Genomic DNA, 284,849 nt, shown 5'->3' on the forward strand with positions numbered 1-284,849 from the left:
TTATATGTTTTTGACAAACTTTCTGCAACTTGTTCAAATAATAACTGAGCAGCTTCTACAACCTCATTCGAATGCCTGAAACTAATCTAATGTGACCTGCAGAAGCGGCATGCAGAAGAGAAGTGGAAGCAAAACAGGAAAAAGGGTCTAACTAGCCCATTCCCTCCCCTCCTCTACCAATTCCCTTTTTTGGTGGGCTTCCCCCCTAACACAAGGAACAACAGCAGAGGAATACTTATGCAAGTCTGCCTGCCTCTCTCTTTGTTTTCCCTTACATCCAGTCGTCTGCCTGAAATGTTGAACTTTAGACGCATGTGAGTGTCAGTGGGGGTAGTGCAAAGCTGGATTTTTTCTCATTGACTTTGCCTGCAGTTTTTTAGTTTTCTCATTGACCCGACAGGGCTGCGTGCCTGGGCTTCTTTCAGACATCAAACGAGTCATAGAGGAATACGAGAGGACAGCATTTAAGAACTTCTGCCTAAAACAAAAGAAATCTAGACTCAGGTTAAGCATTAACCGCTCTGCTCTTCACATTGCTTCTGTAGCTCATGTTGATATCTTTTCTCTGCACAAGAACGTTGCAAGGTTGGGCTTCTATTTAAACGCCTCATGGCTCAAAGTCCCTCAGAGTCACGTCCTGCAATTGTCTCTGGAGTGGGTGGACAGGGAAGATAATAAGAGCGTTCGAGTCGGCCTCAGCAGCAGTGAGGCAGAGGGCAAGAGGCATCTGGTTGTCCAGTCATCTAAGGAAACCATCAGTGTGGACCATGTGTGCTGCAGCTCTGGAAGAGTATTGTGGGTCCATCTTCTGGGTGAGTTTAAAAACTTTAACTTACAAACTCAAACTTTTGACACGCAAAAATATGATTAATACATTTAACAATACATTCACTGAAATATGTATTATACCTGTATGCAAATTTCTTTTTGTTTCCGTTTATTGCAAAATACCAATTAGAAATCTTCAGACTCAGAAAAGTCAACATTATAAGCGTCTTCTTACTTCAGGACTTCCATATTTGATTTGGTTGTTTTGTACAGATTTTATGTAATTGCATTGATACTACTGATACTAGATTGTGGTCTAGACTAGCTCTATCCAAAAAGCATCCTGAGATAACTTCTGTTATGATTTATCATTATGTAAATTTTGATGAATCAACCTCTTTGGTGTGTGTTAAACAAATATAAAGGATCTTTTTTTTTTTTTCACTCCTGTACACAGTGAGCTCAGTCGACATGTGACTGGCCAATAATGATTCAAAATGACTCAGCATGTTCAGTTGACCACAGCATGTTTATGAGCTGTAGTTCTGCATTCTTATGAATGTTGGGGGGGGAAACACTTGACATTGCTGATTTTGTCAATCATTTAGTATTGTTTAGGTGTCTTTCCTCCAAGCAAAAAAAGGTTTTGAGCTGAAGCTATTAATTGATTTAAGCTTCTCAAATGGGAGAATTTTCCTGACTGAATATCTTTGGGTTATGCAGTTTGTCTTACATAAAAGACCTGTCACCCATAATTGCACATAGTAGTAACATAGTACTTTAGCTTTACACTAATGAACACCTAATGGAGTTCAGAAAATAACCCACAGTGACGCATCTTACTGTACTGCTCTGCTCCACATTTTCCTCTTGAGCATGGATTGAGAGTGTAGACTGTGATGTGGATCTTGATTTTATTATATGACTTCAAGTATTTGAAATTCTATGTAGTCCTTTCAAAGCCTATTAGCACCCATCTCTCTAACGCTCTTATTTCTCCAGAAGTGCACTTGCTTCTCCACAGACAGCAGTAAGCAGAGTCTTAGTGCTTAATTACATGTAAGTCACTGTTGATTAAATTTCTAATCAGGGAGGTATGGTGTGTCCCTGCAGTGTAATATAGTGAGCCCACCAGGGACACTGATAGGAGTTTGTGTTTCTCCAAGACTGATTTATTGATTGACCTAGAAGGGGAGCATACAGATGAAGGTTTTAACCTTGTGTGATATATGTCTGTGCATCTCAGAATACCTCATATCTGGACAGAGAAGACCCAGACCTCCCAGTATGTGTAGAGCAGACGGTGCTGGTCTGGATCCCCCTGGGGTTTCTGTGGCTCTGTGCCCCAATGCACCTGGTGTCTCTCTGCAGGAGGACACAAATGAGCACAAAACACCTGTCCAAGATCTACCTTTGCAAACAGGTAATGCACACAGCAAGAAAAAGAAGCAAACAGACACATAGGCATGATGTGGTGATGAGAGGGAAGAAAAATAACTTATTTTAATTAGAGTAATGGCAGCAACAATTACCCCATGATTAGTGGGGTAATGATTTGATCTGTCTATTCTTTCTCTTTCAATAAAAAAATCCAGAATGTATGAGGCATTAATTGTTAATTAGTTGGATGTCTTGTCTGTCTTTCTCCCCTCAGCTTGTGGTGTCTCTGTTGTTCCTGACAGCCATAGCAACCCTGGCAGTCACATTAGGAGAGGATTTTGGTCCTATTAAAGACCCCCCTTCAACTGTGAAAAATCCTGGTGTATTCTACGCAAACCCCATCTTGTACGCTGTCACATGGGTAAATATAGCTAGTTTTATATTTATTTAGAGCTCAAGATGGAAAGATTACATGTTTTTTGAATGTTCTGACATGTCCTCTTTGTTAGACCCTGCTGATGTTGTGTCAGGAAGGAGTGAGGCGGAGGGAAGGATCAGTGGACTCCGCCACTCTCTTTGTCTTCTGGTTGCTCCTTGTTCTGTGCGACATCTTCCCTTTCCAGACCCTCCTACGAGAGGCACTCAAGCTGGTATGAGACATTCAGTCAAGTTGGGGCATTGAACTATAACCCCGATCCCAAACAATTTAGGACTTAATGTTCAAACTAATAAATGTTACTGTTTTCTGTTAATATTCACTCATGTGACGTGTTGCTTGCAAGGGCACGTTTACCACTGTTACATCACCTTTTCTTTTAACAATATTAAGTAAATGTTTGGGAATTAAGGACACTAATTATTCATGTTTCAAAAGTTTAATTCTTTCTCATTCCTGGTCAACAGCCCTTACTATAAAGCCATGCTCTCGTAAATGAGCATTCCCAGCACATCCCAGAAAAAGATGTCATCTGGATGGCAGCATGGCATTAATGTTGCCTCCATGCATGTACAAGGCTGCCCATCATGCCGTAGGCACTAACACACCCCCATACAATCACAGATGCTGGCTTTTGAGCTATACACTTGAAATCTGGACTCCTCAGGTCACAGGACACATTTCCACTTTTTGTCAATCCATCTCAGATGAGCTCAGGCCCAGAGAAGTCAGCAGCGTTTCTGGATGTTGTCTTGCAGGGATGAACTGAGTTTACAGTTTTCCCGAAGTGTTCCTATGTAGTAATATCATTAATGCAGTCATGACGGTATTTGATGATCACAGGCGTCATTCGTGCTGAGATTTCTCCACATTCCCTGAATGTTTTAATATTATGGATTGTAGATGGTGGTCTTTCACAACCATATGAACTTTGCCCTATCCTTGCTTGGGAACAACTGAGCCTTTAGAGGATGCCCCTTTAATACATAATCATGATACTATTACCTCTTAAAGGTTAAACTGTTGTTTACATGTAGAGCCTTTTTGGAATATGTGGCAGGCACCAAATTCAGAATTTTATTTATAGTTTAAACATTAAGTATTTTGTTTTTTTTACTGTATTCAGTTAAATAAAGGTTTTTTATTTACATTTAAAAAACACCTCTTTTAAGTGTTTTCAGGCAGAAAATTGGCAGGCAGATTTCAGAGCTTTTTCAGAGATTTTTTTCAGTTCCATCTCCAGATATAAAGACCACTCACTGATTCATTCACATCTTTCTTATGCTAATCTTTGACCATCAGGGAGAAATCAGTGATGTTCCTCGCTTCTGTCTTTTCTACATTTCCTTTGGGCTGGAACTGATTGCACTTGTTCTTTCTGCTATTCCTGATATTCCACGAGATGCTGAGGAGCATGTAAAAAAGGTACCTAAGCACCCAATTTTGTTCTGATGTTGCAAAATTCAAAATAATGTAGCAAATATAACACATTCATCACTTCAGCTTGCTTTGAATGTAATCCACTTGTTTGTCTTTTTTTGTTTTTGTTCACAGAATCCTGAGGCAGGTGCAGCATTTTTGAGCAGAATCACTTTCAACTGGTTTAACAGGTAAATCAAATGTTGCCACAATAAGAATCCCAGCAAATACCCAGGCATGTACATCACAACTTCCAACTTCTCCTTTTCTCCCCAGTATGGTGTGGAAGGGGTACAAGCAACCCTTGGTTCAGGAGGACATGTGGGAGCTGAATGAGATAGATAGCACTTCTTACATCAACAAGCGTTTCCAGAATATCCTGCAGTCAGAGTTGGCAGCAGCTCGAGTCCGTTACCAAAAAAATTTGAAGAAGAAACGTGATGGGAACAGAGACAAAGCCCAGGAAGAGGCCTGTAAAGCTGGCCTCTCCAGCGGTCTGGGGAAAGGCGTCAGCCAGGACGTGCTGATGATGGTGATTTATTATTTTAAAAGATTTATTCTGTTCTGTTTATTAAATCTATTAATGGAATGAAGTCTATCAATGTGTGCTCAAAGGCAATGTTCAATCAATGGTTTTCTTTAGGAGGAAAAGGGAAACAAAAAAGATGAAAAGAAGAAGAAAAAGGACAAAAAGAAGGAGAAGGAAGACTATCCCAATTCATGGCTGATCACTACCATTTACAAGACCTTTAAATGGATTCTGATAGAATCTGCCTTCTTCAAACTTATACAGGACTTGCTGACTTTTGCCAGTCCTCAACTCCTAAAGTAAGTCAACCTACCTCTCCCTGTGCACCGAGACATGTTCACTGATTTCCTGCAGTTGTTTTGCAGCTAATTTGGCATGATCAATATTTGCCATTTTTTCTATTGATTTTCCCAATGATTAAATTTTTAAAAATACACATACCTTGAACCTGTTAAGTTACTGCGTCGCTGTCAACAAATCATGGTTTACAATTTACTGCTATTTACTCCTTCAGTCTGTCAGCATTCACTGCAATTATTAACTCAGGGTCAATAAACTCACGCCAGTAGATTCTTTTTTCAAACACCTAATCTTTAGCGTGAATCGATGCTGCATCTGCGTCAGGTGTTGTTACTTGAGGCTTTTTCTTTACAAAGTGGAGCAAGAAAAAAACTTTATACAGTCATTTTAACATCCGCAGTATCACATCCCAAGACCTGTACATAGACTGATCTGTAAAAGGGTTCTACTCTTAAAATAACATTGGCAGTGGCATTGTAAATGTTCTAACCCTTTTAGTTTAACTATTTACTACTCATCACTGGTTAATTTAAACATCCACTGATAACAGCAGGGACACAAGGCTGGGGAAATGGTGAAGTAAAGAGAAAAGTAAATAGGATACAAAATGAAGGAAAGGATAATAATGATTTACACAGGAGACCATTTTGACATGAAATAGGGTCAGTGTAGGTGTTTCCAGTGATACTAATGAAGGTTCTGTACCATTTATTGCAACAAAGTCTTTCCTGATAACAAACATGCACAACAGCAGCACACTGACACTGTTTGACCTGAGTGAAACTGAACCTTAATTAGTAACATTAGTAACAACTGTGTTTACTTACTATTTTCAAATGGCTGCTGTTAAAAGGTCTATTGATAAGATCGAGATAAATAATGCCATTGCCGTTAGATGCTGAAAATATTGTGGTAGCAAGTGCCTAACTAACTTTTCTTTTCTTAGATTGATGATCTCCTTTACTCAAGACAAAGACAGTTATGTCTGGGAAGGATATCTGTATGCAGTGCTGCTGCTGGTCGTGGCCATTTTTCAGTCTCTCTTGCTGCAGCAGTACTTCCAGCGCTGTTTTGTGCTAGGGATGAAGGTTCGCACTGCCATCATGGCTACAGTGTACAAAAAGGTAAAAACACAGTGACATTTTCTTTCTTTACCGTAGACAGTGTTAAAAAAGAAAACAAATTACCATACCTATTCACGTCATAAGAAATAAATTACTCTAATTGTTTTGACCACACAATTGTCACTAAAAAAATGGAATGGGATTCATGCCTCAGTGATAACTGTACCTGTAGCGGCGCCTCCGACAGCCCCCTTCTGCTGTGTTTATTTACTAGAGCGTGAAGTTAAAAAAGTGTTTTGTATTGTCTCTGTATCTTATATTGTCAAAACTACCACAAAATTGTCCTACTCTTACTTCATTCTTTCCTTTTTTCCTTCTTCATGCCTTTTTCAAGGCATTGGTGGTGTCTAATGAAGCTCGTAAAGAGTCAACAGTTGGGGAAACGGTGAACCTGATGTCAGCAGACGCTCAGCGCTTTAACGATGTGACCAACTTTATCCACCTGCTGTGGTCCTGCCCTCTACAGATCATTCTGTCCATTGTTTTCCTGTGGCTGGAGTTAGGACCATCTGTGTTGGCAGGACTGGCAGTCATGGTGCTGATGGCACCTATTAATGGACTGTTAGCCACTAAGGCCAGAAATATCCAGGTCCGCAGAAATACACACACATACAGGATAGTTGTTACTTGTTACTGTCGAATATAATCCATTAACTATTCCTCAACGTAGAGCTTTTTTTTTTTTTTACATTTTCTAGTGACATTTTGTATATATCCTGTCCCTGTACTATGAGCTATTATGATAACAGTTTTGATAATTTCAGTGTTTCATATACTGTGCTATATTTTGACTTTACTTGAAAGGCCAGTGGAGTATTAGAATTTTTTATTATGAGATTAGAGAATTACTAAATTCATAAAAACAAAGATCACATTTCAAAATTAGTTAAAAGTTTTGAAAGTTCTACTTGATAATTTAAAGAACAACTCATTTTGTGATCTACAACCCTCGTCTGTACTTTGCCAAACAACCACATAATCGCTATAAGAAAGTCTCTGTGCACTGGTCATAAAAATGTGTGAAAACACACAGGGATTAAACCACATTTCATTACACAGACAACAAGTTTGTACATGTGGAGCCATATACTAATTATAAACACTACAATCAGAAGTGCATGGCAACATTAGCCCTTTTAAAAAAAATAACCAACAGATAAGAAAATAAAGAAGCATGCATTGACAAATGGTTTTGTAACATCTCGTGTAGTTCTGGATGCCTAACTGGATTGCATTAAACCAAATGTACACATGTTGATAAACCAAATCCATTTTTTTTTTTTTGTCTCTCTTGAACGTTTACTGAGATACTTTTCCTAACTGATTATTTTTCAGATAGAGAACATGAAGTTCAAAGACAAGAGACTGAAAATTATGAACGAAATACTCAATGGGATCAAGGTGAGTACCTTATTCAGTTGTTTGAACAACTGGCGATAATTGGTAAGTTCACCACCTCTGCACTTCTTTTGTGTAGAAAGTTCAAACAGATTGGTGGATGTAGGGGACTTTCCTCAGATGAAAGGGTCTCAGGATTCAGAAAAATGTTGAAATGTTAGTCAGCAGTGCCTTCTATTATACTGCATCCACCACCTGTGGTTTCTTACTTAAGGTTTAAATGCTATCCCTCTGTTTCTCCACCCTTCCTTTTCCGGATCTTTCACAATGCCCCCCCCCCCCCCCTGCTCTTTGTGCTCTTTGACCACCAGATTCTGAAACTGTATGCATGGGAGCCATCCTTCCAGGTGCAGGTAGAAGACATTAGGGGGGAAGAACTAAAGGTTATGAGGAAGTTTGCCTACCTGTCATCTGTCGCCACCTTCATCTTCAGCTGTGCTCCAGCCCTGGTGAGTCCTGTGTAAAAGCCTTGCAAAACACAAGAAGCAGCAGGGGGTGGTCCCTTTTTTTCTCAGACTGATGTTTCTTGCAGGTTTCTCTGGCCACCTTCGCAGTGTTTGTAGGGGTGAGCAATGACAATGCATTGACTGCTGAGAAAGCTTTCACTTCCATCTCTCTATTCAACATCCTCCGATTTCCGCTGGCCATGCTGCCCATGCTCATTGCCGCCATGGTGCAAGTAAGGGAACAACAACTCACGGTACTTGCATGCATTTAAACCTGTGCTAAAAGGTCGCTAACGTGTTCTTTGATACTTTAGACGACAGTGTCTAGGAAGCGCTTGGAGAAGTTTCTGGCCGGTGAAGACCTTGACAGTGACATTGTGCGCCATGACCCCAGTTTCAGTATGTTCACCATCAGCATTTACACCTGTTTCATCAGTTTAATTGTACATATACAGGACATATATCCTCTCTGTCCATCTGTTTTCATCTCTCTGTTTCTGTTTTTATCTTATAGACTCTGCTATTAGCATTTGTGACGGTTCCTTTGCATGGGAAAAAGAAGCTGAGCCTATGCTGAAAAAGTATGTATTGTTGTGTCAAACACAAAATCACATATTTGGATGTTGCATCATATGGATGCAAAATATTGTATACGTTTCCTCCCTGCTTTAAAATATATATGTTCTGTGTTTGCCAGTGTGTCTTTGGATATTAAGCCAGGTCGGTTGGTAGCAGTAGTCGGTGCTGTAGGCTCAGGAAAATCCTCTCTCATGTCAGCCCTTCTGGGAGAGATGCACAGCACAAAAGGCTTTATCAACATTCAGGTGACGTCGTATTTCTGCCTGTAAAAAATGGGTTTAGCCAAGGACATATAATGTGCACCACTTATTGTTCTGTTAATTGTTAATTAAAATGACTGAGCTCAAACCATTACCCAAAGTAGCTGAAAAGATTACGGTGTATGAGGATGATTCTTCCACTATTAATGATTGGATATTTCTTTCCCTTTCGAGCACAAAAAGGGATTCTAGAGTGATCTCTCTGTCATCATCATCATCATTTAAAGGCAAAATTATTCAGGGTGTTATTATCTCTGTTTGTCTGTTAGGCTCACAGTAAATAAATAAAAAATTCCCCCGGGTCTTAATTAATTTAATTTATTTGATGATTAAAAATACATAGGTAGTTACAATCATCATGCATTAAAATACAATAAAGCCAAAAAAGCTGTTAGTGCTCCAAATCCACCTGTGTTTTAGACCTGTGATAGAAATCTTTTTATTTCAAATAAACAAAACAATTTCACAAGAGAGACAAAGCTTCTCAAAGAACTGGTTGATACAAACTTTTGACTAGTGCAGATGAATAAACTTTCCTAATCTGTATCAATATGCCCTTTCCATTGCAACACATCACTAGTGTGGTTTCTGTGTCTGACTTATTTTCTTTCTGTTCAGGGTTCCCTTGCCTTTGTGCCACAGCAGGCCTGGATCCAAAATGCCACTCTAAGGGATAATATCCTGTTTGGCTCTCCCCATGAGGAGAGGAGGTTCCAGGAGGTGATACAGGCCTGTGCCCTGGCTCCGGACCTGGAGCTCCTGCCTGGTGGTGATCTCACTGAGATTGGAGAGAAAGTAAGATTGAAGGATTTGACAGTTCAAGGGTTTAACGATGATAGTTATGGAAGTTTTGTTGCTTGCATTTGTCTGATCCAGTGTAAGCACATTCTGGGTGTCCAATGAAAACACAAACCCAGTCAAAATGAAACATTTGACAATTTAAAGGTCCAGTGTGTCCAGTAATGTAATGTAATTGTAAGTATTTATTGTCAGGAATAGAATACCATAATCATGAGTATGTTTAATTAGTCTATAATCACCTGAAAATAAGAATCATTGTGTCACAGAGTCCTAAACAGACAAACCAAACACTGATCTACATATGGCCTTTTGCTTTCAAGCTTTCAATGTGAATTTGCCAACTAGAGTTTTTTTTGCTTGGAAAGAGAGGGGTGTAGAGTAAATAGTATTCATGTGGTTGCAATTTGAAACTTCATCGCTAGATGTCGCCAAAATCTACACACTGTACCAATTATTTAAAAATCCAACTTCCAAAGACTTTTTTTTTTTTTTTTTTCAAAAAAACAATTTCAAAGAACATCATGTCTGGCATCATTTCCTCTCAAGGTCGTGGCTGCTTGCATAATTGTCTTCTATTGTTCTTCCTCTCCTCTCCTCTCCTCTCCTCTCCTCTCCTCTGTCCACAGGGCATCAACCTATCAGGGGGTCAGAAGCAGCGTGTGAGCTTGGCCCGGGCAGCTTACAGTAAGGCTGATATTTACCTGTTAGATGATCCCCTGTCTGCTGTGGACTCCCATGTGGGAAAGCATCTCTTTGAGAAAGTGATTGGACCCAATGGCATACTCAAAGACAAGGTCTGTGCTGAGCCTACATTAATGCATGGATCAATATAAAATGTTTCCCTTCAGAAAAAAACACTGTTTGAATAAGATTTAATTCTTAGTTTTGTTTTAAATATATTTAAGCAAAAACATCAAAAGATGGGAAATTAGCTCAAGCCATCAGCTTTTGAATGGCTGGCGAATTAGAACATTTATCTGTCAGTAGCTCACAATACACATTTCCTGCACAGCATTGTTAGCAAGCAGTTCAGGTTATGAGTTTATTTTTAAACCAAAAATAGAAATACAATTTATAATGGATTTACAATTGTAGTATTCCATACATTTTCACTGCCTAAAACAACTGAAGAATATTTTACGTTTATCCGAACAGACTCGTGTCTTGGTGACTCATGGAGTCAGCTTCCTGCCATATGTAGATGAAATAGTGGTCTTGGTGGATGGCGTGATTTCCGAGGTGGGATCCTACAACAGCCTTCGTGCCAACAAAAGAGCCTTTTCTGAGTTTCTAGACACATATGCCAAAGAGAAAAGCAATCACACTGATTCAGAGTCAGGTAATTACATCTGTTTTATCACTGCTTGATGTCAGCTGCCTAAAATACTGTGCTTTTTGATGTGACCACAAACTGTGGCTTACAACTGTATAAAGTTTTCTGTGATTATGAACTACTGTATATATAAGATTATTTGCATGTATGATGCAGTCACATTTTCAATTTCTTAAACTGATGTGATTTACTCAAAGAGCACAGCCAATTTAATAAAATGTACTGAGACACAATTTGTGATATATGACTATATTTGTTCAGCCCGTTGCCAGGACACTACAGATGTAGAGCTCATCCCTGAAAGAGAGGACACTCAACCTGACTCTCCTTTGGAAGACGCAGTTTCTTTTACACTGAAAAGAGAAAGCAGTATCCGCCGCAGCCAGCGCAATGGAAGGTTAGCACAGTGAAGCCATGGCAAGGGCATAGCGAAAGAAAAAAATAAAAGAAGTAGCTTGTTGGTGTGCAATTGTGTTTGTGAGGTGTAATTAATGTGGAGGGCTTCATTAAAGGTACATGAGTCATGATTATTATAAAAGCTCATGTCCAAAATATTCATGTATTATATCTCAGAGTATTCAGGAGAAATGCATTATTCTCCCACTACATATATTTTTGTTTTCTTTATGTGTCTGTTCTCTTTTTCTAGTGTCAGACTAAGAAAAAATAGTACCCTAAAGAAATCGGAGGATTTTGGTGAATTAAAGAAAGGCCAGAAGCTAATAGAGAAGGAAACTATGGAAACAGGCCAGGTAATCTAAGTTATTGTATTATTTTCAACAGTACAAATGACATTAGATTAGAAAATTAGAACTTTTTTCTGTGCCCTTTTCTCTCCTTTTTTTATACAGGTGAAGTTCTCAGTGTACCTTCAGTACCTGCGTGCCATGGGCTGGGGATATTCTGTCTTGGTCTTTGTGGTTTACTTCATCCAGAACATTGCATTCATCGGTCAAAACCTGTGGCTGAGTGACTGGACCAATGATGCAGTGCACTACTTCAACAAGACATACCCTGCTTGGAAGAGGGACACCAGGGTGGGAGTGTTTGGAGCTCTGGGAGTGGCTCAGGGTAACTGAACATTTAGTACAGTCACTACTTTTTAATTTTGCAAATATTCATTCATAAGGTTCATACAAGTTAGCTTCAAAGTTAAAGTTTTTTTTAGTCACAGGAAAAACCCCCTGGTTCCCCTCGGTTTATTTTGATCCAGTTGTTGTTGCCGCATATCCGACAAATTGTATGAAAGGAACAGTTTGACATTTTAATAATAAAAAAATGTCACTATTAAATAATTTAACTTTTAACTATGAAGCCAGGAGGTTATTAGCTCAGTTTATGCTGCGTTCATATCATATAGGTTGCATGGTAGAGATGAGGAAAATGTTTAAAACGTGAGTGCTCATGACAATTATAATTATATTCAGCAACAGACTTGAGCTGACATGACATAATTTTTACTGCTCCATTTGATTTAAACAAACGAGATGTAACATTGTGATGTTTGCAAACATTATTCAGTTATTCACATTATAAAATAGTTATTAATTCATATAATTATATTATATAATTAAGTCATTATTAATAGTTTATCCTACTTTTTTCTGCTCAATATTTGCTAAAAAATATTAATTTATTTTCTACATTTTCAGTCACCTTTTGTTTCGTTTTCATCATTCACTGAGGACCACATTATTTGTTTAATGCTTAATTGCTTAATTAACTTGTTGTGGCTCAAACACATAGACTAGGTTATCCTTATTTCTTTGCTTAATAGATGATAAAAATGCTAACATTAACAACATTTATTTTTGATGTTGTCTTCCTCAACATAGTTTTGAGTATATTTTTGTGTGTGTAATAGCACAAATGTCACTTTATCCTTATCCTGTCACTTATTTTTGCACTTTAAGGGGAACTGGAGAGGGGGGCACTGGCACTTTCTTTGTAAATGTAACTACTGCTCTGTGTTGTGCTCTACACACAATTTCGTTGCCTTTGGACAATGACAATAAACTCTTGAACTGAACTGAATTGAATTGATACAACAGATACACTGTGTTAAAGAAGATGCAGAACATGGTGTCTTGTTCAAGTAGAGAAGATTTTGTATTTTACAGTGAATGGGACTAAATAAGAATATATAATAGCACTAAACCTCAGGGAACATGAAAGTGCTGCCTGCTGTCATTTTACTTAAAACCATCAAATTGCTGACAGCTACTTCTGTCGTTTGTGCCACTAGAGCCTAGTTTCATGCTGTCATACTCAATGCTGAAAGGCTAAATGAATTTATATCGCTGCTGCCTCTCTTTTATAGTGAATGGTGCACAGAATACTTTCTGCAAACGTCATTGCAGCTGCTGTTCTTAATTCAGTTCAGGTCAGGTCATTTTTTGTCAACAGCAGACAAATTTTCTTTTCTGTTGATGGCAATTTTGAATACCATGTGCTTTCTATATTTTCCGAATAGAGACTGTACATGTCCATCAATCAGGACTGGCTGATATTAGAACCAGGTTTTGTATTGATGTGTTTTATTAACTCATCTTTGGTGTATTGAGGGACTTTGTAAAGCTTATTTAGCAGATTGCCCTTACTTTAGTGTTAAGCATCTTTTTGGTCATAGAACAATTGACATTCCGAACTCAAATATATGTGGATAAAAATGCACGGCTTTCACTGTGTGAAGATGTTGTTATTTATTTTTAGAAACTTCTTCTATTGCAGGCTTTTTTGTGTTCCTTGGTACACTGCTCCTGGCCAATGCTTCAGTCAATGCGTCTCGCATTCTGCATTCAAGGCTGCTTAACAACATGCTGCGGGTTCCCATGGTGTTCTTTGATACCACACCCATTGGAAGGGTGGTCAACCGTTTTGCAAAGGTAGGATTTATCATTATGTTTGTTCTTAAAGTTTTTCATTTTGTTCTTTGTTCTTTTTTTTTGTTATAACTAATGGTTATGATACATTTGATTTAACTTGAATACATCTGCATGTAGTCATCTTCATTGGAACAATCTACTGGACTGTGGAGTAAAAGCAATTTCACTCCTCAAATAAAATAGCTTTGTCAATTCTGTCTGCAGCTTTTATTACCATGGAGATTAAAATTTTGAATCCCTCCAAACTGCTTCTTGTCCATGTGATGCCTCCTGAGGTGTCAAATAACCTAGATCTAGGAAGTAGGTGTTACTGACTAACTGAGCGATTCAGTGAGATTGGATTGTTTTAATCTATTGGGTGTGCCTTAAAAGCACTGTAATAAGTTACAAATGACGACTAACTTTTTCCCCTCACTGGTTATAAAGGACATTTTCACAGTTGACGAAGCCATTCCACTGTCCTTCCGCTCCTGGCTCCTGTGTCTTCTGGGTGTACTGGGAACACTTTTTGTCATCTGTCTGGCCACACCTTTTTTCACCATCATCATCATTCCTTTGGCACTACTCTACTACTTTGTACAAGTAAGCTGACCAAACATGAACCGGGGAAAAGAGACTGAAGAAGAAAATGTGTCTTGTCTTGAAAACTAACAGAAAGAAATACAACTAGTGGCTTTCAAAGAGAGATTTAAATATTTGATAATTAATTTTTCTTACCTCTCTCTACACTTAGCGATTCTATGTAGCAACTTCAAGACAGCTGCGACGGCTGGACTCAGTGTCTCGCTCTCCTATATACTCACACTTTAGTGAGACAGTGTCAGGTCTGTCGGTGATAAGAGCATACGGCCATCAAGAAAGGTTTCTCAAGCACAACGAAATAACCATTGATGGAAACCTCAAGAGCGTCTACCCGTGGATAGTGTCAAACAGGTCAATACTGAAATCTCTCTCTTTCATTTTTCTAATGGAATTGTCAGTGTGTTTCACTGCAACTCACTTATATTTGTGCGTTTTGTGTGCATGTTTGTTCATTCTGCAGGTGGCTGGCCATCCGTCTGGAGTTCCTTGGAAACCTGGTGGTGTTTTTCGCTGCACTGTTCGCAGTCATTTCCAGAGATTCTTTGGATAGCGGCCTGGTTGGCCTGTCTATATCCTACGCCCTTAATGTCAGTGACTGACATTTACACTCTTATCACACACACACACACACACACACACACACACACACACACACACTCCAGATAATGTTAATATCAATAGTAATTAGAGTGTAACGATAATCTATAATAATGCAAACAAATATTCTCTCCTACTGGCGTTTCGCAGGTAACCCAGACCCTTAACTGGCTGGTGAGAATGACTTCAGAGTTGGAGACCAATATCGTAGCTGTGGAGAGAGTGAGTGAATACAGCGAGCTCAAGAATGAGGTATGTTGAATTGATGGCTTTTTTCTATATTCACAAACCCGACTGTGAACATGATTTAATTTGCACCTGTCACAAAGGACCAGACGACTGTATCAAATTCCCACTGTTTTTCTTTAATTGGATATGCACTTTAGTTGCTGGCGTTGAGACTGAGGGTTAAGAGCTGAATAGTGGCACGTTATCTTTCCTTTGAATTTTAAATCAATGTCCTTTGAGATTTATACTTTTCAGATAGAGGTGTATAACATTTTTAAGGTGTCTTTCAACAGTGTCATTACTTGTGTAATGAATGTGTTGTATCTTCTCATACAAATAGGCATTTTTGTAACTTCGACCAGAAATGGACAGATGTATCATCACCTTGACAACTGTCTATTATATCTCAACTACAATGCGTGTCTTTGTTTTTACAGGCTGAGTGGGTAACTGACACTCGACCTACAGAGAAGTGGCCTGAGGAAGGAAGGTTACGCTTTGACAACTACAAAGTCCGTTACAGACCTGAATTAGACCTGGTGCTGCATGGAATCACCTGTGACATTGGCAGCACTGAAAAGGTCTGTGTGTATGTCTCTTTACACCTGTCAATGTGTTTATGTTGCCTGTAGAGAAGATGTATATTTATTCGTGTGTGAATATTAATTGGAATGAAGAGTACATAAAATCAATAGTATTGTGCCAGTATGCAGCTAAATATATCAAATATGTGCCATACATTCAGGGGGTCAGTGGAGTGACATTAAATTTAAAACCAGGTTAAAAAGAATCAAGGGAAAATGAGGTACATTAACATTAACTTAGGTTACTAAATCAAACCATGAGCACACAATAAACACCCTTACACCATATGGGAGGATGGTTGTATTTACCACAGAGACTAACAAAACACACAAAGGCAAAGGCACAAACCTCTTTCCCACAAGAGTGCAAACTACTGAACTTAGTAACATGGTAGTAACACACAGACTCAGCTACCGACCCACTAGCAACAACTTTGCAGCTCCCTCCGTGCATTGAAGTTCCAGCTTCTGATTATATGACTGCCACCAATCATCACCGTAGCCTCAGGGGAGTGCTTGCAAAGATATAGACAGAGGAGAACACAGAAAGAAAAACAGACTATACGATGGCACATAACCCTACACCTGTAAAATCAAATGGTTCAGATAGGTTTAAAAGAAGCCAAAAGAGAACCTACATTTGAATTTCTCTTTAGTCATCTGTTATTTTGTGCCTTTCATCTTTTCTCTTCTCTTCTCTGTAAGAGGTTTTCTTTCTTCTAGTCTGTGTTGCTTTCACAGAATGCTTAATTGATGTGGCCTGTTTATTTTTTCCTGTATTTTCTCTTGAATCTCTTTCATTAGTCAGAGATATGTACATACATGTATGCACAGATAGAAAGGCATAATATGTAGCCTCTTATGTTATTGAAATAACTGTATAATATATACTCCAAACACACTCCAAAGCCCATCTGTTTTTCACAAACTCAGTATAAAGCGCTGCAAATCATTACTTGATTATTATTGCACATCCTGTTTACATCCAGAGATAAATTGACAGTGATTGTAGGTAATAAAACTCCTACAGAAGCCCTAAGCAGTCATGCATTCATACATGTCGGTATAATTGTTGTTATAAGAGTAGCGTAGTTCCTGTGTAAGGTATGAGTGGTCAAGTGAGAGAGTGAGCAGTGCAACAGAGCAAGTTAGCAGTAAATGTTTGGTTAGAAAGAAATGTACAGTGTAGGTTGCAGTAGGTGATTGAATAAAAGGCTACAGTGTCTCAAAGTCAACTCCAAATCATTTCACTGCTGTGGGAAGTGAAAGGGGGTTAACCCTAAACGTTGGAACAAACTTCAGTATCTCAAGAAAGGTGTCTCCCCTGTGCCCTGTGGAAAAAAAGCCTAATTATTTCAAGATCTCGAAAAAATTATCCCATTACTTCAGGATAAACATTTGCCATTTCAAAATGATGATATAAATAACTCTAAATCTTGAGAAAACAAATTAAATGAAGTGGTTATCACAAGAAAATGGAGGAAATTAAATGTATGAATGCATGACCACTTAGGGCCTTTGTATAAAACCTAGATTAAACCCAGATTAAATGATCTGTCAGTCATTTATCTGGTGTCTCACTCCTTACAGATCGGTATAGTGGGACGCACAGGAGCTGGTAAATCAAGCCTGACCAACTGCCTGTTTAGAATTATTGAAGCCGCTGAAGGTCGTATCCTCATAGATGACCTGGACATTTCCAAAATAGGCCTGCATGACCTCAGGAACAGGATCACGATCATACCACAGGTATACACATAAATATCAACACTGACTCACACGCAGCATTCACTTTTAAATGATACACTGATTAATTTAACTCTGTGGGAGCAGGATCCAGTGTTGTTCTCCGGGACGCTGAGGATGAACCTTGATCCATTTGATAAATTCAGTGATGAGGACATCTGGAGAGTACTGGAGCTCTCCCATCTGAAGGCCTATGTATCAGGGCTGCATGAAGGATTGCAACATGAAGTCGCAGAGGGGGGAGAGAACCTCAGGTGGGCCATAAAAATAAACTTTTCTGCAAGATCAAAGATGCAAATGAGAACTGAAATGAGTTAGTGCGGATCAGCTTACTCTCAGCTGGGTCACACACACATTCTGTACAGTTGATGAGTTGCTGTAAAAATTGCTCTACCTGAGCATACACACCAAGGCTGATCTCTTTAGATGGTTACCTTGTCATCAGTTTGTGGTGAGTGTGTTGCACAGATGAAAGCCTAATGGAGTATCAATACACACCAGGCACACAGTTCAGGTGTTTTCACCAGCATGTCCTAAAATATCTCCAGTAAACACCATTCAGTATATTTTTAGCAAGGTCTAATGACTGCTCATTTTTGGTTTATTTTCATCTATGTATGCTTCTTTTAAACACTCTTCTGAGCATGTCACTCGCTTCCCAGTGTTGGGCAGAGGCAGCTGCTGTGTCTGGCCCGAGCACTGCTGAGGAAGTCCCGTATCTTAATCTTGGATGAGGCCACAGCAGCGGTTGACCTGGAGACGGACAACTTAATTCAGAATACCATCCGCAAAGAGTTTTCACAATGCACTGTCCTCACCATCGCCCACCGCCTGCACAGCATCATGGACAGCTCCAGGTGAGTTACTGACCCTTAAAATGTTTTCATGAGGTGCCATTACACACATATCAAAGGTCAATTTCTTTCTTCCTCCACTGTTGTTTGGTTTTGTGCATGGTGTAAAACCAACAAGTGGCCTTTAAAGCTTGAACCACACCAAAATATGATACATTATTTATGCAGTATTTTAACATGGGTTAATTCCTCCCACTATGAATTCATTTGTTGCCAAACTACACAAATAATGAATATTATTAAGCAAACAAAATTAAAATGCCTCATTATGTCTAATGTTCTCTTAGAGAAAAGTGTGATTCACAGGAGTGTTATCCGACACTCTGAACAGGTTTCACAGGCAGGTGCTTCAGCAGTTAGAATACATCCTCTGTTGTGACAAAAACCTGATGGCCACAGCTGCGAGGTCCAATTTAGCATCTACACACATCTTTACAGAGAATCAGACATGAAAAGATGTGTGACTTCAAAGTCTCCATTAGCTTTGCTAGCACCATAGACCAATAGTTGGTCTATTGTGGCTGCCAGCCAGTAACTATATTCACAATGCTCAGTGGGTTACTATTTTTATCTGTGTTTTTCCCCCATAGGGTAATGGTACTTGATGCTGGTAAAATAGTGGAATTTGATTCGCCGAGCAACCTGCTGGAAAAACAAGGCCATTTCTATGACATGGCAAAGGATGCTGGAATAAAGTCAGAGGACACCTCAGTTCTCTGATTTTGCACTTTTTCTTATGATTTAATTCCATAAATTGTTTTTGTCGTTTGATTAAAAAAGATGGATTGTGCTTCGATATAAAGACATATTGTAATATCTGTATTTATAAGAAAAATAAAAAAATAATTCATATTCTGTATGTAAATCATTTTATATGGGAACAATAAATATTCTTTCTCAAATGCTGCTCGATTGTTTTTAATAAAGAGAACTACTACAGAAGTTAAAATTTGAAAATCTGTGTCAAATTGAAAATATGCCGCAGAGGTAGATGATTCATAGAAGATTCATACACTCTCATGTATGTACAGAACAGTAAGTACACTATGATGCTCCAGCTAACAGCTAAAAACACACAGTCAAATTATAGGGGAGAAACACACTGAATATAGCATGCCCCCAGAAGCAGACAGGGATGAAGGCACAGAAGCATTGAGAGTTATGCACTGCTGTGGACAGGTTCAACAGAAAAACATATTTTAAACACATAAAAAAGGCTCACTTAAAAAAAAAAAAAAAAACATATCACTGTATGTTATATTAGCAATATTTTCACTACTCGTCATCAGACAGCCAAATATCAATTTAAGGGATCCACTCTCAAGGTAATACATTTAAGTCACTCCATTGTCCTCCTAAGTAACAAAACCATATTTCTTTTTTCTATGGTAGCAGTGTGTCGATTGCTCTTCTGTCACTTATCTATGTAAGAACAGGTGCATGTGCATCTGCAAGAGATATCCAGTAACACTCTGCAGAAACAATGCTTATGGCCTCATTTACATTTTCAGAACACTGTGAGACAGTCTTGCATGTCGAAACAGCTGCGTTGACCTGTCAGTAGCTTTTGTCAACAACTGTACCTGGGTGAGTATGTGTGGGGAGAGAGGGAGAAGGAGGAGGCAGACGGAGAGACACAGACGGAGAGTCAGAGAGTGAGAGAGAGTCAGAGAGGGAAGGACAAAGCTATTTCTGCTTGTGAAGTGAGCTTAATCCTGCATTTTTGCTTCTAGAAGGTAAGTCTTTACATTATTGATCCAAAATTGTTTCAAAACCTTTGTTTGTGTAAATAAATAGATTTTAAAAAATCATCTTGATTTTGGGTATACTGGCAGTGTAACAGGTTGTACTGTGTGTGTGTGTGTGTGTGTGTGTGTTTCAGATTATGATTAGACATACTACATTTATTCATAAAATGATAATGAAATGTGGTGATTTGTTCACAGGTTTGTAATAGGTAAATGGATGACTGACTTTTGATCATTTGTGTGCAGATTGATCTCTAATGTTAAGCCTCCAGTTATCTTCATATTTGAATTGTAATATACTATATTACACTAATCCTTAAAAAAGATGAACATGAATCGTATAATCGTACGTATATAATCGTACAATAGATTTACCATGAAGTGTCTATTGTCTCTTTAAAGGATTTCATTCATCTATTTGTCTGTTTTAATTATAGTGGAGGAACTTGAAAAAGAAAGTCATTATCTTCATATTTTTAACTCAGTCATAGTATTTATAGACTATTTCTCAAAAACATCTTTCCAGTTTTTATCGAGCTGCCTCACCATGAACCTCTCAGAGCAGAGTTCATTCCTCTTCAGCTGTAATGTCAGCCCAAGTGAGACACCAAAGCTTAATATCGGTATTACCAAAAATGAGCCGCTGGCAATCGCTGTCCCCATGACCATCTTCTACAGCATCATCTTCTTGTGTGGAGTATGAACATTTCATATTACAGCACCAGCACTAAGCAATAATACAGTGTTCATGATATGCTGACAGCAAATAATATATTTGTCTCACTTTACAGACAACTAAATACTGCCCTCTAATGCCCTACAGGTCTTATTTAATGGTGTGAGCATACTGACCCTCCTCCTGGATGCTCATATGAAAGTCAGTGCCATTCGTTTCTACCTCCTCAGCCTGGTCGTATCAGGTACACACTTCTACTGTGCATCTTTATGAAAGACCAGTAATGATGACATCAATCTGAAACTATACAAAATTCAACATGGAATGTGTATGCATAATGCTTTCATTTGACATGTTCATGTTTGAAAACACTTCTTTATTGCCACACTTAATGCAGTTGAAATTTAATTAATGAAATTGACATTCAATTGTCATTTACATTTTTTCACAAAATATCATCTGATACTGAAATGAGCCATAATAAAAAATGAATTTTAATTATAACTGGATGTTTTTCTAGGCTAGGTCTCTGAAATCTAGTGAAGTCATACAGTGGCTGACCCGTTCATTATGATGTTAAATAATCAGTTTTTAGATAGCGACTGCTGAAGAGTGACAGGAATGCGAGACAGAGATGGGGAATGACATGCAGGAAAGAGCCACAGGTCGAATTCAAACCCTGGGCTTCCGCAGCAAGCACTGAGCCTTCGCACATGGGGCGGCTGCTCTTCCAACTGAGCTAATCTTTTTAGCTTTTAATTACATTAAAGACATTTTATTGTCATATATAATTTCAATTTGAAGAAATTATTTCAGTTTAATCTTATGAAAATAATCTAAAGGCCTGTGCTTCTGAAACACCACAACTACAGTCTATTGTGTACTACTGCTCTCAGTTCAATGCAATTGTGCAAATTTAATTTTCTTCTCTCTTAAAATTATAGACATTTTGCAGCTGTTGACCATTCCAGTAACTTTGTATCGGTACTACTGGGAGAACTACCCGTGGCGTCTGGGTCAGGTGGCATGCAAGGTCTACTTCATGATCCGCCAAGTGTACTGTGCCACCACAAGCTGGGTTATTATGACTTTCACCACTGAGCGCTATGCAGCCATTTGCCACACCATGTGGTCTGTCTCCAGCCTGAAGGTTGAGTATTTGCACAAAAGAAGTATACTTTCCGCATAATAGTGTTCTACACACTGCAATAGTGATCACGAGGTCCTAAAAAATAAATGAGGAAAAGAATATCTGGTCATCCATTTTTGAAATCTGATCCAAATCGTCTCTCCTTTGTTGCTGACTTAAGAACTGTGTTTTTTTGGTTTTCTTGTTGTAAAACAAATTTTTGCTGCAAGAGGCTGAAGTGCACCACTAACCCATGTTTAGAAAAGCCATAATTTTTTTCTTTATGGTTTAAGTCCTATTTAGTAATTTAAAATAATAATGTTTATTACATTTACACACTGTCACACACAACTGTCATTAATTGGCATGATGTTCATATGAAATAAGTTCCTTTTTCATACTCATAGGTTTGTATCAAGACAAACTGCACTCACTGTACATACATTAAATTGCAAAAGATGCCTGGTCATGAAGAAAATAATAGAAATAAAAAATGTAAGTGAATTCCATATTAAGTATTGCATTATACTTAGTGAACAAGGTTTAAGAAACGATACTTCTCCCTGTCTTTTCCAATAGAAGTCTCGGCTGCCATGTCTTTTTTCAGTATGGATAATTTCTCTGGCCTCAGCAATACCCTTTGCTCTGGTCTATGACCAGGCTACTGCCTGCATTCTGGACTACACAGCCACCAAACAAGAAGACGCCTTACATGTCTCCATTATGTGTGAGATGACAGAACCAGATCCTGCACACATCTATAAAGGGGCTTTACTCCTGAGAGCGGGGCTCTTTTTTCTGGTGAGATGAGTCTTGCTCACCATTTTTGTATATATATATATATATATATATATATATACAATTCTATTTGCTTACCAAACACATACTCATCATGCCTCTCCAACTACAGGTCCCATTGGTCTCTGTCTTTACTCTCTATCTGCTTATCCTGCTCTACCTGAAGAGGAATGGGCGTCAAAGGAGAAATATGGGTCTCACTCGTCCAGATCCAGAAGTAGGACGATATATTCAGTGCCATCAGAATGGGAAGCTACTTTTGAATGAAAAGAGAGCTCTAAAACTCATGGGTGAGCCAAAGAAACTTAAAAAAAGCTTGTTTATGCTTGGCTGTGTCATAGTCACTCCAAGAAATGGGATACTAAATTTAATTTGCATGTCCTAGATCATTCTGAAAGCTTGGTGATGGCTTGGATCTCTATTGCTTACCAGATAATAAAGTAACACATTTATAACAAAGGAGTGTATGTATATCCAATCATAGCCCAAAGCAAATTATGTCAAATATCTTTTGTGAAGCAGTTTATACTCCAGCAGAAAAGAGCATTTAAAATTGAAAGCTATTATGTTAGTGTAGCTTTTTCTATTTGGATGTCTTCCATTGTTAATGGCAAAAGGTGTCAGCAGGGAGCCTAGACTCTCTATAGGGTGTTGTCGGTGACAGCCTTACTTAGTACTAATTTGCATTTTTGCTGCCAGTCAACAGCAATATACAATTGTTGTTGTTACAATATATGCTAATGCAAATATCTTGCATGCAATACCTTTAACTCTGCATTTCAGCTATTGAAAGAATCTGTTTTGTCTTCCAGGGGCAGTCGTGGTGTCCTTTTTTGTTTGCAACTTTCCAGACATTGCCTCCTCACTGATGCAGGTCTATGTGGTTGTGTGGTCTGACACTGTCCTTTCTGTCTACACAATCCTGAAAACCTACTTGTCACTTCCACTGTGGTATATCAATGGTGCTCTAGACCCACTGCTGTTCTGTATGTCCTCCCACACATTTCGCAGGGCATGCTGGAGAACTCTGAGTAGCCTCAGGCCTCGCTGCTACTGGAAGTATGGGGAAATGTTTTGGCTGCGAAAAAGAAGTTCTAGTGAAGAAGCAAGCACATCAGCCAGAGAGAGGATTGATGGTAAATGCTCTACAGAGATGGTGGGCAAAAAAAAAAATACAGTCACTAACAAATCAGATCAGAGCGATGGAGACATGAATGCTCCTTTCAACATGGCCAGTGACAACAAGAACTCTACTCACACTATTAAAGAGTGAGATTCCAAAACATTTTTCCCTGTATTTTTCTGTTATTGGTGTAAGAGTTTCTCAGAGTGTTAATGAAATAATTTTGTGTTTTGTGTGAAAATACTGTAAAAATCTTTACTGTGCTGTGGAGTTTAGCTGTATTGGGATGTCAAGTAACATTTCTCTTCTCTTGATATATGTCTAGTGTTTAAAAGCTTGAATTACTATCTATCTATCTATCTATCTATCTATCTATCTATCTATCTATCTATCTATCTATCTATCTATCTATCTATCTATCTATCTATCTATCTATCTATGTCTGTCTGTCTTTTGACAGGATAGAATGTGACTTCTCTCACATTTCTGTTTCAATTTTTAATATATAATTCTGTTCTCACACTCAGCATTACATTGTAAAAAATAGATATGATTGACAATGTGTGGCTGAAATTATGAGTTAGAAAAAGAAATGGTAGAAATCCAGCAGTGTACAGGTGTTTTTCAGCCTTAAGTGTGAGAAAGATTTACCCACAGACACAAACAACAGTGATGTATCTAGTCTACTACTGCCTTTGTAAACTTTGTATGTCTTTGTTGTCATAAATCAGTCAAATTAATTTGAACTTGCCTTTATAAATGACTCCTGTGGTATGTTAAATAAATCTGTTGCAAAGTGAGACTTAGTCTTGTCTTTTTTTTGTTCACATTGGTACAAGTATCTATGTATGGAATACACAACACAACAGCAGCTACTGTTAGCAGCGGTTAGTGGTTACTTAAGTAACATGTAAATCTGTCCATCAGGAAACTCCACAGATCACAGAGAGCTGAGTTAGAGCTGGATGACCGAGATGCCAGTTGGCAACCTCTGTACTGTATATCCTGTATTCAGACTGGCCTCCATAGTCCGACCTCGTTTGAATGTAACAGATGAACATAAAAAGAGCTGGGAAGCATTAGAAAGGAAAAGCTCAGGTGCTGCCCAGGGTTCAAATCCGACCTGTGGCCCTTTGCTGCATGTCATTCCCCATCTCTCTCTCCCCACATTCCTGTCACTCTTTAGCTGTCTCTGTCAAAATAAAGCTTGAAAAAAGAAAGAAAGAAAGAAAGAAAGAAAGAAAGAAAGAAAGAAAGAAAGCCCCCTGAAATGAATTCATGCAGTCCTTTGAAATTTTTTTAGAAATAAAAAACGATTAATTTATTTATTGAACTATATTGATGCATTTACATTTTAATATTCATGTTTATTGCCTATTTATTGAATCATTTATTTATTCAAGGATGTACATTGTTACCCATAAAGTTGGAATAATTTTGTTTTCAGACACATTCCTCTTTTTATTCCTATTTATACACATCAGGTATATATATATGTAACTGTGGTTTACAGTTTTTCTCAGTCGCTTTGGTTCATTTCTCACATCACTATTAACGTGCACAACAGTTAGTTCAACCTCCACAACATTTAGGCATTTGTGCACATCATAGTAGCAGTTTCTCATTCCTTCCAACAAATTGCAAATGGTTTGGACATGCATCAATTGCTTTTATAAAACTCTCTGCTATTTTATAACATTATCATTTGCTCATTTCATGTCAGTCAAAATTAACTATACTTGCTGAATGCCGAATAGTCATTCCATATAAAACTAATAGTCCTCATTTCATTGCTTGAGTCAAAATTACTAGGTGCCAAAATCTGTCAAGCACATTTTTTAAATCTTTTTTTTTCCTGAAAATGTCTCCTAAATTGAACAATTTCTCTCAGGTGAACTTCAGCTTTCACTGATGAGAAGGGGTGTGTGAAACATTAATTGCAACCAATGATAAACCACTTCTCTACAATCACTCAGAGCTGAATCCCATAAACCCCAATTTTACAAGCATATATGAACCAAGCAGGACACAGTGTGTACCATTTCTACAATACTGTGACACAGAAATGGAAGGTCGGCCTCATGGAAGAGGGGTGAGGGTGCAGGGAGGAAGGGGAAGAAGAGGCCAAGGACAAAGGTGGATTCCTGATGAAATCAGGGCTACAATTGTGGATCAGGTTGTCAATCACAGATTTAGTGTATTGTAGTGTACAGTCGTGTTACAGTAAAGATTTGCCATATTTACTGTAATTTTACTCTGCATTGCAAGACAACCTTGCAGAGGTGGAAGAGGGTGCCTTTTTACTCAAAAAGAGGAATCCATTTGTGCAATGGTGATTGCAATCAATGCTATATGGTTGAGAGAGATACAAAGTGCTGTTATAGAGGATGACAACATCTTTGGGAATACTGAATCTGTACAATTGAAAGAGCGCTCAGGAGAAATGAAATCACCGTGAAACAACTGTACAATGTGCCATTTGAGCGGAACAGCGACAGAGTGAAAGAAATCCATCACCAGTATGTACAGGTAAAACATATATGTCTTCTATACATACTCCAATGTTCAGTGCTGTAAACTACTTTGTGTGGTGTCATGCACTACACTTACATGACAATTCTGTGTATGTGTATTCACAGTGCATACTGTACAATATATCCTTATGTTATGTTACATAAGGAAAGTTGTTATAGTTTTTCTCTCTCCCTCTTCTGTAATAAAGTGTGTACTGGAGCTGGAGGCCAGGGAACCACTGCACACATTCATATACATTGATGAGGCGGGTTTCAATCTGGCAAAAAGTAGAAGACGTGGAAGGAATTGCATTGGACAGAGAGCAACCATTGATGTCCCAGGCCAATGAGGACGGAATATTACTATGTGTGCAGCCATGTGCAGAAAACGGCATCCTCATCCATATCCCCCATCTTGGTCCAGACAACACACAACATCTGCAGACTTTTTTAGACACTCTTTACAGGGACATAATCGCTGAGAATGTTGTTGTTTGGGATAATGTGCATTTTCAGTGGTTTGCAGCACATGATAGGATGCTGGTGGAATATCTCCCTCCTTACTCACCATTCCTAAATCCAATAGAGGAGTTTTTCTCTTCCTGGAGGTGGAAGGTATATGACCGGCATCCACATACCCAAATGGCCCTGCTAGTGGCCATGGATGCAGCATGTGATGACATCACACCCTCTCCAGCTCACAGAGTCCTGCAGAGGGTGGATTCGCCATTTGAGGAAATACTTTCCTCGCTGCATTGCAAGAGATCATATTCGCTGTGATGTAGATCAAACCATGTGGCCAGACAGAGAGGAATGTCTGGATGTGCATGAATGTTCCAATATGTACTGCAATATTGTTTACAGTTGTGCACAGCTCTACCCAAAGGGAAAAATATGAAACATACATATTCAGTGTCTTGGCTCAGTTACCTCACTAAATACAGTAATGTGTAACTTCACTGTAGTTTTTGCTGTGCAAATAGTATATAGTGCTGTCTTGAGTATTTTCAAGTAGTGTCACCAAGATCTGACATTTTTGCATTGGAAAACATTTACAGAGTAAACTGTCATAATGAAAACATGACATGACTATCTTATTCATAAACAATGGTATCAGGACTTTTCATCTTGATGACACTGACACTTTCATTGACACAAAGACTTGCTTTTGAGGAATGAGCTATTCATTTTGAGCAAGTGACACGCTTCTGCAGGTTATCAACTAGGTTTTGCAGTTTGTACTAATTGTTCTGATGCATGAATGCATTAACTGTTGTGCAAATGTAAATAGTGATATGAGAAAGGCCCCAAAGCGACTGAGAAAAACTGTAATTTTCACTGTGATATGTTTTGTGAAGATAAACTTTATCTATCAAGAATCACATTGTCACAGTTATTTAATGAGAAGAGGTAAAAAAAAAATAATTATACTTGACTGTGAGTGTTAAATTACGAGTACAATACAATGCTAATTTAAACATGGATTAGAGGTTCATTCATTCTTTAAAATGCTCCTTCAGTTGATTTATGATTTATTTTGACTGTACAACAGGAAAAAAAACAACTGTATTTGTCTTCTTTCAACAATGTCCCAGACACTATTGCCAACATCAATAAGGATGAAAGGATCCCATGGAGGTACCGACTCTTTGGTTTAAAGAAATTAAAACATTTATCCTGCTTGTTAATACAACACTGTAATTTCTTTACAATAAGTTCACAATAAGACATTTGTTTTTGGTGGAAGGTGGAATGTATGTCTGTTTGACACAAAGTGCAGCACTCAACATGAACCACACATTTATTTTATTAATTAGTGTGTCTTTGCATGATCTAACCAGACTATTTCTTTACGCCAACAGAATAAAGTTGCACCAGATGCCGAAGAAGAACAGAACCTGAGGGAGGAAATAGGACTGCTGGTGGAAGACAAGAAGGTTCTTGGAAGTTGTTGTAGAGACTGCAGAGACTGAATCCATTAAACCAAAGTAAACAGATCTACTTTGAGAAAATGAGAATTAATGATACTGAGATCTGTTGGAATGATGCTGACTGTATTTGTGTGACATATCCATCTGACACTGAAGGACTTTGTTGGAGCCATTAGCTCTCAGGAGCAAGTTTAGAGTTGAAGCTCGGAAGCTGCACTCATTAGGTACAACACCTTTAAGTCATCTAAATGAATTCATCTTCAGGTTGTACCCTTAAGACAAAAAAGAGATACAATTCATTTGACCCTTTATCCCCCTCTCCATGGCACTGCTTGCTCACTCTCGAGTTTTTAAAAAAGTTTAAACTATTCAGAAGGTAGTATCATGATTTCTAGTTGCTAGTCTAGTCTACACTAGCCCAGACAGGAAGAACACTACTTTTCACTGAAAGAAGTACCATCTATTCACAATCCCAATGTGTTTGTATAAGAGCTTGTCAATGGTACAAGCAGAAAGAAGCTGTGCAGACAGATCAGAAATACAACAAATGTGGAACAACAGCAATAATGCACAAGCTGAAAACAAGAACATCATAAAATTCATTAATAAATGTAAGAACTATACAAAATTTAGACTCTGACGTTTAAATAAATGAATAATAGAACCTTAAGTGTTGTTGAGACATTGAATGATGTCTCAAGAAGAGCTTGTTAGAGTGTTTTGCTATGTGCCGATTGTCAGCTGTATATGCATCAGGAGTGTCACTTTGTGATGCAAGTAGGGGCAGGAACAGCTGGTGACAGCTGGTGACAGCCTCTGTAGCCTCATCTCATCTCATTCAACAGTGCTCAGCTCAGCCCTCCTGATTTGAGACGCACATACAAGGCTTAATTGTTCAAGTATCTGTATCACGCACAGTGAAATTTAATAATTAATTCCTTGCATCCAGGGTGCAAAAATAAAAAAAATTAGGACAGGAGTAGATTACCACAAAGTATCAGAAAGAAATATATTTGTGCTGAAAAGCTGGCCTTAAAAATAGGGAGGATCAATCTTAATGGAAGGTGTGGAAGGGCGTCTGGTTTCAGATTATGGTGGAAGTGGAAGCTCCCTACAGGGTATGAGTCGAGTGTTAAACTACTGGGTTGCTAATGAAACACAATTATATAATATAATAATGTAGTTTGTTTGGAGACAAGTAACATGTATTCACCTGTGTTCTACCTCATCTGTTCATCATGGATTAAATAAACCATTTGCGTGAAAAGTTGCATGAAAAGTTGTGAAAAATTGCTGAAGTCAATGGTCAATGGTGAGGTCAGGAAGGAAGAAAGTGTTCAGGAGCCTCTGATGTCTTATGCTGTATTATTCATTGACGCTTGGCCAAGGAGAATTAGAGATACTCTCAAAGTACATCAGAAGTACCTGAGTCGGTCTCACATTCTGCCCAAATCATCCTGGTAGATAGACTTTAAACCCCAAGATAACGCCACAAATACCACATGCCCCAGAATTAGTCAAAGAGAATGTTTTTACCCATGGAGGTGTTATTGTCAACATATTCTAGTCTGGAGACACAGATGTCTGTTTACCCAGATTGAAACGTCAACGGCAAGCTATCTAATAGGAAGGCAGCATTAGGTCTCTTCAACCCTGGCCACCACAGTGTTGAGATAGACTATCAATTAATACTGCCGAGGACCTCAAGGCCCCCATGTGACCTTGTGTAACCTAAGGGTAGAAAATTCCATAACAATTATTGTAAAAAATAAATTATTATTTAAAAAAAACAGAATTATATGCAGTTTTCAATTTGCCCATTTTAACACAGATGGTGACAGTAGACTGATTTATCTTAAATTACTTGGTAATAATCTGCACAGTGGACTAATAACTGTTTCAAGTGCTCCATCTTAAAATTAATCAGTTGCTTTTATGCTATTATGTTCATTTCTTTGGAAGAGGAAAATCTTCATCCCCTGAGACTGTGGCCTGCACTTCAAGTGGTAATGAATTTAAACAGGGTATTTATTGTGACATCTGCAATGCTTCAAGTGAGCCTTGCAGTGTATAGACGATTGTAAATGTTAAAGCAACTGTATTATGTGTTTTATTTGTTTCAGGGTGGAGCATACAATGATGTCTCTCCACAAGAAGTCTGGATAAGAGGTGTCTGAAGAGGTGGAGAAAATCAGGGTTTAAAAAGAAGGTTATTCAGTAACGTAATTTATTTCCAGGCTTTAGAAACAATGAATTCATTATTTCATTAATGAATTCATTTTTTTTTAATGTTTAGATGAATGAAAAATAAGAAATTGAGGAAAACAACACACGCTGAAATAATCCTGCAAGCCCATTTTGGGACAACTTTGAGCCCACATAGAAAAGAGAAATGGGCTTTTAGTATCCTGAATGGTGTTTCTATCCTGACCGTAAGGGCCGTGTTAAATCTATTTATGGCTCTGGATCAGTGTCAAGAATAGGCAGTCATTAAAAAGAGCTGGCAAATGTACCCACTGTTACCTACAGGACACCAGTGGACAGCCCTGTATAGGACTACCATGATCAGTATCCAGGAGTAATGAAATGATACAGAGCACTAATGTTCACAACAAAGGCATCAAGTAGTTAATGCTTGTAGCCTACCACAGCAGGCTGTGTGCTTGTTTGTTCAGGTTCCCTTTATTACCCACATTGTACGTATTGTCAGATCTCATACCTGTTAAAAGTACCTGTTGCAGGGTAATGCTGTCTATTTGTGGAACTGTAGCTTTGGTATGCAAATGGTATGGCAAGACTCTCAAACCAATGTGGAAGTGTCTCCATAGGTTGTAATTTGATATACTTTTATGGTTATTTTGGTTTGTTTCTGTTATTTGCTATCTCCTTTTATTTATTGTAAGGTGTCCTTGGGTGACAGAAAGGCACCTATGAAATAAAATGTATTATTATTATTATTAGAATGAATGAATATTAACTTTAAGCCTTAATGTAACTTGATTGGGTGAATAGAGACCAAAACCGTTTATGTACCAGGCTGTAAACATGTTTATTTCAGCATTTTTACATGGGGGTGTATGAAGAGTGAGACTGTGGCAGACCAATGACAGTTTGAGCCAGGCTCCGCATTGGTCGGTTGCCGTTGACGTGCTTATATTTCAGCCAATCACGGCGCTGTGGGCGGGACTAAAGATGAACCAGCGGAAGATTCAAAACGAAGATGGCGGCTGAAAATGATCCTCAAAACAATCACAAACTGGGCAGAAGGTACCAAGGTTTCTCTTAGTTTGTGGTCAGTTAGCCACGCTTTAAAGCTAATATGTTTCTGTGATGATTAGTGTTAATGAAGTGTATTTGTTTTTAACTGCAGTAATTCATTATTAGGCTTGTTAGCGTTAGCCACCGTAGCTAACCTAGCAACAACTCCATATGCTAACAATAGTTTTTACGTTAATTTGCGCTACGAGCTGCAGCCCCTTTCTGTTTTAATCAAGTTTAAGTACTTCAACTTTTAATTTGAGCTGTTTCGCTTCAACTAGGGGGACAAAGTGCAGCGTCTTCATCAGCCAGGAGAAGCCAGACGCGAGCCAGCCTGTTATTTTTAACCCAGACTTCTTTGTGGAGAGGCTGAGACACGAACATCCTCAAGTGTTCACGGAGCTGGTGCTTAGCAACATCACTCGACTCATAGACCTGCCCGGGGCCGAGTTTGCCCAGCTCACCGGAGAGTCTGAGCCCAGGCTGCCCAGCGCCGGCGGCTTCCTGCGCTCCTTCAACTTCCTGAAGCGGAAAGGTTAGAGACCAACGAGGACAGATTTGACAACGTGAAGAAGATACTAACATTTTAAAAATGAAAAACAATAAGTCAAGTCAACTTTATTGTCAATGCTGCTTTATGTACAGGACGTACAGAGTATTGAAATTTCGTTTTCCATTTATCCCGTGCAAAACAGCATAAACATGACATATAAAATAGAAGTAAAAGATGTAAAAAATAAAATCTAAAAATATACAACAAGCTACAGACATCCTTGTGGCAATATGGCACAGTGTAATGTATACACAGTGAGGTATATCAATAAAAGTTACATACAAATGCACAAAGTTTGCATGAAATTGATACAAATCTTAACCTCGTGTTCATTTTTAAACATGACTTATTATGACTAATGCAAAGTCTGTTAACGTTTAAGTTTAAAACGTATCGCTCTTGCTCTTGTCTTAAACAAGATCATTCAGAAAGTAATATTTTGTGTCACGTCTGTAGGTACATAACATCAGCAGTTATGTCCTTTTTTAGAGTTTAACGTTCAGCACATTCAAATGGTTCGTTATGTCAACCGAAAAAGCCAAATCTGCCAGCCATACAGTGTCTGACAATCCTAGCAGGCCATAAATAATATATTATAAAAATGAAGCTTGAGCCTGCATGAAATGTGACTGCAGGCCGTGATTGGCCCCCAGGCCGGACTTTTGGACATGCCTGGGTCAGACCAGTGAGGCCATAAATGTGCCTACAGTCTTTGAAACACTGTTTTGTTTTATTATATTAAGTTATTGCATTACATACAAATGGACCACTCTTCCCATATCTACAGTTCTCTCAGTAACACATTAAGATCATTACCTAAATACTGAAAATGGTTTTCACAGTATTGTCACATAAGGAAAAGAGAAGCAGCACCTCACAATTTTGAAGCAGGAACAAGGAAATGTTTATATTATTTATTGAATGTTACAGTGGTTGTCCATTAATTTCCTTTTAATCAACCAATCAATAGAAAACAATCAGATGTAAGTGACCATAAAGTAATGGTAAACCTCCTGCAGACTACACCTTTTTTGTTTCCTAATCTGTCATATTTATTTATAAGTAATGTATTATGTTTCTTCTGTTGTACATTAAAGGTAGCAGCAGGCCCATGTGGCAAATGGAAATTATAAAATGCATCAAATGTAATGCATTCATTTGTACACAAAGGGTCTGTCAGTCTTACTGTGCCTTTTGACGTCTTTCAGATAAAGGAGTGGTTTTTGGTGCACCATTAACTGAAGAAGGAATAGCACAGATCTATCAGCTCATTGAATATCTGAGTAAAAGTGAGTATCATTTCATGTACATCTGTCAGAAGGAAAATCTGTAAGCTTTATATGTCAGACAAACACCATGATTTAATAATCTCTTGATATATCAAGTCAAATTGGTTTATCAGTCTGATAAACCAATCTTTAACTCTTAAGACTCATAAGAATTTGATTTGTTAAGCAATAATACTGCCTTCCAACTCTTAATACTTGTTCTCCAACTTAGAGAGCAGTGAATTGACATGAGGTCATGGTTTATTTCTAGAAAGAGATGATGTCATTCACTGAAAGTGGACCCTCAAATGCTTAGGTCAATAATTTATCTGAAAGCACTCTGCTCCTGCTATCTTCATCCTTCCATTTCATTCACTCCGTCTCTCTCCTCACTTTTGTTCCTTTTGTCTCTGTGTCTCCCTCACTCTGTGTCTACCCTCCTACACACTACATCTCTTTTTTCCCACTTTTTTCCCCTCTCTCCATATTTCCCTCCTACCTCTCAGACCTTCATGCGGAGGGGTTGTTCCGTGTGCCAGGCCACAGCCTAAGACAGGCAGCCCTGAGGGAGATGCTGAATGCTGGAGCAGAGATAGATCTTGAGACAGGCGATTTCCACCCCAATGATGCTGCTACATTGCTCAAAGTCTACCTGGGAGAGCTGCCAGAGCCTCTGCTCACGCACAGACACTATCATGCTCACCTGAAGATTGGAGGTGTTTGATTCATATTCACATCAATGTAAAGTCAAGACATTAAACTAAGCCCTGTTCTTTTGTAATAATTCTCGTTCCTGTTGTGTCCAGAGTTGACTCGATTTGATGATAAGGGGGATAAGACGAATGTGCCTGATAAGGAACGTCAGATTGAGGCATATCAGCTGCTTTTCATGCTGCTCCCACCAGCTAATCGCAGCCTGTTGAAGCTGCTGCTGGACCTACTGTACCACACTGCTCGCAACCAGCACATCAACAAGATGTCTGCTATCAATCTAGCCACAATGTTTGCTCCACACATCATCTGGCCCAAAAATGTAAGGCTCTGTCACATTTATCCTCTCTATTTGCAATCAAGGAAACCTTCACAGTTTCTATGTCGTGAAGTCTATATAATAATGTAACAATGTTCTGCGCTGCTTTTTTTTTTGTCTCAGGTGATGGCAAGTGATCTGCAAGGAAACATTGAGAAACTCAATCAAGGCATAGCATTCCTCATCAGGCACTCACAAAAGCTTTTCAAGGTACACACATTCACAATCTGGTTTTCTGGAGATGAGCCCAGTAAGTTTAGTTTGACTCACTTGCCCACAAAAAGCAACATGATTCTGTGCTGTCCCTTTTGTCTGCCTGTTAGGAATAGCAACTCGAAGTCTGATTTTCATTTGTGAAGGTCGTCTGCATTCTGTACTCATCTTTAATTTTACATCAAAACACAGACCAGTTTTTCCGATTAGTTCTCACTTGAATAGATAATTATACAGTCCATCACAGCTACGTGCGTTTGAGGTTTTACCTTTCTTTTTTTTCCTTTTTTTTTCAAACTGCGGTTTGTCTTTGCTTTTGAATGAATCTTTCAGACCAAGTGGTGGTGTTGTTGCCAGGGTTACAAAAATGCAAACAGACTAAGCAGAAAGAATACTGAATTTACATGTCAAAGAGACATCAACAAAGGGTATTTGTTTTTTAAGCCTCCTACAATCAGGAGCTTTTTATATCACAAAGATTGGCTTATTATTCTTCATGCACATTAATATAGTATATTGACGTGTTGCAGCAAGCATTGTTAATCTGCTAGACTGCACACACAATATACCCTTCTAGGTGGAACATTGACAGCTTGCATATGTTTTATTGTGAATATCTAGATATCAGTTGGCAGTCTATGGCAACCTGGCTTAGTTCTTCAAAATGATCATTCCGTGGAGAAATTAATTGACATGTTTGCTTTTATTGAAGGCACCCACATATATCAAAGAATACACCCGCTTATACTTCACAGGATCAAAAACTGTTCAATCAAAGGTGAGTGTTTTTTTTTTTTTTTTTTTTTTTTTTTTTATCTTTTCTTTGTCCTTTCCTATGTTTCATCTCAATAAAAAGTCCGTATTAGCACTCCATTTAATTTAGCTATAAAGCAACTTTCAGAGCTCGCACTGTTATTTGTTTTACTAACTTTTGAGTGTCTGGTTAATTTTAGGTCCTTCATGTCCAAAAAAACCTAGAGAGGCTTGTATCTGCTACTGGGCACTTTCAAAGCACCTTAAAATTAAACTTGTTGAATACTGTGTTATCCTGAAAGCTGTTTGTGCAGTGTATGACTCAGCTGTACACATTTTCAGAATTTAATTACAGAATTTGAAACATCTGATCATGCGTTATGTTCGACCTTTCTAGGATGACTTGACACTCTGTTCTCGGATTAGAGATGGGCCCATGTCTGCAATACCGCCTGCCTCCCCTTCTCCTTCCATGACAACAATCGGAGGAGATGTCAGCAACACCTGCACCAACCGGTCATCTGAGTCTGAGAGCTATACTGAATCTGCTCTCAGAGAGCTGTACCAACAGGTCAACAACATGCCCGAGTCTGCCAAAAAGAAGAAACTCATCAGACAGGTATGGTAGCTCAGTGTTGCTACATAGTGGGGAGAAAGATTACACAGATCAATTACTTGCACTGAGATGTTTTTTTGTTTTGTTTTTTGCATGTAGTTTGAAAAGCAGCACTTGCAGTCGCCTTTGGCTGAGCCTCGGACACCGTTCAGCAGAAAACATTGGCGTTCACGCTCTCTTGGTGGAATTATCAAGGTGTGTTGAATGATTTGATAATTATGATCTTGTGTACAGTGATAGCTTTTGACTTTTCAGTTTTCATACTTTTTTGTTTGTATTGAGAAAATGTTATTTGTTACTTTTATTATTTGTTGCTATTAAACAATATTTTGCTCAGAGTTTGAAAGTTTTTTTTTTTTTATGAGAACAGAAATGCATTCAGCATGTTTCTAAGGGTTTAACATAAAAATTTCTGCTCACTGAGAAATCTATCTGGTATCTTTAATACAGCCATAGCCCCCATAATGGTGTTTAATCCAAGTAATGTTTTTTGTTTATAATGCAGAGGAAGGTTTTAGGAAGCCAAGTATTGACAGAGAAGGAAAACAGCAGACTGCAGAGTCCCAGTGGTTCAGTTGATGGCCAACGAAGAGAAAAGACCAGCTGTGGAGGAGTGAGTATTGTATTGTTACACCACAAAGCAAACCTCAGACTAACCATCTGTGCCTTGTGTGACATATCATTTAAATTATAATCATGCCAGATGTGATCATGTAGGTTACAATAGGTGTATCCTCACATTACAATATCAGGATGACTGACTCTGCAGTCTACTCTTGAAAATGGTGAAACTGCCTGTAGCATTCCCCATGAAGATTATGAAGATGTACGTGTTTGGGAGAAAAGTTCAAGTGGTATTTCTCTTTTATTTAAACCAGACCAATTTAAATGTCACACTTAAATTGCGGTAGAGCACGATTCTGTCCTAAAACTGTCATCAACTAGTAGTAGTTTTCCTGATGACTGTGCTGAAGGAGTTTTCTGGCACTCTGCTTCTGGCCATCTGCCTGCGACTACCACAAGCAAGCCTGGCCTTGCTTTGACTCAACTGCTTTCATTCCAAATGATGTCGTCTGCTGAAAGGATTAAAAGTGACCTTATTGTTTTTTGTTTTTTTTTTCTCCCTCTTCAGGTCATCCAGGATTAACCATCTTTGTGCTCTTGAAGCAGCTAACATCAGTTTGACTGTTATTTCAGAGGTATCTTCTTGAGGTGTGGACACAAACTAAGCTTGTTTTGACACCCCATTTACGTCTGTACACAGCTTTCAAGTTTAAATCCTAAAGGTTCGTAAGATATCAAGGAAATCACCAGATGATTGGTTGACATGCTTTATCTTTAACCAGTGTACAATTTCTTCATTCATTTCTTTCAGCCCACACAAATGTGTTGTTCATTTGTGAAGTTCTGCAGGATGCCGATATGTATTTACACCATTGAATTAGTGACTATTTAGCTTTATCTTCAACTGGACGTGTTTATTTAATTTGCGAACCCACTTGTATTTATTTTTTATTGGTCATCTGGAGTCATCTGGACCCAGTGCAATCACATCTATGCTCTATTATGTTAAATTTGTTAGTAAGTTTAGTTCAACTCACAGTCAGTGCAGACTGTTCAAGACTTTTATTCGAAAAGGGTTTAATTCAGAGATGTGCCTTAAAGTGAATATATCTTAAGTTACTGTATAATGCTTTTTTATTATTTTAAATTGATATTTTTCCTTTAATTTTCTGATAGCTTTAAGCTGAAAGTTTTAAAAAGAATTAATTCACGTGTCAGTGAAGTAAGGGAGTGACGACTAATAGAAGATGGGAGATAACGAGGCCAAAGGACCAGCTCGTGTATATATCATATGAAAATTAATTAATTCTGTTTCCACTTTAGCTCAAATCCTGGGTGTCAACACTGTGATACTTTAAACTACTGCTACTTTAACATCCTGGTTTTGCATCTTTATATTTTAGTTTTTCTCGGGCCAGTTTGGATTCTTATGCAACATTGTATACAGTTTAATAGCTTTATATATATTTATGTCTTTGCAGTTATTCAGCTATTTAGTGCAGGATTTTTTAAATTCATTTTTTACGTTTTTATTGTCTATTTTTATCTTTTTGGTTTGGTTATTTGCAAATGAATATGAATTGTGAATTGACTTCTATTGTGGTTGTTAACCCAGGTGCATTCTGGGAGAGTTTGAGCCATTGCCACTTTTAAAGCCTCCTTGTTGTCTTACTCTTTCAGTAGCAGTTTCTACGTCCATTGTCACTCTGCCGAGCTGTTACAATTTAACCATAATGTGACAATTTGGTCAACTTCAATTGACCATGTACACTGATGATATTGATGCTACTGTGAAGCTATGCAATTCACTGTAATTAAAAGACAACAAGCTGCACTCTGTGTTCGTCTGTTTATTTGATGTCTTGTGAAATGTGCTTTAGCAGGATGTGAACATAATTCTGAACCTTTTCTTGTTTCAACACTTTTCCTAAATGGTTTGGTAGGTTTTAATTTCCTTTCACTCCCTGGATGTCTGAAGCTGCATGATGCTGTTTTACTTCCAACCACAAGGTGATGCTGTTTAGCTGCAAATAATTAGTCAGCTCGAGCATCTTCAGTGCATCATATGCTTGATCCATTTAGAATAGATACATAGAGGTCAATAATGAGAAATAATCTGCCTATTAACTAAGCGTGTGCTGTTTAATATTCTATTGAATGTTTGAAAAAAATCGAACAAAACTCAATCGGCAATGTATAATTAAAAACCCCTTTTTAATATATACAATATTTCCCTTTTTAAGATAAATTTTACTTTACGCTTCTCTATCTCTTGCTTTGACATCTCCTAACTTTAAACAGTGCATCTCCTAAAGCCAGAGAGCAGTCAACAATTTTTTTTTTTAGTAGCCTCTGTAGCAAATAAAACAAAAAATTCAAATAAAACAAATGTGACAGTGTACGTGCTGCAATTTACAGAGATGTCAAATAAAAATACAGTTTCAATCTTTGAGCATAAATATAACCAACGATGATAAGAAAAATACCCACAAGGCCACTAAAGTAAAATAAAACATTGTTACCAAAATCGTTGCTGTTCGCAGTAAATGATTTGCCAAAATTGAGCATACTTTACGGAGTTGGAGGGTGAGTGGGTGGATAGTAAGAGTGGAGGCAGCTCTCCACAATAGGAGGAATGTCTCAGTGTGTCATTATGGTGTCCATGTCAATGCATGTTTGGTATTGTAAGTATATGTTGTAAACATCTGTGAGAATGGGGCTGCTTTTCTTCATGTTCTGTAAATATACAACAGACATCTTCCATGATAGGAATAGTATTGTTTTACAGCCAAAACTCCAGAGGGGTTTTATTTAGCATTCTTGCCCCAGAATGAGCATGATGACTGTAAAATGAGTCAGAATACTGTAATCAACTTTACATTATCTGGTGTGCACACAAAACCACAAGCATATATGATGAGTGGATGTGATTGTGCTTTAAATGTATGCACTCAAATACCTTTCAAAGGGAGCTAATTCTGTCGAGAACAGTGAAATACCAGTAACAGATCATTTGTGTAAAATAAAAATAAAAAAACAGTTCAAGGTTAAAATACTTTTGTAGACTCCTGCATAGTTTTGTAAAAAATAAAAAAAATCGGCAGTGGAGGAATTTTTCTTGCCCTTTCCCTGAAGTGAATACAAATAACTTGGTTTTGAAGCATGCTGTGGATTTTTCTGGATGCTAAATTTGGTTTCTTCCTGTTTTCTCTATCAAGCACATTTCAGTGTTGTGACTCAAGCATGCAGGAGCTAACCGATTCATCCCTCTATCCAGCCACGGGCAGCTGCCTGCTTCATGTTGATGAAAGTTTGGCTCTTTGATTTCCAACTTTGGGTACAAGTTGTAGAACAATATTTACCAAAGTCCACAGGCTACAGATAGATTGTGAATTTTTAAATTGGGTGCCATTCCGCTTTAATTGCTGTTAGTTCCTCATCAGTTGTTTGTGAGATCTTGTGTTATCCAAACCCTCCTCTCCCAGACTAATTGTAAATTTCTGCCATGTCCTCCCACGGCTTTGAGAGCAGCAGAATAATTTCTGTTGTGTATTTGTGTGCATTCCTATCACGACTCTGTGAGAGCAGAGGGACGTTACCACCACCCCCCATTACCACTAAACACCACTGTCTCCTCTTTAATTAGCCATTCATAGAGGGAAGATCTACGCTGCGCTGACTCTTTTAACAGGACAGATGGGGCTTTTTTTTTCTGAGATGTGTATGTGTGTGCACACCTGCATGTGCACAAATATGCACATGCACTGAGCTGGTCAAGCAACAAAGCCAAGAGATTCACACAAACCCCAGTGTTTTTCTACTCGCATCTCCCCTGCCTATATCTTTTTTCTCTTTGTGTCTTTGTTAGTTAAAGTGAATGGGGTTCTTAGGTATATGTGACAGTGCTGATGTTTATGTTGGGAGGGATCCACCCCGCAGCAAAGCCCTCTGTAGAGTTAGACCAGAGACCAAGAAGCTCGAGTTGAGCTAAAGCACATATCAAAAAACAAAATAAACTGACAGATGCTATGCAAATTAATCTATGAGCCAGTGAATAATAATTAGCTCCATTCCTATCTGTGAATCTAAATAAGTGCCTAATGAGTCATTCTTGATTAATGCTGAATCAGGTGCTAAAGGGCAACAAAGCAATAACTTCCTTGCTTGCCATTTTTTGTCCCACCATGTTAAATCACAGGTTGCAACTCTGTACAGTGCACCACTTTACACAAGGGAATGTAGTAAGTGATACTCATGTATAATAGCAACACTGCTCTAGTATTAATTATTGGTTTTGTGCCTTTTAGTAGTGGGTTCAGCGTTAAATCCACAGTATCTCATTATGTAGGTGATCAGTATGCAGATTCACAGTTATCCAGGTTCTAATCAATACACACTGGTTCAATAGGAAAGTCTGCTCCAGGGACGGAAAGATACAAGAAGTTGTTTTTGCTCTTTTTCTCCTTGGTAACGTCTCAATTTTCTGCACCTTATTTTAAAGTGTCACCATTTGTTTTATTGTGTGGATAACTGTGAACAATGCACTTTGGACTGAACTCATAAAAACAAGAAGTCTGTTTCCTACCCACATCCAGAACACTAATTTTAAATTCCAAGAACTGCAAATCAATATGGATTTGGAAAAGTTTCCTGAAAGCTACAATTACATTGTCAGCAGTGGCTGGACTCTAATATATCCTCTGTTTTAACTAAATGTCAACCTTTTCAAAATAATATTTACTAAGAATTCTTTTAAAGTAAATAATGGCCCACAGATGCTGCTTATCATTCAATTTTCCCTTCTCAACACGGTCCAGTTTATGTCTTTAGGCTTTGAGTCCACTTCAAGGAATGCATGGTTCTGGCATTAAGAGAGGAACTGTGTGCCAGTTACGTCCATAAATCCAAATAACAGAGCAGGTATGGCTGTGAGTGTAGCTGTTTGTCTTTTCATTTGTATATATTAGGATCTAATTTCTGTTCTTGTTCCTATGCTGAATTTAAAATATAGTGTTGACTTATTTTTTATGGCTGCGGTTTGCCTTCCCAACAGATCATGAATATTTGTATGTCTGTCTGTGTTTGTGTCTGCTTTTCCACCCCAGATCCCTGCTGCAGCTTCTGTCTGTGTGGCCACACTTGATCTACATGTTAAGACCCACATTTACGGATTATGTATTCCGGGTTTTCGCCTCCAAGGACTGAGGTGTTGATTCCTCTCTTCCCCAGTGGATATTCCTTCGTTACATGCACACATTCACACACACTCACACAGACCAGTCTCCTCACAGCCTCTCCCTTCGGGCAGGGGTTATGCAGTGTCATTCAGGTTAGGTCTCTCTCTGGGGGGTTCGCCTGAAGGCAAACCTGAGAGAAAAGAAGGAGTGGAGTGAATGAAAAAAAAAACCCAGAAAAAGAAAGATACTTGGGAGTAGATTTGTATTGTGAATAGAATCAAGGGAATGAAAGAGGGATCTCGAGAATGAGAGTGAGTTCAGGCAGGGTTCTGGGGTGGGGGGGTGTTGTGTGAGGAGGGAGAGGAGTGGGGGAGGAGAGGAGGGGTAGGGGTGGAGTCGGGGGCTCTGCTATTTGTAGATCCTTGTGATGGATGACTGGTGTGTGTGTGTGTGTGTGTATGTAAGAGAGAGAGAGAGAGAGAGAGACTGGCTTTTTTTCCCTTCCTGCTCTTTCCCTATTCCCTCTCTCTTCAGGCGAGCAGAGCAGAGCGGGACTGAGTAAGAGGAGGACAGAGACGCAGACGTGCGCAGACCAGAGCCACAGCAACTCCACAAAGACAAGAGAGGAGAAGAGTTTGCAAGGAGAGAATAAGAGAAAGAAAACAGCTTTTTTTTTTTTTTTTTTTTTTACATCAGCAAACTGTGGTGGATATCATACCTACATCAAAAAGAAATCTAGAAGAACAAAAAGGATTTGCTTTGCTTCACAGCTAAGAGGAAAATATTAGTATTTGTTATAGTTTTGTTTTCTATTTATATTCACCACAAATATAGAATAATTCTAGAGGACTTACAAGGTGTAGTGGGACTCTTTTGCAGAGAAGAAACAAAGGTGGCCAGAGAGAGAGAATTAGAGGTTTGTTGAAGAAGAGCTGGCTGCAGTGGTGGTGAATATGCCCGTTAGAGGTAGCTGTTTTGGGGCAGGTATGGGCAGGCTGGCTGGGCACCCACTCTGGATGTGGGTGGTGATGCTCTCTGCTCTGCTCATGGGCAATGCCAGTGCCTGCCCAGCCCTGTGTACCTGCAGTGGCACCACAGTAGACTGCCATGGACTGGGTCTCAGAACCATGCCAAGGAATATCCCCCGCAACACTGAAAGACTGTGAGTACCATCTGTACTCTAGCTCCTTGTTTGTCTACGTGTGTGTGTGTCTGTGTGTGTGATAGAGAAACTCCCCAGCGGTGTCCTTCTGTCTTCTGTTTCACTTCCTTGCTATATTGAATTGTATTATAATGCTTGAATATATTGTAATGGTGCACATGACTTTGCTTAGACTGAAAGAGAACAATAGCCCTGCCTGTAAAACTGTGTGTGTGTGTGTGTGTGTGTGTGTGTGTGTGTGTGTGTGTGTGTGTGTGTCAGTCAGTCATTCACTGGCATTCCAGTCAGGTATAAATAGGCATGAGGGACTGGAAAGAGCAGGAGCAGATGTGTGCCTTTCACATGTGTCCATAATTTTCTTACCTGCTTGTTTATGTTTGCTGCATGTATTTTTTTTTTTTTTTCATTATTTTTGCTAAATTCTGTAAGCAAATAGATGGAGCCTAATTTTTGCACATTACATACATTTAGAGATTAAAAAGTAAAGTTTGACTTGAAGTTAAAATCTTGAATTATTGTAAGACAGAAGCAGATATGCTGTCTGGTCAGTGGTCAGTTTAGATTTGTTAATATTTGGGAATATGTTTCCCCGTCTCATATCATGTGTCCTGTCTGTGCAGCACTGTGCCTCTCTTTACCTCCCCCCCTCCCCTTCTCATGCCCCTGAACACTCACTCCACAAATTGTTAAATCATGTAGAAAATTAAGCAAATCTGCTACTTAACTGAGTCTTGCACGAGGATCACGTAGCTGTCTTGTAAAACAGAGGGAGGATGGGAGACGGAGGGAGAGGTGAGGCAGACGCCGGCTTGCAGAGTGGAGTTTCTCTGTCTTTTCTGACATTCCTCTGAAATATTCATCAGTAAAATCAGAAGTGAGGAGTGCAAGGGGAAATAGATTGTTCTATTTCAGCTTTTAGAATATCAACCCTGAATAAAACATATGGTGGGAACCGAGGAGAGAAAGCCTGTGTCAGAGACAGCGTTGGCATAGTGGGAGCTAGCTGCATATTTTATGCTTTTCATATTTAATTTCTAAGAACACTTTTTTTTTATTTTGGCCTGGCGGTCTACATGTTTCCGGGTTGCTTATGTGCACATGCCAGTTCAACACTGAAGCAGAGAGGAAACATGGTCATTTTGTGGTTTCCTTTTACATGAATGGCCATTCACACTGGAAATATACCCAACCCTCCAGTCAAGAGCATTTTTGTGTTAAAAGTTGTTTGTGCATTCATAGGTCATGTACAGCAGGGGGTTTTATCGTTGTAACATCTCTGGATGTCTTCTAGCACACTCAGGACACTGCATTTTAAACATGATGCGTATAAAGGTCACATGTAATTTATTCCTGGGTTGTTGCCTTTTTTACGCGTATGTGTGTGGTGCTGCTTGTATTAGCTGTGTGTGTAGGTCATGTAGAAGATAGGCAGTCTCCACGGAGAGGTAGTACTTAATAGAAATTGTTCACTTCTTCGGGCCGTTACATAGGGTGATTCATCAAGGTGTTTGTGCAAGTCAACGCAGCCCACCCTGCCTCACATGATGGCCCCATGTGCATAGCTAGATTTATGTGTATGTATTTGGAAAATGTGCGTTTATCCGAATGAAATTGTGCAGGCGCTCCTGGGGTCCAAAATGAGTAGTGACTTTGTGAAGTTAAAAGAGTTAAAAGAATTGTCCGAGAAGTTATTGGCCCTTGTTTTCAGGATGAAATGTTACCAGAAGATTTTGCTTTGTTGAAATTGATTTAACTTGTTGTTACAGAATGTTACTTGCCTCACTTTAATAGAAGGAGGTGTATTATGTGCTGGGAGGGAAAGCAGACGCAGTCTAAAAAGAAAAGCTAACAAAGTAAAAAAGGTTGCACTTCACTCACTCGCTTTGCTCTGTTTATGGATATCTGTGTGAATGCATGTGTGTGTGTGTGTGTTTGTGTTAATGTATACAGGCTGATGCTTTTTGGAGATAGAGTGTGTGTGTTAAAGAAGGAGGGGGTTGGTTTTGGAAGAAAATGTGTGTGTGTGTGTGTGTGTGTGTGTGTGTGTGTGTGTTTGTGGGGTGGGGTGTGTGTACGGAGGGTGTTGAGACAGACAGCAGAATCCCATTTGCACTTGTCAGTGTGGGTTTGGATCAGGTCTGACCCCTGCGCTCCTCAGACTGAAGCCTGTAATGAGACTGTGAGCTCTGCGTATTAAAATCACACCCTGCCTCGTACGGGCCACCGGCCGCTCCCTCCCCCTCCGCTCCCTCTCTGCATCTCTTCTCCCTTGTCTCTGGGCCTTGGCTATATTCATCTGCTGTGGCAAAAAAGCGCATAGTAATCACAATGATATCAGGTTCTGCTGAGAGAATACCAGCACCTGTAAGGCTGATTAAAGTGACTCTACACAGACTGTAAAGGATGATAGTTAAGCATTTCAGTGTTCAGGTATTGACCAAACCTGCAGCTGGTCTCTCTCTCCCTGCTTTATCTCTCCAACAGCCCTGCTGTTTAGATTAAGTGTGTGTCTCATCTGTGAATGAGTTGATTTGCAAAAAGGGGAGGAGCCGCATGTGTGTGTGTGTGTGTGTGTGTGTGTGTGTGTGTGTTCATCTAATTGCAAAAAGCCAGTGTATTGATGATGGGTTTTTTTCTGTGCCAGAAAATACCATGTACTGAGATTTGGGGGCATGTTGGAGCTCCTCCAGAATAGGGAGGGAAGGTGGAAGCTGCACACCATATGTGTGTGTGTTTGTGTGTCTGTTTTCGTGCGTGCCTGTATAAATTCGATGTTCACTTGTGTTTGTTCATAAACTTGTGCATGTGCCTCCATATGTGTATGTGCATGCGTGCTGTGAATAATAATGTTAGATGAAAACACTCGAGGTTTGGTGGTGGTTGAAGATGAGGGGCTCCATCGCTTCGATAACCATGTTTATGTATTTGGGGGTTGAAAGTGGGAGGTGTGTGAGTGTGTGTGTGTGTGTGTGTGTGTGTGTGTGTGTGTGTGTGTGTGTGTGTGTGTGTGTGTGTGTGTGTGTGTGCATGTGCCAAGGAATGCCTGCGGTGTTTTTGGCACCAGCATATTGCTGGTACAACTGACAGCTCACCGGCCACCTGATCCATAATTTACCCTGACAAGACTGAACACAGCCTGGCCACTACCTGCCAACTCTGGCTATGTGACTAAAGAGGAAAGAGCGAGATGGGAAAAGACAAAGAAGAGGGGTGAGGGGTGGAGCTGTGTGGGGGTCGAGAGCAGGATTCAAGGCGAGGTTGGCACAGTAACTAGTGGTGGTAATCACTAATGAAGGGATTACTGCGCAGAGGAATGGAGAGACATGTAACTTCACCACAAACCTAATGATTTAACAAACAAGATCATGTTATTTATTATAAAGGGCAGAATAGGTTTAACCCCAGAGGCAGACTAAATCTCATTCAGGTCCTCTTTTACAGTCTAATATATCCATCCTCACAGCCGGTAATCCCGTGAGGAGTGATAATGCCTGGAATGAAGATCATTCAGAGAATGTTTATGCTCAGTGGAGGATTGTGAAATTACAGGCCAGGGACTTAGTCAGTTCAATTTACTGCCTGCTCTACACAGCTGTGGTCTTTTCTCTTGCACTGAATCCTGAGGTGGACACCAATCACCGTGGCTGTCTTTGGAGTTCAGTATTGTGTGAGCTGTCTTGTGAGTCCTCTGTCAGACAAAGCATGTGGTAATGTAGGTATTGTAGGCCAAAGTGGTTCCTTATTTGTCAGTCCTCTGTGCTGCTTTTATGGTCTAAGCATTACCTTTTTAAATTTTACATACATGTACCATGAGCGTGTTTCTTGTCTAAGAAGAGCGATGACAGACTGCTCGGCATCAAAGCCAGCTGCTGTGTGTCTAAACTCACCCCAGACCCACTGGCCTGCTCTCCTGATGAGCGCAGCTACTTTATGGAAGTGTTTGATTGCACTCATGAGAGACACACACACGTCCTGCTGATGGGGTCAATGGGACGTGTGTGTGTGTGTGAAAAAAAAAAAAGCCTTGTAGCACCAATGCATGCATTTTTTCATGTCTGACATGCCTATATATAATGTCTGTGTGCACGTGCATAAGTGAGTGTACATGCATGATTGCTTTGCACGGTTATCTAAGAGTGGCTGTATCTCAGCAGACCATGAAAATCGAATTTGGAGAATCCACCTGGATCACCTTTCATCTCTAAGAAGTCCATCTTTCCTTTTAACCCTCCTGGCTAGCCAGTAAGAAGCAGGCAATTGAGAGTGAAGGGGGGATGGATGATGTGGATGTGTGTGTAGGTGTGTGTGTGTGTGTGTGTGTAGGTGTGTGTGCGTGCATGCATGTTAAAATGCACATCAGTGAACACTCTCCTGACACTGTAGATATGCCTTCATAATCCCCATTTCACGCTAGTCAGGATGCTTTTGATGTGATGCAAGTTTGAAAGGAAATTATGGGCAGCAATCCAGATGCAAGGGGCGCTTGAGATCTGCATCCGTCTGCAGACTTATCATATCAGTGCTCTGTTCAGTGCAACATTGGAGTGTTTTAACATGTGCTGCTTAAGTAATTCTTAACTCTCAAAAACAGATTATTTTTACATTTAACAGTTTTAAATCTAGAAAGAGTCCAAGGTCACACTCTCTCTCGGATATATGGCAAACAAAACTAGAAGCATTTTTTTTGCAGCTGAATCCAGTAAATGTTTGTCTTTTTGCTTGAAATATGACTAAAACACAAAAATGTTACAGATAAAATTTCTTTTGACTGACTAATCACTTAATTGACATGTCACTCCAGCTTTTACTGTCAGATTATCTGCTAGCAGATGAGTTCATCTTTGTACAGAGCTGGAGGAATGCAGATATCAGTGTGCTCAGTGGGGGAGAGAGAGTCGAACATTGAACAACTCTTCATTCTTGGGTATCAACAGTATGAGATTCAAGCGCACATGCAGCTTCCATCAAATTACCAGTCGTCAGGGCACATCTGTCAGGCAAACGACCTTTCAGTCTTCTGTGTGGAATAACTGAAACATAATAGATGTGGCAGAGCAGATGTTTTGTCCACATGATACACTTCACAGTCAAAGTACACATTCATACAGCCTAAATGCCTTCATGCAGGACTCAAAGCCACAACAGAACCTTGTCGTCTATCACTGAACAAACTACAGATACAGTAAAAAACCATGAAAGACCCTTCAGTCTTTGCTTCTACTACAACCCTGTGTGTGTACTTGTTCCCAGCCTGTAGCAGTAACACACATGGAACAGATGTTTAATTGATTCACTTCAGTGTGAGAGAGTGTCATAAGTTATCTATGTTTGATCAGAATGTGGCTGTGTGCTTTGGGCTTTCCTCCCTTGTCTTTTCCCTATGTTCTCATCTCATCTCCTGGTTTTTCTTGCTATCTGCCTAGTTTTTGCTTACAGCAGCATCTGCTACATGAAAAAAAAAAACCCTCTCCTATTCAAGGTTGTTGTTGTAATGTGAAGGCCAGGTAAAAACAGCAGAAGACAGATGCTTGGATCCTGGTCCCTGAATTTTACCTGTAGCCATTTATAAAAATGAGGGAGGCTTTCCAAGATGCAGTAGACCCTGCATGTGTCATGGTTCTGTGGCAGGGTTCTGTGTGTGGGTCTGTGTGCAATGCATTTGAAAGATCTGCCCGATGTTTACCTTAATCTTGGTCCTGAGGCCTGACTGAGCAGAATGAAAACTGTAAATAGCCATTTGAGGAGCCCGGGAGCTGGGAAAACACTCTCAGACATCTATGCACACATAGGCCTACACACACACACACACTTAGACGCTCGCTGACGCACAGATACACACTAAAAATGTACAGTTGAGGGCCTTAACTGCTCGTCTGAAAGCCACATTTGAATGGGAGGGAATGTTTTGTTCAAGCTGAGCAGAAATCTGACCTCTTAGTGTGGATAGAAGTGTTCCAGTTAGGTTTAAGAGTGTGTTATTTTGGTCATGGTGGTCTGCTTTCTCTTGCTCTCTTTTTCTCTCATTTTTTTCACTTCCTCAGCTTTTTTTGAAAAATTCTATCAGTAGGAGCTTGTTGCGGGCCCGGATGGTACCGCCTGGTTCCGTAGCCGGTTGGACTGACTAGTATGTAGGTCACTTTCTCCTCACAGTCTACCAGGCCTCATCTCTGTACTGACGTTTCCCAGACAGCCCGTCAGCTCTTCACAGCTCTTACTCGCAACACTCCACCACACTGCTCCACACCGTCGCTTTTAGGCAGCTAACAGCACTGTCAGAGCAGCTCTGTCTTCTTTCTGTCTCTCAGCGACTCTATCCCCCCCTCCTTTCTTTCCTCCTGCGTGTTTCACGGCTGTCACGTCCATATGTTGTAGAATCTGGAGGAGGAGGAATGTTTCACTCTTCCACAGCTTTTCAACCTGTTCACTTCATTCATTGGGGAGAGTGCTTGCTGCTCTGGTCAAATAGCATCACCAGTTTGTGATTGTAGTTAATGAGCATCCATGCTTGGGCTGTACAGGACCTCAAGCTTCTGATCATCATATTGTTTCCACAGTAAGGAGTTTGGTATGCACCGTGCCACTGATCCTCAATCAGCTGGCTTTCTGTCCTCCCTGCCAGGCTAAAGCTGTTCAGGACAAATGGTCCTGTGGTGCTCGCAGCAGCGATACAGAATGAATGCACTGCAAAAAAACAAGCACCTTACTAACTAATTTAAGTTGAATTTCAGAGATGAAGGAGGCAAAATGCATTTACTTCCAGCCTGCATCGCTGTGAGTGTTCAGATAGGAATAGGGGGTGAAAGGAATTTGGTGTATGATCAAAGATGTGCTATTTTCATTATGTCACAATCTATCTACTTTTGTACTGTAACAGCCTGTGAGTAAGTTTTGCATTGACCACAACATTTTCAACACTTTCCCAACCCTGGAGTCCAAAGTGTGGCAGCAATTTTAACTCTTGGATGTGTGAAATTTAAATCAAGTGGTCTGCCGTGTTTTAAGTAATTGATCGTTTTGGCTTGCTAGTCCACACGGTCCCACTGCATTGCATATCCATTTCAGTCCTGCAGTGTTTCCGTGTATATCGACGTGTGGCGAAAAGCTTTGCAGCCAACAGTAGTTTCTCTAGTGATCATTATGTTCTTTTGCTCTGGCCAGCTCCCAACAGAACACAATTGCATTCCCCACAGACACTGTTTGTGTACATGCCAGTAGGTGTGCTTGTGTGCATTCCTTGTTACAGTATATTTATATGGTCTTTGTGCGTGTGTGTGTTTAAGAAACATGTGCACATGTGGATACTTGTATCTGCATGAGTGTATCAGTGCGCGGGCCTTAGCGAGCAGGCCAGTGTGTTTGCTTATCCTCCCTCTAGTCTTGGGGTTTCATTTCATGTAATGTTGCTCAATTCGAACCAGGTCCCCCTCAGCCGAGGGACCCCAGCAGCTGGCAGAAATAAACATAATGAGTTTTTCAGCATTGTAGCAGTGCTCTGAGCCCCTTTGAATTATAGAGATGTGGAGTGGTTGAGCATAGCTGCCGCGTGTCCACCCGAGGGAAGGTGCACCAGGAAGTACTCCCAGGCATCAATCAACTTGGGAGGGAAGATGAGGAGGGATTAGATAGTGATGTCATAAATCCACTTGCTCTGCAGGAAGTGTGTCAGCACTGGGAATCTTTACAGGGTTTCTAGAGGATGGAATGGATTTGACTGAAACAGTTGGAGGTGGAAATCCTTCGCTGTAGGAACTGGGAATAATACCTAATAATTTTTTGCCTCTAAAGTAATACTGCAGTACTGTAATGTGAAAACCCGCCAGTACTACAAAACATCTGTCTATGAACGGAGTGAACGTGCCTTTGCTGCTGTGCCAAAAGCCATTGCTAAGCTTCCTTTGATTGTAAAACAAAGAAAATAGCAGTGACTGATATTGTAGCTAATAAACAGCAGATTTTTCTTTGAGGCAATGTCACCATATATTACTTTGGCATATATTGCAGTGCCCTTATACAGACATAGAATCACAGACAAGCACCACTGACTTCAGATTTTATGCACATCCAGAGTCTATATTCTCCTACTCTTCTGTATTTAAGATGTGGGTTCACCTAGATTTGTTCATCCATGCAGCACCAAAGTTCACTGACCACGTGTATACCACAACTGTGTGTGTGTGTGCGTGCGTGCATGCAAAAAATAAAAATACTTCCTGGTCTGAAACTGATGTGAATCCCAGCTACTTTCCATCAGCAGAGCAACCAAGCATCTTCACAGATGGGAGTAACTCTCCCCAGAGACAGAATATTCCCCTGGGTCAGCAGACACCATCAGATGGGTCAAACACCAGAAGCTGTAGCACTATATAAGGACCATGCGCGCTTATCATAAAGCCCAGCGTGCACTTTATTAGGAACATTTTCTTTTATATAAAAAATACATGCTTGGAAAGGTGAATTTCATAAATATGCAATTTACAGCTCAGTATAGGGTACCTGCAGAAGGTCATTTCAACATGCACAAGTCATCAATCCTCGTAGTAGATGAGCTACATTTGGAACATTATTAACTGGGCAATTTCAAGAACTTGAAACTTTGCATAGTTTATGTTGCAAAATGCCAATGGGAAAGGTCAGAATATGTCATAAACAGTGGGGATCCTGACTAGTTAAAGCATCATAGGCTGCTGGTGGCATTTGAGCATTGCCTAAATGTCACAGCACTGCTGAACAGGTGCATGGCAATATGGTTTTTAAGATGGGCGCTCCCAGCTGGATAATGCAATGTCGTCTGAAGACATTTCCAAGAATGGTAACTTTAGTTTGGTCCCCAGAACTTGAAAATACTTTGAGATGTTGTTGCAGAACAGCTTTGATTAGTCAGCACGCAGAAACGATAGCATGTCTTTTATTACAGGATAAAGCAAGACTTCATTGCTGGGGGAGAGAAGTGTGGTTTCACTTGTTTACATGTGAGTCATTTTTCCACATATTCCCCCTGCCACCCGTCACTTTAACCATCTCTCTCCCCTTTCTCCTTTTCTATCTTTCCCTTTTTTTTTTTAAATGTCCTCCGGGTGTCATCAGCAGTGACCACCCTGAAGATAAGACATTGGGAAACCAGAAGTGTGCGTGGGTGTATGTGTGTGCCTATCTGCGTAAGCACCTGTAATGAGCACCACATGTGTGTGTATCAGAGCCCAGGCTAATGAAGCCCAGTCCATTATTTATTTCCCATGGCCCTGTCGCTTGGCCTGTCGATGCACCTGTGTACACACACATGCATGCAAGCACACACACACATACACACCAGCTGTCTATAATGACCGTTCTTTTTCGTACTGCATAGCGCTACAGTCCCTGGAGTGGTCATTAGACGAGAGAAGGAGAGAGTGACTGAGGGAGAGAGACCAGCGCTTTCGGCGTAGATTTGGAACCAGTTTTTTGGTTGTGCTTTGGGGTGGGGGGGGTTGGTGGGTCAGAGTAGGGTGAGCCCATAAAGCTTAAAAAAAGTGCAGTAGCACTGAGAAACGTTTTCCTGCATTGCCTGCTTTCTTTTTCTTCTGTCAAGAGAATACAGTCTGCTACTGAGGTTCACAGTCTTCTACCGCAAGTACAATATAGACTTTCTTCTATCAGCAGAGTTGCCTAAATCCACCAAACTGCTCAAGTCAAGTTCAGCATGCTACAATTATAGTTATCATATACACAACACTTTGGAAAGAATTTTTGTCAGCCTTTAGTTGATGGTCAACTTCTAAGAAACCAGCATTAAATTCAAAACCACCTCTCTTTTTCATCTATTTAGTCTCACCCTTCTTTTGCAATGGTGGCCAGCTCTCAGCAGGGAGGCTGCTCTCATTATATCCACAGCACTTAGCTTTCTGGCCTTGTGGCCCTACCCAAATCCCCTCCACTGGCTCCTGCTAATCCCCACCAATAGCAGAAGGACAGGGCAGCAGAGAGAGAGAGAGGTGGGGCAGGGGGGGGTGTGGGTGCTGGTGGGAGAGGGCTGAAACACAAAGACAAACAGGCAGCTCAAATGTGGCTTCCATTTAATAGGACTTCTTAATTTCTCTCAGTGGAATTAGGACTGAGCATGAACTTCCCTTGAACACAACCTTTCTGATTCTGCCTGTCAAAATATGTTACAGTTCACAACACATCTAAAGCAATTTGCATTTCATAAAAACACCTCCAATTAAAGATATTCTCAGCATATATTACACCAGAATCATGTTTTGGCAAACAGCCTGGGGGCACTGTGAGTGTGCTATGTGTTTGGTTGTGCGTGTGTGTGTGTGTGTTGCAAAGCTTCAAGCAAATTGGCAAAGTTGCCTCGATGCTACGGTTTGATCAGAGGGAGAATAAAGGTTAATTATTCATAAATGTTTGTGTATCTGTCTTTGCAGGGAGCTGAATGGAAATAACCTCACCCGCATCACCAAGAGTGACTTTGCTGGACTCAAGTACATCCGAGTTCTGTAAGTACTTGCCTTCACGTTCGTGTGTGATGATGAGATGTCTGTATGTGTAACTGTGGTGCATGTCGGTGTCTGACTTTCTCTTTTCATGCATACCTGAGCTGTATCTTACCTCGCAGCTCACATGTTGTACAGACTTGCTGCTTAAATTAGCATAAACCCAGTGAAGTGGAGATGCTTCTGTCAAGAGTCCTACTCCAGAGTACATTAAGCCACTGAGTGACTGCAGCAAGTGAAGTAATGGACTTCTCTCTCACTGTATTCTGTCTGTTGTAGTGCCACTTACTGTCCCTTAGACACACACACGCTCACTTGCCCTCTGTTCCCACACATCAACATGTAATGTGTACACAAGCTCCAGTCCTAAATAGGCTCTCAACATAGTTAACACATTAAGGTGAAGTCATTGACTCCCTCTGTGTTGGAATTAAACAGCACTTGTGATTTCAGGTATTAAAGTAGTTGTAAAAGTGTCTACATGCGTGCATGTGCACACACACTTGTGAGTAGTGCCAAAGGTGCTAAAAACACTGCCAGAGGGGAAGCTGCATAGACCTGAACATGTTTTAGGTGTAACACGAGCTGCACATAATTCCTACTACCCAGCAAAGCCATACTATTTTCAAGCCTCATCGTTACTCACCCATCCCCCCCCGTCTCCCCCTTCTTTTCTGAGCTTCAGCTCACTTGTTCCCACTGCTCCTTGTCCCCTCCCGTCCTTCTATGCATGCCTCTTTTTCTACACCACCTTCTACCCCCACGCGTAGGTTAAATGCCTTTATGTCAGCAGCTTGTCACATGTAGGTAAGAAGGAAACAACTCCTCGCAGGGGTACTAAAGACAGAACTTCCCTTTCTGTAAAGACTCTGATTCCCTCACAGCCACCACTGTGCTACACACACATACACACACACACACACACTGCTCGCTTTCTGCAATGTCAGCCAACCATGTACATGATGCATGATTAACATCGTGTAGGTACATGGCATGTCTGTGTGTGTAACCAGAGAAAAATCTGTCTCTGTGTATTGAGGGGTGACCTGTGGGGCAGCAGCATTAAGACTAACAGCAGGTTGACCTCTGATCCTGCTGACCCCTGGGCAACCCTCAGAAGGAGCCAAACAGGAACATAGGTTTATCTTTACAGTCAGCTGCCATCTATCCTGTCAGTCTAAAATCAACACAGCTGATTTACTTCCATCCGTCTGGCACTGGGTGGTTGGTCTAAATCAGCAATGTGTGTGTGTGTGTGTGTGTGTGTGTGAGAGAGAAAGAGAGAGAGAGAGAGAGAGAGAGAGAGAGAGAGAGAGAGAGAGGAAACACAGAACAATGAAGGAACAATTGGGAAAAAAAAGTAGAAAGAAAGAGATCAGAAAAATTGAAGGGTACAAGCCCTCAGACTGTCTGTAAAAAAGTTTTCTCAATTCTAAAGTACATCATCACGATTTTTTATTTTATTTTTTGCACTTCCATCTAAATTCATGAGAAAGAGATCGGAGGTGAATTGCACTTTTCTCTCTATGTTTATGGAGTGCGAACAGTGATTAGCATTTATATTCGATGGGGAGGAAGCCCAGACTGCTGAGTTGCAGCACGGCGTGGCCTCACAGGAGACATGAGAGGTTGCCTTCAACACAGAACAGTTGTATACGTAATGAAGGAAAGCTCTTGTTGCTTCTAAAGCTGCTGGACACTTTTCTCTCCTTCCTGGCCTTGTGTTATTGTAACACTTCCAAAACCATCCAAACCTCTTTTTTTGTACGTTAGCTTTGGCAATGTAGGTGAGGGAAGGATGTGTTTCTGCTTGTGTGCATGTACTGTATGTTTGTGTGCATCCCTGTTTGTTTGTGTATGACTAATAGCCTTGATGTACTGCCTGCAACTCTGATACTGTCCAACTGTGCGATCCAGCAGGCACACATACACACACGCAGCCTACTTTCCCATAATTGTGCCAATTGTAAAAACCTTGGAGCCCACCTTAGTTTCCCCTCTCACACTTTCTGACCCCCTGCCTACCTTTTCGTCTTGTCTCCACCCAACTGCTACACCCAGTGGACCACACCAGAACCCGTACCCACACTTTCTGAGCCACCTTAGAAACTTTCCTGGCTGCCATTCCTGCTTCTTTTGCCAAAATTCCACACTGTGCCCCCCAGTCCACACCACCACGGCTGTGTGTGTGTGTGTGTGTGTGTGTGTGAGAGAGAGAGAGAGAGAGAGAAAGAGAGAGAGAAGTGTTGAATATACTGCACCCAGCTTGTATATACAAGTCTCGCCACCTAAACCCCAAAGCCCCCTATACTTTGTTAAAGGGAAGTGACCGTCTACAGACTCGTAAAAAAGTCAAAGCCACACTGTATCACGTAGTTTCTAAAGCTCTCTTTCTGTCCTCCTTCTGCAGGCAACTAATGGAGAATCAGATTGCTGTGATCGAGCGTGGAGCTTTTGATGACATGAAGGAGCTGGAGAGACTGTGAGTACCACCCAGGGTTGCCTGACCAGAAATAACACATTTTTATGTCTTTTCTAAACTTGAACTTCAAACAGAAATCCCACCCTTCTACTGATCTGTATTCAGTACTTATATTAGTCCAGCGTAATGGGACTAACAGGAGGAACCGACTGTAAATGGTGTATCAAGTGTGAGGCACTTCCCTGTCATTCCATTGTGGTCGGATGGTGCTGAGAGGGTACAGCGTGGGTTGGGAGTATTTTTTATTAGCTTTGCCTGACAGGAATGCCCTCAGTGGGATATGTGGGCTTAAGAGACCTCCCCCACCGCAGTCCCTGGCTCATCTGGATAGCACCAGGACTCCTTGACAGCTTGTAAACTGGCTGGGAAAACACACAGACAAACACAGTCAACCACACCTCGACCAGCTCATTAGCAAATCAATAGGGCTACCCACATGGAAACCTGCACAGCAGATGACTTTATGGACACATGCCGTCCTGCACACATAGTGGTTAACTTTTAAAAGACTTTCCCCTGATCTGAAACCCACATTAACAATTTACATTACCAAACTTGAGGCCATGTACAGCTTCCCCCCTCCTCCTCCTCCTCCTCCTCTTCCTCCATATTCAACTGATTCCGAACATTGGGTAGACATATGCATGTGCCAGACCAATGTGGAAATTAAGTGGCTCATTTCTCTAATGTTTAAAAGCCACTAACCCACCAGCAGGTACAGTACAGTGTGAACGGAGCAGCAGCAGACCATTAATGCCCATTGCGCACTAAATCTCCACCTCAGCTGGCCAAGCACTCTTCTCAGTGTATACAGTGAGTGGAACAGATCCCAACATCTGTCTGAATGTGTCTGAAGGAATGGCAGCGGGCTGCCTTTCAGATTTGCAGCCTCTCAGTACCACAGCCGCTGCATTCACTTCCATGTGCCTCCAATGGGCCATTCAGAGAGAAGAGAGTTGTGGTTTCCAACAGATTAGCAACAGTCTGTTCCTCATTGACTTAATTGTTGTATTTGCATAAAGCCTGCCAGTCTTGGACGTTAGTTGTTTGACATGGAATCTGTTGCCAACCACCATTCCTGTCATTGCTTCCTTTGGCTTGAATTGGCTCATCCATTTCTCTTAATTTTATTTCAAAACATCTTGTTTTGATAGTTCAGCCCAGATAAAATCTGTTCATGTTAACTCATGATAACTGGTGGATGTAATTCACTTGTTTAAATGGGAGTTTTGCTATTCCGTTACTCTGGGAAAGTCAACAGGGCACTGAATTCTACTAGGGGCAGCATTGTAATTTAAGTGTGCAGAGATAATTTACGACGCTGTCTCTGACGAGAAGTTTAATTCCCCTGAACTTTCAGTCGGATATTTATGTGACATTCAGAGCACACTGAAACACAATCGCCTGTGGCTAAGCCGATTCTACGGCAGCTAGCAGAAATTATTCACAGCCTACACAAGGGCACACATGCATAGACACACACACACACACTGGTTGATCATATGTTTTCCCTGCCGCAGGCGGCTGAACCGTAATCAACTGCAGCAGCTTCCTGAGTTGCTGTTTCAGAAGAACCCTGCCCTGTCTCGACTGTAAGTACATTCACTTTTTTATTTCAATCGAGCACCCACACACTTTTTAATCTCTGCCAGTGCACACGCCATCTCTCTTTGTCTTTTCTCTATTATGCAAACCACCAATGTTGCTCAGAGATGTATGTGCTACAAGAATATACTGCACAGCATGGTTTCAATAAGTCTGATGGATGTTGGCTTTGGTTTGGTTTAAACACAATTAAAGGACAATTAAGCTGCAATTCCACTTGCTGGAATGCTACATTCTGAGTTATTAGGTGAAGTGTACCACGTGATATCCAATGTACTTACCGTGTATAACTGGATGGAGTGGAAATCTGAGTTCTTTGCACATCATTGAGCCATCATGCCAAGTCATCTGCAGTTTCTCTCTCTTAGTCTGTCTGCGAGAGAAGCCACTGGTGACAGGGAGTTGGTCTGACACTGGGATTTGAAATAAGGGACACATTAGACTTTAAAACTCTGTTGAAGGTGGAAGGATGTCTGTTACTTAATGAGGTCGTTTTATGTCACAGGAGAAATCCCCAAAGCTCACACTGCCAGTGTGAATGAAATGTGTCACAGTTTTCAGTCAGTTTCCACTTGTTGAGGCCAATCCCATACTGTCACACACCCACGCATCCTTACACTCATGCACCCCATGCAGTGAGACAATCCCACAGTAATGTTAAACTTTTATTCCCATCTGCAACAAGGCTCAATGTTTTTTCTTCTTCTTTCTTCGGGATAATCAGTGTCCCTGTTGCTAGCTGATCATTCCAGCTCCCATTATTCCAGTTCAGATTACCTGAAGCATCTGGGAATAATGAAACAGTGGGACATGGAAAAATCATTTCCCTCCTTTCAATCCACAGAGTGGTACTGCTAACCCATGGACCTGGGCCTCGGCCTTCCATCTGTTTATGTTGCGTTTGATGTTAAACACCATCTTGAATCTATCTGTCACTTCCTCGCAACTATCTCCTCACGTCACCTATCATTATGCCAAAACCAACCTGTAGAGCTTCAGGGCAAAGCATCATCCTTTGGGGCAAGGTTGGCCTGCTTGTGGCTTGCTAACACTGTGCAGCACTGAGTTGTCTGTCTAGCTGGAACAGACACAGAGCAGACCGAGGCCTTTCCAGACCAGCGGATGGCCTTGAACAAGCGTGATTAGTCCATCTGGAGCAGCGGGCTCTGCCAACAGCCAGAGGATTGTGCTAACACAGCTCCCCTGTTTCATCCAATCTAACTTCACGCTCATTATTCTAAACCCGGTGCTGGCTATTCTACCATGTTCTGGAGAATGAGACTTTGTTTAACAGTGCTTAATCGATTCGCTATGTGTCTGTGTATACACTCATTTGTTCTTTATCCTTGGCTGGATAAAAGAGAACCGTAATGGACCTTGAAGCTTTTCAGGTGTGGAAGTGCCGTACGTTCCTTAGCAGTTAAAACAAATGTGCAATCCAGGGCCATGGAATTGAAAATAATGCAATCTTTATGGTGCCTGTGTTTGATTGACAGTTGCTTCTTTATGAAAGACTTTTAGTGCTTGTTAAAAATTAGGTCTCGTAGCGTGGGATCAGGAACAGCAGTAGAAGACAAAGGTTTTTCCTAATGTGTTTCTTAACTCCTACACGGTGTGTCTGGACCATGCCGTGGGTTCTGGTTCCAGTCTGATGCGGTTAGGTTACAGCCTTGTCTCGCTCCCGCCAGCAGCTTTTAATGGACTTAAAAGGTTCTCAGCTCCCAGGGGAAGACTTTCGCTGCTATTTCATGTGCGTATTTGTGTGTGTGTGTCTGAGGATGACAGAGAGAAATAGAGGTAGACAGAGAGTCTATGATTGCATATGTATTTGTGTGTGTCTTTGCACTTGCTCAAAGTGCACACCAGGGCTTGTTAGGGTCTGCATTTATGATCCTAACAAGAGAGGTTAATGTGAAAGCCCGCTGCCCTCAGGTGGAGCACTAACCCAGATGGTTTCTCTCCTCTTGGACGCAGGATTAATTGCCCCCTTCTCCTTCTCTTTACTTTTTACACCCTTCCTCTCCTTCTCTCTTTTACTCCCCTCTCTTTTTCTCTCTTTTCGCTCATTCTGGAGCGAGGGTTTGAGGAAAAACTTGTATAACATAGTGGCTATTTGTCTTAGACATCCCACAGAAAGAAGGACGTAGGGCATAGAGGAGGGAGGGCGAGCAGATGAGATTGTTGCTCTGATTAAACTTTTGAGGAAAAGCTCGCTGGGTTAATAAAAGGCTGTCGGTTAAATGAACAGAGGACTGTTGATTTGTGGGTGGTTTTTACACACTTGACTCCCATGCAGTCATTAAGCTAACGGGGTAATGAGGTTTCACTACAAAGGGAAGATGGAGAATTAATGCAAGCGTTGCATCTGCTACAACACAGATGTTGGAAAAATGGCAAGTTTTCTGGGCTCAGGGATAAAAAGAACAAATTCACATTTAGAAATAATTACTTTTTATCTTTGCCAAAGCTCAAACCTTAAACCTTAAAAAGTGTTCTTTTCACACCACAGAGAATTGAGGTAGCACACGTATATGTTACTGAGCCATGTGTTCTGCTTTCTGTTTTGAGAGCCTACCTCTTTATCTACACCCCCGCTCCACTGCCTCGGAGATACCAGAGACACTGATGCATGAGGGGCAGAGGAGAGATAATTGGAATTGATTAGAGATGATTAGAGATAGTTAGAGTTAGTTAAAGCTGCCTGTGATGGATGGCACTGATGAGAAGGCATGGGAACGGCGGCGCAAAGGTGAGAGGCGCTGCACAGAACACCAGTGAACAATAACAGTGAAAATAGAGTTGCATTCATCACTGTTAACGACCTGTTGCCCCCAGCCCACCACCCCTGACTTCTCCTCATCCCACTTCCACTGCACTTCAGATCTGTAATCTACTCATCCATGTCTGTAATTAGTGTCTTTTCGCAGTGGGAGAGCAGGAGGAAGGAAGGACCGCGGGATGGAGGGAAAAAGAGGGATAGGTGAGCAGAGTTGGAGGAGTGCAGAGCAGTAAGCCTGATAGCTGGCCCCGGGGAATAGCATCTGGTATGGGCTCAGGATGGGGGGGTTCAGGGAGGAGAAGGCGAAGGGGTATTTTGTGGGTTTTGATTACCATGTTGCTTGTTGCTGCCACAAACAAATGCCGGCAACAACACAGTCTTGTTTGAAGGGGTGTTGCTTTCATTAATGGCCAACGTGCGGTGTGACGTGGTGGGGTGAGGGGACAGTTAGAGAGAGGTTTTCCCTTGTGTATCACCCCGGGAGGTAAGAAGGGGGAGGAGGAGGGAAGAGGGAAGGGTGTGGTAGTTCAGGAGAGCCAAGGAAACCCTGGCAAAGGATTGCAGAGGGGATGTGTCTCATCCTTTAAGATCTTTCATTTTCCGTGTTAATGCTTGACGACAGGTATCCTGATATACACAAACCCTAAACACACGCCTGAATACTGGCTGGGTGATACACATGCGCACACACGCGAGATATAAAAAAAAAGAGGGAAAATGTAAATAACACTAATTAGACACAAACACACACAGAATAACGCTATAATTACATCTCTGTGTGCTAATGTGTGGATGGCAGGCATACACGAGGGATTAGATTCTTTATATGGCTTTGACTGTAGATAAAAGAGAAGCTTCAGCTATGTGTTGATGCAGGGCTGCCTGTTCTGTGTTTGTGTTGGAGGGATGCTGTGTTTTCTGTTTGTTGATCGCTTGATGCTTAGGGAACGGTAGCTCAGTGTGAGAATAAAGAATTGTTTGGGGGAAGGAGATCTAGAATAAATAATGTGCACTATCATTAAACCTATAAATCATCTCTCTGTCGCAGTATTCCCATTTGTTTTTGACTTTGTTAGCGTTCTGTATTTCCCCCTTTTCATTCGCTGTACATTGATTGGCTTGTAAACTCGCTCTGGTGTTCCAAGACTTTTTGTGCCACAAAGCAAGCAAATTAACTCTTTCAACTTTTGACTTTTTCTATATGACTGGCTGAAAGACTGGCATGAATGTGTTTTTCTTTTTCTCCTCGTGACTGTTTTTAAGTGTTTGTATAATATTGTGCTGTGTGTGTGTGTGTCTGTGTGTCCATGTGTGTCTGGCAGGCTGTTAATGGTCCAAGCTGGTCTTGTCGTTTCCTTCTCTTTGTCTCTGCTTATGAATGACCTGCCTCGACGTGCTAGGTCTCTCTCTCTCCCTCAGAGGACCGCTTGGGCCCCCGCTTGGCAGCAGTCCCCATGGCAACCCGTCTTCATCAGGAGGTTTCTGTGCCATCGATGGCAGACATCCTGATTTCTTGACTGCGGTTTGTCTGACACTAAGTAAACACTGACAGCAAAGACTTCAGTGAGTAAAAGTTAACTTTAGACACAAAGAAAGCAACGCATCAGAAAAATTGGCTACTTAAAGAGTCTGTCCACCCAAAATTATGATTTTTTTGTTACTTACAGCCAGTGGTATCTACCCTTACAAGGAGTTTTGGTTTGATTTATACAGTTTTTTAGCTGTCCATCTCTGAGTTTTGTGGTGCTCACAAAACAGCAACTTTCTTTAGTATGACTGCACTACTGTGAGCACTGTCAACAAATATTGGTTCTCAGAGATATATATATATCAAAACCTGGATGAAATAAAACCAAATTTGCATTACTATAAACCTAGAGACAGGCAGAAATATGCTTTTTTTTACTCATTTGGATGAACTGACTTTTTAACTTCTAAGTCTAGATGCAGGGCTAGAGTTAAAATTTTTGCGGGACATATCTGACCTGAACGGCACAACCAAAAAATACCAAGCAGGCCTTAACTTATTGCCCCTGCCCCTCTTCCTGCCCCTGTCCTTGTCAGCTGGTAAAAGTGGCTTTTATGGCTTGTCGCTGTTTTCTTTACGAGTCGGACCGTGTGTGAGAGAGAAATGCAGACCAAACCATGAGAGGAGAGCGGAAGCCAAAAGGGGGTAATTTAAAAACCACTCCGCCATCTGAAATATTCACAACCGCAGCAGAAGGGGAGTGAAAGAAAAAGAAAAAGAGGAGGAGAAAAAAAAAACAGAAAAAGAAGAAAGTGAAAAGAAGAGAGATTGAGACGGTCAGAGGTGCAAGAGGAGCAGAGATGTGGCGAAGGCGGGAGAGAAACAGCGGTGTTTATATTTACTAACGATTCGGTGTCCTTCCTCATGAATAATTGAACAGATGGATTGAGGCTTGTTAAATATTCACACAAAAGCGCTGGGACATCAGTGCTGTTTTGTGTGTGTGTCCAGCGTCTGGTACACCCTGCTCTACATACTCACTCATACAAGCTCTGGATGCTCTAAATATTCTTACGACCAGCTGTGCGCACGCACACACACACACACACACACACACACACACACACACAGGTTCTTCTGCGATGACCATCCCAGTCACACACATGGACGTTTCTGTGTGTGTGTGTGTGTGTGTGTCTTGGGGACCGGCCTGGTCATTATGAATTGATATGGCATGAATAAGACATCACAGTGTGGTCTAGATCCGTCATGAGTATACACACACAGGGATTTGACTCGCGACGCTGCCGAAGGAGGCCTCCTCCTCCTCCTCCTCCTCCTCTTCTTCTTCCTTCTCCTCTCTGTGTTGCTGCCGACAGTTTGCCTCTGTGGCTGACTTTGCCTGGTCCAGATTGGAACTGACACACACGGCCCACATGTCCCCACACACACACACACACACACACACATACACACTCTCCTTGGAATCTCCAAGAAGGGGCTTGTGGAATGCTGCAATTCCAGCCAGGAATAACAACCCATATAGTGCTAGTCGGGTCGTCCTGCTTGTGTGTATGAACTCATGCTTAGTGGATGTGTGTGTACATAATAGCTCTGTACAGTTAGGCGGCACGGAGTATGAATGCAGCCATCAGAATGAAAACTCCAGCTCATTCATCACAGGCTTAATAGAGTGCAATCTCCCTGCGATAGGTGTTTCCCTCACTCAGTGCATCTGTCCATCTCGTTATAGCTCGGTTCAAGATCTGGCGATTCGATCAACACTATCTGCTTTGGATCATCATGTGGAAGTGTCGTGTGTGAGGAGCTTAGCAGGAAGACTACAGTGTCTGTGTGTAATCTCTAGTTATGAGCTGTTAGGGTCTGGACTTGAGACTCTGGAACTGGAGTGTTGGAAGTAACCCAAGCGGACCCAAACACAGCCTCTCTTCCCTTTGAGGGGAGAAGCGAGAGGGAGTCGGGGGATCGAAACCCATCCCAACATCCTCCAAGGCAGGAAGAAGCACAAAACTACCCACACATGGGCATGTGTACCCAGCACACATGCCCAGCAAACCCACACGCGTACAGTAAATGATTGTTCCAGCCCTATCCTGTGGCCTGGGGCTCTGTCTCTGATTCTGAGATTTAAAAAGAGCAAACAAACAAACTGCAGGGCAAATTATGCCTCTCTCACACACACACACACACACACACACACACGCAATCACACAAATGTCATTGCACACGTACTTAGCCCACTCCTGCTGATTTGCTGCTCCAATGCTCTGCGGGGTTTTGACTCAGGTTGTTTACCTCTTCTGAGCGAGTGGAAGACACACATAGAAAGAAAGATTTGGGTGCCGAAACGGTTCAAAAAGAGACTCATATTTTCTGAACGAGATCTGATCCAATTGCTTGGGAAAAGTGTGGTGTAATGGATGGAAAGAGATTTTTGGATTTTTAGTTGTGTGTGTGTATATGTAATTATAGGCTTTAGGATGCATCCCTTTATCCTCTGGAAGGAGAGTCTTTGGTTGAACTCCTTCCTCTTCTATGTGGCTATATTTCTGCATGTCTGTGTATGTGTGTGTGAACTTTCGGATCTGTCTCCTCTCTGTCTGTGGTGAGCAGGTCCATTCTCAGGGCTTTATACTTAGCACACCTCCAGGCCTTTTGTTCCAAAGACTCCACAGGCTGCAGAGCCGCTGCCACAGAGTGCCACAGAGAGTTAGTGACTGATTGTTTTGACTGTACAAAGACGTCTGCCTCAGGGTTAATGAGGTTAAGATGTTGCAGGCTAATGGTGAAAGAAGCAAACTTGTGGCAACAGGTTTGCTGGTTTGAGTCTCAGGTGAGAAAATCTTTGTTGGCTAAGTGAATGAGGCAACTTTATGCAACTGCACACTAGCCTCCTTCCTACAACTCACATAGTGCTTCTAATTGGCAGTTTTGGACTGTGGTTGTAGGAAGCTGCCATATTATATTTCACAATGTGCGCTGAATGCATTGCAGTTATGATTAAATCAAGGCAACGTTTAGATGTCTGTAATCCTTCTGCTATTAAGCTGTCATTTCATTTGACATTTTAATAAGCCTTGATTACTTGTTAATTTTCAACTTATGCTTGACATTCATGCAGATTACACTGGATATGTTTGGCATTTGGTTTTGTGTGTGCGCCACAGAAACCAAAATGAACCATCTATAGCTACTTAACTCTCCACCTCATCAGTATACTGATTTTTCATTTTAACATTTAGGCAATTGCAACAATGTTTCCCTGCCATTTTCTCCATAGCAACAATGAGTCTTTTGCAGGACGGCAATATCATCTCCCTTCTGCCTTAAAAAAAAATACTTATAAGCATGGCTAGCATCAAATAGTGCCAAATATTCATTTACATGTGTCCAGATTTTTATAGCTTTTGTGAATAATTCACATCTACTGCTACAAAAAAGTAGTCCACAGTGCACAGAATTCAGAGAGGCATTAGGATTCAATAAACACCAAACCTGTTTTCCCTACTTTGTGATGCTTTTCTACTGACCACCCGACACCTTGTCAGACGTTTCAACTTTAAAACTTTCAAACAAACAACTCTTACTCTGACTCATGTTAACACTTAAACCAACCCGTCACTCAGTGTGACTAGTGGAAGAAGACAAAAAGGCGCAGCACCTGAAGAATAAAGTTTAAACACACATCTATTTCAACTGTTTTAAATGTTGACTACAACCGCAGCTTCTATCCTGAGCCTCTGTGCCCTGCACTCTCTCCTCAGACATCCCACTTTCTCGGTAAACAAAAGACACTTGTCTGCTTAGGTAAGTGGACTGCCCACATTCCAGTAAAAATACATATTGAGCCGTGCAGGGCCGGTCAGCACAGCAAAGAGGAAAAGCTGAATTCCAATTCAAATGCCTATCTGTTTCTAATATTGGCTCCCTCTTGCAATACTCTCCTGCTGGTATCACAGCATGGAGCGGTGATCTCATTAGCCCCCAGAGTGTATGTCAGCACTGTGGAGATATGTTTTGATGAGAAACAGTATGTTGTTCTGTGCAGAGGTTGCCTTTCCTTCTTAGCTTTGTACGGTATAACAGGAAATCGCTGGGGGATGGAATCGATTCCGCTGTTTCAACTTCACATGCACATACACCTGCCCCACCCATATAAAGCTTCCCGAAATAAGTGTTACATCTGAGAATGCAGCCAGATCTATGTGTGTGTTTACCTGTTGTGCATTGAGCAGGGTCTGCAGTCCCACCAATCTAACACCTCACAAGGGCCAAAAAAGAGGAGAGAGGCATTGAGTATTGATTGAGATGGTGGGAGTCATGCAGAGATAGAAGGCACAGCTGGAAAGCAGAAAGAATGAAAGAGAGCAGAGCAGTGAAAGAGAAATGAAGATGAGGCAGGAGAAGAATATAAAACATGTTTTATTTATTATTCATACAGCTTGGAAAGTTGATTTCTTCCTTCATGAACTTTAAATTGTTTTTTCAGGTAGTTCAAAATCCCTTCCTCTTAAATCCGTTGTCGCGCCGCAGTTCAATCAAGTAAACAGATGGAGATTGAGAGAAGAAGAAAGAGGGTAAAATGAGTTAGAGGGCAATAGAAGAACCTGAAAGTGACAGACAGTGCCTGGGAAGCAATAAATAGTGTGGGGATAGAGTAAGTGGGGTTGGCAGATAAAGCAAAAGAAAGAAAAAGAAGCAGGGAGAAGAAAGATTGGCCTCATCTGTAGACTTTGAAAGGATTCTCATCTTTTCTCATCTATGTGGCTGTGCTGGGAGACAGAGAGGGAGAGGGAGCCAGGGGCACCTGCAGTGGAGCATTAGCCAAAAGCCCCATTATCACTTCAAAGCTGGACTCTGCTGGAGGAGGCCTGAGTGACACTGGGGCCCTATGGAGGATGAAACACAGCACAGAGATAGGAGTAGAAAGCCTCCTCCCTCTGTCAGCTTTCCCCCCTTTTCCCCTCTATCAACCCCCCTGCCCCTTTCCCTGTACCTCTCTTCCTCTCTGTCATCTACCTTGTCCTACCTTCCTTATCGCTTCCCCTTCCTCCCCCTCTATTACTTCCTCCCTGCGTCTTATCTGTACCTTTAACACCTGGCTGCCTGGATGGCAAGCCTTATATGAGATCTCTTTCTCTGTTCCTCTTCCCTCCTGGCTGGATTTCTCCATCCTCTCTGGCTTATAAAAGGCCCGGGGACTGGAGGCCCCGATGAGCCCCAGGCTGTGGTAATGAGCTCGCAGGCTCTTTCATGTGGAGATCAAGCCAATGGCTGGAGGGGATGTTGTTGGTGCCGGTGTTAGTGGAGTGGATATTACCAACATTGGATTGTAGCTTATAGAATAGAAGCGTAGTAGGTCAACCCCGGCCTAGCCCAGACCTGGAGATGCAGACAGTTCCCATGAAGTCAAGAGTGTTCCAGCCAGACACAGAGACACACAGTACCATCAAAGAAAAGAGCAAATCATTATAGTCTGGGTAAGTTATAGCATTCCTCTGTCCAATACATTATCCCAGAGACCTTTCCCGATATTTACAGGCCACGGAAGGTCAGATACTTTAAGCAGGACGACGGCATAGGCCAGAAATCAATGGCAGATACACAAACTCATTCTATTACATTACGTTTCTATCACTACTTTCCGCTTGTTTTCTTGAGTGTGTCAACACTTCATAAAATTGCCATCTGAATAAGTCGAGGGACAAAGAAACAGCGACAGAGGGATATTTGAACAGTCTGATGCTCTTTGATTTGACTTCGCCCAGAAGAAGCGTCGCCACTCCTTAAATCCTCCTTCCACACCCCTGTTAAATCCACCAAAACCAATCTATGCATATGTGTGTGTGTGTGTGTGTCTATTAATCCGTAACGCATAGCCACACACTATTACTTCGCCCTCCCCCTGACACCTTCATTAGGCCCACAGACAGGGATTACGTTTGACTTGTAGATTAGGCCACTTTCCTGGTCACATCATAGCTGCTATGTTCATGCATGCTGGGGTTGCAAAAAAGGTACAGTTTGTGTTTGTGTGTGTAGTATACAGTAGGAGCTGAGGGGATATGCCCAGGTTCCACTTCATAAAGCTGTTGTAAAAGAGAGGAGGCCATTCATGGCTAACAAAGAGTTTTCACATGACCAAGCTAACAGACTGGTGCCCGGCAGTCCTCCACACTTCCTCAACACTCATTTTACCTATCTTATATCATCTCTATTTCCTCTCCTCCCCCTCGCTAATCTATTTCCCTTGAATTGATTTGTACAACATTTTTGATAGTTGGTGTGTGGAGCGTGACAGAGGCAGTCTCAGGATGTTCTAGGTGTTGTTTTTACTGCAAGAAACTTTGGCAGGAGATAAGCCTAATCAAAGATGGATATGTGATAAATACCTGAGTGAAGTCATTATAATGTGAGCCAGTTATCTGAGTGAGTTTGACTTTTCACTCATTCCTTTGTCTTTTTATAGTAGAGCTCCTAATAGTTTCTATGGAGACTGAATTGGCAAAAGTGTTGTTGTTGCTGCGTTTGGCCCCTTGGCAATCTCACCCTCATTCACCTTCCTACCTGTGTTTCTGGATATAGAAAGCTGAAAGATGGTGATACATCTGTGTTAACACCCTCGCTCCTCCAAGGCCAGAGAGAGAGAACTGACAAAAGTTTCTTTCACAGTATGATTAAAGCTTTGAGATGTTGGTGTCAACAATCAAATTAGTTAAAGGTTTCCTCAGCTGAGTGATTGTGGAAGTTGTCATAATGCTGTCAGTCCTGAGTTGGTCTTGGTAGCACAACAAAGATATTATCGATGTTTGACAGATGTCTGTGTCGCAGAACGGAACAGCAGATTATGTAATATCATATTTTGCTTTTCTGGCTTTACTCTCTACCTCCTCTCATACTCTGATGAATGTGGAGAGGAGGTTAGGGGGGAGAAAAAAGGTAGAAGTCAGATTGTTTTTGTTTTGTTTTGTTTTTTTCAAGTTGTGAGAGTGAGCTGAACAGAGCAGAGTTGAGCGAAGACGTCCAGCGGGGTTAGAGAAGCACAGCCTTGTTTCCCAGGCAGGCACCCTCTTTGTGACATGGTTAAAGATGTGTCCTAACACCATTCCCATCACCCCTCGTCCCCTCCTCTCCCCACCGCGGCTCCCATCCCTCCATCCCTCCCTCCATCTCCAGAGAATAGCCTGCCCTTTGCTCAAGCCATTCCATCTCCTTGGAGCTCATTGTTCCCTGGTTGCTAGGCGATAGCTGGGGCCTCATTTGGTCACCTTGGATACAGGGGGGAGCCTGGGTATTTGGTATGGGGTCAGGGCTGACAGAGGTGATGTGAAGGTGTGTGTGCGTGTGTATGTGTGACTACGTACAAGGTTGTATGCGCACATTGTGAGCCAAGTGTGTGTTTGTGCGTGAGTGCGTGGATGTGTGTGTGTGTTTGGTTAAGGGTCAGGCGTGACAGCGCTGGTATAATAGGGCGGGGTGTTACCAACCCCTCCTTCACCATTTATTAGCCTATTCAGTCACCCACTCCCCTGCTCCAAGCCAGGCTGGGCCAGGAGGCAGCCGAGCTGTCAGTCAACAGGGAGGGGGAGGGGCAGAAAGGGGATCCCAGAAAACATAATTAATGTGTAACACAAGAGCTGCCGTATCGCTCTAAAGAGGAAATTAAAGAAACAAGCAGCCACTGTAACGGCAATTACGCAGCGCTGAATAGACCACTGTCTTTGAGTTGTCAATGCTGTTTCAGGCACTCACACCTGCTCTCCCTCTTTCATCTCTCACCCTCTCTCTCTCTCACTCTCGTTCTTTCTCTCCATCTACACTATGCGTTTCTCTCGTTCTGTAAAACACACACCAGGGGAGAGCCTCTTTGTCAACCGCCCTCCTGAATTCCGATCCTCAATCGTCAGGCTGGCAGTGGCTGGCCGGCCTTGGAGAGCCCTGGAGTGGCTTTCATAAACCTTCACCAAACACACATGCACACACACACACACACACACACACACACATACATACACACAAACCTATACTATTGTTGCCAAAGATGAAAGCACTCGTCAGGAGAGTACAAGTGGTGAAATGAGCAAAACGGAGAGGAACATTTTTAGAAAATGAACTCTTATTCAAATGAGGCCCGTCCTCGCCTCTGTTCCTTTCGCTTTCTCTTCTTTGTGCCTTTACAGTACAGTCTATATAGTTCATGTGACTGCGTGATTAGCTGCAGAGGCCTGTTCTCTGATATCATTAGGTTTTGCGGTGCATCCCTGAGCCCTTAGAGCAAAACCAGCAACTAGCATTTTACCCCCAAATTAAGCTTCATTAAGGATGACTCACTGTCACTGTTATACGTCTGTGAGTCATCAGTGTTTTGTGTACTTTTTCCAACTTTTTAACGCACAAGACTGACAAACTTTTCCTTCTGACCTTAATCTGTCTGTCCCACTCCTCTTATCTCTTCCCTCTTTTTATCTGGGCCTGCTGACTTTACAAGACGGTATATCACAGCTTTCTTTTGTGTCCCAGCACGAATGTGAGTAGCAACAAACTAGCACCCAGAATGGATTTTGCAATGCGCTGCAAAAAAAAAGCTCTGTGGTTGCCGTGTAGAATAAGTATTCCCTTGGGAATCAGTTTTCCCCCTGCAGTGTTTGCATGTGTGTGTTCCAAAACTGGCCGTGGAGCTAAAATAGTTGCAGATTACCAGCTAAATTGTTGCCTTGTGTTCTCAACACTTATAATGAGTCCAGAGGAATGTGTTGTCCACACCTGAGCTGTAACTGATAGCGGATATAAGGAGGATCCAACATGCCTATGCAGAAGGAACAGAAGAAAGCCTGGCACTGCGGTGGGCATACCTGCGCTGAGAGGCAGGGTGTGTCTGGCCTCTCAGGGTTCACCGCTTTGACAAAACCGCAGTGGTAATGCAGCAGAAAATGACTCCAGAAACTGGCACATAAACTTGGACTCAGTATGACATCGGGAGAGTTTCCGGAAGAGTCATTAGGGAATCATTGAGTGAAGAGGCAGAAAGAGATTCATATTCATGGAATTCATCAAAACAAGTTATTGAAAGCGGCCAATATATTCATTTAGTGGGTCGGCTGAATTCATCCGTTGGGTTGCATTGATGTGGTGTTGACCCCAGACCACAGCGTGCACTGCTGTCAGTGTGGCTTTGTTGGTGGAGCAGTAACCTTTCTTTGTACCCATGTTTGGGCCAGTAACCTTGCTTTGTGTTGCTGTGTGTATCAGGGTGTAGTGTGACTCCCCTTCTCCATAAATCACTGTCAGATTCCAATGGTACGAAACAAAGCCCTCGCCTGAAGCTTGCATAATGGGGTTGCTGCTGTGTGTGCGTGCATGGTCGTACGTACGTGCATGTGTGTCAAGCCTGTAGCCCCTTCATTTACCAATCAACGGCAAACTGAGTTTATGAAAATTCATTGAGTGTGAGATGAGCTTTCTTCTTCAGATGAATATTGCACGAAACGCAGCATTGGGTGACAAAACACTCCATCGATTTCAAGGAAGGAAGAGGGGGGGATTGAGGGACGGGGCGGAAAGAAAACAGATGAGGGAATGAGGTTGATTGCTGATGCGTGATGGAATAAACTGCAGAATTTCTGTCACTGTGTGCATGTGTGACTGTGTGCGTGTGTGCCACACAGGGGGCTAATAAATAAATGATGTTTGAAATGAGAGCAGCTCTCCGTAGACCATCTCCACTTCATGAGAAGTGCCTGTTTACAACTCGGCACACACACTCAAACGCACACGCGACATCTATGGATACTCGAGCTGAGGAATATGCTGTTGCTCTCCTTTCCAGGAACATGTCTCATTGGTGAGCATCTAAGTGTGTGTTCTCACTCATAGGCCTTTCGTCGCATTACCCTCTGCATTCCATCCATGTTGATGGTGAAGGGATGGGAAGCATTGCTGTGCAGGCCAAAGCAAACACACACACACACACACACACATGCGTATAAACACCTACCTTGTGAGAGAGGCTGGAGAGCATTAGTGAGCTCAGCAGAGCAAACACAGCGATAAAGGCAGGATTTGGGCAGATTCTAATGGGAGGAAGCAGTGGGGCAGGGAGAGGATTTACCCCCGGTATCACCGCAGGCCTGGGCACGACAGAAGCCCTGAGTTTAAACCAAACAGTGTGTGGCGCTGACTCACGATTCCTGTGTTTGCTCTGCGGGCTGTCCTAACATATCATTAGTTCTCTCAGGAAAGGCAACCATCTCCTCAAGAGATACGGCTACGGCTGCCTACCTTCCAGACAAAACCTGACCTTTTTACTTTCTCCCAGCAGTAAATAAACCAATGCCATTCTAGATGAGCTGCGAGTGAAAATGAGAGGTTGTGTGGGGTACTCATGAGAGAGAAAGAGGGGGGGGGGATTCATGGATGTCAAGGAGAGGGCAGTTGTTACACAGAGGATTCCCACAGTTTCATTGTTTTTGGAAGATTTTCAAACATCCCATTTCTAGGCAACTGAATCAAAGGTCAGAATGGAGGAAGGAAGAAGAGAACAACAGGCTTGGAGGAGATGGAGAGAGAGCGAGAGGGAGAAATGGGTTGATGGTAGGGGATACAGCTTTGGAATGCTGCAGTGGTTTTAATTACAGACAGAGGAATAGTCTTTTTAAATATTTAGAGTACAGATGATCTCTCTGGCTGTGTGTGTTTGTGTGCACGAGGCTTTGTGTGTGTGTGTACACTGCACACATGTATACGTGCAATGCCATGTGAGAACTTGTTTGTGTGTGCACATGTGTATATGCACTTTAGAGAAGACTTTAGAGAGACTGATGCACTGAGAGGTCTGGCATAATTTGTTAAATAAAAAATTAAAGCATGCAGAAAAACACAACATTCAACTTCCTCCTACTAAAGTTCTGAATAAAGTGTCACTTTGGTGTCAAATTTTGGCACCCAATAATATGCAAATGGAAAAAAAAACAAAGAATCCCAAGATTGACTGTTTGCTCTCTCTTAACAGCAGAAACTCCAACTGCAATAGCAGTCCATCAAAACGCAGGGAAAAGCAGTAAAAATCAGCCATAAGTGAGCTTGAGTGCCAAGTAAAACAAGACACAGAAAAGACAGACGTAAGAGGTTTAAAGGTGTTAAGTGCTAGCTCTTGACAATGTGGGTCATGTTGTGAGAGACAAGCCTGGACTGCTCTCATGGTTTTAGCTCTCTGGCCGGCTGCATCCGTCTGACTGACGTTAAGGTGCAAAAAGATGGAAGGGCTGTAATCTCCTAATCATTAAACAGGGAACTACAGGATGTAAAGAGATGTGACTGCTGTCTGTGATCACTAAGCCGGAGGAAGTCGGGATGCCAGAGTTAAGTGGAGCAATATCCTCCTTGCATGTGTGAAGGGGCTACTCTTGTTAAATGGGTGCTATCATGAACAAACAGTCTCCTCGTCTCTCGCTGTATTGTGTTTGTTCGGAGCGATGCCAAGGCCAGTCCAGACTCAGACCTAGAATGGTAAATAGGCTGTAATTTTGAGGCAGCGCAGCATTCTGCAGGCTCACATTGATCTGTCATTGACAAAGTTAATGAGCGTGGACATGAGGCACGGAGTCTCGCCACAAAGACATCAAAGTGCCGCCGCTATGACTGGCCCGCTGTGAGACTGGCCTTCAGGCAGACACCCAGGCTGCCGCAACCCCTGACTCCCCAGGAGGGGAGAGGAGTGAGGGGCTGGAGGTGGAGTGGATCTTGGCACCATGTGTAGACGAGTTTGTATGTCTTCATCGTTTTCCCTCTGTCCTCTCTCTCTCACACACACACACATTTCTGGTTTAATGGGAGAGTAGCGACAACTTTTGAGCAGGAAACAAGATTCCTATACTCGATATTTCTGCCTCTGCTCACCACCTGCTGCTTGGGAACCTGCTGGCTATACACACACGCACACACCCGCACACACACACACACATAAGTCTTGCTACTGGGTAACCCGTTGGCTATCTGCCTTTCCATTCGTCTCCATCAACAGCAAATAAGAAAAGGGGAAAAAGCAAAATCCAACAGCAAATATTAGCCTATGCAGACAAAGGCATTCCAGATGTCCAATGTCACTCTCACTCGCTCATCCTTAAAGTCCCATCCTCCTCCTCCTTCCCCCCCACCTCCCACCCTTTCACACAGCCACTCCTGTTCCTTCCTTTATTTCCTCCCAAGGTCTCTCTTTTCAGCTCAGAGCGAGGCAACTCTGCTATCGGTGACACACTGCTGAAATCCTATCTGACTTGTTATGGCAGAATGCATCATTGTGTTTGTTGCATGTGTACTGTATGAGTATGTTTATGTACAGATTTGATTCAGTTGTTCAGCCAACCTAAAGTTGAGGTGATTAGTATCGGGTGTTAAAATCATCGCCGTGAAATATTGTGTGACATTTTATTTCTTCAAACAATTCGACAGGCTCCTGTTTTTTCACACCTCATCTCTGTGATTTCGATTTGCTAATTGATTTGACTCAGTCCGCCTTACATGGTTACACAAAATCACTGTGACATGATTCAGTCGGCTAAAAATCAAGGTAAAAGGTAGAACAAGTAGCACAAAGACAGGAGGGAGAGCAACAAAAATTCTCTGCCTCAAAGATTTACATAGTTACTTGGGGATTAAGGAATCTTCGTACAATTTATTGCTCCAATTTTAGGGGGCACCTTCCCCTCATCCCCACAGCCCTTGTCCTCCCAGCTTTTTAGTAGTCCTCCTCCTGTTTGTCATCTTCCTCCCTCCCCTGCCTGTGGGGGTTCAGATGTCATCCTCATCCTTGTCAGAGGAGTCTAATGGATTGGTCACGCTCAGGGCCCTCCCAGCCTGACTCACAGAGGTGGGGTGAAAGGTCACGGCTGGGGTGAGATAGGAACCTCGGAGAGAGGACATCCGCTTAGCTGTTCCCAGCCATGAGTGTGTCTGCAGCTGAGTGTGTATGTGTGCATTATTTTCTCAGTAAACACCTTCTCTGTAGCAGTGTGCAGGGTGGTTGGTGTGGGGGGGAAGCGATTTGCACAGTGCAGTAAAATACACCAAAGAAAATAAATAGCAAAGTTCAGCTACAGGATGTAGCATTGTCAGGTAAGCATATAAATGTGTACTTACCCCCCCCCCCCCCCCCAACACACACTCACTCCCTGTGTCTGGCATATCCATCATAGCCTCTCGGGGCCTCCTGTTCTTTCTGGAGGTCAGAGTTGAAAATGGTAGAGAGGACGCCTGCATAGACGTAGAGTGTGTGTGTGTGTGTGTATTTGTGTGTGTGTGTGTGTGTGTGTGCGTGGTGGGGGGGGATGCATGTGCCAGATCTGTACACAGTCTCGGTGTTGATTAGGGGTAGACCAGTGGGGTGATCTATTGCCATCACAAGAAACACAAACCAAATGTATGTCTGGCAACAAGACAAGTCAACACATATGATGATATATGGCTTGAAGTTCTGAAGGGTCAGCAGCACTTTTTCTCTGAACAGTTGATGGTCTTTCTTGTGGTTTTTTTGATCGCTGCAGCATTTTCTTTTTTTTGTCAGATCCTTTTTTTCCCCCTCGATGCAGATATGGATCTATGGACGGATCTCGGCGGGCATCATTAATGCAGAGCACATTTTCACTCTGCTGCTGCAAATTTCTTTTGTTTTCTATTTGACCTGGGCGATTTTATATTACCAGCCTATTATGTCCTGTCCTCCCCTGCATCTTTATTATCCTTTGTTTCTCCACCACCCACCCTTCTCTTCTCCTCCTCCTCCTCCCTCTCACTTTTTCTCTCCCTTTATTCCTTCCTGGGTGGTGAGTTTTAATTTCATGCCCCCTGCTCTGGCAGTTGGTCCTCTAGTGAGTGCCAGGCTGGCTTTGTGACACACAGCTTCCTTAGGGGCTACCAGTCTCTTTAACACACACACACACACACAGCCACAAATATGCTCTCAGCCCCCCAGGCTATGCATCGGCATTCATGCAGAACTTATGGCAATAAAATGATCCAGAAGTTGCTTTCAAGAACGCACAAAGACGCATGCCGTCAGGGACATGATTACACAAGCAGGCTCAGTGGCATGTTAGTTCAACTCAAACAAATGTATTTGATTCAGTGTTCACACATATGGAACAAAAAAGCCACTGTATTCCCAATTATCCATCATAGCTGTCATTGTTTCGGCAATTTATCTAAAGGTATTGGCCTCATCTGGCTAGCGACAGTATGCTAACTGTCCTGGCATGCATTCATTACTCCACACAGGCGACTCGCAGCCCTGGGGAGTAATCAGTCTTTATGCTAATGCTTGTGGATGATGATGGATGTGCTTCAGCCTCCATTGTGTTGGACTCTATCTGTTAGAAAAAGGAAAGACTGTTTCCGTCATTCAGGGATATATTTAACTGATGCTGTTGTCAAGATGACTCATAAAGATTATGTTGAAATACATCTTTGAAGTTCTTGAAATGTTTTATTGATCCAACTTGGAGTACTGTTGAAAGTAGACAAAGAGACGCTTTGGCATAAGTCTGTGTATGTGTGTGTGTGTGTGTGTGTGTGTGTGTGTGTGTGTGTGTGTGTGTAGAGGTGTGCACAAGTGTGTGTCTGTGTGCGTTTGGCCCTTGTGGTAATAATCCATTCCTACGGCTCCACCTCTGCAAGGGTTCATTAACCCTGAAAGCTCAGTCTTCTCAGGCCTCATCTTTATCTCCTGAGCATTGCAGATCACATCTGCTGCTTCAGGCTGGTCAGTCATTAATGAAAACACCTCAAGGCCATAAGCGACACCTCTAAAATATTTTAAGGAATGCAAACGGGTAATGAATAAAAGAGTGAGGCAGACCGTCAGTCCACCATTTGGTGAAAGTTTTTGTCTTAAAGGGGGGCAGTTGATTCAAATTTCAGAATAAATATTTTCACACTTATCATTTATGGCATCTAACCATGTCTGAGGTTTTAGGGATTTGTGTTGCCAACCAAATTCAAAGGAGGTGAATGGAATTTAATTTGTGCAAGTCAAAGCACTGAAAAATTACATAAGAACAAAGTGTCTTTCCATAAACCGTGTCACCACTGGGCCAGATGATCCACAGACCTCACTATGAACAGTATACATTGGAACTACTTTTTACCAAAGAAATAGGTCCAATGAAAGCTGTTCACATTGAGGTCTGCCATAATACTATAAAGGAATAACTGTTAGTTGTAGCAGCAGATCATCTATATCCACAAGCTGAAATAGTCGTCTTTGTCTGTCATTATGTGGTGGTTGTAAGGTTCGCTTCACTCACTCCCCTGCCTGCATTGTATGTGGGCTGTCAGTGTGGGTGGATGAGGGTATTCCAGAGCTGTGTGGAGGACAGAGTAAACATCCAGAGCAGTCACTGATGTCCATTGTTAAGCTCTTTTTCTCAGGACGACTCCCACCCACTGCAGCACAGCTGGGACCAACTCTATTGTCCTCTCCTTCCTCTGCCAGCTTCAGTGTTGTTCTCACAAAAAGAACACACACATACAAATGTGCATGTTTGCAAACACACACACACACACACACACACACACGCTACCCTCAAGGCTTAGTCACAATTCCAGCTGGGTACTTTTCATCTCCTAGCAACCAGCACCTCTGCAAATTCTGGCCTTGCACCTCAAGTTTAGACTTTAGAGCCCATCCTGACATGAGGATTACACACACACACACACACGCAGACACAAGGTAATACACACACACTACAGTTGGGTTTTGACTCGCTGCCTGGGTGAAATTGAATCTAAAAAGTATTGGGCCGTTAGCTCTTGTGGAATGACTTTCTTTATGCAATAAAGTTAATTAAGAGCACTGATAGAAAGAGAAGCAGAAAATGAAAGCCCAGAGGCTCTGATTCACTTTCATTGCATTTTTTTCTTCCTTAAAGTCCCGTTTTTTTGCCATTAAATTGTAGATGCCATACCTCACAAAAAAGTCATTACCAACACAAATGGGCGTCAAAAGAAATACTTCTGTTAATTAAACTAAATTTCCTCTAAAAACATACAGTTTGCAATCATGAAAAACACAAATCGATTGTAAGCACACATATTAGGAGATAAAGATAAAGAGAACAATAATTAAAAGAAAGACATCAACAAAAAATTTAATTAGAGTCATTTTAGAGGCTCAATATGGAATTAGGAAGACACTTTTAAAGTTTGTTCGAGTACGTTGTTGCTTTGTAAGCGTTGACGCCACAGTGAGTGTAGCGGCTTGCCTTCCTGACAGCCTCATGTAATATTCATGAAAGATTTCCATAGTCTCAGAGACCCTGCAGTTATTTATTCATAGCTTCATGAATGCCTTTACTGACCCCTGACATGTACACTCACCTGTCACAGGAAGGAAATGTTGCCTCCTCAAACACATGAGGCTAGCTGACCAGTGTTTAACCTTTACCTCGTTACTTATGTAATAGGCTGTCTGGGATGAGCAGCGCAGTCTGGTTGAGCAGATGGAGATGCGAAGTCTCTGAATACTCCTGAGCACACAGGATGAATAACAAATCGATGGCTCTTTACTCTTTTCACACCCAGGTACTATGGTTTTGTAATCACTGTACATGTTCAGTCTGTCAGTGACCTTTTGCTCTGGAGAATCAGTATGTGAGAGCGTACTGCGGCACCGTAGCAATGGAGACTACACAAGTAGCTGCTGTAGTAAGTATATTAAAGAATGTGAAAAGTTAGTTTGGGCATGATATACTCCGATGTCTGACATCTTCATACAATGTTGCTGTGGTGCTATCAACAGGTGAAATCCAACACTTGGCTATAAATCAAGTTGTACACTGGACGGACCGGACAAGTTTGTTGTATACTGTGACGCACAAGTCTAATTCCACCCTCTGTTTAATAGCTGCTCTTGTCTTCAGCCAACAACTAGTCGCCTGTATTGTGTATTTTGTGAAGCACTGAGTGCAGAGATACGTGGCCTGACTTACTGCTGATTACATTGCTGTCTCGCGGCGTTAAGATAACGCGTGTCTGTCTGTGTGTGAGTGAAAGCACTGTATGTAAGTGCATGCATGCCTTGGAGGGTGTGTTTGTGTGCATGTGAGCGTGTCCTGTTAAAGATAAGGTGATACGTGCCCGGGGTGAATTGTTGACTTGACGTCAGCCACAATGCACCTGTCTCATACATCATGGTGAGCAGGAGGCAGTATGTGTAACCAAAGGAAGAGCCTGCAGCCTTTATTGTTCCATCACTTCACCTCTCTCTTCTGCCCTTTGGGACATCTAAATCTCCCACTCGGTGCAATGCGGCCTTTTTTTCCCCTCAGCTAAATGATACATACATACTAGATATTTATGTCAGTGCACACTCAGAAAATGATCACATTTGAACATGTAATGTGAGAAACAAAAGTGTAATTTAGGATAATATTATATCCAGTAATAACAAGATCAGTTGAAGGGAAATCATACATATTTTTTCCTTTCTAATGAGTTCTTCTATTTAGCCGAGGTGTCCTTGACTGTGTATATCTAGGCAGGTACCTTAGGGCTGTTTTTAAGTTTAGCTTTCAGAGGGATTTGAACAGAGAACAGGCACGATATGAAGGTAGCTACTTTGCTCACCTTCCCTCTGGCTTAGTCCTCTCCTCTCCTCTCCTCTCCTCTCCTCTCCTCTCGCCTGATACTTTCCATGTGTGACTGCGACCGTGAGAGCTTATAGTAATGACTGCGAGGTTTCACTCTCGATTACAGTGAGCCTGGAGAATAGAGGAGGCTGTGTACAAGCTCCTGTGAGAGAAAAATGGAGAGGAAACAAGGAGATGATCTATGCAGGGGTTCATGTTGGTCAGCATTCATCAAATCTCCCTACTCCCACTCCCTGTGTTTCATGTTTTTTTTTATCCACTTTCTCCCCTGGGCTTTTTCTCACTCTGCGCCTTGATGCAACTCTGCAACTCAACAAAGTGCATGGAGTCGATTAAGTGTCTTCAAGTGTGTTCAGTTTACGTGTTGATTGAAATAGCTCCTGACTGTGTGTGTCTTAGTGACAGTCCTCTGATCTGGTATCAGCCGCCTGCGGTTAGGTGTGGTAGATCTGTCATCGCAGTGGCTCAATAACACTGACCTCAGACCAGTGCTTTTCTTCCAGGAAAAGCTGTCATCCGATCTTCAGGATCAGTTTTCCACTTTTTAGGTAGCCAGCCGTTCACAAAGAAGCATCTTTAACTAGTTTAGTAAGACCACACAGTGTGTATGTTGTGTGAGAGTAACAGCAGCCACCCAGATTGGCTTTGTTGTCTTACGAAATGGCTGTCTTGTTCCCTTTCACTCCTCTTGTAAAACATTTTCCCAAAAAGCAAAATGAGTTCCAGGCTATTCTCAGAGATGGAGGTCATTATTTCTGGCTATAGGTGTGAGCCACACTGGCTGATGTTGGGATAGGTAATGGCAGTGATAATGGACCTGCTGAGAGGTAGGTTTTCCCTCACCCTCTCTCCTTTCCTCTCCGTTCTTCTCACACTTTTTCTTCCATTGTCCAGCAGGTAGACAGCATGATGGATGGACGGGGCTTGGCCGTGTCCCTGTGCAAAGCGGCACTATCGTACACCCCGCCGTCAGTTGATAGCGCCTGTAAGCGTTTGTCATGATCGATGCAGCTCAGACCTGCTCCATCACTCAGCTTGACTGCCAATGAAAGGCTTGGACACACTCAGAAACACAAGACGACATAATGGCAGGGGGAAATTAGGGTGAATCGAGAGCTGGGAGAAAGGATAGATTTTCTCCTTTCTTTCTCCGCAATGTTAACTCTTTCATTTGCTTCACGGGTGGCAGCAAAGCACACAGCCAAATGTATGCGCTCATATGGGATTTTTAAGCCTACAAGTACACATAGACATCATGAATCATTTACAGTGAAAGAAGAGATGTGGGCAACAGTTAAACTAGCTCTGTCTTGATAGCTCTGTGTGTGTGTGTGGGTGTGTGTGTGTGTGTGTGTGTGTGTGTGTGTGTGTGTGTCTGTCAGCCCTCATGTGGGCTTGATAAGTTCCACTGACATTGTGTTTTCTCTTGGTGGTTGTTGAGTGTTCCAGTCTGGGAGCGCTGTGTGTTTCTCATTGGTCGGTGAGCTGCAGATGATTAGACTGGAGTTCATCCATGAAATCCCCGTTAGGTCCCATCGAAAAGGAGACAGTTTGTGGATGTGTGTGTATTATGAGAGCGGGAGACAGAGGGTGTTATGCTAGCTGTATATTTCAACATCCGAATAAATCACAAACCGTCTCCAGATGCGTCCACATGGCCTCCTTTTCCCTCTTTCAGCATGTATAGAAGCGTGTGACATTGGAGGGTTAAATATATAAATGAGCGCTCTGCCATGACTGTCCATGGAGTCTGTTGGAAATGAGATAATGCAGCTTGATGACTTATTTCCTGAAGGTCCATATAAATAAATAGAGCAGAGGAAAGAGGGACTATGGTGACATACAGCTCCGTTTCATCATTTTCCCTGGTTGTTTGTACTAGTTCTGGTGGCTGTTGTTGACATTAGCTTACAAAAGAAGAAGAAAACTACAAAGATAAACAGATGCTTTATTTAATGATGCTGCATTTGGTATCAGCACAGTGTTTGTTTTTCATTAGGATTCTTTGTAGAGCTTATATTTAGTCCTCGACTCTAGACAGAAAGGGGAAAGAGAGGCTCTCTCTCTCTTTCTCTCCTGGGTTTTTGTGTGAGAGTATTGCTAAAGCAGCCTGTTTATGCCTCTCTTTATAAAAGCAGCAGTTTCTCCTTCCCCGTTTTACAAGTCCTCCTCCCACTGAGCTCCATCGTCTCTTTCCTCCTCTCATCTGCACCACAAAGGGACTAGAGAAACACCTTACACACTCGGCCTGCTTGCGTGTGCTATATCTGCGTGTCTGTGCATGATAATTTGTGTGAACACGAATGAAGGATTTTATTTTTAAGACTGTGTTTTGACCTCCAGATGATAATGGTAATCATGATGATGATAGTGGTGGTGGTGTCTGGCTCCCGTGTCCAGATTGCACGGACTACTGCATGGAGGTAAAACACTGAAGGTAGACAGGAGAGAGAAAGTGAAGGGAGACGCAGCCAGGAGGCATGTTTATCATTTATTTTAGTGAGAAAGAAAGCATAATGTGAAGGTGCGGAGAGAGAAGGATGAGAAGGAGGGGGGCAAGAGGGTGAGAAGGAAGGCGCAGATACTCTTGACCGCACACAGAAACACTCAGTCACTTCTCTCCGGGCCACACAAATACACACACACACACACACACACACATGCATGCCTGTGTTTTGGCAAGCACCCAAAGGCCCTGCAGCCTCGATCCATACTCCTTCTCACCTCATTCTCTTTATGTTATCCCCCACTCTTAACACCTTCCCTCTTTTTTCATCTGCCTGACATGGCGGGTTTGTTGTCTTCAGTTCTCAGCGCCTTAACCAGAGATATGTGTAAAGATAAATGCCTGCATGTTAAAATAGCCAGTTCTTCCATACTTTTCAGACATTTTTAAACCTCAGAAATGTAAGGTATAACTTCTACCTCCTGACTTCTGGCCTCTTTTTTTCTGTCATTACTTTCTCTTGGTTTGTTGGAGATTCCCCTCGTTTGGCTGCTTCAGCTGTAGCTCCAGCAGTGACCAGGCTAATGGCTCTATTTCTACACTAATCGAGCCATCAACAACTTCTACCTGCTTCTATCTACTGGTGTCTCATCACCTAGCTAAGTTATCTTAAGTTCAGGTCTCTCAGTGCTCATTAAAATGACCTGACATTTTGCTTTCAAATCTGTGTTAAAGAGTTAAAAATGTTTTGTTTGTTTATTTGTTTTTGCATAACTGAGACCTAATTAGGTTTAATCAATTAAATATTTAAGCTATGCAAAGCTTGTCTGTTGCTGTCTTCTTCAGTTTTTGTTCCTCTGGGATTTGTCCGAGTCAGAGTCTCAAGCCAAATAAAGTCTTTTGACAAGTCAAGACGTATAAGTTATACAGTATATTATATAAGTTATATTAAGTTAATATAGGTCTGAATTGACTCCAAGTCTCCTGCACTTTCTCTTTCCTCAGCACATTTTGACTTCAGGGAGCAGCTACTACTTTACCACAAATAAGCACAGTTTAGGAAATCATTCCTCTGACACAGATTAAGATGAAATCTGGATGTGGACATAAATAATGTGTGCGTTTTGGGTTTGGTTTGTTTATTTGAGCGTATCGCTCCTTTATTTGCACTATCTTGAGTCATTTGTTTGGTACGTTTCCAAGTTGAGCCACTTCTTTCTAAAAGCCTGCAGTTTATGTGTGTGGTTGTTTATGTGTGTGTGTCTACTTGCGGGTTTTTACCGTGCAGGGAGGAAGAAAGTAGTTAGCAGTTAGTGGCAGCACACTGCCATTCTTTTAACAGCTCTCACACACCTCATTAACTCTCTTAATGAGTAAGTAATCAGACACATTCCCCCTCTGTCTTTCTGTCCTTTTCTCCCTCTTTAAATGGACGAATAAAATTAAGAGCATTTGGCAAGGATAAACATTTTCTTATCATGGAATTGAGTCAAGAAATCAAGAAAACAAACACTCTATTTTAGATACATACACACACTAAAATGAATGCACTTACACTGGCACCTATACAAGCACCATACAGGCACCTCTTTTCAGGATCTAATCAGTCACAAATAGAGTTCAGTGTTCTTTTTCCACTGGATGCGGTTCTACTGTTTGTTTGTTTTTTAGAAGATATGCTTGACTATATATAGATCTCTAAATGTCTAAAAATAAAATGCAACGAGAGGCAGACTGAAGAGACAGAGTCAGAGAAAAGTCAGTTCATTCACATGCTGAAAGGTTTCTATCCAGCATTTTCGGGTCATTTTCTTTTCTTTTGAAATGCAAAAACACGATATTACCATCTAACAGTCTCCTCTCTTAAGCATGAGTATGCAAGTATACAAGAAGTTTTACGCTAAATCACATGACAGTCATTTTCTGAATCCACACCACAGTGTGGTACAGTTAACTTTAATTTATATTTATTCACTTTAATGTGTATTTTGTAGAACTGTTATTAAAAAAAAACACACACACACAATCCTAAGTTTATGAAAAAGTCCCTAAATCTACAAAACTAACACTGGAGTTACTTTAAAAAGAAAGGTACAAACAAAAACAGAGAGTAGGAAAAAGAAAGTGGTAACGGTTGGTGGTGAGAGGGAGAGACTTGTATTGCAGAGCACAGATCTCCACATAAATCCTTAAATGGCAGTGTGTATTTCCCCTCAATGAAACCTTTAAAAACCGAGACATCAGAACATCAGATCATCCTGTGTGATTTATGACTCCCCGTGTCAACCACTGTTGTCAACCAACTGTGGAGGCAGAGGTTATGAAATCTTTAGGATATGAAAGAGGCATTGTTTATGCTCACATGTAGGCATGTGTGCGCACGATTGTGCATTATTAGTTGTACATTACATACCTACAGAGAACCACACTGCAGAGCCTGCAGCCCTGAGGGATTTATTGAGAAAAGGCTCAGGAGTTTCTGGGGATGCTCCAATGCCTTAACCACCATGCTCCATTGCTGTCAGAAATAAAGATTAAAGAATTAAAAGCGTGATTATCATAAGCATAAAAACTATGCTAATCTCTTTAGGCTGTTTTTTATTTTTATTGGTGGGATTAATCTAATCAGTTATGGGGCCAAAGTAGCTATTTGTGTCATGCAGAAGGGAGTTGCATACAGTATACAGTATTAATGCAGTGCTCAGAGATAGAGATCAGAGGTTAATGATGTGAATCAGACAGGAACCAGACAAGGAACCTTCAACGTGCAGCTAATCTCCAGACCAGGCGCCTTGAGCTATGTCTGATAACATTGCTAATTATTCCAGATATACACTCTGCAGGGATTTTTGTAAATAAGCATATCAGTAGCTGGGTTTATTGTCAGAGCTCTTTATACTAACTAAATAATACCATTGTTTGAGGTCTTGTATAAGTGAAACCTTAAAAAGTCCTGACCGCAGTGTGCTAAGGGCTGTAGCTCATACAGCGAGGACACACCTGAAAACATGTGTGTTACCTCATCATTAGGGCTACAATGGGAATGAACTGTGAGCAACGTCACCTAAAAAGAGCCAGGCTACATTAATGAACTAACTGCCCACTTCGAGGTATGTAGTGCATTAAGGTAAATCTATACCAGGTCTAGCTTGTTTGAACACTGACATAGCCACATTCACTCTCGCTCATTCGAGCATTGGTTCACACACCTGTAATGAAAAAGGACTGGTGGGCATGCTGTGTGCAGGAAATAAGGAAACAGAAAGTTGCAGGTCTGACATCATTACAGCACTCTGTGAGATGCCTGGAGGCCTGGAGTTAGGCCGGAGGCTGCTGCCATGCCTCAGTTTAGTCTTCATAGCATTGTAATGAGTGCATGGAAGGAGTCTGGTCAGTGGAGAGTGTGGTGTGGCTCTGACGGTTTCCATGAATCCTTTTAGCCTGGGCAAGTGGAGTGACGTCTGGAGGTTGTGACCTGTGCTTCTGTTTCTCATACTTAACTTTGTCTGCTCTCTGCTCCTGCAGTGCTTCACAATCTGACGACCCCAAGTTGAAATCACAACTCAGAAAGTGTGTATCGGCCACACATTAAAAGGCAAAAATGATTTGATAGACAAAACAAAGGACAAAAAGGAAGGAAATTGTTTTGTTTTAATTTTTCGGTCATTTATTACCATGCCAGTTTGATTGTTAAGTATGTTTGGGCTGCCTCTCAAGTGATGCACTGTGGCGGTATTTGCTGCAGAGCTGTAACATTAGATTTACTGTCGTGACTTAGCAATGGAAACCATGGTGGCCAATATCCCTCTTTGTGGTGACTGTTCTCACATAATCATGTCTGTTTTTGAAGGGATCAGTGCTTCCCTGAAAATCTGCTTCCAAACTAATCAGAAATGTCAAATATCTTTGAGCCAACACACAGCCGGGGCTGAGCTTAGAAAATACCAGTGAGGGGCAACCACAGACTATGTAAAATACAGCATGGTCTCCCACAGAAATGTCCTGTTTGCCGTTTTAAGAATGTGTAAATGCAGAAATGTAGCGTTGCTAAATTTAATATCGCTCTGGCTCCCGTAGGAGTTGAACCCGTCGATAAATCCTTAAAGGACACAGAAGACTGCAGACTCCAAACCATGACCACTGTGATTATTCTGTTATATGTGACAGAGGAGAGAACAAACCAGGCAGAGGGAGAAAGGCAATATAAGTAAATGAGAGAAAGGCAGACTTTCTGGCACGATAGATAGCATCATTTAGGGTTGTCATGGGACTTTTTTTGTGCACACATTGTCTCAGAACAGACCTACAGTTACAAAGCGACCTCCCGCGACCTTAGCATCTAATCCAATCAAACAGCACCATAAGTGGGAGCATATAGATCACTCCAGCCAATCGTGTTATAGTGTGCTAATAGGATTACCGGGTTTTAGTGTGAGGAGTCCACACTAGAGCTTTCATTTTACTACTTAACACACATAGCTTTGTATTCATATTGTCAGAGCCGTCCTGCCTCGTCTTGCATTCCAGCTCCTCATGCCTGTCTCCATCTCTCTGTTTCTCTGTCTTTCTTCCTCTCCTTGCAACTGTAGCCTCTGGCACTCCAACAATGCTGTCGTAGCACAGCAATCTGTTATCATTTCTTATTGTAACCTGGGAACGAACACACACATTGAAAAGACATACCGCACTCACTCCACCCAAATGTCCAGAGGGAGAAGTATTAACAGTATGTCTGCAGCACAGCACTACGGCGTCTACGCTTGTGTGTTAGTGTGTTTGTTGCAGGAAGGTGAGGAGAAGGTGAGAGAACTAATTCATCATCAGATTGAGTGCATGGCCAGGTAGACCAAAAGCATTCCTCTCCTCTCACGCCTTGATAAGAGGCACCAATATAGCCCGGGTGCCAGACTGACTCAGCTTTCAACTCTACACTTAGGCTGTTTTGCCAAGAGAACAACAAAGGAGCTGGATGGAGCACAACTATTCTGGCTCTCTTGCTTGCTGATGAGGAGACATGAACCTGGTTTGATGTTTGGGACGTGATTGTGCAAAATATGTCAGAGACTGACAGAATAGATGGATTATTGTTGTCTAATTGCCTAAATTGTCTGCTAACTGTGTTGTACTCAATATCTCGGTGAAGGCAGATGTTATGCAGATATGCAGAGGAAATAAAACTTAGAAACCTCAGATGATAAAATTAGAATGTGGAATATTTATGTTCCCTTTGAACACAAGCCAACGATGTGTGTGTTTCATTTTGCACATCTGTACATGCACGTCACATTTTTGTGAGTTGAGAATAATAGGCCCATACAGTAAAGCTGCGGTCTGTACGTCTGAAACGTGATACAGTTACGATAATTGGAGTGCTTATTTGTTAGTTTATCTGAGGTATAATGGTGCCCATTTTATGGCCATGCCCATGAAGTGTCATGTCGTGTTAAATACACAACAATCTTCTAATAGGGTGAGACTGTAAAGACGGGGCAAGACCCAGCGAGTTACAGTTGACTTCCAACATACAGCTCTGTAGGACTAACACTGTGCACACATCCTGTCCAATGAAATATGGAACTGTGCATGTTCAAGAAAAATGCATCAATTTATTTATTTATTTAACTCCATCAGTTGCCTCGGATTTAATATATTCAAACGACAAAAACGCTAACACACAAATTCCATTTTTAATTTTAATTTGAGTGCTGGTTTAATTTCTTCTGCACCATAAAGGCACAACCACCCATTCATTAGATTGCACAACACAACTGCTGTGGTATGTTTTGCTCCCCTCTTTTGTATCCCGGCTGGAACAATGTGTGCGCAACATTCATTCCAATGAGAGTTCTGGAAAGGATGACCCAATGGGGACACTATGTGAGACTGATGTTGGGAACTCATTTTAACATTACCCCATGGGTTTTTATAAGTGTGGATAGTTGTTGTGTGCACCATAGGAATGCGTGCTGTGGTGTATATTAACATTAAATACGTGGAAGTCATCAAAGTCCCGTAGAAAGTAGTTGTGTTTTGGGGTTTTATAGACTGTGGTGGCTTCAGCCTTTCTATGGGCAACCATAAGTACTCTGTTTACGTCTGTCCGAGCTATGGGAGCCCTCCGTGCGTGTGTGTGTTTCAAGACAGGAGCCTCTCTGGCAGCACCCTACAGTTTTCCTGTGTGTGTGTGTGTGTGTAGAAGAGGGGCAGAGCCTTTCTGAATGAGGTTAGCTCACCATTTAAACGACAGACAAAAGACTCTGCTAATTAAAACTATGGCTACTTGTGTTTCACTCACTCTCATTCTCTTCTCTCACCTCTGACCCTCCCCTCTCTCACAAGCTTACTTTCCACACATATGCACTTTTCAAAGCCCTAATTTGTACCCACCGCTAAACGCTGGACACACACAGCCTAATACTAAAACATAATGTTCTTTGTGCCGCAGCGTCTTAATAAATCCACCCCACAAGATCAGCGAGTTCCCCTCATTGGTTGCCTGTTTGTTAGGTCTGTGTGCAGCCAGCGAGTTAGGCACCTCAAACCGCAGCATGGTCAAGGCACGGAGAACAAATTGTGGCATGAGTGAAGACTGAATAATACAGCCACTATAAAATAACCACTCCATTGTGAGTAGAGCTCTCCATGCAGTACCACATCTCAGGGTTTTGGCACACATGGGAGAGAGAAAACAGTTGCCCTCTGCTTTCTGTTCTGCACTGATGAGTGTGGTAAAAGAGGGAGTGACCCTGAATAGTGTGAGTTCTGCTGGTTGAAAAGCATGCTTTAAACAATGGACATCAAACATTCACATAGAACATTATTGAATGTGTTAATGCTGCTTCCAAAAAAGGCAACTTTTTTAAAGAATACACACCTTAACGAGCCAAACAAACCAAACCAAGTCATCCTCCAGGATACGTTATGTGTGACTAATACCTACCTATTGTTTCCACAGAGATCTGAGCGAGAACTTCATCCAGTCCATCCCAAGAAAAGCATTCAGAGGAGCTACAGACATCAAAAACCTGTGAGTACCCTGTATCCAGCAAGGATGAATGTGCTGCAACTAATGATTATTTTCAGTATTGATTAGTGATTAAAAAAAAAAAACCCTGAGCCCAAAATAGAACCCCAAAATATTCAATTTGCTGTAGTAGAAGTCTTTACTTTAAATTACCCAAATGATTAATCACATATCAAAATACTTTTTTATTGATTTCTGTGAAAGGGCTAATCAATTAATTCATCATTTTAGCTTTAGGTGTACCTGATAAGTGAAGAGTGAGTCAAATCATACTGGTAGCTACTGTAAGTAAACTGAATAGTGTAAGATCCCAACTCTTGATTGGAACTTTTTCTCTTCATCTGGCTGAGGTAATGGCCCTCCGAAAGAGTAAACATTATGCACGTATTGGTGTGTGTATGCATGTTTAGTGGCTTGTACATCACTCTAATTAACTCACACACAAAGCAGCTCCCCAAAGATGGCTCGTAGTGACTGTGATTTACATCTTCATCGGATTATATGCACGTTCATATACAAATTTATGAGGTGTATCAATGCCGATAAACAATCAGTAAAGTCCCCTTTTATTACTCTTGGGGTTACATGAGCTGAGATGACTAAACCGGTATCGATTTACCATAGTCCATCAGTGTACTGCTTACTGTATCGATGATTACAACTACCCCACAGGGAGACAGAAAGCTTGTGTATGTGTCTTGTATAACAAAGCTTCTCTCTCTCTCTCTGTCTCTTTCATGTGTGCTCTGCAGTCAGCTGGATAAGAACCACATCAGCTGCATCGAGGATGGAGCGTTCAGAGCTCTGAGAGGCTTGGAAGTGCTGTAAGTATCTCAAGTGTTGCTATTCATCCAGACGCACCCTGTGTGATTCCATTAAAGCACTTAGTTAAATTAAGATATTGTTTTTTCCCAACTAATAACCATAACTAATATACACATAGCACAGACCTTTAATTAGTATGGCCTTGGTTATTACGCCAAAATACCCCCAGTGGGCCTCATGAGGGGGCCTGCATCGTAGAGACCAAGCTCCATTAACTCATTGTTCCACACAGTTGACAGCAGCGTTCCCCTCCATCACATTAACACCCCCCACCCACTCCTCCACTTCAATCTACACCCCATCCAGCCCTGGGCGGGCCATCTGACAAGGGACCGCCAACCAATCTCGATCCAAAAATTCCATTCAAGTGAGCATTCCACTCTGGACGCATTGGTGACCATGTTATGCAGTATTTTTTTCAAACATCCAATTAATCATCCCTTGTCAAAAATCATAATCACAGGCCTCCGTCTGAGCTCCCCACCTGAAACAATGTAGTCTAACAGTGCGGGCAGGGGGACAAAGGCACTTTGACAGCTTTGTTATTTTTATGGTGAAAGACTGTGTTGTGCATGTATGTTTGTGGGGTGTTTTTTAAGGGGGTGGGGAGAAAAGAAAAAGCCATTAAAGGCTGCTTTCATGGCGTGGATGGATTGCAGATGTAGTGATAGGGTTGTCATAATGGTGTACGAGGAGATGGGGGGGTGTTTTGATGGGGTCTGTATGTATAGGTTTTTATGGGGGAGGAGGACAGGTTGTGTTAAAGAGGGGGGCAGGTTGAAATATGGTAAAGGGCTATTAGGTTGATTGAAATGACCCGATTCTCTCACTGCAGCTGATGCTCAGGGTTCGAGAGGAAGCCTGGCTGCGTGTGTTGTTGTATTTCTCTTGAACTACAAGTTGGGGTATGCTTGTGATCATGCATGTATGTGCACACATGTGTGTATATTTGCATGCAAGACTGTATGTGTGTGTGGGAGGTGCGAGGGCTTCCCATCTGTGTGGAATGAGGTGTTATATTCCCAACGGGATGCCACAAAGAGAGATGGAGGGAGAACAGGGGAGGGGAAGGGGTAGATTTAAAAAGATGGAACGGATGGAATCGTATATATTTTAAAAATGTCTCTTATCCTATACTGACTTTGTTCTTTTCTTTTCACAGAACTCTGAACAACAACAACATCAGCAGCATCCCCGTTTCCAGCTTCAACCACATGCCCAAACTACGAACCTTGTAAGTCACACCTATCCTAACAATGCTATCTCCGACTCTGGATGTATTCTTTACAACAAAACTATGTTCCACATGCATGCAGGCACAGCAGAGAAAGTGCTGATGTCCCATATGATCTCAATGGGAGTAGATGTCATTCCAGGCAGTGTTGGGAGGAAGCCATAGCCACAGAGCACCACAGAGGGGTCTGTAGCAATGCCAGGGGCCATTATCCCCTCCATCTAAAGCACACACAACAACAATTGGCCCAGATAGACGCAAATAGCCCCAGAAGTCTATTGTGTATTGTGCATTGTATGTGATTACTAAATCTGAAATTATGTACAAATTAAAACAATTATGCCTGCTGAAACCCGCAGAGCCGTGACTCCTTGTGGCCACACTTCTCGCGGTGGCTTTTTGGGCTTCCTCACTCCCAGTGGGGTTATATTATATAGCCTTTCTGTTTGTGTGTACACTACATGTCTGTGCACATGGGTTTGCAAGTTAGCATACGTGCTCCAGAGGTCCACCGCACCACACCAAGAGTTATTCTGGACAGGCACAGCATTCCAGGAATGCCGTGTTTGGAGAATTTGGTTTATAAAAAAGTCCTCTTCAGTGTTCCTCCTTTTTAGAATGTGCCATTTACAATCATCCATGTAGCGTATCATTTAGTGTGTTTTGCCACAGGGATTGAATGTGATGAGTTCTAGGAAAGGACACTTTTTAATGCTATTTGTGTCTTTAGCTGCTGGTATTTTAGATAGGAAAGAAGGCAGAGAGGACCTTTTATTGCAGCCATGTTGAATTGTTTCTCTCCTTTGACAGCCGTCTCCACTCGAACAATCTGAATTGTGACTGTCACCTTGCCTGGTTGGCCCAGTGGCTCAGACAGAGGCCTACAATTGGCCTATTCACCCAGTGTACTTCACCTGCTGAGCTCAGAGGACTCAATGTGGCAGAAGTACAGAAACATGAATTCAGCTGCTCAGGTAAGACTTGTGGAGTTATTTACATTACACTTTAGAAGAGAGATAGCCCAAAAATATTACATTACATTTCATGTATTGGTTTATCTAGTCATGTTCTGTGGACAGGAAAAACAATTTTTAAAGCATCTAAAAAGCAGGATGAAATGGCAGTCCTTTTGTTGCACATTGGTACTTTGATCAAATCATTCATGCCAAAAATTCCCTCTCCTTGCTAGTAGATATTCTCCTCCCTCCACTTCCTTTGTGTTTAGTGTGTCAGTGTATTCACCTGGCAGCCACCTGACAGCTCTTCTGCCCCCCCAGGCAACCCTACAGCTCTCCTCTGGCCCTTTCATGTGCCTCCAGTTTTCAGGAGCTGGCACCAGTGCCAGAAAAATGCCATGACATATACTGTATATAAAAAACACAGCCGGAGCAAAGGCTTCCCCCACTGACAGCAGTCGTCATTATTCATGGTTTCTCACCTCATTGCACAAGGATTATTGTGGCTTTGAACTTGCTGTTTCTCTTTCGCTGTGTGTGTGTGTATGTGTGTGTGTGTGTGTGTGTGTGTGTGTGTGTGTGTGTGTGTGTGTGTGTGTGTTTTTGTGAAAAAGAGAGCATGTGCATGTGGGCGTGGCATGGCATGCACTGGAGTTATCATATCAGGACAATGGAAAAACAGCATGAGAACCTCCACTCCCCACAAGGCCATCTCACTCTCAACACCAGCTGTGAGGGGTGTTTGTGTCTACGTTTGTGTGTGTGTTTGTGGGTGTGGGTCTCTCCCTCTCTCTCTCTCTCCATGGGTTGTGATTTTTACGCAGCCATACGGCGTGACAGCACAGATCATTAACTATTCATTGTCCAGGGAAAGAGACTCAAAGCGTGGGAGTGTAACGATTCCAGTTACAAAAGGGGTCCATGGGGTCTGCTAGGATGCAGATACAGAAAGTTGGGGTTTTGCATTATAGAGAGTTTGAGTTCATGCTTCCATTATGAGTGTTTTTTTAATGAACGCTGTAGTAGATTGACACTGATTGGTTCTCTGTGTCTGAGTAGCGAATAGTCATTCACACTTTTTGGGCAAAACAAACACCATGGTAAAAAACAAAATCTCTATCTATTTCTTGCCTCTCTGTGCACAAATACACAGTCATGCTTTCACGCAAACACATGCACACACACACACACACACACACACACACACACACACACACACACACACTCCCAGTTTTCTCCTGAGTGGATGAGTGACCAGAAGTTGAACTCCCAGTGAAGGACTCATTAGGGACTGGTTCACTGGCACACATATACACACATATCCTTTTTTTTTCTGTATTTTCGATGTTCAGCACTGTGTGTTTGTGTGTGCGTGCTTCGTTCGTTTGTGCTGTGACCAGGCCAGGCCACCTGCGGGGGATTTGGGGCGGGGTGGCGCTATGTTGGAAGAGAGGAAGAGGGAAAACAGAGGCATGTTGTTGTTCTGTAAGGCAGGAGAAGGAAAATGGGGTACAGTTATTAGTCGTTGCAAGCTATGATGAATTTGAGCAGCGCTCTAGGCATTATGACTCACTGACTATCGCTCCCAGTATTCAGCTGGAAAGCATCTCGATATTGTAAATTTTTGTCAGTAATGAGCAGAGTAACACATTTACTGCATCACTTCGAGGAATAATATCACAGTTTTCCAGGCAGTCGTTTGTCGTTAATCTAAAATTACATTCGAGTGAACGAAAATCTAGGGCTCATTATTTTCCATTTTTTAAAAAAACAATGAATTTTTACTCTAATAAAACTCAACTGAAAATTGGATTTGATAAATAACATTTGCAAAGCAAACACTTTTTACTTTTAATTACTTGTTTTGATTGCATTACCAGCAGCTCATTTGTGTCTTCTCTTCAGTTATTCTCATCACAAAATGATCTTGTTTATTTAAAAAAAAAAGGAAAAGGAAAAAAAAAAGAAACTGTGTCTCTTAGCTCTCTCAGAGAAAATCAGTAAACAAATTATGAGTCTTACATAAATACCAGACCCCTTTTTTCATCCTCCTGACTCTCATTTAGATTAGAGTGTCTTTACTTTGTCTGAATGGCTTCCGACGTGATTTTATCGAGCAAAACATTTACACGTGAACCCTCTCAGCACCCCTCGATCATTTAAAGGTAACTAAAAGTTAGACGCTGCTTCTGCCAATTCAGGGTTATATGACAGAAAATGAATGACTATTGTACTGAATTACTGCTCCCATGGAATAATAAATGAAGTGAAAATATTATGTTTGAAAAGAGCAATGGGTAATAAATTGCTTGAAGGGTGGAATAAAATATAACTGCTTTAGTGGGAAACAGTGAAGAAATGACTTTATAAAGAATGAAAAGGGGGGAGGAGAGGACTGGTGAACCCAGCTGTTGTGCTGAAAAGGAATTTGAGGAAAGAGACAAATGGGAAGAAGCCAGTGATAACATTTTAAAATGATGAGAGAAATGAGGTGGAGTGAGGTTAAATGTAAAGTAAAATGGCAAATGGACAGGAGGTAATGGTTTGCGGTGACAGTCATTGGCATAGATATGGGAGTAGAGAGGCTGAAAATGAGGACGCTAAGAGGAGGGAAAGCGAGCAGAAAGAGCAGCTGGAGGAGGGGAGAGTTATAGAAAGGTGAAAGCAAATAAAACAAGGGAAATGGGACGGGAATGGAGTGGAAAAGAAGGTGGATGGAAGAGAGATAATGGGGAAAACAGTACTAGTAAGAACAGGGGACGAGCGTACATCAAACAGCTTCACCTCAAGTATACCTGTCAGAGAGCTGTCATTGTTAAGGCCGCTCCAGCTGTGCTTTGCACTCTCCCTGATCCCAGGCCTGTCAAATATGCCATGTTAGATCAGAAGGGAGTTCTTCTCTGCCCTACACCTGATCCCAGATCTGTCAAAGCTCTGCCATTGCAGATCACAGGGCCTCAGATCACGTGGGTTGAGCAACTGAGCTAGTGTTCTTGAGTGCTCTTGATGTTATTTGTTGTGTTTACATGATTCCCAGATCTGTCCTAAAATCTCGGCCCTTCAGGTAATCGATTGTGATTGGCCAGATACCTGAAGTCTGACCTTAAACATTACTTACTGGTTAAATGGCCCAAGAGCTAGAGCCAGTAATTTCATGGTAAAGCATAACGTTTGGAAGCGACCTGTCTTTCTGTTTTAGGGAGTGTAGTTTTGAGAACTGTGCTTTCTCTGTCACTGACTTTCACCATCACTCACTCTGTCTTCCTCTCCCTGAATCTCTACTCCCCCCTTCACTCTCTCTCGCCAACATTTTCCACACAAGCTGAGCGATAGATAGGAAGGTAATCAAATATTCATGGTTTGAAACTTGGATTAGTAATGCTGTGTAAATGAGGCCATTTAAAAGTCTGTTTTATTCATTTTATCTGGGTTAGGCACACACACACACACACACCACACATACCAAACATGGTGTACCAGCAGTGCAAGCACCCGTGCTCCACCATATCGTTGACAGTGCCATGGTTATTTGAACAGGTATCTAGAGACAGTGTGATGGGTTGTGTGCTGTGTATGCAAATTAAAAAGTTGCTTTAGAACAAATGGAAGTGAAGAGGTGGGGGTTGCACATCTGAATGTGCAGAATGGCATCAATTCCACCCAGAGAACGCAGACTCGGGAGGAAAATTTGCGGCAAGATCAATGGATGTTATTGGGAGGCCTCAATCGCCTCTCCAACTCTATTATTCATGTCTTTCTTCTCCTCTCAATAACCGTTGCATTCCTCTGATAGATAACCTAGTTTCTTTCCCATTGATTTTCAAGGATGTACGCCTTTACAATGAAGTCAAGAGTAGGATGTTTCATTTCGTTCTTTCTTTTTTTCTCAATATCAAAACATCCCTGGGAAATGGGTGTTCATTTGCGATTCAGTTTATGAAGGGGTTGATGTCTTCAACAGCAGCGGAAGAGTCTGAGTGCTGGAGCTGCTCCATGTCACCGCACAAATCCTCCGGCAAACAATCTCACCCTGTAATCCTGCTTAGAGTCGTGCTGCTCTCATTGAAAAACAACCGAATCCACCTGCGCTCACACACCTGTAGCAGCTGCATATTCCTGTCTTCTCATTATATTTTCCTCTGGTTTTGCAGCTCATGCAGTTTTTTTTTCTCTCTCTCTTCTACTTTTCTCTTCAGGTCACCAGGACTCTTCCAGTCTGCAGCCATGCAGCGTCGGTGGAGGGTCTTGTCCCGCCATGTGCACCTGCAGCAACAACATTGTGGACTGCAGAGGGAAGGGTCTCACCGCCATCCCAGCAAATCTGCCTGACAGCATGGCTGAGATGTAAGCACATTGTTTAATCAGTTCCCTGTATCTTTTCTTCTACGGGAGCACTATGATCCTGAACCCCTACAAACATATTAACATTTACCATTAGAAAACAAGAGCTCATAGCTATGAATAGGTGACATATACTCCTGTAATGTAGTGCTACGTTGCATGTTATCTGTGAGAAGTTGCCTAAATAATTTCCAACTTTATCAATAAAGTCTCTATCTCTGACGTAGTTGTAGACAAGCATGAATCAACATACAGTTAGTTCTTGATAAAATATGAAAAAAAAAACCTTTATACATACATGCATATACATGTTTGTTGGTTGATCAACTGCAGAGTGCACTTATAACTCCAACAAAGAAGGTTGAAGGGGAGAGAAGGTTGTATTTATTGTTTAAATTGTATTTATTGTTTTAATTCATATTTTATTAACAGTGAAAATACGTCTTCTGGCCCTAAACTTAACCCTCCACTATATATTTGGTTCTACTAAAGTAACTTATCCCAACTATTAGTCTTTCATCATGTAATGTCATCCAAACACATCTAATTCCATTTCACCTATCAATATTCATGTAAAGCTATTAATCATATTCACAGCTTAGCATAGATCTGCCTGTAAGTTTTGTTACTAGAATACTGCTTAGATCTGTTAGATTCTTCAGCACAGTGCAACTTGAGCAGCAGACCTACAGGAAAGAGATCTCAAAAGGAATGCAGGGACATCCACAGCTGCATTGTTCTTTGAAGAATGCCACTGCAGGGCATTTGTTTGAGTATGTGCATTTAACATGCGTATATGTTTCCATATGTATCTGTCTGTGTGTACGCTCATGCAGGGGTTTAACAAGGCCGTGAGGATTTCAGCATGCATGTTTTATGTGCATTTGCTTTTTTTTTCACCATGCAGGGAGACATCCATCCATGTGCTCCACACTGACAGACAAACATGCAGACTTAGAGCAGACTTTAGACTGAGACGGCATGCTCTTATCGGCTCAGATGGCTGTGAACCGCATGTGAGCGCTTTTCTAACATCCCTCCCTCAGTTTATCAGTCCTCCAACATCTGTCTGGGCATTAACTGTTTACGGCCCACATGCTATCAGCCTACTGTAATTCCTGGGAATGCTCGACTAGACTTTTCAAGGTAGTGCTTTTACTCTCTTTATCAGGGGTTTAATGCCCCTGGCAGAGGTCTGCATGACATGGTATGGCAAGACAGTGATTTATGCACGGTGAGAAAACGGGAGGATAAGGGGGGAAAGAAAGCCAGCGGTCGCATTGCATGTTCTTCCAAGGAGCATGTGTGTAGTTAGGAGGACACAGCAAGTTTCTAGGTCTCCTCTTCCCCATGGGGTCTGTTTATAAATACCCAGCTAGCATGGAAGTCACAGATCCCATGTTCCCCAACAACCCTGACCCATTTCTGGTGCAGTGGTGTGCTCAATTTCCTAATTTGGACATGCACTTCACACTTCTGTGTCTTCTTGTCTGATTGAATGACCACATATATTTTAAATCATTTAAAAGTCTTCACACATCCTGTCTATTGACTTTTGACATGTCAATAATTCATCCTGAACCATGCATTTTGCCATGTTTTATGGTTTGTAGACCTCTCAGCGTACCCTCCAGTTGTAATGTTCTACAAGTGGAGAATCTCTTAGAGACCCGTGTGATCTATGAGCCCAGTAATCAGCAGCACTCATGGGAGAACGGAGAGACAGCTGAAAGATAGCTCTACCATTCGCTGGTTTTATAGACAGTAGATTCTCTCACACAGCAGATGAGTGAAGACATTTTAAAAGTCTCCTTGCCCTTCACATCTAATTGGTGCTTAACCGTGTCCTGCTAATAAACTCTTCTATGTTCTGATTCATCTTTTACAAGAGCAGGGTGAAACACTGGCTTACATCATGTGCATTCCTCCTGTCCTGCCCATCAAAACCTTACCTTATGAGTTATATTCTTCACTCGTTCTCCTCCTCTCATGATTTTTTCCTCCTCCACATTTTCTCTCTATCTCGCCAAATCACCACAGGCAAGTTTGAGGAGGTAGATCAACGGTGAAGGAATAAAACTTTTTTTTTAAAAGGCAAGGGGGGGGGGATTCCGCTCAGTAATTTGGTGCAGCAGGTTTGATCTGCGCTTGAAGTTCATTATAAAATCAGTTTCAATTACAGCAAGGCTGGCTGCTGGGTATCAAGGCCAGCCTAATGCCTTGTTAATGAGGCACTCGGAAACTCACATACACACACAAACACACACATGCTGCTCTCATTATGTACAAATCGGAGACCTGCAACCTCCTTGCCCTGCTCTCCCCTAATGAATGCCAGTGTTGTGTTTATGGCTGTGGGGATGTGAGCTGGTTTCTGTACTCCTCTCTTGTGAGACCAGGCCCAGTTAGCCTAAACACTACCACAACAGATTATTATGCACCATAGTCTCTGTCTGCAATGACTGAACTCTTCCATAAATCCCCCCCTCCGCCTTTCATCCGCTGCTGCGGTCCTGCCATCCAATTCTGACTCACACACACACTGGGTGAATACCCAAAGGCGTAATGTGTTTCCCCTTAATGAAAACCATGCTCAGACCCTAATGAAAAGGATGAAGACCATTGATTGAGCTGACACAAACACCAGCTCACAGACACACACGGACAGACACACATACAAATGTTCAGTCTGATAAATTGGATGGGAACCATTGATTGTCCATCCAAGATTGTTTCTTTTTTACTCTGACAAGTGGACAGAGAAGCTCTTTTGTTGATTGAAGGGATTAAGTCGCTTGCACATATCGATCTGCCCTGAGCGACAATGGGAAAGCTAAAAAAGTTGTCAGTGTGTGTTCTTGTCTGACTCAGAGACACACACACACACTGGCATGTGAAGTGCCAGACTGGTTTGGACCAGTTAGACAGACTGGTTGATGAGAGAAGGCGCTAAAGCCACTTGGCCCACCACTCTGCCGCATGGTGAGGGCAGAGGAACCACAGCGCTGTCACTCTGCTGTAAATCCACGGACACATTGGGACAGGCAGACGAAAACAGACAGAGAGAGCATGCACACCACAGGAATCTGTGGTCTGGAATCACTGCTATCCTAAGAATGTCAATTGCACTCCTATATCGCTCCATAAATGAAGGCCACTCCTTTGAAGGGGGAAAGATGCTTGATTGAAAAATTTGCGAACTCAAAACTGTTAAGTGGCTGTGGTTAATGTCTAACAAAACATTGCCCATATCCATAAACAGAGCAATGCAGGAGGCCTAAGAGGCGTGTAGTAAATCTGAAAACGTCTCTACTGGAAAAATTCAATTATGTGGAAATGATCCTGTGCCAGCAAATCACATACTTGAAAGTGTGATGGTTAAATCCATCAACAACTTCTGTTTGCAGAGGAGTTTTGCCATTTTTTAAAAATATTTCTCATTTTCCTGTGGTGACAAATAGCATTTTAATGATCTTTGGATTCCGTCGTAAGCCACTGGACTACCACACATCACACAGGCCTTCCTCCTGTTCTGCAGCCAGTTCCTCTGCTGGGAGGCAGCATGGTAGGACAACCAGACAGGCCCACAGCTGGCTCCCTCCGGGCCCTGCTAAGCCTTGTTAAGGACAGTTTTAAAAGCTGTGAAGTGACCTGCAGATAAACAGCCCTCTGCCAGCTACACCAGGGAATTGGTCTGGGACTGAGCTGGGTCCTAAGTAGCAGCCGGCCTGAAACACACAGACATGCATGCCCACACTAATGGGGTTTAGTGATGTCTGTTTTCCAGTGACCATCTGAGACTGATTAAACTTTGTGACTGTTCTGAGTGAAATGACCGAGTGGATGTTTGTCTGTGTATTCATTTCATTCTTTGACAGTGTTTTATGGGGAGATTTTGTAAGACCTTTTTCTTGTCAACTCTGCTTCAACAGCTCTTAGGCTCAGAGGAAAAAGTAAACTAAAGTGAGTAATATTTCACAAAGGTTTCAGTGGACACTTTGCAGACACCCAGAGGATAGAGACAAATTTCACAAGAACAAGTGAGATCATTATTGATTTCAGGATCTCATATGAGAACAGAAGTGCTGGACACTGTAAATGTTTTACCGAGAAGAAATATTACTTTTAGTCGAAGGCCTTAACACCCTCCCACAAACAGAGATGAAGCCTTTTCCCCTCTGGTCCTTTTCCACAGCACTTTAGTATTCAGACTGTTTATTGGTTCTGAGGATGTTATGACTCCAACATGCCGGGACCTATTACAGCTGGTGAATAGATCCCTGCTAATATAATCAGACCAATCACCAAGGGTCAAAGGTAATAGGGGGATTACTTAGCTCTGTTGTCATGGAGCAATCTATTGTTTGGTTAACTGATTGTATCTCCTCCTCTCTCCTCTTCTCTTTTCTCCTCTTTCCTTCAGACGTCTGGAGCAGAATGGGATTAAGTCTGTTCCTCCCGGAGCCTTCTCTCCCTACAAGAAACTGCGTAGGATGTAAGTACAGCAGTACATTCACCTCAGGGCTAAATAATACAGATGTGAACAAGAAGTCTAGAGCTGGAAAAAGAAGCGACAATTGGCAGTTTTCTCATTCCACTGCTGAGGAGCATGAAGTATTTATTTTGTCAGAACATATTCCCTGTTCTCAGGCTTGGGGTGGCATGGAAAGCAAGCACTCTGATGCTACACAAGCATAATAACAGCTCTCATCTTTCATTTCTGTGCCCTGGTATTCCCCTGGCTAGTGCTGCGTCCAGTCTGTGTTGTGCCTGCGTCGGCAAACTGTAAACTGCGGCTGGGATGATGATGAGGGGACAGAGAGTGTGCTGGAATGAGGCCTGAGGCTTTGCTCTCTCTGGGAGTGAACAGTGACAGGCTGGTAGTTGAGACTGAGTGGTTTTTCACCCATTGAACCAGCTGTCCGGTCAGCCAGCCAGCCGGCACACACCAGTCAGCCAAACCCATAACTCCAACACCACTAGGCCTGACCAACATAGCAGCAGGGAGACAGAGGAACCGGAAGGTCGGGGAGTTTCTCTGCCCTTCTTAAAGGATTCCTCAGTGTTTTATCATCCAGCTCCAGGGAGAGTTTGAAGTTCATATGAGGTGAATGCAGAGCAGACTATAGCAGCTGCTATCTCATCGTAACTCAAGGGAAATCTCAAGGGAAATTCATATTACAAAAATAAACCCAAAAATGTTTCTTCAAAACTAAATAAGAGGTACAGAAAGTCTGAAACATTTTTACATAAAAACATCATGACTTCTTCATTGACTAGTGGTTCATAGAATATGTAGAAACCAGATTGATTAACACATCATATGCAGCTAAAATCTGTTATCTCATGTAGCTTCCTGGAAGTCCAGTATTAAATATGCGTTTTTTATATGCAATATTTATGAACCAGATTCAATCGCAGTGTCACGCATTTAAGAAATAAAAAAATGAGTAAGAAAACTCTACTCACTGTACCACCCTTGACCCTAATCTCACAGGAGATTCATAATTATTCATTAATAAATTGTGAACCTTGTGGAGTCAATCAAGCATGACACGATTTTACATTTAGTTAAGTGAAACTTAAGCTTAACCCTCAAAAACTGAGCCAGAAGCTATTCTGCAAGAAAACTCGATTTTTTTTCAATGAACACACACAAACCGGATTTCATGGCAGTGAGAAGGTGTTGCTCTTCTCCGTCTGGTCTTCCAAACAGACATGACCTGCTACCGTTGCTGCTGCTGCCGCTGCCGATTCTGCATTTAGCAACAACAATGCATGGCTGCATGTCTGTCTCGACCCTCAGTGCCTCTGTTGATTCAGCTGGCTATGTTCCTTCACTGGCCCGGCCTGTCCTGTGTCCAACACCCTCAGTGCACGCTGTGTGTAGACAGCATCGATACATCATGATGAATGTGGTCCCTCTCCTGGGTCAGACTCTGCAGATGTTCACATGTACCTTTTTTATTTAGTGGTAGGTTTGTCTGGGATATTAAACATGGAAAGTAGTTGATATCTAATTATAATGTAATGGTAGGTCAGTTAAACTTATAAATAGGCTTTTGTGTGTGTGTGTGTGTGTGTATTTATTTGTTTATTTGTGGTGTGTGCAGCTATGTGTGCAATGCCTCTCCTGACCCCGCATGTCCTCTTCTCCCAGTAAATCCCAACCACACACATTCTCTTTCACCTTGTCCCAGTTTGGATGACCTACACATGAACTGCTCCTTAAGACATGGGATGCAGTAACAGCCCTCACACACCGACACATACACAAACACACCAGTGTCTGAGTTTACAGACACACACCAGTGCACATGTTGGCTCCTTCGTCACGTTTTCATTTCCAGGAAACCTCAGTCCTTTGCAAGAAGACAAATGGGTACTTATTTAACTGTTACCCCCAAATGAGAAAATATCCCTCTTCTTCACCACATGATGATTTTCCTTCAAAGGTATCCAGTCGACTGGAGTTCAGTCCACATACTCCATTAACTCTCTCTCTCTCCATCTGTCTTTCTCTCTTTCTGTCCCACTGTTCCTCATTTACGGTTGCATTTACTCACACAGACACACAGACACATAAACACATATACACACAGGCTTAGTGGTTATCCTGTGGGGAGAGGCCTGCGGATCCTATTAACAACGGCTATGTTCAGAGTCTACTGTATTTCGCTTTGGATTTCAGCCCTGCACCCCATTTTTACTCACACACACTCACCATGACACAACACAGGGTCGGTTGATAGGCCACAAATAATACAAGTAAATGTTTTGATTGGCTACGAGACTGCAGCCTGTTCTATTTCATCAGATCCCTTGAAGGGGCGCACCATTAAATATGGGAAAGAGCTGGAACTCATCCTCATCTAGTTCACACTACATTTGCTTCCTCTTTGTTTGCCAACGACAAGCAGGGACATTGCATCCACCTCATCTTCCTATGAAGGTGACACCCTGATGACAGTGGGGTCAGAACTCCCACAGGAAAGTGACTTTTTTTTTTCCAATTTCCATTTCCTTGACTAATTCTCTGGCCCTCTTCTTCATCGCAGAGACCTGAGCAACAACCAGATCTCGGAGATAGCTCCTGATGCCTTCCAGGGGCTGCGTTCCCTCAACTCACTGTAAGTAGCCCCAGAGCCAAGTTATCTGCATAAATATCCACACGGTTGTCATTTCCTGTCTCTAAACCAAGTCTGTATTGTGATTCCCAGCGTGCTTTATGGAAATAAGATCACCGACCTGCCCAAGGGGGTGTTTGACGGCCTCTACGCCCTGCAACTGCTGTAAGCAGAACACACACACATTCTGCTGAAACACTGCAGACATATACCAGGCATCCTTTACTCCCACTCAGTAGAGGAGTCATAACCTTCAAATAAACTTTGTACCTGTGCATAGTTTTCTAGATGGAATGCATAATGAATGAATGCATAAAGAAACTTTGACAAGCTGCTTCCCTCCCTCCTTTCCTCCTTCCATCCCACCTTTTTCTTCCCTCCCTCTTTCTCCCTTCTATTGCCCCCTTTATTTAGGTTGCTGAATGCCAATAAGATTCACTGCGTTCGTGCCAATGCTTTCCAGGACCTGCAGAATCTCTCGCTGCTATCGCTCTACGACAACAAGATCCAAACCCTCGCCAAGGGCACCTTCACTTCGCTGCGAGCTATACAGACCCTGTGAGTCCAATGCGTGCGCACACATAAACGTGCCGCTGTACATGCTCTGACACATACTGAGCCGTCACCATAAAACATGAGCCAACACAGGAGTTGTTTACTCGCATGGCTGTGTAATAATACAGGAATGGGCTCATGAGGGAGAGAGGAGAGTAAATCCATCGTCTTCACAAACACATGGACACACACAGCTTGTGTGGGCACTTTGAGATCAAAAATGGCACACACATACCACACCCACTCCTCCCACCACTGTTACCCAGACATCACCAATTCTTTCTAAATGAATCTTTTCTTTTTTTTTCTTTTCCAATAAACAAGGCAGACCACATGCTGTTATTAATACGGACCCCACACTGTGTTGCCTGCGACACATGCAAATAACATGACACACAAAACACCTGTTGAAGATGATGGATAGTGTTGCCCATTGACTCACCACACATACCCGCAAACACATGGAGGGCACCGGGTTTAAGGGTCTCAGTCTAAAACAAGCTTCTTGTTTTGCCTACATTCTGAAGAAGGGGTAAAAATACATGTAGATCCTTCCCCCAGTCCCTGGTCATCCAAACAGCATAAATAAGATACAGCACATACTTTAGAGATGTTAGATGTTTTAGAGATGACTCAATTTTTGGGCTGCTTTTAATCTTTTGTCAACCCCCCCATTTATAGACCAAATGGTGGAAACATCTGTCTGTATAACGCAACATAATTCACCAGCGGCACAAACTACAGCCTTCAAAATACCCATATCCAATGTATGGAAAATTACATCATGATCAAAACATTCTACTGTTCTACAAACTCTACTCTTGTGTGCGTAAATCTTAATGTAATATGTATAAAACAAGTTCTTATACTTCATTCATTTTCTTGTCACAAGTTCAATGAGTATTCATATTACTCTCACAGTGACTATGAAGCTACAGTCGGGAGCCAATTAGTTGTTATTTTTTATTTTATGTTTTATTTTATTGTTTCTTATCAATTTTCATGTGTGTGTTTGTGTCTTGCTCTTTCCTCTCTTTCTTCATCTACCTCTCTAACATTTCTCCATTCTTTCCAATCCTCTCCTCTATCTCTCTGTCTTCCAGTCACCTGGCCCAGAACCCATTTATTTGTGACTGTAATCTGAAGTGGCTTGCAGACTACCTGCGCTCCAACCCCATCGAGACCAGCGGTGCCCGCTGTGCCAGCCCTCGCCGCCTCGCAAACAAACGCATTGGACAGATCAAGAGCAAGAAATTCCGCTGCTCCGGTAGGCCGGTGGCTCAGTGTCATTGTCTTCAGATGCCTCCCTCTTATTTCCCTCTTGGGCTCTCTATCTCTCAGACAGGCTTTGTTGTTTTTAGTCCACTTGTCTCTCTCTTTGCTCTACTATTCTACTTCTCTCTTACTCTCAGCTGGGAGTGGATATTATCTCTGCATTGTTCCCTCTAACTCATACCACATTTAATGAGTGATCATTCCTGGCAAAAGGTTTTATTTGGCCTATCATTTGCTGCGCCGGTGCTCCTCAATCAATATCTCCCCAGATGAACTTGGGGCCAAGGAGAGAGGGATCGTTCACTGTTTCTCCATTTCCTCTCCATATTACCACACTGTGAGTCTGGTTTCACATTCAAACCGCAGCGGGCTGAGATCACCAGTGGAGGCTGGTATAAGGGCTAGAGTTTCTGTACATGCCCACCATTCCTCTACCCTCTGCCAATCTTAGGCTCCCATCTCCCTTCATCTCCATCTCCCCTTGCCCACTCATCGCTCTCTTCCTGCCAGGCTCAGGTTTCCTTCACACACACACACACACACACTGATCCCCTCACTCTTCTCCATTGCACTAACCAGGCCTTACCATCTCCACTCCCTCCACTCTGTGCCCACTATCGTGTTTATGCACTGTGCTACGCTGTCTGGCACTCTGCACTGCTGAGGTTTCACACTTCTTTATAGTCTCATTTGTTTGGCTAGACCGAGCAAAGAAGGGAGTCCATGTGTTTTTCTCTTTCTTTTCTTTTTTCCCTCCACTCTTTTTTTTGGGGTCTTTTTTTCCTTCTTTCTTTCTTTTTTCTTTCTTTCTCACTGTCTCCCTCTTTGTCTCATCTCACTCTTCCTTAGCAACAGATAAATATTTACCACCTTATAACATTACATTGCTAGTTTCTCCACATTGCCATTCACAGAGATAGTCCCAGGCTTCTCTGTTTAACTGTCCTTGAGTCCATGTTTCGTCATATATACAGTAAGCTCTATATATGACTGCTCTGAAGCATAGCGTCACATCGACACAGCTATGCAGGCCAGACCTGTCTCACTGACATCAGTCCCTCTTTCTTTTCTCCATCACAGCCAAAGAGCAGTACTTCATCCCAGGTGAGTGACTTGTAAATGTTCACGCCTATCATAGTCTTCCTCTTTTCTTTAATTATCCACCCGCAGCCATTTAGTGGCGTCATATTTTCCATTACTTACTGTTCATTTAAATAAAATTCTCCCAAGGGATAATTTCAGTATATTACAACTTGGTGCTCATTTTCATAGTTTTGCCATCATTTTCTTGGTAATACCCAACATTTTATTTACCAGGTTAATTGCAGAGAGCTGGAAACATGACGACAATGCTAAAAACAAGTCAGACAGATTTTAAACAAACTTATAGGTTAGGGAAGCTTATGCGGAAGAGAAAACACAAGAGAAACAGCCTGCTGTTTACTTCCTAGTTCAGCTTTGGCATATCGTAGTTGTTGTTTTGTTTTTTTCCTTCATCGTTTCTTGAAAATAAAGGCCAAAACTAGAAAAGACCCAAGTTGTAATTAACCGGAATAATCCTTTAATGTGGATGAGCTCCTGAAGAAATGGTCTGGGCATTCACGAGTAAAAGTTGTTGAAATATGTGTGCTGGTGGTAGTCGGTAAGTATTTATACAAGTGAGACCAGCTAATTGGACCCATGAGTGACTCTACCTATGTGTGCATTTTAATGTGATATACGTGTGAGAGTGTCTGTTTCTCCTCAGCTCTGTTTTCCTAAAAGTCTCAGCAGATAGAGTCAAAAGGAAGTGGCTCTTTGCTTTGGCACGAGCACAGACAGTCACTCACCGAGTGGGGCAGAAAAGGAGGGAGGGAGAGAAGGACAGAGGGGAAGGAAAGTGTGTCCTTTCTATCAGTAAAAGCTAAAGAAAATAAAGCCCACCAGAGGACCCAGATTCCTATCAGCGGATGTTTCCGGACCTCTTAACAAGAGCACTTCCAAGAAAATAACTAGGAGGAGCAGTGATGTGTGTCGAACTCTCTCTCTCTCTTTCTCTCTCTCTCTTTCTCTGTTGGTGTGTGTGTGTGTGTGTGTGTGTGTGTAAATTAATCTGTCTTTGTGTGCCAAGCTGAGATAAACCTCTACATTGGCTTAGAGAACAAATGGGAGTACTATGTAAGCAGAAGGAAGATCAAAGCCAAATGTGATTAATGAGAATTTCACCTTCCCTGAATGATAACAATAAAAGCCTTTCCACAATACACACACACACACACACACACACACACACACACACATGCACTCAACACACGCAATCATTGACAGCATGGGAACCCCATAATACATTGATAATGAGGAACCAAGCTGCAGGGAATTATGAGAACTTCTACAACTCCAGCGATGAGTCATTTTGCGCCTCAGAGAGGGAAAAAACCTCATACCTCTCCTGTGTGTTTTCTCCAGTTTCGTTTAAATACGCTGACAGTAAAAGTGTCACCACCACGCACTTGTGACGATGACGATGACTCAGGCTCAAGAATCTCCCCTGGCTCCTCTACATCCTCAAGATCAAAGCCTTGCGCTGTACTTTCATTGCTTCCTCTGTTACAGGAAATGCCTTTTCCTGTTGTCTGGCCTGGCGAGGGAAAGTTTCTTAATGACCTAAATTACCGTGTCTATCTACACCCTCCGCTAAACCACTCTGAAAAGTGACACAGCTCCAGAAAAAAAAGTCTTTGCACGGGCAGCCAGAGGAAGTTGTTCCTGCGAATGCAATTCACTCATTCAGTGTCCAACCAGATTCTAATAAAGTCAGTGATGAGGGTTTGAGGTTTAGGTTATGGTTTCAAATGCTGCACCATTTATTTAGACAGTTTTTTGATACTCAACTATTGGATTTAGTCCTGGTTGTTTGAGGTTTTCCTGCTCATGATTGTGGTCTGGGTGCCCCACCGTGTCCCGCTGACGTAATCTCCAAACCTCAGGCAGTGAGGTGCACCGACGTGAGCATGCAAAAAGGAATGGGACACAAAACGATATCCGAACAGCAAATGCTGAGTTGTTCCCTCTAAATGGAACATATGCACACACATAAGCTCTACACGCACATATATACACACTGAGACACAATACACACACACACACACATACACTTCTAAGTGGTTCCCAGTGCTGTTTCATTATTGAGCAGCCATGATGTAACTGGCAGCACGCTTTTTGGCACGTAATGTCTATTCATAGACAGAGGAGGTGCAGGAAAACGTCCCACACTCCCCTCGCTGCCTCCTTCTTGCTTGTCCTCTATCAGGACAGACATCTCTCTTCACCTCCCTCACTCACCTGTCATCTCTCACTCCTTTCACTCTCTTCTTTATTGCATGCGTGCACATCCCTCATGCCCTCCTTTTCCCATTTCCTCCCTCTCCTCCCCTTCGAGTCCACCTGTCTACGCACACTTCATGTGCATTACTTCACAAGCCTATCTCCCACCATCCTCTCTCACTCCTGGGTGCTCTGCCTCACTGAAGCCGGCTGTCCAAATCCTCTTTGGCATCCCTATCTCAATCTCCCCTGCTTCTGTTCTTTTCACCCCACTGCCCCCACTCTATCACCTCTCTAAAATAACTCTCCCTTGCCTCCTACCCTTTCATCCCCTTCGCCTTCACCCATTCATCCATCGCTATGAATAGTAGAAGAGCTGCAGGATGTTCTTAAGGGCGCCTAAGGTTAAAGATTAGAAGCCGCCTCTGAGGTTACAACAGGACAAACTGCTGACACACAGCTGTGGAGGGAGCAGATGCGTGATAAGAGCATCATGGGAAAGTGAGGTTGATGTCATTTACGTGCTCTAAGAGTATACGTGTTTGCATTTTTTCTTCTTGTTCAGGTACAGAGGACACCCGCCTGAATAATGCCTGTAACAGTGATCCAGTGTGTCCGCCAAAGTGCCGCTGTGAGTCTAACGTAGTGGACTGCTCCAACCTGAAGCTCACCAAGGTCCCTGAGCACATCCCTACATCAACCAGTGAACTGTAAGGAATCAGGAAAAACAAAAGTCTATTGTAGAGATAGCTTGAAAAGAAAAAGTAATGATTAATGCTGATTTAATTCGGAAAGGAAGAAGGAAAGCAAATTTGCAAACTCACATTAAATATTTAAAGAGAACTTAAAGTCATGTGTTTGTTTGTATGGTTCAACTTTTCAACTTTTTCTTTCCTTCTAGTCGCCTTAACAACAATGAGATCACCACTCTGGAGGCGACAGGAGTTTTTAAGAGCCTTTCCCAGCTGAAGAAAATGTAAGTGAAACTTTCATTGTACATTTCTCTAAATAGTATTACATTTATTTTTCTAAACACGCTTCCCCTCCACCACAGTAATCTCAGCAACAACAAGATCACTGAGATTGAAGATGGGGCATTTGAAGGTGCATCGTCCGTCAACGAGCTTCACCTCACAGCCAATCAGATTGACTCGGTCAGAAGCGGGATGTTCCGTGGCCTTGAGGGATTGCGTATGCTGTGAGTGGTGCACAGACACACAGAATCACACACTTACGTCGATATTTCTAAAACGCGAGATAATATTTCAGATGACTGATGTGCTTCATTTCTTTCTTCTTTAGGATGCTGAGGAACAACAAGATCAGCTGTGTTCACAATGACAGCTTCACAGGGCTGCATAACGTCCGTCTGCTGTCTCTGTACGACAACCAGCTGACCACGATAACTCCCGGAGCCTTCGACACATTGCAGACCCTCTCCACTCTGTGAGACCCTGGCATACACACTACCGTCAATCATTTCTCTTTGAATTTATGTTTTAGTGGTCTTACAACCTCTCTCATGCTCGCTTTCTGCCAGTAACCTCTTGGCAAACTCCTTCAACTGTGACTGCCGGCTGGCCTGGCTCGGTGACTGGCTGCGGAGTAGAAAGATTGTGACAGGTAACCCTCGCTGCCAACGTCCTGGCTTCCTGAAGGAGATCCCTCTGCAGGATGTGGCTCTGCCTGACTTCCGCTGTGAGGAGGGTAGGTAGCACCAAGACACACAGCTATTGTGATCTGAGCTTTGCTTTCTGTATGTCCTTATCTAGACTAGATCTTCAGTTTTGTCGCAGCCTCTCCACTTTTAAATTAAGTCATCTTTCTCTTTGAAAGGAGATATAAATCTCCAGTGTAGTAGATGACCTCCACTATGTGTGATACTAACCTGTCTGGGTCTGACTGATGAAGACTTTAACTGCACTCTATTCTGCAATACGTTATGAGCAAGAGCTGCTTAAAGTGTCTGAGATCATCTTAAATAATGACCGCTATTGTACCACTCTTTTGTTTACTGAATAGATTGCTACTCAGCAGTTCCTAAGCTGCTGGTCGATGCCGGGCTGAGTGGAGCTATTGAGCTGTTTGCCTTATTGACCAGTCAGCCTATTTGCACCTGAATGAATGTTAGACTTGTCTTCAGGCCGCAGGCAGCTTCCATTCTTTGCTCTTGCTGGTCGATATTACATTAGTGAGGCTCCTCTCTCTCTCTCTCTGTCCTATTTTACTCTTCACATTTTTCACTTCCTCTTTTTTCATTGTCTCACTATCAGCTTGAAAGATTGTGCTGTTTTGGCACTGTCTTGCCTTTAGGTGTGCTTTGTCTTTCTACTCTCTCTACATTTATTTTTTTTTCTTTATTTATTTTCTTCTTCTTTTTTTTGCCAGGGACGACAGCTTCATCTTTTGGCTGTTCTCCATGTGTTTCCTACCCTCCTGGTCGTTCCTCCTCTCTAGTTTCTGACTCCCCTCTATCTCCTCTGTCTTATTTTCCCAGGCCAAGAGGAGTCAAGCTGTGTGCCCAGACCCCAGTGTCCTAGTGAATGTACTTGCCTGGAGACTGTGGTACGCTGCAGTAACAAGCACCTCCACTCACTGCCCAAAGGCATCCCCAGAAACGTGACTGAACTGTGAGTTCCTCGGCATTAATTGTGCCAATTGCATTTATATCTTATCAGTTTGACTTCCAGATGTTGTTGTTCCTTTGTCCTTTTTTGAAAGGAAACAAAAGGAGACACTATAAAAAAGGTAGAAAAGAGCTTAGGAGGTATGAAGGAGATAAGAGTTATTGAAAACAGCGAAGGCAAAGAAAACAGATCCCATCATTTTGAGAAGGGGAAAGGAGTCAATAAACCCTGCAGTTATTCTCTCAGACATTCTTCTTCTGTGTTCCCTGCAGCCCTCAGGGCTAGCACTGATGTCACTCTCACACTCAGAGCCAAGGATCAGTGTGTTTGTGTGTGTTTGTGTGAGTGTGCATATTTGTGTGAGGGCCAAAAGCCTGTCCACGGGAGCATAGGGGAGCAAGAGGACATTTTAATGAGCAGTTTTCAATGGAAAGGGGAGGGAATGGGATAGGTCTGGAACTTTCCAATACTGCTTCAAGTGGTTCAGACTAACACACACACACACACACGCACACGCACACATATGCAGACGCACACACACGCTGTGCAAGCCTTAAGGCCTGTCATTGTCCCAGCAGGTGTGACCAGGTGTGCCCCTCTGTTCTGGGCTTTCATCTAGTCATCTGGAGAGTTTGCTACTCCATCATTATCCCAAGTGTCCTCTGCACCATCATTACCTATCATTACCTCTGAACCCAAAGGCACCCCTAACTAACCAGCAACACCCCCCCGCCCCCCTCTTGCCGTTCCCACTATAAGTACAGTCAAAAACAATAGCAGGAGAAAGCCCCTACAGCTGCGCTTAGAGGGACCAGGCCCCAAATCAGTCATTTATCTAGGTGACAGCCCTATGGTAGCACTTTGTGTTACCAATCAGCAGGGTGCTTGCATCCCTGCAGTGGTGGCTCCCTGTACATACATCAGTAGATTAACACACACCCATGCATCAATGCACAGACAAGTGTTTGTACCTAAATCACTTAAGAGAGCGGGGATGCTCAGTCACATTCATGAATTGCTGCTAAACAGAGAATTCACAAAAACGACACTGAGCTGCCCAGTTATTCAGCCGCAGTAGAAGTGATATTTGACACACTATGTGTCTGGGATAGGAAGCTTAATAAGCCTGACTCATAGGCATTAGACACAACACTGTATCAAAACATCTAACAAAAAAAAACAGTAAGAAAAAATTGGAAAAGTTGAAAGACTAAACATTCTGCTGCTTGCTGTAACATGAGATTAAATTGGTTGCTGTGCGTTCCTGGTTCCGCCTCAAGCTCTTCACCTAATGAGTTCACACGGTAAAACTAAACTGTTGACAAAAAAAACGGAATATAATTTCCAAATGTAACTTTTAACACCAGCCAACACCTAATTAAGATAATTAATTACTATAATTTGATATGTTCTGAAATAATCTGACAACCCCTCATTAAGAACCCTGTAGCTTAAAATAAGAAGACAACACAAATGAGACAGAATGTGAATGAGTGAGTGAATGAACATATATGTGGGCTAGGGTGAATAAAAACATATGTGATCAAATAATTCAACACCTCAGAGTAAAAGCCATAAGTTTCATAAGACTTTTACTGTGAAGAAACTGCAGTTTGTGTTACCTGCTTTCTGACAACTGAAGTTGCATTATAAGATTTAATTATCTCAAATAATTATTATAATAAATACAAATGACAGTGGTTAAAAGGTAAACTACAGCACTGCAACAACAAAAATAATAGATTTTTCATAAATGTACAGTTACATAGTAATGTGAAAATATTGTATTTCAAAGATTGTTTCAGGATGCACATCATATTTTGGTCTGAATGGATCATTTTATGACTCGTTATGGACCTGTTTGTGTGATTTCTGCAGGTACTTGGATGGAAACCAGTTCAGTGTTGTGCCAAAGGAACTATCTACCTTCAAATACCTACAGCTGGTGTAAGTTTTCATCTGTCTGCCTCGTCTGTCTCACCATGCACATGAATATAGTGAACTTATGCCTTTTTAATCTTCCTTTCAGAGACCTGAGCAACAACAAGATCAACTCTCTGACCAACTCGTCCTTCTCTAACATGAGCCAACTCACCACTCTGTAAGTCCTGACCAGCGTCAGCCAAGAGCTAGTGTTTCATTCTAGTACTGACAGAAGCATGGAAACAGATGAATTTTATATACATATGTATGTAATTATTTTTACATTGCAGAATCCTGAGCTACAACTCTCTGCGTTGTATCCCCAAAATGGCCTTCAGTGGACTTCACTCTCTCCGACTGCTGTGAGTTTATTTTTATATTCTAAATGCATCCATATATACAGTACATATATATATATGTGTTCATCTTACTGTGTCAGTCTAGGGTTGCGTCTTAAAATCCTATTTTTAATACAGTGAGACTTTCTATTTTTTCTCATGCAAATTAAATGTTTTAAACGTTTCTTTGTTGTCACATAATTTCAACACAACGCTCAGAACAGCAACTTTATTTGAAACAATTGAAGTTATTTTAAAAGAAAGAAGAAAGAAGAGGCTCACTTTTAGACTAAATAAGTTATTAAGGACGATATTTTTACAGCTTGCACTGACTTCAGAGACAGTGCAGCAGACGCTGAGAATATCTGATTGATTCCAGAGGTCTGAAACACAGCCTAAACAGTTATGACAGCTTATGAATTCACACATACACACACACACAACCTACGACCTATTTTCTCTGTTTAAATAGCAGCCATGGGGGCAGCAGCGGCAACAGCGATGTTGTTCCAGCTCCTGCTCCTGCCCACACCTTGTCTTCAGACATCTGTCCAGAAATGCCTGTTCACCTCTAAACGCCCCGAGCTCATCACCGCTTCACCATCAGGGCCAAACACGCGCCCCCAGAATCCACTGTACAAAATCACTCTGACACTGATTACCAGAGAATGTTTGCCCCGCTAACCGTAATGGTTTTGACTCTGCCTCCGGGCTTTTTATGAAGTTATGAAGTCTTTGATTGTGCACTCTCAGTGACCATGGGCTCCCCGTGGATGAATTGGTCTGCTAAATAACTGAGATGTAGAATGTAAATGCACTCGACAGATAGATGACGAAACCAAACCGATCTTTGGACCTGCATCCAAAGATACAGCAGCTGGATACCCAACATTTTAACTCAAATGTACAGTTTAGCTCTGCAAGGCAGAAACAGAGACCAGGCCTAGAAGCAGCATTATGTATGCATCTGTGTGTGTGTGTGTGTGTGTTGGTGCCTATGTGCATAGTGTACATGTTTGTCATCTACTGGCTTGGTGCCTGTTAGCATGTGTGTGGGAGTAGACATATCGGTCTTCCATGTGTGCTCATAGCAGGCACACTTTTTACTACTGACAACAAAGCTTCAACAAAGCCTCTTTTTTACGGCGGGATTCGACTAAAGTCCCGATCATTACGAGGCACAAAGCGAAAGACCCCTTTTAGCGTGGAATGAGAGTGAAGCTCGGTCATCATTAGCTGATGCCGCCTTGCTCGCCCAGGCGCGTTGCTTTGATCTCTAATGAAGCTGCGTCCGTTATTTCTGCTCTTACTCACTCACGCCACCTTCACTTTTAAAATATTCCCTGTGCAAGTGTGCTAGACGCCATGTGAGGCCCTCCCCCAACACACACACCATTCAAGCTCAGAACTATATACAAGCTCAGACACACACACACACACATATATGCACAAGACTGTCTGGACTACCTTATTGTCTCAGTCAGACGGGAGTCCAAATAAAGCAGAAAACTTTGATGTCTTTACTGCTAGTGTGATCAATCATAAGCCTCCCATTAAATGTCAATTGGTGCCACGGCTTTTTTCTCTCTTTCTTTTTTAACTAAGCAATGCTGTGGGGGTGCAACAAAACTGAAGCGACAATGAGCTCTGTTTAATAGCTTCAGCTTTAAGACCCCACACCGGGTTCACAGTTCAACATTGGAAGCTTCATAGAAACCACAGCGAGATCGCAAAGTCGGCTACGAGCGTTGACACACTCCTGCGTGCTCACACATACTGAGGTGCCAAAGCCTTTATAAAGCTGCACCTTTGGCTTTACAGAGCAGTAAAGAGGAGAAGAATCATTAACGCTCACGGCTTCAAACAGACCAGGGGTCTGAGCCTGGCATGGATGTGGTGCGGTTTGGTGCAAGTGTGCACATGTGTGTGCGTTTGTGTGTGTGTGATGGTTGTGGTTTGAGCTGCAGATTAATAAGCTGCTAATTGGCCTGCTGAGTATTAGGTGTGAGGTGAGTGAGCTGAGCTGAGCGCTAGGGCGTTGTCCGCCAGGGTTTGGGTGGGAAGCTGTGAGCAAAGAAAGTGATATGAAAGAGTGTGATAGAGGAAAAGAAAGTAAGACATGTTGGATACACTGCTGCGAGTTAATGTCAGTATCAAATTATCTTTGACGCAAGAGCTAAAGCAAAAACATGGAGCTCAGGGGACTCTCAGAATCACAAGACAGTGTTAACTGGCTGTAGGTGAATAAGCCTGTGTGAACATTTTGAACAAGTTCAGGTGGACATAACTTCTTTTTGGTCATAAACCATCATGTTACCGCTCCAGAAACATCAAATGCAATAAGAGATAAGTTGACATAGATGAGGTGGAGTGATGTAATGACATACAGCTGTAGAAAAAGAAAAGTAAAAGACAGAGAGACAGACAGAGAGAATGTTAGTACGAGAGCAGATCAGGTTTCTTCCTGGAGACTCCCTGGCTCCTTTCTCCCATGAGATCTCTGCCTGGCTGGCACACTGCTGCTGGCTTAATGCCCACAGTATCCTAACTGGTCTCTGACTACCACAGCCCAGCTACTCAGTCCACACTAATAAGCATTCTCCCCTGCACACAGGCCAATTAACGTTTTGTCTCAGATGGTTAGACTGGATATTTTCCCTTTTCATACTCCAGCACAGCTCTGTATCCTTACATTGACCAGCTTCACTGTCTGTATCCTTTCACCTGACTCTTCCGCAGCTTAGCCATAATTCACAGATGAAACAAAGGAGGAAGTAAGGCTTCAAAGTCTGTTTATACATCACTTCTTTTCGTCCGGGCATAGAAAGTCATGTGCTGGTACTGTGGACTGAGCTGTGGTAACATTAGCGTGTGGTCAGCTGAGGGTTGGAGGTGGTAATGACCCAGCGGATTACAGCAGCCATCAGTCATCCAGCCATTAAGCCATGTTGGCTTGTCACCCTGGATAGTAGTCAGACAACAGCCAGGAAATAATATATATAAAAAAAACACTGTATGTGCACACATACTACAATATACATGTGACCAAATATCCAAGCACATAAATATACACACACACACACATACAACTACCCACACTAATGTTTTTCACTGTCCTGCATGTGGTGCAACTCTGTTACCCCCCTCCCTCTGTACACTTGTTGGCCTTGCCAGCCAGACGCACATAGAAACTTGACACCAGTCTTTTCCAGACTAACAGAGCCTCACATCGTTGCCAGCTGCACAAGGCTCAACCAGAAATACAAACCACCTACCAGCCCACACAATACCGAAATATCCCTCAACATCTTTCCTGTTATTTCTTTGTTTTAGTTGGAGGAAAACAAAGAAAAGTATGTAGGACCTGCAACTCATGTTTATTTCATCGATTAACATGCTGTGCTGAATGTGCTAATTATATTCTTGATGGCTCGTGTGGTCTAGAGATCTACAGATCACAGTCTCCCAAGATTTTCAAAATGCCTCGCAGCTTTTTGGCTTTAAATGCGACTCAAGTGATTATCAAAATAGTTGCATTAATTTTCCTGTTTAATTAATCATTTCAGCTCTAATAGGGTTACAGGGTTGCATAAAGGAGTATTTGTATCCTATGCTGAAATATGTTCATGATTGATTGATGAAGTTTTTTTTCCGTCTCTCCTTCCTCACTTCGAAGGTCTCTCCATGGCAACGAAATCTCAGAGCTTCCTGATGGCATCTTCAACGACGTGGCCTCACTTTCCCACTTGTAAGTAGTGACAAAAACACATCTGTGATACCCTCTGCACTTACTACTGAGTTTAAGAATTGTACGAAGTCAACACACACACACACACATACACACACACTTTCAGGCACTGAGGGGGTCTGGTCAGACAGCCGGAGAGTGTGGCTCACAGTGGCCTGTCTGTAGTCCTCTTTGGTGGGCTCCGCATGAGCCAAGCCCTCCCTTAATCAGCCGCAGTCCTGTGGTTAAAGCAACACACAGACCCCTCTACTGTCTCATCTCCCTGTCACATCTCTGAAAACACACACAGAGACGTGCACCAACACACACAGAGATTATCCATGGTCTGTGGACTTTAGTGTTTGTTTTTGCTTTGTTTATTTATGTCTGAAATGTAATGTGTGTCCGTCTGTGTGTGTTATATAGCTGTTGTGGGGCTGTGGACATATGTAAAACTACACAGAAGTATGTTTGTACAATGTGCCCTCTACCATCCAGCCTTGATATTCACATCATCCCTTGACAGTTACTGATCAATAGACCTATTAGTGTAAGAGTTGGAGGGAGGGAAGGAAGGAAGGATAGAGAGAACTAAACAAAGAAATGTTTTCGTAGTGCAGGACAAGAGTCAAGGCTGCATAAAAACAGGGTGAAGGGAGGGGACCATTGATCCACAGTCACAGTCAAGTGGCTTTCATGTTAGCAGATGTCAGGTGTCAGCTATTGGCCCGGCCTGAAAGATGAGCCGTTGTTCCATCGTAATGGAACAGCATCGATTCAGGAGTGTTTGTGCATCCAGCGGGAGGATAGAGCGGCATTGATTCACGGCCACCATGACAGAAGTGGTTAAGAGTGCCTTCTGTTCACACCTTTGCCTATAATTGAGAAGCCCTCCTCAGGATGATGTATGGCACAAAGTGGCATTGAGCTCTAAACTTCAAATTTGTTTTACTCTTTCGAGAAGCAGTTTGTATAGTACACTGAGTTAAGTTTGGCATGCTTTGTGTTATGTGAGGGTGTAGAGACACCTGCTGGTGATGGCGTGTACTACAGTGACACAGCCAGAATTTGGACTCAACTAAATGAAGTTGAAAAACATAACACTGCCCTCCTGCATTATCAAATCAATGATATGTTTATTCTCTCTGTCCTATCAGGGCAATTGGTGCCAACCCCTTGTACTGTGACTGTCGCCTGCGCTGGCTATCAGACTGGGTGAAGACCGGCTACAAAGAACCTGGCATCGCCCGCTGTGCTGGCCCACAGGGCATGGAGGGCAAACTTCTGCTCACCACACCTGCAAAGAAGTTTGAATGTACAGGTGAGTTATTGTGTTGGACATGGAAATATATTGTTAGTAGCACTAAGTGTCATGCAAATCATTCTTACCGGTCTGGCATTTCCCCTAGGAGATGTGGACACTGCAGTTCAGGCCAAGTGTAACCCCTGTCTGTCCAGTCCCTGTCTGAACCAAGGCATCTGTCACAGTGACCTGACAGAGATTTACAGGTGCAGCTGTCCACCAGGATTCAAGGTCAGAACTATATAATGTTACCACCTATTTGAAAATAGGTGAATACGTGTACATCAGTGTGTTGCAGGTATGCATAATTAACCAGCAAAAATGTAACATCTCGTCTCTGTTCTTAGGGCAAGAACTGTGAGTCAGCTCTGAATGCCTGTGTGAGTAACCCATGTGTCAACGGAGGAATCTGCCGAGTGAATGAGGTGGTGGAAGGAGAATACAGGTGAGGCAAGATAAGCTTTGAAATCAATGCAAATAAGGAATGAAACTGTATTTATCTCACAAGGAAATTGGCATAATGAGTATGTATGTTGTCGCAGTTGCACATGTCCACTGGGCTTTGAGGGCCCCACTTGCCAAAGAAACATTGACGACTGTGAAGACAACGACTGTGAGAACGGAGCAACCTGCATCGATGGAGTCAACAACTACACTTGTTTTTGTCCCCCCTACTACACAGGTTAGTCTATACAACACAGCTGGCTCAATAAACAACTGCATAGACTGCAGAGAATCTTGTACAAACAGGCACAATATTTTGTAATCTCGAGAAAGTTACTGAATAATCTACTCTAGTCCAGGCGACAAACTGATTCAAATTGTCTCTGGTTTATTAATGTAAATACTTGTTTATGTGTAGGGGAGATGTGCGAAGAAATGGAGGATGTGTGTGCCCCAGGACGGAGCCCCTGCAAACATCAGTCTACCTGCCTCATCACCTCCACTGGACCCAAGTAAGTGTTTGCTGCCAGCAAACGATGATGATGCTAAATACTGAAACATAGACACAGACTAGGAGGTTGTTTTGTCCTTGTTCAGCTTGATTACAGTATTGTGTTTTTTGTATTGTAGGTGTGTTTGCTCTCCTGGTTATGTTGGCGATGACTGCAGTTTAGACTATAATGACTGTGAGGAGCATCGCTGTCAGAATGGAGCTCAGTGTATGGATGAGTTAAATGGATACTCTTGTGTCTGTCCTGATGGATACAGGTGAGAAAAACAGAGGTTTTATTTTCTTTCCTTTGCTTTACTCAACATCATCCTTCCCACCATAAACCCTCACTCTCTCTCGTTGTAGTGGTCAGTTGTGCGAGGTTCCCCCATCTCCGCTGTCCCTGTGCGAGCTAGCCGACTGCCAGAACAATGCTCCATGTGTGGAACGAGGAGGGCGTGCCCTCTGCCAGTGTCCTCCGGAGTTTGGAGGGCCTCGTTGTGAGAAGCTGGTCAGCGTCAACTTTGTTGACAGAGACTCCTACCTGCTGCTCTCTGACCTTAAAAACTGGCCTCAAGCTAACATCACCTTACAGGTATTTTAAAGTGTGTTAATGTATGAACATTTCAATCATTTGTGTGTACCCTGGCTTTGTAAAACCTGATTTAAATGCTCCATGCAAATGTTCTCTCTATAGGTGTCAACAGCTGAGGATAATGGTATCCTGCTGTACAATGGGGACAATGATCATATTGCAGTTGAGCTCTACCAAGGACATGTCAAGGTCAGCTATGACCCCGGCAGCCAGCCAGGACATGCCATCTACAGGTAAGGTGCCATGTACCTTTGAAAGGCTGACATTTGCTGTCACTGTTCCTGGTGAAAAGGTCTCATCTGTATTTTTATGTCTCATGTCCAATCTCTGTTTCTCTTTGCCAGTACTGAGACTATCAACGATGGCCAGTTCCACACAGTGGAGCTAGTGACCTTTGACCAGATGGTGAACCTGTCAATCGATGGGGGTCTCCCTACCACAATGGACAGCTTTGGGGCGGTGCGGCCCCTCAACGGGGAGGCTCCGCTATACGTGGGGGGTAGGGGCCCTCTCCAGAACACACCTCCCTCCTCTGCAGGCACTCTTAACTACTACACTACTGTCAATCACCACCCCTCCCCCTCGCTTTGTCACCACCGCAACCAACCCCTCCCCTCAACCATGCAACCCTTCAACCCCGTCCTACCTCCACCCAAAACCCAAACCCTATCCTCCACCCGCACCATCCCCTCCTTCAGTCATGACTGTGTTTGTTAGGGGCCACACATTAACTAGACCTCTTTAAATACCACACACACACATTTGTAATGAACAACCATTTTATCTTCACAGATAAAACACAACTCTCAGTAATGACAGCTTAAAACCTATCGTGAACATACAATACACCACTTCATATACTATGTAGCCATTACAGCACATTTTATAGTGTGTGTAGTACGCCCTCTAGTGATTCTGATAAGAACTACCAGATACAGTCTTCAGATTTTATTTATATTTGCATGGACCTGCTTGCAGAATATGCAGCTGCATTTATTTGTAATTTTTGATTTAGCCACTCTTGACATTCACAACATTTGACATTCAAATGTCTTTAAATTTCGCTGATGAATTTCAAAAGAAAGCCTTCCAAGATTTATTGCAATGCAGTCCTCAGTTTCTGGGTTGACATGACATGAGTTTGCTCAGGAGTGGCTCCGACAGTTTGTTTCAGTGATGTGCTGTGTTGTCCTTCATTCATACAACACTACAGGAAACAGTTTCCCATACCTCCTTGCCTTTTGCTGTCCTCTGTTTCAAGGATGATGTGTCTTGTGGTGCTAATGCAAAATATCAAAGTCAGTTTGACAAAGAGATTCTTATATTTGATTCATTTGTTATTGCACTGTTGGGACACACATGTTTGAAAAAGCCTTCCTCCATCACACTCATACCAGCCCTTTGTTAGTTGTCTGTTTGTGATCCAGCATACACGTCTTCACACCTATAAACATCATCTCTTTGCTCTCTCTCCTCCTCCAGGTATGCCAGTGGATGTCCACTCTTTCCGTCTCTGGCAGATCCAGAACGGTTCCAGTTTCCATGGCTGTATTCAGAACCTGTACATCAACAACGAGCTACAGGACTTCACCAAAACCCAGATGAAGCCTGGCGTGGTACCGGGCTGCGAGCCCTGCAAGAAGATCTACTGTGTACATGGCATCTGCCAGCCTGATGGGGTCCAGGGACCAGTGTGCCACTGCCAACCAGGTTGGAGCGGGCCGCACTGTGACCAGCCTGCTACCAACCCCTGCCAGGGCAGCAAGTATGTTAACAAATGGGATAAAATTTATATTGTAGATCCTATTATCCATTGTCTTCTCATACTACAAGCAGTGAGGGAAGAAGTACTAAAATCCGTGTTCTGCAGGAAAATGGCCTCTATGACCTCTATGAGAATGTGTAGGTGACATTTTACTGTTGAGCACGTAGGTCCCGTAGTACAACTTAGGGTTTAGTCCCTAAAGGGGGGGTCAAGATTAATCATGAGATGATTAATGGGACAGGTAAAAAAGTGAAAACCAAGTTCTGTTTTTGAACTTTCCTATTATCTTTTAATTTTGGGATATATCCCTTTGCTGTCAGCTAACAACTCGTAGACATGTCATGGGGCCCCCGACCGGACTCTGCTTTTTGTAATGATCGCAGGCCAAAAAGTTTGGGAGTCTCTGGTGTAAACTTTGACAATTTGTGACTATAAATGTCAGACAAATGTAATGGAGTATAGATTTATTATCCTCTGAGATGCAGTGTCAGGAAAAAATCATACTGACGTACAGTACTGTATGTTCTTTCTCAATGCTGACAATACAGAACCTGTTCAATGCTGCTGCTTCTTGAAACATCAACTTAATGTATTTATTTACTGAGCAGGAAATCTGATCTAGGTGATTGTCTTTTACTAGGTGCGTCCATGGAAAGTGCATCCCACTGGACACTCAGTCGTACCGCTGCGAGTGTGCAGAGGGTTACCGTGGTGCCCTGTGTAATCAACAGGGGGAGCTGTTCAACCCCTGCCGACGCCTGTCTTGCAAGCATGGGCGCTGCCAGATCTCAGACACAGGAGATGCCTACTGTCACTGTGAAAATGGCTACACTGGGGAACTTTGTGATGCAGGTTGGTTTGCACAATATCAGTTTGCAACCCTAATGACAAAACATTTTTAATAAAGTGATCATTGTATTAATTATACTAATGTCTGTTTTCCAGAGTCTGAGTGTCGAGGGGAGCCTGTGCGAGACTTCTACCAGGTACAGCGAGGCTACGCCATCTGTCAGACAACACGCATGGTCTCCTGGGTGGAGTGCACCGGAGTTTGTGACACGGGGGCCTGCTGCGCAAGCCAGAGAATGAAGCGCCGGAAATACACCTTTGAATGCAGCGATGGAACCTCCTTCAGCGAGGAAGTGGAAAAGACCATCAAGTGCGGCTGCATGGGCTGCATGTAGCACCATTCACTCACATTTCCTGCCACTGCCGCAGAGCAGAAGATAGAAAGGAAGAAAGGAAGGAAGGAAGGAAGGAAGAGAGAGGACTGGAGGATGGTGAGGGAGGGAAAGAAAGAAAGAGAGAGAGTATAAAGAGTATATATAAAACCTCTATCTATATATTATGGACAACAATGTTTGTAAAATAGGACATTTCCTCCCCTTCCAAGGGTGTGTGACCTACAGTAACACAGAGAAACCAACATCATGAGCAACAATGTAAAAGTGACAACAACGGCAACAAAAACCATTGTATCCGAAACATTGTTCCAAGGGGGTCCAGAGATTTCAAAGGTGTTGCATTCAGAGTGAGGCATCCCTCCAACCCAAATTAACCAGTGTGAATTCCCCATCCATCCGCAAGGCCTCTGACAGCCTAGCCACCATCTACCATCTTTACTTCGTGGAGGCAGTGAGGACTGTGGGGTCCAGCCTAGCTAAGAATGGCAGAAGCGAGGCAGAAAAAGACAAAAAGAGAGAAAGAGCTGGACCGTTCGACTTGGCAAAGCTATCTTGAGTTGAGCTTGGCTGGGTTACCTGGACTAGGCTGGATATGGTTTGGGTTGAGTTTAAGTTGGTGTTGGTTTGGTGTAGCAATTTCTCTGCCAGGATACAGTCATCCATCCACACATGCACATGTAGAAGTGAACAAAGGAAAGGTAGGGTTAGAGTGGCACATAATCCAGTGCGGATGTCGTGGCTTCAAGGCCAGGTGGTCTGGTGTCACAGTTGTTTGCTGTGAGGTACCGTAATTTAGAAACTCCATAAAAATAGAGACTGCACTGAGTAGCAGCACTGAAAAACGACACCCCTCTGAAGTACATGATCACGCATGCATGGCATACATACATTCACACAGTCTTAACGCTAAGTGCGAGGGCCTGTGTGGTTTAACGATCTATTCTGTTCATACAGCAAACCGATCTGGTGCTGGCTGTGCCCAGTGGTTATCAGTCCCCCAGCATACATTGCCTCAGGGTTAGGATGATTTGCATAATCCCACCCCCTTTGAGCAGGAGTCTGTTAAGACCTGCTCCTCTTGATGCCTGCAGTATTAAACTTGTGCAAACTGTTGCATGTGTGGAGAAGAGTTTGCCAACAAATATGTAGAGCTTCTTAATATCATTATAAATGTTATTACAAAACAAAAGGTTACAGAATCATCTTCTGATTTTTGTTTTGTTCTGTCTAATTTCTCATATTGATTTGTTTTTATTTTTGTTATATTTTGTTATATTTTGTCTCAAGATGTAACCTAACTCCTTTAGCCGACCCCCCAACCCTCCCCAACAACCCTTTATATAGAAATGCCTAACAGATTCTAATATATATATATTTGTATTTCATTTTGGTATAGTATTTTTCTATGTTAAAGAGTAAGTCTGTTTCTGGAAGCTTTGGGACTGGTGGAAAGGCATTCAGTTGGTTCCCTAGGTGTTTTTATTCGTTGATCTCACTTGCGCCAACAAGGTAATTAATTACGTTAATTGGCCAAAAATACAGCAGCTGGTTGGCCTTGTTGTATAGGAGGCAGTATTGGTCTAGAAATATGTTTAATATTGTATATGTTGTCTTCCATGTGAATATTACATCTAATTCATGAGAGTCTGTGCTTGTTTTTATTTATTTTATCTAAAGGCGTTTTCCTGTAGAAAGTGAAAGGCATAAATGTTGCTGACTTTCAAATATTTTCAAAAATTTCAAAAAGATGAAAAAAGGTAAAATAATGAATAAAAATAGCATAAAAATCTGTAAGGTATTTGTAACATCACTTAATAGCGAGTTACAACAGTGTTTTCCTCCTCTCTGGCTCAGACATTCCTCATTTGCTGCAGGGGCTGGAGAGATCAGAGCTGGGATTAAGAGATGTCCCCCTCAAATTTACCTTGTAATTACCATACCACACTTTAAAAAGGCTTCTGATTGTTTTCATGTTCATTTTGTTGAAGTGCTGGGTTGTAATTTCTATCATTTTAATTTGAGAAATGTTTGCCATAGAAAGGTGTTTTTTAGTTCAACAAAGTTAAAGTAGTCAAGCTCAACTGATCATAAGCTGCTGTCAAGCCAGAAGAAATAGGATGAAGTTGTTTCTGTGGACAATGATCATTTCAACATATCTCATCCTAGATCTGTTCGAGTGGGCAACTGTATGAAGCGTTACATGCCTACTACTGACAGATAATAAATGAGAACGGTCTGGACATTTCAATGTCTGTCAGTTCTTACTGGCTATCTACACAAAAAAAGAAGAAATGGTGCCAATTACAGTGAACACAACAGTCATACCTGAATGTATAAATGTGTATAGATAAATATGACCTATGCTTATTCATGAAGTGGTAACTTTTAGCTGTTATTTAGTTTCCAATGTAAGATATAGAAATCACATACTGTTCAATACGTGACAGTCCATCAGGATGGCTTAAGGCATTGTTCTCCCTGCAGATTGGGATTGTGTTTTATCCATTTTGCTGATCTAAATGTTAAAATGTGTGAAAGGCTGCAGACACAAATCTCAGCTTGGTACAATGCACACAGAGCTCCTATTCATATTGCTACCCATGTTGACTTTGTTTTACATGCTGTTGTTGTGATCCCAGTGGTGTACAATAACATTAAAAGAAGATCGCATAAAGGATACTGATGAACAGTCACTGTAATTCTTAGGCTGTGTGCCTCATAGAGGTGCATCTTTAGTCGAATGTGGCTTTCCTTTTCATGTCTCCTTTCCTTCCTCTGCACTGATCTGTACTGGACAGGTGCATTCAACTTCCTGGTAGACATCTTAGTGGTGCTTGTGCTATATTGAGATGTAATTCAGTTATCTGGTCACATGACCAGAAACACAGATTTTCCATCCTATGAACTATATACATAAGTATGTTATTGTAAACGACACAATGTCTCTGTTGTATTGAACTGGTGCAAAAACTTAAGAAATATCCCTGGTTGGGTTCTGTCTGTTTGTTTTTTGTTACAGGATTGATGGTGGGATTAAACTGAAAAAACTCCCAATAATGCTGAATGTATGTAGTGCCACCGACAAAATGTTTACCAAACCTCCACTCTTTTTCATTAATTAAACTTAAATGTGTGTGCTTTTAAGAATGTGTCGTCTTTTTTTCTTTTGCCTAATGTCTTATTCGTTATTTGACAAAAGTTAAAAGTCCTCCAAGCCAAATGGATAAAGAAGTCTTTATATATTAGGTGACACCATTATAACTGGGCGAACTACATCATGTGATATGATTGAAAGCTCTAGAACAGCTGCTAAATGGATACTGTGAGATTTTGTTTTTTTCCTTTGATCGACTGTTGTTTCCGAGGTCGAGAATGAAGCCAGTGTTGACTGCTTTTCATAAAGAGAGGGACTTCAGTGCAGCAGAGGAAATTAATAAAACAATTTTCTTGGCTTTGACATGTGAAAGCACATCAAAGCCTAAAGGGTTAGACTGTCATGCCATTCAGACAGAACCACCGCTTTTCTGCCACAAAGCAGTCAACATGGACTTCACTCTGCCAAAACAGTCTAGCTCACAGCATTGCGGTGTTGAGTAATCACGTCTTGTGTCGCTCTGGTGTCATTTTTACATGTTTCATATGGCACGCATCAACAGGACAGCCCAAGAAGCCCCTGCTTTCATGTAGTTTTCCCCCCACATGCATTTGCTATTAAGTGCAACTAGTTTGCTTGTATGTTTTCAGGATGATGTTACGTCTCCACCATCCATCATTCCTTCAGTCGTGTGGCTATCTGGCATAGATCAGTCCAATAGTCACTCCTGAGATCTGTTTTGGTGTCCACCAATCCTGAGCAACATATCTGGATCTTTAGCTGTTGTAAATGCACCACCACCAGCTAACTCACTTTGTCTATCTGCCGCTTGGTGCTTAGTAGGTATTGAGAAATTGCTTAAGAATTATCACGTTTTCTTCAGTAGAAAATGCAAACAGGAACAGCTAATCGGAGTGGTTAGTTCTTTTTCTAACAGCATGTGCTCTCATAGGTTGGATCCATTCAATGAGCACATGTTCAGTCCACTTATAAGAAAAATAAATAAGTAAAAGGGGTTTTGACAGTGGTTACAGTTTTCTCTCTAGCTTCGGTTTAATAGCATTTGATTTCACCATAAAGGTGAATGAAACACCAATTTCCTCATGCCACGTTGGCTTTGGTGAGAAGTCGTTGTTCATTCACCCTGTTTTCTACGGGGGACTGAGGTGACAGAGGCCAACTGTTTACCAATCTGTCCCACAGTGGGAGCTTCCTGTGGTGCTCAGGACTCTTACCCGTGAGCCGTATGTTAAGTCATAGCAGGGCCCTGTCAGTTGAAATGCCTTCATTAGCTACCCTAAGGCATTTCACAAAAATGGCCATGGCCAATGGCTTGCCATGAGGGCACGGTTCAGCAACATGGGAATAAACACTTTTGTATATGTACAGTTTGTTTCAAGCATACAAAACCTGTGCAACTCCACTTCCTTGGTTTGTCCAACAAAATCTTGTTAATTTCGTCAGGCATTAAAACATTAAAACACATTTAAGTATAAAAAGAGCCAAGACACCAAACATTAAAATTCAAACATCTTTATATCAACTCCAGCAAAAATACAAAGTTCTTAACATAAAGATGTATCATTCTTGGGATTACCACAAATAAAGCAGTTATTTCTTTCTAATATACAAAATCAAAATCTTTAAATAGCAACTGTAAAGAATAAACATGTTCAAGTCTGATATTTGGTGGGCTGTTTTAGATTTGCTAAATTTATTAGCCTACATGAAGTTCTTAAATAACAATAAAAACATGACAGACATGTTTTGCATTTACAGATAATTTACCCTCTAAAGAGAAATGACCATAATAAAAAAAAATAACACTAAAAATGGTATTTTTTTCTTTTTTCCTTTGACAACACACTAATGCAAGTTACTACTGTGGAAGTAACGAAACTTCACATTATGAGAACATCTGCCTGACAGTCAATGACAATAAAAAAACAACAAAAAAAACAAAAAAAAAAAAACAATAAAACTGCAACAACTTGGATACACAAATCAGAAGTGTGACTAGACTACCCCATATCCAACTGGTGAGCGATCAGGAAAAGCATTTATAACCCCATAATGTGCCATTAATGCTTAAGAGGCCAAACCAAATACACACAATTTTCAGGCCTTTGTCGTTTGGGGTACTGACTTGTGCATCACTTTGTCAACAATATTTCCAAAGTCATCTCCGACGGCTTTTCAGTTTGACGGACACCGAATGGGGTAAGCGTATTTAGAGATCAAGCGTATAAATATAGTTCTGGGTTTCAGTTCAAGGAAGGCAACAGCTCTAATGCAAGAGTTGCCGAAATGATCTCCACATTAACAAGACTAAACGCATGCAGAAGCAGGTAAAACACTCAAAGTGAAGTTACTATTATGAGTAGAGGATAATGGGTGCAATGGTCAGAGGTGACTGCAGAGTGATGAAAAACGGACCCAAAACCTACAAAATGTTGTTATGACATACAGAGCACGCCTGTCTGTTTTAACAATTCATACTCATATTTTCTTTAACATCTAATGCACCTCTGATCACATTTTTTAAATTAATGCTCTGGGAAAATGGGCGTATTAAAATAAACCTCAGGTAAGAGTAAATCAGAACATCTGAATGTCTCAGTCGACATAAGAATTTACAGATGAAGCACGAGGAGCATACTGCGTGGAACGGAAACTATTTGCACACACGTGGTGAAACAAATAAATGTTTACTACTTTTCCGGGAATTAAAAGCTGCTGTTATAACTAAAGGACAGGAGTTTTCACATTTTACATATTCTATTACTTTACACTTCATAAATAAGGCACCTGGTCACAACAGTCACATATTCACAATGTTGCGATTGGAAGACAGGCTGGAGATACAAGCTGCCTACTCATTGTAAGTAAAAGTTTATTTCCAAAGCTGATCTCCCTTCTCATGGCAAGCTCTCTGAACAGTAAATGCAGTGCATGCTATCATCTAAAACAATTATATACAAATGGTAAAAAAACAAAAAACAGGATGATGAATGAATTTAATGTCACCTAGATAACTAGATCAAAGTTATTTGATCTTTGTTATCCTAACTATTAAAATAAGGTTTGATGAGGCTATTGTTATCTCCAGCCATGTCGTAGAGTGCTGACACATAAAGCCAAACAGCAACTACATTTGCTAGACATTGTGTAGGACTTGTCTGTAGTCCCTGAACATAGAGCAAATGCTCAGCTAATAATGCATCACGTCTGCATTTTCACACGGAAGCTTTACAAAAGCATAAAATGACTTTCAAAATATGTTCCTTCTTCACATATTTGCCTCCTGAAACAGGTATCCTCTGAAGAGTTTGGTGAGAGTAGAAAATAGATAGTTCTGGTCCTTCTGAATATATTCCAGATAAAAGAAAATCACAAAATCCTCTAAATAAACATGACCTTACTCTCTGCATGTCCATTTTATTTTGACAGTGATGTCCTGGTGCGCTTAGCTGGAGTTTCTAACAGCTCCCGAGCTCTCTTGGTTGCAGATTTTGTTGCTCTGCTTGGCAAGAAGGCTGCCTGACTTCTCTTTGCAGGGACCTTTAAAGCCCCACTTCTTGTCAGTGCGGGTTCCTCAGCTTTCCTGACCAATTTAGGAGATGCATTTTGAGTTTTCATAGACTTTGTAGCCCTCTTTGAAACATGACTAGGGCTCCCACTCAAAGGGACGGCTGCCTCCATTTTTCTCTGAGATCTTGTTAGTACCTGGTCAGGTGAGGTCGGAACCTTGACATCGATGCTCTGCTGTGAGGTTTCAACAGCATTCTCGGTACCTTTGATTTCAGTGACTGTAGTTTGTGATGATTCCTTTGTTTGGATTTTTGCAGCATTCGCTTTACTGACAGCAGGTTTATCCACCTCTACTTTCTCTGCTTCAGTTTGTTTTTTATTGTCAGCCTTGCTTTTAGATACATCGAATGGTTTGTGTTCAGATTTTTTAGGAGAGCCTAGTCGTTGGGAACATCTCTTTGGCAATTCTTCTTTTTTAGTTGCATCTCTTTGAGCTCTACTACTGCCTTGAGCCCTGACTGCCCTCTCTTGAACAGGATGCTTTGTAGTTCTTTTGCCAGCCAATGTTTTTCTTTTTTCCATTTTTGCTGCCGACTCTTTAATTCGTTTACCGACATGCAGGGGTGATTTCTGTGCCTTCAGAGACGGTTTCAGATTTGACTTTGCAGCAGATTTTGTAGTAGCCAATCTTTTCATATTGTTGGTTCTTAAGGTTTTTGAGGCCTTTTTCAGTCTAACGTTGGTTTGCTGAACCTGCATCTTCTCTCGAATATTAGAGTATTTCCTCAAGATCCGTGCACTAGCTGGATTCTTTGATTTACCAGAGGATTTCTGGGATTCACCTATCTGTACACGGGCTTTGGAGGAGTGTGACTTGGTCATGGTCTGAGTCGTATTTGGAAGTTCTTTTCTCTCTTTCCCTTTGACTGAATTTGCTTCTTGCTCCAGTGCTTTAGCAATCAATTTCTGACTCTTAGGGTTGCTCTTTACAGGAGAGGCGATGGCAAACTTCTTCAAATGTTTCTTTAAGCGCTCTGCCTGTAGGCTTGGAAATACCCCTTGAGAGGATCCTGAAGCACTAGACTGGCTGTGGAAGCACAGCTGTGTTTCTGACGGAAGACGTGTATTCACCTTCTTCACAATGACAAGGGACTTTGTTTCTGTTGATTCAAGGAACCAGTGACAAATACTGGTGAGATTAAAACTTTTCATGAAGAGCATTTGGACTGGTGAGTATTTCTGGTGGTCTAAAGACTTGGTTTTCCGTGCCCTGCGTTTACTTTTCCATATGGCTGCCTGTCTGTCCGCTTTGTTTTTGTATTTTGTCGCTGGCTGACCCTCTTTGTCCATTTGCACCCAACCTTTTTGCATTTTATCATACTTAAGATTCAGATTTGTTATTAGATGTTGGTTTTCTTCTCCTGTCAAAATCTCAAAAAATTTGTTTGTTTGTTTTGGGGGCTCAGGTCTCGGCGAAACGGTAGGGAGGGCTGAGCTGTGGGGCAAAACAGATGCAACAGACACCGGAGGGGACTTCACCTGAGTTTTAGTTATTCTTTCTGGCATTATTCTGATGGGGCAAGCTAAGTCACTTGGTCTTCCAGCTGCAGTAAGCGCACTGGTAGAAGGTGAAGTGAATCTTTGTGATCTCAAGGATAATTTCTTGTTGTCCAGTGGTGGTGACTGAGTAACAGACTGGTGGGACATTTCAGGCTTACTACTCTCACTCCTTAATGGCATTCTTGTAGGTTTTTCTGATATGGAAGAACTGCTATCATCTCCACCTCCAGTCTTATCTCCTAAACATGCTACATCTGGCTTCTGTGGCAAAGCAACATCAGTTGCAACATCAGTTGCTTCCGCCTCCTTTTGGAGAATCTGTGTACTTTTTAATGGGGTAATCTGTGTTTGTATCTCAGTCTTTACAGGACTTTGGTTTTTTAATGGACTTGATACCTCACTGCTAAGTTGTGGTTTCTCATTATTACTGTCTTCTACTACAGCCTTTGCAGACCTTAGTTTCGGTTTAACCTGGAATTCATCTTCACCTTTATTTTTTGGGATTTCTTCAGCGGTTGTCTCTACTGGCTCAGCTTTTTCATTGTTTAATTCCACAGTTGTCTCTGGCACCGTGTCCTGTTGGGACTGTTCAGAGACTGCAGGGGGAGATGACGTGACTGAAGGAGAAGTAACAGGAAGCAGAGAAGGAGGGGAAGGGGGGTGGAGGTGTTCTGAAGATGGAAGCGCATTGGTAGCAGACAGTTTTGGAGATGAAATGGAAGTGACAGAATTTGAAGTCAGTGGCGATACTGGAGCTCCACTTGGCCTCTGACCAGCCGATCTAAGTAGCCGTTTGGACTCAAGCTGATCAGACAGGACAGGCGAACTATCCTGATCTCTCTGAGCTCTCTTTTGTTTCTGCATTTGTTTGGCACTTGGGGAACATTTTGACATTGGGCTTGAAGGTGTGTCAGAAGATGGTTCTTTCACCTGCTGAACCACAGGAGAAGTCTCCAATGCTTCTACAGGCATGCGTGTTTCAGGTTTGTCCAAATGTTCACGTTTAACATTTGAATCAATTGCTGAATTAGGAGATGTTTCATTGGGTACATTCTGACTCGATTTCACTGGGGTTTTGTTAGGTGATGTGGCAGAATTACTTGATCTACGACGCAGACTTCTGTCAGAGGCGGATATGGGCCTACCATTAACATAACCCACTACCACGGTTTCCGTTGGTCTTAGCCGCTTCGGCAGCGGAATTACAGTACCTTTTTTCCTACGCCAAGGGGGTAATTCCTTCAAGAGCGCATCAAGTGTCTTGGAGGACACATCACAGTTATCATTTTCATCTTCAGTCCCTAAAGGCCCTAAAGGCTCAACTGCTTCAGATATTTTAATTTCTGGTTCTTTCAACACTGGCTCCTCTTCTGAACCTCTGGTGTTGGACTCTGTCACTTCAGAGCTGTCAAAGTGTATCCGAGTCTCTGGCTGAAGTTCCTGAGGTTGATTATGTTGTATTTCCTCCCTTTTATTTTCCTCTTTCTCTTCCTCAACTTGATTCACTGGCGATGGAGCGATATTCTGCTCAAGAATGAGATCACTGTTGAGCTGTTCATCGGATGAAAACTGGGGCTCAGTTTCTTCTTCGGTAGTATTCTCTAATGGTTCCGCTATTGTTTCTGCCACCATTTGTTCAGTACTTTCACACATGTCCTCTTGAGATTCAAGGTCATTATCTTTTTCTTCTTCCAATGGAGTCTGAGCAACACTTTCCTCACTTCCTGTTGTCATCCCTGAATCTGCAGTTGTATTCTGTTCTACATCTGTTTTTATATCCGTTTCCTTGTTTTCTGATGGTGAGCTTATCGGAGATGGAGGAAAAGACTGCCCCTTGCTCTGACACTGATCTGTCTGACTAGTTTCAACTATAACGTCGACTTCACTGGCTGCTACCTCCACCATATCTCCTGTTCCTGGTATCACACTCTCATCTGACTCTTCTGTGGACATTTGTTGACTTATTGACTCCCTGCATGATCCAGCAAAAGGCATGTCCACAGGTGGTACACCCTCGAGCTTTGAAAGTACTTGTTTTGGGGTGACTAATGTGATCAGCTCTGGCATTGGATTAGGACAATTGCCCCTCCTAGCCAACGTACGGACTGTTTTTAACTCCCAGATTTCATCTGAATACATGTGTCCTCTGGTGCTTTTTCTGGCATTGCGGCGTGGGACCATGCTGCGCTGCTGTTCCTTAAAACACTCTGTAATTGGTTTGTCAATAAAAACAATGTCACAATGGCCGAGATCAGGGTCAACCAGTCCCCTACATGCAGTATCCCGGATCCGATGATCAGAAGATGCCCTGATGGTCTTCCTGGCAGTCCGTGGAGAGTCTGAAGGAATGGTCATGTGGACAGAAAACAGTTTTGCTGGTGTCTCTTTGGCTTGCCCGAAAATCTCTTTCTGTCTAGCTTGATGTGTGTGACTAGTCGGATTGTGTCTTTTGACAGAGGAGCTGAGTCTAGCACTATGAGTCTCTGTTCTGTTAGATGAATTTGAGTTTCCCTCTCTGTCCTCCAAAGTGTCAGCGTGAGATGAAAGCACACATGACAACTTCTTACCAGCAGCAACACTGCTGGTCATGATTTTCATCCTTAGAGGTACATGCTCACCAGGACGGATGTTCTCTGTGTCTACTGGATTAGCAGTGGTGGTGACCAAAGCCTGATTACTCCCTGACTCAGGGCTGCAAAGATCCAAAGCAGGGTCATCTTTTTTAATTGCACAGCTGCTTGGGATAAAATGGGATATATCCTGGACTTCTAACTTGGGAGTGGATTCACAGGGAAGCCTTAGCCCAGAGCATGGCTTCTCAGGGGTGACTGCACTGGATTTTGCAGTGGAACAGGCAGTTCCCTGGATCCCGGAGGTTGAGTTAGAGTCTTGCTGTGTATTGGAAGATGCGAGTGCTTTGACCTCCGTCTGTAGAAAACCTATGGCGTCTACAATCTGTCTCTGATGGTGGGGACAGAGTTTGGCCATGAACTGTTCCAGTGTAGCGGTGGACTGCAGGTCTTTGGCCTTGGTTACACCCAAGTCTGGAGACTCTGAGACACTGAGGGGAAAAGAACAAAATAGATGTAAATGAACATGAAGAGCAACATTGCTTCATGCTATTAATTGGTAGATTATTCATTCATGCAGAAAAAAGTCCCTGCATCTCTACAAGTTCCAAATAAAATTGGAAGAAAGTGGCTCCGCTGAATATTTGTACGAAATAATTCACAAACATAATACAATGTTTATCATTGCATATTTATTAGAAGAATATGTGATTTTAAAAGTGAACCTTCATCCAGTGAACTCGACCAATTATATTGTTACAGTTATTACATTTTTCTTCTTTGCACAGTGGTGCTTTTTGTTACAGTATACATCAACAAAATTTCACACATGCACAATACATTTAGCAATGGTGGCCCACTTTGATTAAAACAAGTCAAACATGTTTATCGCTTAAAAGAGCAAATATCTTAGGGGGAAATATAGAGTACATCATTTTTGTCAAGTTTTCATGTATTTCATGATTAGTGCAAAGGGTGACATACGGATACAAGTGCTCAAAAAAACAAATTAACTAGTAAAAGAAAAATCAAGCGTGACTGAATATATGCAAAATTATTTTGTCCAATATCTGTGAGGTTGTTTTTGCCAATGCAAATCTAAATTAATCAGTCAAGTAGGGCTTAAGTTGACTTAAGTTTCGTCAGTGAGGTACATCCATTACAAAATCTTCCAACACCTTTGGAGCATTTATACCATCACATTATGCCAAAAATAGATTTATCTAATAATTCTGAAAGGTTTGTTTGTAAAAAACAAACAAACAAAAAAACCTACACTGTGAAAATGAACAGACAAATGAAACATCTGGATTCCTGAGGTGACATATCACAAGTCTATGTTGTGTAATGAAAAATATTCAATTGCCAAATGTCATGCTACTAACAGTTTCGTTGTGACATAGTAAAGCTGAAATCTGTAGGTTTTCATATGTTGCCACGTCTCAGCTATAGCAAACATGGTGGAACATTTATCAAGTAGGTAACTTGAATGCAGATTTTAAAAACAGATATTTACATTAATGTAAAACCGTGTTAGTGTATTGACGAAAGAACAGAATTGTAAAAAAAAAAAAAAAAAAAACGGTTTTCAGGTTTGAATCACAACAGTTACAACAAAACCTTTGTAGTGGGAATTATGAATGCCATAATGCATGTACAGTAAGTGAGGAGTCTTAGGACTTTTGCTGAAATCTTCAGACATGTCGTTTACATTAAGCAGTTTTATTTTCGTTAAATTAAATATGTGCTGTTTGAGGCACTCAATTTAGAAAGAAATATGTTAATTAAATACCCATTGGTCAACATCTTACCTGCACTAAGGTTACATTGACATTCATAGTGTAACAAAGTATAAAAATAATAAAAACGATGAAAACATGTAATAAGGTTTTTTTGGTTCCAAACACAAAAAGATTTGTACAGCATGCCAAAATATCTCAAATGTAACTTTTAGAGATTCAAAAATACATTTTAGAGAAAAATAACATTTGCTGCAACTGGAACCTGACCCTTTTTTTTCTCTTCATTTTTTGCTAAGCTCATTAACTCACTTCCCTGCTTGCAAGATCTAGGGGATATAGTGGAGTTGGAGTACCTGAATAATGAGTGGTAAGTGTTTGATCCCTGAGGGTTTCACTCTCTGTTTCACTTAGCATTGCAGTAAGGAACTGACACAAAGCACATGCCTTTTTCTTCCAGAATAATCAATCTCACAAGCAGAAGCAAACCAAATCACAACTCAATTCCACAATATTTCATAAGCACACAAACAAGAATGCGTTAATCCATCTGCAATGTTCATATATTGGACATTAGGGATATAAATAATCTGGCAATTACAAACTACTGTATGGGGGATTTCATCATACATCTTCAGTGAACCATTAAGCAGATTTTGAACTGGTTCACACCTCTACATGATATATTGTTGACAGTAAACACAACAACACTCCAGTATTTTCAATAGAACATCCTCAAAGATAAACATCACCATATACAACTAACTTCCCACTGACACATATGATTTAGTCCAACCATGCGAAATATACCCAGTGCCATTCCTTTGTACATTTTAAATATACAAAATCTTCATATAATTATTTATGGACATGGATATTCTCAAGTCATTTGTAGAAAGATCTTTATCCTCATACATTATATTTACCAAGCAAATAATATCCAACTTATGTCAGAACGAAGTGGGACAATATTAAATGTTTTCCCTTCACATCTATCATGTAAGACAGTTAAATATACTTTTTAAGCATTATTTACTTATTTCTAGAACACATACGTGAGTTTCTTTTTTTTGTTTCATTAAATCCATTTACATTCATGGGTTACTTAAGTGATGATAAAACCATTAATTAATAAATATTGATTAATAAATACAGCATAACAAAAGAATCATCAATTTGGGAATAAAAAGATTTCTCTGAAGTAGGAAATCATCAAAAATGCTTTTGTCACAACTGTCCAAACAATAAGCCCCCTACACTGCGCTCCATCCCCAACACAAAAAGAAAAAAATTACGTAGATCATGGTGCAATCAACTACAAAGATACACTAAAATGTTTACCTGTGGACTTTGCGTAAAGGCGATTAAGACAGTAGAAAGCCTTTCAAAGAACTTTACAATAAACTGTGTTGTGTACATGGAAACTGCTACACAGAACAGCTAAGAGAACAGTAGTGATATGGGTTTTCAAGATGAGGTAGTTGACCATTGGATTTGCTACAGATAATGACAGTAGAAACATGTTTACCTATCAACTCAAAGCGCTTACGCTGTGTGTATTTAATATATTACTTAAAATGCATTAAAACACTTTGAATGAGAAAATGAATCAAATGTGACTTCTGAGTAATGCTGGATGATTGTCAATGCACGAATACTTAAATTAATGACAGCAAATGAATGACGAGAATTCAGAGTGGTTAAATCAGTTACTAATAATGAAGGTCTTTACCTTAAAGTGAGAGGAAATGCAAACCTATTAAAAAAAGAATAAACAATCAACTAAAGAATACCTATTTAGATCATGAAAAGGCGAGAGAATAAGAGAAGCTCAACAAGTTAGTAAATTTACCATCTAACAAAGTTATACTATTGGTACAGTGTTATTAACATACAAGTGTGCAAGTCCCTGAACTACATTTTATTTCTGAATAACCCTTATTTAAATGTTTAGAATGTTATGTAATATGACTAATTCCTTAACTGCAAGCATTTCACTAGATAACCTAAGCAACATTGTAACATACAAAAGGCTGAAATATTTGCTAAATAAAATGACCAAGATTTGCTAGAGCTGTTTAATCAACCTGATAAAAGAATAATGGGCCATGATCCCATATTCTGGAATGTCCTGAGGTATAAGTGGTAATGCACAATGAGGTGTCCTGATAGAGCAAAATAATGGACTGTGCAGAATCAAAATCATGGAGTTCCTCTGCCAAGTCCACCAGGCAAAAATTCAATGAAAATGGCTTCTGTTAGTAGGTAGTAAATGGCATCTAAATGACCTTTGGTATAGCCACTTAACACAGAAATATCTGGTGGAAGAAAGGGAAAGTGTCAACCCACAAGCTCATGTGCCTTAGCTACAAATCCATGTGAACCGCAAACTGATTCACACAGTTACTTAAAATAATTGCAGTATGTCTGTAACTGTACAAAAAAAAAGGTAATCACAATCAAACCAATACAAGTTCATTAAATCTCAGTGGGCTTTCCAATTAAATGTAGCCAGCAGCCTGAGACAATATTTTATGTTCAATATTTATATTTATCACTCCTCTCTATTCCTCCACGGGGATGAGAAATTAATTTTCACTGAATTTTTGCCTTAGTAACTCTAGAAATAGATGGGTGTGGATTGAGGCATGATTGTAACAGTAGCTAACAAGTTAGCTAACTTGGCTGGCTAGCAAATATAAACCTAGGACAGTCAACCGTTTTGTTGCGCTATCTGTTAATACTGCTTAAAAAAAGTCAGTTTTTCCTCTATAAAGTAATGACTTTAATGGAGCTTCTAAAAATGACAATAGCTACAGCATCTAGATTTTATTTAGATGCACATGAACAGGACGGATTTTCTTGTCCGCCTTAAGTAAAAATTTTAAAAAATGAGTGTATTTTAGAGTTAGGATTAGTGTACTGTCTGTGACTGTAAATATTGAGGTCACTACAACTGAGTATCATCCCCACAAACCAGGCAAGTATTGTAAATTGACCTGAAGAGACAATTCTTTAACATGTGCCATGGGCAGGTGAGATGTGTATGCATAAGTCATACTTCTGTACGGAAATACTAATAATAGTTTTGCATTGTTTTATAGATCAAAGAAAAATTCTGCTATTCTCACGGTCTTAGAGAAAAGCATCCCAGAGATAATACCTGAAATCTGAAAGACGAGCCCTAAAATCACACAGAACTGAAATGCTGTGAAGGCTTACACTGGTACTGTAATGCTACTGATGACTGGTTAAGGAAGGTTGTGAGAGTAGGAAACGCATACTTGTCAGTAAGACATCCTGAAATATTACCTCAAAAATGAGTATTTGGGTATGCTATTCATTCCCGTTAGAGGTGACATATGAGGCAATTAACATTTAGTTAAGCAAAACTGTAGCTGAGGTATACTTGTGTGTGTACAGTAAGCAATTATCTTCTGACTGACAAGTACTGCATCCCAATCTGAATTTATCCTGAGTGCAGTGAAGGCAATAAAAAAAAAAAGCAACTAAACAACTAATACCATTCATATAGCACAGAAAAACATAGGTGTCAAAAACCTGTCATGCTTGTGAAGATTAGCTTAATTTGGATTCAAGAAAGGAACAACAAACCATGCTATTCCAACAGACTAGAATAATAAATAAACATTTTGGATAATAGTGTTTGGAATTAATACATATATTAAATATAATAGTGGTTGGACATACTTTTAGTTATAGAAGTGCATTTGTAAAACAGTGACAGAGACTTTCGCCGTCATCCATAAACTCTCTACAATGAGGAATATGCTTTCACCTATACTCGGAGGGTTTATATACATGCACGCAGGAGAATCAACTATATGACCAAGTGCTCTGAACAGTACTGAGAGAGGACACTGAGGGGCGCCACTTACTTTCAGGATTCAGTTTGGCTCTGTGTGTAAAGAATATATTTATAGAGCAAAGAATTATATCTATATATATTTTAAAACATAACCTAAATAAATAGACTAAATTAATTAACAATATAACTGGGAGTATATTAAAATTCTTGACAAATAATAAGTATGCCTTCCAGGCACAATATGTAGGGCAGGGAGACACTTGGGAGTGTTTAAGATAGATGGCCATAAGTTAATAATAAATATGGGTATTTCAATTTAAATGTTACGTTAATGTTTATGGAAAAACAAGTCAGCTACAGCCACTGTCTGGCAAATGCAACATCTGTCTGGTCAAAAAGTACATCATTAGTACTCTATCACTATATCACTCATTTGATGAGAGGCTCATATCATGGAAATCATTCCCAGTCTCTTCAGATGCACTCTCCCTTTTCTCACAAACAATGTGCTGAGAGTTTTGAGATTCTTTCCTCTCAGGGGACCGTGAAACATCCTGTTCCTCAACCTGGCTTATCAGCTTCAGTTTCTTTTTGGGGGGATGTTTCAAGGTCCCCAATCGCTCTTTAACTTTGTATTCCAGAGTGCTGTGTGGAATGCCGTAGATCGTTTGGGCTTTAGATACGCTCATTTTCCCGCCCATCACCACCACAATAGCCTCCTCGAGCAGATCGGTGTTGTATTGCCGATATCGCCCGCGTTTCTTCCTTGGCTGCTTGTTACCTAGGTCTGACTCTGAATCCAGAGGATAGTTTCCTCCCAAGGCTTGGCGGTCAGTGTCATAAGGCCAGTATTCCTTCTCCGAACCTGAGCTACTAAAAACACCGCTGCTCTTTTTCTGGATCTGTCTGGGCAACATGGAACGGAGCGTTTTTCCCAGACCGTTCTCACAAAGCGAACCTGAATACTCGGACATGGAATCCCCAGACGGGTCTGTTCCTGTAGCTAAAACCCGCACCTGGGGAATCTTGAGGTCAAAAGATGCTGACTGAGAAAGAGAGAGGCTGTTCTCCCTGCAAGCCTCCTGGAGGTTTCCTCTCTCATAAGCAAGTGACTTTGTCAAAAGTCCCGCGGCTTCCAACAACCTGGGTATGTCTTTAAGGCGCTCACTAGCCTCACTGTTGGTTTTGAGTTTGAGGAGGGCCCCAAAATGAGTTTTGGAATTCCAGGAAGCAGATCCATTTCTGAAAAGGTCAGTGGGTCTGGAGCTGTGGTTATGGCTGAGAGGTGACTCTGGGTCGCTCTCCAGATCGGCCTCCTCTTTGATGTGCAGCGAGTATGCAAGAGACGAGGAAGGCTTATAACGGGTGGAGTGGCCGATATTCTCCCTCCTCCTCCCATCCTGTAGGCTCTTCATAAACAGCCCGACTTGTCCGTCCGCTCTCAAGGATCGCCTGATTGGATGGAAGGAAATTGGGTGTAAGCAGAGCTTGCACAGTGCCTTTTTCTTTTCTAAAGGAGGATGGGTTGGGGAGGGAAGGATGTTGGCCACTCCTTTATTATATGACCTTGCTTTGGTAACATCACTATCTTTTAGCATATATGACTGTGTGGTAGTGTGTGTGACTTAAGAACAAAAAAGGCTCAAGTTTGACAATTTTTTTTATTTGCTTGCTGTGGCGATTGTTTACAAGATTTGCATCAACATAAATAACAAAAAGAAAAAGAAAGGGAAACGAAACAATGAGAACAAAAGCAAAGAAAAAAAGGCAGTTATTGGAGTACATAAAGGTGGGCTGGTGTGTAGCTGTTAAGCAGGGCACAATAACTATGCCGTACAAAATGACTAATGCAAATAAAGCTCTTGACATTTTGTCTGTGACGTTACCACTGAACAAGCACAGCAATAAAAGAGTAAGCCAGCAGAGGGTTGTTGTGTGTCAAACCTAACTGAATAAAATGTGATCATGTAATGGAACAAAAGAAAATAAAAGAAATCAAAAGAGGATAATGGATTCATATATTATATTACCCCCAGAGCTGTCATTGTATAGACATTGCAGGGGGTCAAATGGTCTGATTCCATGATAAGAAAAATTGCCCCAACTATTCCCTTTTCTAGCTTAAATCAGGTTTTCCAACGTTATTACTCCACAGAACTTAAATGTAGTTTTCATACTAGCCCTTTTAATCAAAACCGAGGACGCGTTTGTATCAAACTGAGATGAAAATCAGAGGCAGCTTTATCGTGCTTGGAATGTTCAGCACTTTTAGATCCCATCAGCTCTCAAAGCGGCAGAAGAGCAGAATGAGAAGCCACTGGCGCTTAATTAAACGAAATACTGTTTTTAATTATAGGCACATTCAAGTGCACAGTGAGCATCAAGAGTCTTTGCTCTCAAGGAAAAACAAAACAGAACCAAACAACAAATGAAATAATAAATCCTGTTTCGATAAAAATAGTTTAAAATGTTTGATTCACTTAAGAATAAAACAAAAATGTCTACAGTGAATATAATTCAAATTGTAAACACAGCCCTCTGATTTGGATGAATAAAAAGAAATGTATAATATCTAATCCATTGCATCAGTGATGAAAGAAAAAGTTAGAATCATGTTTATGAAAACTACTCATGGTACCAGCAATTTGATGTACGAGCAATGCTTACATGTTAATATTTAAACAACTGAATTAACCGAACCTTTCCTTGGGAAAGGAACATGGCGTTCAAATGTGAAATAATTTAAAACTACTACTATCTTATTTCATTATTGAGAGTCTCCAAGGATTGCTTTAAAATAAATGTCTATCTACTCTCTACTGCAGTTGTGAAAGGTTTCAGTCCTTAAGGAGCTGTTTCTCTCAGTTTTAATTATCCTGGAAGCTGTTCCAGGGGTCTATGATTTTCTTGACAAAAGATGTTGCAAGATGCAACACTGTAGCAAATCAACATCAAGTCAGCCAGTGTCGAGACAATATTGAACAAAAACCAAAAACAAGGCCCCACTAACAGAATATTTTTAAGCCACAATGATAATGTTATTAATAGATTCTGCCCATTTAGTCCCTTGCTGGCAAAACCAGTGACCTGCAGGCAGCTGCATTAACTCTGCAAGGTAATTAATTTTGAATGGCAGCACAATACAAAATGAATCCTCAAAGACGCACTGGGGTGAGGTTTAAAATCAGAGTCGAGCAGCAGAAGCACACGGAAGATTTGCCCTCTGTTGCAGTTAGTAACGCCCTGTTCCTTTGTGGCAGAAAACCTTTCTGTTAGCCCAACCTTGTTTGTTTCTGTTCTTTTCCATCAAGCCACCAACTTGGCTGACTGATCTCCAATTTCAGGACTCAAATTTCAGGCCTCAGTTAATGCCTGTGCATCGACACCACTCGTGGTCATTGTAAACTACAATATAACATCCTCAAAAAATGACTGCTTAAGGACTGAGACTAAAAAGACAATAGTAAAAGTAGCTTACCCTTTGAGCGTGGATGTGGCTGGAGAAAGGCAGGGACTACGGACAGGCAGGCTGCTGCTGCTGTAGCGATTCTTTTTGATAGATAAGTCAAGAACTCCATCTGTTAACAAAAAGGTAGGAAAATCTTTATTTAGATTCGATGTTCAGTCCAGACTGGTCTATCACCAGTGCACCCGTTCAGTCCTGAAAAGCTGCTCTGTTACAGTTTGTCTTAAATTCACCATACCTTGATCACTAGGCACAGCCAGGGGCTTCTTGATGGTGAGGTCAAGAGGAGCATCCTGGTCAGCCATGAGGAGCTTGCTGAGGACGGGGTTCTGGTTGTGTGCAGGCCCAGCCACGGTGGTGGCGGGGCTAGTAGAAGGAGGAGCCCCTGAGAGCAAGGGTGTGGTCGGCAGGCTTTGGTCAGAGTGAGGCTGGGAATCTGAGCAACTGTCCTGAGGGGAGCTGGTTTTTGAGGTATATTCGGCAGCAAACTGTCGGATCATTCTCTGAAGGATCTCTCGAGCCACTACTGGAATGTGTGGGTCCGAGAAATTTGGCACATCTGAGAGGGGAAAAAAAATTTGCGTGTTAAAGTCTGCATTCCTTCACAGGGGCTGCATGCAATCATTAGTAAACATTCACAACCACACTGCAAAGATATTTTAAGAGTATTCCAGCAGCATTAAGAACTACAAGTTGTAGCAATTAGAATGAAATAATAAATGATTATTGTACTAAGGACAATAAATATACAAAATACTGGCTAAAATAAATACTACCAGGCCCACGCCGTCGCTGACGTCAACACTCACCTTTTCTGCAGAGGACTGCATTGAGAAATTCCTCGGCTTGTTTCTCTAGTCTGCTGATTGTGGTCTGATCTTTAACCAGGAGAGGTTTGGGTGTATCTTCAAGCCCCTCACTGCTTAAGCCAATTAAGTGTTCCTGTCAAATGACAAAACTGTTAAGTCCTGTTAAACAAGACATACTGAACAATACATGGGAAGAGTTTATTCATTCGGATGACTCATTTCTCCCCACTTAATATTTAGACAAATAATTCCTCTGGGAAACTCAGGGTGGGCGATATGGTCCTAAAATAATGTCACGATATTTCAGAGTATTCCTGTGATAATGTGTTTGCAGTACTGCCAGTTTGTTTTACAGTCTTTTTGCACTTTTTACATATTCCTATGTTTGTTGTGCATCTATTTGTTTGTAACGAAACTCGAAAGTCGTTCCTTTTTTTCTTAAATAACTTGTGCACCGAGGAGATAGCAGCAAGGTTACTTTCACTTTCAGCCATGCTTGTTATTGTTGTGCGTAACAAGATGGCGTTATTATGTCAACAAGTCGGAATATTGCCACTATTACATTATCATTTTCTTTTTAAAAAAATAAATAAATCATACAAAATGACACAAATATTACTGTGAACGATACGATATGGTACACCCCCATGGGAAACCCTAATGGATTAGAGAGCACAGGCAATCCTAACACTCATCCGCCTATCACCACTAAAAGTCCTGAGGCACTCCTTAAAATTATAGCTTCAAGTCTTTTGTGCTCTCTCTCACATCACATGTGCTCTTATCAGTTACAGTTAAAGCATCAAGGTAACAAAATAAAATCACCACCAAAGTAAGAAAGAAAGAGAAAACAAGAAATCTTACCTTTACTTTGTCTCGTCTCAAACAGCAGAATAGACAGTTTTCATCGAATGACCAGTCAGACACTGTTGTAGGCTCAAGGTCTATGGACACAGAACAGATATACACAAGACATAAATATGCATCATAAAAACATCATACTTTTTAGGAGAACACTGTGGCAAACATGCAATTGTACTCACAGAAAACAAAATAAATTAATAATTGAATCCATATGGTTCAGTCACGTGCATTGTATGAATCAAGTAGCTGTCTTTGTGGAACAGTTTACAATGTCCCCTCCCCCAAGGGTGAGGGAATCTCTTCAATGCCCCAGACTTTGAGGGTAGAGGCTAATCCATGATTTGCGATTATGCTGTGACAATATGGCATTGGCTAGACCATTTCTGTTATGACCCCCTTCAGAGGCTGATAAAAGTGTTATCCATCATTAACAACGAACTACAACATACTAACTAAAAAGATACAAAATGAAGTTTAGTGCAATAAAAAGGTCAGCACGACAGCATCAGCAAACTTGTTTATTTTCCCTACATGAATCATACTCATCTATCTTTACTCTGCCCTTTCTAACTCTGATAAAGACATGCTATACATGATTTAATAACAATCAATTAACAGTTACATTAATTTCTAAACTAATCAGACTATTAAAGAAAATTGGCATATATAATAAAAACAAACAAAAGCAAAGTTCTTCCACTGCCCAACTAATCTGCATGTGGTACATTTATTTTTTATGTCTCTTTCTGCATTATCATAAACATGAGGACATGAAAGCGGTTCAGTTTGAACCGAAAATTCTTCAGAGAACAACTCAATGATGAACATAATGTATTAATGACATGAATGAGTGGGCCATAATAAAAAGTGCTTTGATTTGTTTTAATGAGACGGATCCGTCCTTCGCCTTCGTCCACAGCTGCTATTTGACTTTGACATTCTTCTCTCTGGACATGTAATGAAAACCCAAATAATGCCCACTATTGTATCACCAACATCATGCATTACAAAAATGTCTTTAGGACACTGTAGACTTTTTACACTGGCCCCACGCCATCCAAAACATCAACTTCGTAGGAACACAAGGCATCTTCTCTTCTGCTGGCAGAGGGGCTGTCTTGTAGAGTGAATGTAGAGGGGTACCAGATGGTACAATGCAGCAGTATTGTCATAATGAGCAGATAACAGATTATGCTCAAACCACAAAATTGTCTTTCATACACACAGCCACTATAATGATCATGAAAACAGATTCTTACCCTTAAATAATTTTAGGTCTTCTACCAGCTCTGGACCAAAGAGACCTTCGAGAATGCTCTCAACACCTGAGGAAAGACGTGACATTCAAATTAACATGCAGTTGTCAGAGATATCATACAATAGCAAACTGAACATATACATTTTGACCCAACATCGGTTGGGATATACTCCTAATTAAGACTTGAACCAACAGCAACAAAACAGAGACTCAAAATGAATCACTGTTTAAGACAACCAAGGGTCCAAATTAATTCATACTCATAGTAGTTAGAGCCTTGTCTATTGTACATCACTGACATTTCATATGATCGTGTCTTTTCCAGTCACCCAGGACCGCTTGTCTATTTCATCTTGACAACCCCTGTTAGCAACCATATGCAAGCATATCATCAGCTTTCACCCTAGGTTTTTACTTCAATGGTAAATACATGCCTCCTGTTGCCAAGCAACTAAAGCACCTACAGAGTTGGGAGTGACTGCATGCTATAACATAAAAAAAAAAAAGAAATCGCCAGAAACAACACTGTTAGGTGAGGACGTCAAAGTACCCTACATACTGTTGCATATCAGGAACCAAAACCAAATCTTTACAGTCCTAAACTAAAACACTAAGCAACAGCAAGACATTCTTTATTAGATAGGCCTACATGCTGGGGATAAAATATTCATGGTATGCTACAGTCACAGGTATTTGAAAGATATAGTGCGTTTTGTGCCACAAGACTTTGCCTAACTGTGCATTAACACAATATGCAATGTCTGCTGAGAGCCGCAGGGTCAATCCAAAACCACTACATGCATTAAATCAAGCGCTAAAGAGGTCAGAGGTAACATCTGTCTACTGAACTGAATCTTAAATGAGAGTGTATACTATTTTGAATGTGCTAAACACCAAAAGGCAGAAAACTCATTAAAACATGCCGGTACAAAAAGCCCTGAAACAACTATTTAAAAAAAAAAAACAGCAGCGTAGAAAATGTAACATATTTAGGCCAACGTGAAAATAAACATGACAAGTTAAATTAGCTAAAAGTGTTAAACTGGTCATCCAACTACACGTCATAGCAAAGGCTTACTTACAGTACGTCTTCATAGAAAAACAAAGACCAGCCCTTAGCATCCACTCTCTTCCCAAATTCACAGTGAATTCAATAAAAGCTGTCATCTGTAAAAATGCCCTCGCTCCGCTTTCCCTACGAATTCCCACCCACTTTTCAACAGCCAAACATGAAGTGGGGTGGGGGTGGGGGGTAAGTGGTGAAACACTGCCTTGCCTATAGCTGCAGCGTGAGTCTGTTTCTGGGTTAGTGCACAGGACTTCATCTGGAGCTATCCAATCCTATTTCTGAAATATTTCAGAGGCAGGGGGAGAAAAGTAGGTCATCCAATTTCGTTTGACAGAGCAGCGCCATGACATCAAACTACTCTTCAGGAATTCAGTTTAGGGCATTTTAAAAATGTGTCATACTGTAAACCGTGACTTTGAGCCAATATTCACACGTTCCTACTGACAGCGCATACAGTACAGCAGCGGATGATGAAAAAGAACGTCTTTTAAATCAACATCCATTTTGGGAGAAGCAACTTAGATCTAAAAAAGGAGAAAGCTTCCTGCATGTACACTGAATGAAATATTGATAGCCTGTACGGCAGTCATGCAGGTCGTACAAAATAAATGAGTGTATAAAAACAGTGAATAACAGGCACGATTAAAATGCACAATGAACAGATTAAGAACACCAACATGTCACTGTATTCAGCATCATACACTTAACCGCACAGGCCATATTGATACACTTTTGGCTGCAGAAATAAAACCTTAAACGTTTCGCTTTTAAGTTTCTGTCTCCTGTTTAAAGGAACATTCACCAATTAATTACACTGAAGAGGGAATCAGGCCACCACTGAGCTGCTGCTACTACTCTTATCTGGTCTGATGTATAGTAATCAGCCTCCAGATACAATAACAAGCACTGGGTATAGAGGTATAAAGTGATAATGAAGAAAAGAGAGAGAGAAAAAAAAGGAGCCTGGTATTATATGCCACTGGGCTTAACACCTAATTATATTAAATTTTCACATGGGCTAATGGAAAGACAGTCAGGACAAAGATATCAGGTTAATGAGGCTGACAATCTTCATCTTCGTTGCTAAAAACTGGAGGGCGGGGCACACACACGGGACAATTTGCATTGACAACACGTCATTGAGTGCCATTACAATATTTAGTCTTTTATCCAGAATTGTTATGCATTTTTGTCCCTGATTACTGGACTTAGTGCCATTAATGTCAAATCATTTTAGCTGTATATAAGAACGGTGATGATTCAAGACCGTTTTGCTATTTCTAGCCCTCGTTGGCTTAGGGGTTGTTTTTTTTCCCCCATTTACTCAAAGCATAAGCACTGTGGCTCTCCTCCAGGCAATTCATAGAGGAGTGAAGGCACTGCTTAATTCTCACAGAGGTATGCTAAAATGAAAAATGGAATGGTGAGAGACGAGAGTTTTGCTGAAATAAAAATATAATCAAAGAATTGTTCTGGAGGAGAGCTGCAAAGTACAAATGATTCAAAATAACGTTTTTTCTTTTAACCATGAAATAGGAAAAAAGGAGTACTGTTGTATGCTGTAGTCATTGTTGAACCCACTGTAATTTCACTGTTGGTCCAATATGAAATTAAAAGTGTATAATTATTTTTATCAATGTGTTTTTTTTTGTTTTGTTTTTTTACATAGCTACATGTATTTGTCTGAGGCAATGATGGCTACAGGTAAACTAACATATAGATGTGATCGTGCAGAATACTTTTCGTTCGTTTCAGGTTTTTTCCACAAGGAACCTGTTGAGGAGAGAAATTCCTCTTGGCCAAGTGAGATTTTTAGACAGCCTAAAATTTAGATTTAGGTTAGGGTATGATTTTAGAGACCTTTAAAACTTCAGATGCTGCTTCACTGTAACAAAAAAAAAAATCTGATCAAAAGAACTGAAGACGTTTTAAATTCAGGACAATTCAATGAGTTTTGAATGGTGGCATTTGTCAAACTGAATACATTTCAAGACTCCTTAAAAAGGACATTGATGACTACATTTGGTTCTATTAAGAGTCCATTAAGGCTGCAATGCACAATAACTTTCATCGTCGTACTAGTTAATAATGTATTTAATTTTTTGATTTATGATCATTTGGTCGATAAAGCGGAGCCTTAAAGCTACTAGTACGACCAAAAGCAAAAGCAATCACATGCAAGCAAGCAAGAATATCTTAACTTTTGTGAAAGAGTAAGCATCAATGTTTGGGATTGTAACTTCAGCATCAGCCACACAAACGTTGACATGAAACCCACACCCTTTTTGTGTTTTTAATGTACACTCCTGGTGAGCAACAACTGCCCAATCCGCACTAAACCTCGATTATACTCCAGTACAGATGCAAACAGCTGTGGACAGCAGATGTGCACGTGTTTCTATACATACAACTGGGAGTAGCGTACACAGACAAGTTCCACACGTGCATACTCTGCATGTTGTATTTGGTGTGACAGTGTATACAACCAATAAATAAGACTAGAACCAAGGATGATTTATAGTCTATACATACCTACATGTATACGGTGCACAAAACAAACGTTCAATTTACTTCTCTACAATTTGCAGTCGCTGCAGTTTGTTTCAGGGACAATCTGCATGGTCACACATTTTGGGCTGCATATGGACCCTCGTGTATTTGTGCCCATTACGAAATTCATGTCACACCGCCACGCCGCATGCACAAACCATGAATTGGCTTTAAGCCCACTTCTGACCTACATCTCTAGCCAATCACAGACAGGAAGAGAGGAACGAATTGGAGGGTGCGTCCTTCCCACAAGCACTTAGAAAGAGAAATCCCACAGATCTAGGATAAGCTTGACCTCCCCTAAATCCTAATCTTAACCTGTGCTGTGGGTCAACAAAATGCAAGATAAAAACCCTCTTTACTTCTTATTGCTACTGCTATGTGGGTTGGCACTGAAGCCAAAAGGTAAATTCTTTATTTATTCTTTTATCCTCCTACTATCACTTATTACACTGAGATGGAGATGAAGTGGGCAGAGCCACTGGTTCAAGAACTACTTCAGATCACAATCTGTTCACATCTCTACATGGCTCAAGAAGTATTTTCTTCCCAGATTAAATTTGCAGTCAATATATTTTTAATGATTCCTCCAAAACATTTTACATTACTGTAGGGTTATTGTGTGGTCTTCAGAAATCTTCTTCTTTTAGTCAGACAGTATACTGCTGAAAGCATAACCCTTACTGACTGCAGCACATTCATTCAGAGTGCTTTGTTAGGAGAAAAAAAACACAATGTCACGGTTGCAGTGTTTATCCCAATTGATCCAAAACAAGAGGTCAACACACGCACTTTTCTGCTGGCGTGCATTTCTGCTGCTACCCATGTTGCACCTGCCCACTTACAAGCAACACTGATAAAATCAGGTGCAACATTTTTAACCAGACGAACCACAAATGTTTTTTCCAGCTTCCTACATGTAAATGTGTTTGACCTTTTCTGACAATAGAAAGTCTGTGGGCTGCAGGAAGCATACGTATAAAAAAGGATTATGGTGCGTGTTCCTTCTTCATCTTCATTTACTTTTTAAAAAAAATGTTGATGAAATGCAAACACAACTATTTATACTCATAATGGAACTGCAGTGCTCCGTCTATTGGATGACCCACCCTTCCCTCTGCCGCTCTAGTGCTGAGGGTGTACAGTGCTGCATCAACCCCCACTCGGCCCATCCCCCACTCTAACTACTGTACGCACGTTATCTCAAAAGGAGTGACCACAAGCTCGCAGAACAGGAGCTCAAATCGGTGAGCAGGCAAAATAAACACTGTTAAATCTGCCATCCTTGGCTGTAGCGTTTTGGAAACACTGGGGGAATTTGTTAGCCAATAAATTCTTTAATCTATTCAAACTGCATCATACCGATGTTTGAAAATTGTGTGCTCATCAGAGCGTAATTTTATATGATGACAGTCACTGATATCCCTGAGCGATGCTCTGTGTAGATGTAAGACGGGACTGAGGATGAGTGCAGAGATGACAAAGTTGCATAAATTAGGCGAGCTACAGTCCGTGACTATTTTCATCCCAAGTCAGTCCCATTACATACAAAACAGCAGCAATGCCCAGCCATCCAAAAAGCATTTACTGATGCCTGCTATGCTATCCAGGAGCTCACGGTAGGTCAACAGCCAAGCTCAGCCATTACATGGGCATAAGCAAAGCAGTGCTTCAAGTGTCATTTGGTTACTACACATCGTGTTCATTACAAGCAATATGCAGCAGTTGGATCAAGCGATGAGCAATGAGGTGGCAGCTTTGAGCAAAATCTACAGCAGGGGGGGGGGGGGGATAAAAAAAAAAATACACTCCATGAATATTTAACATGGCATGATGCAAACTGACAGTCAAATTGTGTAATGCTGCACAAAGCATAACTTTGAATAACAAACATGAGACCAACATGGTTTTAAGCAAGCATGGGGAAAAAAGGGTGCATGTACGTGTACAAGCACACGCACACAGTCAAAAACAACAAGTTTCATATGAAACTATGAAAAGCCGTTTTGCAAAATATTAACAAACCTCAGCCAGCTCTTTTTGCAAATTAGAATTTTGTTTTTAGGTCAAACGCACATCAGATGCATGCTGAGCAGAAAATGGGCCAGGCTAAAGTTTAAATTATAAACAAGACAATCTGCCTGATGTCAATATTTGCTTGTTGTTTGGGGGAAATCCTTAATCCCACTCACCCACATGCCAAACGCAAACATGAATAACTCACATTCCTGGCATTTTCAAATACAGCTTGTGCTGTTTCAGTCCAAATTTTCCAAAATCCGAGCAGAAATCCTCGAACACACAGTTTGCATCTGTGGGCAGATGGACCATGAACACATGTATAGGCAAACATACAGACAATTGTCGCTGCTGTTCTATGGGACAATTGCCCTTGTCTCTGCGCTGCAGTTTTATTGCTCGCATTAAATACACAAAGACAAAATGTCCATTTTCAGCTGCAGCAGGGTGATGGTGGTGGCGTGCAGCCGTCTCCACCAAAAAGCCAAACAAAAGTGTGTCCTTGTTGTCATGGACAGAATATGCCATTCTGCAACCAGCAGACTGATGCTGTTGTCATGTACTCTGCAGCTTTACAGTGCTACCCTAAACACAAGGGACATTTGTCAATCATCAAGGGGGAACTGACTAACTGAGCCGTCCTGGGTCTGGAGCTAGCAACTCGTCAGAAAGCTATTATTCTCTCTCGAGTTTCTTTTCAATGATGAGCACACAGTCCACCTAGTATTGGAGCCTCTTAGCTGGAGTAACATCGTTCTGGATCAGTCCACACACATCCCTAACATCTGTCACTATGTAAAACAGGTGGTGTAAAGGACCAATAATCATCTGTGCAGTAGTAGCCATACTATTACAAAAAACGTGATGTTCATTCCAATGTAATGCCTAAAACATCAGAAACCATTCTGAATCTAAACTGTGTTTAAACTCGTCTATAAATGACAGCAGTGCGCTGACAATTTCAGCTGGTCTGTGTCAATCGTTTAGCTGCACATGCCCTTACTATTCACGAAGTCAGTGCTTAAGTTCCCCTAAGTAACACAAGAGCCGACCATTTTATTAAATATACAACACCACAAAATTCTTAAATGACAGAAAAACCTTTTAGATACTGTTGCACTTTGTGTTACTGCTGCCCAAATCTACTCCTTTAAAAAGGCATGTCGGGATTTTTGTGCACAAACAGAGTGCATCCCTTGTGCATACATTGCACATTTCAATAAGACCTATACTTAGCAGCACTTTCAGTGAGACTGATTTAATGTGACATTTTGAGATCAGCAGCGTCAGTAGTAGTGTTCTAGGTTTTAAATGAGTTTGTGTCCTGCGGTTTAATGTTCTGTTTTACGCACAGCCGAAAAAAAATGGGAGAAAAACATATATGCATGTTGTAGCATTAAAATTGTAAAATACACTGAATAAAATATCACAGACCCTTACTAAAAACCTGCACTCATGCATTTATCTTAGATTTGTGTCCTTCTGATTAAAGTTTGCATGTTCTTTTCTATCCAGCCAAAAGCAGGCAGTCCTCTTAATGAATTATGAATTATTTCATTCAAATAGAAAATACTGTCACCAAGCAACTCTCTGTCCCTTATGTGTCTGATCAATCTGTGTGCGATGGTACCGAGTGTCCACATTGGCTGTTGCTATGTTACAGAGTCACCAGAGGGAGGTTGCCAAGGCAAGGATTTAAAAATGGCCTCTCCCTCTTCCTCAAGCCCTTCTGCTAAACGGTACACAACTGCTCGTCATGTGCACATAAGCCATCTATCAATATGTGTGAAACAGAATTAGATGGTGACTTAGAAAACGCATCACAAAGGACTTCATGTTACAGAGGAATATTATATATTAAATCAAGTCTTCCACAAAAACACAAAAGTCATGAACAAAAGCAGAAATGTTCAATTGTTTTATGATTTATTTTAATCCACTTAAAGTGGAGCAACATGATGCATAACCCAAACACATGAATATACACAACTAATGTTAGGCAGAACAATGATCTGTAAACAGAGGTCCAAGAGAGTGACAAGAGTTTTTTAGCTTTTTGTTTCAGGTGCAGCACTACTCACCACGTGCTGCTGTTGATACTGTGTTATTATTCATGCTACTGTTTTTACTACTACTATTTAACTAGATCATTGTTATGTCACAGGTTTTAATTTATTTCTGAGTTTCCTTACACGCCGATTTAATCTGCTCACCTGGCTTTTCCTGCTCTTCTCTCCATGCACACCTACACCTCTGTCTCTTACTGCAAGCAAACGTGCACACAGGCGTGCCCCGCCCGGCCTCTTTCTGCTTCTCTCTAACGGTGTCATTCAGCAGTATTTTTACGAATATGCTCAAAAAAACTAAATTCATGTTTTAGATTCTGTTTTCACAGCAGCAGGTGAGCCACATGTGGAGGAGGCTTATTGTTGCAAGCAGGTCCGTACACGTCTTCAACACAACACCAGATAACATCTTTCTTTCTCTGTGTGTGTTTCTGCAGCAGAACAAGTGAGACTGTCAGTCGACAACATCGGAGGAGGGAAAGCAAGGCGGAGGTTATCCATTGGTTAATCAATTGCGGGTGGCATTGTTTTGATTGTAAATCTTATCAATACCTTGCATACAGTTTATTCTCTTAATAAATATGCCCTTTATCCAGAAGCCAACGCTGCAGTTCTTCTAATGACCACAAAACAATACCCATAACCCTCCAGGTCAAAAAAAACTTTACACATGAGAAATAAACACGTTCTGAGCTGAATTCACCCATTCAAATTACAAGGCTTAGAATTAGACATAATTAAAAGAACGACAGCAACTCGGCTTCATTCAGCACTCCTCAGTTCGACCCACGCTCCACGTCTTTGCCCATTTTTTTGGATTAGCTGGGACTGCCAGGATAACGATGTCGTGCGCTGAGATTTTATACGCACGCTAACTTTCTCCCTGTGCAAATCTGATGCTTTCAAAATCACCGGCAACCAAGGCCGATGTTAAAAAAAGTCAGGCAGGCTAAACCAGGCGTTTGAATGCGGCGCCTCACAAAAAAAGGGAACATCCGAAGCAGTCGACTGACAAAGTTTCCAATAAATAGTATGTTCAGCAGCAGTAGAACAATATTTTATTGATTATCAGAGTCTGAAAGATGTTTTATTTTGAAAAATAACCAACCTGCCTCTTGACATGTGTCAACAACCACAAAAATTAAGCCCACAAGCTCACAGAAATAGGTAAATAAAACAAAATAAATAAATAAAAAAAACTTCTTTGGAAAAACCAAAACCAAGTTTAGGCATAGACGAGACATGAGAAAGAGAAACAAGCTCAGGGCTCCAACGAGTTCAACGTAATAGCAAGTTGTATTTTTTATGCTCTTTATGTGTGTTTTTGTGCCGGTCGTGTCATTTCAATTCATCATATTTATCCCCGACACCTTGAATGTCAGTCGTGAAAATATTGTCTTACATGAAACCAGACCATGGCGCAAAAAAAAAATGTTAATGTGCACTAAACACAAAGTAAAGCTTAGGCTAGTTCATTAGTTTTGCAGGAACTTAGTCATTAACCAAAGTATTAAGGAAATTAACTTGATGATGACGTGAATCCATCCAATAATTGTGGAGATGAAAAAAACAAAAAACAAATATCCACCTTATGCTCGTGCTAGAGAAAAAAAAAAAAAATACAGTAGAGCTTCCTCTCCCACCCCCACACAAACACACACAATACAACAAGCTTGCCTGCGTGCCTTTTTTTTTATTTATTTATTTGCAACTAACACTGGATGAGTTTATCAGCGTAAACGTCGTCCAAAAAAATGGAAAATAACACCAGCCGTGGGGTCCCAGCCACTTCCTCAATGCAGTAATTTAACACCAGCAGCGTTTGGGAGAAGCAAGTAAGCCAAATGTTAACTGAAACCAGGGGTATCTGTCGCCCTCCCCCATCCAAAATACAGTATCATCACACGGGAGCGCGCATTTCAGCAAACAGGGGAGTCCTTTTTGAGCCGACGCAACGCCGAGAGACACTCCCTTTAAAACAAGCACGGTGCCCTTTAAACAAACTAACGTTACGCCAGCAGACAACTAAAGTCTACAGTTTGTCTTTGCAAACAATAAAATAAAATAAAAAATAAAACAGTGCACAAACACAAGAAGTCATGCAACGTCGTCACAAACTGCAACACTGAACTAACTGCGCAGGCCGTGAGAAGGAAACAGTTGAGGACAAAAAAGTCGCTCGGAGATGCCCCGAGTGGGTCCGGGAGCAGATGGTTATTTACGTCGATAACCAGCGCACAGAGGCGAAATTCAACCGGTAAAAACGTGCAAGACGTAAATGGCATTATCCTTACCTACACAGTGAATGAGTTTGTGTCGCCACGAGTCAAGTTCCTGCCGAAAGCCGTGCCTGTCGATTGTGCATTGCTGCCTTTTACACTGACTCGCCATTTTCTATCGTTGTCTGGCGGGCACCAGCAGGGGAAGAGGAAGCGCTCTGTATGGGAAGCCGACAGGGTCATAAATCGACGCAATTTCCACGGTGGTGATATGGAGGGCCAAAAGGGCCATTATTCATCCAAATTTACGCTGATTTCCTTTGGTGAACATGCACTCAAAACAAAAACAAAAAACATTTTAAGCAAAAATCAGGACATGAACCATTTGAATTACACAGGTTTAATATAAATTAAAGAATACATTTAATGTGAAGGAAGTAATAAGATTAATGTAATAGTACTAAGAAACTCAATGTGCTTCCACTACACCAGTGTTCCTCAAACATTTTACACTGCGTACCACCTCAGAATATATTTCCTCAAACATTTTACACTGCGTACCACCTCAGAATATATTCCACCAATATAACAGACATTAAAAAATAGTAGGCCGACCCTGTTCAGATACAGACAGTTGACGCAGGAGGAAGGTTTATTGCCATGGGAAGAATCTTATTGTTTTTATAATTTTTATTACCCGTCACTCGTTAGCTTGCACCTAATCGTGGATGTATGCCTGACATACCTGTATTAACGTGACATGACTATGGTATAAGTCTTTTCATTTAAATTCTTGTAGTATTATCAGTATTAAATGTTTCTAAATTAATTTTTTTATTTAAAAAATATATACATTTCAGAGATTCCTCTGCGTACCACTCAAGGGAGCTCGCGTACCAACAGTGCTACTTGTACCACAGTTTGCGAACTAGTGCACTACACAGTAGTGTAGTAGTAGCCAGGTTTATGCATTCAATATTAAGCCAATTTGTTTGCCCAAATCCATCAGCAAAAATGAATCTAATCATTTTGGGCCTAAACATTTTTTTTGTGTGTGTGGTAAACATTATAAAAATGGATTGAACATTTTAGATTTTAGTATCTTTATGGGTCCAGTGTGTAAGATTTATGGGGCTCTAACAGATTAATCCATTAGTGTAATCTTTGAAAGAACTGTTGTGATTTTGTTAACTTAGATTGAGCTTTTTATATTTACAGACACTTATGGGTCCTCTTTAATAGAGTCTGCCATGTTAAACCACCACGTTTCTACAGTAGCCCAGAAGTGACAAACCAGACACTCTAGATAGAGCGTTTTGTGATTTTCATACGTTTCGCAGCACTGTAGTTTCTCTAGTTCACACTACAAATTGAGGGGCAAGTAAAGGGGGTTGCAGTCTACAATCACACTGCTGGATGTCTCTCAATCACATGGATCATAAATTGCAATTATATCTGAAGGGGAAACATAATTCTTGTGCTGTGTGAAACATTATCTGAATTCCTACACTACAGACCACATAAGTCCATGGTGTTGTCTTTGGATTATAATTATTATTATTAGTAGCACTTTATTTCAATTGGTGTGCATAAGAACACACAGGAGTCTTGAATGCCAGCTAGTAAATTATTATTTTAAAACTAGTTAAGTTTGATTGCATAGTGTGATGCATACCAAATGTAAGTACCAAAAAATAACCTACAGTAACATGAATAGTTGTAATTTGTTACTTCCACACTGTTATTCGGTGTATGTTCTATTTATTCCACTTCCTGCAAGCAAAACAGACAATCTATTATAAACACACACATATTGAAATATCTAAATCTGCCCATCCACTATATTTGTTAAAAATAATCTACTCCGCTGCTGTTGGTGATTGTGTTTTTTAAATTATTACATTTACATATTTGTTCCACTTAATTGTGAGTTGGGTCTGAACAGAGGCTGGAGAGAATCCCTTCTCTACATCACACAAGGCAATGGTCCTTTTAACTTCACTGTTGCAGATGAAGTAATTATCCATGAACAGGTAATTCATGAGGTTAATATGAAGGACGGCTCTATGCATGATTAAAAAAGAGCAGAGGAGCAGAATCAACACATTCTCACTGCCAACTTATCAAATATTGCAGCTTGGTCAGTGGCCCTATGCTTCAAAATAGGGCACTATAGATACCCTCTTAGTGCCATTGTTGCACATGCAAGGCTCCATGATCAAGTTAGCAATAATAAATATGCAATAGCACAGCCAGCCCTAGGCTTTTGGTGGCTTTAAACAAGATTTTGTTTGCAGTTCCAAAACACACAAGACTACAAAGGCAGTTCATCTCACGGCTTGGTTGGTAAATTAAACTATTAACAAATCCATGATGATAATATGCACACAGGATAGTTTAACATACATAGTTATATGTATTCATGAGGGAGTGGCTTTGAGGCTTCCCCTTTATTTGGTATGAGATTTATTGGAGTAGCATGAGAGCGTGTTGGCAATCCTATATAAGGTTATGATGGATAATGTTAGCCAGACATGTAAAATTCTGTTATATTAGCAGAACTGAGGTACAGATAGGCTACAGTGGTGATTTTGTATAGTCATAATAACCTAAAACCTCTCTGAGGATCATGAGAAGGTTTTAAAGACACAGAGCATAATCATATCCCTACTATAACCATAGTAACTCACAGTCACACATGAGCTGTAACCATAGTAACCATCACTGCTGCCAGAAGAGCTGCTGAATGAAAACAATTTTAAACATATATTCTCCAGACAATGTCCAGACCAGGTACGTTATTTCACACATGGTGCACAACAGAAGATTGTTGATGTCAGACGTGTTCTTACGTGTTGGTAAAACTTTACAAAACAAGTCTCAAAATGACTACCTAGATAGGTTTAAGATAAGGTTGATAAGGTTTCAATTAAAATAACCATTTGGCCTGCTATGGCATCTTCATAAGATATGTTATGTTGTCTTGCTTGTCAAGTTGTAATTACAAATACACTGACTGGTTTTGTAGTAAGGGTTAGGGTTACGTAGTCATTACAAGACTGTTCAAAATAATGTCAGCTTTGTATTACAAAATGACATAACTGACTGAATTGCAATTCATTACATATTACACATAATGTAACCCAGACCACATCCAATTAAACTGTGGGCTTTCCTTTGAGCACTAGTGTTGAAAGCTTTAAGCTGTTTCAGAAAAAAATGCCTTACAGCTTTTCATAAATATGTCACAGTCTCTAAGCTAACGCACACAAGGCCAATCAAAGAAAGTTTTCAATGAGAGCCAACAATAAGTCATGCAATGAAACAGCGCGACGGTCAGGCTACAATGACGCTGTGCTGATGGTGCTTTAAAATGCCGTCGTAAATCTGACAATCCCGAGGTGAGGCGAGCTTGATCGTCACCACTACATGGCAGAAAACGTAAACACAGGTTACTAAAGTTGTGTGTTTTCATGGGTTAAACAAGATATGAAGCAAAGCATTAAAAAAAGTGACGTTTTAATTATATTGCACAGGAAGAAATTCCATGTTCATGAACCTAGTATGACACATTTAATTAAATGAACAGTAACTAAAACGTCTTTTGCCGCAAATCCTCTGATACTTTGTGACCAACCCAGCCAACCTAAAGCGTATGTGAATGTCTTAATGCTCCTATCATTGGATGTAGAAGCTTACGAGGAGTACGTGAACGCGGCATACGTTTCTGAGCCGGTGTTTTCATAATTTTTTTTTTTTACGCCCCTCCGCTCTTGCACGGTGGTTTCCATGCTTCAGAGACGACAAACGTAGCGTACAGGTAAACGATAGCGTTAATAGGTGTTGTCGCTTTTCGCTTATAGTTGTGTTGCCATAGGTTACGCTCGTTTTGCATAGGCTTGTCATAAAGAAGCGATAGCCATGTACAGCAACATCTGTGTGAAGGCTGCACTGATCGACACATATTGACAGCCTAAATTGGATATTTACAATAACGGATGTGTCTGTCTTAATGTGAGCTGATGAATAATTTATTCAATGGCAGCAATGCACTATGGCATGGGTAAAACTACACCCCACTGCCATTACTGTTATTTGTTTGGAAGCTAGAAAGCTGCTGAACAATACTTTCAAATGGTCACCATGTAGTGAGCTTTTGTTGTCATGCCACAGTCACATTTTTTAGTCTATTCCTATAATGCATAATGCGTTTCACACCACCACGCACATACCCTGGGAATTAAACACAGACCTCATGGGTTGACTATAGGATCTGGTGTAACTTGTCTTAATCCTTTGATCCGACCCAGACTTAAAGTTCAGCTACAGGAACAGGTACTGACACTGACAAGGCAACAGTTATGACAATAATTTCCACCAATTCAGCTTCAGCTATTTAGTTGCCAAACACTGCATGTGTAGAATTATATATTCATGGTGTCTGGCACTGTAACTAAATACACTAAACTGTTTATACAAGGCTGTATGTCATTGAACTAAATAATGCATGATTTTCTTTGTCTTCACTCCTTTAAGGTAATAAAAGAAATGCCAAATTAAATTATATGTATGTGTTGTAAACAACATAAGAAGCATGGGATTGATGCTTTTTTTTTTTACCACTGTGACATGAACAAAATCTCAACAATTGTATTTTGTTCCTTAAATGTCCTTAAGAGACAGTTACTCCCTTTCATTCAGTTTCATACACAGAGAAACTAATAAGCCCAGTAGGGAAACATCCATCACTTGCCTCTCTCCACATTGAGGTCACATGGTCAGCCCGAAGAACAGCATCTCAGAGCTTGAAAACCTTTAATGTGCTTTTCTTTTAAACACATATTGCTGTGTTCCTGAGCTCTGTTGCCAATGATGTTTGTATGTGTTGGAAACAGGGGTGACATGACTCTGACCAGAGGATCTTTCACCTATGCCAGTGGGGAAGAGTACCACGGCGAGTGGAAGGAAGGCAAGACAATCCTGCTTTTTTCAGTTTATATGCAGGCATCACCAACTTAACTCCAGAGATGTGACAAGCTTTTACTTGTACCTTCTGCATATGGATATTAATAGTTGCTGCTGAACACTATCAAGCATCCCTAGTGCATGTTTTGACTTTTAATTGTAGATACAGCTCAACTCGTACAGTATATTTCTAATAACATGGTTTCATGCACACAAGCAGGTAGAATGTGACCATATTTAATGAAGCTATTAGTAAGGAGAATGACATGCAAATTGCACCAAAGGGTGTCATTGATTAACGTCTGAGTATGCTTGACATTAGCTAAGGTAACAGCACTCTCAGCATTGGCTTGATGCTTTTTAACGCATCAGTCCTGGATTAGAGAAGTTGTTTTTGGAAACTCTAGGCTGACATAACAAAGTATGTAATTTGTGTTTACATAGATAATTATATACATATATATTATATAAAATATTATGGGGAAGCTTGCAGGAACCATGGCAGCAAATAAGTTTTTTGTACGTGAACCTGCATGGATGGGTGCATACTAAAAAGTTAAATCCTTCCGTGAAGGGAAAATATCTTGTCAAAATGTTCACCTGTGGCAAAGATTATGAGGATGCTGCACTGCTTTAACTCTCTCCCACACACCCATGCAATAATGCTGGTGACATGCAGGCTGAAGCTATTTAATCAAATCCCAATTAGCTAGCATTGGCAGCCCATGACGAAGAGAGCCAGATTTACCAGCTCTGGCTTTGTCAAATCTTCTGGATTAGACTTTGGACCCGTTTGGGAAATCGTAGAAAGTCCTCTGTCAGCTGCTATTGAGAAACCAAATCAATCGAAAATACCAGGAACAAATCCATCCATCCTTCACCCTTCAAAGGCAACTTCAGCCGCTTTTCCAGTGTGGCAATTGCTAATCTAAGCCAGTTGTAGCAGTTGTCCAGAAACTTGTAGGTGTGTGCCCTCTGACATGATTATAAGCTTCGGTAGTGGATCATAGGCTACTAGGAGGGGAATGCAAGTACATTCCTTGACTGTTTTTAAAGTCTGGTTCCTAAAGTAGAAATCCCTGCTAAAAAACCTGCTGGATTAGAGTGCTGTAATTCCCGACCCGCAGGAGGCAGATGGGACTCCTAATTCAGTAGTAAACCTTTAGCTGACAGAGAGGGGGGAGGATAACTAAATCCGAGCACGTACTAACTCATGTGACATATGTAGTGCTTCTACAACACCAAGTGAATATAAAACCCTGAGCCGCATTGCAAGTTCAAATGTCATGCTCAGTTTGTCATCTCTTGCAAGTTTGACACTATTACGAAAAGAGTAATCCATAAGAAGCTAAGTGGTTAGATGAGGCACGATGACATCCATGTAGATAAAATGTGCATCAGCAAATGGTATCGAGCTCTGTCAAGGTCATTTGGCTTGACAGCATTTCTTGTGTTATCATTATCTGTTTGAAGTTTGAGCTGTTACTCATTCTGATGGTGTGTGATTTTCCAGGTCGGAGGCATGGTGTTGGCCAGCTCAAGTTTCAGGATGGAACCTGCTACACTGGCCAGTTTGAGAATGGACTCTTCCATGGCTCTGGTGTGCTGTTCTTCACAGATGGATCCAGGTGTGTGAGCAAGAGGGTGACTGTTACGACCCAGCTTGTGTAGGGAAAAGGGGCATAACACAAAGCCAGTTGACAGGGTTATTTATTTCCAGAAATATGGGATTAATTATACAACAAAAAGAGGTGAGGTAAATTGCCAGGGAAACAAAGGGGGAGCGGATGCTGTTCAGACCAACAACAAGCAACTTTATGCAGGAGCATCCTCTCCTACACCCTTCCCCTAAAGACACAAGCTGTTAGGGGTTTTGGGATACCTATTAAATTACATTCTGTGACACATTACAATCTAGACAGGACATCTATTCATTACATTTTCTAGACCCTTCCCAGGTTGTCATCAAAGCCCACCACATGAGTTGGTTATGGTTGTACATGCAGGACAAAAAGACGGGTCGGTTATGATTGGTAATGATTACAACAGGCAAAGGGCTGGAACCAACATACGTTTACCTCAAAATATTTGAGTGCAAACAACAAAGCAAGGGTTTTCTTCTTAATGGTGGAATAACTGACTTGGTGCTTGGTGAATTTATGTGAGAAATAACACACTGGATGGTCAACCCAATCACTGTCCTCCTTAGGAAAACAGTGACAAAGAGAAATTTTGTTCCCAGTCACAAGTTACAAATGACCCCCATGCTGTCTTTTCACTGCATCAGGTACGAAGGAGAATTTGCACATGGAAAGTTTCAAGGCACAGGAGTCTTCAACCGATACGATGGCATGAAGTTTGAAGGAGAATTCAAAGATGGACGTGTTGAGGGATATGGTAAGTCTGTTACACCAGTGGAACATTTTGTCTATCAGGATGTCAATATCGTCTCTCAGCTGTTGATCATAGTGTCCTGTGTCTGTGCCTCCAGGGCTATTGACTTTCCCAGATGGAGCTCATGGTGTCCCACGAAACGAGGGCTTGTTTCAAAACCACAAGCTGCAGAAGAGAGAGAAGTGTCCAGGAGTGGTGCAGCATGCGCAGGCTTCAGCCTCCAATGCTCGCAGTCTGGCACTTTGACTGTCATGGATCCTGAAGGAGACACGGTCAGGGTTCCAGCGCCTTCCAGGAGGACCTCAGGGATGTGTACTTGTATACTCCCCTTCAGCTCTTTTCTCTGTGTTTTTTGCTCTTTTTTCACCATCACTTTCTGTTTTTTTCTCTTTCTGCATCTTCCATGCTTAGCCTTCACAGTGGCTTGGCGTGCACATGCAATTTGACCAAACTATGGCTTTCTGTATGACTGACTTGAAATGCACAACACCATGAAGCACACCTTTAACTTCACAAGTCATGTAAACACCAAATGCTGCTGTTTTACAGTGTTCTGAGTCTTGTACTTACCAAACATTGTTTTTGTGTTTTTCTCTAGAATAGCTAGCTTTCATACATCAAACATCTGAATATGGGAGACCTCTTCTTACCATGTTATTGCACATCTGGTACTTTAAAGAGGGTTTTTTTCCTGCATTAGGAGGAGGCGTAAATTAAGTCTGTATGCTGTAAGACATTAGCCACTAATGAGATAAATTCACCTTTTAAAAATGCTGCAATCCATTATAACAGAGTGACACTTGAAGGGACCGTGTGGTAGAGCAATGTTTTTAAAAGTAGGTCCCTGTTTCGTTTTTTATCATGCACTGCCATGAGGATGCATGTGCTCAAGCATGTGGGCTACGTGATACACATTCACAGATACACGTGGAGAGTTGGTGGCGATTACGCACAAAGAAACATTGAAATGCATCCACAAAGCCATTCATGTAGAAACCTGCTACCAGAAAACAAATAATCTAAACAACACACACAGGAAAATACTCAAAATTGGCTTTTTTAAAATGTTTTTTTGAGGATGGAAACACATTTGTTAGCCACTGCACACAGTGAATGTAAACAGTTTTGTTTGTTCACAAAAACACTCCACAGGGCACCTTTAAAATGTCATCTCAATTAACATTTCTGCTGCAAACTTCATCTTTTTTTTGTCACTGGTGTTTCTCCTTCAATATTCACATTTGCCTTAAAGACATTTTGGTACTGAAAATCAGATGGTGCACAGTACCCTTTCCTCCCCTTCTCCTCTACATCATTTGTCCTAAGGTGTCTGTCATCCTAATGAATTTGAGGTCTGTTTGAAGATTGCCTTGAGAGACACATTGCTAAGCTGGTGCTGAATACCAGCTCTCATCACTCACGAGTCCAGCAGCTCTCCTCTCTTCAATACACCTCCTGCTCCCAGTGGAAATCATTGGAGAGCTTTAACACAGCTGGATAGTTCTTTCATGCTTTCCCCCTGTATAACCTTAAAGACTTGGATGACTGTACATCCTTAAAGTTGATTTAAAAAAAAAATCATAATTAAACTATTTAATTAGGGATGTGGATCTTAATTGAGGCAGCTGAATAAAACAGTTTATAAATCATGTATATTCAACAGTGTTATTCTAATGTATGTGTTTTTCCTGTGAGGTGTATAGATATTCATTGTCATTGATTGTGATTGTTTTGGCCTTTCAGATTAATTAAGAGATAATTGTTTGATTGGTCAGGTAGTTATTTAGGAAAGTGTGAGAGTGTTTTGAGGTGTTACAGATTTAATAACCATTACATCTATTCTGTGATTACAGATTAATTCAGTGTACTTGAACAGTTAATAGGCCTTACAAAGTATTTGTAGACATGGCTTGTCTAGGGTTGCCTACATAGAACTTCAACCAAAGACAATCAAATTATATTATAGGTAAGGAAGCCTAGAACGGTCCAACCGAAGTTACATATGTCATTTCTTACAGCTGAACATTAAAGACAAATCAATAAGGACAAACTCACCTGGGGCTTTTTGTGTGCAAGAAAAACAAAAGGTGCAAAGATTAAACAGGGAATTGGTGTTAGATTCTGTTGTAAATATTCCCGAAGTCTCTAGCGTGGATTATTGCACTTACTGATTTTCATTGTTGTTATGTTCCATGAGGAAAAAGAAAATCAATACTTAATATTGTGAGCCCATGCTGTTGCTTGCTTTGAATACCCCTTCGGTACAGCAGCAGAAGTGCAATCACAAAGGGTGAAGATTACACTAGACACAGAAAAGCAGAGCAGTGCATGTGTCAGTACCACTATCTACAAGCACACAATGTTACTTTAATGTTTGCTGTATGTGCAACGTGTGCAATATGCCGTATTTCAGATCATGTCATGGTATTTTTCCCTTTAGATGTCATGTCTGCTCATGCCGTCTTTGCCTACACGCCCCTGCCTGAGTGAAAATGAATTCACTACAACCACCTCCATTTCCAACTGGAAACAAATGGTGCTTTAAAAGCGTGCCTGTCCAGACTTTCACCTGCCTGGAAAATATCATTGCCATGGTTACCTTTTTTTCAGTAACAATATAATGTTGCTTTGAGTGCTCTTAAAGAAACCGTTTGCACGGTATCCTCTCATTCTCCTGCCATAGCATCAACGACTGATGTGTTCATTAAAGCCTTGTGTTGGAAAAAGAACACACTTTTCATTTTCAAACAAAATTGCACTTGGACACAGTAACATGTTGAAGTCGTTAATTTTAAGATATATATATATATATAATATCCACTTTTGTGCTTTTCCGTTCCGAGAGGATAAAATGTGCGACATTTGCATCTATGGAAAGAAGTTAAACCGTTCAATGTGTAAAAAGGTTCCTCTGTTTTTTGGCTGCTACACAGCACAAAGCAGAAGCTTCCAGTTTCCCCATCCCCCTTCTTATTCTACACTAGCCCTCAGCAACAGCATCGTGTGTGTAGTTCATCTGGAATTGAAAACGACAGAACTAAAGCCGTAAAACATGCATGAGTCCTATATTACATTTACAATATACTGTAATATCTCTGTTAGGGTGAAGCTGACAAAATAAATGACAACGCTTGTATAACCTTGTAGTGTACATGTTGTGTCTCTCCCACTAAAGTCTCTGACCGTTACACTGCTTTGCTTGGAGCAGGAAATACTGCGTGTGGCTGATAGTGTATCTGATGATCGACTACAATGAGCACATGCATGCTTTTCAAAACCAAATTTTAAATTCACAAAATTTGTTGAACACAACGTGCTCATAAAATGAATGGCTGTATATATAATACTATATAAACAACTACATTGCAAGCTGTTGGTGGCTCCAGTGTGAAAAGCCAACCGCCCTCAGGAACATTTGAGCCACTGATGGTAGAAGGAAAATATGTCCACTGAGCTCCCCTTGAATCCCTGACTTTAGCGGGGGCATTCCAGCCATCTCTGCTATCGTCAGCTGATGTCTCACACACAGTGCTACTGTGTGCTGTCGCCTCAATAAAACAAGGACCTCTTGATGTATATTCAAACGCAGCTTCTATAAAGCCCTGTGTAGTAATATTATTCAACTTAAAAAACGCATCACAAATCAGATATGCATCATCCATGAGAGTGCTTCTGAGATTATCAAGCTCCTTTGGAAGCAAATCTGTCTGAGTTTAAATTTAGCTTTGTTTCTTCATCCACATGTTTTTGTCTCCTTCGGGAGATAAGCTGATCATTTTTGAAAGCATCACAGCCAAGATGGTATCTTTTAGTGTCAGAGTTCAGTCTAATCTCAAAGGTTTAGTAGCCATGGCCTGGAAAGACAGATTTTGTTGGTGAGTACATCCTGTATAATGCATACTTAAATATCGCTTACACAGACCTACAGTGGCATTACAGAATGTTTTTGTTTTTTTTAACCTGAGACAGGTAGTCATATAAATTGACGTAAAGAATATACTGTATGAGCAGATGAGCAGCAACAAGCTGCATTATTCACTCCTCTCTCGAGGTGCTTTCAGGCGGCACAAGTCCCACCTCCTTCAGCTTCTCCAGTCTCTGCAGGGTCTCCATGATGTCAAACTGCCATTGTTTTACCTGCTGCACTGCTGTCACTCCTTCCTGTAACACAGTTGATAATGTCAGTTTGTTAGCATGGGGTCATATTGTACGTGTAGTGTATGTAAGATATGGGCCACAGCATGTCAGCTTCTTATATGCAATCAATAAATATCCCTGAAAGAATAGTCTGATTTGGTATTCTGGGAAATTGGCTTATTAGCTCTCTTGTTGAGAGTTAGATGAGAAGATCGATAAACACCTCTTGTGAGTACATTACGTGTGAGGCTACGACCAGCAGGCAGCAGCTTATTCCTTTTTTTTAATAATGTAGAGAAAGGCAGGAAACCAGGAAGAGAAGGTTATGACCCTCCACCACTATTGATCTGTGGACACTGCGATTATGTGGTGTTCACCTCAACCATCAGGCTACCAGCACACCATTGGATAGCTGATCTTGGCATAAAAACTGGAAACATGTGGAAACAGCCAGCTTGGCTTTGTCAAAAGGTAGAAAATAAAAAAGCTAATTCTCATATTCTTATCATATTCCTTTAAAATCATCTTCAAGCTAAACCACATGTGCACAAAAAGGTGGTGAAACTCACATGATTCTTTATTTCTGTGTCAGCTCCTGCAACTATGAGCAGCTTAACTATCTTGTATCTGTTGAGGCGAACAGCATCATGCAGGGCTGTGTCCCCTTCCTGAAAGAAAAAAAAATGTATTTATTAATGGCATAAACGAATAATAGAGATGAAACGCTGGGTGTTGAGTGGGCTGTGGCCTACCCTGTCCCTGTAGTTCATTTTGGCACCACAGGACAGCAGGTACTCCACAATAGCGGTGTGGCCGGTTCTTGTTGCCACATGCAGAGGAGTGCTGTTCAACTGCAATGAGGGCATTGACATTACACTGACTGGGTTGTTTGCATGCAAATCTATATACAAACACATAAAGGATATCAGTATAAGACCTACAGTATGTTCACAGATACACAAGTATGAGCCAGTGAAAAATAAAATGCACGCTGACCTTATCTCTAACATTCAGGTCAGCGCCATGGCTTTTCAGGGCTGTGACAACTCCCAGCCTTCCTCCTCTGCAGGCCCAGTGTATGGCTCTGGAGCCCAGCTGAAACACAGTGGAAGGGACCTATCCTATTAATAGCACTGACTTCAGGGCACCACAGGCTGAAGCTTTAGTGAGTGCAGATAATCTCCCTCAATCTCATCATCATCTCTAAACAAGCAATGTGTCCACACGTCTTACTTGATCTTTAAAATTTATATCGGCTCCTTTTTCTAAAAGAAGTTGGACAGCTGCAGTGTGTCCCTCCAGAGAGGCGCGGTGTAGTGCTGTCCTCTTCAACTGGAAAGTTTAAATATGTTATAAGTAGAAATTGTTGTAATTGTATCTGTTTTACTAGTACACAGGGAGAGAATACCTCATCGTGTATATTAGGGTTCCCACCATCAGCCAGATACTTGTCCATTACATTCAGTTTGCCTTGACTGGCTGCATTCATGAATTCTGCAGTATCCTCAGGCTGTGTCTGTCCACACAGGAGAGGGACAGAGACGAAATTTTAATATCAGTGTTGCACATGGAAATACATTTCCTGAAAATTGTAGCTCACCACAGGAATTCCCACAGACACCCCAGGTGAGTATTTCTTAATCTTATTTTTCCTTTTGCACGGCTCTGTAATATTCTCTCCTCCACTCAGGTCCAGAATCTCACATTGTAGGTCTGAGGAGATCCGTCTCACTCTCTCCTCTTCCTGGAAGATGACAGAAACAGTAATAATGTAGAAAACCTAGATGAGAGAGATATTATTGTATTTTAAAGCAGGTGTGCCAAGTACGCTATGGGGTGTTGAGAGCTGGGAATGGTAGTGTTAATGTCAAAATAAATTCACAGCATGGTGCAAGCTATAAAACTATAAACTGCTGCTGATATGCTGTTCATATATTTTTATCTAAAACATGGTACATGTTTTGTATGTGCATGTGACCCTTTATCTTATTTTATTTATTTATTTTTATAAAAGATATTATTATATTGATGACAAGTTCTTGGTTGGTGCTTCTTTTGCCCATTGGGTATAAAAAACATTACATTATTACTATTACAACATTATTTTTTAAAAATTGTTTAACTTGAAGAACGCAAGAAGATATGAACATGAAGTTAGTGTCAACAATTACATTTTATTTGGTGCACATAATGTAAGATCATAGCATAAAAAATATTTAAAAAAAAATATATATATATAAAGAGTAAGAGTCGATTTGAATGTTATGTAAAACATTCAATTGATAACTTCACGTCATGTTTTGCAAATGCAGACGTGAATAAAAAGTAACTTTGGTAACTTACAGAGCAGGTTGAGGCAATGCCAAAATAACAAAAGGTGGCTGAGAGGCAAGAAAAAAATCCATAAATCCGAGAAAAAGTCCAACAAACATAAATCCAGTAATAAGAAAGGACATGGGGAGAAGTACCTGAACAAAACAACACAGGACTGGGGAACAGATACAGAACAGAACTGGGGGACTTACACAAATGACCCGACAACTGACACCAAGGAATACAGGGACTAATTACACAAGCCAAGACAGGACAAATAATACACAGGTGAAAAATAATAAGGGACAGGTGAAACTAATGAAGACAGAACAGATAAACAAAACTAGCTGGAACCACAACAGGAAGTAAAGATACAAAACATGCAATGAAAAACCCTTTCAAGAAACACAAAACCATGACAACTTTTTCCAAGTGTCTTGACAGACAAAGTTCACTGTTGGAGAAAACAAAAAATACCATCAATTACTTTACTCTGCTAAATTAAATGTAACTCCACTCAGGACTGATACATTCGGTCAGCATAGAAAAGTTAATTATACAGCTATGAAGGCAATGAAATTATTTTAGCAAGCAGTTTCATATGTAGAGACACAGTGGCCCTTTATTTGCATGTGTGAATCTGTATATTTGCAATGTGTCTGCAAATGGAAGTAGGCTGACAAACATTTTCTTATCATGTTTTAGCCTTAACTTAGATGTTGAGAAGTCAAGCACATGTCTTCACATAAAATACCTATTCACATATTTTCACGGGTCATCGCTTTTCAAATCGTGATGTGTGCTGGGAAAAACATAAGTGTCTAAAGATTTTCACGTAAGCAAAGTTAACGTAAGGTACTGTGATATAAATAGGAAAAAATCAGAAATGTTACATTTTTCTCACCTACCTGAACTTTCTTTTCTACTCCTGTTTTATGGTCCATCACATTGGCTACCCACTGCACAGCGTCTTCCATCTCTGTTTGTATAACGTGCACAAAGATACAAAAAGAACAACAGTATATTAAAGCTCTTTAACACTCATTAGTAAACTATCTGATAGAATAAAAGTGTCAGATAACTCAGCTCGACTGCAAGTCACTTTATACAGAAGTGCTGTTAGCCCAATGGTTTCGTGGCTGGAATGCAGGGTTCATGGTGGGACATTGTGTTATCCCCAACGAACAGGTGTGTGCAGTATAGTGTACTTGCCAACCGTACACTCTCCCTCTCACTTCCCCTCTACCTCTCTTCCCCTCTGTCATGCGCACACACACAAACCAACACACAAACACACATGCACAAGTACTGAGGGTGCATTCATTCCACAAGCTCCTGGCTTTAGTCACTCCCGCTGCTGCAACGGGGCATACTTTTCTTTCACAGGAGGACAGCCCTCATAAACACACTGTTTTGGGGGATTATGTTATTTATAAAGGTTTCATTACTGTCGAGTGATACCTTGTAAATATCTGTTTTATAACACACCAACAATCAATCACTGTCCAGCCTCTACTCGTCCTCTTCCTCTTCCTCTTCCATAAAACCATTTATAGATATATCAGACTAAACATACAGCTGATATACAAATATGTTATATGAGTATACCAATTGTGCATCAGCCTTTTAATGTGTCAGTTTTTCATGCTGACATTTACATGCTGATTTTTTACTGGTTGCACAGTTGGTCATGTACACATGCACACAAACCCACTACTAAACTCAACAGGAACTCCTGTCAGAGTGTGACTGAGTGACGTGGTAATGATTAACCAGGTTATTGAGGGTTGAGCAGAGTTCAGTTTCAGTGAAATAGGAAGCATCAGGAGCCATTTTAGCTTCGCAGGACACACAAATTGCTGCATTCCCCTCAACCATGGAGCACTGTTAACTATCAGATAACGTCTCTACCAGGCTGGCTGTAAGTTATATTTTTCACATTCATTATATTTGTGGTCCTTTGGATGTTTAAGTGTATAGAAACAATTTTAAAAGACAGTGTTTGTTGACATTTGGTAAAGAAATAGGTAACATGGTCCTCTACTGTAAGCTCTAAATACTTTCATGTTATTATTAAGTTTGTCTTTACAATAAACAGAAGCAGTATTAGTTCTTAGTATTTTTCTTATGAAATTATTTAGATTACAATCACTACAGGGAGCTATATTAAGTGTGTGTGTGTGTGTGTGTGTGTGTGTGTGTGTGTGTGTTTCAGGTGGGAGAACGGGAGCCATGGTGACAATGAATCACTTGAGTGTGGAGGACCCAGACGATGGCTCTCCACTGCTGCCTGAGGCCGTGGAGGCTCAAACACCAACGCCTGTCTTTCGCAGACAGCGAGCAGTCGCCAAGACTGACTCAAGGCAGTTTTTCTTGAGCAGGTACACCTCTGCAGGTGCTATATTTACTTTGTGGAGCTGTTATTCAATCTATGATGCAAGCTTTGTTGTCTTTTTTTTTCTTCTCTGCTGTACAGGAGGGAGAACCTTGTCTTCAGTCTAGTACTGCTGATTGGATGCTACTCGGCTATTCTGATTCCTGCATATTTACCTTTGGATAGGATGGCATCTGTCAACGATGACTACCAACAACCCAAAGATCTGGTATGGGCACACAACTTAGCAATCATCTTCCATAATTTCTTCATTCTTATCAAACTTCTGTCTATGTTTGCCCCTCTCGTCAGGTCTTACTAAATCGTTCAGCGTCCCTGCTGTCAAGCCCCTGTCAGCCCCGCTGGTGTCTGAACCACCTTAAGCCCCTGGCCTGTTCTGCAGGCCTCCTAGACATCCCTGTGTTTGTGCAGCAGGACAAGCCTATGCCCTGGGAACTGTCCCCTCCTCTGGGGCTCCAGGGCAGTGAAGAGCATCTGACGCTGGCTCTTGCCTCATTGCCTCAGCCTGGCCTGCCTGCATCACTGAAGGGAGAAGGCAGCTGCAGGCGATGTGTGGTTGTGGGCAACGGAGGGGTCCTTCATGGGAGCTACCTTGGATCCCATATAGATCAGTATGACATCATTATCAGGTATGTGTGCGAGTGTCACACGGAGAATACGCATGAAGAAAATGTACTGCATCAACAAAACACTGATACATTTCACGACATATATCCCATCTCTGTTACCAGGCTGAATAATGCTCCAGTGCCTGGCTTTGAGAGAGATGCTGGTTCCCACACCACCATCCGTCTGACATACCCAGAGGGAGCACCTCACTCTGCAAACGAGTACAAAAAAACCACCATGGTTGCTCTGGTTGTCTTTAAGAGCCTGGACCTGGACTGGCTCATTTCTGTCATCACCAAACAACCACTGGTAAGCCCACATCAGAAGAACCATTGCACACAGAAATGGTGCATTACATAAGCCACGAGTGTGACAGCAACAGCGTTATCTCATCATCACACTCTCTGCCTCACATGGTTTACTTCTAATAGAGCTTCTGGTCCAAACTATGGTTCTGGAGGGAGGTGGTAGATGATATACCCCTGGGACCAGAGAACTTCAGGATCCTCCACCCAGAGATTATTCACAAGACAGGACAAGTTCTACAGAAATATACACAGAAACAGGGAAACGTGAGTTCTGAAATACATATCATGCTTTATTTATTTAATTCCCTTTTGATACACTGACTGACATTCTGTTCTGCTCTTTGTTGTATGTTTAACACAATGCTGCACGCAAACAGAAAAAGGTAGCCGGGGTAACTCTCAGTTATAAAAGACATGTGTTGACTTTGCTATAAGGCTATGGATTAAGGGAGTGAAAGATGGGCAAACACAACCTTCAGTTAAAGACGCTAACATGCTCATTTTATCACCCAATGCCCATTGTAAGGGATTCTCGCTGCTCTTGCATGCTGGATATTTCTTATAGAGCAAAATTTTGCTCAGTACTTGGTGTTTACTTGCTAATTCTAGTTGAAGAAACGGATCGAAGCGCATTTTCTCTCAAGCAGATGGTGCCAACATTAGGTGCTAGTGCGGTGGTGATGGCGTTGCAGCTGTGTGACCAGGTGAGCCTGGCAGGGTTTGGGTACGATATGCAGCACCCACAGGCCAGGCTTCACTACTATGAGACCTTACGCATGGGCGCAATGAAGGCTCAAGTAAGTTTAGATCTATTATCAAGCAGCGGTGCACATTTTTATGTCTCATAAGCCTCATGTTTATCTCAAGTGATGCATTCAAAGCTAATTATATTGTCATCCAGGTGGTGCATGACGTCAGCGCTGAGAAACTCTTCTTGAGGGACCTGGTATCTGCAGGAGCTGTGACTGACCTCACAGGAGCTCTGTGAGTCAGCAGTGCTTGGGCTGATTATAAAACTCTCTAGAACTTTTTTTATACACTCCTCTCTCTCACTGTGAGCTTATGTGCAGTCTGCCATAACTGTGCCCTACTGGAAGAAAAGATTCCCACACAGCTTTCTCTCTGCAGGGTAGACAAGATGGTAGAAACTAACCAAAGTTTGTCGTTTCAATTCTATGAACTTATTTTATCACTAGTTGTAGTAGTTGTCATATGGATGAACAATTGTGCCATCAGACAGAAACGTGTTCTGTGACTGGCTTGGTTTCGTAATATGAATGCAATGGTTCAAACAGTGCTATTTTAGTGTTTACAATGACTCAATAAATAATTGTCTTAATTAAGAAAGACATACAGTAATTACTGTTGCATGTTTTATTCATTCAAATCATGACACTATCCGAAATAAAGGCAAAAATTGACAATTATCTGCATTTATAAAAATCAACTGCAAATTTTTAAAAGTGAAAAAAACAACAACGTAGTATTACTAATAAATAAGAAGCAGGTCATAAATGAGCGTTCAAAAATATATCATATCTACAAAAATTAAGGACTGTGTGTATCAATAGTGCCAGTCATAAACATATGTGCTTCTAATAAATAATTGTAAGGGAACGTATTACAGGGTACATCACCTGAAAATGATGGAAATGTGAATTTACAGCCACCGTTTACAGTGTATATCTATTTCCAGTTCTTGGCAGTGTAACAAATGTGTACGTTGACTCCTGTGCCTCAAAGCGTGTGGGTGTGTCTACAGCAGTGGATTGCGTGAAGGTTCCCACAGTTTGCTTGCCAGCTGTCTGCAGTGCTGGAGGATGATCTCAGTGGGGATGACCCCAAGGTGAACTGTCAGCAGCTCGTAGCACTTCACCACCTCACCCTGGTGATTCTTACTGTAGTACCGCAGCAGCTTCCTGCTGGACAAAACACTCTCTATAGTCAGCAGCACTCTCTTTTGGATTAATCACATCTATTTCTGTCATGCGCAGTTGTTTACCTGTAGTAGTCCCAGGCAAGCATCCCAATGGGTGCAGAGTCATCAGGTAGGATGGGTAAGTCTCCTGCCTCTAATTTAAAGCCCTGGTTGATCACATATACACATTCAATCAAACTCCTTTATTACAATCTTTCCAGGGTACTATATGAATTTCTTGTTGCCAGTAACTTACCGTTTCATTTTCAAACCAGAGGAAGTAGCAGAAGTAAAAGTCTCCATCACGCAATGTCACAGTGGAGTAACCTTTCTGGAGATAGCGCCGTGTTGCACTGACCAGGTTCCACACCTTCAGGATTGATCATAAAGAGAAATTCATTAAAGAAAAGGATGAGCAAGACTACAGATGTAAATATAATTCACTTTGTTGCATAGAGATCTCTGTTATCTGTACAGACAGTAGCACAAAGACTGGAAAAGGACGAGGGGAGGCAGCTAGTCCTTTGGTCAAAATGGCAAAATCCATCTACTAGCCTCTGTGAAGCTCAGTATTTAACATGTTGTCTGTACAAAAAGTGAACAATCTTTCCAATAAACTCTTGGCAAGAAAATGAATAGGCACATTTTTGAAAAAATAGATTAACAAAAAATGTCTTCATATCATACCCTATAACCTTTCTCTAACATATTTTATTAATTAAAATAAGTGGCAATATGTTGTAACCTAACCAATCGCATCAGGAGTATTATTATTACATTTTACTGGGTTCTTATGCTGAAAGGAATAGATTCAAATTGAATTTAGATGTCTTGATAAGATGAACCGTTTCTGGTGCTCTCTTGATCCATCAATCATCAATTTCGTGCCACACTAACTAGTTTTAAGACATGCACTTATAGTATGCTTGACCTTGCTCTTGATGAACTGAGCCACCGGACCCTTTCCCAGCTCAGACGTGGTGTGTTCTGAGATGTTGAGCGACGGTGCAATCATTTGGCCAGTGGATCGGTCCACGCAGATAAAATGGATGAGTCCTGGGAAATCCTCCAGGTAAGTGAGATTAACTGGGTCAAGGTCAGTACACTCAGGACAATGGTGTGTTCAAATTAGTTTCTTGGCATATGCATGCTGTTATGACCCCTAAAATATGCATGCACCTGCAGAAATATTACACATTTAGATCAGACACAACATGGTATCACAGGGAGCAGGATTATTTTGTTGACAGGATATGACACCATGGTGATATTCCTCTTGCTTTTCACCAACAGGAAGTCTTTCCAGTCCATCAGTTTCTCTCTGGGAAAGACAGAAAGGATGACAGGAAAGGGTAGAAACAGAAAGTGGCAGTGGCAAAGGCAAAGACATTAAAACAATAATTCTGCCATTAAAATGTAAAAAATAAAATATAACAGATATGTTAACTTCAACAAAATGAAAAAAAAAAAAAGATTTTCATTTGACTGATACATACTGCACCATGGCCTGGGCTCGTTCCTGGAGACCCTGGGAGAGACGTTGAGGAATGTCGGCTGGTCCAGAGTCAATAAGAAAACACTGCCGGTATATTCCACACAGCTGAGTCTTCATATTCTTACACCTTATGATAAGACTGAAACAAAAACATGAATGTAAGCCTTCAAAAGGTTGTCCAACAGCTTTGCTATGGCGCATGTTGGCCAGCAGAGGGCAGGAGAAGACTTACTCTTTGTTGAACCCAGGCCCCCCTCTGGCAAAGGCTTGGTTCTTAAACTCTGTCCAGGCATTTTGTAACTGTGCAGACTGGATAGAAACAAAAGCAGACTTTATTAGTCCAGGTCCAAAAACTGAAAATATTTTCATATGATCAATCACATCTACACTATGCAGGTAACAGAGCATTTTGGCAAAGGTAGCTTTCTCTGTTCTATGTTTCTCTTGCACTGGATCTGGCAACAAAACATTCTCTAGTATTATAGTTTAGTTTTTCACAGCACAAACAGGCACCTCATGGTTTGCAAATTATGTTATAATAATCATGAAGGTTTGATGGAAGGTTGACAGTTTCATTACAGGATACATAAAAGGAAAATAAATCTAATGTTTTAGAGTAAGTGTATTTATTTAGAATTATTCTTAGTTGTTTTTCAAAAAATATCCAGTTACGATTATTTTAGGGTGTCCATATTGTGTTTACAACACACATAAAAACACATACCTGTATCTCACTGGGCCCCAGGGCTTTGATGAATTTATCCAGTTTGCTGCGGACATCGTGTATACTCGGCTGGCCTCTAGTAGCAGCAGAACCTTCTTGGCCTTCACTTAAACGTTTCTCCAGCTTGGCGAAGGCCTCCAAAAACTTATACACAGACATGGCCACTGCACTGGTGGGAATCTAAGAGATAAATACAGATGCTTAAGTGGTTCAATGAGGGAGCAAAGATGTGATGTATAGTTGTTGTTGGTTAAATATATGTCCAGATAAACGTGTGTGCCCCCCAACCAAGCAAGTACATACATATGTATCCACAAACCTTAGTTAGTAGCACTAATGTGATGCCAGGCCACAGTGGTAGACAATACATGGAGTGAGGCATCATGGGATACAACCCCTCTTTGAGCGAGACCTCTAAGAAGACTCTGCGAGGGGTTGAAGGGTCGGGTGGAGGAACCTCGAGAGTCCGCAAGCTGTCCTCTGCCATCTAAAGACATTATTTCACCCTGGTATGAGGTCTCATTCCAAACAACTTTTTGAATAGTATAAGACACTGAAACGCACTCTCACCTGGATGTCTGGGTCCACAAACTCAAACACAGGAGTATTTCCTCTCACTGGCTTGTCTAGTGACACAAAGAAAACAACAACATACTGTTTAAAAGTATACTTAGTAACTGTAAGACTGTCACGCTTTCAATCCACAACTCACATTCCTGCCATCTGGTCGTAGTTTGCTACACAACCCACCTGAACTGCTTGAGCCTCTGTCTGTAGGGGAAGGCTCCGGGGTGTAAAAACTTTCCGGACCAGAACCTGATGTGCTCTCAACATCCTTCAACATACAGAAACAGACACAAACAATATCTGATGAGAAACAAGGTGAGTAACATTTTATGTTGGTGCTGTGTGAGAGCCCGTCAGCATTTTTCTACCTCAGGACCTGGGTCATCCTGGTCTATGTTGCTAGGATACATATTCTGTGCCATGATGATGAGGGTCAGGAGGTCTGAGGTGGTGAGCGTGCTCGCATTGCGGCTAGAATGAGCGGAGAAGCAATGAGAGTTTAGAATTTAGATAAAACCTCTTCACTGACTCAGAAATTAGAAATTAGAAATAATAGAGGATAGGGGATAAATGTGACGGGCATGTCAGTACCTGGAGTAGAAGGCGAGGAGTTTGGTGTGAATCAGGATGAAAGCGTGCAGCACTTCCTCTCTTGCTCTCTCCACGCTGCTGTTGAGCTGCTGAACTAAACGGCGCTCCAGGAACTCAATGGACTGCTCACACAGTGTGGGGTGGATCAGCCTCTCCACTGCCTGAGAGAGGAAGGAGACCATTATACCACTGTTTCCATCCTCGTTTGAGTATTTGCCCTTAAATATGTACAAACTCGCTTTTCATATGTTTTAGCCTCTGTATTGACCAGTGACTCTCATGGGAAAGCTAGAGGGATACAATACAATTAAAGGATGGCTGGACATAGTAATTATGAAAATATAGCCTTAAAGTAGATAAGGTTTTCTGCTTGGACTTCCAGTAATCCAGGAAAATGCTTAAAAAATAGGACCATGTCTTCATTTGTTGGATAACAGCTTGACAAGACTGCAATTTTACAAAATAACAAATAGTACATGGAGCTGACAGGATTACCTTCTAGCTGTTCTGCCATCTAGTGGTTAAAATGTTCCTAAATCTGATGTGGCAACACTCAAAAGACAGTCAGGACTTCACTAACAAATAATGTGATTCAAAAAACACTTTAAACATAAGTAATAATTTAGAGTCACAGTCATCGTAACCTCTGAACAATGATATTTTGTGCATTATCATAACAGGATATCGCTTGAATCTGTATCAAGTTGCCAAGTGTCAGTGAAAGATGTGCAGAGTTTATCCACAAACTGGCCAAACCTACAAAAACTAAGGCAGGAATTGTTTCTGTATGAAGCAACAAGGCAATGCACCTCCACTAAGAAGCTCTGGTCGTTCTCTCGGAGATGGCTGTAGGTCTCCAGGAGGCTCTGTAGATGCTTCCACAGTCTCGCTCTTTGCTCCGTGTCCTGGGGACGCAGCCTGGTGACAAACAGCACAGTTCCTTTATGAACTGGCCAGGACACTAAAACCATCAAGTCTCAATAAGGAACACACAAAGTGTCTTACTCTTTCCTGAGGAGGTTACTGCTGAGTGTGACCATGCCAAACAGAACCTCAATCATCTTCTTCATCACATAGATCTTCCTCCTCAGATCATCCTCTCCCTCCTCGCCATCTCCATTCACAGCGATGTAGAGGCACTCGTCGAACTGAGGGCAGCGCAAAATGAACTAATTAGCCTGTTTTGCCTCAAGCATGGTGATAAAATGGAAAATAAGGTAGAAGATGGTTGTATTAAACTGTTGTCTGGGGAATAAATATTTGTCAGAGGAAGATCTGAAAGGCTGTCATCACTGAACGGATGTGAAACAAGTGTTTAGATTTGATAATTGTATCATGTGCAGCAACAGGACAAAGCCTGGTTTCATTCCCAAACAAGACTCACATGACAAACATGATGCTTCACTGTAAGAGAAGCCAGCATCTACGTCACTACATGCGCTATCGCTGTTGGTAAGATGAAGCTCAGGAATACAGAAATCTGTTTTATACTTTGGACGTTTAACAACAAAGCCAAAAGCTGTGAGAACAAAATCACATCCTGTTTAGACTTTGTGTCACGAAAATGTCTTTTCACATCACGAGGGCAGCTAATCTGGGGATTAATGTGACAGTGACAGCTTTTATTTTGAAAGACAGGCACTACCTGGTGTAGGACGTAGATATGATTGTTTTCTGTGCTGAAGGAGGTGTAGTTGTCACCCAGCCTGTCCACCATGGTGCTACAGGAGATGATGATTGGTGCAAACAAGGTGCTGATGCTGTCCTCAAAGGCTGGAAGCTGAACAAAAAGAAATAAACAGAACAGAAATGAGAAATTAGGAGTAAATTCGGACAGCTAACAGGAAGACGGTTCATTAAAAAACCACATGGACAGTCTTCCTTACCCCCTGACCCTCCTCTTGAGACGCCCCATACTGCTCCTGGATATTCTGCTGAAATTCGGGGTCAGTCCAGTGGAAGAGGACCTCTGCGCTTTCACTGGCTATCAGCAAACACTTCATCTGGACCACAGACGCTCTCCTGTCCTGCTTCACTGAGGTGTCCTTGTTATTCCAACCACTCCACACTCATTATGCTGTAAAGAAAAAAAAGATACATACGTCTGAGGAGGGATTTTATAAATCATAGAAATCTGTCCAAACACACAGTAATTACACATTTAAGAACTTGTTTTTATCATTTACCATGCAGTTCAAAGGGTATGAACATCAATCTGATATTCTTTATATTGTATCTTTCTTTGAAGACAGATGGCTGGTTGCTGTTAAAACACTCCCTCTATGCCATCATCAGTTTAACGTAAACACTGAAGCCCTCGACTGGAACATTATTTTCACACTGGTTACCGATAGATTAGACACTGGAGAGACTGAAAGCGACGGGGAAGCTTTTTTCCCACACTCCTCTGCCTTTTGACAGATAAGATAAACAGTCTGTGAGAGATATTATATATTATCAGTGACAACCTCTGGTGAGAGTAAAAACACCAACAGGACACTATCAGTCGAAGCAGATACAGCCAGTCCGCTGTACTTCTGTTTCGCAGAGGCTGATTTGAATTTGCAACTGCAAGACACACACAATTGTAAAGATTTAAAAAAGAAATGAGCAGCGGTTACGCGATCATCTTTGGAGATTTAGCGAGGTCAGCCTTAATCTGCTGATAAATGTGCAACTGCAAACCTGCTGCCCTGTGAAATCGGCTTGCTTAAAATAGAACCACAAACGCTGGATTGTACTCAATCTTAACACGTCTAGAAAGAGGATTTCAGATTTTCTTTTTCTTTTTTTTTACAACTCTTTGGAACAAATTGCTATTTTTAAAAGTTGATTCAACAATAATCACCAGAAATAAAATACAAGTGAAATATTTCAGGTGTATTTTTTAATAACACAGAAAAACAATAGGATTGCAACACTTCCTTGTGTTTCATGTTGATGTTTCACCATCAATTAAGTTGGGCACAGAGCCTGCTGAGCTATTACAAATGCATTTGATCGTGTTCATGTGTTGTGACCCACCATGTAGTGAGAATGAACCCAGCACTGATCACTTGATACCTGCTGTTTCCTCTATAAATGTGCAGTCAGCTACAGTGTTCAAACAGACAATCAGATATGTAATTATCTGTGTGAGTATTTTCCTCATGTGAATCTGCTCCGATCCGTAAATGACACCCCGTGTTTTACCTCAAACCTCAAGTTATTCCCCCCTCAACAAACTTTCAACTTCCTTGATGCACACTGCTCTGTTCAAAACAAACACGCACTCATGTCACATGTCACAACTCACTTCGTGTCTTTCTCCGAGCAGGATGATCTGATCTCCCAGCATCTCTTGTCCTTCAGCTCTCTTCAGTGTTTCATGCAGCTTCTGGAGGACTGCTCTTCATTGCTGCTGCTGCTGCCTCAAGCCCACACTGTTTCCTTCCGCACCGCACCGCTGAGTCATGTGACATCAGCAGGGCTTTACGAGCAGGAAGTCTGCGCTGATCCGAGATCAGATATAGCCTTCGTGCTGTCGAGGATCTCTTTGTATGACTGCTCCTGGATAAGAGTTTGTAGTGAGAGGCTGCTCCCTCCCCGCTGAGCTGAGCAGCCTGGTGATCAGTGAGGCAGGAAGAAGTCATGTGTGGGTGCCTAATGTGGGGCACATGACTGAGAGGCTGTGCTGCTGCACGGTGGGTTGGTATTTGAGGAATGCAGCTTATGACATTTGTCATGTGTAGAAATCAGGCCTGATAAAGTCAGCTTTGAGTTAATCCCATTAAAAACTACTGATAAAAATACATTTTAATAATGTATAATGTAGTAATACATTTATTATAATATAAATACAGAGGAACAAGAGGGATGATTCATTTCAGTTTAATTAAATATTAAAAACAAGTCTGATCAAGAAGGAGAAGTTATGAAATTTAATTGACCGAAGCTTTCCTACAACATACACACGTGACTAATGTGTAATAGTCATAGAGTTATGGATAACTGGTGTTTTTAAACTGTAAAATCTATTAGACATGTAACCAAAGCAACACTATGCATTTAAAAAATAAATAACATGATTGGTACATATGCAAGATAAGATATTCTCAATATTGAGTGATCCCATATCTGTTCGCATATGACAGATTTTTCATCAGGGCAACAACTACAACAACAACAACTTGTAAGAGACGTACATTACATATATATGCTGCATATACACAAATACACCAAACACCGGGCTGTTTCTCATCATAATATTCAGCACAGATTGTATGCTTGGCTTCTGAGCAGAGCAAAGAACCTCATAGTAACATAAATATTTATGTTTTATTAACCTTGCTTGGGTCAAAATGGTCCAAAATGCCAAGAGTTCTACATTGTGGGCCAAAGTCTAATCTAGTCCATCAGTTTTCTCGGGATCCGGCATTCATGGAAGTCTTATTTAAGCTGACTCCTGTATATACAGAGTAAACATCATGAAATCCTCAGTGTATGCTAACAGGGCAAAAGGGGGCCTTGCATGTCTCAAAATGGATCACTGAGTATAAACAGTGTTAGGCAGGCCTGGGTAACAGTTACCTCCACTAAGGAGGCACTGTCACGCAGAAGTGGCCAGACACGGTGCAGTCCTCCTAAATCACAACACAATTAGATTTTGCCAGAGGAAGTGACGCTGAGCAGTTGTTATCACAAGGTACAGGTTTATGTGAAGCAACATTTGCCAAACAAAATCATTTCCATGGATTGGCTCGATAAGATCCTGGACTGAATGTCAGGAAGTTCTCTAAGGCCTCATTGTTCGATATTGCTTCGGTCAGTTGTTGCTAATCCATCACTTACAGGTCAGAGTTACTTACTCAACAAACATACTTTTGATTTTTAGAAAGGTACAGTTTCAAACTAGATATTATTAAGATTATGATTTGCTGCGGCATGCAGTTACAATTTTCTGATGGACGTATCAAGCAGATCTGACAACCGATTTCAAGCAATTTTCTGGAGAAAGGTACTGATCTGTTCTGTTCCTTAGCTCTCATTCTGTTTTGCCAGGTTTGCACGTCCTTTAAAAACAAAGCATGTCTGCATATTCTTCTAAATGTGTGTGGCCTTCAAAGTAAAATGAATAATATTATTCTCCTCACAGGGCCCTGGATTTAACGGGCCAGGTGTTAACGAGTCTGGTTTGATTCTTACATGTCAACAATGTTGGCCTGTTTGAAATGAACCACATGTGATGTGAGACCGTTCCTGAAGTTCAATTCTGAGACCAAACATTTCTGCTATTTACATAAAAGCAAAAGTCCATTTCCCATGAATGGAACTTAAAACAAAAATATAATTAAAGGTACATGCTTTGGATCACGGTTCATGAAGTGCTCCAGTGTTAATCACTCACTGTCATGAAACTTCAGTTCTGTTCAAGTCAGTCTTGCTTTCTATAGAAAAGAGTGCAGCGGGTTAGGGTTAGGGTTAGACAAGCATGATCCTACTAAGCAGATCCCAGTTGTCTATGCATCAGCAGACACTGAGCCAGGTCTGGCCCAGGTTTAGCCTGTCTGGGCCAAAGCTGAGGTCTGGAGGTTTATCCCATCCTGGCTTCATGTTTCCCATCAGCAGCTGCCTCGTGCAGTGACAAGACAGCACTCTTCCCACTACAAAGACTTGCCCCAGCTGCTTCCACATCTGGGGCCACAGAGTGTAACAGTATGTGGGTTAAGAGTGAATGAGTAAGTGCACCAACAACAGTGACTTTAATACTCCTGTACCTTTGTTTAAGGTTGTTGCTATGGTTGATTTTATTGATAGGTTCTGTCTGTAGTAGGGTATTTCATTTCATCTTTGTGCTCCTGTGCAGGTATAAATCATATCTTCTCATCTTTTTCTCCTTTACTTCTCATTGTGACCACATGCTTCTGCAGAGCTCCGTCATATCCTGAGAACTGCTGTAGTCTCATTGCACTGCCCAATGTTAATTCACATGATGGGACTGTTTAGACAGACGCAGGACTTACTTCCAAATCCTCAAAATTCTTGTGCTCAGCACAGTGAGTTTACAAGCAATGTTTAAAGTAGACTGACCTGTTGACAATCTAAGCTGAATGCATTCCCTGCTTTAGTGCAAATTGTAGCATGAATGTTATTTTTCATGAATATACAGAACAAAAAATACAACTTCTCAGATATTTGTAGGTGTTTATTATCAATGTAAACTTTTTTTTTTAACAAAAAATAATATATAGGCACACTTTACATATTAAAATAATGCTCTCCAAAAGAAATATGAACATCTCTACATTAACTATAAACACATTCAGAGGACAAATATTCTTTATATTTAATATGCTCAGGCACTGAACCTGTTCCTGCTGATCTGCCACCATGTTAAGAGTCTAGAAATGTTAATCATTGTTCTTATTCATGTCATTTCAGAGCACATAATAAGCAACATGTCCAAATCCCTCCAGGCAATGTTTTTACTCGCTCTGTAGTTTTAGTCTAGAGAACAAAACATAAAATAATATGAAATAAAACTAAAATAAATGATGTGAAAGACGGGTTATGAACCATAAACCATCGTAAGATCCTTGCAAAAACATTGTCTTGCGCTAACAGTTGCATCTTAACACGGTCACTCTGTCACCCCATTATTCAATGCATACATTCTTAAAATTATTTTTGATTTTGCTTTAAAGTCGGGACATTAGTACCAGTAACATAACTGGGTCTTTTATAATAGAAATATAAAAACAGAAGTATTTAATTATATAAATTAGGTGTACACTTTATGTAAGTAAACATATCAATCTTAAATCACTTCTTTTCATCAGTCTTTTGTTATGTACAATACATTATCTAACAATATATGACAGTAAATCTGTACAAAATTATGTAAAATATATAATGTATATTTAATACAAAAAACCCTAGCAGCATAAGAGGATTATAAAATGTGAGATCACACTGAAGGAAGTGAGTAAAGTTTCAAATACACCTGAAAAACGGCTATTTTAGAATTTAAAGCAAAACCAGATTTTGCGTTGATGCAGGCTATGTGAGGACAGATGTTATGGATGGGTTGACGTTGTTCTCCATAGCTGAAAACAACACCAGCAGCTACACATCCTGGCTATCGTACTCGGCAGTTAAACTGATTCAAACCTGCAGCAGAGAAGCAACGATACACAGAACATACAAAAACAGCCTTTAAAAGAAACAGATTTTCCCTTTAAGCCACTTGATATGGCAATGGGAGAAACTTGCAGCGGCATGTCAAACAGACTAGACAGACACATCAGTAGCTTGATCAATAAAACACATGCATACACACACACATATACACACACACAGAACTTGGTTAGTCCAGGCATGACCTTGCACACACCACTGCGTTTTCTCTTTGTGGAAAGGATCAAGTCAAACTGAAGTTGACTTGTGGAAGTTTCAGCCTGTTCAGAGTTTTCTTTCATACTTTTTGTCTGTCAGTCAGTTAAAGAAAATAAAAAAAGGAAGTCTTTTGGCAGACACACTCTTGATGTGACAGTCCAAGAGAAGGAAAATATAGCTTAATCAAGTCAAAGAATGTGAACTTTTTTGATATTACACTTTGTAACTACAAACTTCATACAAAGGTACAATCACTGTCCGTACAAGTCTTGTAGCATATGAGGAATTCCTGGTGAAAAAATTCGAAAAGTGTTCAGTGCAGCCCTTTTTATGCAACTTGGGCAAGTCTTTTTTTTTTGTTGGACCAGAGTAGAGAACGAGGAAAGGGCTGGGTTTATTTGTAATTTGGTAGAGTGGTTTAAATGAAATGATGGCTGTAGATGCTGTTGATAAACCAGAGGATTGTACTGGATTCAAGACAAGTTTCCACTCTACTGAAGTGTCCATGAGCAAGACACAAAAAATAGGTGTTTTGACCTCCCTGTGTTTTCAGAAAGGTGAAAAACAATGAAAAGACATTGTTTTTAAGCTTTGGGTCAAGCTTGCAGAGGGTTGGTGGTTTGGTAGATTTCTAAGCCTCCTGTATATCTCAGGGATGAAGGGTCAATGTTATCTTCGGCAGGCATATGCGTTAATGTTTTTGATGACATAAAAGCCTATAGTCATTGGAGGCATGGCTATTGTCCGTCCAGCCCTCAGCGTCTTGGGCTTTAACTCTGGGAATGTCTCATTGTCCACCATGAGCAGCTTCTCCCCATTCAGCTGGACATATCTGAAAAGAGAGAATAAAACAGGAAATTCAGACTGTTACATAAAACTGGTGGTTTTGGAAAAATATGTAAAATAAGTATGAGGAAGTTTTTTTTAAACCAATATCAACAGAAGGCAGCAAATGTGGATCATTTCTACACTTTCAGTCTTTAACTGTTGATTCTGTCAGTTGTACACTTGGGGGTGCTGTTGTTACAAAGTTGAAATTTCACAATTCCAACTGAAACAAAAGTTTTCAGGCAACAACACTGAAATAGTAATAATAATAATTTTAAATATTCTTCTTCAGCAACAATCACAACTATGACTATTAGCAGTACAGGTTATGGAGCTACAAAAACCTATATGAACCAATTAGAATATTTTTCCAAGACTTTGTTTAAATATTTTATTTGTCACAGTCCTAAAAAAATACTTTTGCCCAAGACACAGATAGATAATTATAATACTGTATGTTATTACAATACATCCATATAACAACATTTCCCAGAGTTAAAGTAGAATAAGCTGGGTTTTTGCAAACTGTAAAAAGTGTCTTCTTTTTGTTTGTGCCCTGGGGAAGCGACGAATAACTGCAATCTAAACGATATACAGTAAGTGTAATTAAGACATGCTATTAATATAAACCTGTTAATAATAAAAATAAATGCTCACATGCAGATTTACTCTATTACAAAACATTTCACTTTTCTTTACTATCTCTGCACAGAGAACAGAATGAGTCGCCTCATTTCATTTCTTCATAGATGCTATTCATAACTAATAATTTTATTCCTGACATGACATCAATAATACTTTAGTTTTTATTATTGTTAGTTAATAGCTTTACTATAAGAAAACATATAAAAGAAAAATGTTATTGAAGAGCAGTTGTAACATGTCACATGTAAGTTACAGCGCACACTTTTACAAATGGATTATGGGCCGCATATCATCACAATAATAATAATAATAATAAAAAAAAAAAACTAAAATAATTGAGCAAGAATATATCATGAAACTCCCATCATAACAGTCAGCTTGAGTATGACTTTTATATATATATTTTTAAATGCACTGTTTCTCTTTATCCATTCAAGGTATGTAGTATAATAACTATCAATAAGTTCCGAAGACAAAATGTGTCCTCATTCTGTATTTGTACATTTCAGCTTTAACGTGCTGCTGTTAATAGTAACCATTTTTACTGTTATATTGTAAAGTTCACAATAATATAGGGATTAAGGACAGTGGTCTGTGTATTTTTACCTCAAATTCAATAAAACATCTAATAAAAATATGCTCAATAAGTAGAAGTTATGAATCATTACGAAACTGAACTTTTCAAAGTTCTCCTACAACATGCGTATACTTCAATACTCACACTACTCAGACAAATTTATAGACATCTGGTGTTGCTAAATTCTTCAAGAAAGTCTCCCTGCACTGCCGGTGATAAAGAAAAGCACTTAAAGCCTGAAAATGGCCCATCGTTAGCTTGCTCTCCTATTAATTACCTTGCAATCCTGTTCTAACACCTAAAACATCCTCCACCATTATACTGTTATTGAAGGATCATGCCTCAGCCTCAATTAAGGCTGCATGTAGGTATCGTATAACACAAAGACACACACACTTTTACAGTCCTAGGTCATTAGGCTGTTATTCCAGGATTTGAGGCTTAAGTCTGAGTCAGAATAACAGGCCAGGGGCTTAAAGGAGAGAGGAAGAGACTGAGAGCACAAACCATTATTTCTAAGTGATGTTTTAAGGCAATATGATTAGATTACCTTGTTACATAAAGCGTAATATATCATGCTTAGTAAAAATGCTTAGTAAATTTATTGTTAAAATGGCATAAATATGAAAGGATGTTAAAATCCATTGATAAAACATCTGTTGTAGGCTGTAAAAACAAATTACATCGAAACTCTTTGAAGGCAGTATTTCTTTTTAAAAGTAAGTTGGCAAGTTTCACTTTTAGTGAGCCAATGCAATCTATTAATCATAAAAGTTCTTCACTGACAAAGGAAAGTGTTTTTTTCTTTATCCGTTTTCATTTGTTGTCTTATTCTTTAAGAGTTATGTTGTCTCAAGCTAACTCAAACCTAGACAAAGTTAGTGCACGTAAGGGGAGACTTTGTGGTGTGTAGCCATGCAACATGCAGACTCAGCGTGAATTCAGCTCAAGTCCAACACCCGTTTTGTCTTTTGAAGGGCCGGTGTTTAACACCCTATTAAGGCTAGAAAAAAATCTAATAACCGAAGACTCATAAAGTTGTTCATTAAATTCTCATTATCCCTATTCATCACCTCCACGCCTTTCAGGGCTTTATAAAAATAAATCAACCTCTAAAAAACTGCTTCAACAAAGTTTTTATAAAAATAAATCAACCTCTAAAAAACTGCTTCAACAAAGTTTTTTAACATTACAAGGGAAAAAAACAATTATATTTATTTATTTTCTTTTTTTTTTCAATACAAGGAAGGTTAGGTATTAAAGACTTGTACGGCTGTTTTGATAACCTGGGTCTCTCAACAGTGCATGTTGTCTTGTTTGATTAGCGTGAAAGAATGGAACAGGACACTCTAAACGAGGACCACATTGTTGTTTGGATAGAAAACAATTATTCAATGCTGCCCTAGGTGCATGTGCATGAGACAGCGAGGCAGAGGTACATACTTGGCTCTGAGTCCGTCAGTGCCGTAGGGTTGCAGCAGGTACTGATGGACTGTATTGTTCCGTAACGTCCCCGCCAGCTTGATTTTCTTTCGCGACCGATGCAGGTTGATGATGTAGATTGTTATGGACCCTCTCACATAGTTATGACTGGTAACATAAAGAAAATGAACAACATGATATTAATTTTTCTTTACCTTAAAAAAAAAAAAGGGCAATCTGGACACAACAGGAAAAAAAGACTCCTCTTCACATCTGTTAATAGGGATTCATTATATATTACATTGCCATGTTGAATAAAATTCTCTGTAATTAAAGATGACTACAAAGAGAAGAAAGTCTTTGATACTGTATTTTTCATCACATATAGTAATAAGATCAAACCACAACTCTTTGATCTAATCTGGATCAAACGACTTGCAGAAAAATAATAAAGTAAGATAAAGTCTGCTCAAGAATGGAATTCCATTACACAGCAAGTTGTCCTTTACCATAGCCTAAGACCTATCATCTATATTTAATATGAACCATAATAAACCGCATTTAATTTCTAAAGACCTTATCATCCCTAAAAACTCTTTCTGATGCTGCTCTTGTACAGTATCCAATATTAAAAGTTGTCGCTGTACAGTCCAGGGTCTGATGGAGGCAACACTTCTTGAGTTACTCAGACAACAGTGTTTGAGTCCCTCTCCTGAGAGCAAAGCACTAGGGACACAACTTGATAGGGACTATGGCCAGAGGTAAATAACTAAGCGAGACAGATAAGACAAACACGATAAAATCTAATAAGAGCCCAGATATGGGGGCAAAGACAACACAGCTGTAGTGAATACCATATGTCAGCCTTGGTGTTCAGGGTCAGGGCTGTGCTAACCGGTCTGGTAGGCATCGCTCCAAGTTAGCACCTCCAAAGGTTTTTGGTTTGATGTTTCTTTGTTCTTTTGGGCATAGGGTGAGTCATATTCGATAGATTTACCAAGAGATGAGTATACTGCTGATGGGAACGCTGTGTGTCTCTGGCTCTGTGTTAAACTATGGATCTGAGTGATAGATCAGATGGTTAGATGGGGGGAGAGATAATGACCTCTCAGGCCTTTTTCAAATGATGAGGTTCTTAAAGGATCCAAACCAGGAACATAAACATGTGTTGATGCTGTTTGATGTCGGAGCATTGCTGGAAAGTGAAATAAATGCCATACAAACCACTAAAAGGGGTAAAAGGGCAGTGAAAGTCAAATATCTAATCTGCAAAGACTTTTCAAACCACGGACTGCCTCGGCACATTCACAGTCTTTGCTGTCTTACATAGTACAGTCAAACCACTAAGACTACAATGGTTCGTCCACTTAAGAGCGGACTGTGTAAAACCACAAAGTGGCAGAAATAATGGCAAGATGGATTGGATTCAAGAGGGACTGTTTTAGTGCTTCAATGTCTGATCATATGAGTTCAGGGCTGATTGGTATATTAAGTGGAGCTGCGCGGCATCACATGCCATGGAAAAGAGTAGCCTTGGTGAAAGCTATTTCAGATATTTGCGTGCATGTCACCAAGCCGTTATGCAACTCCACTGTCAAACCATGGACCGTCTATATGTGTAGCACTCCACTATTTTTCTAAGAGATGTTCCACCTGTAAATGAGCCCTGTCTAGAGTAAGGCCGTAAGTCTAGCCAGGTGCTGACAGCCACTGGCCTGGGTTAAATGATAACCTTGAACAGGCCATGGTGGCACTCTTTATCTCCTCCCAGCACAGACCGCCTTATTGTCCCTCCTCCTCCCCCTCAAATAACCCCCTCTAGCCAATCCGAGATGGGATAAAGGCCTCGCACACCTTTCAGCGGCTCTTTGACGACGGGGAGACAGAACCCACACACCTGATAAGTGATACCCGTTAAATTTTATAGGCTCTGAGCTGTGAATGAGCGGGTGTCTGCCGTCTGCTTATTTATGGGAAGCTGAATGGGCCGGCAAGGGATTTTGTTCTTCCCCACCAGACACTGAGCCTCAGGTGTTTGCAGGAGGACAGAGTAGAAAAAGTTAAAACCGCAGTGGTCTGTTTTCTATCTAAATCTTCAAGGACATTCCCAAAGTATTGCGGCACAAGAGGATGTGTGCTCTGTCATCTGTCGACCTCAAATGAAAGAAAATCACACTATATAATGATAATATACACTCTTGCTGTGTTTAAAGGGTAAGTTCAGAGTTTTTGAAGTGGGATTGTATGAAGTGCTTATCCATAGGAAGTGTGTTACCGCAGATGGTAGTCGGCACGCCTCCAGTTTGAAGAAGCAGAGAAGAGGACCAGCACACAGAAGGTAGGTTATTTGCTGCTGTGGATGGGCGCAACAACAACATTTATTTTATTTACCAATACATTTTTTTTTTTTTAAATCAATACCAGTCTAAATGTACGCTATATTAAGAATATTTTCCCCGCTCTACCTTGCTGTCAGACGGTCCTTTGACGGGAAACTGAAGCGTTTAAATTGAACTATACACTCTTCAAAGTGACGAGACTCTTTTGACAGAAGCAGTAATTTTACCTTATAGAATATAGTTTCTTCCTCTGAAGCATTTAAACACATAGTTCAAATCAGAGGCAGTGGTAGACCAGCAACTGCTTGCTGATTTTATCAAAAGGAATCTGGTGGCTTTGGAGAGTGATAAATGCTTCAGTTTCCTGTTGGAAAGGGTTTCCTGTCACCAAGGTAAAGTGGTGAAAATGTCCTAAATATACCGTACACTTAAAACTGATACTGATTTTTTTAGGTGGCTAAGATACATTTGGTTGCCGCCCCCATCAACAGCAGTGCGTTGCTCAGCGTATGTGCTGGTACTCCTGTCTGCTTCTCCAAACTGCAGGCATGCCGACCGCTGTCTACTGACTATGGATAAGTATTTCTACAACCCCACATCAAAGAACCCAAACTAACCCTTTAAATGCAGGTTACAAACTAATCCAAGGTGCCTCAGCTGTCTCACATACTTGTAGTAGCTGGTACAGTGGGCGTAGATACGTAGTTTATCTCGTATGACTCGTCCTGGTTGCGGCTTCCTCTGTAGTCCAGCCACCCGCACAGCTAATACCCTTGGACCAACCAGACGCTTGAAGACCAGAGAGAACCAGTAATCCTGTGAGACAACATCACAACACACACACACACATTTGGAATCACTTTCATGATAGCATGGATTGAATTTTATCATCATAATGTTCAGAACAGGCAGGTGTGGAAAGGAAATTTTGACATGACTGACAGCAGAGACACATATAAAAAACATTACGGACTCAACTGTTTAAGTGTGAGGTTAAATCTAACATAAGGAATTTTATTGAAAGAGACTTACATTACAGAAATGTTGGATATTGAATTCTGCTGAAAGGAAATATTACTAAATTCTCCATTTTGTTTTTTCAACGCCCTGGTGATTGTAGAAACATTAAATTTCACAAACTGTGAGAATTAAGAATGTGTCAAAGCAGTGACATAGTAAAGAAAAAACATATATAATCCACAAAAATGTCAAATCCAAATATGTCAGCACTTTTATACTCAACGTTTAGTTGCAGCCGATAGTCCCATGTAATGTGTCACATTGTATCTAACAACCGCTGACCCGCTTAGAATTGACAGGTCTTATTTGTGACATTTTTACAAAATATTATGCTTTATCATGAATTGCTGTTTTTTGTTATCAGTGTTGAGTGGTCCACCATACTGTGTCTCACTCTATAGACTACACAGACTCAACACCTCTCCTAGAGACCCAGAACAACATGTGTTCCTCAGGAAGTTCCCATGCAATCCTGCATATGGCAACATTTAAGGGCTTCTTTTTTCCATGCAGGCTTTAACTTAATTTGCTGCCAAGGCATCGAAGAAGCAGAGCACAGTATGGAACTGTATAGTGTTGGCCACAGGCAGAGGGATGGGTGGATGAATGTATGGCCAGAACTGTGATCTATGATTAATACATAGTGTATAAAACAAAGAACAGTTACGAGTCTGGTTTTATTTGCGCAAGATGGCGGGGGCGATGTGATCGCTTTGTCTTTAAATTTCAAAACTCGAGCGAAAGAAACCATCAATAAATTGATATATTTAAAACTACGGGCGTGTTAAAATCCGAGACCAGAACAGGAATTGGCGGGACATAATGCTGACATTTTTCGGGAAATATCAGCTGTGGTTCTAACTCCGCAAAAAAACGACTGTCTGCCTGTTTTCCTGTCTAATTACCGGTCTGTCTCCCTGTCTCCCCAACTCTCTTTCTCTGGATAGACAGAGAGATAAACAGAAATACAGGCATCGTTTGGAGGCGCATCATTTTAAGATCCTAACGAAATACCACATAGACCAAGAAATAGACAGAAAGACAGGCGGACACAAGCAAAACAAGAACATGTCAAGGACTCCAGAAAAGTAAAACCATACCACCAGAGACCAATCAAACCTCAGCTGCACAGTTGAGAGAATAAGAGGACAATAACAAGGAGAATAACAATTAACCTTTAGTGTCTAGCTAAATGGAGCAAATGAGAGTCAGACTAGCTGAGACGTTAATCCCTGAGAATCCAAAGATCAAAGTACGAGGTTATACAATTACACTGCATCTAGCGGGAAGTTCAACATTTCAGTGTTTTTAATTTAACTAGTTCCATGAAGAAATGAACAATCTTCAGCAGCCTCTAATTGGGTGGATTGGAATTATTATTCCCATGAAATAATAAAAAGACAAAAGCCGTTAAGAATGAACAGAAAAGAAGAAGAGTTTTCACAATCTGCAGAGTCATGAAGGTTTGCATGTGGGAGGGCTCAACATGGGGAAAAGGGGCTGTTAGAGTGTGCAGCCTACTGCCTCATCTTCCCCAATATTCCCTCTGGAGGGAGACAACAGACACAAATAGAAAATAGAGTATAATTGATAGAAGAGCAAAAAAAAAAGGTAAGGGATGCGTGTGGAATTTGTTAAGTCATTCAGTGGGAAGGGGGCTTTCAGTGGATTCTACCAATAGGAGAGTCATCCTATAGGGGAAGGGGCCAGGTCATAAATTTCCCATGCAGAGGACAGGTTGGCCCTGCAGTGAATTCTCTCAGCAGGTAGGCTGGTGCAGCCTTTAGACATCCAGCCATGTTAAAAGCATTGTGATCCTAGCGGGAGGTCATCATTCCCAGAAAAATAATGGAGGGGAAAAAATGAAGCCATCTCGATCGTTTAATATCCCAGAGTTAAAGTGAGACAGAGTAAAGTGCATGCCTGCGAGAGAGAAGTAATGAGGGATTTAGTGAAAAATTATTGTCAGATTTTGGAGAAGTGATTACTTCATGAGCCCAATAACATTAGTGGTTAAAATGGTATTTTGGGATTTCAAATACTTATTCTAGCAGCAATTTCTGACCAATGCAAGAATAAAAGAATCTTGAATAATAACAAATGTTTAATTAATGCCTTCATCTTTTTCCTTCATTGTAGAAACAATGATTTATGGTACATGTCCATAATTTAAGCCTCTAACCCCTGCTCTGCCTCAACTTAATGCAAACCCTTTTTTATGAACTAAATAAATCTCTTTTATGAACTTGGCTTGTGGTAGAATTTTATCACTCTTGCACACTTCTAATTTATTTTTTTCCACAGCGAAATGAGATCAGTTTAAGACAAGACTTAAATGTCCCCCTTTTTAAAAAGATATAAATTACCAAGGAACATCTCATGTTCAACTTTCAGAACAATAAACATCAGGACCTCCGTGGTTCACATGATAAATACGGTGTTGTGGACCAAGCTTGTTGTATTTCTGGTCCCTGCATGATTCAGACCAAACCAAGGAGGAACTAGGGATTGGGCAGTTTCATTTCACACAGTGTTGGAGGCTATTTTACTAACATGTCTGTGTATTAGCATCTCAGGTTGCAGATCTCTCACCGGCCGACTGTCCCGCACAGAGAAGCACACAGTGTGATGGGGGTTGAGGGGAGCAGTGACACTGTCCTGAGCTACTGACAAAAGGCTAAGGTTACATGGCATTTCGCCCCCGCGTCTAACCACTCATCACCACTAAACGCCTTTCATCTCACCTAATAGCTCCCACGGGAAAGAGCGAGAGGTGCCATCGAGGCACTGGGTGCAGAAAAGGTCCAGATCACAACAGGACCGTTCGGGTCAGATCCTTGTGTTTTTTGTTTTTTTTTGTGATCCAATAAAATTTCAATCCATGATGGACTTAAATTGAGAGTCTTACAGGTAAAGGGTTAAAGTGCTGGTCCACAAGGTGTGTGTATCCATAGTCAAAGAATGAGTGACGCAAGACAACATCAATCCCCTGCATAGCAGCCATGCCCAGCGTGTTCACCCACCTGGAATACATACAAAAACACACACACACACAGAAAAATATCAGGAATGCAAAAAGTGGTAACAACTTTGATTGAGATACAATGCTGCCAATATGATACGTACCACACTGGCAATAAATCCTTTTTTCCAAACAACTATGAACTTGTGCAGCTTGTTTCAGTCTTCATTATAAAGGTATCATTATTTACAGAACACAGTATAGCAGTACTTACAGAAATCCAGCAGCATATGTGTCAGAGAGGTTACTGATGCCTCCTGCCCAAGCTGGCCCCAGTCCACCCAGCCACACCTTCTTACCAGGAGTATGTGTGTTCACAACCTGCCATGATTGATGGAAAGACACATCTTTCACATTGAAAGCTCTTTTGAATCAATGGATCTTCATTCAAATTCAAAATCGGCATAGCTGGCAGCAAAATATTTCTACATATATGCAAATAAATAAAAATGCAAAAAACTGATCCCACTGACTTTGGCTGAGTGGTAATACACAAGACAGTCTCACTCCCTTTAATTTTCAAGTTTTGTTCTTAGGAAGGATTGCTTCTTTTTCTCTAAGGCACTTTGGCGCAGCCATCTCTTACAAATCAGCAAGTCTGCCATGGCAGACTAGTGTTGATAACATTACCTCATGGTGAACACAACCTTTTCTGCCTAAGGGGTTGCTCTAGTGGTTTGCACATGTGGCTTTATCATCACAAAATCTAGCTGAGGGATGATCCATAACTTGGCAAACTCAAAAGGTATGCAAAAATATTTCTCGATTCAAATGAGACATTTCTTCTTATTCTCCCCTTGAGGTGGTTTGAAAGTCTAAGTTGAAAAAAATTAAAGTTGTTCAAAAGAGGAAAGACCTGAGATACGACCTCTGAAAAGTACACCTGATATTAACCTAATTCTGTGTCTACAGTACAGACGTAGAATTAACTCACTGTTGGGGATGAATCGAGCAGCCGCTTCAGAAATATGCAATATATGCATATGCAGTATATTTATAGATATATGCAGCATACTGTACACACAGCAAATTTTAATTTCAGGGCTTTGAAGGAAGTACCTTGGTGACTTTAGTGATCTGTTCTGTTAGTGTGTCCAATAGTCGAGTTTTTAGGAAGTCCTCCACTTTGTTCACTCTGCCATCCATGTAGTAACTGTAATGTAAATGCATAAAAAAATGCTGTGAGAGAAACACTCTGCACACACTTCACAATGTGAGCAACAAGCATGTGATTTTTATTACAGCACAGATGGTAAAATAAAGTGAACAAGTACTAGCTTCATCGTGATTCTCTATCCATCCAAGCATCCACCCACCTGCTTAATCTGCTCAGAGTTTGACCTCGTGCGACTTTACAGTTAATTAAAACTATGTATCATATAATATTATATCATTCTCCTTGTTCAACAGTCATTAAGGTTGACAATCCCAGTGCCATCTACCCTCTTCACCTTGAGAAATAATGTCCTGTGACATACTGGAATTTTAACAGTAAACCAAGAAGAAAGTGAAACAACTTAAAAAGGAAAAAACACTTCACGGTGTTACGACTCATTATGTGCTGCAGGTTTTAAACCCAAACCACTGAGAATAATTATCAGTGGTCTCATAAATGTAGTACACAACACATTATTTCACTACAGTTATGGTGAACAGGGCTGACATATTCAATTACACTTCAGCGTAGTGGCAATCCAATTCTATGTCAAAATGTGGGATTGTGTAATAGAGTAAATGGAAGTATTGATATTGAAGACTGAGACTGAACAATGCAGACATCCATCTGTGGTGACTCTGTGTGTGTACGAGCGATGAAGACACAAAGAGAGATGATAATTAGAGATGATGTTGGGAGTGCATGATGAGAGGAAAATCTATTGGAAGTTAGAGCCAAAGTCCTGAGGAACATCGGCCTGTGGGCAGACAGAAAGCCTCTCCAAGATCCTCTGCAAGAGTCCAAGAGAGGGAAAAGAAGCATGCAAACAACCACACACAGTTAATGTTTCAGGTAGCTTATTTGCACAGCAGAAGAAAACAAACAAATAAAAAACATTTGTAACATGAATCAAAATGAATAAAATCTAACTGTAATATGTCTTGAGTTGTTTCTTTTTTCTTTTTTGTTTTTTTACCATTTTGATGAACTGATCTGAATCAGAAGAAAATCTTGGGGATCCACCTGTGAATATCCAGCTCTATAGGATAATATTTTGCTTTACATCACTTGTTTTTGCATAACATCATTATCATAATGGTGGTAAATTAGATTTGCAAATTTTATAACCCAGTGATGTAATACAAGGGAAACAACGCTGGCCTAGAAAGGACTGTAACATTTCCAAATGATTCACAGTTGCATGCACAAGAGTGAAATTACTCACTGGCAAAAAAAAAAAAACACCAAATATTTAGTGAAATAAAATTACAAAGTACATACTCATTCTGTCGTACATATTTACAGTACCATGACAAAACCAAAAGAAATAACAGAAACAGATGTAACACCTGTTAATTAGAGAGCTTAAAAATATGTGCCTCAGTGCAGAGCAGATTTCTCCTCTCAATCTTCTGAGGCAACAAATGTTATCAATAAAATACCAGATCAGCTCAGTTCAGTCCTGCTCAAAGCTCCAAAAGTTTGTGCCAATTTAGCTTTTTTTCCCCCTCTTCCAAAACCAGAGAACACTCCAGGAAAACTATGATAGGCGATTTACAACTGAGACAATCAAGTTACTTAGAGAATGCTAGAGAGCGGTACATTTCTCCAGTAAAGGTTCAACAAGTTAGATACGGGACAATGCCAAGGACGAATTTCATTGTACTGTGAATAATAAAGCCAGATGACAAGAATAATCATAACAACTGCAGCATCAAAATATTCCAAACAAAGGTCAAACCTCTGTTAAACCTGTTATGGAAAAGTCTGTGGAAATGACAGATGTGTCAACAAAACTGCTGAGAACAGAGCTGAATTTTGTTGTTGAAGCAGTGTTGCAATCCGAACTTAACCTCGCTGAAATTTTCGTCACAGTGTTGGAAAAGTCCCAAGCTCCTGGCCCCAAACTATAAACAACGCACGGATTAAGTCATAGCTTTACACAAATTATTTGGTTATCCTGTCATCTTTCCAGAGAGCTCACAATAGGTCTTTGGTCCAGATCTCAGGGGAAGAAAATTCCAGTTCATATATGGAAACAGAATAAAGGACAGTACAAGCTATTCTTGCTATATCTTACACTGCAAATCAGTGCTGGGAATTTTGGCATCAGGTAACAAGGCAACATTAGTTTTCTTTATTAAATACCAAGTTTGGTGGCTCATTAGAGTAGAAACCCTATTAAAGAAATAAATATAAAGAAAACTGTTATTTTGACAAGGACTGATGGGATTAGAGCTTGGTATTCATAGAAATGCTCAAGTTTAGAACCAAGACAAAATAAAAACAAGATGTTTTCCTTTGTTCATTTAAAGTTTGGCATGATGCATAACTACCATACTGACCAGAATTTAATCAAATTTACTGTCTGAATATTTTCAGACAAAGATCCACTTAGTCAGCTCCCAGTGAGCTTAAAAAACAGTTCACTAACAAAACTATCAGTCTATTAGAACAAAATTATAACACAGATTAAAGAAATAAATATGATCTAATCAGACAAGCTGAGATGAGAGAGGTGGAAGAGTATCAAAAATAGCAAAACTACTATCCTACATTTAAAATTTCATTTACAGTTATTAAGGTTACTAAAGTACTGAAGAATAATGGTTCCTTTTGCATTAATCAAATTGATTTGACTAGTAAAACTAGACCTGTAAAGCTGCAGTGGAATAAAATGGAAATATTCTAGTAAAGGATGAGTACACTCTATAACAGTTTACTTGTAATAACTGCACATGAAGTGTCAAGGAATGTCCATCTGGTGTAGCAAGAGATTTGGGGTGAGCAGAGGGGTAGCAAAGTAAGAAGAGGATGTGTTCCTTGATGTGGACCAGCAGGTTACCATCAGATCAATCATTACAAGAGTCGAAGGATATGGAGCTTCCCTGAGGAATGCTATCAGTGAATTTACAGTCCCTCTGTGATTCAGACTATAAAGGTGGAGATCGCAAATCTTTAACATCTCTGTTTTCTCCACTCGGATATAAATAACCAGTACACCATGCTCTCTGGCATGCAGTACCACTGTCAATCTGACAAGGAATATGTGGGTATATGTGTCATCCTGGCCCATTTAAAATGTGGTCGTGTAGCTGCAAAGAGTAAAACTGATGAACATGCATGTTTCTAATTCACTTTAAGACCACAGTGCTTAGTACAAGAAGTGCTCATTTTCAAGGGGTCATTAAAGTGTACCTTTCATCACTTCATTATTAAAACAAGTTTAGCTGGGGGGGTGGTTTGCTTACTTGCTTCAAACTCAGGTGTGCGCACTACTAATACCCCACTGCTGGAACAATTAGGGCTCACATTAAGTGTGTTGCTACAGGGCATCTGCAAACACCAAATCGTAAAGTTGTCTTGTTCACTTATGTTGCTGATGTTTTCACAGCTAGAATTGGCAGCCGTCCGGTCACACACTTTGACCGGCTTAATTCTCTCACCATGAAGCAGCCCCATTTAGATATGGCAGAACATGTTCACTATACCAAAGGTTAGAGGTTGCAGGTGTTATAGGTATGTGTAAGATCAAAGACTCTATTGACCCAAATTACAAAAAAAACTTACTTCTAATGGTATCCAATCATGCAGATGGTTCTGGTTTATGTGCCCAGATTTCAGATATCCACATCTGCGATTTTTGCCAATGCACCAAAACAGCAGAGATGAATGCAATTTTGTGTTTTGTGTTGCTCACAACTCAGTAACATGACAAGGCTCTGTGAGGCTCTACAGTAGCTTGTTAAGACGTTCACAATGCTAGCATGCTGATGTTTACCATGTCCACCATTTTAGTTCAGTGATTTGCAATGCTAAATAAAAAATAGAGCTGAGGTTAAGAACAAAACATTAGTTTTGCAGGTATTTATTCATAATTCTGTCCTGGTGATGGTGTGAAAAATTACAGCAGAGAGTAATTTAAGGGATCACTACATTCATTACAATTTATCCTGAGCAGGACATGAATGTCTGTACCAAATTTTCTGGCAATCCATCCAATAGCTGTCAAGACATTTCATTTAAAACCACAAATGTCAAACTCATGGTGGTTCTATAGAGGAAAAGTCAGGGGCTCAGCAAATGCATCCCATGAGGCCTATAAATGTCTGCAAAAAGTTTCATGCTAATCTATTTAATAGTTGTTAAGATACGTCAGCCTGGGATCAAAGAGGTTAACCGACCAACAGACCAATGTTGCCAGAAATTCAACAGGAAAATATTAAAATCTTGTCGATTTTAATATTCTAGCATCACAAATCCAGTTCTATTTATCAATTATTATATATATATATATTAAATCTTATTATAAAAAAATTACATAAAACCAAAACAGTCTGCATAGATCCATACTACAAGAGGTAAGTAAAGAGAATATTATGTATCATTTGGTTGAATAGACCATTCAACTTATCTAAAAAATATCTCAGTAAGGATTAAAGTGCACTGAAAAGGAAACGTGCATCCTGACATTAGGGTAAGAATCTTTGTTGATTCTATAAAGTGCACGCTCTTTACATAAAGTTAAAGAAAATATTATTATTATTATATTACATTGCTTAAATATGAAAAGAGAGACAGATAGTATGACTAAATATACTGTTTTGTTGTCCAATCCAAAAAACAGGTTGGCAGGAAGTTAGACGAGATGCAGCAAATGTGAAACTACAAAGTTGTGGAAAAAAATGTCATAACATCATGCAAACAACATATCAATGTTTCGTGATCTGGAGGTACACAAGCATTTCACTACATAACCAACATGTTTGATCACCACAAGCTCTAGCTGATCACCTCTGACCGTAAGCCACAGAGAGACAAACAAATCCATATGACTCCCTAAACCAGTTTATAATAAATACAGCGTTTCCGACATACACCGTTCGATTGAAAATAAGTCGAGCCAGCTGCAGGGGAGTAAAACCTATGTCGTAGACGTGTTAATGAGTGGTCTCTGCTTTTATTAGTTTGGCTTGTTTTGTAGAGGTCAGAGTTTCTGTCACGCAGCCTGGTTAGACTGGAATTTGGATCTCTAGTGTAAAACGGGCTAATTGACAAAGGGAATGAGCCAGAGCATATGGTTTGATTTTAACAGTGTGGGTGGTGTTTTTCTAAGCCTTACTGACAGCCCTGCCTCCTTCCGTTTCTTCTAATTTCTCCTAATTAGACCTGACCTTCACCTTAATGACCACTCACTCAGTCACATGGGTTTTTTCTGAGCTTACAGTGGGTGTGCCTTTCTGTACACATTTGACATATGTGTGTAAAGAGATACAGATAAAACATGGGGGATATTATCAAACAATTGATAGGTCTGTGTCATTCCTTCAGGATATGCAATCGGCAAATGTCAGGTGTTACTAATTTAACACACACGCTCTCTCAGGATCCTTTTCCTGTTGTTCCATTTGGAGGATAAACACATTTCTCCACATTATGCATCGGTCTGTCTCAGTAACAGTCCTAATAATGGTTATTATTGGCTGCTGCATGTACATATGGGGGAGATAATGGTATAAAACACAACATAGTGTGTGCTGTCAGAGATATGGTTTCTGGGGTTTTCTACGGATAAAATAATAAAATAGAAAAAAAGGGTAAAATACCTACTGTTGCCACGTAACTGCATCTACAACAGAGCCAGCATTCTTCATGAACCTGAAAATCAGAAGATTAGAGATTAATCTCTATTTCTCTCAACATTAAGACATTCTTTTACAAAAAAAATGCATGTGTGCACAGCATGTTCAACCAGGAGGTCAAAATCTTTCCAGTTTAGAGAAAATAAGTCTTGATATGTAAATCTACAGGAACATAATTTGTGTTAAATAGTGTTAATTCCTGCAAGCTTTTATTTACTTCTTAAGGCAAATAGTTTGAAAATATCTTTCATGAAAGGTAAAATTAAATACATATGACACAAAAAGCATAAAATCATTTGTTACATTTTCCATCTCTGGAAAGATTTACAGCTGCGCAAAGATGGGGAAAGTGAGTCCCATTTTTCTTTTGTACTGCACACAGTAAGAGTTCACAGCCCACTGGATCTGGCTTATATCAACTTGTAGAGTCATGGTTGTATGTATTACGCAATAATAAATACGGGATTTTGAAACAGTTTTATCTGTTATAATTTTAACAATCATTATTTTTACTTCACACCAAATGTTTTAGGTAATATGGTAAATCTGCAAACTGCAAAAATGAGAGAAAGACTAAGTTTAAATCCCTTCCAGTTTTGGATAATAGTAAACAGCACTGTTCCTGCATCCTGTTGAGTTTACTTTCAGTTAGTTAAATACAAAAACTCCAAACATCCCTTGAGGACACAAAAAAAATGTTGTGAACCCAGTGAAACTTTTAATGGACTTATCCTGTACACAAACATAAACTCAACATGTACACACTCCCTCCTGCTGTCCGTCTTCCTCCTCCTGAGCTTTTGCATCTCTGTGTGTGTGTTTTTCCGATTCTACCTGACCCAAATCGCTCCATATTTGGGGGTAGCAGCTTGTCAGACATGCCCAAATGTGTGTCTCTAAACTTTCACTGCTCCGGCTTGTTTAGTCTGTCCAGCTCTGATATTTGGACTGTTGAGTAGCTCAGTGTCTAATTCATCTTATTTCCTGAGAGCAGCAGAGTAGTTGGCCTGTCAAACACAAGAGCCACCCCCTCGTAACAGTGTCAAACACACAAGAATCACCCCGTCGTTAAATGTGTCACCCGTGACCTGTGGGTACTCCTTGCTCTCTCCTCTTCATCCTCTCACTCCACCTCCTCCTCCTCCTCACAACCCATCTCCTACATCCTCCCTTTCCTTTGAGTCCACTGCTCATCACTCTGAACTGTGCAGTGCATATGCACACGCTGGTGCACACAAACTTTTACTTGTGAGTAAATTTTAACTGTCAGGACTCGGTGAAATAAACAGCAGTTCCTAATGGTTTCACTGATGTGAGTAGTACAAAGTACAAAGTGAAGTACTGTAAGGCCTATATCAAATTACTCTTTCTCCGGCCTTCCAACTTCCTGTCAAACGTGTGTGGGACGTTCAGACATTAAACTGTCCCTGTGCATGTATCTGCACACACACTCATAATTTTAGCACACGTTATTTCACCTTTATGGACTCTATTTAGATTAACTTGAATGTTGTGCCTCGTTGAACAGTCCATCTCTGTCAACTGTCCTGTTACCTGTAAAAACAAATCTCCTCATTCTGTAGAGCATTCATTACATCTTCCTTTCAGCCACCCACAACAGAGAGTAGATATTTGTTAATAATGTTGATGGTTAGTGCTCAGGACTGTAACCTGACTGCAGCATTTTATCTGTACTCATTCATCAGTGTCAGGAGAAAAATGTATTTGACCCTGCCTTGGATACAGTATTCTCAATACTGTCGTGTATGTGAAACTGAATATCGTAATGGGGTTCTTAATGTTTAAATTAACTTGTGTGGCAACTATATAGCATTTACAACATACTGTATTGTAATTATCTTGTTTTATTGTACAACATCTGTCAACAAATATAACTTCTCCTTTTGAAGACTTTATATCATTACAGCCATGTTGTACTATATTATAATTCATTATCTGTTTATACACCCACCTCCACTTATGGGTGTCCTCAGGAGGAGTCATAGTTACACACTTACATCTGTGTACAACTACCGTGTTGTAAACTATTTATTAAATGTTTATACTGCTTATAAATGCTCAACGGGAGAGTTACATTTGAAGAGTTAACAAATGACGTTCTAAACTCAAGTTGTCTTGAGAGTACTGAGGTATTTTCTTATTCATCTCTCCATAAGGTCACTCTTTATTCGGATTATCCAACACTGACAGAGTTGTGTATATCTATCGATGTTTGATTTCAATGTGTGTTTGTTGTACAGGGCCACTGATGCATCCATTTTAGTCAAGTTTGTTTCCATTTCAACAGACACAAAAGCTCAGAGAGGCTTAACTTTTTTGGAAGTGATGAATATGTTTGAGATATGTTGTCATCTATTCTCTAATAGAGCTGAGAAAGCATGTTTTTTATCCAGAAGGAGTTAAGACAAACTAAGGCAGGGAGTAACACCCAAAAGGAGCCTCAACACCTACATCCAATGTCTGATGTAAAGTTAATCTGAGGGTTGTGGACAGTTAATATGATCAATAATAGTAATTGTGTTACAGAAATTCTGCCAAATGACATTTTGTAGAATGTAAATGTTAATGTAATTAAACATTTGCAGGGTTTTAAAAGTTTTTCCACCTGTGTTTGTAAGTCAGTTTTTCACATTTCACATTTGATTTTCAAATTCACCAGTAATCCACATTTTGGTTGTTTGTATTCAGAGTACATTTTGTTGCTCAGGCACTATACCAATTGGAAACTTCAAACTAAATTCACATTTGTGACAGAGGAAGTTTGTCCATCTTATGTCTTTATGTCTTGAGAATCAAATCAATGACTTGTATTGTCTGAGCTAATGTACAACAAATCATGCTGCTGACCAGGATTTGATTGAATATTTAGATCTTATACTTTCTTGAGATTGTTACAGTCATTACAGCTTTTTGTCAAAGTTACACGATGGTGGTTAAACCATTTCAAACTTTCTTCCTTGCTGGTGTGTTCATGTGCTTGAGAGTAAGTGTGACATACAAAAGTCCAAGGATTTTCCCCATGTTTGTATATTGTTGTCTTGTGTGTTTCCATAAAACATTGCCTATGAATGCCTTTTTTGTTGGCAGGAGATCAAAAATGGCTTGAAAGCATAACCAAAAAAGTACATTACCATGTGGCACTAGTGCTTTGTTCTGTTCATTGTGACAGTAATGTTTCTTAAACTATGGTTAAGTAACAGGATTAGGGTTTAAACTTAAATCATCTAAAAATGTGGCTTGAAATAGTAAAAATGCATACATGATTTCAATGTTGAGAGTCTCATTAAGCATCCACAAAAATCTGAGTGAAATCTGAAAATAAACGTCCATAACTATTGATGAACCAGTGATTTTACCAGAATATTTTCACATCTCCCTTGGTGAAAAGTACTTGGTGAATTGAGGATCAAAGTAGAGTTGGTGATCGTTGGAACAGCAGAAAGACTAACCAAGATGGTTTGGGTGAGTTTTATTTTGCTTCTGTTGCTTGAATGAAGTGTGTTTTACAGGGAGTTAACAAATCAATTCAGCTGATCTTAGTCTGGTAAAAGAGTGGGTTGAACTTTTCTGTTTAATAAGGAAAACCTGTGTAAGAATTTTTACTTTCTTGATGGTTTGAGTTCATTTATTTTACTAAATGTAGCAAAATCATTGGTTTCTTTTGGCTCCAGCTGGCTTTGAAGCACATTGAGTGAGAGCAGCGAGATTTTGTTTTGTAGGAAAACTGACATGGATTTTTTAATTGGTTCTCAGAATTTATTGAGTGATAAATGTGCAGAACTGCGCCCAATTCAAACCCACTATCGGGAGAGTTTACAAAAACCTAAGAATCTGGAGTGAAACTTATTCCTAATAGTTTCTAGATGCTTACTATTATGCACAAAAGACCCTAAATTACATAGCTAGAAGGCTGTTGTGAATTTGGGTTTCCAATAAAGTATTAATGACCAAAATACAAAACTGCTGGCCTTTTTTGCCAATAAACTACAAAGTATGATATAACTTCAGGGGGTGATGGCTAGTTGCAGTTTAGAGAGGGCTGTTAGATAATGCATTGGAGTCAAACCGAAGCTGCTGGAGCTTCTGGGTAAAACCAGCAGGTGGGACGTTGTACCATCACATTATCAATCAGATGACACTTTATTTAGGCTGACACGGTATAACTGGAGCTGAGACCCTGAAACCTACAGAGTGGAAATCCATAAACACTGAACACTACTACAATGTGTGTGTATGTGTGTGTGTGTGCGTGTGCATTCACCACAGTAAAAGTATCAAACCGCTGCAGCATACTTTCCACTACCTTCCCCCATTTTTCCCAGCAGGATAGCCTAACAAGGACACAAATCCTGTCCAATCAATGTTTTACTTGCTGACTCACCCATCCAGCAGCAGAATGGCGTTCTTCCGGGGTCGTCCTGCGTTGGGTCCGTAGAGGTGAGCTCGATGGTAGTAACGCACAGACTGCAGCAGGGTCCGCAGCTTGTTGTAGTCCTGAGCTAACTGGGTGCTGTTGACCGCGCGACCCACCATGCTGCGGTAGGCATTAGGCTCTGAGAAGAGGAGATGCAATACACTGAGCGAGAAAGATAGAGTTTATACAAGCAACAGTGGGGTAGTGGCAGAGAATATTGTTGTTGTAGTCTGATCTTGCTCTCCTAGAGAGTATCCAACAGCCAGTAGAAAAAGGGATAATTGGGCAATTCGCAGTAATACAGACAGATGGACTCCGCGTCAGGGGAATGGTCTAAGCACACAGGGTGGCCTTGCAGAATCTGTAAAACAAAGAGAGCGAGGGAACTAGCTTCCCCAATAGGACGAAAACTAAACTTTTGCAGGCCCACTGCTGTTTAAGCACTCTACTGAAGAGCATTGTAATTATATCTGCACCATTTTGTGTTTGAGCTGTAAAGTAAAACTTTCAATATGTCTTTGTGTGTGTGTGTGTGTGTGTGTGTGTGTGTGTGTGTGTAGCTGTGTCTATACTGTATTCCAGAAAGCCTATAATGAGAATATTATTCACAAATTTCAAAAGGGTCACCTTTTTATTCAACCTCTACAAATTCGCTCTGTGTCTGCACTGCCTGGGCGATTTACTTGAAATGATTACTCTTGCTACGGTTCAAGTCCTCACTAAATTTTTCACATGGCCCAATTAATGGATTTTGCATGGTACTTTTAGGCTTAGACTTAAATAAGAGTTTCTATTGTAAGCTTTATTACAGATGAAATGAAATGAAAATATGAAGTGATGTGCAGCAGGGAAACACAGGGCTCTGTGTGCACTGCAGCTCCCCAGGAACACAGATGGTTAGGATGACATGAGGACTAGCAGTTCCTTTCATCCCTGAATGAACCCTCGCCTTAACCCTTAAACTGCTTGACTCTCACTTACAGCTCTCTGTCTAAATAATGTCTCTGTCAAAGCTCTTATAGCCAGTAAGCGATGAATGGATAAAATGTGTAACTGCTTGCTCACTGCACAGTTTTAGTTAAGTTAAAAAACAGATTTGTGGACTATTCCTTGATGATGCTTCAATTAAATTCTGTTCGAGGCAGCATGTACAAGTTTAAAATGTTATTAAGCATTCATTCAAAGAGACCTGCCAGCTCCTCAGGTATAGAGAGGCTTTTTAGGACTTTGGGTTAAGCTACAAACTGTGTATAATGTTGTAAATGGTTTAGGGATCAGGTTAGAGATTGGTTAGTTTGGTTAAGGTTAAAATAACAATTTAATAGGGGTAAAATTAAGTCTAAGATTGTAGTTTCTCTGCTTGTAGCTTGATAGTTTTCAGGTTTTCTTTGCATGAACCTTTTAAAATATGTGCTAAAGTATTTCTTGATTTGTTCTTGAACTAACTGTGATATTAAAACAAATTTTAGGGTTGTGGAGAAAGTTACTAAATAAAAGATACAACATTTCCAGTAAGTAAGAAACGTGGTTCCACAGAACTGAAATAAAATTCAGCAAAACTTAACTACAGTATTAAATGCACACACTTAAACTTTCTTTTCACAACAGACTATCATGTTATGTGTTGGGTAGCTGTACTGACCATTGCCCAGCTCCCAAGAGATGTTGTACTTCTTGCCGGCACCGTACTTCAGGAGGCTCAGGGTGGAGGAGGTGTTCCAGGAGTTGTCTGGGTTTCTGTGCAACGCGTTGAGTCCCAGGATCAGGTGCAGACCGGCACAGTCGGCAAAGTTGTACAGTTTGTCTAAAGACCTGGCTGGGAGAAACCCACAAAGCAGTTGTAACTTTGATTCTTTTTACGCACCTGGAATCAGACAACCACATGAACATGATAGAGACCATGTGGTACTCATTGATCTACTGGTTTTCATGGCCATGAACTGTAGAAATCTAATTTCTACTGTTCTACAGTCATTTTTTAAACCATTTCAGCTGTCTCTGTTTTCTTGGGTAATTGAGAGTTTCACTTCTGAACTAAAAACTAAAAGTATTCTTATTGTCATGTAGACAATATGAAGCATTACTGTGTATTTGCAGCCAAAAACAGTCAACAAGTTTGTCCGCAACATGTCTGACAAAATATGAATGTATGGGGTATATTGCATTATAAAGCAGTCTACGAGTTCCCAATGCTGAGAAAGAGTAAAAAGTCACCAAATAAAAAAATGTCATCGGAAAAACATTGGGTTTTTCCATTTAAACAAACAAAATCCTTCTCATGTGACTCTTAAAAAACGGATGGCTTCTCCTAAATTCGTTAACCTCAGTAAATTGTAACATAATACACATAGCAAAAGAAGATTGCATTTCTCAACCGTAATTTGTATGGAAATTCTGTGTGTACCGTGTTTTGGATAAACTGCAAGCTACCGCTGGGATTTATTCTGAAATCAGTTGTTATGTGCCAGGTACTAAACCTTGTGTTTGTGTCCATGACAGCCCCGAGTCTCTCCCTGAACAGCATTCAGTGAGAATCCAGACAAACTGATTTTCCCATCATGGACTCCTGTGGTGATGTGTTCCTCAAAGCAAAGAGCAGAAAACTGTTCTTCTGCAGCTGACTGCTCACTCACGTTTATGTCTGCTGTCTCCATCAAAACACATTATTATCACTGCACAATAAAGATGAGGACCTACAACAGATGTTGGCATATGGAGAGAGTGCCCAAAGTGTTTGTTTATATTCTAATGTGTGAGTGCAGGCTGCTCCTGAATACCTCAGGCTCTTGTTTTGAAATTGAATCTGTTTGGAGTCATTCCATTAACGTAAATATTACTCTGAACTCCGACCCTTACTTCCTAGGTTCAACAGGAAACAGATGAAGACTGTGTGCCGGTCTGGCTCTGTCTAGAATTTGCCCTCAACTGTGGGTTTGGCACCAGCTGAGCTTGCCAATTGATTGCTTCGTCCAACGTGGAATGAAGAGAAAAGCAGAGCAGAGTGCATGTGAGGTTATTCTTCTGGATACATGTCGAGCTGTTACAGGCAGGTGAACGGTTTGAGGTTCTTTAATATTCTAACATTTAATAAATGAATGTGAGAGATACAAACGTCTGGCCTAAAGACAGAGTCAGAATACATTTGAACACTAAACAATGCTTATGAAGTCACGCTTCAGCTCAAATGTGGTTTTTTCTTCAGCATTTACTGTAAGCCTTCATTTCCAATAGAGCAGCGGTTATGTATAATCCACAGAGCAAATAGAGAGAACAGAAAGATTGCTTGTTGCACCTGGCATTAATTCGCTTTCCAGCAATGGCAGGACAAAGCCTGGAAACAAAAAAAAAATGCTCGCAGTAACAATGGTTTTATTACACACACCATTCTTTGGGAGTGTATTTCTCCTGAGCAAACTGTCTGTTCTCCATCTCATTAATAACCACCAATAACGTTATTATCATAACCGCTATTATCATAACTTCTTCCCTCTGTGGTTAAATCAGAGTGGTATCTGTTTTCAGGAGCAGAGTTGAGGGCAACAGGACAGAGAAAGTAGCGCCAGATGTGGCTGTCAGGATGAGTGATTCCAGGCCTTTCCTCACCTGAGATCTGAGCAGCAGGCGACCAGCCTTGCTTTAAGACACAGCTAGCAGCTCTGCACACACATCATAAAATACATCATGAGATGCATCAAGCTGCTACAAATATAGTTTCTCTGCCGGTAGGTCTAAGAGCAGCATGTACAATCAAATAAATGTCTACATGTTTATGTGTTACTTTGGTTCCTGGGGAATTTTACTATTGATACTACTTAACTAGCGGCAGACAAACGTTTAGTTCTTGTGTCTTTGCAATTTAAATGTAAGTGAAATGGTGAGGTCAAAAAACACACTCTGCATTGCTGAGAATTTAATACTTTGAACTTGTTACCATGTACTTTTTTTTGCTTAACAAAATATTTGGACAAAATCCTCACAATAACATCATGGTTTGGAATCTTTTCTTTTTTTGTTTCGAAATATTCATATTCTTCCAGCACAGCTGTGAGTGCTTATGAGCAGGAAATGGAGTTATTTGATTTACCAACACCTCAGTTATTAAATTCAGTGGATGGAGCTGAAACAATTAGTTGATTAATCAGTTAGATGATTGACAAAAAGCAAAAATAGTAAAAAGATGATACACATGATACACTCAGGTCAAATGGCAGGCATTGTTGCTTTTTGTCATGTTTCAATAACTGAGATGGACAACTCAAGTGTACAACTCCAATGACACTCCTGGTCAAATATTACTCCAATACAAGAGAAAGTTGTTCAATACAGTTTTTACTTGAGTCAAAGTACTGTAGTGGGCCAAATACTTTAAGTATTTCCTTTTAACGTTGTTGTTGTTGTCACAGTGCATTTACAGAACCTAATGAGTCACAGGGGACCTGGTCCCAACACAACAATTTGGCAAATTCATGAAAATCCATAAAAAGTCAACTACTGCAAACAAAGACACACTTATCTATTAAAATGTTGGAATCAAACAAATGTTTACACCCCAGGTTAGGTTGGATGGTCAATATTTGCAAATATTTAAAACAATATAAATCCATTAAAAAAATCTCAAACATGGACTTCAGCTTCATTACCTTCGTTCAAAATGTAACTGTTCAAAAAATGCAGCATACACTTTGAACTAGTAGTTTAAACGAGTTTACTGTGATTGTGTTTTATCTCCTGTGATGAACACAGCATAGAGCCTATCACATCAAAAGAAAAGAAAATGTATCGGCTGACTTCAAAGCTATGCCTCAAAGAAAGTCATAATCTTCTACAAAAAATGATACTGAAGTACAGATACTCAATAAATGTCCTCAAGTAAATGCACTTTGCTACTGTCAACTCCTGTATAATGTTAAATTTAATATCTTTGACATTTGGACTTTTGTTCAGGTGAAAGGAGACATTTGAAGACTCGGGCTCTGAAAACTTGTGATAGGTTTTTTGTACTTACTAAATGACGGAACAAATAATAATTAGCAGATGAATCAATGAAATTAAAATGATCACAAGTTTTTCGCCATAGTAGTAGAGCAATTTAATTGTGCATTTACATGTTATTAAGAGGAGCTAGTATTTTGGCTGAGCTACTGAGCCATGAGTTTGTCTGGGAACAGTCTATCCTTTGAATGGTGGTTAATCCTAAGTTAACCAACTGGTGAGTTCAGTTGCACACACTGACAACAGCTACTAGCCCGAGGAGGAAGTATAGCATTACTGGCCAGCATAGCCGAGCTCTCGTTCATCGCCTGACAAGAACAGGGCATCATATGCTTTCTTCCACAGAGAAAATGATGCTGGGTAGATCCACCCTCCTGGTGTCAGGAAATCTGTAGATCACTTAGGCCAAACATGAAAGAGCTCCTATACAGACACTAGAAAGCCCTAAAGCTACAAATCTGTGATCTCAGTCAGACGAAAGTAATGACATTACAGAGACACTGTGAATCTGTGTGTGTGTGTCTGTGTGTGTGTGTGTGTGTGTGTGTGTGTGTGTGTGTGTGTGTGTGTGTGTGTGTGTGTGTGTGCCCATGCACACATCGCATATATGTGGTTGTGTATGTGAGCTGTTGCAGCCCACGATCACATCTGTGTAACGTTGAAAAGGAGAAATGCAGCAGGACTCAATGACATATAGAGATAAATAGTAAATTTAGGGTGAAATAGCAGCGCTTATTGTTATTGGACTATAACTCTCCCAAATGGGACCAATACAAATGATCTACAGTTTTACAAACAGACATAGACAATCAATCAAGCCAACATGAAATTGCCTTTACTTCTGTTAGAAGTTTCAAGCCAGTAACAAATGGCGCTCATCTCTATGACATCGTATAATCTCTTCATTATTACCCAGTTTGCTGTGCCAGTTTCTTAACGTTGTAATAAGGTTTAAAATGGGACTAAAAATCTCAATTACACACAGCACAATGTGGGCTTGTGTAAGAGGTCAGCCTTTACTGTACTCACTCTGCTACAAACTTCTCTTTTATCTTACAAACAGTCCAGCCAGAAATAAGCAGAACAAACCCAGAAAGCTTTGTGTACATGTGTGTGTGTCTATGTGCCTGTGTGCGTGCGTGTGTTGGCGTGCCTTTGTGTGTTTGTGTGTAGCGGAAAGAGTGGGGTCTGGTTATTGTCAAGCTGTCTATCTGATAGAAAAGCCAGTTCTGTGAAGCACAGAGGCCGGCAGCATCAGTCAGTGATATGCCTCATTTCTGCAGCTCTGCAGATTCCCTCACAGCACTGCAGTACACACAGGTCTATGTACACTGGGCCTGTACGCACTCACACAAACAGTGTTTGCTGGTTTATATACCACCCACGTGAACCAGACACCCATCTGAAGTTTGAAATTAAATAACACTTTTCCCTGTTGCTGCACCTTTAGTGAGTTATTGTCGGCTAACAAGACAGGTGTATTTTTACAGTCACTACTTTCTACTTAGTTTGACTTTTAAGCTTTGATTATATCATATATTTTCACTAAATAAGGAAATGAGGAGTGCTGGTATTTATTATGAGACAGACCAGCTTTGGAAAGTTTTCAGATTGAAGAACGGCTTCACTTAACTAAGTTATGAAAAGCAGGTTGAGAAGAGAAGACACAATTTTAAATTGTTACAGACAGAAAACTACAAAAGTAGACCGTGCCATTCATGTGTTATGCTGTGTCATATAATTCACAGTAAAAGGGCAGCTAGTTTAATAAACAATGCCGGGTCATGCATCAGTCTAACATTTCACATGTTCACATTTCATTACACTGTGCAGCCAGAAAACGGAGGCAGATCAGGGATTATTTTTTATCTCAGCATAAAGTGGGCAGTTTCTCCTTAATCTAGCGTGGCATGAATTACATAAATGCAACAGTCAATAGCTGTAAATGCTCCCTAACCCTAACAAAAATGTAAGTCCCTTGCATTCAAGACACAAAAGAAGAAGAGAAATATCCAAATCTACACTTATAAAATACATTTTAAATGCTTCAGTATTTTGATTTTGTCAGTTGATACAATAGGGCCCTTTCATGAAAGGGGACACTACAAGTTTAGTCACCTTAACTCTGCTCTTCACCAAGTTTAGATACAAGCACAAGTTACATAAATAACTTAACTGACATCCATTCATGATTTCTTTGTGAAATATTCGTCTTGTACTGAAAGTGAAGGTAGTCTACAGCTATGTAGAGAGAACAAACATCATCTTCAAAATCTCATTTTTGAAATGCTGATGTATTCCTACATTCCCCATTATTTTAGCTTTGGGATAGAAAATTAGGGTCACTGCAAAAACTTTGTTTTCTGTCTCTGGTTTCATTCACTATAGAAATATAGTGACTTACTGCCAGACACAGCTTACTGTCACAGCAAATGTCAATTTGGATGTTTAGTCCCATCAAATTCAGTCTAGAACATACAAGCACATACACACACGCACAAAGAGACTTGAGCTGAGTTCTGGCTTGCTTTAAAAGCCAAATCAAAACCGAATCCTCGAGAGACATGTGCAGACAGGGGAGAAGACTGTTTAGAGAAATTAATTCTGAGCCTTTTTTTCTGTTTATGGATACAATGTGTTTTTCCATATCTAAAATGCACATGTTGCACTCAAGCCTCCAGAGCTCTTAAAAAAAATACATCTTAAGTGTCCACACTGCTTGTGAACACGATCTCAAAACATACCTCAAAAAAACGTACTCATGAGACAATAAGACAGTTTCATTCTTTGTGGAATAAAATAATTGATTCTGAGGCAAAAAGACATGTGCATGAAATGTTGACATGTGCAGTGTAATGAACATCACTGTTCCCATATGTAAGAGCAGAGATGCTTGTAATTTTCTCTGTCAGCTGTAACAACACACATTACATCGGCTTGAAGTGTGCAGTGCAAACACATACACCCTCCCACGCATACACACACACAGACACACACACTAAATTGGCATTGTGAACTCAGTGGGGAAAGCATAGTGGAGACGGCTACTCTTAGACTGTGCATCCATCAAATTGTTCTTAACATGGGGACAATTGTTGATGACAGTACTTAAGGTCTTACCAGTTGGACTGAAAAGTAATTTATACTTAACACACACCACGTGCACACATGCAGTCGCAGACAAACAGCATGACCAGTCATGAAAGATTTGGAAGTAAACTGCTAGAATATCCAAGAAAACCCAAAGGGGGCACATTTATCATCAGCCTCTCCATCATGGCTTCAGTGCCTTTTCTCCACCAGCTCCACTTATTCGTCTAGCAACTCTCTGCCTTCTGGTTTTCATTGGACCAGTTCCTCCACTAACCAGATCCTCTGTGACTGTAACTGTGACTGTGACTGAGGCAAGGTCATCTGAAGACTGACGTTTCCAATTGGCAATCTTTAAAAAAGATAGTCAAAAGTTTAAGAACAGCTATTGATGCAGTTTGATCATTCATCCATATCGGTCAAAGACAGACCAGTATACTGTTACGGTCGCTGTATCGAAAGCTATTAAATGCGGTGGTTTGCTATGTTCGCATTGGTGTATCTGCGACTTATCCTGACGTTAACTTGACACTGCATGTTAGGGTTGCACAGAGGGAGAAATGTGGTTCCAATATAGTGCGAGTCTGTGCTGCTCCACCAGCGTGTTGCACAGAACCCAACGCCTCCATGTTTACACACACACATCTCCACATGGACTCTTCTTTCATACAGGGTGGCTCCACTCCAGCAAAACCATTCAGGTCAAACCACTTTTGTATTTTGGAAGAATGCAAGATATGCGGTGGGCACCTGTTTTCAATTCTCTTAGTAGAGGGGGACCGATGTGTGTGCGCACGTGCGTGTTTGTGGAAACAAGAGTGTGAGAGAGAGATTACCTCAATCTGTGAATTTGCTGTGACTAGACTTGTGTGTGGCCCTCTTCTGTGTACCCAGTGTAAGGAGATGCAGAGCAAGTCGACAGAGTTGGTGAGTAAGATGAGTGGTATGTTAACATACGCTCTTCTTGATGTAAAGTACATCCACTCTGCTGCTCAGTGTGTGTGTGTGTGTGTGTGCTCCAGCCTAGGCAACAGGCTGCAGTAGACAACAAATCAAAGACAGAGAAGTGGACAAAATAACATCAACTGCCTTTCATTGGCTTCAGGCCATGTAACTCAAACCACTTGTTAGGAGAACAGGGTGTGAGGGAAATGCGTATGGGGTGTGAGTGGTTTTCACATCTGTTTGGCAATGGCCGCTGTCTATCACTCCCTAATGGGAAAAGTACGCTTTTTAGATACTAATGACCTCACTGTGTTTGGCTTGTAAAGAAACAAGGTGTGTGGAAGTATTTGTTTCCCAGGAGAGAATCATCACCATGTCTCTTCGCCTTGTTTGCATTGTGGGGCTACCTACAAACCATGACCAAACACAACCAACAGAGAAGGAATTCAACAGCCAATACCATGAGCTAAAACCGCTTATGAATCATCATGTTATTGTAGATTGACAGGCTGTTTAGTAACTCATGAATCTAACTGAAGGTTCATCTCTGTCAAAGAAAAACAAATGTCTATCAAAGTGATTGTGAAAGTTGGCGTCATTATCGTCTTATTATTGATAGGAAGTAAAAAAGAAAAAGAAAAAAAGAGACACATTAGAAATGCTCCGTTAGCACTCAGGCCTCTGAGTGGGCGGTCCAGTGTAGATGTTTGATTGACAGCTGAGCTGGAAGGGGCACAGAGACAAAATGTAAACACACTTGTGTAACTGCAGCTTACAAGCCAAGGGCAGACAGTATTTTGTTAGCAGTAGTGTTGAAGAATAGACTTTAAACCCAACAGTCTTAAAGCCGCATGAACAACTAATACTTTATGTCAACAGTGGATCAAATGACAATGTGTAATGTGAAAGGAATCAATCATAAGCACAAACACACAGAGGATAACCACCAACTCTGCAGTTCCTCTGTGCTCTCTCTACAGAGCTTTATCTTTCAGTTGCTAGACAAAATTAGTGATTCGCCGGTAAACATGGTAGATTATTTTGAATTTAAAGGTTTCTTTCTCAGGGAGTGAATGTTCCCATCACATCCATCAGATGTCCAGAAATACAAATGCTAATGAATGCTAATGTTGCTTCATGTCTGTGTAAATAGACATCTTAGCCATGACAACTTCAAAGGGTAGCTAGTATTTTTTTAACCTGGACACTATTTTGTGTCTAAGTGACTAATGGGGACAACAATTGTTGAAATTGGTCCAATACTGAGTCAGAGGGCTGCAGCCGGCAGCCGTGAAACTGGCTGCAACATGATCCTTACGGGCAGTTAGGTCAATGTACGTCCACTAAGCGTTTGTGAACCAGTTTCTCTGCACTCTTAAGTGTTTGTTTTTGCCACCGATAGGATCAGATTGTTATTACGTATCTGACAACATTATGGAAATGATCTCTAGAGTAAGATCTATTTTGTTTCAATAGGAACAGCAGTGTTGAAAACACCAGACTCCATTGACAAAAGCAGTCATTTTACCTTTTTTTACCTTTTACCTAACATTGTAAGACTTGACTCAGACTCAACAGAAACTAAATTAGACTCAACAAAGCATTGGTTTGTCTTTCCACTGTTCTAACAATCATCATTTGAGAATTTTCCCCCTACTGCCTCTCTGATTCCCAACTTCCCTCTTGCTCCTCTCCTGATATTTCCACATCTAAACACGCCAACAATGCCATTAATGTTGCTTGAAGACAAGGGGCACAAGAGCCACGCCTGACTTCTTTACTGCCAGAGATTAGTGACACTGTCACCTCCAAAGAAGGTGGTTGTAAAGCTCCCATCTCTTATCCATTTAGCCATCTCATCACACACCTCTGCTGATGCTGTAATTGAGGACTGATTGCTCTGTAATTGCAGGGAAACAAGACTCCTGCAGGCAGACAGAGTGAAACAAGAGGGAGACTAGCCCAGGGCACTGCTGCCCCTGAACCATCAAAGAGTTTGGATTTAAAACAATGTGTCTGCAGCCCTTCCCATGAAACACCTGCTTAGCCTGCAAACACAGTGCAGATCACTGATTACTCAACTGAGGAACATTTTTAGGTTCTTAACAAATGTCTCTTTTAACACCTTGAAATTCATCATGTTCAAAAAATTGTAGGACTGGCAAACCAAGGGCAAACAAAACATTTGTTTTGGGGTATTTAGGACATCTGCTACATTCCCAGCTCAAGAAGGGTATCTTTGATCCCAGGCCGTGTGACTGATGAGGGTTATGAAGACCAGATCCCAAGCAGGGCAGCAAAGCAAACACACGGTATCCCAGACTCCCTTTCACTGCTAGAATAATCACCATAATCACAGCAATCATCTTCCACTCTCAAACTATATCCACACACATTACTTATGCTTCAGTTAAACTGGAGGTTCTGTCTTCAGCTGAACGAGCAGAGCCAGATTAAACAGTTACAGAATCAGCAGCTTGCATTACAACAGTTTTATATGTAATTATACATTTATAATATCAGATGCTGGGAAAAGTCAGAAAATGTTTTTAAGAACGCTACTATGTAATATTGACCACACCACACTACGTAAGCTAACTTGTGTTATTTTGTAATTTAAATATAATGACTGATAATTAACCTAATTAAATATAATTGAATGAGTTATGGAATAACATTTTAGAAATTTATGTCATAATTTCTGAATTATTCTTGGATAATACCTGTAGAAATGTGACCAAATCTTTTTTTTACTTAGACTTAAACCCAAGGATTTTTTTTTTACACAGTACAATAACATGCAAAACAGCCAGATTTAAGTTTCTTTATCTATAACTCGCTTGTAAAATCACATTTTTCTGCGGCAGGTTAGGTTGATCAAATAATTAATTTCAAGGTAATGCAGTAAGGATGCAGCGATTAACCGATTTCACTATTAACCATATTAAAACGTCATGTTTTTGTTACTGTAACCATGAGCTACACAGAGTGTTACAGTTACTCATAATCAACAAAGTAGTGAGTAGTGGTGTAGTAGTAGTGGGTCAAGAGTTGAACAAAGCAGGAAAAGGAGTATTACAGCATTATGTTAATTTCCTTATTTAATTTTTGCAACATGACAATTAGGTCAATGTACGTCCACTAAGCGTTAATTTTGTTAAAACTGCAAAAATAAATAAATAAATAAATAAATGCTCATGTGATTTTATACATCCGTATTGTTGTGAAATCAATGCATCATAGTCATGAAACTGGGATTTTCCTTATTGTTGCCTCCCTGTAATTCAGCTCATGTAAAAAAAAAAAGAAAGAAAGAAAGAAAAAAAAGTCATCACAGTTCCTGCTGGCCAGAGTAAGGACTGACACTACAGGGGGGACCTTCCTCAGCCAGGCCGACCGTCTCTCTTCCCATAACTCTCGACTTTTAAGTCCCATTTGAGTTTCTGCAGCAGCCTGTTATGACAAAGCTGGGACTTGCCCCAGCACTCTGATGGATTTTCCTGCCAGATGTTTATGGAGAAAGAGAATGGGACTTTTCCAACCATTCACCTTAACAAATATCTCCCAACGTCGCAAAACTGTCTTCTCATCAGTCTTGTAATGTCCGTGGAGCATCTAAACCTGCATATGAATCCATTTCCACAAAACATTTTTTTCCCATTCATGCTTTCCATTTCCACTTGTTGGCAGAGGTTTGGGCGCATATGAGATTTTGATTTGTTTTTTTTTATTATTATTATTATGTTTTGGTCAATTAGTCTGTTTAGATGTCTGAGGTTTGGAAAAATGATATTCAGCTTCAGTGCTTTAATGCTTGTGGTGGTGCTTTCAACTGATGCAAAAACCATATTGTATGCTGAAAGGTTTGAAATCAACACACATATTTTGTTTAGTTTTACAAATAAATACCAATTCGTTTACACCAACTGTGGGAAACCTCAAAAAATACACTGATCTGTCAAATTGTTACAGCGAGCTCATACATCTGAATAAACACTTTTAATATATTTATTTAATTGATTTGACAGCACTGTACCCATGAGAAACTAATCTGAGTAAACCAAGTGAGGAAAAAAGTTGTATTTCTTACAATTTCTAAGTGATAATAATAATGTAGTGCTTTTAAAGTTTGAGTCATAGATTAGTTAAACATTACACAATAATCAACTATGAGTATTACCAACAACACTGAATGTCAGTGAATGTGAGCTGTAAAAGGCAGAAGTGAGTCATTACAAGGAACACTTACAAACCTAAAGAATCACTCAAAAATGTTATATAGAAAAGAAATCCACAATTATGTTTGCATGTTTGGTTTATGGTGTTTCTACGGTAGATTGGACCAATCTGCACTGAGGGTGGTAAGATATATTTTTAGATTTTAGTTTGTAAAACAGTTCGAATTTGTCAAAGAAGTTGGTGCTAATAATTGGCCATTTGACTAAATCCACAGACTATAAGATAATAAATAAAATAAAATAAATAATAAATTTAAGGAAAGTAAACAAAAATATTTCAGGTCAAGGACAATTTATGTCCGTGCCAGAATAAGGTGTATTTTAAGACTGCAGAGAAACTGGTTCACATCTGGTGAGAGTAAGATGTTAGGTTACATCTGGAGGATTTCAAAAATGTTTCATGTTGGGAGGATAAGAACCTCAGGAGAGGTTTTAGAAGATGAAAAGGCAAAGTGTCCTGTAATATCTTCAATGTCTACTCTCGAACTATTAAAGTGGAAACAGATAAGTTCAACTTTCCCCTCCTAGCGTTTCCAAATGGTATTATTGTTTGTGTCGCTCTCGCAGGGCTGGCATCACTTTCTAGTCTAGCTCTGTTAAAAAATTATCAACGCCACTTTGGAAAATTGAAATTTATTATTGATTTTGGGAACAAACAGAAGCTATTGTTTATTATGATGTGCACTGCAAAAGAATAACATTGAACGTTTTTGGTACAGCAAGAGGGGTGAATAACTTTAACATTAGAGGAAAAAAAGTGTGAGTTTATTTATTTAGTCTATATATATATAAGTCTCGTAAACCAAGTCTTCATTTTCCTGGCCCGGTGGCACGTCTGTCTCAGACAGAATTACATACTGAAAACAAGGCTTATAGGGAACCAATGTAAATGGTGATGGTGTCATTATTTTATTGCCATTATACTGTGCCATCGACATAAATAAATGAAAGCAGAAAAAGAATCATCTGAATCCAGTAGACTATTATATATATATATATATAGTGAAAGTGGTCTTTGTTATATAAGTTTTGAATTTGAATTAGACAGTACTAACTTGCTACAAAATGTCCAGCTCTTACTTTCCAATGTGTAACTCATAAAATGTAATATATGTCTATGATAAGGATTATGAACAGCAATTTCTTAACTTAAGCCAGTGTGTGCCTGGTGCAAAACATCGCTCTTAGTTTAAAACGCCTGTTTCAATCAGACCTGAAAACTCTATGACATGAGTTATGGTGTAAATTATACTGAATCTGAAAAAATAAGAGGATATCATTTGTCAAACATTACAACAGAATCACCTGCAGCATCACTTTAGTGTTGAGAGGCTACTGTCGGTGTGAATGTACAGAAGTTTTCCTTGGCTGGGCTCGGTTCCCATGTCCTTTCTGGATCATTTTGAAGGCAGTGGAGAGAACAAGTGATGTAGAGTCAGGCGGCTATTGGTATTGCGAGTGGGGTATGCTGGCTGCATCAGACCCCGGGTTTCCTACTCTGCCAAGAGACGGACCAGGCCAAGTCGAGTCAGCCACCAAACATCTGTTCCTGGTTAGAGGTGTCGGCTCCTGCCATTCAGAGCAGAGGTTCAAAACCTCAGGGAAAGGTTTCTCTTGGCCTCTTCTTCCCTGGGCCACTGCAAGCAGTCCTGTACACTCCCTAAGCGAATGCAGGTCTGAAGAAAATACCACCGAAAATTCAATTCCACTTTTCCTTTCCGTGCTACGCTACCCTGACCGAGGCAAATTTCATTACACACTTATGGACTCATAAAATTCCTTCAATAACATAGTGCTGGGTCTTGCAGAACAAAATTCCTTCAAAATCAAACAGCTTTGGAGTAAAAGGGCTTGGAGGGCAACCAGCTACAAGACGTGAAGTGCCTCAACCCATGAGACCCAGGCATGAGTCCAGTCCAGTTCTGCCTTTCTTTCTTCCATCCCTTTTTTTTCCTTTTTTTCCTTCTTTCTTAATTTCTTTATGAGACATAAACAGCTGTATATTACAGTTAAGACATAAATTAAATATGTTTTAAATGCGTTGGACTGCATAAGTGATGAAAGCCCATAAAATACTTTACATATTTTTCCCTGTCATCTTGTAACCATACATCAGCCGGCATCTAATAAAATGTCCAAATAAAAACCCAAGGCACCAATTACTGGATACTTAAGCCATTTAACAAAAACAGAAACAAAGAGAGACCTTGGCAAATGAGAAAGAAAACAATTTGGTCACACATCTAACATTAAGCTTCCATTACTCCTCTAATGAGCCAATAAACTTTTCAGAGGTGACTGATCTTATGATGTAGCCAAACCACTATCTGTTGTTGGTCTCAGTAAAAGTAGTTTACCATCATAACAGCCAAGCTTAAACTGGCTTCCATATGTGTCCGTTTCTAACATAGTTTTTAAGATTTACAAACAAACAAATATCCAGGCTTCGACAGAGATGTGGGTTCTGTCTTCAAAACATATTCAAAGCTCTATCTGACCAAAAAACACAGTTTCTTTCAATTCAGTTTACAACATTTTTTTTCAGCGAAAAACAAGTGCAAACAAAAAGCCACACTGTAATCCATTACTACTTAAAACTGTTCTGTAATCAGTTTCTTTCACAACAAACAGAAGTGCAAAAAATTTCAAGCAGTCAGCTTCGCTATGAAGTCAGTTTCCATTTAAGACATATGCATTTCAGCTGTTTCCTGGAACTCTGGGTTATGTTGTTAAGATACCAGGGTTGTTTGTTGTCTGCAATGAATCATCATTTTGGAAGGTAGCGCGTGGGCACCTGTAGGATTGAAGTTTCTAAAAAGAAACAGGATTTTCGCACAGACACATTTGAGGATTTGCATTGCGGTTGAGAAACGAAGACAAATCATGAGCTGAATACCTGCTGATGAAGCCTACATGTAATTAAACTTAGAGTATCTTCCCATTATGCATGATTTGAGACACGTTTGCAGATTTTCTCTCCAGGCTATGTGCTTCCTCTACAGCCAGTGCATGATGTTGCATATTCATGTTGCATGGCAGGAATTTGAGAGAATAAATGACATGAATACATTTGTTCAATTTGCAGACTGCCAAAAGGTAATTTTTGTAGGACTGAATAATGCATGTAGATCATGAGCTGTCTGAACGCAGAAGAATTTCATTGTTATCAGCAACATTTACGGTATTTATAGTCAAAAAGTTACAAGTTACTATTGAGTCCACTCTTTTCCATCCATCTTCACCTCACTAATGTACTGTCTGAATTTTCCCTGAAATTTCATGATCACAAGTATCAATTTACCATTTTCTTTTTACTTGTTTTTAATAAGTAACAGACATGTGTTTACAGTGGTCTTCAGACACTATCCTACACACAGAATAATTAGGATGTAGCTTCTTCACATATCCCTGTGGGGCACATGCATGTTCTTGTTTCATGTGAGGGTCAGAGGTCAGTCACAGCCAGGAGCAATGCCTCTGGAGCAGATAGCGCTTTAGTCTCTGTCTCAACCCCTCAACAAGGAAGGACACATTTTCTCAATTACTGTCTTGTGGGGTTTTTTTTCTTTGTCAATTTAATATAGAAAGCAATGTAAAAGGCGTTTAATGAAGTTTTATGGACAAAATCAGATGCAACAGAGAACTATTTTTAGCTATTAAAATGTAAAGCCACCAGAAGTAATAAAAGTATAGTTACATACATTTAGCAATATGGACTTTCTAATGCAACAGAAATACCATGAAACATGCATTGTTCTTTTTCCCATCTGTAAGTGTCAGAGGTAACCAGAAATTGACGCAAAGTGGAAGTTATAGTGGCTTGTGAAAGGTCTTTGGAAACACCCTTTTTATTAAAAGATGTTTTCTTAAGAGAGCTCTGAGGTGTTATTTGTGCTCTGAGGCTCATGGGGAGTCTAATAAGTGTGAAGCTACTGAACCCTGAGGCCTTACAGCTTTGCTCAACCTTGAAGGCACAGTTTTACACCACAGGTGTCGGCTGGGTTGAAGCTGCCAGAGCTGGATGGGATGGTAAAAAGATTGTTCAGAGAAAAACTGAAAACGTTGGTCTCACACGAGGAAAAATGTTTTATTCATCTCTATATTTTGTTCTTTTTTTGCTCTTTTTACCCCATTCCTCTCTTTTTTTCCCCATCTGTCTGTTGCTGTAATTTAATTTCTCCCTTCTTCCATCCCCCTTTCCCTCCCTCTGTCTTAATCGAACTTTGTTCCCTCTCGCTCTTGTTTTCTCATTTTGAGGGCTGAGAGCTGCGCTGTGAATCTCCAACTCAGCAGGACACCATGGAGTGATAGATGGCCCCTGACAAGGTCCAACACAATCCAACCAGCCATATGCTCAGAGAGAAAAAAAAACGGAGAATTAAAGAGGATTCACAAGTGGCCAGAAGAGAAACATGTCAAACTCTTATGCAAGAAACATTTTCTGGAGTTTAATATATGGGGGGCTTTGACACAGTGAGATTGATGTCCCCGGTGCTGGAGTATGAACACTGGCTGGCATTTCCTCAGTTAAGTAGGCAAATACACACATTCAAGGAAATGATTTAAAAGGAGAAGAAAGAAACAAATATTTCAAACTATGAAAGAAAAGTTCAGCAAAGCTACCATGTTGGATACAAACTAAATGAGGAACAGATTATGGTGAACAAAAGAGGAAGGACGCAAAGTATACATCTCGATATGTTAGACTTGAAAGCTGGTTTGGAAGTTTGTGACTTTGCAGATACATGCATCTTTTTTTTATCAAACGCACATTTGATAAAGCTTTGCGCAACACATGAACACACATCTTGCTGAACAAATTTGCTGTTGCCATTTAGTATTATTTAGGCAGAGTCTCACAGAAAAGAAAGAGAAGAGGTGACAATATTTTGCATGGACTTCTATATGAAGATATGTGAAATATCAAAGATTTTCGTTATTTAATTCATGTTCAAAATCTACTGAACTCCTGAGATATTTACTGACAATGACTCGACTATACTGTATCCTCTCATTACAGGAAAACACCCACACACGCATGCAGACATGCCACAAACATTTGTGTGACGCTAACGCTAAGTGTGTCAAATTCCAGTGCATGTAGAAGAAACATTAGCGTAACTTTATTAAACACAAGGTCAAATCACCTCTCTAAACAGTGTTTAAAGTTTTCAGGCCTCTCACTAGCCCCTAGTTCCAGTACAAACTTTACACACAATGAATACGGATATGGAAAGGCACACACAAACACAAACACACACACACACACAAACACACGCACACAAACACACACATAGGGCAATCTCATAAATAACGGATGACAGCCTAAGAGTCAAATTAAGGAAATAAAATGTGTCTCGCTGGTAATGAAGGAGGCATGTTTCCCCTCAGGATAACAACTTCATCTGGACTCATACAGAGCTGACACACACACACACACACACACACACACACAGCACGCACACACGCACGCACAAACTCAAGAGGTACCAGCATTCCTCCAGCAGGTCCATCCCATTGGTACGAACTGGACTCAGTCAAGAACACAGTGCCATGATTTGAAATTTGACACAAAACGTATGTTTTCTAGAGTTCTGGGGAAAAATGTGGAGGTTGGATGTCATGCCAAACAATCATAGCGGAGGAAGGACTGCTTTCAAACATTTCCCATGCATCAGGCTATTAAAATGACATTCGTTTGCAGGTTGCTGGCACTTGTCTCAGGGCATATTGCAAACACATGGAATTACATGTTATGTCCATCCATGATTTAAACACTTTAGGTATTCTTTCGATGAAGAAAAAACAGACACTTCTGGATCTGTCCAAGCCATGTGGAAAGACTAAAGAAAAAAAATGCAGGCAATATGGCAATCAAGAGTTTCACGCTGAGCTTACATCACTGCTGATACTTGTAAACTGACAGGTAAGACTGAAAAAATAGCTCGTAATAAATTCAGCCAACACACATCAAAGATAGGGTCACGTAATTGTCTATGTACTCAAGCTCTGATAGAGCTCCTTTGTCTGAAGATACTACTCTGTGTAACATTGTAAAAAGCTTTCACGTGTGAAAGTGTAGCGGTTACAATGGTGTGCTGCAGGGCTTAATTCTGGGTCCAAAACTTTCCTCTGTGTACATGAACACGAGTAATCTAATCAACACAAGTTATTTAAAGAATGATTCCTTTTAGAGATACACTTAAAAAGGAACATGACTTTAAACACAACTGTGCTAAAAAGATACACATGCTGGCCAAGAGGACAAACTAAATCCCTGAAAACCACAAATGTAGGACACTAAAACTTTACAGCAGGGAAGTTTAGTCAGAGAGACTGTTTTGAGAAAAAACACTAAACCAATGAGCTCTGTCTTGTTCCACACGGCCAGATATCAGTAGATGAGATTTACAATTTAAGTCAACAGTGCAGAAAATTCACTCAGCTGTTCAAATGATGAAGTTCTTTATGAACTATGCTGGTGATACAAGAATCTCAGTCTATTTTACTCAAGTGTTGGTTTTGTTCAGTAGCTGCCAGGCGGTTTTGGCTCTTACGGCCAGACTCAGACAGTCTTTGGTGTTTTATGCAGCCATGCCAACATTTCAATTTGCTGGGCCTAGTTCATGCCAGCAGCATTGCTGCCGATTTTCACGGCACTCCCATGTCTGGTTTTAATACATCATCATCGTCAGTGTGTCAACTGTGGCATTATTTAATCTAATGCCACAAACAATTTGCCATGAAACCCAAAAAACAAACTAAGCAGGATCTAAATCCAATTTGCAACTGGAAGCTCATTTAAAAGGTCATTCAAATTCCAACTTCATGGATTCATTTATAGGCTTGTCTTGGTTCACTTTGCTACGATGCCACACCAAACTCTGTTCAAATCTGACCACAGACCATTAGCATATCCCCTCCACTTATTCCATTGCCCCATGCGCCCTTTCTCTTTTTGTCTATTAATAATAATTAATAAGAAAAGGTAGCTCAATAATCAGTAGCTTTCTTTTATTTACCAAATTAAAAAGTGTTGACTTAATCCAGTCAAAATTGTTTAGATAAAATAGATTTGTTTAATGCAAAGATAAATAAATTTTTCAAAAACATTAAATTAAATAATATGTAAGATGAGAGATTAATACAAAACCTCTCACCTTTAAAGAAACATTTAAATGTCATTATAATATGGTAAACATCCCTTCTGAAAAGAGAACAAAATTGACTTTACTTCACCTAACTCAGAGTCAGAGACTGAAAAATCTGTGTTGAGTAGCTCAGTGTGGAATCACTGTTCGAGATCACTGCATATATTTGAATATGCTCCAAAGCCTAATGCATTTGTATAGAAACTGTGGGTACTCTGCTCACAGCAGATTTATGAGTTTTGACTCCTCTCAGTTGCTGGCAGCACAGAACAGCGGGGTTCCAGGTCCTTTTCTTGTAATAGCACAATAAAGCAAACAGACAGGCAAATGGTAATGTGTAAAAATATACCCACAACCTTTTAATGTTCTTTGTTTTACCCCTGCTCTTTCCAAGATCCACAATGACCGCCCATATCCAGAAATATCATTATGGATATCAACAAATCAAAACAGATTGTATTCATCCTCCAACTGTCACAGCAACTGGCTGTACTGTGGTGTTACAGTGTGAAAATTGGCAAGACAAACTCCCAAATCTGCATTTAGCAGTGAGCTGGAGATGGACCTGGTACTGAGGCAGCTGAATCCATCACAATTCATGCCTGCCGCGTGAGTGTGTGTGTGCATATTCACCGAGGGAATTTTAAACAAAGAGATAAAGCAGCCGTCCTTACAAAAGAGGTTTAAAGATTAAGGAGTGGATGAAAGGCTGGGAGGAGTCGTATAGCAGAACTAATAGGAAGGATGAAGCATGTTTCCCACCGTTCCAAGAAAATATGTTTTGATTTTCAAATGAGTAAAAACAGAAAGTTATAACTAGAGGCCTTCTGACTATAGACAGCTGTGCCAGTTTGTTTTGATGAAAACATTTTCAAGCCGTTCACAGATGTTCAGTAAATTCCCCCTTTCTGTGCCTGCTCCAAATGTTTGTCTTTCCAGATTTTTAACCTTCTGCCTCCCCATATGTCCTGTCCAATGACTCATTATGCTTTTTGTCACGGACATAAATTTCACTTCCGTTTTCCCTAATATTTTATTCCACCAAGAGTTTCAAGTATATACTGAAATTCTGATGAGATAACTGAGCCAAAGCTCCCTTTACTTACATCATAGCACATCACATGTGTAAGCGCACATACTGTGGTTTTCAAGGTATGGCAGGGTAGAATAAAACAGAGCCCAAAAAGAACCATCCATCCTGCAAAGCAGCTAACCAAGATGCTACAAACTACACAGAAAAATAAACATTAGCAGTATTTATTTTCAACCTTGGAATCCCGATCTTACAGTATTTGATCGTTTCTGCCATATTTTATGCCTCGTCCTGGTATAATAAAAGAATCATTCAGTGATGCGCAAAATTAATTTTTCTTCCATTTCCCTCTATGCTGCAATTCAAAATTGCTGGACTGAACAACTGTGCAAAACTTATGTTCATTACCAATGCCATATGGTAACGTTTTTAATATTTTGTCTTTCTGCACATAGCAACAAAGGTGTGGTTAAGTTAGGAAAAGATTACGGCATAGGAAATAATTGTTATATTAGACAAATATTATGTTTATGGTTAATGGAAAAAGTAGAAGCTAATTGCAGGTCTGTGACAAAATGTCAGCTCCAGTCTCCTGCATGAAGGTCAGATGTGCAACACACCCATCTGCTGTCCGCTTTGAGCTGTAAGATTGTCTAACATGGAGGAGAACATCTGGGGTCAAAGTTCAATTTAGTTTAACTTTGGCTGCAAAAGCTGGTGGAAAAAATCAGGAGAGTTTGCAACGCTCTGCACTCTGGCTTGTGCAGCTGCTCGGGGGCTCGTAGTCACTATCTCAGTTGAAAATAATGGCTTTGCTCTGTTGCACTTGCACGTCTGTTGTGAAAGCAGGGTTACATTAGTATTGCTTCACACTTTTCTATATTGTCGTTCTTCTCATGTTTCCTTTCAGTGGAGCCCTGCAGCTCTCCATGAGAGGCTTCTGGCTGTGACTGGATCTCTGTCAGTTCAAAGAGAGGGGCTCAGGTATTAGTGTCTGATGTACTCGCAGCAATGTTTACTTAAACCTAACAACTGATTAGACATTGTAAACATTTGTGTCACTTGATACTACACACGTGAGATCAGACTAAGAAAGAGAGAAAGAGAAAATCGTGATGTCAGGCTGCATGCCATCTGCCTGATCATGAAGCCAACGTTTGACTCATCTAACATTCAAATAATGCTCTTTAATTTCATTACTTGAACCAAAACTTAGGATATCAGTAAAAATATAACCTCATGGATGATGTGATGTCAAACCAGCCTCCTATACTCCTATGTAAGCCTTGGTTCACTAGAATCTATGGAAACATACCAGTCTCCTTGCAACATACAGACAATCCCTGCAGAGGGTTTCATTGACTTAAGGTACTGTTACTGCTGATTTGTGAAATGTAAAGTCATAAATGGAAGTCTTAAAAAATGTTTCACCTTTTGCAGTGATCTTCATTCTCCACTAAGCAGCTATAAACCTTAACAAGGTTTACAATCACCATGACCCTCGTACAGAATCCCAGAAATATCAGGACGATCCATACAACTGAAGACTATTTTTACATCATCATTTTACAGAAGGTGTGTTTTTCTCTCCATGAATCTGTCCTAAAATCCTGCTCGTTTCTTTTCTAGGTTACTGCCTTCCTGAGGAGATGTCCTATTTAGCCTCTACATCTCATCCAGATGGCTAAAATAACTGGCCCAACAGCAACATTACCTCTGTGTCCAAGTTGTGATTCAACTTGCAATTAAAAATCCCAAACAAAGCCTTGTGGCTGAAGGGAACTTTCCACTTCTAATCCTGTTTTTTTTTTGCATTTATAATCACAATATGAGGAATTATTTATTTCTTCCTTATTTATACTAATTCATACTGTATGTATGATATATTCTTTTCTTACTGTACATCTGTGAAAGAACTCCAAATGTTAGATGTGATGTACACATGCAGACATTTCGGCTTTTATAACACTGCGTAGACACGATAAGCAGCTTTTTGTGTAGTGCAGCTAAACACATAAACAAACTCAGAAACAGAAACAGTCTTTTGCTCAAATTGATTAAATCATGTATCCTTTTCTGTTTTGAATAATGTTTCCTATCGCTTCAAAATCAAAGAAAACATTGAAAGAGAAATCCTCGGTACTTCCAACAAAAAAAAAAAAAAAAGTTTCTTATTCGCTGTCTCATGAGCAGCTGCAGACCTTATAACTGAAAACATCCTATGTTTGACTCTTGCTTCTCCAGTTTCTCTGTTTTGGGAGGATTTTCTTTTTGTCCGTGTTCACAAATACTGATCGGCTGGCCTTAGATAACAAAAATAACACCGTATAGGAATTCCTAAATCGAGTGTGTTTATCCGCTGAGCCTTAAACACACGATCGAGGCCTATGAGGTCACAAGTTGAGCGGACTGACTGCCTCATTCCCTAAGGTGTCAAATAAACATAGGACTTTCACATGAAGTCACAATATACACAGCTAAACTAACAGTAAACATGAGAGAGAGAAATGAGGGAGAGGTGTTAAAATTGTGAAGATGAAGGGACTGCCAGAGGAGGAGGAGGAGGCGAGAGAACTGAAGACGTGAACCCTAATGGAGGGATGTACTCCTGCAGAGAGACACGAGATGAGGCTGACTATGACCTTGTCTGAGCTTGGGGTATTTTCTCAACTTAATTCCCCTGCTGGATGTGTGTGTCTGTGTGTGTGTTAGCTCAGACTGGCCCCATTATTGATAGCTCTAACAAGCCTAGGTCAAAGGTCAGACAGTGGTGAGTGGAAAAGGATGGAGCAAGACTGTTAAAGGTCCTTTAAACACCACCTGCCTTCACACACGCACACACACACACACACACACACACATACATAAACACGCACACACTCACACACACACACACACAGAGTGAACCTTAGCTAATTGTTACCAGACCGTATTTAAACACATCCCTCTTGCCTCTGTTCCCCTGTTACTCTCCACCACAGGGATGAGAGGTCTTTGCACAGATTCTAGTTTACACAACATGCTTGGAGTTCAGCTGAGTGTTATAATGAGACCATAACGTAAACACATTCACACCATCGGAACTTTTTCGGCGTCATCAGCGGTTATTCTGGTGAGTTATGTCCTCATGGAAACAGTCGCTACACGTTAAGACGATTTTCTGTCCCATAAAAAGAAAACAGCAGCAGATATCCTTCAGACATCTGAACATTTCCCAGGGGCAGACCTGCAGCTTTGTATCTGTGCTTTGAAGCATGAGAGTGTCTGTGAGAATACTTCACAGTAAATCGGCTTTGGGTAAATAAAGTCCTTCTTCTAGGCCCCCCCCCCTTTCCCCGTCAACCAGCCTGATAACAACTATGGCACCTGCTCAAAAACAGCACGGCACTGCTCATTGTATTTCAGCTCTGAATCTAACCCTTAATAGGAACCATCACACCAGGAGTTCATGTTTAAAAAGACAAAATCCTCCATAGGGCCCTAATCCATCAGTGATAAGATGTCTAGTACGTGGGGAAAATAACATTCAGTGGTGATTCATTGTCGTCATAAGTTTTACTGCAACAATATTTTCAACGTGTATTTCACGTTTCGATATACAGCACAGTTACATTTTAGGAATTTAACCAAAGTAATTACTGTCTGCACAACAGTAGAAAAAGCTTAAAAGGAGCTATGCATATTTTATCATCAGTTAATCATTACCATGTTTATTTTACTTGACTATCACACAGAAGACTGGCAGCCTCTACAGGCTAAACTGCTGCAGCTGAGCAAAGTGTGCAGAGGTAGTGGTAACATCCCTTTAGTGACAGGAAGGAGCAGGGTTTATGGGAAATGTGGTCACACTTTTAAGAAACATTAGCACTACACCACATGTGTGAGACAGCAGCTAGTTGTCTCGACCGTGGTTTGGGTTATTTTTTTTTACCAAGAAACAACAATTCAGATAACTATTATATCATGGTGTATAGCTGGGAAATCTATCAAGAGAAAGCCATTTCATTACGATGAGACTAGATATTGTCTGGTTATTGTAAGGTAGTCTCAGTTCTTTCTTTTGGTGGTCCTCAAGCTGGTGCGATAGCGCCGTGATATCACTTTTTGTTCCTCACTACTGAATTAAATATACAATGCATGCCTCTACCTGCTTAGCCTTCATATACACATTATTGCACTGATCTTAAATATGTCAAATATGTAAGCAGCAGCCAAAAACAACCCAAATGTATCATCACATAATCTCTATCAGCACGTTTGATTAAAGAAAATATGTTTGATTCATGAAAACTACAATAATAGTTCACAAAAGTGAAACCGCTGAGCCTACATTGAACATCCTTAGTTCCTGCGGCGATAAAACTGAAGACTGCAGGAGCTATCGTGTCTTTTAGCACAGTTGCAACACTATAAAATTAATGATAGTGTGCTATCAACACGAGTCCTGGACTAAACTTGTGAACTGAGCCCTCACACGAGCAGGTCCAATTCTTCTTCCATGTATTCGCCTACTTTGATAAATGCAGCAACGCCGTGTTTTGACTGTTACGCTTGAGACTATTTGAAAATACGCAGCTGATACATGTTGTTCATATCCTCCTCTATCACTCATACGGCAACACACACAGGGTCACTTTGTTCCAGGCAAGCGAGACCTTCTGAAAACATGGAAAACACATTGCAGACCTGCTCATGTGAGGCCATGACCAAACATATATAACGACCAAACATATTAGTGACACGTTTAACTGGGTTCACTTGAGGTAGATTTGGATTCTTTGTTTTAACTAATTTATCAAAACGCACGGCCAAATCATTCATATTTTTTTGGATCAACACTGAACATGAGGTTATGTACATCCAAACTTTTAACCATTTAGAGGCTTTGTACAGTAAGTATGACTCCCAAATAGCACTAAATTAATGTATTCGCTTTGGGTTTTTGGTCAATTCCCAAGTCAGCAATGATTTTTCCAGGAGTTCTTTGGCTTTCAAGACTCACTTTCTGGGTGGTTCTTTGTTTCGGAATAAACACCCACCCAAAAAACAATTCCCACCCACTGTCTTTTGAAGATTCTGAAGAGGACAAGAAATATGCGTGTTTCTGTATGAGTTGGCAAAACAGCAGTGAAGACATTATTGTTCTAATGATGTTGTTCTCCTTTGTTTTGTCTTTGTCTATTATTTTCTTACACGTTCAGTTTAGTCTTACAGTTTCAAAGCATTTTCTCTATTACCTCAGCCAACCAAATAACTTTTCGTTTAGATTTCTCAGCTGTGTGAAACTGATCCTTTCTGACACAGATCCCGTCTTTTTAGGCAATCCGCTGCCAAGCTCAGGTTTATGGACGGTTCCAAAAACTGCAGTAATTTTAACAGACCGATCCCTCATTTACTTCTTCTCCTTCAACTCCTCATTTCCATCACAGTCAATCACAGTAACAGATAAGAAATGCAGCCCACCCAAAATCAAGACTCCAGAGTTCCTTCTGCGGTCAGGTTGAGTTAACCAGTGAAAACTTCAGTGTTGTGTTTACTAGTCTCTGCTGCTGCACCCCTCTATCCATCTCCACATTCCTGCTTTACAAATTACATTTGTCATTCTGAAAGCTGATGGTTTTCACTGGCATGCTTTGAACCTTGCGTGAGCGCACGAATGTGTGTGTGTGTGTACGCATAGACGCACGAACGTGTATGACCTACAAGGCCTACAAGTCCAGACCATACAATTGAGAACAAGGACAACACATTTCTGAAGATATGAGCATCCACCAGAAAAAAAAAAGACCTATTTTTGTGTGTGTGATCTCCTACCTGTTATTGTAATGTTGCTGTAGATGTTGGACAGTTGCTCCTTCAGCAGGACGAGCTGCGTGGTGGCAGCTTTCTCCCGCTGCAGCTCCAACATTATGTCAGGATGGTTGGCAAGTTTGCAGCCCTTCTGTTTGTCCAGTGCAATGTCACTGCGCACGATATCTGCAAGAAAGCACAGATGGAAAAACAAAAAACAAAAACAAATGATGCTTTAATAATTTTGATTTTAACAATTTGATTTTTATCAAATGAATCAAAAGCTAAAAACACTGTTTTAAAAAAAATGTGATTAGCAAATGGACCTGTTAAATCTTGAAGGTTGTGTAATTTTTGACACACATTAGTTACTTGAAAACTGTATAAAAGCTGATAGTTTTACATTCATACTGGTGAAAATGAACACAGATATGTTTTATTGTGTGATTTTAGGGGTTGTAATTCGAGGTGCAGTTATTGCAGCTTGTTGTAATATACTGAGAGGTGCTTCTAATATTTTGTCCACCCTGTTTAGTGAGGGTACAACAAAAACTCATAAACTCAATATTAAAACCTTCATGAATTTAACATTCATTGTAGCGCCGGTGTTAGTTTTTAGCTAGGTTCACATAATAAACCGCTAACTTGCTGTATTTGACAAGAAACTGATGCTGTGTGAAATAAATAAACAACTCAACTATTTGAGGAAAGAATATGTGTGTGGTGAAATTGTATTTAGCGCGTCTCACTGTGCACGCCGAGGGGAAAAGCGCGGACATGCGACAACCAGACGCCTACGCAGTTCTAAAAAAAAAAGTGCGTCATAAAGGAGAAATGTCGTTTTTAATCACCGTCTTCGTAGTTCTTCAGATAGTAGTCTGGTCCTGGTCCTCGGAACTTGGCGAGGTTCTTCTGGTTGTTGAACTGCAAGAAGTCGGTCCGCTTTCCGCCGAAACGCAGGAAGGCTGGCGACAGGCCGCGCGCCAGGGTCACGAGCCGCTTGGAGCTACGGACACACACACACACACACACACACACACACACACACACACACACACACACACACACACACAGACACACACAAAGACACACACACACACACACATAGAAGAAAGAAATATTTAGACTCACAGCAGCTGTGCGTTATTATAATCTATGCTTATAGTCTAATGTTTGTAGCTTTCATTTATAAATTATATTCGCAAGGAGCAAATCCTTCTTTCTGGATTGTTCTTTACTTTTTTTCCCCAGACCTGTTGACTAAATAATAAAGAAGACAGAATATAAACACATGGATACAAAAGACGTCATCTAACTTAAAGCACCGCAGGCTTATGACAGGGCAACTGTTGTTGTGTTTTTGCTCATTGACATCAGAAAAAAAAATAAATAAATAAAAAATCACTCCAGCAGCGACTCCAACATACATCATCTGTCATCCGGTGGAAAAAGCATTAAGAAGCAGCCACATGAGGGACAGTAGAGTCTGAGGAACGAAGGGTTGAAATAACATATACATGGAGACTAATGTTTGAGGAGGAAGGACGCTTTCTCTCTCACATGTTTTAAAGTCTAAAAAGTTTACTGTGTATTGAGATAAAATGAAGTTAATAGGAAGGCCAATAACCTGTAGCTGCTGCTTTTATTTCCAACTGTCACAGACTGCTAAAAACTTTATGTTTTGGGTGCAAGTTAAATCATAGAATTAATTATCATTGATTGCAAATATAATATTTAAAAATAATAATACGGTACTATTATATAGAGAGAAACCGAATGCACCATGGCAACATAACAATTTAGCCCTTGGTGGCATTAAAGAAACTTCACATCTAGCGCATATAAAGTTTTAACGACGAATAAAAGTTCACTCGGGACTTTTATATTTGTTGTAAATCTATAAATTTGTCATTACAGCGTACGTGGCAGTCGGCTTAAGCTCCAAAATAAATTCACGGAAGATGCGCAAAAAGACGACCGACAGGCCTGCAGACAGTACACTACAGCGTTTATTTCAACTTAATCAAACGTTACTCAGATTATAGTTAATGCTGATAAATGTGGCCTGTACAGAATATTAATTATGAAAAGGATTGAGCAATAAACAGTACAATGTTATAAAGGCAGTTGTGTGAAAGAGAGCAATGGTGAAGAGGAGTAGTAGCGTTTGTGGTGGAAATCAAAATGTTTAATTTTGCATTGGCCTTATTTTATTATGAGTTGAAGACTGGTGCACATATACAGTAAACCATTTTGTCTGTAGGCCTAAACGGTTTCCAGTTTATGAAAATTGCTGTGCAAAATGGTTTTCCTTATAGATCATCTACTACATTTCGAAATGATAGGATGTGATTTAGAAGCAGATTTAAACATTGTGATTGACTGACTAATATTTTCTGATACTAAATCCAATCCAGGACCTGATGAGTCCTTGATCTTGTCTGTATTAATAAACATTGGATTCTTGATAAGTTATTTTTGCCAAGTTATAAAATTACAATGCCATGATTCATAATCCATGGTCATCTCGACCATGCCAATGGCACAGGCTAGTGTGTTAGTGTCGCTGTGGTGACATTTTGAGGTTAAAAGTCACAAAACTGAATAAAAGCCAGTCATTTTAATCCAACATGCATTTTTTTAAATATTTTAAAACAACATGAGTGGCTCTGGGTGTAAAGTGAAATTAGATTTTAGTTGTTTTAAGAAAAAAAATAAAACCTTAAAACTAGATTTTATAAGTATAGTAAAATAGACTTGTGCATTGTAGACCAGAAGAAACATGCAGTGTGTACTGTAGCAGCAATGCCTGAAATGGATCGCCTTTGGACCAATTGTTCACTCTCAATGTCGCCTTATTGAATTATCTGACAGGTTTGGACTTTGCCAGTCTCCATAAAAATCACTCAGTACCGTGGAGCACTGGAGCGCTCAGTACCCTGAGTGAGGAGGAAACGTGCTGGCTCACTCCATGACAATTCAGACAACGTGGCTGCGTGCGTAATGAATAAAAGAACCACCAAATATTTTGGAGGTGGACACCGATACAGATCGATGTTGTTGGTAAGCAGGAACGCTCTTTTGGTACCTCAGAAAGTCCAGCCAGCCGTCTTTGATGATCGAGGGGTCAAGCTGCAAAGAAAGGAAGTTGTCGTTGAGCACTCTTATCGGACTGCGAGTGTTGACATCCAGGAGAATCAGCGTCCTCTCCATGAAGCCCGGTCGCTTCCCACCGGTTGCAGGTCTCGGATATGTAGAAGAAGAAGAGTAGGAGGAAGAGAGTACCGACTGCACCACCAAAGTAGCCAAAGATGCCAGCCACAGGGAGGACCATGGGAATACGCAAGGTGAGGATTTGGGCATCTTCTTGGTTTGGAGAGCAGGATGATCAGTGCGCGTAATGAGGCTTAAAGGTGAGAAGAAAAAGAAAAAAACAACGAAACAAACTGCTCCCACGAAGTTCGATGGTGGTTCTTTACCTCGGTCTCATCGATCTGGATCTGTCTTCCTGTCTAGTTGTCTCACCCCCTTTGCCCCCCGCCCCTCCGAGTATTTCTGGGAGCTGCTCACAAGAGCGCACGCCCCGAGCCAGCCTTCCCGGTTGTGAGAGCCAGAAGCTGGGAGGAGGAGAGGAGGCAGCACCGCCCCTCTTAGATTCTCTGAGGTATGAGTGCAAACTGCTCACAAGTTGTTTTCTCAGCTTATATAGCTAACGGTGTTTTTAAGAGGTAAGGTTTACAGTCTTCTATATATAATATTAAAGATATATTTCCTTATGAAATAAACATCGATATTTTTCTTAAATCAGAAAACTGAACAACAATCCAAATATAATTCTGTAGAAAACCAAAGTTCAATCCAGCAATAAAGTGCTCAGTATCAACAAGTAGGTGCACAAACTTACATGTTATTAGGTGATTATGATGAAAAGACTTTCAGGTTTGGCAAAGATGAGTAATCCATTGTGGCTGACGCACCAAATCATCTTGTGAAGATACGACTCTATAATTTATATAAAGGTTATTATTATGTTGAATAAATCTCTGATCGAGACAAAAATGTATACAATACTCTCATATGAAAAAATGAACATTACACGTGTTTGTAGTGCAGTTACAGGCCGCGCAAAGACCTATCCAAGGATGTAGTTGTGGTTAAACTCGCCTACGCTCGGATCATACATTTTAATGGCGCAAACTCAAACGTGCATCATACTCAGAAATAATCACTGACTGTTGATTCCCTTTTTTTCAAACCTACATCGTCGGCTGCACTTTGTAAATTAAACGTTTCAACAGAAAATTGATGCTAGACCCACAGTGCAACAATCTCCAGGCTACACGCTGCAAGAGAACAAAAGAAGGCCTGATTCTAAACAAGAAACGATACAATCTTGTCAACAGGATATTTCATGTTCCTGCACTGTAGAGGCTTCACTTTGTTTTGACAAACAACTGATTGATTGCACATTTATTTTAGACCAATGACATTTGGAGATGGCAACATGAACAGTTTGGCCCTTTTTCAAAAACATTCAAAACTAATTTGGGATTTAACTTCCCGCACATGTAGCTCACCTATAAATGCTTAATGTGACTTTTCTGTCCAGATGTTTTGGAGCAATGGTGAGCAAGAAACACACCAAAACAAAAGTTCAGTCAGTGATCTCTCCAGGGCGCAGCGCGCCAAAGTCTCATCAGGCGGTCACTGTAGCGAGAAGTGGTCGTTTAAGGTCACTGCTGTCTCACAGATGAGCAGCAAACTACATGTGAGGAAATATACAGAGTTAAGACGGGTTTAATCTTTTTTTATCCCGGCCTACATGACCTACTCACGAATATATTAAACCGCGAAATTATCTAAGGTGTTAACGTTTCAGGTTTTACGCACAAAAGTTCCCATTAAAAGCATTAAAAGAATCCAGCAGGCTGTATTCTGTAATGACGCATATGTAAAAATGATGCTGTTAACTCTTCAACTAAACGTGAAACGGCAGCTTAGGGCCAGTCCTGAGAGCCAGATGCCCTTTAGAGACACTGTTGTGACACAAAGATGAAACCAGCATGAGCACTATCTGAGACTTAGAAGAGAAGAAGTATCTTTCTTTCTTTATCAGTCCTGTGAGAAAAGTTCAGCAGAAAAACCAAGAGTTTACAGCTTCATGTCGTCATTTTGGCTCAGCTAGAAATCATAGTTAACATGTGGTTTCAATGTAATCCAAGTTTTTGTTTTCAATTGAAAGGTATTTAACTTTTATATATTTATGTAGGTTACGAGTTCTTGAATGATGTTTTAAATATTAAACTGTGTCATGGGACATCTGGCGTGTCACTTACAGTTTTGGGGATGTTTTTCTAGGAAAAATAAAACGAAACTTTACCCTAACGAAACATCAATATAACTTTATAATATTTGAAAAAGGAAATTACATGTGTATCTGTGCGATTATGGTGTGTTAGTGCAGAGCATTTCCAAAGTCCTTTATATTGTCATACTGTGGATGTTGCACCAGTTTTTATAAGGAGTGCCGACCTGATAGGACTGTTGATAATGAAAGTTTTGGATTGTTTTTTGGACATATCTCGGTTTAAAACTAAATCAAAACGGCACAATGACAAATACGTCGCCGCCCAGCAGAATATTTCTGTGAAAGCTAAGATTTGTAGTTTTAAACGTATAACTTTGTGTTGAAGCAATGAGTTTTCCAGCAGCTTGTTTTGAATAAAATCCTTTGTTTGAACGAAAATCTTTCTACACATGTCAAACATGTTCTGTGTGGAAACAGTAACCACTTACCAACACCGATGGTTGAAATAAACCAGTTCTCCGAACAACCATAATTATGTCCCTTAAATTTATAAGTTGTGGTGCACTAGTACACAAAGAAAAATATTCACTCTGCAGGGGCCATCTCGGGCTCGACTGCTTCTGTTGTATGTGAACTTCATAACGTTTTGTTTAGCAAAAGATTACTGTCATCAGTGTTGATTATTATTATTATTTTATTGTGAAATTCATTGCTTTTCAGTTAGGGATACCCACACATGCTATATTGTGTAAATGTATTATAAAAACTGGGCACTTAAATAATAACTTAATTGTAGAATCGTGTATGGGAACATCCGATATTTGACAAGTAAGAGCCGATTATAATAAATGATTAATTTGATAGACGCTTTAATTATAGTAGAAAGTCCTACAGGGGTTTGAAGGGAAATAAGTTTAGACTGACACGCAGAAATGTTCTGTAAGGCATCATGAGTGGTCTTCGTCGGGAAATTAAATATATCGACTTTCTTTAAGTTTTATTTGTCCTCCTCTTTTGTGTTTCACTTATTATTATTAGCAGCGACAAAGTTTATATATCGACAGAAATATTGTGAAATGTGAGGGAAGGTGCAGATTTTATTTCGTCATTTTTTTTAAAGTCAGATTTTCAAACTTTTTTTTTTTTAAATCGGCAAACAAATTGTCCGATGAAGAGTTATCTGATATGTTCAAATGGGATGGATCGGGACAAAAATTAAAGCAGGCTAATGTTGATTTCACTGGTGGTCCTCTGGATCCGGATTGTTCTGTTCTTGTGCGTAAAGTCTTTTTCCTCTCTGAATGTTGCTGTGGATGTGTGTTTGATGGAGAGCAGAGAGGGTGTTTAAGTGTTTAAGACTTGGCACGACGCTGTTCTCACCTTCAGTTTCATACCTCGTAAATCCGACGGACTGTCGAGCTGTGCTTCACTCTATATTCCAGAGCAGCTGATCAATGTGCGGTAAATTATAATGATAATCATAACAATTATTATTATTTTAACAATCGCAATAATAACAATTAGAGTAATAACCTATTTTCCTGTTGGGGCTTTATTGTGGTTGTGATAAAAAAATACTTTTACTGACTTTGTTTTAGTGAAATAATATTTTAACTTCTTAATATTAACATTTCCTCTTCATTTATGGCAGTCCTATAAACAGGTCGGTCTGTATATGGAATATATCCAATGAGTTTTATGTGTGAGCATTCTTTTAAAGCTGCAGGATCAACATGACTTTTTCTAAAAATGTGTTGAGAGATTACAACATGTTCTTTTAGTTCAGTTCAAATTTTGAGAATAAAACATATTTTATGACAAAGAAATAAATCCAAACACACACACACACACACATTATCCCGTGTATTACGTTAGTTTGAAGTCTGCTGAGCTGGCATATACGATTCAGAACAGGCTGCACTGAAGCAGGGGATAATGCTGCCATCTAGTGGAGACACCAAAACGGCAAAAATAATAATGCCTCTTGTCAGATGTGTAATATTTGAGTCTCGCAATCTAATGTTGTCTTTGCTCCTTAAAACTCTACCATAGACGACCTGAATGTTGTGTGTGGTGAGCCTTTAAATAGTGGATTTCTCTTTAGTCAAATGTTTTGCTTTGATATTAGTCTAATATTTAGCCTGTTAATGGTTTTCTGTGCTGTTTGAGACCGTGTGTATCACATGAATCATTCATGATTGGGCATTTCCTGACATCTATTTTTAGAAAGCGGCAGAAAGCAAGTAAGACAGGCCTACGTCACGGTCTGTCATGTATATTTAAGGACTCTGGTGCCCCCCTGCTCTCTCTCTGTAACATACCCATCCTCCTCTTCATGGATATGGCCACCCAGCTGCTCCATCTATCCCATCCGCACACCACGTGACCCACTTCTCCTGTGTCCTTCAGTAGTTCATTCAGCATGATGGCTGCGGATGCTGCTGATGCTCTATGCAGCATCCTGCATCCGCACCGGTTCTCTCTCCTCTTTCTCACCGTCACCCTCTCCTCTCTGCCGGCCCCGACAGCAGCGCTGCTCGGCGTCCGGCCAGAAGACACCCAGAGCGGGGAGCTGTCCGTGCAGGATGGGATACTGAAGGCGACCGAAGGGACCCGCTTCATGCTCCGGGTTTACTACTCCGCATCCTCCGCTACAGAGCATCCCAACAACCTGAACATCAGCGGCAGACCTGATGCAGCTCCGTGGATCGCGTTTATAGAGGAACCAGGTGGGGACAGCGGGGACGCGGAGATGCGGCTGCGGTCAAGAGGGAATCCGTGCGAAGAGGAGAGTGCCCGGAGCTCTGACATTGAGCTTCTGGGCTCTTTTAGATCCACCTCAAGTCAAAACTCAGTTTTGGTGGAGCTGCTTGCTAAAGACCTGCGCAGAGGTGAGGTGATCAAATACTACTCCATGTGCGCGTTCGATGGAGTCAAATGGGAACATTTCAGCACCAAAGACTTCTGGCTGGCGGTGGTGGAGAGACCTCCAGAGACAGATGTTTGGCTCCAGGCGGGTGTCTCTGTGCTCTTGCTGGGGCTGTCTGCGCTCTGCAGCGGTCTGAACATCAGCATGCTGGCTCTGGACCCCGTAGAGCTGCGTGTCCTCCAGAACAGTGGGACAGAGAAGGAGCAGAAATACGCACGGAAAATAGAATCAGTGCGTAAACACGGAAACTACATCCTGTGCACTGTGGTGCTGGGCAACGTGCTCACAAATACGTGCTTTGTGGTGTGGATGTGCCAGATTTTAGGAATGACTCTCCTCTCCACTGCCTCGTGTACTCTGGGGATATTTTTTATTGGCGAGATTTTACCTCACTCCGTGGCGTCCAGGCACAGTCTCGCCATCGCCTCCAAGACACTCTGCGCGACCCGCCTGCTGATGCTGGCGTTTTTCCCCATCGCTTACCCAGTCTCCAAGATTCTAGACATCATGCTGCACCAAGAGATCAGCAGCTTTTACACGAGAGAGAAGTTGGTGGCCATGCTGCGCGTCACAGACCCGTACCACGACCTCGTCAAAGAGGAGCTCAACATTATCCAAGGAGCTCTGGAGTTGAGGACCAAGACCGTAGAGGACGTGCTGACCCCGCTGTCAGACTGCTACATGTTGTCCTCGGACGCTGTGCTGGACTTCTGCACCATGTCTGACGTGATGCAGAGCGGTTTCACCCGGATCCCGGTCTATGAGAATGATAGGTCTAACATTGTGGACATCCTGTTTGTCAAAGACTTGGCCTTTGTGGATCCTGACGACTGCACTCCTCTGAAAACAATAACTCAGTTTTACAAGCATCCCATGCACTGCGTGTTCAATGACACCAAGCTGGATGTGATGCTGGAAGAATTTAAAAGAGGTAATATCCAGAACTTATAAGTGACTTATGAGTGTGCAAGGCGCCATATGCATTTGTTAGAAAAGTCTTAAGACTGCCTCCTGCCACCTAGCAGCAAAATGTTCTTTGAAGTGACTGTGCACTTAAAAACGAAATTTTCAGTGCAGAAGTAAGTGTATACATCAGTCCATTGGCTCACAGTGGGCCTGCCAGTAAAGCCCTTTGATCCCCAGAGCAGTGAGAGCCATATGTGAAATCTGATCCAGTGTCACACAGTGAGTGTGGTTCAGCCAGAGGTTAGAGGCTACCAAGAACCAGAATGGAGTTATCTTAAAAATGTATGTAGTAAAACTTATTTTCCCATGACAACAACAATGTGAACTTTATCTGCCCCCACCACCCCTGCTTGTTTCCCCTCTACTATATTATGCCATGTGTATCAGTTATCAGATGCACACTTTAATGTAATGTTGAAATGTTTAAAGAGGAATTTAGCAAGAGCGGAAGCATTTGCCTTCACTGGAACGAGCAGAGGCAATGCATATAATCTCAGTATCTCTCTCTCTCTCTGACTCACACCTCTTTTGTCTGATAACCATCACTGCTGATAAGTGCATTCACTGTATTACAGCACTCACAGTCTCTCATACACATGCACTGATAGCATCTCTTCACTGCTGAGCAAAAGTGTGTCGCCACTCTCTGGGGAGTCTCGATGATAACATTGACTATGATTGTGAATCAATGTTCTGTAGCCAACTCCTCCAATTGCTCCCCTGACAGTGTCACAAGGTGAAATGCAGACGTATGCAAGGCTACTGGAGCAACTGTTATGTAAGGATTTCATTGACACTGGCTTATGTTGTGGGTTTAGATGTATAAATCTGTTTCATTGAGAAAGAGAGCTCAACAGATGTTGGTCAGAGGCAGCAGTTCTCCAATCAGAATGTGGAAGGGGACAAGGGGGTGACTTTGGCAGGATCATAAATTAGATTGCCACTTACAGGTCAGGAGGTCCACAGATTTATTTTGTTCAAGATTATGGAGGATAGCTTTGGTCCGACACAAATGATCCATGGGCTCAAGTCTGAACCTGTGTCAGTTACCAGATTGTGTGTTTAAAATAAAGCCCAGTGAAAAGGTGAAGTTCACCTTTGGATTGTTTGCGTGCAGCTAATTGTCAGCCTGCGGTGACTTTGAAGCTTCTTGCACTCTGTAGGTCGTTGCCACCCAGTCCTGCAGAGCAACCATGAAAAATTCAGCTCCAACCTTTCCCTTCCTCATTCGCCTCCTTCCCTTACATGGATTAAAGGCTCCTGCTGTTTCAGGAAGCCTGGCTGGAAGCTGTGAGGATGTCTCACTGAGAAGGGTGATGATGGGCTGGGGTGAGGCCTGTGTGAGAGGAGAGGATGGAAATGTCATCAGTAATGGGGACTGCAAACATACTGTACAGTGGAAAAAACCATGCACACAAAAATCATGTTTTAGCTATAGCAAGCTATGCTCTTCATGCATAGATGCTTTCATGGCATGAAAGTTTAATGAGTGACACACACACTGCTGTAAATCTTTATATTAACTGCAGTGAGAAAATGTATTTAGGTCTTTTTAGGTAAATGTAGCAATAACACACCATTTTGTAAAAGTACAGTAAGTATTATGACCCTTTCAGTGTTACATTATCACATTGTAATAAACTGATCATATGTCTTATATGTAAAATATTCACCTGAACAGAAACTAGTAACAATGGGAGCAAAATACTGCACAAGTATATGAAGATATACAGTATTTACGTAAATATATTTAATTACTTTCCACCACTGCATGCAATTCTGCCAAAAAACAAACAAACGTTTTAATACACAAAATAGCCATTATGTTTGAAATAATTGTATCTATGTGTGTATATGTGCAGAGATATAAACAATGCATTATTTCCTTCCATAGTTCTGTATGGCTGTAATGTTTGCAGAAAACACAGATAGCAGATTGCACATAATGCACAATCATATGCAAACACGATCTAAAATAACACATGGAGTTATAAACATAGACTGGAGGAGCACGGGAAACTGGCAGAGCAGAAACATTTGCAAAAGGGGCATCCATGGTAGACCCAGTTTCGCCTTGAGCATGTGTGTCTGTGTCTGTGAGTAAATGTGTGTGTGAGTGTGTGTGTCGTTCTGCAAGATTATTATGTAACATATGAATGATGTAATGCGGTGCCCGGGCACGTCAGCAGCTGATGGCAAAATCCACCTCTGACTCACCTGAGCTTTTCAGACAAGCTGAGCTGAGTGCCGAGTAGAACCTCAACATCTCAGCCAATCTCGCCCAGCCAGAGTCTCATGTTTGGAGACGGCTGCCTGCCTGTCAGTCATTCAGGATTTTTTTTTTTTTCTTGTTGCAATGGATTAAAGCATTTGATCCATTTTATCCCTTGGCAGTGATCCCCTAAATCAGCCCATCTCATATGAGCCACTGTTTTTGTTCGAAGGGAGGTTGGAGACTGTTTATGTGCTTCTGGTGAAAGCTTTGAGTCCTAAGTGACATCACAAATTTGATTAGATAACTTATTTGGCCACCAAACGGATTTATTTGTTGATGTAAGATGCACCATAGCAGTGATGACGACATTAAGTTTAATAGTTTCGTAAAATCTTTGTGTTTTTGGTGGGTTGAAAATGAAGAAACACCCCCCTGTTTTTGTCTCATTGTGATGTACAGGTTTGGTGGCACTTTAACTTCTTGTCACATTTGATTTATTGTCTCATCCCGGAGATGCTGTCGGCGAGCTGTGTCATTGTATCTAGCGGGCATGTCATGTTCAGCCTAACATTCACTGAGTGGGAAGGCTGGGTCAGCTCATGTGATGTGTAAAATGTGTATGTGCGTGTTGTGCATGGTGTGTATTTAAGTGTGTGTTTACAGGGTTGGCAGCAGGATGGGCAGCTTCATCAGTAGACACAGTCAGCCCCAGACTGATTGCGTAATTTCAGTGTTTATGTAAGGGCCAAGTCTTCCAAACTGTCAAAGTGTCTCCAGACTAATCCCTCAAAGCCCACTTGTCTTCTCGTAGAGTCACACACACACGCACACAAACATGAGGGCCGTCCTGACATTGAAATCATATTTAATCATATTCAAAAGAGAGGTCTTTCCTGTGTTCATGGTCTCTCAGCCACAGTTGGTATTTTAATGCCGATTTTCATCTTGGCTGCACAGATCTAGTTGGAGGCTTGTGTTATTTTTATCCTGTGACGTTGCCTCCCATCCCATTACATGAGATTTTTTTTCAAGCCTAAACTCACATTTGGAAAACATTTTAACTCACCCTTTTTTTCCCCTCTCTGATGAATACAGGTAAATCCCACCTGGCTGTGGTGCAGAGGGTGAACAGCGAAGGGGAGGGAGACCCCTTCTATGAAGTGATGGGCATCGTCACCCTGGAGGATGTCATCGAGGAGATCATCAAGTCTGAGATTGTGGACGAGACGGACCTGTATAGTACGTATGATGCATAAACACACTTATTATGAAACTGCATTTTCAATGTCACTGTTGCATTAGTTGTGAATCAATTTTATTATATTTCAGCTTCCACGCTCAATAGATTTTCTCAGTTTGCTGACAGAGTTTGTTTAACTCTGTGGTCCACAACATCATTAGAAAATGCTCAATTTGTCTACATATACAATATTGCGGAACTGCAATAGTGGAAGTATCATTTCTGCACTGATAGTACATTGCAATTTATTTTCGTCCGCCATCTCCTCTCATTATTTTCTAATTAGACTATTGATTACACCTTCTCTCCCCTGTTGTTTGCTGCTCCTTGCTGATACATAATTAAATAATGTGAATAAATGGCCCACACTAACAGATAATCGCCATAATCCGCTCATCTTTAATTGACTGGAAAGACTCTCCACAGAGAGACATTCAAATGCCAAACACTCTTCACTTCATATGTAATCTAATCTAATCTAATCTAATTTCTTTGCTCGCTGAATTTTGCTGTTTGCATCACACAGTTATAGAAAAATGACACGTTATTACACGTTTCCTACAAAAACTCCTGCGCCCAGAAGAAATGAACATAACATTTTGAAGTGTGCTACAATTGTAATTACATGCAGAGTGTGCAAAGCAGCCTCTGCCATGGGTGCACTTGTGTGGGTGCTCATGAACTCTGGGTTTTTTGTGTGTCTGCTTGTGCATAATTATATGTGTGTGTGTATATATAGCACAGGGGAGCTAATCTCTCCAGACTTAGCACTTCAGGCATTTATAGCGCCAACTGTTCCTGCTGCAGCTACGATGTACTTAATGGAATATAATATATTTAATATATCTGAAGAGGATGAGCTAATTAATAAATCAGAGGTGTGTTTAGCTTGAGCTATCTGCAGCTGTATATAAACTTACTAAAAGAAATTGTGTCTATAAATCTGTAGTGTTTGTTTGCATCAACTGATGGAGCCAGTGGCACCTCAAAGTACTTATGTGGAATTATTTAACAATACATTTATGTCCCTCAGCTGGTATCAGAGCATAAATACATTTTAAATCTGCACTGTATACTGTGCACTTTATATGATTTTCAATCTGTGTGTTTATAGCTGATAATCGAAACAAAAGGCGAGTATCCAACCATGAGAGGAAACAGCAGGATTTCTCTATCTTCAAACTGGAAGAAAATGAGTTGAAAGTGAAGATCTCGCCCCAATTGTTGCTGGCAACACATCGCTTCTTGGCTACAGGTAGCACTGTATGTGTGTTTCTGCATGTGTGCGTGGACTATATGCAGAGTATTTGTGAGTGTGCACAGTGGTCGGAGGATAAAACAAGGATAAGGACATGTGACAGGGAAGATTGTGTTCTTACCTTGACTCTTGCTTTGCTGTGTATGTGTGTCTATACGCGTTTATTCTTGTAGAGGTGGAACCTTTCAGGCCGTGTCACCTGTCAGAGAAGATCTTGCTGCGTCTCATTAAACATCCCAGCGTTGTGCAGGAACTCAAGTTCACTCCCAAGAACAAGTACGCCCCTCAACACTATCTCTTCCAGAGAAACAAACCTGTCGACTACTTTGTCCTCATTCTGCAGGTAAATCCCAAACTCTGCTGCTGAGTTTTAAGCCTTCACTTATTGTGAATAATACTAAGAATGAATTCTCTGCATAATATTTTTGAATTGACAGTTTTTTCCAGGCATGCGAGGCTCCATTATATGAGTAATCAATTCATTGTCACACCATTAGCACAGAGCTCACATCTAATACATGTAAATGGATGTGTTGACATTGCAGGGACGGGTGGAGGTAGAGATAGGAAAGGAAGCTCTCCGGTTTGAAAATGGAGCATTTTCCTATTATGGCATGCCAGCACTCATCCCACCACTGCCTGTTGGTAAGTAAGTGCACGCACACATGAAGCAATGTAGATCAATATTTAGGGGGAAATCAGAATGAGGGTGACGGTGGTGATAATGATGACAACGACAGGGAGAATTCAGCAATGATAATCAAAAAATGAGTGCAGTGCCGGTGGTGGTCTGTACAGTGTCAGCCTGCAAGAGCAGCAGCAGCAGCAGCAGCCGTGGGAAGTAAGTAATTAAAAGAAGTGATTTCAGAGAATTTCCCACTGGAATGACCTGCACAGGATTATATGAAATCCAGCTAAGACTGCAGAGCCAGCCTAAAAGCCTGTCTCTCACTGACTCTCTCTCTGTTTCTTGTGGCGGTTGTGTGCATGTTTTGCATGTGTGATGTTCAGGGTGAGCTTAAAACAATTTGGAAGAAACCGGTTAAGAAATACCCTCTTTTTCTTACGACAACACAGAATCCACTTGCTCTCTGAGTCATGCATTTGTTGCCACTCAGCAAGGCAACGCTCCACTCAGAACTACGCAGAATATAGGAGAATGAAAAGGGACCTGCATAGCAACACTCACACAAAGTACTTTTATATCTAACACCATCAATCATCCTTCAAAAGCATGTTATATAAAGAGAGCTGCTGTTACTGAAATGGTCTGCTCTCTTATAGCTTATTCAAAGGTAAGTAGAAAGATGAAAGCATCTTTGAATGTATGCCACCATACAGACTGAAATTATATAGTTAGGAGTTGGCCTTGATTATGGTCAGTGGTTTGAAAATCATCATTCGATGAACTGAAAATACTGATTCTAACAACACACACTGAAATAAAGACAACAGTTAGCTACAATGCAAGTCCATTAAAACAAATTAAGCATGATACCATAGAGAGCATGTCAGAAACACAATAATTTTCCTTAATTACTGAAAACTGTATGTAATTGCATGCAACTATAGTCAAAGTACAAATACAGATGAGCTTGCATTAGTGCACACTGAGGTTTACTCCATGTGCTGAATATAGAAACTGAAAAAAATCTGTAATAGTATTTTGATAGATTTGGGTGTGTGACCTCTTTTTGTACTTTCTCATAACCGTCTTTGACCCAGTAGCGGTGATGTATGTATGAAATACACAATTAAATGTGTTTTCTTCCTCTGTTCTGTTCAGGTCAGAGGTATAGTTCCCGGGCCAGTGGTCTCAACCAATCAGATTTATTACTGAGTGGAGGCAGTGTGGGTCAGCTCGCTACAGGAGGAGGGGTCTACTTACCAGACTACTCAGTCCGACAGCTCACAGACCTGCAGATCATCAAGGTTACAAACAAAAATGCCTGCACACACAACACAGAAACATGTCGAATAAAAACAACAACCGCTGTTATTATAAACTCAATTAAATGCATCATTTCCTGGTGAATAAATTGGGAGCACAAGCAAGCATCTGAACTTTTATGCTCCCTCCATTCAATCTTCAAAATACCAGAAAATGCAAACTCTTCCTCTGCTGCAGCGTTTGCCTTTGATATGTCTTAATCCCTGATTCTGACTGAACACAGACATCCTGTCTCTCGCTCTCCCCTCCATACTCCCTCCTTCCTTTAATCACTGCGGATAATTGAGCTCCATTTCAACCATGAATATTTTAGCCTTAAATGATGAATGTGCCCTCTTTAACCCTAACCTCTCCTCAACTTCCTCCCATATAGTCCATGTTCCCTCATGTCCACCTTCACTGGGGTTAGATAGATAGACGCATAAAGGTGGCCGTACATGCTGATGTTGATACGTGCTTTCTATGTGCAAACAGATCACCAAGAACCACTACCAGAATGCCCTAATGGCCACCAGAATGGACAGCTCCCCCCAGACACCAGACCCAGTGGATCCTGATGCTAAAGGAAGACCTCCGGTCCCAGAGGCCCGCTCACACAGCATCGCCCTCCCTCTCACACACACACATACTCGACTGGGGCTGGCTCGCCTTGCACATCTCCATCCCCATGGTGGCCTTCGCAACACCTCCCAGCTCAATGAAAGAAACCGTATCGTCCGTAAGTAGAGTCTGCGCTTTGTGACAACATGTCAGCTATACAGATGTTGCTATAGTGAGTTGGTTTAAGTGTTATTAGTCACAATTAATTTGGTCACAGATGATTAATGTACTGCAATATTGATAGTCAATTAATTGTTTAAGTGATTTCTTTCAAGCAAATATGCCAAACATCATTTCAAACCCCTTTAAAATGTGACAATTTATCTCAACTGGAAAAATATATTTGGAAAATTGGATTAATTAATCCAGTTAATGTAGTGTAGATAAAGAAGAGCTGCTAACTGTATGATTACAGTGTTGTGTGACAGAAGAGTACATTTGTGAAAACACAAATATCAGCTATCAACAGCCTTAATTATGAGCATCTTTCATCAAAGATACATTTCTGTCTTATTTTGTAGCCCCACATGTCTGTCTCACATGTGGGATGAAAATCTTTTAGCACCTAACATCACCATCTATTTTTAATTCCCTCCTTCCTCCTTAGCTTAATACTTGGTTTCCTCCTTAAGTATGATATCCTCCTGCTCGCTTCTATTTACATGCATCTCTACGATGATTCTGTGTTTGCACTTATTCTTAGAGCAACACAAAATCCTTCAAATATAAATGATGATCCGGCTCCATAACGCTCAATATGAACATCACGAACCATCAGACTGGTAGAGACTTCTTTTGAAGAGGGAAAAACAGGATGTTCAAAGGATAAAAAAAAATACTGATTAGAGTGCTTTGTGGGGTAAGGGCCAAAAAAACTCTCTGGCGGCAGCCATGCAGGATTAATTTAACTATCTGATTTTTCACTATTTTATCAGTAAGGTGGAACACACATAGTGACTCACTGACATAACTGGTGCAAACGTGGCATAGAGCAATCTGTACTGGTTTCAAAGCTTAAAGGATTCCCTACATACCATCTGTCTTACGCTGTGTGTAACACGACACACAGTTTGCGTGTGAAAAATTATTGGACAGATGGTCCACTTATATACCACCAGTTTTTATCTTCAGTCACAATACCGCAGATTTCACCAATTATGTCCCTCCTACTGGTTGTAGCTCGTCTTTAGTTTGGCTGCCATGGTCATGACATACAAATTAAAAAAAGTTCTCTACCTCCCTCTACAGGCAGAGCTACAGACCAGCTGCTGTTATTTGCAGTTGACTTAGGGCTGATTGGTCTAATTATGTCCTCACAGGCAGTAAATCTGATGGGCAGAGGAGTCCCAACGATACGGTGTTCCTACGCATGGATGAGATTCCCTATATTCACGAGGACAGGACGGAAAATTATGGAGAAGATGGTGAGTGCTACTCCTGGAAACAAGCTCATTCTGATCCCATTGTACTCTTACGAATGTACAGCTTTTGTCACCATCATGTAGGATGTATATCTACATATCACTGAAGGTCTATGGGTTATTATGCTCTCTCTACTCCACCTGTCATTTCTGCAGTATCTCCTTAATCTTACTCTCATCTCTTGATCTTCCTCCTTCAGATGTGCCAACAGAATCTCATCTGTCCACCTCTCCCTTCATCAGCTCTCTGTCTCTGTCCGGCTCTGAGGACAACATTGGAAAGAAGCTATTGCGTAAACTGAGTGAGTGAGCCTATTTGTCACCGACACCGGTTTGACAGCACACCCACACATACCGTCAGATGTGCGCAAACTTTTCTGTCAGACGCACGAACAGTGTCGGGTGTATCTTAGCAACAGGTGATGTGTTGTGTCCCTGGCTGCAACCTACTCCTTCCTGCAGAGCACGTTCCCCAGATGCAGCTGTCCCTGTTGGCTCAGATACAATATGACACATTTACTTATTTATTCGTGATGTTATTTCAGTTTAAAAACAATATATGGAAGTTGCTTTTGGTAGAAGACAGTAGCTCTAGTTTCAGGCGTCAATGACTCACATGAATGTTCAGCATGTTTTCCTCTGTTTCTAGGCAACAAGAGGAGGAAAAAGTCCCGGGACGGAGAAAAGAGTTTGGAAGAAGGTTCAGACCAACTGCCAGTGCTAAGCTAGCACAATGACACCTTCTTCCTGTTTATAACTCACTGGTTTCCCTTACTGAACAACCACCCATTCATAGCCTGCCTCCATGCTCCAACACAACTCCCAAAGGAGACCGAGCTATCTTATCTGTTGTAGCCACCACTAATACTCAGGTCCCCACTGGCACACTCTGTCCCACCTCTGCCTGACTCTCCACCCTAAAGGGATTGCTGACTACAAGTGGGACGGGTCTGAAAAAACAACATAGTATTGGATTTATCCAGCCTTAAACTGGACTGTATGGATCTCAGCAGGTTTTCATCACGTTTTGTAGTAAACAAGGCAAACCTTGTATATGTTTTACTTTTTATAGTAGCTCTATACATAATGTTGACATTTAATCATGCTGTAAGCCATAATGTGTTACTGAGTTAATACCAACCTCTGCCTGTACTTCACGTGGGCTCTACACAATCTCTCAACAATGTTCTTAGATAATATCGGAACCAGATCAAACCTTTTACTTGATCGAACAATTTATACAAACATATTTATGATTTATTTGTTATTACAAAGCAGTTCCCACATACTGAAAATGTTGTTTGCACAAGGAACTGTCCTAATGTTGCCATAAGGGTGCCACCTACTGCCAACACAACCTGAAACACTAGCCATCAGCTAACAAAAACAATTAACCAGACAAGAGCACAATTTTTACAGAATTATGAAAAAGCCATGACTGCTTATTGTATACAATGACCCTTTCAGCAACTCTAGAGGGGTATGCACAATTCTGAAGATGCCCGTGGTAGAAATAACGCGATTTTTTTACCTGATTTTTATACGGAAGTGTTCTGACTTACCAAAAGTAATTTGAATACAGCAATATAAGTCATCTAACATACTGTAAGCGGCTTGAATTCATCACCACACAGCCACATACAGTAAATGCATCCTTCCTGTGTAGATGCATGTGTCTTACATACAGTCTGTTTGGTATGTCACTTCACTTCTCTCTGCGTATGTAGCTGTATGGACACAATTTTAATGTTTCTATCAAAAGCACTGTCACTCATTCACCTTTTCTCTTGATATTTTTAAAAAAATCATTAGCTTGTTGTTTGATTGCTTTCAGTAGAACGAATAGGAGCGCTTAATTTCATCAATTTCAACCTCATCATAATAGCTCCTTTTCTATGTACAGTTCATCTGTCACAGGATTAGTCACTAAAGCTGCATTCACCAATTAAATATAAGCTATGGGTTTACAGGGTTTTGGATCTTTGGGGTCTAGTATTCTTAAAGAAAAAAAGTAGTTGCTACTTGCATGTTTGTTTACGCCGCTTTTGCTGCTTTTAAGAATTATGCTCTGTAGAAAGCCCTTTGCTTTAGCATGCTTTAGGGAAAGGGATGCATGAAAAGGATGATACAAATAGAGGAATACCCACAGAGGTGCAGTGTGTAAGTGACTGTAGATTTTATGAGCCAGCATCCTGAAGTTTTAACTGTTAATGTTGAGGGGGGAAAAAAGCGATAAGTACGATGAATGGAACAAAGCACTGTTGCTCAAAAGGACTTCAGAAAGGGTCAGAAGTCACTCTATCTACTGAAGAGGGCACTGGAGGCCATATAATGCTGCTCACTGAGGGAGATTTTTAAGCCATTGTTCTAGAAATGATCTATTACTGCAATAATGAAATCATGATTTAATCCTTTTTTTTTAGTGGCAGCTGCAGCTCAGGTCGGACTAAGCTGATCTGCATTGCAAAATCTTGGCAGGTGCACTGCCCGACAGAACAGAGAGAACGAGATATGAAAGAGGAAAGCTATGTGACGCACACTGACGTCAAGCCACCGCCTCCCTTCAAACACACACGCGCGCGCACACATACAAGCGCACACACAGTGGTGTTTGGGGACACTGAGTGAAATAATTCATTCTGCCTGGTAAGGCCATGGAAGTACAAAGGATAGTGCACTGCTAAGCTATTCACATTGAACTCTTTACGTACACATAACACGCAAGGGGGAAGTCTTTTGATCTGACAACTGACAGAGCAAGAGGATTTGTGTGAATCAGCAACGCTTTCAGCTGAAGGCTTGGAGAGATTTTTCAGTTGGTTAACACCGATTTATATTTGTAAGGATTGGTATCCTGTTTATTTGTGGTACAAAAAGCAATGTTACATTTTGTAATGTAAGATTCAGATGATTATATAAGTCACCCAAAGATATCAAGAGACAGAACAGATTATTTAAACAGGGGATAATTTAATTATTAATAAACTGACTGAACTATTGACTCTTGTGTTCTTTGTTTTGTTTCCACCATTTATATAAGTATAATGTTCTTTTTCCTTGTCACTCACTTTAGTATATTCGTAAAGGCTGTTGCATAAATCATAAATTCCAACATATGTGACAACAATACAAACATACTGTTTATAGTTCTTTATTAGAGTAGTTAGTTCACCTCAGACTGTCGGCAAGGACATTTTCAACTTGAATTCATTTCCTCAACAGTACAACTGCTTTATCGATACGCTGTGCACAGCGATAACGATAGCAAACTGGTTGATCATTAGTGTGTTTGTGCCACTGATATGAGGGTCTTACATAAGAGTGCAGTAAACTGTGCAAACACACCATATACCTGGCAGGTACCTGACAGAACCGGAAAATCTGGAGTCACCGGTTTAGACAGCTCAGTGCCATTTGTTCCGCATTAATACAGATTAAATATGAGGTAATTAGTATAACCCCGCTGGGTAGAAGACAGTATCATTAATAAATTACATAGTTAAAAATATCTACCTGAGAACACTCCCCTCTTGTTCACAGTGCATCCAGCAAAACTGCTAATTCATTCATGATAGAGGAGGATACATACTTACATGTACTACAATTGCTTCAAGATTAAAGCTACATCGAGTGAGTTTGGTTATGTTAATATTATTCAAGTGCTCTTAACAACTGCAGATCATACAAGCTAATTACTGCCGGCTAAAAAAATTGGAATTGTGTTATTAAAACTTGGAATGGAAGAATCATAACAGTGTGATTTTTAAACATTTTTAGACATTAGAGGCGGCACTGCTGAGATAATTGTTACACTGTCACAGATGTACGAAGCTCTTTAAAAAGGTCCTGATAGTGACACAAACACTAATCATTAACTACACGAAGTAAACAGAGGGACAAGTTCTAAAAACACAATTACTGAAAGTAATAATTCTCATACCTGCTGTCTCAGATGAGAAGATTAATATCTTGATCATCTCTGTGCATCCACATAGTAATAGGTCCAGGATGCTAATTTAGCTTAGTGTAAACACTGAGAGGAAGGGGAAACAGAGCTGTCTTGTATGTTTGTGCAAATTAGAGTTTGTGTTTTCTCCAGGAAATCTGCCAGACACAAACACTTTCTCTGGAATAAGGCGGCTCACGGCCGGGCAGATGGAAGTGCTGTCATCTACTGCACGCTGGTGACGGCCTCATGGATGGACTCGGCCACGTAATTTATGTTCTTGGTGGTGAGACCGCACATATTGATACGACCACTGGCCATTAGGTAGATGTGTTTCTCCTTCACCATAAATTCCACTTGTTTGGCTGCAGGAAATACAGCAGAAAACTTTTTACTGATTATTAATGTGACACTTTACAGATCCTGTTAGATATTTATGTATATAAAAAGGAAAATATATTGTGTAGTATGAACAAATGCCAATTTTAATAAATATAGTAACAAAATAGCTCTCAAGATGTGAAGAAAATATACACATTCTGAATATGTTTGGTAACGATCACCAAATTCACCAGAATTTTAGAGATACAGCTGAGTTCAACACTGCTCTGTATAATTGCACCAAGTTGCAGTGCTAAATATACTGGTTTCTATGGGGATGTGTGTGTGTCTGTGTGTGTGTGTGTGTGCGTGTGTGGTGGTTGTGCTGAGGTGTGTGTCTGTCTTTGTACTCACGGTTCAGTCCTGTGAAGCTGAACATGCCGATCTGCTCTGTGATGTGGTCCCAGGTCCCTGGTGTCCCCAGAGCTTGGAGTTTAGCTTTGAGCTGAGCCCTCATCAACAAGACTCTGTCAGCCATGGTCTTCACATTGTCCTTCCTGGAGTCAAAAACACAATTTTTATGACCGTTCTATCTCAAGTGGAGTTTCAAGTGTTCTGTTTTTTATTTTTTGTGCTGACCATTCAGTAAAGAGCTCCGGTGAGTTCAGAGTGATGGCGACAATGCGTGCTCCCTGAGATGGTGGGTTGGACCAAGTGGTCCTGACAATCTTCTCCATCTGGGACATAATTCGCTTCAGGTTATCTGCATCACGAGCCACGACGGTTAGGTTGCCCACACGCTCATCTGATGGGAAAGAACGTGTAAAATATAAAACAATATAGTAGCCATTACTTTATTTACCTATAGGTGATATATCTTCATCAGTCAGTCTTTATTACTCTCTTGCAAGTGATGTAAAACTCAGTGCACTCATGGTTCACTCACTGTAGAGGCCAAAGTTCTTGGAGAACGACTGGGCGCAGAACATTTCAAAGCCCATGGAGACAAAGTAGCGTACTGCCCAGGCATCTTTCTCCAGACTGCCTGAGGCAAATCCCTGATAAGCCGAGTCAAAGAACACAAAGAGCTTCCTCCTCTGGAAAAGAACAGGATAAAAAAATAATAATAATCAAACGATCCGTGCACTGTGATAAACGTTAAACATGCAAAACCATCCTGTTCAAACTGACACCTAATGTTAGTGGTGATAGTTCAGTCATCAGTACAGACAATAGTGTGTGTATAATACCATCATAACGTCAGCGATCTGCATCCACTGATCCTGTGTGGGGTCTGTGCCGGTTGGATTATGGGCACAGGCATGCAGGACAAAGATGGAGTGCTCTGGACAACTCTGTGGGAAACAGATAAAAGAGGAAGTACTGGGAACTCCTAATGAAGATGACATACGCAGTACCAGAGTCATATAATCATACACAGCTGACCTCCAAGTCACCAAGGAAACCAGCCAAATCAAGTCCTCTCTTCTCTGCGTCCCAGTACTTGTATGGACGGACATCTTCGAAGCCAGCATTGGTGAATACAGCGTTGTGATTTTCTGAAAAACAATAACTGATATCAGTGTTCTCATTTTATGGTTTGTGTCCTCCAGATAAAAAGGCTAATAATAACTCTGCATACAAACTGATAAAGTGTCTGATATGCGTCTTAAGTCTGTAGTGAGTCTACAGATTCAAAGTCCTTTTTAAGATTGCGTTTTCATTTCCTCTCTGTCTACTGTGCTGTTTGTTTGTGTGTATACATACCCCAGGTAGGTGCAGACACATAGACAGGTGTTTTGGTGTTGTTGTTGCCATTGTAGAAACGCCTGAGAAACTCTGCACCCATCTTCAAAGCACCAGTACCACCCAGACACTGGACAGCACCCACCTGGCAGTGACAGATACAGTTAGTTTATATGTAAATGGATTCAAAACTCAAACATAGCATGGCCTTTACTAAACAAACCCTGTTCTCCTGGATGGCAGGGCTGTCATCTCCCAGTGCTATCTTGGAGGCTGAGGATCTGAACTCAGGCAGGCCGAGGATGGGCAGATACTCATGGTTTAGCCCGTCGTCATGCACAATGATCTTTTCGACCTTCTTCACCACTGGCAAAACCCACGGCTGGCCTTCATCTGTCCGGTAGGCTGCAAGAAAGAATTCAAGGAAACCAGTATTAAACAAAAAGGTGGAGGAAAGAGTGAAGCCTTGAAGAGCAGCCTTTCCTGTGGTGGAGTTTTCTTAAACAATACTTATTCGAAATGGAAACAAGTCGTTTCTCTTGTGAGCTAAACATCTGGCAATCTTGAGATTTGTGATTTGAAAAAGGAGGCAGAACAGAACTCGAGTTCATTTGGAGCTGTGTCAAATAACCCTGGACAGATCAGTTCAGTGATTTTGTAACACAAATGCACTTTCATCTGTGAATGTTCCAGCTAGTTAAATGGCATGTTTCCACCTGATAAGGACTAGGAGGAATAGCATTTTAACCTTCAGATCAGAGGCTATTCACATCTGCTTTGCAACTAATGAATAAGTCTCAGGCTAAATATCACCTACAGTGAGGTTCTGTTTTCAACAATGGCATAAAAGGTACAAATATATGTAAAAAATAATAAGTGATGATATGAGTAGAGCTTCAACTAACAATTAGCTTTATTGTTGATTATTCTGCTGATTGTTTTTTAGGTTAACCGGTTAATCATTTGGTCAAAAAAATGCCTGTGATGTCTTCAAAACACTTAAGATTGAGTTTTTTTTAATCAACTAAGATAAAGAAAAGCAGCAAACCTTTTCAACTAACAAGCTGCCACAGCTTAGTTAGATGTGACTTTTAAATATACTGGACATTGTGTGGCCTACATTTCCCAGCTGCCCTGTAGCTGATGACCCTCTGCAGCACTGCGTCTTGCACAGAGAAGGGGATTATGTGACCTCGGCCTCCTCTGCTAATCGGGACTCGGGTAGATTTGTCCTGTCATGTAGTGTCATTCACACACTGCCACAACAGAGCTAAGCAATGTCTCTCTCTCTCACGGTTTCTTTGCAATGTAAGCAGTACGGATTACTACTTTTTCAAGAGAAGATTAAAACTGAACAGAAATGTGCCTTTTGCTTGCATTGGTAAAGAAGCAGGGCTAAGCCATACATATTTAAACCTCTGCGAGAAGCTTGTTCTTGTAGCATGAGGGAACAGTAATCCTAACGACTACCCAGTCTACAGAGGTTGTTACAGCAACAGGGGAGAAAGGGAAACGAGAGAGGACAAGGACAGAGGCAATCCTTTGTGCAATGATATTACATAACAAGGCTATATTATCAACAGAGCTGCAATCAGTAGTTGGTGTGTAATGGCTGAACTAATCGATCAGTTGTATTTACTCTCGGATGAAATAGTCTTATCTACACACACTCAGAAAAAACCCTAAAATGATGTCATTATAATATAAACTATGACTATAATATTACACCCAACAGGACATTTTAAGGTCCTATAATAACTACATAATTCTACCTTACAGGTGTTGCACCAAAATCTGTGACCAGTCTGTGACTATAAACTGTATTTTACCACCAGACTGAACATATACTTTAAATATTTAAATACCATATGTTAAATGTATATGGAAACACATATTTAAATACATTACCCTGTCTATATATTATATTATTTACAATTTAAATACTATAAACAATGTTTTGATAATGAGCATCTAGGTAGCAACCTTCCATTAGCTGGTTGCTCCAGGATACTGTTACCATGGTTAACACTGTTACATGACTTAGTGTGGACATCTTACCTCCCACTCCGAGGTTCACCTTTTGGGGAAATTGGTCGTTAGAGAAGTCCTGGGATAGCTTGAAGACAGCTACAGGAGCTGCTTGTGGGACCTCAGAAAACACCGACATAGCTGCTCTGTATTTTACCGGAGACAGTGGTAGCAATTCAGCGACAAGCGGCGACAGGGACAGCAACTCAAGGGATGAAAGACTGTCACCTTCAACTTGGATTTGGAGAATTGAAAGTGGGAGTGAGCGCAATTACCAATAGAAATTAAGATTTGTCTGCCAAGCCAATCCCAGCACTGATCCCTGTCAGGTCAAAGTTCAAAAAAACACCGGCAGAGAGGCTGTTGACCAATGAGTATCTCTGTAGTAAGACTGACAAATGTCACAACAAATGTCTGTGCTCAAAGTGGGTGGGTCAGGATGTGATTGCAGTTCAACATTTGACCACAAGGTGGTGCCAGAACCTTAATAAAGATCATCAGGTTTTGTATTAGGAGTTTATATGAGGTACTGATGGCATGAGTGTTTTCTGCAGTGTTTTATCAAACATTTAGAGGTTAAATGACTCACAAGACTTTATCCTTAACAGTGCAAGCTCTGTTTTTAGAATCTTAAATGTCAATTTGAATGACCAGATAGGTATTTATTATGCCTAGGCTCGACACTGTTTGAGTGAGAGCATTTTAGACTGTGTAAATTAGTATGTACAAGGTTTTCCATCTGTTCTGTCCTGAAGGCCTTGGCTGAGCTGTGGTGTAAACACAGCGACTCCTCTGTGCTCTCCCCACAGCTGTCTGCAGGAACTGAAGTGGTTGATAAATGTCGGCCACTCCAGGCTGCTCTCCTCTACCAGGAGCCCAACTTTGTTGGAAAGCTTCTCGGCCACACTGGAGGCAGGACTCAGCACGTTTCAGGCCTCTCTTAATGTTTCTGTCTGGTAAAGAAGGGGATGTTGCATGGTTTGACCCAGTTTGTTAAAATCGGTGATGGTGGAATACATTAATACAGCTTAGTACACCTTCTAATAGGAGATATTTTATGAATAACCTTCAGTACTGTACTTAGTACAAATGTACCTGACTGTACATACATTGTACATTTATCTGACATCTCTAGTTACTAACTACACAGCAGTTACTTGTTACTTTACATATTTTACACACAAAACAAATTAACAGATTATAAAATTTGCGTTGATGTATCGCTACAGACTGAGATACTGAACAGAATATAAAGTAGTTAAAATCAAATCACTAAAATGCTGCTTACATGATTCAGTAATAATAATCCACAAGTGTTATATACATAGTAACATTATATATATATATATATATATATCTTATATACACTTTACTGTCTGTTACATACATAGTCTGGTAGGGCTATTCTGTATAAAAAAGATTTTTTACTTACTTTATAAGTAAATAAAAAACTTTAGGTACATTTTGTTAATAATGCTAACAAGTCTGTGCTTGGTCTCAGTTTAACATGTGTACATATGAGCATGCTTTTGTGACTCCACAAATAGTTAAGAAGCCAGTCGGGGTCCAGTAGATAATAACCCTTGTGCACAAGTGTAATGTGGAAACTCAAGCCTCTAGCTCACATTAATTAAGAATGGACTTTTCAGGTAAGTAGAGGACAGTTAAACATTTGAAATAAGCAATATTTGCATACTCACAGATTTTTGAATAAGGGAGAATAATTCTAAAAATTTACTGGAGGAAATCCTTAAAGTTTTATATCAATATATCTTTAATGTTTTTATTTAAAAATGTATTCTTGCTCTAAATATCTAATATTACATAGACTGTTGTCTGGTCTGACCAAGTTTAGCTGCACTAATCAATATTTTTATGACTATGACTACATGTAATGTGAAACAAGTCACTCAGCTCTGTATTTTCCCTCCCGCTGTACATGCTGCTTTAGCGTCTGTCAGCTATTTGTTGCTTAATTTATACGAGCCACAACTTTACTGTCTTGGTTTAGTCTCAACACTATCATCGGGGCAACTATTTTCAGTGAAAAAGCTTTATTAAAGCCACTGTACACTACCCACCAAGTACAGCTCAGAAGACAGACCAACTAATAACACATAGCAATTAGCCAGTGAACATTGCAGAGCTCTAAGTAGTGAAAGAGAGATATTTATATAGTTGATGACCAGCAGAGCAAGAAAGATTGGAAATACTGAATGCGGAGATAATACAACTTCAAACGAATAATATACTGTTGCTGCATGTATACTGTATATATGCAACTGTTTACACTGTTATCAGCAAAGTTGTGTTTACATGTTGTTCCATAATAATACTTTAAACTCTGATTGTGGAATATATTATTTTGAACAAACCGTTAAATAGTGTTTTATAGCTTAGTACTCCCCTATTAATAAGTTTGTGAAAAAGTATGTCATTGTTAGTTTTAAGGGGTTAATTCACTGATCTTGACTGAAACTTTGTTACAGTAATCAGTGGTTCATGGTGTTGTTCTCCTGAAGAATTAAAGAGCAAACTAAAAATACAAGTCATGCTTTTGGTGGATATACACTAGCCAATTGTATCTTCACATTGTAAGTTTCTCTTAGCTTATTTCTGATTTCTAAACAATAAATAAAGTTACACTTTATAAACTCCTAATGTACACTTATGTACACAGTTAATTATAATAACAGTTATCACAGAACACTGGGTTACTATTTCTCCCTCCTATTTTATCCCAGATGTTACTCACTTTCCCCATACCTGATGCCACCCCCACTCATCTCCTCACTTCACTTCTTTGACAGTAGATGTTTTCATTCTTTCCGACCAGGTGAGGGTGTCTCCTATGTTAGCTATCACTGTCAGCTCTGCAATTATGGGATTTGAGCTCCCAGAACAAGGCTCGGGGGCCCAGAGCAGGGTTTGGTGTGTACGAACTGGGGAGGCCTCAGGACAACCGTCTGCGCTGTGATGTGAAGTGTGAGTCAGAGCATGGAGTGACAGGAGTAGCCTCTGGCAAGACAATGCCCACAAGGTAAGTATGTCACATCCAGATCAATGAGTTAGTCAGCCAAACCTTCACTGCTTTTCCTTGACATTGATATGTGGAACATTTATTTTGGCATCTAGCAGTGTAATGCAAATATGATAATAAAAAAAAGAAATAGTGTCGACAAGATCTCTCTTATCACAGTGTTTTCATTTTGCATGCAGGTTAAGATTGTTGCTGCAGGACGTTGACACTAAAACACACAAAGGCACACATTCAGGCACAAGACAGTCACATTCCAACTGTGGTATCACTCAAACACAAACAGGAGCGTGTGCACACACACACTGCAGCACATTCCAAGGGGGACGCTGCAGCGTTGCTCACATGTTGCTATGGCCTCTGTGTCTCTGGGTCAGAGAGCTGTGGTGAGTGACCACCTTTTTAGCTTCCCGCCTTGTTTGTTTTCCAAAGACAGTGTCATCAATTCTCTAACAAGGGACTAGACACAGCAACAACAAGGAGCACAGGACCTCCCTGTTGCTCCCTGTGTAGTATAATGACTGATGAAACATGCATGCAGTAACAGACATCAGTGCTCCGCGCGTCTGACTACATTCCTGTTATGTATTTGTATGTATGTCTGTGCAGTGTTGTGTGTACATGCCTTTGCCTGCTCCATTTTATATCATGACATGAAATCTGTTTTGTTTTTCCCTCATGCATGCAAACATTGACTCTCATGTACATGCAAACATAAAGTTTTAGAACCAGTAGGGGCAAAGATAATCATCTGAGTGATAGAACTGGTCTGGTTTAGTGTAATCAAATGAAATATCTCTGCAGCTAATACTATAATCACGGCTACTAATCCCACTGTTTACACAGCTAAAAAAACAAGAGAGGAAAAAGTAAAACGTCTTCTTCTTCGTTTCAACTGTCTGAGACAAAGGCCATACAAAATAAAAGAATAGTTCAACATTGTGTAAATTACTTTCACTTTCTTGCCATATGTTGAGATGATTGATACCACTATCTGCATAATAAATATAGAGCTGGGGAGCCAGCTGCTGAAAATTAAGGGACTTGGCTAAAACAACAAGTTTTGGTTTTATTATGGTTACCTTGTGACAGACCCAAGCTACCTGTTCCCCCTATCCTGTTTTTGTGCTAAGCTATGATAGACAGCTATTGGCTGTACATGTAGCCATATACATATTTATCATACATACGCAAGAGTTGTCTCATCTAACTCTTGGCAAGAAATCAACGAATCAGCATATTTTCCAAAACACAGAACAACTTTAAATGGTAATAATAAACTTCATTTATCATTCTTATAGTTATAAAGTGCTTTAAAGCAAATCTACAGAGCAAAACAGAAATACACTGTACAAAGGTCTGCTTTGTCGTGCCTACTATACATTTTTAAGGAACTGTATAATGTATGCATTAATACATATTTGATCTAAGATTTGGCTTTGATCATTTTTTGACAAGTGATAACATCCTTAAAGGTCTGCTAATATGCTTATCACACGCTGCTTTTCACTGATATGGCCTTTACCCCATAAGTCTGGGTGGAACCTCAAACACAAGGTCTACAGTGTGCTTTTCTAATTGATTGATGTTGTCTTTTGGCCAACTCAGGCACTCCAGACCACAGCTTTATACAAATATGCATGCAAAGAAACAAAGACAGGAAGTGGAAGACTCATGTCTGAATTTTTACCCTGACTGCTTATTTTTTTTCTGCATAAAACAAACTGCCACAAAAATGATAGGTGAGAAGAGACCTGAATGTGTCTATCATGGTTGCTGATGATGTGATGTTTTATCAATCCACGCGAGGAGATCATCTGATTTCATTTTCTCATTCAGAGAGGTCAGAGGTCAGGTTTAGCTACAGAACATGGACTCAATATCTCTATTAGGGCGGAGGCCTGTTAACATGGGTTTGGATCAAAGTCGTCCAGTTGAAGGACAAACTCCCTGTTCTTCACACTGACATTCAGACTGAGCTACAGCATTACCAAAGAACATCATCAGCAGCAGCAAGATGGGATGCTGAAACTGCAATTATTTACAAAAATTGAACTTCAGTCAAGGACTTTTGCCAAAACAAACCGTCACTTTGATAAGGATACCACCATGGTTGCTGGAGAGACAGTAGCATTTTCTCTCAATAATGTTTACCTCTGGTAGCCAGGATGCATGCATGGTTTTATTTCACAGCAACATTGTCTTTCCCAAGAGAGACATTACTGCCTGAGCTAGTTAGAGAAAGTCCCTGCAGTAGCAAGCTGAACTTGATTCAACCTTTTGGTATTTTTAAGATTTTTTCACCAGCTCTGGCCAAGTGGGACAGAACATACGAGGGAACATTCAAGGTCCACACTCACATCCTATTCAGTGAAAGCCCGCCTCCCTGCAGTGTCTTTATCTACACGACCCGTGTGGCAGCAGAGAGGATAAGCATATTTAGGTTGCATGTTTCCTCCCAAACTAGATTCCCAACACCGTAGATCACAGACATTACAGCCCTTACATCCCCCTGTTAGCGCTCATATATACAAACACACCTGCTGGGGCAAGGCCGTCTGGGAGAGAATTACAGCAGGGTAATTTATGAGACCCAAGGGAGGGCAAAGGGCAGGGGACCCAGACTGGACTGACCTCACTTCCTCCTTTCATGGTCTCCAAGTTAGGCCCTTGATACACAGAGTAGGGCTTTGGTTCACCCTCTCACAGTCTTTCAAACAAACTACCTAATTAGGGTATCTTTTACCTAACCTGGTTAACACAATGAGCCCTGAGAGACTGTTGCAACATGCAAGTTAGCCATCACCTTAGGCCTGCTATTGTGGAATATTTGGCACTTTTGGAACCGAAGGTAAGTGGGTGAGAACAGGGTTTTGCTAAAAATCTGGCCCCTGGGCTCGCCTCTGGCCTCCTCACTTCCTCCAGTGAGAAGGCGCTGCCATCCGTCACTTGGGCCTAGGCAGGGGCACAATAGCACAGTCTGGGTCCTGGCTACTGACACCATCACATGGGCTGCTGATAAGACTCACCTTCCGGGACCCAGAAGAGCTGAGCCGTTACTGACACACAACAGTTTGGTCCTGTGCCATTCTTACATATGACCGTGAAATAAAAAGGAAAAAGGAAAAGTGCATTATGAGCTACATGAGGCAAGCACACTGCTCTGCTTGTGCGCTTATTTTCAATCACTTCCATATTGCAACACGCTCTCCTAATGCAAGATTCTGAGGAAAAGCCGTCACACACTTTTAAACCTCTAATAGAGAGTCACCAAACTCACACACACACACACAAACGTGGAAAACAAATTGTGCAGAAACACTTGAGCTAATCTGTTTTTCCAGTGTTACAACCTGTTGTTTTTACTGGCTTATCATTAGCACTTTAAGACAAATGGATAGCCATGTTTCCTCATCACACATCTAGGCTGTTATAGTAACACCTGTAAACAACCAGCTCCTCTGTAGAAAGACGTTAAGTGCTCCTCTACAAAGCTCTGTCAAGTCATAATAACATACATCCTTTCTTTCAGTACACACACACACTGCACAGTGCCCACGAACACACACACACACACACACACACACACACACACACACACACTGGAGGTGTTGATGCTTTCTTTACACAGAATTTACTACTGCGGTAAAACCATCAGATACCAATCGCCTCTTGGCTTTACAGAAGCAGGGAGACCACAGGGTGAAAGATAATTGCAGTCATTACCAAGTCATCAAACTTCCATTCTGTGTTCAGAGATCTGCTGATGTCTTCACAGACCATTCAAGCCTAGGCCTACATCTCGGGGAGTGAATTGGTTTTGTGGGACTGCAACAGCTGATATGACTATACACCTGCCACTCTGCAAAGAAGACACTGCTTGGACAGCTTTTAGCAGCCTGCCTGTGATATGAAGGGAATGGAAGGGGGGGTTGAACAAGAAGAAACATGTTCAGCACTGCCTGGCAAGACACCAGCTTTAAAGAACTCACCAGAAAAAGTCAATTGAGAGTAAATGGTTCAAATTGAACTGTTGCTGAGGGTGAAAACTAGACTTTTATTTGTTTAGTTAGTTCGTTTTTAAATCATCTGTGTGTGTTGGGAGCCTATCCGTGCTGACCTCTGTTGTGAGACCTTACCCAGCTTATCACGATGATTCTGAAATGAAGATGATGTATTGAGGGGTCGCAATTGAGCACCGGGCAGCTCCTTGACACTCTCTGGGAGTCTGGGTTTTGTTACAGGCAGGAAACAGACTCTTCCGCTCCGTAAACATGCTTCTCTGCTTGGCCACCTTTGGGGCTGCCGGTGGCACGCGAAGACCACAGGTGATGGTCAGTTTAGGACTCGCGAGGCGGTGCGCGCGTGCGTGTTTAAGCTTGAAAAAAGCAAAAAAAAAAAAAAAAAAAAAAAAAAAAAGTTAATTGAGCCATTAGTGTGGTGCTAACCTGCTTCTGTGACCCGTGACGCTTTAAATACACACACACACACACACACACACACACACACACACACACACACACACAACACGGTTGCCTGTGAGGGCTGAAATGTCTTATAGTGTGAGAGACGGCAGCACCCAAAAACACTTCAGAATTAGTCATCTCTTTATCGTCATTAAAGGCACCATGGATTTATGTGTTTGGTCTGCTGTCTCTGAATCATTGCACAAAATAAACAGGGCTCGATAAATATTTGGGATACAAATTGACTAGATTTACTGCAGTATTTTACGAGCCAATATATTTCACTTAAGTCCTCATAAATTCCAACTAACTCCTGCAAAATCAAACGAAACAGTGTGGAAATGACCAGTGGTCGTCCTTCTATGTAAATCTTGTGAAAGATTTCAAGTGCCCTAGAACGCAAAACCCCAACTGGGCATCCAAAATCTGCGTTTCTGTTTTTTTTTTTTGCAGGAGCACATTTGGACTTGCTAAATTCTTACGCATGTCGTGCGCAAAGACAGATCTAATTCATTCACTCTGCTTTTTCACTCCACTTAAATGGTCCATTTTGAAGACATGGATCTCCAGAAGAGAGAGAGGGGGGCTGTCCTAATCTAAACAGAGCCGTGTTGATGGTGAGCGGATGAGATTATGTCGGCATGCCCTCCTTTTCTTTCCACACGGTTTAGGAGCAATGGGCCTTCAGACTGTGGCGCCTGCACTTGGCCACAGATAGGCGACCAAAAGACACAGAGAGAGAGCGAGGTGTCCAGTTACAGCACTTTATCACAATGATAAAAATTAACGTGAGGTTTCACGTGTATTTTTATGTTTATTATTTATTAAGTGAGGCAACACATGTCGGGAAAACTGGGAATCTGCTGAACATGAATCTGTGGCTCATGTTACTGGAGTTAGACGCCAGACGTAAAGGGCATTTTCTGTTAACGTAGAATTCTAAAGCAGATGACATTATTATAATTATTATAATTATTATTATGTTATTGTTATTATTATTATTAATAATAATAATAATAATAAGATGTTATATTTTATTATTGGATTATTTTTAATTATTGGATTTTTAGGCTTTTCTTTACTTATAAACTGCCGCACAAGAAACGGAGAATTTCGATTAGGCAAACGTCTTTTTATACTTTATCCAGGGGATTTTCTTTCTTTTTTTCTTTTTTTCTTTTTTTTTAAAGTACTGACTTAATGCCAAGAGAAAGCATCATCGTGGCCAAATCTTAGTGGAAAAAAAATACACTTTCACAAATCGAATAAACAACAAAGCGCTAAATTTATGTTCTTCTTCGTGCCTTTATCTCATTTCCCACAGTTGCGACATATAATCCTATCCATGGATTGTCGAGACAGGAAACAAAGATATGCCTAATCTTAAAAACCACTGGAGTGATGATGGGAAAAACGTGTAAAGTCGTGGGACCGTTCAGCTGAGGCAAAGAGATAATTATTCTATTCAAACTCATCCAATTACTCAGGTGCGCCAGATTATGCTGTATGAACCTGATTATACCAAATTAACGTTTGTTCTGCTTTTTCCATGTTAGTGTTTTCTGTTGGGAAAACAAATGTCATAATAAAAATTGAAAAAAACTTCCTTACCGTTAACACCCTTATCAGTCTGAAGGGAGTCGATGGTGTTAATATTATTTCATAAATCAGATCTATATGTCTTCCTGACACACACACACACACACACACACACACACACACACACACACACACACACACACATACACACACACACACACATACAGTACAGTACTACACAGTACTACAGTGAGAGAGCGAGTCCCTCCCCCGCTTCAGGACGTCACTGAAAGGGAGAGGACAGCATCTTGGCTGACCCAGCTCTTTCTTTAGATAACCGAATTCAGCCAACCAAACAGGATCGACCTCTCTCTTTCTCTCTCAGCCCTCGAGCCATACAACACACAGCCACAGGAGAGGGATGTCACAGCTGAAAGAAAACCAGTCCTCCTCGGTGTGCATGAAAAACAAGCAACGGGCAACCATTCTTCACGCTTACGCACGGGGTATTTACTTCTTTTACGCGCCGTCTGGAGACAAATCGGTCCAGTTTTGGGCCTGTTGACTATTTGTTACCCGTCATCTCTCTGTTGGTGGTAATAATGCTTCCCAGCCCGCTCATAACTTCATCCACCACGCCTTTTTCTGTGAAGGACATTCTGAAGTTGGAGTTGCAGCAACAATCTCAGCAGCACCAGCTCCAATTTATCTCTTGCTTCGGTCTCTCTGGCGCTCTGACACAGCCGAGAGCTTTCCCAAATAAACCTTTCCGCTCTCATTCACCGCCCTCTTGCATGTTGGCCGGGAGGGACAGTCCAAGTCCCATCAGCTCCGGCGTCTCGGAGAGTGACGAGAGGATGTCGTACCTCAACACACTGACGGCACAGGATCGGCTGGCGGAGTCCGGTCTACAGGTGGAGATGTTTGGCAACCCGGCGCAGAACCACTCTGCAGACCTCCGGCTGGAGACCGAGCAGGAGGACCAGGATAGCAGTGAGTACATATTAATTAATGATAAACATGTGCGAGTGAGGACGATGTTGATCGCTGTTATTGGCAATTGTATAAATAATAGAATAATAATCAGAATCACGACCATTAAACTTGAAATAAAATGTAAAAAATCTAAACTGATTTTTGATATATGTATTTCTGGAGAAATAATTGCTGACAATAAATCATTTCTTAATTTATAAATTACAATAAAACGTTCACCAAAAGCACACAAAGGGAACAGGAACGCTCTACTGGAGTGACTATGGTAATAACATAGAATACATTTCAAATCCAAAATATATACTGTATCTATTTGTTCGTATTAAAGTGATATTATAATTTAAAAGGAAAACACTAAATACAGATACAAGTGCCACACCTTGCACAGAAACAGCAGGCTATTCATTAGCCGCAAGCTAACTGCTGTGCAGTATATAAATATAAAACATATCATTTATATAAAACATATAAATTGCTGGACAGAAATGTACAAGAGCACCAATCCTTTAATGACTTTTTTACATTTTTTACAACATTCGTGTGCACAGAAATCTAAATATGGAATATATTTACCTTCAGCTTTAATTTCCAAGTTCTGAACATTGGTTAGTTTCAATTAACGGCTGAATGAATAAATAATTATCTATATTTCTCTTATAATTTACTTTTTCAACAAGTCTGATTTACTTTCTAGATACTCCTCCCAAAAATGCTCGTAAAACTGTTTTTACCCCCAGTACACTTTCATTTGAATATTTAAAGGACAGTAATGTGGGAAAATAATGTAAATTAATATTTTTTAATCTACAAAAAACAAATAATTTGATATCAAAATCTGTTTAAATACAACGTTTGGGAAAAAATATGGATTTTTTAAAAATCGTGGAGTGTTAAATATTAATAAATAATTTAATTAATAGATATTAACGATACTAATCAACACGCAATGTTTCAGCTTTGATGTACAGTTAAATCTTTCTTCTCCGTGCAGAGAGCTGTGGGGCGTTGCGCGGTGACTGTGAGGATCCAGACTCGGAGAAGTCCACCACCAAGCAGCAGAGGACCAGGAGGAAACCCCGCGTCCTCTTCTCCCAGGCTCAGGTGTTCGAGCTGGAGCGGCGCTTCAAGCAGCAGCGTTACCTGTCGGCCCCGGAGAGAGAGCACCTGGCCAGCTCCCTGAAACTCACCTCCACTCAAGTCAAGATCTGGTTCCAGAACAGGAGGTACAAATGTAAGAGGCAGCGGCAGGACAAGACTCTGGAGATGGCAGGTCATCACCATCATCACCACCATCCACCACCGCCGCCCAGGAGGGTTGCTGTGCCGGTGCTGGTCCGGGACGGAAGGCCTTGTCTGACTGGATCCCAGAACTATAACACATCCTACACAGTCGGAGCTCCAAACCCGTACAGCTACAACGGCTATCCAGCCTACAGCTACAACAACTCGGTGTATACTAACAGTTACTCTTGTACTTATTCTACTTTACCTGCTCTGCCGCCCAGCAACACCACTGCTAATGCATTTATGAACATGAATTTGGGAAACCTTGGTACACAGACTCAAAGCCAAGCGCCCCAAGGACCAGTCGTCACACCCTGCCAAGGAACTCTGCAGGGCATCCGAGCATGGTAGCGCAGTCTTTACGCACAGATGGGAGAGTTTTCTCTGGGATGTCTGAACGAACTCAAGCATGCCAACCTGATCAGCTAAAGCAATGAAAGCACAAGTTCAAACTTTGCAACGCGTTACAGAAGGCGTAGGCCACTGTGAAGGCCTGTGAGGAAACCGTAACTCGTTGGCTGAGATACAAACTCCATATCTTATGCGCATTTTCCCCGGAGCCACAATGTTTAGAAAACGTATTAAAACTGCTGTTGGTTACTGGATTGTTGTCGATTAAAGCCTGTGCGTAAAGTAACCAGTTGTGGTTAAAAGTGGATGTAATATTAGACAAAAATAGTATGGACATTTTTAAACAAAAACGCGTTTCAGGCATAGCTCATAGTACATTTATAATTGCCCTAACTAGGCCCATTCAAATAAATCAAAAGAACTGGTTGCAACATCCACCACAACTGCTCGATAATGCAATCTTATAAAGTATTATGCTTTCTTTCCCCCCTTTTTTAACTGTGTGACTTATGTTTGGCCAGTTTTTACTCTTTACTTTAATATGTGAGTGACAGTGAACATGCAGTGGCCTGTATGACCTGAATAAAATGGATGCTTTTGGGTAATAGGGCTGTTTTTACTCTCAAGTTACAATATCGATGAAAATGATACAATTAAATGATATCAAACAGAATGACACAAGTGACTATAATGTGCTGTGCTTTGTGTGTGAGAGTGTGTGTGCATGTGTGCGTGCGATCTTGTCTGTAGGCTTATTAAAACACAACCTACACAAATACAGTGACCTATACATTTATCTCAAAATGTACGTTTTCGTCTGACCTTGTTTGGACAAGCCGTGTTATTGTAGTTTACCAGTCATATGAATCTGGACAGGAAACTCAAATAAATGAATGTGGAGTTTATTCCACAAACATACACGTGTCGTTTATCATCGTCTCAAATTGTTTCTCAAGCCAAGCAAGCATTTCTCTTTCCTGTGAGAAAGCTTGGAGTAGACTTTGGCCTGAGACAAGAACCAGAAACAGAGAGAATTTAGAGGCGAGCTAATGTCCGGTCAGGATTCAGAGATGGACATTAACCAGACAGCCAGCAGCATCCTCGGGACCCACAGAGCGAACAAACCCACAGAGCCTTGGATGATAAATGCTGGTGGATGCGTGACACTGAGATATATAATTGTATAATTCCCACATGTAAAAAAAAAAGTCTATGTGCTCAATAATAATAATAATAATAATAATAATAATAATAATAATAATATAATAATAATAATAATAATAATAATAATAATAATAATAATGGTAATTATAATATTATTAATAATAATAGCTTAATTATATTTTATTCTTGATTATATTTTTTACTCACACACACACATAAACACACACACCGTTGATTGGTGGCGCGCTTTAACACCTTCACCTCCGAGGCATGGTGGAATACTGCAGACACTATTAATGGAGATGAATGGCAACGTAAACAAAGTGTTTGTCTCCTCTGATAGCCTCACAGGCCACTTCCCCTGGCTACTGCACTGCCGGTAGGACATACCTGGTGTCAGCTCTAAGTGCTGCAGAGTCACTTGTGTAAATAGAGATGGCGACAGGACGGCGATGCCTGAGGACGCGGCCTGGTCCACGGCTTCTCTGACAGGCCCTGCGATCGCTATCTTGCGCTTCCAAAGATAGCAGCTCGGCTCATCGCTGCGTTAGGCGTGGAGTTTCCCAAAACAAAGTCTCCAATGGCAACCACTCAGGGGAGCTCACAAAAGAAGCAGAGCCCAAATATAGAAAAGACAAAAGTGCGTGGAGAAGCTGGAGTAAAGGCTCTCCCATTAGGTGGCTCTATATTAAGGTCAACGTGACATCAGCTGGAGATGAGAAAGTTTGTCAGGACAACAGGCAAATTATAACAAAACGCACCTTCTATATTGTGACATTATCATTCAGTGTAAAGTTTAGAATTAGTATTTTAACGTGGCTTCTGGAAAAAAAATACAAAGGGTAGTGGGTGTGTAAACCTCTGATGCAAACTTGTGGTTTGGTGCTATATAAATAAAATTGGCTTGACTTGACTTGACTGTGGAGGCCAGCTGATGCAGCAAAACCAGACTAAGACACGATTTTCCTTTTGTGTGTAACAAAAAGGTAATTCCCTTCTCACATCTATCATCAAGGTACATTCCTTATTTTCTGTAATTACCGTCTTAGTAGATGCAAATACAGCGTTTCAATTAAATCAGTCTACTGATCCTGAAAAGGCGAGTGCGTGTTCAGGAGTAACTACTCCACAGGCAAAGGACAGCGAGGTTGAAAATACGCGCACACGAATGAGTAAAACAAAGCCTCACTTTGAAATTAGAAGTAGCAGTAACACCATTTATTACTGCATGCATGCAATGAGCCAAAAATGCCATACATGTTTTGCTGAATCAAAACGTTACATTTTCTAATTGTGGTGATGACATCTCGTGGTTTGTCACACGTGCAAAGTGTGTCAGAACCTCCATGTTTCCATCCGGACATGTTTTGACATCTTAGAGCTGATTTGTTCTCTGTGGCAATCTGAGAGATTTCTCTGTTTAGTCAGAGGAAGAAAACAAAACAACACAGAGGAGGCAGATCACTTCATCTGTCATCACGTCTCCTCTATGAAGAGTAGGCTTGCTGATTGTGTAATGCATGTGCGTGTGTGAGAGAAAGCGATGGGTGGGAGGGGGAGTGTAGGCATAGTTGCCATCTTTTCTTCCTTTTTACGCATCTAACTTAGCTGGAAAACGTGCATCACGACCACACGGCGGCGCTACTCACCCGTTTGAGCATGATGACACTAATATCACTAAAAATATTCTCTCTATGGAGTCATTCAGTGACATTTCGGTCCTTGGATTTGTTTATAAATATTATGGTTAAAGACATCATGACCTCCAAAATATCAGGCTACCTCAAACAACAAGTTAAAAACAATTGAAGAATTACAGGTTAAATTCTGTTCAGATCAATGATCGATGAATTGAATGAACTATTTTAAAGCTCTTTAAGGCCATCAAAGTACTGTAGACTGAAGCTAAAGTTTGATAATAGTTGCCTCATATATATAAAAGTGGGGTGCTGGATTACGTAAGCATTCAAAACATCGAGTTGAGCTGCGTTTTTACGCACAATGGCGACCTTTACGCACCAGATTTTCTTACTAAAATGTACATATAATTAATACTTGGTAAACATACATTGACTGACACGGCTACATTTTGCAAGAATAGTTGACAACATACACAACAATCACTGTACTATTGGAAATACTCGAATTACTCCCCTTGTTTCCACAAGCGGACTCTGACAAATTTAGATATAAGGAGCTATTAACTCCATATTTTCCATATTATAGTTATTGTGTATAATAACGTAAGCTAATAACCATCAAGAGGATATACCTCGTCTGAAAAATCAGTGTCTGTCCTCCTCAATTAGAGCGCAGAGCACAGAGACCAGCATGGAGCTGGGCGGTGCGGAGGAGGGACCAGGCAGAGAAAACAGCCTATCAAAGGTTAAATGGAGCTGCTGCTGTTGCTACTGAGTATATTGCAATAGACTTGACAGTTCCTGATGTAGGTTGTTCATTAGCAGAGCAGACTTTGTTCGCCACAATTTAATTAGAGCAATTAAAGTGGCGGCGAAAAGATCGGATCAGTAAGGGTATTTGCTTTGGAGTGGCTGATCTCTTGATGCCTCCAAATAAATCGCAGGCGGGAGTGCAGGAAATATCCGTGCGCTTATTTTAATCATGACATTAAGTTTTTCGTCCTTCTCCATTAAAGACATCCTCAACGGACGGGATGCCCAGGGAAAGCCCGGTGCCAGGGACACGGAGGAGCTCTCCGCAACAAAGCTAAACATCTACACCGAGCGTGATGGTACGAGAGTCCCTGATCTGTCTCATCAAGACGCAGGTGATAACTGCATCCACTCGGAGAGACTTCCTGTTGATCTCAGCCTGTCTGTTGGAAACCTCCGATCTGATACCGGCAGCGAGGAGTCCACAGGAGAGGAGACAAAGCACAGAGCAGGTGAGCAGTCTAATTCTAGTCGGCAGGACGGAGTTGTAAAGACTGTGTGGTTTTATATGACCAGAAGTTGATTATTTCGTTTATTTCCTGCAGTTGGATTGTTTGCTCAAATTTTCATTTTAGAATAAGACAAATAAAGTAACTTACAGAACTAATCAAGGCTCATCATTTACACATAAAATATGGTTTTGATTTACAACACAAAATGTATATTATGAGCAATAAATCCTACTGAAGGAGTTTATTTTCCCCATTTAAAAAAAGAAAGAAAGAACATAATAATAATAATAATAATAATAATAATAATAATAATAATTTCTTTGAAAACATTCTTTGAAAGCATCTTAAGTACAATTTAGGTAAATAAGACTGATGTTCATATACTAATAGTTAAAACTAATAGCTCAATAATCATAATTGTTGCTATGATTATGTTTTTATCCTGTCAGACTTTGATGTTTGGGAAAAGTGGAAAACCAAAAGCGTGGGCTGTAGAGGATTCGGGTTTGTTTTATTGTTTTTTAATATTAAATCCAGGGACTTTCTAACAGAGTGAAAGCAATACAAGACGAACCCTCCTATTGGCCAACATCAGCGCCTTGTTGAAGTGACCTCCCAATCTGCAGCTTTTGACCATCTTACCAGAGAAAATAAACTTATTTTCCTCCCACATTTAACTGTCTTTTCTAGACACTACAGACCAGCAGACACGCTTTGAGGAGCGAGATAAACTGCAGAAGAACGAGGGGGAGGAGGCGGAGAGATATCACCACAGCGAGGAGACAGTCAGCGGTTCATCCGATGAGCGGCAGCCCAGGCCCGGTACCAAGAAGCGCTCCAGGGCGGCCTTCTCTCACACACAGGTCTACGAGCTGGAGCGCCGCTTCAGCACGCAGCGATACCTTTCGGGTCCTGAACGGGCTGAACTGGCAGAAGCTCTAAAACTCACAGAGACCCAGGTGAAGATCTGGTTCCAGAACCGGAGATATAAAACCAAACGGCGTCAGATGGCTGCCGAGCTGGCTGGTTACGGCTCACCTAAGAAAGTAGCAGTAAAAGTGCTGGTGACGGACAATCACACACCGTACCATCAGGCAAATGGAGTACACATCCCAGTGACTGTGCCACTGTACCAGACCTACCAGTACCCCTACCTGCACTACTGCTGCCAGCCCTGGATCAGGAACAGCATGTCGTGTGGAGGGATGGTCTGAGGCCCTCTCTTACCTGGAGAGAATACATGACTTGAACCTGTCTAGATGTTAGCAGCTGCCTGTACAGTCCCAGTATCCTGACACAGTTCTGTGTGCTGTCAAACTGACTGAGATTGTACAGTTTTATTTTCTGTTGTGGTTATTTTTTGTTATTTCTTGGTCTTAACTAGAAGTCATTTTAGCATACTTTTATTTTGAAGTTGACCTGGTATTTAGGGTTCATAAAATGCAGAAAGGAAATAAAATGAAAGCATAAATAAAATATTTAAATGTTAGCCAGCAGTGATCAGCGTGGGATTTTGGTATGCGAGGCGAGATTGGAGTGTGGTTATTATTTTGTAATGACTTACAACAATAATAATAATAATTTAAACTCTAAATATTGTTGAATTGTTCTTTTATATTTTATATAACCCTATATATGAAGGCCTGCACATAAGTGCTAAGGGACTGTACACAAGTTATTGGAGAGAAGGTGGTATTTATATGCATTTCTTCTATTTGCTGAAGCCAACAAGGTCTTATATATTTCGGGGATGAATCAGATCATGACAAATGATGGTTTTAGTGTGCAAAATCTGTCATAAAGGTGCTTTTTGATATATACAGAAGACAATGATGCCTTCTCTGTTTCAGGGATTTATTCACTCAGTGTCATTTCTACCAAAAGTCATTCAATTTTTTCTGCATTGAAACATCTGATGATGATAAGTGATGGTACATTTGAGATCACATATTCCACCTCTAATAATCTTACTACATAAATATATTAAGGTTTGAATACACCAGATTCAATTCTTAAATGCTTTCTCTTTTTACAATTTAAGTTTTTACACATTTTTAAATAAATTTCATTATGGGTTTTTTAAAGACAGGGGTAGGTTTCAAATAAAATGTTGGAGGGTGTTCCAATTGAAATTCAAGATTTAATCACCCTAGCAATTTTCATAAATATCACAATACCGGGGGAAGAAAGTTTCAAAGTGGCATATTGATAATATATCCAATAATTAAGCACACTTAAACAATGTGTGCTTTGTATTCATTTGCACACTTAAATTAAATGTGTTAATTTAGACAAACACTTTCAATAATGGGTCTAAAATATCTGAAAGTAAATATGAATAATCAGGTGCCCTACCTGATTTTAGTTCACAGCGAAGGATCCCAACTTGGTACTTCAGCATAGGATGATCTATATGTGCTTTTCCCCTCCCCTCCTTCATGACTGCCAGGAATAGTCCATTTTAAGCAACCAGACAGAGCAGAAAGGAATCCCGGATTTATACAAACCCAAGGAGAGAAAGTCGCTTATCTCGACATATGAGCAGCATGACCAAGACTCTGACATTTTTAGTGGGCATTTATTTTATTTATGGGACATCTTCATTGATCATGAAAACTCTTGCAACATCTGCAAGAGAACATTCTTTACAGTATATGAGCTTTATGGACCTTTTGTAACCTTTTGGTGTGTGTATCTAACAGATTAAGAAGCAGTCAGGCTGGGCACAAAAAGCATGAAAACATAACTTGTAGTTATGTTGTAGTTATGTATGTAGTACCTATCTAGCTACATGTAAAGAGGTGCAGGCAACAGAACAATAAGTTTTTGCACACAAAAACTGACAAATACTGACTCAACCAGTGAATATTCTTTTATATGTGTGTAAAGAGTCGTCCGTAGGTCTACTCTGTACTTCTATGCATTGCATGAGTCAGAGAGGGTCAATAGACCATGGAGATGTTGCACCATCCAACCGGGCTACAGAAGACAGCACACATTAATCATGCTGTACCCAAAAGACTGCACCCTCATCCCAAAAGAAATACACACAACGGCCACACTTGATAGAAAAATAAAAACATAAATTCCCAACTGGTGCTTTGGCTTAGTCCTTAACTGATTGTACTTACCAGCGTTAACTGACAGAATTGTGTGGCATGAATGGAGCCTGCAGGCTGCAGGGGAGAGCATGCAGACACACACTCTGCCATGACTGATGCACTAAAGATAAACAGATAAAAGAAGATTTCTATGTGGCCAAAAATATAAGAATAGAAATATTTCTGCCACATGTTCAAGATGAATTATATGCTCAGGTGCAAAATGTTTGCATGCATGTACCTAAACCAAGGTGGCGTCCTGTCAGAGCCTGGCATATACTTTAATATTACAACATTAAAGCAGCCGTGACATCAAAGAACTTGATCTAGAATAGGTACTTCAGTTTCCCTTTCCCCACAAGCTGCTCTGGCACAGAGGCTAACCTTGTGCCATACTCTGGCACCAGCCCATACCTCATTTATCTCTTATATCAAAACACCACTTCAAATCATTTTAAGTGGTTGACACAACAGGTTTCTGAGAGGGAATAACACTCCTAACATCTCATCTTCACCATTAAGTCTACATGTAGTTGTTTTCATTTACATTGGGTGTATTTTCTATTCAAGACTTGAAAAACTAAGACTATGCAACAGAAGAAGGTCACAGTATTGCTTTGTGGTTCTGAGGTATGCCACCTTGTATGTGCTCTGATTATTCACTTTGTGCTGGTGAATATTTGCTTTAATCACTGCTGTCCACCATGACTAGATAAGACTTTATCTGCACCCAGTCTGTGATGTCACATAGATGTAAATTTCCACTGAGAACAAATAGGGCACAGAGAAGAGTGAGTGACACGACCCAGGATGACTAAGATGACTATAGACATTCATTCATTCACAAGTAAGGTTGAACATTATTAGATCGAGGGAGTTCCCCTTTATTTTACCTTAAAGGATTATTCTTGTTTGATACACGTTAGATCTTAATTTCACATGTTCTGGCTATTATTTCTGACGGATTGTGATTCAATTATACTCACATCAAGTTTAACTGCTGAAAGCATGACACCAGTGCTGCCACAAAGTCTAATCTCATAAGCAGTCAGACGATTACAGAGGTTAGAAATTAAGCAAACATATCACCCATATCATCAAAAACACTTTACTTGAGTATCATTTTTAATAAGTCTAGGTAACGCTGGGATTTGCTTAAAGCCTTCATGATCGTCTGATGTGTTTCTTGCCCTGACAGACGTCTGCTCTAGATTGTGAGTGAGCAATTGTGAGTTGTTGAAGGCAGCAATCCACTGGAGCCATCAAGCATCACTTGCATGTATACATATGTATAGCTCAAGTATGTAAACACTGTGAGTTGTGCTTTATTATTGTGCCTCCCCATGAATAGGCTCATAAAGCAGAGGGAGAGAGAATAAAAGGAGCCAGACAGTGGTGCAGAAGAACGTGTTCGTCTGTCTGCTCAAACAATCGGCAGCAGCAGCACCTTCCACGACTCAACAAAACATTAAAGGGCAGATTTAAATAGGACTTATTAATGCCAGTGGAAACAGGTAATTTCCTGTTGCCTATTATGTCGCTGTGGATTTTCAGCAGAGAGGAATGCGCTGAGGGTGGGGTTGAGCGGCAGAGAGTAAGACACAGGAATGACAGTCCTCACCTAATCCATGCTTGGCTGCGCTTTTAAGATAGACATCTATTGACAGAGAATTTTCACAGGGCTCCTGAGCGGCAATTACACATGTATTTCCGATGAGCCCATTGTAACAGGAATCATTTTCTCAAGGGCCTTGTTGATTTAAACAATATTATCTTCACATAACTGCTGCTGGCACTGAGACTGCTGGGTAACATGAGCAGATTTAGAGCTCACACGAAAGCGGCTTTGGGAGAGGCTTCCCTCTCAAAAAGATTCATACCCAGCCAAGTGTTGATTGTAATATCAGAAGCAATAATAACAACTGCTAAATGTTTTGCTTGGGGGAAAAAGATGGAGAGGTGGCTTTTCTTGTGTTTTTTCTGCTGTTAATGCGTTGGCCCTCAGCAGACACAGGGCAGGACTCAGGAAGGAGAGAGGTCACGGTTAATACCTCTGTTTAAAGACAGATCTGCTTCCCTTTGACCTGGTCTCTCTCTCTCTCTCACACACACACACACACACACACTGCAAATAATCCCACCCAGAGGACTCTTCAGGCTTGTTCCAGAAACTATTAGCAGATAGCATCAGTGCATGTAGGAATGTAAACATTTACAGTAAAGCTATAAGACATCAACTCCCCCCGGGAAAGACACATCCATCACATCAACCGCATCAGCGTTCCAAAGTCCCCTTTGGTTTCAAAAGGAATTAGACATCACACCTTTTGCGCACAATTTAAAGCGACTCCATACAATCAGCCCCCCATTGTTCTATTTGACACGTTGGTAAGTTCACTGTTGTTTTAGTCACTGTGGATGTTCTCTCACCACAGTGAAATGATTTTATGAAAACTGGTTTGCAATTCAAACATCTTTTGATGAATCTTTGACATTTTAGGCTGAGCGGATTACAGCACACAGTTAGTTATTGTGGCCCAGTGGTCATATTATTGTGCATGTAAAGATATGCAGTGATTTGTGCTCGGTGTTTGTCAGAACGAGAACAGATGTCATGAAGAGGATTAGAAAAGAATAGAGAGATGAGCCCACCCAGAACTTATAAAGAACAGGCTCATTTGGAGGCAGTAGCACAGGTTCAGTCCACATGGTGTGTGTTTGTGTGAGTATGTGTGTGTGTGTGTGTGTCCATTAGGAGAAGATACAGGATGTTCAGGGCTGCCGTCTTTTTGGCAGACTAAGACGAAGCACAAAGCACACAGGGGAGTGGAAAGACATAAAAGACACCATATCTCCTTGCCAAACATTTCTCATCTGTGTTTGTTCATAATATGTTTGTATTTTTAAAAAACTATTCCTTAAACATATACAATAAATATTGAATTAAATATACAGGAAACAATACAGGAAATATAAAGATGTCTACATGCATCTGTAGAAACAGCATCTCTCGTCTATCAGTTGTTATGATGAGTATGTGTTGAGCTCCTCTGTCCATAGATGGACAGGAAGTCTTCCAAGCGGCTACATTTCCTTCCTCTCCGCTCTCATGTCTCCCACATACATGCTCAGACGGACACACAACTCCTCCTCCAGAGCTGGCCAGAGGAATCCAAATGTTTTAATTAGCCGTGATAAGCAGAGACAAGGAGAGCATTGAGCAGCTCTGACACACAGACGTCTCCTATCAGTGAGCTGATAAAGGAACTACTCAGGCCCACTTACAGCCTCTCAAACTTCTCTCCTCCCTCTCCTCTTCCCAGTCTCTCTCCACACCTCCAAGGAGAGAGACTCTCGTCCTCGTTGTGTGAAACAGAGAGCATATTAAAAACCTTTGTGAGGTCATCTAGTTGTCCTTTGCTTGAACTTTAAATCAAACCTTACACACTTACCTTATACAGCAGTTTCCACCCCCAACATTATAATCATCTCTGCCTCATATGTTTTTTAGTCTTTGAGGGCCCCACATTCTGCTCTTTAAAGCACATCACTAATTGAACAGCAAGAAGAACTTTTCACAAGGCTACAGAGCAAAAAAATGTCTTAACCTTGAACCGATGCTGGAGACACACAAAGTCTCAAGTCCGCTTGATACACGCTGAGGGATACAATGTCTTTGGACGGACCCTTCTTGAAGTAGTCTGCCAAAAGATTTTTGGACATGTGCTGGTAACAAATTAGCAACTTTTACCTGCACTGTCAGCGACTTCACAGTGGGAAACTGGGATAGATTCATATTGAGCAAACTCAAAAAATGAAATATCAACCATATCAAAAAGAATGGTTTGGGATGATATAAATCACTGCTGATAATACCCGTCACTTAGAAGTGTGTAATGAAAACTTCAGAGCTGCTGTGAATGCTTTTGGTGAATAAATGAATGGCTCACGGTTTTCACCAGACCAGTTTGTGCTGACTAGAGCTCCGAGGCATAACAGCTAAGCTTATTTGACAGGAAGGGAAGACAGCTTTCTTTTCAAGATCAAGTTCAAAGGGCAGGAGGCCTGTTTCTTCCTCGGTGTCCCTGACTGCACCTGTGTTACTCCACCACACACACACACACACACACACACACACACACACACACACATGCACATGCAAGGAATCTTGTCCACACCACTGACAGACATCTTTGGTCTCAGGCTGTGTGTATGTGTGTGAACTGTGAGTGTATCTTTGCATTTGCACACACACATGTGAGATGTGCACTGAGGGTATATATGTGTGTGTGTGTCTCAAGTGTTTGTAAGAAGATTTTATGACCCCGCTTACCTTTTGAAGGATTTTGTCACAATATTTGAGACAGAGGGAAGGGCCGAGGAGAGAAAGTGCTGGACACCTGCAATCACCCGTAACAATGCTGCGGTTCATCAGACACTGCCAAGGTTTCACTCTTAAAGGCCCCGGGGATAAATGTGTGTGTTTGTGTGTGTGTATATGTGTATACGCGTTGCTTTGATCATGAAGTTTTCAATCGGGTATCCTTCCTTAGGCAACAGAGTCACACATAGTCTAAATAATGCACAAAGCCTCCATAACTCATTCTCAGAGACATATGAAAATATCAGTTTCCCTGCTGTAGGAGCATTACCCCCCCCTCTCTCTCTCCTCTCTTCTTCATATTCTGGCCCATTAGCAATGGCATTTACCTATAAACACTTGGATTTATCGAGAAGCTTTCCATTCAGTGCAAGTCTTGCATGTTATTCTTTTATTGCACGGGAAGTGAGAAGGATCCTGTTTCAAGTCAAGCTCACACCGTAGCCACACGCAACAGCTCCATGTTGTCAGGCGTCAGATCACATATAAATGCTCATAATCAAAACAGCTGTTTTCTGTTGCCCTTTTCTCCCACAGAGGAGTTGCTGAGTGTGTGAGTATGAGTATGTATTTGTGCGTGCATGTGTGTGTGTGTTGGCGATCGTGTTGTATCCTTGATGGTGGTTAGCGTTGGTGGGAAGAATTTCTCCTCCCCAACTTGTTCTCTTAAGTGATGACAGGAGCCATATCTCCCCCGCATCCTAATTCTCCACAGCGCAGCGCTATGGGAGACATTCAAGCCACAACTGGCACAGTGGGTTGATAATCTTTTAGATTGACCCTCATCTGGAATTCACATTTTGCTACGCTTCATAAGTCAGTCTGATGCTGTCATCTCAGGAGTCATCAGAGTTAATGATGAATAAACAGAATATGAAATCTAGCCAGGAACCATTTTTCACCTGTCTCTAAATTTGAAAACATAGTGAACAGAAAATATATAGAGTGGGTATGAATAGACAGTGAGGGCAAGGCTGGATTACTGACTGGGCAAACTGCCCTAGGACCATGCTGCCCCAGGACTTTATAAGCTTAGTGCATAAATCCCCACTGAGTAAAGTAAAGATTTATGCATCTTTAAAGTAAAAACAGTTTTACAATCTAACTCTTACACATGCATAGTGACTGCCAGGTGTAACTGCTGCATGTCCAGGCCTAATTGAACCAACTGACTAAACTAACATTAGCTTGTTAATGTTAGGGTGAAGAGTAAAAGGGATGGTGAAATATGCAGTTGACATATCTGACCATTGACAGAAGAAATAATGGACGGCACGTTTGTGATGTCACCCACAGGCTTCTGAAGAGCTGTTTTGAAGCTCTGCCTGCCACCATCTTGGCAGTACTGCCTCTTCCACCTCCCGACTAATCTAAACATCGACAAAGAAGTGGATCATCTAAGCCTAACCCTAACCCTTAGCACCCATTTTACTCATAACTAAGGTCTAATGTCCTAAGACTTACCCTGTAATAGAAAACAACTTATTCAGTAAATACCTAAAAGGTCCTATGTCTACAGTGAGGGAATTAATTTGTGGTAATATGTACCAATTTCTTCAGTAATACGCATGACTAAATAACAATATAATCTGAAATTGTACTACCCAAGGACCACTCCTGTATTTTAACCTTTTTCTTGGGGCTATGTCTTGTGTGTGAACATAGTGCACATTCTGAACAATACATTTGTGTGTAATCAAATTATAACCAAATTGGGGGAACCCGGGATGTCAGGGGCCCACAGCTCCCTAGCAGGTCCGAGAGGCACCCTTAACAGGTTAATCCGTCCCTGAGTGAGGGTGTGGTTCCACGATAATATTTCAGCATCACTTCAGCTAAAGAAAAGCCCATTTTTCTCAGAAATACAATTTATATCAGATTGCATAAATGCAATTAGCACATTGCTTGGTCAATAATGGAAACATGAAACATGATAGAAATCAGAGATAACATTTCAATTATCGTTATCTCGTCTGCAGATTGTTGTACGGGATCAAGTTTTACAGAATGCCAGTAAAGAACAAAAAATAAACAAATTATACCAAGCAGAAATGTGTATGACATGTTCTTTTCACTGCTAATGTATGCAGCGAAAAGCTTGTTCTTCGTGTCACTGCTCTGTACTAGAGCTTCTCTTCTTCTCTTGGCTTCTCTCCTCTCCTCCCCTAAAACCTGCTGTATCTGCCCAGAGTGGGAGAGAGACTGCAGCCAAAGGGATTACAA

The 284,849-nt window shown here is 40.8% G+C and overlaps 14 protein-coding genes across 23 annotated transcripts; 9 read left to right on the forward strand and 5 right to left on the reverse strand.

Annotated features, from left to right (window-relative positions):
• Nucleotides 1-245: 245 nt before the first annotated feature.
• On the forward strand, nt 246-19,618 carry abcc2 (ATP binding cassette subfamily C member 2). The gene is made up of 32 exons (XM_019260847.2): nt 246-812; nt 2,015-2,191; nt 2,423-2,569; nt 2,658-2,798; nt 3,887-4,009; nt 4,139-4,194; nt 4,280-4,535; nt 4,647-4,831; nt 5,779-5,956; nt 6,291-6,545; nt 7,292-7,357; nt 7,666-7,803; nt 7,887-8,033; nt 8,115-8,199; nt 8,315-8,381; nt 8,498-8,624; nt 9,258-9,434; nt 10,067-10,234; nt 10,596-10,779; nt 11,035-11,170; nt 11,423-11,525; nt 11,625-11,844; nt 13,504-13,658; nt 14,085-14,240; nt 14,392-14,591; nt 14,701-14,827; nt 14,988-15,089; nt 15,503-15,646; nt 17,240-17,398; nt 17,483-17,649; nt 18,058-18,252; nt 18,840-19,618. The coding sequence occupies exons 1-32, from the start codon at nt 768-770 to the stop codon at nt 18,967-18,969; spliced, it is 4,716 nt and encodes a 1,571-aa protein (XP_019116392.2). The 5' UTR covers nt 246-767; the 3' UTR covers nt 18,970-19,618.
• Nucleotides 19,619-19,704: 86 nt separating this feature from the next.
• On the forward strand, nt 19,705-24,504 carry LOC104930755 (pyrokinin-1 receptor-like). The gene is made up of 7 exons (XM_019260826.2): nt 19,705-19,985; nt 20,524-20,694; nt 20,821-20,917; nt 21,618-21,823; nt 22,382-22,603; nt 22,713-22,890; nt 23,413-24,504. Exons 2-7 carry the CDS (start codon nt 20,545-20,547, stop codon nt 23,871-23,873), a joined length of 1,314 nt encoding a protein of 437 aa, XP_019116371.2. The 5' UTR covers nt 19,705-19,985; nt 20,524-20,544; the 3' UTR covers nt 23,874-24,504.
• A 6,810-nt stretch (nt 24,505-31,314) lies between these two features.
• LOC104929876 (rho GTPase-activating protein 19) lies at nt 31,315-38,256 on the forward strand. 2 transcript variants are annotated; one of them, XR_003462324.1, is made up of 12 exons: nt 31,330-31,434; nt 31,707-31,960; nt 33,187-33,267; nt 33,753-33,962; nt 34,053-34,279; nt 34,400-34,486; nt 35,202-35,267; nt 35,640-35,861; nt 35,958-36,053; nt 36,364-36,471; nt 36,991-37,144; nt 37,234-38,256. XR_003462324.1 is itself a non-coding variant. In XM_019260825.2 (11 exons), exons 1-11 carry the CDS (start codon nt 31,388-31,390, stop codon nt 37,003-37,005), a joined length of 1,413 nt encoding a protein of 470 aa, XP_019116370.1. In that variant the 5' UTR covers nt 31,315-31,387; the 3' UTR covers nt 37,006-38,256. The 2 variants fall into 2 exon arrangements, 1 of the variants encoding a protein (XP_019116370.1); XM_019260825.2 differs by having other exon boundaries at nt 31,315-31,434; nt 36,991-38,256.
• Nucleotides 38,257-41,962: 3,706 nt separating this feature from the next.
• Nucleotides 41,963-125,859, forward strand: slit1a (slit homolog 1a (Drosophila)). Of its 5 annotated transcripts, none has more exons than XM_019260840.2 (37): nt 41,964-42,761; nt 53,171-53,242; nt 55,650-55,721; nt 57,242-57,313; nt 88,635-88,706; nt 89,456-89,527; nt 90,691-90,762; nt 91,573-91,736; nt 95,915-96,062; nt 100,483-100,554; nt 103,118-103,189; nt 103,280-103,351; nt 103,601-103,744; nt 104,845-105,008; nt 106,097-106,120; nt 108,885-109,029; nt 109,221-109,295; nt 109,374-109,517; nt 109,622-109,765; nt 109,860-110,026; nt 110,817-110,949; nt 112,825-112,893; nt 112,976-113,047; nt 113,160-113,231; nt 116,884-116,955; nt 118,092-118,255; nt 118,344-118,468; nt 118,585-118,682; nt 118,780-118,919; nt 119,100-119,193; nt 119,312-119,449; nt 119,538-119,766; nt 119,869-119,999; nt 120,111-120,304; nt 121,249-121,531; nt 122,172-122,383; nt 122,477-125,859. In XM_019260840.2, the coding sequence occupies exons 1-37, from the start codon at nt 42,553-42,555 to the stop codon at nt 122,713-122,715; spliced, it is 4,641 nt and encodes a 1,546-aa protein (XP_019116385.2). In that variant the 5' UTR covers nt 41,964-42,552; the 3' UTR covers nt 122,716-125,859. The 5 variants fall into 5 exon arrangements, with proteins under 5 accessions (XP_010742834.3, XP_019116385.2, XP_019116386.2 ...); XM_019260841.2 differs by having other exon boundaries at nt 118,347-118,468; XM_010744525.3 differs by having other exon boundaries at nt 120,111-120,265; nt 122,477-122,715.
• A 2,858-nt stretch (nt 125,860-128,717) lies between these two features.
• Nucleotides 128,718-155,560, reverse strand: wu:fc17b08 (ligand-dependent corepressor). Of its 3 annotated transcripts, none has more exons than XM_019260836.2 (7): nt 155,434-155,560; nt 145,437-145,502; nt 144,178-144,257; nt 143,314-143,446; nt 142,743-143,063; nt 142,517-142,616; nt 128,718-133,961 (listed from the first exon to the last, which is right to left on the reverse strand). In XM_019260836.2, the coding sequence occupies exons 1-7, from the start codon at nt 155,528-155,530 to the stop codon at nt 129,248-129,250; spliced, it is 5,511 nt and encodes a 1,836-aa protein (XP_019116381.2). In that variant the 5' UTR covers nt 155,531-155,560; the 3' UTR covers nt 128,718-129,247. The 3 variants fall into 3 exon arrangements, with proteins under 3 accessions (XP_019116381.2, XP_027133204.1, XP_019116382.1); XM_027277403.1 differs by lacking the exon at nt 155,434-155,560 and adding an exon at nt 145,735-145,865; XM_019260837.2 differs by lacking the exon at nt 128,718-133,961 and adding an exon at nt 134,143-140,490.
• Nucleotides 155,561-158,071: 2,511 nt separating this feature from the next.
• morn4 (MORN repeat containing 4) lies at nt 158,072-165,480 on the forward strand. Of its 2 annotated transcripts, none has more exons than XM_027274413.1 (5): nt 158,072-158,151; nt 160,254-160,327; nt 161,837-161,951; nt 162,611-162,720; nt 162,815-165,480. In XM_027274413.1, the coding sequence occupies exons 1-5, from the start codon at nt 158,105-158,107 to the stop codon at nt 162,961-162,963; spliced, it is 495 nt and encodes a 164-aa protein (XP_027130214.1). In that variant the 5' UTR covers nt 158,072-158,104; the 3' UTR covers nt 162,964-165,480. The 2 variants fall into 2 exon arrangements, with proteins under 2 accessions (XP_027130214.1, XP_010742845.1); XM_010744543.3 differs by lacking the exon at nt 158,072-158,151 and adding an exon at nt 159,047-159,178.
• Nucleotides 165,481-165,559: 79 nt separating this feature from the next.
• Nucleotides 165,560-170,318, reverse strand: ankrd2 (ankyrin repeat domain 2 (stretch responsive muscle)). Its single transcript, XM_010745654.3, has 9 exons — nt 170,270-170,318; nt 170,076-170,146; nt 168,455-168,598; nt 168,263-168,370; nt 168,088-168,186; nt 167,851-167,949; nt 167,607-167,705; nt 167,424-167,522; nt 165,560-166,878 (listed from the first exon to the last, which is right to left on the reverse strand). Exons 2-9 carry the CDS (start codon nt 170,142-170,144, stop codon nt 166,753-166,755), a joined length of 843 nt encoding a protein of 280 aa, XP_010743956.1. The 5' UTR covers nt 170,145-170,146; nt 170,270-170,318; the 3' UTR covers nt 165,560-166,752.
• A 640-nt stretch (nt 170,319-170,958) lies between these two features.
• Nucleotides 170,959-173,979, forward strand: st3gal7 (ST3 beta-galactoside alpha-2,3-sialyltransferase 7). Its single transcript, XM_027278433.1, has 8 exons — nt 170,959-171,088; nt 171,383-171,548; nt 171,644-171,770; nt 171,854-172,191; nt 172,294-172,480; nt 172,603-172,743; nt 173,127-173,276; nt 173,381-173,979. The coding sequence occupies exons 2-8, from the start codon at nt 171,400-171,402 to the stop codon at nt 173,465-173,467; spliced, it is 1,179 nt and encodes a 392-aa protein (XP_027134234.1). The 5' UTR covers nt 170,959-171,088; nt 171,383-171,399; the 3' UTR covers nt 173,468-173,979.
• Nucleotides 173,855-181,311, reverse strand: hps1 (HPS1 biogenesis of lysosomal organelles complex 3 subunit 1). Of its 2 annotated transcripts, none has more exons than XM_027278431.1 (18): nt 181,070-181,311; nt 179,661-179,851; nt 179,420-179,554; nt 178,780-178,922; nt 178,584-178,692; nt 177,775-177,935; nt 177,552-177,654; nt 177,367-177,451; nt 177,187-177,242; nt 176,936-177,103; nt 176,617-176,796; nt 176,125-176,201; nt 175,894-176,031; nt 175,653-175,718; nt 175,329-175,473; nt 174,654-174,767; nt 174,482-174,564; nt 173,855-174,401 (listed from the first exon to the last, which is right to left on the reverse strand). In XM_027278431.1, exons 2-18 carry the CDS (start codon nt 179,775-179,777, stop codon nt 174,236-174,238), a joined length of 2,046 nt encoding a protein of 681 aa, XP_027134232.1. In that variant the 5' UTR covers nt 179,778-179,851; nt 181,070-181,311; the 3' UTR covers nt 173,855-174,235. The 2 variants fall into 2 exon arrangements, with proteins under 2 accessions (XP_027134232.1, XP_027134233.1); XM_027278432.1 differs by having other exon boundaries at nt 173,855-174,398; nt 181,070-181,307.
• Nucleotides 181,312-183,962: 2,651 nt separating this feature from the next.
• On the reverse strand, nt 183,963-236,982 carry hpse2 (heparanase 2). The gene is made up of 12 exons (XM_010745665.3): nt 236,562-236,982; nt 234,325-234,479; nt 233,498-233,659; nt 207,877-208,050; nt 206,202-206,373; nt 201,768-201,815; nt 196,061-196,154; nt 195,216-195,322; nt 194,888-195,002; nt 191,630-191,775; nt 188,642-188,788; nt 183,963-185,980 (listed from the first exon to the last, which is right to left on the reverse strand). The coding sequence occupies exons 1-12, from the start codon at nt 236,834-236,836 to the stop codon at nt 185,818-185,820; spliced, it is 1,758 nt and encodes a 585-aa protein (XP_010743967.2). The 5' UTR covers nt 236,837-236,982; the 3' UTR covers nt 183,963-185,817.
• Nucleotides 236,983-241,118: 4,136 nt separating this feature from the next.
• cnnm1 (cyclin and CBS domain divalent metal cation transport mediator 1) lies at nt 241,119-254,362 on the forward strand. The gene is made up of 10 exons (XM_010744583.3): nt 241,119-242,641; nt 245,987-246,130; nt 247,246-247,386; nt 247,563-247,732; nt 247,935-248,034; nt 249,176-249,321; nt 249,815-250,058; nt 251,260-251,364; nt 251,562-251,663; nt 252,011-254,362. The coding sequence occupies exons 1-10, from the start codon at nt 241,204-241,206 to the stop codon at nt 252,088-252,090; spliced, it is 2,670 nt and encodes an 889-aa protein (XP_010742885.2). The 5' UTR covers nt 241,119-241,203; the 3' UTR covers nt 252,091-254,362.
• A 134-nt stretch (nt 254,363-254,496) lies between these two features.
• On the reverse strand, nt 254,497-259,668 carry got1 (glutamic-oxaloacetic transaminase 1, soluble). The gene is made up of 9 exons (XM_010744595.3): nt 259,433-259,668; nt 257,598-257,779; nt 257,396-257,519; nt 257,075-257,187; nt 256,879-256,983; nt 256,575-256,725; nt 256,268-256,433; nt 256,043-256,185; nt 254,497-255,672 (listed from the first exon to the last, which is right to left on the reverse strand). Exons 1-9 carry the CDS (start codon nt 259,539-259,541, stop codon nt 255,533-255,535), a joined length of 1,233 nt encoding a protein of 410 aa, XP_010742897.2. The 5' UTR covers nt 259,542-259,668; the 3' UTR covers nt 254,497-255,532.
• A 9,070-nt stretch (nt 259,669-268,738) lies between these two features.
• Nucleotides 268,739-272,141, forward strand: nkx2.3 (NK2 homeobox 3). The gene is made up of 2 exons (XM_010744606.3): nt 268,739-269,437; nt 270,432-272,141. Exons 1-2 carry the CDS (start codon nt 269,047-269,049, stop codon nt 271,073-271,075), a joined length of 1,035 nt encoding a protein of 344 aa, XP_010742908.2. The 5' UTR covers nt 268,739-269,046; the 3' UTR covers nt 271,076-272,141.
• A 2,542-nt stretch (nt 272,142-274,683) lies between these two features.
• Nucleotides 274,684-277,041, forward strand: nkx3.3 (NK3 homeobox 3). The gene is made up of 2 exons (XM_010745675.3): nt 274,684-275,144; nt 275,835-277,041. Exons 1-2 carry the CDS (start codon nt 274,862-274,864, stop codon nt 276,356-276,358), a joined length of 807 nt encoding a protein of 268 aa, XP_010743977.3. The 5' UTR covers nt 274,684-274,861; the 3' UTR covers nt 276,359-277,041.
• The last annotated feature ends 7,808 nt before the right edge of the window (nt 277,042-284,849 follow it).

Source organism: Larimichthys crocea, chromosome III (assembly GCF_000972845.2).
Source record: "Larimichthys crocea isolate SSNF chromosome III, L_crocea_2.0, whole genome shotgun sequence".
In the NCBI taxonomy this organism is placed as follows: Eukaryota; Metazoa; Chordata; class Actinopteri; family Sciaenidae; genus Larimichthys; species Larimichthys crocea.

Excerpts from the sequence above, each read along its gene's own strand:
- hps1 (XM_027278431.1), bottom strand. The coding sequence starts at position 179,777 with ATGAAGTGTTTGCTGATAGCCAGTGAAAGCGCAGAGGTCCTCTTCCAC. Across the intron at positions 176,797-176,935 it reads CATTAGTGCTACTAACTAAG|ATTCCCACCAGTGCAGTGGC; the intron begins GTTTGTGGATAC and ends TTTATCTCTTAG. Across the intron at positions 175,719-175,893 it reads CGAGCCCAGGCCATGGTGCA|AGAGAAACTGATGGACTGGA; the intron begins GTATGTATCAGT and ends TGTCTTTCCCAG.
- ankrd2 (XM_010745654.3), bottom strand. The coding sequence starts at position 170,144 with ATGGAAGACGCTGTGCAGTGGGTAGCCAATGTGATGGACCATAAAACA. Across the intron at positions 168,187-168,262 it reads ACCCTAATATACACGATGAG|TTGAAGAGGACAGCACTACA; the intron begins GTATTCTCTCCC and ends TAAACTTTCCAG. Across the intron at positions 166,879-167,423 it reads ACACAGAAATAAAGAATCAT|GAAGGAGTGACAGCAGTGCA; the intron begins GTGAGTTTCACC and ends ACTGTGTTACAG.
- cnnm1 (XM_010744583.3), top strand. The coding sequence starts at position 241,204 with ATGATGGCTGCGGATGCTGCTGATGCTCTATGCAGCATCCTGCATCCG. Across the intron at positions 247,387-247,562 it reads ACATCGCTTCTTGGCTACAG|AGGTGGAACCTTTCAGGCCG; the intron begins GTAGCACTGTAT and ends TTATTCTTGTAG. Across the intron at positions 250,059-251,259 it reads TGAAAGAAACCGTATCGTCC|GCAGTAAATCTGATGGGCAG; the intron begins GTAAGTAGAGTC and ends ATGTCCTCACAG.
- nkx2.3 (XM_010744606.3), top strand. The coding sequence starts at position 269,047 with ATGCTTCCCAGCCCGCTCATAACTTCATCCACCACGCCTTTTTCTGTG. Across the intron at positions 269,438-270,431 it reads GCAGGAGGACCAGGATAGCA|AGAGCTGTGGGGCGTTGCGC; the intron begins GTGAGTACATAT and ends TTCTCCGTGCAG.
- LOC104929876 (XM_019260825.2), top strand. The coding sequence starts at position 31,388 with ATGGCGGCTGAAAATGATCCTCAAAACAATCACAAACTGGGCAGAAG. Across the intron at positions 35,268-35,639 it reads CAAAAACTGTTCAATCAAAG|GATGACTTGACACTCTGTTC; the intron begins GTGAGTGTTTTT and ends CGACCTTTCTAG. Across the intron at positions 36,054-36,363 it reads CTCTTGGTGGAATTATCAAG|AGGAAGGTTTTAGGAAGCCA; the intron begins GTGTGTTGAATG and ends TTTATAATGCAG.
- got1 (XM_010744595.3), bottom strand. The coding sequence starts at position 259,541 with ATGTCGGTGTTTTCTGAGGTCCCACAAGCAGCTCCTGTAGCTGTCTTC. Across the intron at positions 257,520-257,597 it reads CTGCCATCCAGGAGAACAGG|GTGGGTGCTGTCCAGTGTCT; the intron begins GTTTGTTTAGTA and ends TGTCACTGCCAG. Across the intron at positions 256,984-257,074 it reads GTTTCCTTGGTGACTTGGAG|AGTTGTCCAGAGCACTCCAT; the intron begins GTCAGCTGTGTA and ends TGTTTCCCACAG.
- morn4 (XM_027274413.1), top strand. The coding sequence starts at position 158,105 with ATGAAAACAATTTTAAACATATATTCTCCAGACAATGTCCAGACCAG. Across the intron at positions 158,152-160,253 it reads CCAGACAATGTCCAGACCAG|GGGTGACATGACTCTGACCA; the intron begins GTACGTTATTTC and ends TGTTGGAAACAG. Across the intron at positions 162,721-162,814 it reads TGGACGTGTTGAGGGATATG|GGCTATTGACTTTCCCAGAT; the intron begins GTAAGTCTGTTA and ends CTGTGCCTCCAG.
- LOC104930755 (XM_019260826.2), top strand. The coding sequence starts at position 20,545 with ATGAACCTCTCAGAGCAGAGTTCATTCCTCTTCAGCTGTAATGTCAGC. Across the intron at positions 21,824-22,381 it reads GGTCTGTCTCCAGCCTGAAG|AAGTCTCGGCTGCCATGTCT; the intron begins GTTGAGTATTTG and ends CTTTTCCAATAG. Across the intron at positions 22,604-22,712 it reads GAGCGGGGCTCTTTTTTCTG|GTCCCATTGGTCTCTGTCTT; the intron begins GTGAGATGAGTC and ends CTCCAACTACAG.
- st3gal7 (XM_027278433.1), top strand. The coding sequence starts at position 171,400 with ATGGTGACAATGAATCACTTGAGTGTGGAGGACCCAGACGATGGCTCT. Across the intron at positions 171,771-171,853 it reads ACCAACAACCCAAAGATCTG|GTCTTACTAAATCGTTCAGC; the intron begins GTATGGGCACAC and ends CCCTCTCGTCAG. Across the intron at positions 172,481-172,602 it reads TCATCACCAAACAACCACTG|AGCTTCTGGTCCAAACTATG; the intron begins GTAAGCCCACAT and ends TACTTCTAATAG.
- wu:fc17b08 (XM_019260836.2), bottom strand. The coding sequence starts at position 155,530 with ATGGCGAGTCAGTGTAAAAGGCAGCAATGCACAATCGACAGGCACGGC. Across the intron at positions 145,503-155,433 it reads CAAACTCATTCACTGTGTAG|GTGTTGAGAGCATTCTCGAA; the intron begins GTAAGGATAATG and ends GTCTTTCCTCAG. Across the intron at positions 133,962-142,516 it reads GCCACATCCACGCTCAAAGG|TGTCTCAGAGTCTCCAGACT; the intron begins GTAAGCTACTTT and ends TTTTCCCCTCAG.
- slit1a (XM_019260840.2), top strand. The coding sequence starts at position 42,553 with ATGCCCGTTAGAGGTAGCTGTTTTGGGGCAGGTATGGGCAGGCTGGCT. Across the intron at positions 91,737-95,914 it reads ACATGAATTCAGCTGCTCAG|GTCACCAGGACTCTTCCAGT; the intron begins GTAAGACTTGTG and ends TTTTCTCTTCAG. Across the intron at positions 120,305-121,248 it reads CACACCTCCCTCCTCTGCAG|GTATGCCAGTGGATGTCCAC; the intron begins GCACTCTTAACT and ends CTCCTCCTCCAG.
- hpse2 (XM_010745665.3), bottom strand. The coding sequence starts at position 236,836 with ATGCCCAAATCCTCACCTTGCGTATTCCCATGGTCCTCCCTGTGGCTG. Across the intron at positions 233,660-234,324 it reads TCTGAAGAACTACGAAGACG|ATATCGTGCGCAGTGACATT; the intron begins GTGATTAAAAAC and ends GCTTTCTTGCAG. Across the intron at positions 195,003-195,215 it reads ACATATGCTGCTGGATTTCT|GTGGGTGAACACGCTGGGCA; the intron begins GTAAGTACTGCT and ends TATGTATTCCAG.
- abcc2 (XM_019260847.2), top strand. The coding sequence starts at position 768 with ATGTGTGCTGCAGCTCTGGAAGAGTATTGTGGGTCCATCTTCTGG. Across the intron at positions 11,526-11,624 it reads AAACTATGGAAACAGGCCAG|GTGAAGTTCTCAGTGTACCT; the intron begins GTAATCTAAGTT and ends TTTTTTATACAG. Across the intron at positions 18,253-18,839 it reads AGCATCATGGACAGCTCCAG|GGTAATGGTACTTGATGCTG; the intron begins GTGAGTTACTGA and ends TTTCCCCCATAG.
- nkx3.3 (XM_010745675.3), top strand. The coding sequence starts at position 274,862 with ATGACATTAAGTTTTTCGTCCTTCTCCATTAAAGACATCCTCAACGGA. Across the intron at positions 275,145-275,834 it reads GGAGACAAAGCACAGAGCAG|ACACTACAGACCAGCAGACA; the intron begins GTGAGCAGTCTA and ends TGTCTTTTCTAG.